The sequence below is a fragment of the Bufo bufo genome, chromosome 1 (assembly GCF_905171765.1).
Source record: "Bufo bufo chromosome 1, aBufBuf1.1, whole genome shotgun sequence".
NCBI classification, from domain to species: Eukaryota; Metazoa; Chordata; class Amphibia; order Anura; family Bufonidae; genus Bufo; species Bufo bufo.
Window position 1 is genome coordinate 98,028,615 of NC_053389.1, and position 276,137 is coordinate 98,304,751.

At 45.1% G+C, this 276,137-nt stretch overlaps 2 protein-coding genes across 7 annotated transcripts; one reads left to right on the plus strand and one right to left on the minus strand.

Annotated features, from left to right (window-relative positions):
* Nucleotides 1–12,024: 12,024 nt before the first annotated feature.
* Nucleotides 12,025–111,896, minus strand: KLHL17 (kelch like family member 17). Of its 6 annotated transcripts, none has more exons than XM_040427137.1 (13): nucleotides 111,478–111,896; nucleotides 110,653–110,705; nucleotides 65,318–65,579; nucleotides 58,060–58,181; nucleotides 50,937–51,158; nucleotides 36,886–37,002; nucleotides 34,220–34,433; nucleotides 33,951–34,095; nucleotides 30,313–30,480; nucleotides 28,580–28,668; nucleotides 22,587–22,660; nucleotides 13,491–13,672; nucleotides 12,025–12,742 (listed from the first exon to the last, which is right to left on the minus strand). In XM_040427137.1, exons 1-13 carry the CDS (start codon nucleotides 111,770–111,772, stop codon nucleotides 12,514–12,516), a joined length of 2,172 nt encoding a protein of 723 aa, XP_040283071.1. In that variant the 5' UTR covers nucleotides 111,773–111,896; the 3' UTR covers nucleotides 12,025–12,513. The 6 variants fall into 6 exon arrangements, 4 of the variants coding, with proteins under 4 accessions (XP_040283071.1, XP_040283080.1, XP_040283096.1 ...); XR_005778111.1 differs by lacking the exon at nucleotides 12,025–12,742 and adding an exon at nucleotides 14,257–14,433 and having other exon boundaries at nucleotides 13,575–13,672; XR_005778110.1 differs by lacking the exon at nucleotides 12,025–12,742 and adding an exon at nucleotides 14,253–14,433 and having other exon boundaries at nucleotides 13,622–13,672.
* Nucleotides 111,506–219,867, plus strand: NOC2L (NOC2 like nucleolar associated transcriptional repressor). Its single transcript, XM_040427124.1, has 19 exons — nucleotides 111,506–111,582; nucleotides 114,127–114,285; nucleotides 121,208–121,388; nucleotides 124,693–124,821; nucleotides 131,308–131,425; nucleotides 131,594–131,681; nucleotides 132,815–132,893; nucleotides 135,013–135,123; nucleotides 139,754–139,867; nucleotides 141,978–142,166; nucleotides 157,542–157,681; nucleotides 160,260–160,371; nucleotides 178,079–178,192; nucleotides 178,990–179,091; nucleotides 196,246–196,389; nucleotides 200,656–200,769; nucleotides 208,198–208,330; nucleotides 214,606–214,713; nucleotides 219,239–219,867. Exons 1-19 carry the CDS (start codon nucleotides 111,563–111,565, stop codon nucleotides 219,406–219,408), a joined length of 2,325 nt encoding a protein of 774 aa, XP_040283058.1. The 5' UTR covers nucleotides 111,506–111,562; the 3' UTR covers nucleotides 219,409–219,867.
* The last annotated feature ends 56,270 nt before the right edge of the window (nucleotides 219,868–276,137 follow it).

Sequence of the window (276,137 nt, forward strand, 5' to 3'; positions counted from 1 at the left end):
ACGTCCATCTCCTCCTGCAGCAGGTCCCAGGGGAAGCAGCTCATATAGCACCACGACTCCTTGCGGTTTATAAACGGAGTAACACAAGGGGGTGAACAGCCAAAGGCACCCCCATTCAAAAGGTACCAAAACTGCTAGAAAGTCCAGTAACCAGACTGCAGCCAGAGATTAGCACAGCAGAGAGAAATAAAGGTATTCAAGTTTACCTGCCAGTCTACCTAAAACCTGCTGGAACCAAGAGACAGATCAAATATTGTCTGGATGCAAGTTTATTCAAGTAAAACTGTTGAACTTTACCAAGTCTGGACTTCTTTGAATGGTACAGAGCTCAACCTTGGGGAGCGACAGTATCCAGGTAGGAGCACCGTGACACACAGAACTAGTAAGGCCGCATCACCACTCGGCATTCCTAAAAACCTGGGACCCGATCGGCCCGGGGGGAGGGGGGGGGGGGGGGTCATTGCAGAAGTACCACTTGAGATATTTCTTGATGGATGCCAGACAGTTGATATCTAGTATTGGGAGACCGCTCGTGCAGAAACTTGGTGAAAAGCTAAACATTGTAGAATCATTCACTAATTAGCTAAATGCGACAGACAGTGGATGGCTTCTCAGAAATATAGTGACACTAGGAGGTGGATGGAAGTGTATTAAAACTATTGTGGCCCCCCCCCCCCAATCACTTCTTGTCAAGCATGCATCTTAGAGGCATGGTGGTCACTTTCTTTCATTGGTTTCCTTCCTATCACTGCTCTTATCCACTCCAGCCTGTAAATATTCTGCATTATAATGGGCCAACATCCCCAAAAGTGTCCTTTACCCTACTGTAAGTACCTAAGCTGACCTTGTATCAAGATGTAAGTAAAAGTAAGAAAAGGGCTGACCTGGGACAATTGCTTTAAAGAAAATATGTCACCACAGATAGCAGCACATTAGCTTTCCATCTAATCTCATTATATTTTCTGATTGCAGATTTATTTATTCTGCTTCCTGAACAGGATTACGGGGGCGGCCATCTTGCCTGAGCTGTTCTTAACAGCATTTAGAAAGCATTCAGAAAACTGCTTTACGGCAGCCCCATGGTCCATAGACACAATGGTCAGGCAGAAACCTCATTGACTTCTATGGGAGAGTCTTCTAGGCATGCTCGGTGACCTGTGCAGAGGTCATGGTACAAGGAATTGTAAAATCTTGTGTTTTCTGTGATTCTAATCCAGCCTGTAATGATATCACCTATGTGTACAGATAAGCAGGTAACTGCAGTAAAGTGATCTGTACAGACCAAGAATGGTCAGTGCGAAAACTGCAGGATTTTATCGTTTTTGTTTAAATATAGATAGACATGGAAAATTCTTTAAAAATATGTTAAACATAAGAACGTGACTTAAAGGTCATTTTTTGATGCTGCATTTCCTTTAAGGCCATATTATGGCCGTGTGTGAGAAGCTATATATTTAATATCAAGAGTGGGATCCTATCCCATCCAATCAAAGCAGGGAAACCTTTCCAGAAGGTTTTGATTGGGATGAGATCCAAGCCCTTTATTGACATGTAATATACAGAATATCTGCCAAATTGAAGAATTTTACTAGTTGACTAGAGATGTAGTCTTAGTGCATCATAATTACACAGACCGCTATTACTCAATAAAAGTCGATGCCACCATTTTGGCGCTGAATATGTTTATTTGGCAGCTGTGTCTGTAATAAATAAGGGAAAAACATGAAAACTGTAAGGGGTGAAGGAATCGTCTTAGTCATTGTAATACCAGTAAACAGAACTGCAGTTCAGGGAAATCTTTTAACCTTTAATATTGCCACCAGCTGACCTGATCTGGTACAGAAGATGCATTTGCATTGTGGTATACATTCATCCGAATTAGGCCTCATGCACACGACCGTTGTGTGCATCCGCGGCCGTTGTTCCGTTTTCCGTTTTTTTTTTCGCGGACCCATTGACTTTCAATGGGTCCGTGGAAAAATCGGAAAATGCACCGTTTGGCTTCCGCGTCCGTGATCCGTTTTTCCAGTCCGTGAAAAAAATATGACCTGTCCTATTTTTTTCACGGACAACGGTTCACGGACCCATTCAAGTCAATGGGTCCGTGAAAAATCACGGATGCACACAAGATAGTCATCCGCGTCCGTGATCCGTGTCCGTTTTTCCTATCATTTTCAATGCAAACTTGACTTAGTTTTTTTTTCACTTTTCATGTCCGTGGATCCTCCAAAAATCAAGGAAGTCCCACGGAAGAAAAAACGGTCACGGAACAACGGAAATCCGTTTTGCGGACCGCAAAAAAAAACGGTCGTGTGCATGAGGCCTTAGAAGAACATACACTGCAGAGTGATCTTGCTGGACTTCTCACGCACAAAGTCATGAAATCCAAAAAGATACATTCAGCAGAGAACAGACACATTACCAGCAGGTAAGGACAGGAAAATGATGCCAGAGAATAGATGGGTTTCCAGTTTTTGACATCAATACCATTCTTATCCCTTTCCCATTAAATCATGGTCCAAACTCTATAGATGTCACATACAGTGCTGTGAAAAAGTATTTGCTCCTTCCCAATTTCTTCTATTTTTCAATATTTGTCCCACTTAAATGTTTCAGATCCAGGTAACTTTTAATATTAGACATAGATAACTCAAGTAAAAATAAAATACATTTTTTTCTCCAAGACCCTGCGATTTTCCATTTTTACTCCCTGCATTCCTGGAGCCATAACTTTTTTATTTTTCCATTCATATAGCTGTATGAGGGCTTGCTTTTTGTGGGACAAGTTGAACTTTCTTATGACACCATTTAATATTGAATGCAATGTAGTGGGAAGCTGTAAAAACAATTCCAAATGCGGCGGAATTGGGAAAAAAAAAACTTAATTCCACCATATGTAAAAAAAAAACATTAAAAAAATGAAAAAATTTTTAGTAAAAAATTTAAATAAATATTTGTATTTTTTTTCTTGCATCACCATATTCTGACCCCATAAGTTCCGTATCTCCATCCACAGAGCTGTTTGAGGGCTCACTTTTTGTAGGACAATCTGTAGTTTTTATTGACAGTATTTTGAAGTGTCTATGACTTTTTGATTTTTGAATTTTTTTTGGGGGGGGGGAGGTGAAGCATTGAAAGAAAAAAAAAAAAAGTCAGCTATTTAGATTTATTTTCGGTTATGTCATTTACTGTAACTATCTCACACTAATCAGATAAAGATGGTTGACGTTCGTAGATTATATATTATCACAGCCGTATTAAAAGAAAATAAACAAAACTTTATTATAATCCGTTTAAAATCAGGGAGATTCTATATGTCACAAAGTCCATCAGGCAACCAGACTTAAAAGGTGTAGACGGGGATAATGTATAACCCACTACACTTATTAAAGTCTGGAATAGTTCTATTGCTGCTAATGATGTGCAAGCAAAGAAAAACGGACATAGTCCAATTGGATTGTGGGCTAGGGTGTGACAACAGCACTCCTCTGTATTGACAACACAATCTGACAGCTGCAGATGTAGAATTGATGGCTATCTTCTGAGCTGGAGGCCGTGCACACATCAGTGCAGGGCATTTGTTTCTTTACAGGCGTCCTTAATTTAGCACCTGAAGACACGTGGCGCATATATGTCACGTTGAAACGCGTAGAGCCGATGTCAATGTCTATAGGACACGGTTCTGAAGGCAGGGTGTGAATGTGTACTAACAGTTTACCTCTAAGGTAGTTATTACTGGCAACAAAGACATAGGCGATCTGAGAGTTTAGCCAGAGAGCACTGACATGGATGTGGACGATGAGCGAGTCCACCAGAAAGTGAACACACAACGACGGTGTATGGGATTTGGATGATTGGCTACAAACATAGACCTTTCCAAACATAGCCGAGTGGATATCGTGTGTGTGTGTGTGGTACTAAGTATATCAGCAAATGTAACAACTACTGAGGCGTAATTAATGTGTGGATGAGTGGTTGAATTACAGACCAGACTCCATATGCCTCGTACAGTCAGTGCGGCTTACTACATGTAGCTCTCTCATTGTGTTGTCAATACAGAGGAGTGCTGTTGTCACACCCTAGCCCACTATTTATTTGGACTGTGTCTGCTCTTCTTTGCTTGCACATTATTAGCAGCACCTTGCTAACAAGCATAAGATAAGAACTATTCCAGACTTTAATAAGTGTAGATGGGGATAATGTATAACCCACTACACTTATTGAAGTCTGGTTGCCTGATGGACTTTGTGACATAGAATCTCCCTGATTTTAAACGGATTATAATAAAGTTTTGTTTATTTTCTTTTAATACGTTCATCAGGCTGTGATAATATATGTAATTTACTGTACAGAATAAATGCACTGATATTTTATATTTTAGGCATTTTAGTACACAGAAGTGCTGATTATTATTATTAGTTTTTTATTTTAAAACAAAAATAAAATAAAAATTGTACTCCTTTTTACTCCCTCTATAGGACTTCAACATGCAATCCTCAGATCACTTCTCCGCTATACTGCAATTAATTACGATTGCAGTCTATGGGAGATTCATTGTGTTTCTATGGACCCCTGCCTGTGGCCCTGAAAGGTGTAGCTCCGCTCCGCTCTGTCTTCCCAACATGTTTCTGGTTAGTTCTGGGAAGATAGGGAGTGGAGCGGGGCTGCAGAATTCTGTGCTGACAGTAAGCGTACTATGTTCCTGTATACTTACTGTCAGCCCCGCTCCAGTCCCTATCTTCCCAGCACTAACCAGAGACACACTGGGAAGGAAGAGGGGAGCACTGCGGCCAGTGGTTAATTCTGACAGCAGATAAACTGTAGGAAAGCAGGTGAGGATAGTTTTATTAAGCTCTATTACACAATTATGAAGGCAGAACTGGGTTAAGGAGGCAGAGGCTGGGACAGGGAGACCAGAGGTAGGTTGAGTAGTCTCTGCATCTTAGGCTACTTTCACACCTGCATTAGGTGCGGATCCGTCTGGTATCTGCACAGACGGATCCGCACCTATAATGCAAACGCTTGTATCTGTTCAGAATGGATCCGTTTGCTTTATTCTTTTTTAAAAAAAGTCTAAGTCAAAACGGATCCGTCCTGACTTACATTGAAAGTCAATGGGGGACGGATCCGTTTTCAATTGCACCATATTGTGTCAGTGAAAACGGATCCGTCCCCATTGACTTACATTGTAAATCAGGACGGATCCGTTTGGCTCCGCATGCAGCAATTTGGTGTCCGCATCCAGAGCGGAATGGAGGCGGAACGGAGCCAAACTGATGCAATCTGAACGGATCCTTATCCATTCAGAATGCATTGGGGATGAACTGATCCGTTTTGAACCATTTGTGAGAGCCTTGAAACGGATCTCACAAACGGAATTCAAAATGCCAGTGTGAAAGTAGCCTTAGTTATCGAGCAGCTTTAGTATTCAGTAGAACACTGAAGACTGATTCTGTTTAAGCAACCCACAGTTGGAGGATTGCTTTGGGGAGAGTTTCCATACATGTTTCTAATAAAAAGTTAAAATATTTCCTTAATAAAGTGTATTACAAGAACACTTACTCTTATTGTCCATACACACATTAAAAAAAAAAAAAGAAAAAAAGAAAGTCACACTTTAAATAGAACCTGTCTGGCAATGTGAAGGTTTGAAGGCTAGAAGGTCTCCAAAAGCAGTACATGATGTCTCAATTTAAAGACCATAAAATACAGATGCGACACAAAATACGTGAAATCCACCAGTCTGGAAAGAATTACAAACCAAATGCTAAGTTTCTGGGGCTCCAGCGAACCACAATGAGGAAAATCATTCACAAATGGAGAGAACTTAGAACAGTGGTGAATGTTCCAAAAAATTTCATTAAGAGAGCATCAACGACACAGATAGGAGGTCACAAAATAACCCAGACGAACATCTAAAGAACTGTGGACCTCACTTGACTCAGTTAAGTTCAATGTACACAATTGCAAAACTGGGCAAAAATGTCATCAGTGAGAAAGTTGCAAGATACAAACCACTGCTGAACAAAAAAGCTTGTCTGCCTCAAGGCTTTTGGGATAATATTCTGTGAACTGATGAGTCAAAGGTGTAACCAGTCAAACATGGTGGTGGTAGTGTGATGTTCTGGAGCTGCTTTGCTTCTGCTGAACCCCGGAAACTTGTCATAATTGATGGAACGAAGAATTCTGCTCTCTATCACAAGATCCTGAAGTAGAATGTCTGCCTGTCAGTTTGTGACCTAAAACTCAAGTGAAGCTGGGTTATGCAGCAAGTCCACCTCTGAATGGCTCAAAAGAAACAAAATTAAGGTTTTGGAGTGGATGAGTCAAAGTCCTGACTTGGATGCTTTTGAGATGCTGTGACATGGCTCTAAACTGGCAGTTCATGCTCGAAAACCCTGCAATGTAGGATCCTTAAAACAATTCTGCAAAGAATCACAAGTTAATCGCAAATGTTTGACTGCAGTGATTACTGCCAAGCGTGGCACAACCAGTTATTTGGTCTGGTGAAGGAGAAGCTTTTTCACATTGTTGAGATAGGTTTCAATACATCAATAAATGGAATAATCATTTGAAAGCTGCATTTTGTGCTTTCTTGTATTGTCCTATATTAAAATTAGCTGGATGATCAGAATCATTTAAATCTGCCAAATTATCAAAAATAGAAGAAATCTGGTGAGGGACAAATACTTTTACACAGCACTGTCATCAGTACATTATCGATATGGATAGTATGCTGGATCTGACAAGATATTCACAAAGATCCCACCACAACCATGTAAGACAATGTATATGCTCAGGTTAGTATTGAAGACGTAAAAATGTCTTTAAATGACCTTCACCTAATGGAAGTCCAATAAAATATCTGGTTAGACTATTTCGTCTTAATGGAGATGTTTCATTATAGACATTCAGGTTTTCCGAAGGCTGCACATACGCCATATCCAAGCATAAGGTTAGCAATGTCTGTCATCAGCCAAGTACTCCCGTCATCACCCTTGTAGAATGGAAATGTATATATTTTCTTTTTTATATTATACATTTTTATTTTATATATTTATTTTACATATTTGTTTTATATTTTTTTTTATTTAGTAAGGTCACATGACACTTCATTTTATTATGTTTTCTGAACCTAGGAGGAACTTCGTTATCACATGACCTAACAATTGACACCTGGGTAGAGTAATGCTAACATTATATAAATGACATATCCCGGCTTGCAAATTTCCTGGTGTGGGGAAAAGTTCATCATGGAGATGACACTAGCTGCTACCATGTAAAAAGAAAGTGCACTGTAACCATGAATGCAGAGTAACAAAGTCCTTAAAGGGAACCTGTCACCAGCGACCTCCCTATCCCATAGACACATCGCTGTGGTTCACCTAATTAAAATGCTGCTTTTCTTTTGTTGATCTGAGGCTCCGTTCCCGAGTTATGACACTTTTTCTTAATATGCAAATTAGACCTTTGGTGCAATGAGGGTGTCACCGTTGCTCTTGTTGCACTCTTTTCTGTGACCAGATCGTGCCAGGCTGCTTTGATTGACAGGACCAGGCAGTGGAAAACTGCTGGATAGGGAAGTTGCTGATGACAGATTCCCTTTACAGTGTCCAGTTAGGAAACTGATAGCAGAGCATCTTGCCATTCATCCTGCATTTCTGTGGAGGTAGAACATGAATTCCTAAATCCATCAGATCCTAATCCCATAAGACAGGAATGCCCGACCTGCGGCCCTCCAGCTGTTGCAAAACTACAATTCCCAGTATACCTCAACAGCCTACAGCTTTTAGAGCATGCTGGGAATCGTAGTTTTGCAACAGCTGGAGGGCCGCAGGTCGGGCATCCCTGCCATATGATGAACAACATCATCCTCAGAGTGAGAAGATATTCCTATCCCCACCTAACCAACTAGATGTGAGTGACAAAATGCTAAATTTAATTTAGACTGTACGTGGATTAGCATGCCATGATTAAGAGTAGGGTGTCCACTTGAAACGCGTAGGTTTTGTTTAGGATTTAACTTTTGTCATCTTCCATGGGATGACCAAGGAAATTTTGTGCTGGAACCCTGCACTTTATTTTCTGTACGTGGATTAGCGCCAGTTGTCACCTATACCTGGTGGTTCAAAGCTGCATGTACAGGTTCACCTTGGCAATCAGCGTTAATGTGCACGTGGTTATTATGGCTTACCGCCACTTGTGTGTGCACCCTTAGTGAAGAAATCCAACTCCACTGTCAGTGCATACCTCATACACAGCCCCTCCTCTGTAACACAGTAACCCCGAGACTCAAGGCTCAAGAGCTGAGGTGGGACTGCTATTTCTGCCCACCCCATAGCTTTGTTTCTCCTATCTGCATGGACATTTAATGAGCTTTCACTCGTTGGTTCACAAACTTTGGTCTGCAGCAGCAGATAAGTTAATGGGGATGTGCCACAAGTCATGAGACCCTACATTTACCATATATACCCCCCGGCTCTAGAGTGGTCTCATTCAGATCCTATGTACTCTATTAAACCCTTCCTTGGCATGTGTAAACAATAAATTGGCTTAGAGGGGTTTTCCAGCTTCAACCCCAATTTTAGTGAGGGCCTATACAGCACTGTACCTAAACTAAAAGCAACACTCATCTTGTCCGCACCGTTCTGTTCCAGCACAGAGGATCCAGCCTCTTCATGTCCCCTAGGTGTAAATGTCTGAACAAGGTCACATGCGCCGTCACTGGCCTCAGCGGTGACATGTTACGCAATATGGCATGTCACCCTTGAGGCCAGCGATTGGCAGCAGAGGCACATGTCACCCTGTCCAGGAATCTACACGCGGGGACCAGAAGCAGCTGGACCCTTGACGCTAAAATGAAACAAAAAGGGAGCAGGTGAACGCCTTTTTTTTATTATTATTATTTTTACTTCAGGTAAAGTGCTGTCCTTGCTCTAGCTAAAACTGGAGTTGAAGCTGGAAAACTGCTTTAAAGCGGTGTTCATATATTGCCGTAAAAAAAAAAAAAAAGCACCAGCCTGCAGCTAATGCCTGCAATACCGCACAACCATTCTCAAACCGCTTTCAACTGCATTGAATTTGAAAACCGCGCCGACTAGCATTTTTGTGGCTTTGACTGTGTTGTGGCCGCATCATGTGAACACAGCCACAAGATCTGACTACTTGTTGTAGACTCTTACAAACCTAGTTTTCCATTCAGCTGGTTACACATACTGTATTAATGTGACTTGATAAAGGCAAGTCATCTCATTATAGCATTGTTTAGCAGACGTGTTCCTACAAATTGGTCGTCTGTTGTTGGATTCTCCTCTACAAGGAGCTTGCATTTTCCTGCAGCAATGAATGGCAACGGCTTCCCAAGTGAGAAAAAACAACAGACAACAGGCCATTACTACATTGCTGAAAGACCCAGCTCCAAGTGGTCACTCATGTATGGGAGACCTGCATTGTGTCTGCGCAATGATCTTCAAAGTTGTTGAAAGCACTTGAGATGCCAAGCGGTGAAGGCTTCGGTGAAGAGGTGTATTGTGGGAAAGGCATGCCACTCACTACAATGAAAATCTGTTTCGGAAGACGTGCAAACTGTATGAGCTATAAGAGAGGACATGTGGAAATGTGCTGTTAGGGAGAATCCTGGTCCAGAAAACAACTACACAGCAATACTTAGTGCAGAAGTCGCATGAGATGCATAAATAAATATAGAAAAAATAATTAACTTTTTTTCTATAAATAGTTAAAAATAGACTTATGTTCATGAGGAAGTGCAACATTTCATGGTAACCATATATACAATAATCTATGGCAGAGAGTGGTTCTTAGTAGTGTAAGTTAGAAGCACCTGGAATAGCAAATGTGCAGATTGTGCAGTGTAGAAAATGGAGATGTTAAGACATTAGCATTCAGGAGAAACATCTGCTACATGACAATCCATCATGACTTACTGAGAAGGTGCAGAAGTGCAGTCATATAGAGCTGTCAATTAGGCAATGGATATTAGCTAGCCTTCACCTGGCTCTCACCCATCCATGCTCAACAAAAAAGCAGGGGACACCTCTAGTACCACTTAAGTCCCATTTACACAGGCCAATGATCAGGCAAACGATTGCTTCCGCCTATTAGCTATAACTTATCAGCCGATCAGGTCTTTTTATGTGGACATTAAGGACCCATTTGCATGGGCCGCTGCACAGGGCAACAATCGACAATAAACAATTTTGTTCCTGATCATTGCCCGATCGTTCAGCTGCAATTACGTGCAGCAATCAACCCCTCTGTATGGGGAGCAATGATTACTACTAGGAGAACAAGCGTTTCCAATAATTGTCCCCATCCTCAACCCATTTATGAGGGTCCTAAACTCACCACATCACCTTGTGTGAAATGAAACTGTACGTGAACGAACAATCTCATTAATGGAGTTTTCTGGACTACAGATATTGAGGACAGATCCTCAGGATAGGTCATCAATATCACATCTTTGGGGTCCATGATCAAACACCTCCACGATCAGCTGTTTCGGGCTGCTGTGGTGTACATGGCAGAAGCAGCAGGCTCTGTACATTGAGTATCTTCCTATACAGTGTACAGAGCAGGAGGCAGATGGCTCTATACACTATGTAGTGGGTGTGCTGGGGCACTGCAGCTCAGCTCCCATTCAAGTACACCAGCACCAGAAATTACACAGTGTATAAAGCCTACTGCTTCTGCTCTATACACTATAGTCTCCGGCACAGTGGCAGCCTGAAACAGCTGATCGTAGGGGGTGCCAGACCCCTCTTATCTGATATTGATGACTGATGATATTAATGAGCTATCCTCATGACCTATCAACATTTCTTTCACAAAGTACGCATAATGATTTACCCTCAACCATCATGAAGTCAGCTCTATAGTGTTATATGGTTATGGGATAGGGTGAAAGTTACTGTTTGCCTTTCAACTCTTGAACCAAGTGCCAAAAACCCAACCATCATGGCTGGCAGGGAGGCATACTTTCAAGCTGCTCACACCACTGTTCACAAGGCAATATAAATTGGGTTGGTCAAAGCTTATATCCAATGTGTTGCTAAAATATATACTGCATATTTGCACCCAGTTAGTCATTCACTCAGTCACTGAAGAGGATGCTAACCTTTGGCTGCTTCCACCCACATGGCCAAAAGTAAACTACATAGTCTCACTTAAGCTGGCCATACAAATTAGACAAATGTTGACGAACAGCGTTGATTTCTGGATGAGTAATTGGCCATGTCAACATGCTGTATTTCAACATACCCAATCCTTTTTCTCTCCTGGGAGAGCCTCTGAGCTCCAGCCTCTGAACATGTCAACTTGTTCATCTTATGTGCATGGCCAATATTAGGAACTGGATCTTCTTTAGACTAGATACTAGGAATGAGCGAACTGTTTTTAAGTTCGAAGTACAAGGTTCGGGTTATCTAAGAATTCCGTTATGGATTCCGCTACCACGGACCATAAGTTATGGTCTGCGGTAGCAGAAACCATAATGAAATTCTTAGATAACCTGAACCTTGTAAGCCGAACTTGAAAACAGAAGTTTGCTCATTCCCACTAGATACCACATGTCTAACAGAAAGCAGATAGTTCACCTTCAGGTTCTGAGGTGGATATGACCATAGGTGCCCATCCCTTCTAATAGAACAATAAATTTAAACAGGGCAGTTTTGGCGTTTCTTTCATTCATTCAGTTTCTCAACAACTTCTCAATATTCTGTCAATGTTTTGAGGTAAATGGAGAGATTTTATGGAAGCTGCCTTAATTCTGAGGATGTCAACAGTTTCTTATATTTCCAGCAGAAGTCAATTGAGACCATGTAATCCAGGGCTTGAGGACTCTGTATTGTACTACCACTTCTAAGCTTGCATCAATGCCAAGGTTGGTACTCTTCTGAGCAAACAGTGCAACAGTAGGCAGGGGGGACCTTATGTACATGTAGTGCCTATTTCCAGGATTTCTGAGACGCAGTCCATCGATCAGTCCATTGAGGATATCAAATATTTAATATTCATATCCCAACTGCACTAAACGATCCTTTGGCTATTTGTATATTAAGAGGGACATTTCATGACAGATGGTCCTGGAGTCATTGATTGCTTCAAAGGCAGAAGACTTCGGTTTTTCATTGTAATGCTCCTTTCCTGCTTGAGGGACCTGCACAGAGCAAAGAGGAGAGCAAAGATCACCGTCTTCCCTGATGTCTTCTGCTACGGAGTAATGAGATGCAATTTCCAGACCACTTTCAGGGAAATCCTTTAAGTTAACCCTGATATCAGATTGGTCTTAGAGAAAGTCATGTTTTTAAATGGCAAAGAGGTATCTTTGCAATGGGATGCACGCCTTTCCAGCAGTGAAGAGGTTACATGGACAAATGGCATGTCCCAGGAAGAAGCCCCTCAGAAGTGATAATGTAGTATTTTTCTCCAAAGGATCAATTTCATTTACAACATACAGTGGGGGCTTCTCCTTGATGTGAAGGACCTGATTCTTTGTCAGAGGCTGGTTGAGGAGACAGAGAGAGTAGGGGACGATGGAGGAGGAAAATTGAGAAGTTCTAAAACTGCTACTCCTACGCTGCTCCTTCGGGTGAACATACAGGATGCTGCTACCCACTTGTTGGTACGTGGGTTGTACTTCTCAATGGAGTTCAGGCTTGAGCTTCCATCATTGCCTCCTACTGCATAAAGCCACCCATCCATTGCCACCAGATCATGAGTGCTCCTGTAAACAGACAAGAGATTAGATGTAGATCTAAAACAAGGCATTCAACTGCCCAAACAGGGGTTGGAAACAGCCCTTGGGGGCTGGCATTAAACTTTCCTTCAAAGATTCACTTCATTTATCATTTGTCTGGGATTCAATCATCAACCGGCAGGAAGCTGAGAGGTTTAGTAATGCTCATTTACAAATTCTTCAGCAGGATATTAAAACAACCTACTAGGTTGCTACTCAACCTTTTGGTGTTGCAATGTCAAAGATGGAAATTAAGATCTTTGGAGGTCCTTACCGCCATAACTATAACGGTCAATATATAAAAGGGACTTCCAGCATGTAGGTGTAGGTTAAGAACATGTGTTAGCTGTTATGTATTTACATGTCTGTTACAGGAAAACAGTCACTGTAGAAAGTGTTCCTCACCAGAAATGGATTACTCCTGATTAGCAAGCCTCCTGAGGCTACGCAGCAGGGGGCTATAGAAAGTCCCCCTCCCCAGTGCCAGCACCAATCTCCCAGCTGGAGTTTATCTGATGGTAGACAATCCTCTCATGTACATAAAGAGTTTTTGTGAAGCCCTTCCTTTGATGTGATATAAACGGAGGAGATGGATTATGTTGGAGAGCAGTGTCCGTTAGAGCCATTTAATGGTAGAAACCAATTAAATTACAGGGATTGTGTTTTTCCTGTTAACTAAGCAGTAAATGGCTTATATGGGTGAATGTGTTATGGTGCAGTGATGCTTCTATATTACCTCCTAATGTTCATTGGGGCCACGCTCTCCCATGTGTTAGCTTTTGGGTTATATCTCTCCACAGAATTTAGGCAGCTTGTGCCATCATTTCCCCCGGCGACATATAACATTCCCTCTAGCACGGCCACACCAGCGCTGCTACGGCGGCTTAACATGTTGGCAATTGGAGTCCATGTGTTTATCTGTGGGAAAAAAATAAATAGTTAGTTCACTATGCATGTAATACTGGATGATGGGAAAGTCATTCAGATTTAAAGGGGTTTTCTAGGAGGTTATGTTGATGGTATCGTTATGACAACACTGGAAAGCCGCACTTCCATAAATGCAGTGCCCAGCACAGCATGCCCATGCAGGTGTGGCTGTACCTGGTTTTGAAGCTCAGCCCATTCACAGGGGTGGATTAGCCATAGACTCTACAGGAAAATTTCCCAGTGGGCTGATACCCAGAGGGCCTCCTCAGCCCTCCTCACGGCCACCAGCTAGGTAAGTAACGCTCTGTTGCTCCCATAGTTCACGCTGGGGGAATCAAGTAGTTATGTGCCTGGCTGGCGACCACAGATGCCCTCCTGATTCCTAGATTCAACTGTATTGCCATCCTGAGGCAAGTGGAGTAGTAGGACAGAATGCACCACAGAGGGGCAGCTTCTGAGGAGGTATATAATGCTACTGGGGCATTATTTTGTGCTGCACTGTGGTTTTTGATGCTGCTGGGGATGTTTATTGTGTTGCACTGAGGTATTTGGATCTGCTTTGATGCCCCACCTACTTGTGTTGGCCTTCTGTCAATTTGGACCCGCATACAAATGGGGCCACTTTTAGCTTTTTTTTTCTCCAGGGCGACTAAGTTCCTAGTCCGCCCTCGGCACAACCACATTGGTATAGACGCCACTGTTTTAGGTATTCCATGGTGTGCCTTCGTTCTGCTGATCGGTGAACATTACCCCTGTGGATACAACAACTAGAGATCAAGAATAATTTGAAACAGGCCTCACAAATGTTAATTATCTTTACAGGGGTGGACTGGCCATAGACCACACAGGGAAATTTCCTGGTGGGCCGAAGCTCAGAGGGCCACTAAGGCCTTCCTCATAGCCGCCACCAGGTACATAATGATCTGATGCTCTCAGCATTAATTAATGTAGGCGCATCAGATACTTATGAACCCGGCCAACAGTCACAGGTTGAATTCAACTGTATCACCATCCTCAGGACGGTCATACAGTTGAATACTGTTGCAAGGGGTGATAGTATTTTGTGCTGTACTGTGGTATTTTGTTCTGCACTACATTATTGCTGGCCCTGCCTACTTCTGTTGTCTCTGCATACGTGTTAACCTGCCCTTGTGTCAATTTGGACCAGCTTACAACATAGGGCCACTTTTAGGTCTGTTTTTTTAGGGCCACTTTTAGGTCCCAGTCCATTCATGAATCTTAATATAGCACCAACATATTCCACAGCACCTTTCAATTCAGAGTTTATATGTACAGACAAAATCAGACATTACAGAGTAGGAATCTAATCAACAATCCAATTTTATTAGATCGTTTAGAAGTCATAGAGAGGGAGGGGTTTACCAGCGTAGGACCCTCTATTAAGCCCAAATGGAGTGATGCTGAAAAGCGTGCTTGTGGCTTTGGCAGACTTAGAGAGGTTGTCCAACCATTTTGAAGTGATGGCCTATCCTCTGTCCGACTCCCAGCTAATCAGCTGTTCTGCAGTAACCAGTGGATGGAGCAGTGGGATCAGTACAGTAACCAGCTCTGTCCACTGTGCAACAGACCAAGGCGTGTAGTTCAGAACCTGGAGCAACTGCAGAACAGCTGATCAGCGGTGGTACAGGGTGTCGGACCCCCGCTGATCAGATATTGATGGCCTATCCTAAGGATAGACCATCTCGTCTACAGGGTTGAACAACCCCTTTAATGGTCGCCATATACATTAGTCTAAATTTGATCAAAGCAGGCAATTTCAACCAAAACTATTGTTCATCAAGTGGAATTTCCCAACAAATGATTATTTTAACTGGCCGATGACAGACCACCATCATCTAGATGAAAGATTGTTCGTTCAAAGAAAGATATTCATTGAACATGTATGGCTGGTTCGTACAACTGTAATGGCCAATATGGACTAATGTGAATGGCTGTCTGCAAAATTATTGCTCACTGGGAAATTACTTGTTTAAAGGGGTTGCAGAGTTATTTTTGTTTTTTTTGTACGTTTCTAACTAATCAAATGTAAAGGCTTTACCATGCACTTACTGCATCTACAGTTGCTGCTTTCTCAGATTTCACTGAGGGTCACATGACCTGTGATGTCAGCTTCTCTGCCTGCTCCGATGAGGTTTCATGCACAAGCATGAGATATCAGATGTGTGTCTGTACATGAGACATCACTGTGCTGACCACGCCCCCCTGCATTGCGTCTGTTGCTTATTGCTCTCGCCCCGTATTTTTCTGGAAAAACTTTACCCCTTAAGCAGCACAGACTCAGGGCTGAAGGCTTTACTGAGTAGCTACAGGCAGTGAGGAGAAAAAATGCTGGGCACAGGAGCTAAGAGACTAGAGGAGATCGGCAGAGCATTGCACAAGAACAGGTAGGAGTAAGATCCTGTGTGTATCAGCAGTGTCATTGTACAGCTGGGACTTGTACAGTCGTGGCCAAATGTTTTGAGAATTACATAAATATTGGAAATTGGAAAAGTTGCTGCTTAAGTTTTTATAATAGCAATTTGCATATACTCCAGAATGTTGCCATAGCAACCATAGCAGTGGCTATGGGGCCCTACGCCACTAGGGGGCCCGTCCGACCGCATTCAAATTTTTTTTTTTTTTTTTTTTTTATTAACACACACAGACACTACACACAGGCAGCCAGGAGGTGGCGTAACTTCGGGCCCCGACAGTTTATTTTCAAGTTAGTTAATGGATGTCTTACTGTTCAGGGCCCCTTCACAGCAGCGGTCTTAATGTTCCCTCGCTAATGTGCTCTAATCTTACTGTATATACTAAAGTCTCCTGATGTGTCTGGGATTCGAACCCACAACCTCCAATGTATCAGTGTATCAGAGGCAAAGCATTAACCCTCACAGCCATAAAGAAGGCATTGCAACTGACTGAAAAAATTTGACACTTCTACTGTTATAGCTGGCTAAGTGTACATCTATACATATGACAGCTGCCCCAACACACCCAGCACTGCTATATCTCTATATGACAGCTATCCCAGCACACTCAGCTCTGCTATATCTCTATATATGAGCAGCTATGTGTATAGATGTACACTTAGCCAGCTATAACAGTAGAAGTCTCATAATTTTTCAGTCAGCAGCAAGGCAGCTGTTATGGTCTTGAGGTTAGGTGCTCTGCCTCTGATACAGAAGGTCGTGGGTTCGAATCCCAGCAGAAACCTTTTCTGAAATACAAGCAGTGACTCCATATATGGACATACAGGGCGGGACACAATACAGGGAGGGACACAGGAAGAGGCTGCATCGCATCGCTGACATGGAGGTAAGTAGAAGTGTTTATTTTATTTTTTTTAATACCCGACTGTTACTGCCATGGGGGGAGCGGGGGGAGCGGGGGCAGGGGGGGGCACTTGATACTGGCACATGGGGGGAGGGGGGTTGGCACCTGACCTGATACTGGCACCTGGGGGGGGGTTGGCACCTGATACTGGCACATGGGGGGGGGGGGAGAGAGGCACCTGATACTGTGGATGGCACTGTTCAGGGGAGGGGGATCTGTGTATGGCACTATTTAGGGGAGTGTGGATGGCACTGTGGATGGCACTATTTAGGGGAGGGGGGATCTGTGTATGGCACTATTTAGGGGAGAGGGATCTGTGGATGGCACTATTTAGGGGAGGGGGGATCTGTGGATGGCACTATTTAGGGGAGAGGGATCTGTGGATGGCACTATTTAGGGGAGAGGGATCTGTGGATGGCACTATTTAGGGGAGAGGGATCTGTGGATGGCACTATTTAGGGGAGAGGGATCTGTGGATGGCACTATTTAGGGGAGGGGGGATCTGTTGATGGCACTATTTAGGGGAGGGGGGGATCTGTGGATGGCACTATTTAGGGGAGGGGGGATCTGTTGATGGCACTATTTAGGGGAGGGGGATCTGTGTATGGCACTATTTAGGGGAGGGGGATCTGTGGATGGCACCATTTAGGGGAGAGGGATCTGTGGATGGCACTATTTAGGAGAGAGGGATCTGTGGATGGCACTATTTAGGGGAGAGGGATCTGTGGATGGCACTATTTAGGGGAGAGGGATCTGTGTATGGCACTGTTTAGGGGAGGGGGATCTGTGGATGGCACTATTTAGGGGAGGGGGGATCTGTTGATGGCACTATTTAGGGGAGGGGGATCTGTGTATGGCACTATTTAGGGGAGGGGGAACTGTGGATGGCACTATTTAGGGGAGGGGGGATCTGTGGATGGCACTATTTAGGGGAGGGGGATCTGTGGATGGCACTATTTAGGGGAGGGGGGATCTGTGGATGGCACTATTTAGGGGAGGGGGGATCTGTGGATGGCACTATTTAGGGGAGGGGGGATCTGTGTATGGCACTATTTAGGGGAGGGGGATCTGTGGATGGCACTATTTAGGGGAGGGGGATCTGTGGATGGCACAGAGGGGGGGGGGGGGGCCATAATTTTTTTTTGCTATGGGGCCCATGCATTTCTAGCTACGCCCCTGTTGCTGTCATTAAAGGACCTGCTGAGATCTTTTCAGTAATCGTCTTATAAACTCAGCTGATAATGTTGACGAGCACAAGGCTGGATATCATTATGTCAGGCTGATTGGGTTAAAATGGCAGACTTGACATGTTAAAAGGAGGGTGATGCTTGAAATCATTGTTCTTCCATTGTTAACCATGGTGACCTGCAAAGAAACGCGTGCAGCCATCATTTTGTTGCATAAAAATGGCTTCACAGGCAAGGATTTTGTGGCTACTAAGATTGCACCTCAATCAACAATTTATAGGATCATCAAGAACTTCAAGGAAAGAGGTTCAATTCTTGTTAAGAAGGCTTCAGGGTGTCCAAGAAAGTCCAGCAAGCGCCAGGTTCGTCTCCTAAAGAGGATTCAGCTGCAGGATCGGAGTGCCACCAGTGCAGAGCTTGCTAAGGAATGGCAGCAGGCAGGTGTGAGCGTATCTGAAAGCACAGTGAGGCGAAGACTTTTGGAAGATGGTCTGGTGTCAAGAAGGGCAGCAAAGAAGCCACTTCTCTCCAAAAAAAACATCAGGGACAGATTGATCTTCTGCAGAAAGTATGGATGGATGAATGGACTGCTGAGGACTGGGGCAAAGTCATATTCTCCGATGAAGCCTCTTTCCGATTGTTTGGGGCATCTGGAAAAAGGCTTGTCCGGAGAAGAAAAGGTGAGTCCTGTGTCATGCCAACAGTAAAGCATCCTGAGACCATTCATGTGTGGGGTTGCTTCTCATCCAAGGAAGTGGGCTCACTCACAATTTTGCCCAAAAACACAGCCATGAATAAAGAATTGTACCAAAACACCCTCCAACAGCAACTTCATCCAACAATCCAACAACAGTTTGGTGAAGAACAATGCATTTTCCAGCACTATGGAGCACCGTGCCATAAGGCAAAAGTGATAACTAAGTGGCTCGGGGACCAAAACGTTGACATTTTGGGTCCATGGCCTGGAAACTCCCCAGATCTTAATCCCATTGAGAACTTGTGGTCAATCCTCAAGAGGCGGGTGGACAAACAAAAACCCACTAATTCTGACAAACTCCAAGAAGTGATTATGAAAGAATGGGTTGCTATCAGTCAGGAATTGGCCCAGAAGTTGATTGAGAGCATGCCCAGTCAAATTGCAGAGGTCCTGAAAAAGAAGGGCCAACACTGCAAATACTGACTCTTTGCATAAATGTCATGTAATTGTCGATAAAAGCCTTTGAAACGTATGAAGTGCGTGTAATTATATTTCACTACATCACAGAAACAACTGAAACAAAGATCTAAAAGCAGTTTAGCAGCAAACTTTGTGAAAACTAATATTTGTGTCATTCTCAAAACTTTTGGCCACGACTGTAGACCTACACATACAACATGCTGCAGAGTCTCCCAGCAGTCAGACATGTTACTCAGGGCTGCACTTGTATTCACTCCCTTTTCAGAGCAGGGGAAGGGGCAGAGATTGTTGTTATTGCAGGTAAACAAAGGACCAGAAGAAAACCAGGGAAATGAGGAAATAGATTTCTTTTGCCTAAAACTTGCTTAGCTTAGTGATATATTGCCGCCCATCAGATTTACAGTGCTATATATATTTTTTTCATAACTTGGACCACCCCTTTAATGGTTGTTCAACTTTTTAGTCAATTTCCACCTAATGTGCAAACACATTAAGGCCCCTCATATAAATCAGTGTATTGTTGGCTGAATCCGCTTAGAATGGCGGGTTTGGCAACAGTCTAATGTGTGTAGGGAGCTCCTGACTCTTCCCCGACAGACGGCGTTGGGAGAGAGAAAGATCGGGCAGACTAATGCTGGATTTACACAGCCAGATATTCAGGCCAATTATTGAAATGAATGGAGGGCAGCTGCGCATGCGCAGTGAGCCTTCCACTCATTTTCCTGCTCGGTTCTTGTTGTAAGTGCGGGTCCTGCACCTATCAGACAATGGGGGCATATCCTAGCGATATGCCCCTATTGTATGTGATGGTAAAACCCCTTTAAAGGTGTTCTCCGGGAATTAAGAAAATGAAAATACTTCAATATTACTTTATTAAAAATATATTCCCAAATACCTTTCATTAGTTATAATGACTTGTTTTGTCTGGGGAGCAATCAGGGGAAACAAAATGGCCAGTAATTAAAGGTATTTGTGAATATATTTATTATAAAATATTTAGGTATTTTCATTTTTTTAATTCCTGGAGAACCCCTATAACCTCCACTTAAGCATCCGATTGTTGGGAAGGAACGTTTCCTTCATGACAATCGGCTGCTCCTTGCAATAGTCTAAACGCACTTAAAAAAATTTTTGGCCTGTTCCTTTTTTTCTTCACTTTCCCCAATGAATACACATTTGGCTGAACTGAACGTGTATGGAGGAGCCGGGAGAGTCGGTGATATAGCAGCTATAGAATGTGCATGGGCACCTTCAGACAGAAGCAGGTTGATGGTTGGACAACTGACGATTGTTTTGCAGATGCAGCCATACACATTTTAGTCTATATTTGCAGCTACAGATATACAGACTGGCCATACATCTTCAATATCACCTCGTGAAGAATGAACAATCTTTCTGAGGATGTTCTTCATTTAAACAAAATATCTTTTGTCTGATTATTTGGCACAAATTTTAAATACAGCCAATTTTTTGTCAATGACAATCTGTCATCGTTTGGCTAAGGCTACTTTCACACTTGGGCTAGGGTCCGGCAGGCTGTTCCGGCCGCCTCTCGGCATGTTTGCCGTGCTGCGGCCGGACCCTGCTGCACACTTGGGCTAGCGCTAGTACGGATCCGGCAGGCTGTTCCCCTGCCGTAACAGCCTGCTGGACCCTCCTAGCGTAAGTGTGAAAGTAGCCTAATACGATTGTTCATTTCACCTGACGAATAATGGTTTTGGTTGAAATAGTATTTTTTAACTTTAGACTAATGTGTATGGCCACCTTTAGTGTCATCACTTATCACGTTTATTATAGCATGGATGCCACAAGGATCCCCTACTGCAACTCTGTTCCACGTTCTTCCTATCTGCTGTAAAATTAGACATTTTTGAATTAATATATTTTAAAAGAATTGTAAAGAATAATTTGGGTAAAATTGTTGATTAGCAAAAAAATAAAAAATGCCAAAAATGTGTTTCCGTGTCTAACATTACCCGGGCTATTTATACCACTTATCATGTTAACACTTGTCACCCAGCTATAAATTGGTTTAACATACCACAGGGAAACAATTAGCACTTCTAGTTAATAAAGTATGTAATGTATGTGGACAACAAAACATTATGTTAACGGAGAACACAGATATATTTTTGTGGGAAACTGTATGATGGCCCTCTGGAAGTGTCCTTCTGTACTGTATATGTAAAATATTCAAAGAATAATTTCAAGGAACATGAAATATCATTGAGATGAACATCCAAAATTGCACAGAAAACGGGTCTTCGAGAGAAAAGGTCCCACTACTCAGTGATACATACAACCAAACAAACTTCCATTTAGTCCTGAGCATAGAGGACCATTTTAACAGATTTTCTGCCGGTAACAACCAACCAATTGATGATGTGGCACATTGTTCAGCACTCATTTAGCTCCATTTAGATCAGTACCGCTGGTGACCGAACATTAGTACGATCTGTTGTAGACAACCAATGATTTTTATGCTTACACAAAAAACGCAAATCAAAGAAAAATGAGCTGATTATTTTTTAATTTTTTTTTTAATTTCTGGTTTCTACACTGGAAAAGAAAGATAGAAAATGCTCCACAGACGTGAAACTTGCCTTAGGACTCGTCACTTATACCTGAGACAGACGGATCTAAGGTGAAGTAAATGAAGCATAATTAGTCAAAAAAGACTGTCGATAAAACAGTTTCGTCTGGCAGAAGTTTCTATAAGGGACACTACCTGAGAACACTGGAAACCATTTTAAAGAGGAAGAGACTGCCCTCTGCTGGTGACACCCTGAACTGCAAGGAATACAAAGCAATGGTCATAATACACTGTACCATGCATTTATATAGCTATGGCTGAACCAACTAAACATAGCACTAACTTTCTAATATACTGTGTATCATAGCAGGTTCTGGGGTCAGGGTTCAAGTAACCATACAATATATCACACAGCAAAATATCAAATTAAGACCTGGAGGCATCATTAGCCTCCGTCCAAGGATATGGGTGTCTGATGCTTGTTTGTCTTCAACCCTGTGTAATGGGGTAGAGTTAACCGCTTGTACATAACATATACTTGTGGAAATGTAGCACTTCATTTATTAATGTAACTTAATACTTAGGCATGTCCTAAAGCAGGAACCCAATACTCTCAATACAAGTCAAAATAAATCATGGATAATGCTATATCAATGGTTGTGAACTCACCTGAGGCTCATATTTTTCCACCGTGGCCAAGTGAGAAGAACTGTCATATCCCCCGACTGCATAAAGGTTACCATCTAAAAATATTAAAGGAACAGTACAGTAAAAACGTAAAAGACCTCTACATAGAAGCAACATTTATGACACACTCCCATGCATATATATTTCCAGGGGGAATTTTACTGTCCCCATCATTTTCCACACATTTGAGTTTAGATTATGAGAACACTTAGGCCTCTTTCACACGGGCGTTGCGGGAAAAGGTGCGGGTGCGTTGCGGGAACATGCACGATTTTTCCGCGCAAGTGCAAAACATTGTAATGCGTTTTGCACGCGCGTGAGAAAAATCGGCATGTTTGGTACCCAAACCCGAACTTCTTCACAGAAGTTCGGGTTTTGGATCGGGGTTGTGTAGATTGTATTATTTTCCCTTATAACATGGTTATAAGGAAAAATAATAGCATTCTGAATACAGAATGCATAGTACTGGAGGGGTTAAAAATAAATAAATGTAACTCACCTTAATCCACTTGCTCACGCAGCCCGGCTTCTCTGCTGTCTCCTTCTTTTCTGATTGCAGGAAAAGGACCTGTGGTGACGTCACTCCGGTCATCACATGGTCCATCACATGATCCACCACCATGGTAAAAGATCATGTGATGGACCATGTGATGACCGGAGTGACGTCACCACAGGTTCTTATCCTGTACACAGCAAAGAAGAAGACAGAAGAGAAGCCGGGCTGCGCGAGCAAGTGGATTAAGGTGATTTAAATTTAGCGCTATTGTACTATGCATTCTGTATTAAGAATGCTATTATTTTCCCTTATAACCATGTTATAAGGGAAAATAATAATGATCGGGTCTCCACCCCGATCGTCTCCTAGCAACCGTGCGTGAAAATCGCACCGCATCCGCACTTGCTTGTGGATGCTTGAGATTTTCACGCAGCCCCATTCACTTCTATGGGGCCTGCGTTGCGTGATAAACGCACAAAGAGGGGCATGCTGCGATTTTCACGCATAAGTGATGCGTGAAAATCACCGCTCATGTGCACAGCCCCATAGAAATAAATGGGTCCAGATTCAGTGCGGGTGCAATGCGTTCACCTCACGCATTGCACCCGCGCGGAAAACTCGCCCGTGTGAAAGAGGCCTTAGCGTAACTTGGTGAAAAGGGCTGGTCTCAGGGCAGTTTCAGATGAGCAGGGGCGTGAATTCATGTTGTGCTCTGCTCTTTTGGACGGACCGCACAGCATTACAATTATTTATAATGCTGTGTGTCTCTGCCCAATCTCAACTGTAATGATTTGTACTTACATAATCATTACAGTTAGGGTCAGGTAGTCCCGTGCAGTCCGGTGAAAGTAGCAGAGTTCACATATGGAAATTCATGCTCCCACACATAGCATGTTTCCTGCAAACTGCCTCATAAACAGATATCCCACACAACCCCCTATAATATACATAATATTATAATATAGTATTAAGAAATGGTAATATGGCACCATTATATTGTCGTTTCTAATTAGGGCTCTTTCACACTTGCGTTGTTCTGTTCCGATATAGAGTTCCGTCGTTGGGGCTCTATGCCGGAAGAATCCTGATCAGTTTTATCCCAATGCATTCTGAATGGAGAGAAATCCGTTCAGGATGCATCAGGATGTCTTCAGTTCCGGACCGGAAAGTTTTTTGGCCGGAGAAAATACCGCAGCATGCTGCGCTTTTTGCTCCGGTCAAAAATCCTGAACACTTGCCGCAAGGCCGGATCCGGAATTAATGCCCATTGAAAGGCATTGATCCGGATCCGGCCTTTAGCTAAACGTCGTTTCGGCGCATTACCGGATCCCTCGTTTAGCTTTTTCTGAATGGTTACCATGGCTGCCAGGATGCTAAAGTCCTGTTTGCCATGGTAAAGTGTAGTGGGGAGCAGTATACTTACCGTCCGTGCGGCTCCTGGGGCGCTTCAGAGTGACGTCAGGGCGCCCCACGCGCATGGATGACGTGATCGAATGGATCACGTCATCCATGCGCATGGGGCGCTCTGACGTCATTCTGGAGCGCCCCGGGAGCCGCACGGACGGTAAGTATACTGCTCCCCCGCTCCCCACTACTACTATGGCAACCAGGACTTTAATAGCGTCCTGGCTGCCATACAGGGAGTGCAGAATTATTAGGCAAATGAGTATTTTGACCACATCATCCTCTTTATGCATGTTGTCTTACTCCAAGCTGTATAGGCTCGAAAGCCTACTACCAATTAAGCATATTAGGTGATGTGCATCTCTGTAATGAGAAGGGGTGTGGTCTAATGACATCAACACCCTATATTAGGTGTGCATAATTATTAGGCAACTTCCTTTCCTTTGGCAAAATGGGTCAAAAGAAGGACTTGACAGGCTCAGAAAAGTCAAAAATAGTGAGATATCTTGCAGAGGGATGCAGCACTCTTAAAATTGCAAAGCTTCTGAAGCGTGATCATCGAACAATCAAGCGTTTCATTCAAAATAGTCAACAGGGTCGCAAGAAAAGTGTGGAAAAACCAAGGCGCAAAATAACTGCCCATGAACTGAGAAAAGTCAAGCGTGCAGCTGCCAAGATGCCACTTGCCACTTGCCACCAGTTTGGCCATATTTCAGAGCTGCAACATCACTGGAGTGCCCAAAAGCACAAGGTGTGCAATACTCAGAGACATGGCCAAGGTAAGAAAGGCTGAAAGACGACCACCACTGAACAAGACACACAAGCTGAAACGTCAAGACTGGGCCAAGAAATATCTCAAGACTGATTTTTCTAAGGTTTTATGGACTGATGAAATGAGAGGGAGTCTTGATGGGCCAGATGGATGGGCCCGTGGCTGGATTGGTAAAGGGCAGAGAGCTCCAGTCCGACTCAGATGCCAGCAAGGTGGAGGTGGAGTACTGGTTTGGGCTGGTATCATCAAAGATGAGCTTGTGGGGCCTTTTCGGGTTGAGGATGGAGTCAAGCTCAACTCCCAGTCCTACTGCCAGTTTCTGGAAGACACCTTCTTCAAGCAGTGGTACAGGAAGAAGTCTGCATCCTTCAAGAAAAACATGATTTTCATGCAGGACAATGCTCCATCACACGCGTCCAAGTACTCCACAGCGTGGCTGGCAAGAAAGGGTATAAAAGAAGAAAATCTAATGACATGGCCTCCTTGTTCACCTGATCTGAACCCCATTGAGAACCTGTGGTCCATCATCAAATGTGAGATTTACAAGGAGGGAAAACAGTACACCTCTCTGAACAGTGTCTGGGAGGCTGTGGTTGCTGCTGCACGCAATGTTGATGGTGAACAGATCAAAACACTGACAGAATCCATGGATGGCAGGCTTTTGAGTGTCCTTGCAAAGAAAGGTGGCTATATTGGTCACTGATTTGTTTTTGTTTTGTTTTTGAATGTCAGAAATGTATATTTGTGAATGTTGAGATGTTATATTGGTTTCACTGGTAAAAATAAATAATTGAAATGGGTATATATTTGTTTTTTGTTAAGTTGCCTAATAATTATGCACAGTAATAGTCACCTGCACACACAGATATCCCCCTAAAATAGCTAAAACTAAAAACAAACTAAAAACTACTTCCAAAAATATTCAGCTTTGATATTAATGAGTTTTTTGGGTTCATTGAGAACATGGTTGTTGTTCAATAATAAAATGAATCCTCAAAAATACAACTTGCCTAATAATTCTGCATTCCCTGTATTAACACTGAACACATTTTGAAGACGGATCAGTCTTCAAATGCTTTCAGTTCAATTGCGGTGTTACGGATCCGGCGGGCACCTCCGGCAAATGGAGTACACGCAAGTGTGAAAGAGGCCTTACCGTGGTATTTTAGTGACGTTAGGCCCGCTTCTGCCTCCCCTCTCAGGAGGGCTGCAGTTTGCTGCGGTGCACCAGAGCCTCTGGCTTCCATCCTCGCTGTTCATCCCCATAAGCCTCAGGCCGCTAGGCTTGAAACCTATGAGGCAGTAGGACGGCATAGGCCAGTGGTGGTGAACCTATTGCACGAGTGCCAGAGGCGGCACTCAGTCCTCTCTGTGGGCACCCGCACCCTGGAAACAGTCTATGGCGTACCAATATGCCTTAGACTTTTCCTGCCATTCATCAGCGCAGGGTGCGCTATCAACGGCACAGGCAGCGCACTGAATGCAGGCAGGCTATTATAGAGAAATGATAAAGTACATGGAAGATATACTATACTGGACTATAGTATTCAGGGTAAATTGCCGCGTTGGCACTTTTGCGATAAATATGTGGGTTTTGGGTTACAGTTTGGGCACTCAGTCTGTAAAAGCTTCACCATTACCGTCCTAGGCAGTTGTGTTTACATCATCACGACTTACTGCACCAGGTCATGGTTGGCACAATGACATTGTAAAGTGACCATGCCATCGCACCGCCCGTGACCATCGCAGGTGGTCACAGTGATCTCATCATGACTGCTGGCACTGGGAAGCAGCAACTCAGACCCTGTGGCCTGAAGAAAGAAGAAACCTGTGGCCTACATTACAGATGGACACAGGGCACAGGTAAGTATAATTTATTTATATATTTTTTAATATATCCCTGGCAATACTGTGGGAAATACCAGGTGGTGGTGGGGGAAGAGCATTATTTATGAGGGCATTATACTAGAGGGGAGAGCATTTTATAAATGAGGTCATATAGGAGGCCTTAAAGGGTTTCTGTCATCATAAAAATCGTTATGTATCTGGCTGACATTAGCGATGTGCTAATGTCAGCAGAACACAACTGTATGATTTCTAACTCCCTGCCTGCCGCCGTTCCCTCAAAATAAAGACTTTTATAATATGCTAATGAGCCTCTAGGTGCTATGAGGGCGTTGCTGCAGCACCTAGAGGCTCCGTCTTCTCACCCTTTGGCACGCCCATGTCCAGTTGATTGATGTGCTAGTTCTCCTCTGTGCCCGTAAAAAAATCCCGCGCCTGCCCCGTCCCGTTTAGTATTTGGCGCAGGCGCAGTGAGTGAAGGACGCTCTCCTGCTGCCGGCTTCACTCACTGTGCCTGCGTCGAATACTTAACGGGACGGTACAGGTGCGGGTGCGGGATTTACGGGGCATTGAGGAGAACTAGGACAGTACAATGTCTCCTTGTTGCCCCGATACAGTATGATGTCTCCTTGTTGCCCCCATACAGTATACAATAATGTCTCCTTGTGGCCCCTATTGTATGGGGGCCATAAGGAGGCATTATACTGTATGGGGCAACAAGAATACATTATACGGTATGGGGGCAACAAGGAGACAAACTGTATGGGGGCAACGAGGAGACATTATACTTTATGGGGCAACAAGGAGGCATTTTAAGTTATAGACCCCATAGAGTATAATGTCTCCTTGTGGCCCCAAGTATTGTTTCTTCTAAATCTGTATTTATTGCGATATATATCGTTATTGCGATACATTTCTTAATATCGTTATTGTGGGAATATTTTTGATATTGCCTAACCCTAACTCGACTTGGCCAAGTGTGCATGTGTTATAAATGGGACAGGGCAGAAAGCTGCTGCTGCAAGACATCAGCTGCCAGGCTGGTTCTAACTTTGTTAGAAAGAGATTGTCATGTACTATATCATGTCCGATATTCATTTCATGTTTTACATTAATCATGGAATAAACCCTTTAAGCCATTTCAGATGGACAAATAGACAAGTATTTATGATATATTTTCTCCCATTAATGGGGTTGTATGAGATTAAAAAAACACGGCTGCTTTCTTCCAGAAACCGCACCATGGCTGCTCACAGGTTGTGTCTGGTATTGCAGGTTGGTCCCAATCAAGTGAGCTGAAATAACATGGGTAAAAGATTGTCGTTGTTTCTGAAAAAATTGTAGCCCATTTTTCAATCTTATGAAATCCCTTTAATTTCTCGATTTAGTACTTCTTTAAATATAGGTACTGCACAAAGTCTACATGGCAAAAGGAACATTGAAGTCTGAAAGACTTACCTAGTGTTGCCACTCTGACATATCTACGTCTAGTGCTCATAGCAGCGATAGATGTCCATGTGCCTGTGAGGGGGTCATAACGCTCTGCACTGCAATGATAAAGGTCATCAAGTAAGAATAACAATAGATCAGAGTTGCATATTGGACAGTGAGTGGGAGTAGCCCCATTTAGTGGACATATGTTGTGGATTTTCTGCTGCTGAACTGCAAGCAGAAAATCTGCAGCATTTAAAATGGCAGCAAAATGGATGAGATTTTAACAACCTCTTGTCGCACATTTTCCATTTTTGAATTTTTGTTTTTTACTCACTGCCTTCCAAAACTCTAACTTTTTTATACTTCGATCTATAGAGCTGTGTGTTATTTTGCAGGGCATGCCATAGTTTTTATTGATACAAATTTTAGGGTACGTCTGATGTTTTGATTACTTTTTAATTATTTATGAAAGTGAAGCGACTAAAAAACATCAGTTCTGGTTGTTTGATATTGTTTTTTCCTGTTACAGATAAGTACTTTTAGATTTTAATAGTTTGCACATTTGGCCTCCAAGGGAGACATGGACACAGATCACTATATCGCTTATACCATAGACTGCAATGGTTAAAGGGATTCTGTCATCAGAATTTAGGCCTATAACCTAAACATATGGCGAGGTCCCTAGTAATACACTGAATCCTAAAGTGACCTTATCAAATGCGCCTGTGGCTCTATAATCATATAAAACAGGTTTATATAACCTGTCACTCACGTCACAAATGTGTCCAAGGGGACGTCTTATGATGCAGGGTGCCCGGCTGCAGCCACCTCGTTTTGGTGCCCAGTGCCGCCTTCTGAATTGAACTCGCCGCCCTCCCTTTCATTAGAGCCGCCTACCTCAGTTCATCGCCGCCTCTCTAACGTCCGCTCTCCTCAGCCAGATCCTGCGCGTGCGCACTAGGTATGACCTGATGCGCCCGTGCGGACTCCTGGCAGCGGCCTCGTCAAGCGAAGTGCGCATGCGCCGGCCGGCGCACTTCGCTCTAACCTGCCTTGACCGCCCTATTACAGCCATCCAACCTCCTACAGCTAGGTCATACCTAGTGCGCACGCGTGGGATCTGGCTGAGGAGAGCGGACGTTAGAGAGGCGGCGATGAACTGAGGTAGGCGGCTCTAATGAAAGGGAGGGCGGCGATTTCAATTCAGAAGGCGGCGCTGGGCACCAAAACGAGATGGCTGCAGCCGGGCACCCTGCATCATGAGACGTCCCCTTGGACACATTTGTGACGTAAGTGACAGGTTATATAAACCCTGTTTTATATGATTATAGAGCCACAGGCGCATTTGATAAGGTCACTTTAGGATTCAGTGTATTAGTAGGGACCTCGCCATATGTTTAGGTTATAGGTCTAAATTCTGATGACAGAATCCCTTTAACCACTACAGTCTATGGTAAAAATCAAAATTTTCCTATTAATCCCTGTCGGAGACAGGACTTAATAGGAACTTTACTATGGCAGACCTGAGAGCCTTCAGAAGGCCCCAGGCTGCCATAGCAACCAAACAGCTCTAACAATTTCATCACCAGGGGCCATTTGGTCACAGAAGAAAGCCTCTTCCCTCTAGATGACTGCTCAGATGCCGTGGTCACAATTGACCACAGCATCTGAGGGATTAAATGTCAGGGTACCCCAGCCTACCTTTCAGCCTCAAATAATCCTGTTGAGGAGATTAACATGTACTTAATATACCGCACCTGTTTAAGCAAGAAGCGCCATCATATCCACCTGCAGCATACAACAGTCCATGAAGTACCGCCACACCAAGACAACTACGTCGGGTTCCCATGGAAACCTCAGACAGCCAAGTGTTTGTCACAGGGTCATATGACTCTACTGTGGCAAGATCGGACGTTCCATCATACCTGTAATAAGAAAGGATAGCATCAGCTCCACTAGATAACACTGCAACCAGAAGCAGCTCACACGACCGCTGTGGGGCACAACCCTGGTTTGTCCTGTTCCCAATAAGGGATGCAATTGGAAACCTACATACAGTATATCAAGCATAATTATTGTGGAAACTCAAAACCTTGTATCCATTTGGTGATATAAAAACAGGAAATTACCACTATATAAAGGGGTTGCCAGCTTTTTTTTTTTTATATTGATGACCTATCCTCAGGATAGGTCATCAATACCAGATCTGTGGGGGGACGACTTCCGGTACCACTATCGATCAGTTCTTTGAAGAGATTGCAGCACTTGTACAGGCGCTGTCTTCTCTTCACGGTTTACCAGCTCACCATCACAACAGCAGTAATTACAATGCCACCGTCCCATTTACTTCAATGAGTTGGCTCCTTCTTATTCAAGCGAATAGGATGGAGCCGTCCCATTGAAGAGAATGGGGGCGCCAGAGATGTAAATCCACCTGCTCACCACTGCGGTTGCAAACTAGCCTCGTTTCCAAGAGGAAAGGAAAAAGGAGCATCTCATACCAGGAATGCAGCTCTTTCTAGGTAACTACCCTTTGACAGAGCTGACCTAAGACAATTTGCTTGGCTGTCTGAGAGGCCTTGGTTAGGGTACTATTTCTCCTTACGGAGGGTGCAAGTATACATGAGGAGTATTGCAAGCCAGTCAACACTCCTCTGAGTTCCTCGGAAAAGTATATGTAAATTAGCTCATTTTACATCTGCTGGCATCAGATATTCAGATTAGCTTTCCTAAGCCCATCTTTCCCAGAAACCCAGAGGGGCGTTGCCTGGCCTACAATTCTCTGCACATGTACTATGCATACTTTATGTTCTCCATAATGAGAAAGAGTACCTCCCCCCCCCAAACAATGCATATATATTGCCCAGAAACCTAGAGTAGCATACTAGTCTCTGTCCCTTCCTCTCTCATTCTAGAGTCTTTACAGAAAACATGAAAAAAAAGTCCTAGGAGACCAGATAGTGTCATATACATTATCCATTTGAGGGCAACTGAAACATATTTGATTCGGGTAGAATCGATTTGTACCTCAATCAAACTTTTTAAAAGAATGTGGCAAAAGAATGGGAGGGGGGGGGGGGGATTCAGCAAAGCTTGTAATTTTCAAATCTTAACCTCTGCACTTAGCAGACTTCAGACTTCCTTGTGCACAATTATCAGTGACTGACTGCTATCTCTGCATACACACTTACACAAGGAATGCTATCAATTACTTATAACACCTCCTCCATGTACAACTGAAGTCAGAAAATGCAGAGATCTAATATATAAAGCTGAGTGTATGTGTATATGTCCGCTAAAGTAATCTGCACTGTCGGAAATTTGGCACACAGGTACATCAGGCGTCCGGGAAAGGTTTTAGACCGGGTCTCAGCTCTCTAGCAAGTACTGTTCCTGAAATATTCCCAAAAAATGCATTAGCCAATAGAAGCCTGGTCACATGACCCTTATCAGCCAATAGAAGCTTGCAGCCCCTTGGTCTCCACATACATACCGTTTTAAACCAGGTTTCCATAACAACCCAGCCATTTTTCTTCACTGCTGTTGGTCAGCTTTAAAGGGGCAGGGCGCTGTGGGTGACAATGTTAAGGGAGCAGAGTGCTGTGGAGGTCACAGTTCAGGGGGCAGGTAGGGGGGCCATGCTAGGGACGCTCATCCTCCCATTGACTGCTCCCCCCACACCGGATGTTTTCATCCGTGTACAGGGAGAAGCCGCAGCGGCGGTCCGGGAACCAGAAGCGCTGCAGGAAGCGGGGTAAGTATATTACCTGGGAGGGGCCCGGTACATGGGGGGGGGGGGGGGGGGGGCTGTTGTAGATACTGGATAACCCCTTAAAAAAAAAAACGCCCCACAGGTCCCACTAAGCTACGTCCCCGATTCGGTTAGGCCATGCCCCCTCCCACTTCGCAGCCGACATGGATTGAAAAAATAAAAGTAAAAATCAACTTCTGTCAGCTGCAGGGGTGGAAGGGAGGGTGACTTTATCCCTGAAGCTCACGCTCAGACAGCACAGTGCTGCTGTCTGAGAGTGAGCTGTTCAAAAGGACATCCCTGTGTCTGTCCAGGCCCTGCACCGGACGGAGGACAGAGTCTGAAAGCCGGACTGTCCGGCCTAAAACCAGACCTCTGGCCACCCTAAGGGCAGGCTGCTGTGGAGGTCACAGTTAAGGGGACGATCCGTTATGGAGGTCAGTGTTAAGAGGCAGATTAATGTAGAGGCCACTGTTAAGGGGATGAGGTGTTTTGGAAATCACTGCTAAAGAGATGGGGTACTGTGGAGGTCACTAATAAAGGCGCAGGCGCTGTGGAGGTCTCTGTTAAAGGGGCAGGGAGCGGTGGAAGTCACAGTTAAGGAGACGGTCCGCTATGGAGGTCAGTGTTAAGGGGAGGGGTGCTGTAGATGTCACTGTTAAGGGGGTGGGGTGTTGTGGAGGTCACATTTTAAGGGAACGGAGCTTTGTGGAGGTCACTGTTAAGGGGGCGGGTTATTGTGGAAATCACTTAATGAGATGAAAGATACCTGTGCGAAGCCGTGTCCTTCTGTTAGTATACATATATAAATTACAAGTTTTACTGAATATTTTCCCACAAAGCTATATATATCAATCCACTCAGCTCCTCCTGCTCTATAACATCTTGCCTGCAGTTTCCACTGCATTTCTGGCAAAAAAACAGAATGCGAAATGGCTGCCAGATCAGGTTTATTTATAGAGTAGGGGGTCTGTTCCTGAAACGTCTCAATTGGCTGTCCTGTCCCACCTGATGGATGTGTCATGGGTCAAAGTTTGGCGCTATGCAAATAAATATGGCGCGTGCGAATATCGCCATATGTTCGGCGAATCGCAAACAAGCAAAGTTTGCCGCGAAACGACCCCCGGGCAAACCGCAAGGCCATCTCTACTAGTGAGTCTGAGAAGATTTGTGGCCATTTTGAATGACAGGAGAGTACCCCTAGAATCTGTTAGTTCCAAAGTTAATATGATTTTTTTCCTGAACCAAAGGGTCGCTTTAAAACACTTGCATTGTACTGCAATTTGATGTGGACTTCCAGTGTGGACTCTACACTGAAAATCCACAGCGTCTGAACATACCCTAAGAGGGCAGAGGGGAAAATAGCCTTTCTGCTGCCTTAGGCAAAAACTGAAACGTCACCCCCCTTCCCCAAAGCCAATTTCTTTACCTAACCCCTTTCCTTCTGCCCATAGCCTTTGGCTGCCCGTCTTGCCCCTACCCGGTGCTGCCGGAGGCGATCGCCTCACCTGGGCTCATTGGTGGTGCACCACTGTACGAGGGGTAACACAATAACTTTATTTGCGTCATTTACACTGATTAATTTAATTGATAAAAAATGTATGTGTTTACATCAGTAAGCCCTTCATCGCTGTGTATACTTACCCACCCACTGCATAAAGTTTATTTCCGATAGCTGCTACTCCCACTCGGGCTCGTCTTGTAGACATTGAGGCTACCATGTGCCAGCGGTCAGTGCGGGTATCATACGCTTCACAGTCACCATGTATAGCAAAGAGACTGCCACCACCTTCAAACAAGAAAAAAAACTAAAATCTAATAACTGACTGATCATTTTGTAGGGGCATTCCAGATCTACTCCGATCTATAACAAGTAGCTTAGTATATGGAAACAAGTAGTCTATCTCCCTCACCTACTGCAAAGAGGACGGTGCTGGCTCCCTCGCAGCGTCTTGGTCTGGTTCGACTGTTACCGAGAACCCCCCGCTGTTCTGGCATCAGGTGGTACTTCAGCGCCTCAATCAAAAGGTCTTTACACTCCGAATGATGACGTACAAGAAGCTCTGTGTCTACGCTGCTCATCAAGAAATCCCTGCTCAGCAAGGGGAGCCGCACACACTTCATCAACTGTAACAAATAGAGGATTAGAACATACAGGTCACAATACATCAGAATAATTCACTGCCCCACCACGAGGCCGAGCAGCATCCGAATAACCCCTCAAAAAGCCAACTCCCAAACGTCAGAATAACCTACAGAAAGCACTGAGTCTTTACACGGCTAGGTAAATAAAAGTAGTCTTTATTGAAGAAATAATAAATAACATACAGAGACGAAAACCACAACCACAAAAGTGCGGTACAGCTGAGGGACATGGTATATACCTGTAACATGCTATGAAGAGGGAGGGACAGGGCTGCTACAGTTATCTAAAATAACGCACAGTGCAAAAATAAACCCCAATGTACTTATTATGTATATCCCAATAGAAACTATCACTTCATCTGATGAAGGTGTTTGCCGAAACGCGCGTCGGTTAGTGCGGTCCTTCTGAGGAGACAAACTCACAAAAGGGTAAGCTATGTTTTGTTTTATGATTGTGCTCTCCCCTTTATGGGGGATATGAGATACTTTCTATTGGGATATACATGCTAAGTACATGGGGTTTATTGTTTCACTGTGCGTTATTTTAGATAAAGCAGCCCTGTCCCTCCCTCTTCATATATAGCATGTTACAGATATATATGCCATGTCCCTCAGCTGTACCGCACTTTTGTGGTTGTGGTTTTCGTCTATATATGTTATTTATTATTTCTTCAATAAAGACTACTTTTATGTACCTAGCCGTGTAAAGACTCAGTGCTTTCTGTAGGTTTTTGTAACAAATAGGAGGTATAACATGAAAACCTATAATATACCGTGCAGAAGAACTACATATTTCATTATAATAGCTCAGAAGTTCCATGTGTTTCCCTCTGATTATATGCTCCTATTTTTCACCCACGGGGACTTGGACGTAAACGTGAAGCAATGGGGATCTGTCCAGACTCTAAGGCTATAGAGGTCTTAGCTGTTGGGGTAGTCATAGGATTTCCTTAAAGGTGCACTTCTGTCAGAAAGGGTTATTTTGTTATTATTAACTCAATATTCAAGAATTTTGGGCTGCTTTTATTTTTCCTTTTGGTAGTTCTATGACACTGAAAATTAAATACAAAATATTGTCTTTCTGCATCAGTCAGCAGAGACTTACCAATGTTTAGGCTGGTAAAATCGGGCCATCCAAAACCCCGCCCCTAGGAATGCTTCAACTCCGACCGGAAACGCCCAGTTATGGGAAGGGTTATTATTGACACCGCCCATTTTCAGCACAGGACAGCCCAAATTTGCCAGGACTGTCTCTGAAAATTGAGAAATAGTCCCTGCAAACTCGGGACAGTTGGCAACTATGGTATATGAGGTAGTTGTTACCTGTTAGTATAATAGTAGGTGTAAATATGACAACACTGTTGTTCTCTTTATAGGCCTAGATATAGATGCCCACAGACGAGCATTGCACTTATCAGTGTAATGTGCGATGCTCTAATTAAGTCACTCATCCTCTTCCCTCTCTGGTCACAGTGATGGTCTGATCGAGAAAGTCAAGCGAGGCAGTCTGCCATGCTAAAAGTCCAAACACAGGGGGAAATTAACCCCTTTCTGACTAGTGCCGTACATGTACAGGGCTGAGGGATGTGACTTAAGCCCTAGCACCGTACAGGTATGGCGCGCTGATTGGGCGGGTGCAGGAGCTGCGCCCACCCAATCAGCGGCAGGGGCCTGGCAGTCACCAACAGCCAAGCCCCTGCTGTATATTGTGGAGAGTGCGTGTATGACTGCGTCCATGTATGTGGAGAGTGCGTGTATGACTGCGTCCATGGCTGCAGTATGAAAGGTACAGAGGCTAAAATACTTGTGGATATGTAGAGGTAAATCAGACATGTCTATTAAAAATTGCAGCGCATGCACTACTTTTTTGCGGTGCGGAGACACAGCCAGAAGCACCACGGAGGCACTCTGTAGCACTCATATCCCGGATCCTGGACCCATTGAATTGAATGGGTCCATGATGCGGGCTGCACACGGCCGTGTGCAGCCCGCATCATGGACCCACTCACTTCAGCATGTGCTTCCTTCCTATATATTTTAGGTTTTAAAAATGTGGCTCTCAAAAAAAAAATTCAATCGTGGTTTTGGCGATATTTGGCTCAGTTGACAAAAAAGTTTGCCCACCACTGGTCTAGGGGTTCACATACTTTTTCCACCTGCACTGTGAATGTTTACATGGGGTGTTCAATAAAAACATGGTAACATTTAATTCTTTGTGTGTTATTAGTTTAAGCAGACTGTGATTGTCTATTGTTGTGACTTAGATGAAGATCAGATCACATTTTATGACCAATTTGTGCAGAAATCCATATAATTCCAAATGGTTCACATACTTTTTCTTGCAACTGTATACATTAGGCAGAGTACTAATAATGTTCAGCACACCAAATTCTACAGGCATATTTAGCAGTTGACATATGCCCATGATCCTTACCCGGGGAACGTGCTGTCTTCGACCATCCACATCATGTTTGATCCAGTTCAGGACAGCCCGATACACCTCCTCCTCAGATGGAACATTCAGACTGTCACTGGAGATGAGGTCCAGCACCTGAGAACCACACACATTATCTAATTTAGCTATTAGAAAATGAGGACTTTATCATATTATGAACAGGCATGTTGTCACCATTTAAGGCCTCCTGCAGACGACCGTATCCATTTTGCGGTCCGCAAACCGTGTATCTTCAAAATACGAATACCCTCCACGTGCAGTCCTCACCAGTGGATAACAGGACATGTTCTATAATTTGCGGGACAGCAGATGGATGACATCAGTGTGCTGTCCGTTAATGGGTCTGTGTGTAATCCACAAAAAAATGAAAACATGCGGATCGGATATGGACCAAAAATACGGTTGTGTCCTTAAAGAGTCCTTAAAGAGTCACTGTACTTTCACACAATTTCATTTCATTTAATAGAGAATGGTGTAACAGGGATTATAATGTATATTGTATAACATGGTGCAGGGATTATACTGTATATTATAAAAGGAGGCAATCCTATATGGAAAGCATGGGGCCATTATACAAAGGAGGCAATCCTATATGGAAAGCATGGGGTCCACTATTACAATAATACAGAGGGGCCATTATATATTAAAATACTAGAGAGGGCATTATACATATGGGCACTACAGGGGGAGGTTACCGTAGGTCTTTTATCTAGTGGCACTACAAAGGGTCATTGTAACTACATGGGACACTGCAGAGGGTCTTTATAAATACTTGAACCACTATAGAAGATATTATAACTACTGCAGACAGTATAGGGGACTTTATTACTACTGCATGCTCTTATAGGGGTATCTTATAGAGATGTCTTGTTACTGCTGAGGGCATTATTATTGAGCACATATTAATGGGGATACTATTGGAGGTACTGTGGGGCAGTGTTCCTCAACTCCAGTCCTCAGGGCCCACCTACCGGTCATGAACAAGTGGATTAAGGCGAGTTCAATTTTTAATTTTTTTTAACCCCTCCAGCCCTATTGTACTATGCATTCTGTATTAAGAATGCTATTATTTTCCCTTATAACCATGTTATAAGGGAAAATAATAGCAATCTACACAACACCTAACCCAAACCCGAACTTCTGTGAAGAAGTTCGGGTACCAAACATGGCAATAAGGGAAATAAGGGAAAATAATAATGATCGGGGCCCCATCCCGATCATCTCCTAGCAACCGTGCGTGAAAATTGCTCTGCATCCGCACTTTATTGCGGATGCTTGAGATTTTCACGCAGCGTGAAAATCACTGCTCATGTGCACAACCCCATAGAAATGAATGGGTCTGGATTCAGTGCGGGTGCAATGCGTTCACCTCACGCATTTCGCCCGTGTAAAAGAGGCCTTAAAGGGACTGGGGAGAGTTCTAGCCGCCGCCCAGCGAAGTGAATAATGATGAGCTGGGCGGGGCTTAAGAACGGCAGTTGGGAAGGCTGGCTGGGCGCATTTTCACATGAAACGCCGCCCCTTGGGCAGATTGCTGACCGGACAAGCAGGTTATAAAACTTTATATTTCGCTCTTTATAAGGTGGACAGGGGGGATACTTATATGCTTTTAAAAGACTCTATAAGACCTGTAATGTCATATATCTAACTATATATGCTGATTTGGCCTGTCAGTGTCCCTGTAAGGACAGTTTGGGAGCATGTTATTATGGGGGACTATTTGAATGGAACTAGCTCAGTATTGGAGGTAGCAGCAGGATGACAGTGTTTAGGCACCAGGAAGGGGAGGATGATAGTAAAGTGAGGAATCAAAAAAAAAAAAGAAGACATTAAGGAAAGTCTACATGACAGGAGATGTCACTGGATGTAAGAGGTATGTGCTGCTGTATTCTCCTGTATATTTCATAGCAATGTATGTAATGTCCATCCAAATATCTGTTTCACAGTAGGGTAGGGGGTATATAGAATTTGGCCCACACTGCCTCAGCCCGGCCCCAGACTTCAGGTCACACTGTGTGTGTTCTGAATTCTGGGGCCTCACACCCATCTACTACATTATCTGTACTCAGAGAGTTATCACCGTGTTATCTGTGGTGTTACATAGGACTGCAGGTGACATCTACTACATTATCTGTAAAAGGGGCGTGGCCACAGGTGTGGGGGGCGCAATACTTGGCTTGCCCCAGGTGCTGGCAACCCACGCTACGCCACTGCCTGCTGATTCCCCATTAAAACGCTGCCCACCCGCCGCTAGTACAGAGGCGATCTGTCAGGTTTGCCAAACTGAAAGTACTGCCCAATGCCCATGCTGCCCACCCGCTTCACTACGGGCTCCTTGGCAGTCGGCAGCCAAGTGAATGTTCCCCCCGCCCACCTCAGCTGCTATTGGTTGGGAGGGAGAAGACAGCACTGCCATTGGCTGCCTGTGTATTTCAGCCTAGCAGGGCCTGCAGAGGCAGAAAAGAATGCGGCTTGGGGATATAACATCAGGAAACATCAGGTATCGCTGCATACCGCAATACTCTCGTATTTTGTAATCTTATTTATATATACTTATTTCGGGGTTTTTCAGTAGTATGATTAAGCAGTAAAAATTATTAGTGCCCCCCCATTTTTGACTGTGGTATCTTATTAGTCCCCCCCCCCCATATATTGTTTCTAGAGTCGCCACTGCTTCACATGGATCTCCTTATTCACAGCTCCTCATAGCTCAGGGAGTGTGTCCTTTCTTCTGCAGCTTTTTCCCTGTAAGGGTCCATTCACACGTCCGTAGTGTATTGCGGATCCCCAATACACCCGGCCGGCACCCCCCATAGAACTGCCTATTCTTGTCCTCAATTGCAAACAAGAATAGGATATGCTCTATTTTTTTGCGGAGCCGAAGCCTGGAAGTTCGGGGCCGCGCTTCGGAAATGCGGAGGGCACATAGTGTGCTCTCCGCATCTCTTCCGGCCCCATAGAGAATGAATGGGTCCGCACCCGTTCCCGATATTGCGGAACGGATGCGGACCCATTTGCGAACGTGTGAATGGACCCTGACAGCCACGGCTTTTAAAAGGAACCCGTCACCTGGAAAAGACAATTTATACTAATCACAGTACCTTAAAGTATCTCTCATAGTGTGCCCAAAGATGTATTCATATCTTCTTTCTGCGTTGTGCTGTCTCATAAAATCGACTTATAAAACTGTGTTTGGCACCTTTTTGAAGTCGTGCTGAAGTCACGGGGGCAGCGGCCTCCTTGACTCAACCGTCGGATAAGCCCGCCCCTATGCCGCTCCTCCGCATATTGATGGACATTTTTCCCTGTAGCCGTGACCGCGCTCTTCTCGCGCATGCGTTGTGCGTGTCCTGCCACAGCATGATCCCGGCTACGGCTCCCTCCCTGGCATCTTCTTGTTCACTGCGCCGTTCCTATACAGCGCGCTCATCGCTTCTCCCCTGCGGCGTGAGCGGAATCACTGTCTGCTTGCACTGCAGCGCAGGCGCAGTGAACATGCAGATGCCAGGGAGGGAGGGAGCCGTAGCCGGGATCGCGCTGCGGCAGGACGCGCACGACGCATGCGCGAGAAGAGCGCGGTCACGGCTACAGGGAAAAATGTCCATCAATATGCAGAGGAGCGGCATAGGAGCGGGCTTATCCGATGGTTGAGTCAAGGAGGCCGCTGCCCCCGTGACTTCAGCACGACTTCAAAAAGGTGCCAAACACAGTTTTACAAGTCGATTTTATGAGACAGCACAACGCAGAAAGAAGATATGAATACATCTTTGGGCACACTATGAGAGATACTAGTTTAAGGTACTGTGATTAGTGTAAATTGTCTTTTCCAGGTGACAGGTTCCGTTTAACAAAAGATATGGCTGGTGACAGTTGAAGGTTTAAATGGGTTGACCACCATAAGTATAAAATCAAATAACGTGCCCCAGACAACTAAAGCCAAGAGAAATTTGTATCATGACAGATATACTGTATATATATAATTTTTCTACTGCATTCGGCATAGCATGCTCCCATTAATGAGAGGCTGTGTGGGAGGAGCAGCTGCAAAGTAAGAGTAAAAATCCCAGCATTCATCACAGCAAAGCATCTTCAGAGGAGTGGTCACATGACATCCCTGGACAACTCCGATACCATAGTAACTGCACCACCTTAGGTGTCATTTCATCAGTGCTTTAGCATACCTCCCAACTTTAGAACAGAAGGAAGAGGGACACTATGTGCCTAAGGCTACTTTCAAAGTTCCAAAATCAGACAGCTCACGACCTCCGTATCGATGTCCGCACGGGAAAGGAGCAATCCCCATAAGATGCATAAAAAATGATCCCAGCAGACGTACTTGCTCTTCAGAATGTGCTTTATTAAACGGTTCACAGAACGTTGACATGCCAAAACGCGTTCTGTGAACCGTTTAATAAAGCACATTCTGAAGAGCAAGTACGTCTGCTGGGATCATTTTTTATGTAAGGCTACTTTCACACTCGTGTTTTTTGCAGATCCGTCATGGATCTGCAAAAATGGTTCCGTTACTATAATACAACCGCATGCATCCATTATGAACGGATCCTTTTGTATTATGTCTTCTATAGCCATGATGGATCCGTCTTGAACACCACTGAAAGTCAATGGGGGACGGATCCGTTTTCTATTGTGCCAGAGAAAACTGATCCGTCCCCATTGAATTACATTGTGTGTCAGGATGGATCCGTTTGGCTCAGTTTCATCATGCGGTGTCCAAGCATGTTTCACTGTGGGTATGGTGTTCTTTTGGTGATGTGCAGTGTTATTTTTGCGCCAAACATTTCTTTTGGAATTATGGCCAAAAAGTTCAACCTTGGTGTCATCAGACCATAACACATTTTCCCACATGTTTTTGGGAGACTTCAGATGTGTTTTTGCAAAATGTAGCCTGGCTTGGATGTTTTTCTTCGTAAGAAAAGGCTTTCGTCTTGCCACTCTACCTCATAGCCCAGACATATGAAGAATACGGGAGATTGTTGTCACATGTACCACACAGCCAGTACTTGCCAGATATTCCTGCAGCTCCTTTAATGTTGCTGTAGGCCTCTTGGTAGCCTCCCAGACCAGTTTTCTTCTAGTCTTTACATCAATTTTGGAGGGATGTCCAGTTCTTGGTTATGTCACTGTTGTGCCATATTTTCTCTACTTGATGATGACTGTCTTCACTGTGTTCCATGGTATATCTAATGCCTTGGGAATTCTTTTGTACCCTTCTCCTGACTGATACCTTTTAATAATGAGATCCCTCTGATGCTTTGGAAGCTCTCTGTGGACCATGGCTTTTGCTGTGGGAATGCGACTAAGAACATTTCAGGAAAGACCAACTAGAGCAGCCGAACTTTATTTGGGGTTAATCAGAGGCACTTTAAATGATGGCAGGTGTATGCTGACTCCTATTTAACATGATTTTGAATGTGATTGCTTAATTCTGAACACAGCTACATCCCCACTTATGCAACCACATTAATTTAGTTTATTTTTTTCTTCCCTCCACCTAAAAGATTTCAGTTTGTTTTTCAATTGAGTTGTACAGTTTATAGGTCACATTAAAGGTAGAAAAAGTTCTGAAATGATTTATCTTTGTCTCATTTTTTTACAGCACAGAAACCTGACATTTTAACAGGGGTGTGTAGACTTTTTATATCCACTGATATATATATATATATATATATATATATATATATACACACATATACATACACATACGGTCAGTGCCAATGCATTGCTGACCGCAATGTATATACACATAAATATAGTAGGCTACTTTCACACTGGCGTTTTGGCTTTCAGTTTGTGAGATCCGTTCAGGGATCTCACAAGCGGTCCAAAACGGATCAGTTTTGCCCTAATGCATTCTAATGGAAAAGGATCCGCTCAGAATGCATCAGTTTGCCTTCGTTCAGTCTCGATTCGGCTTTGGAGGCGGACACCAAAACACTGCTTGCAGCGTTTTGGTGTCCGTCTGATGAAACTGAGCCAAACAGATCCGTCCTGACACACAATGTAAGTCAATGGGGACGGATCAGTTTTCACTGACACAATAGAAAACAGATCCGTCCTCCATTGACTTTCAATGGTGTTCAAGACGGATCCGTCTTGGCTATGTTAAAGATAATACAAACGGATCCGTTCTGAACAAATCAGTCTGTGCAGATCCTTGATGAATCCGCACCAAACGCGAGTGTGAAAATAGCCTTAAACACGTGTGTGTGTGTGTATGTGTATATATATATATATAGCAAAACAACATCACTCTTGTTAGATGAAAATAGAAAAAAGATTATTTACCCATGTGGACGCAATGTTTGTATATATACACAAAGTGGTGCACCGACAGGGGTGGTCCAGCGTGTCTGGACCCCCCTAGAACAACCAGTGAATAATTTTATATTTTTTTTATCCCTCAGGGCTGCACCGTCGATCACCACAGGCGGCGCAGCCCTGGTTCTAGTTGCTGGCGGCGGTGTGGGGGGCAGTAGGAGATGAGCGCCTCCATTGTGGAAGCGTTCATCTCCATATTAATTTGTATCGCCGTCCTCAGGACAGCGATACAGATGGCTGTGCTGCGGCGGGGCAGGGGAGGGAGAGGCCTATCCCTTCCCTGTTCTTCTGATAGGCCAGCTCAGGCGGCGTGATGATGTCATCATCATCGCGCCGCCTGAGCCGGGCAGCACACCGCAGGGACACAGGCCGGAAGAGGCTTTTTATATTGGCACATCATGGGGGGCACTATAGGGGAGAGCAGCACTATGGGGCTTCTGGTGGCACTATAGGGGCATTATTTGGTGGCACTATGGGAAAGTGTGGGCTCTAAAGGAGCCTTTTTTATTGGCACATTATGGGGGGCACTATGGCATCTGGGGGCACTAAGGGGGCATTTTTTACTGGCACATTATGGGAGGCACTATAGGGGAGAGCGGTACTAAGGGGCATTATTTGAGGGCACTATGGGGGAGTGGAGAACTATTGGGGCACCTGGTGGCACTAAGAAGGGGCATTTTTTACTGCCACATTATGGGGAGAGGAGCACTATAGGAGCATCTACTGAGGGCACTAAGAAGGGTCATTTTTTTACTGGCATATTATGGGGGACACTATGGGGAAGGGGGAGAGGAGCACTATGAGAGCATTTACTGAGGCACTATATAGGGGTATTTTATACTGGCATACATTATGGGGACATTAGCTCAACTTTCATGTACTGTCATATTATAAGGAGAATTATTACTACTAGGGGGTATTATGGGGAGCTTTACTACTACTGGGGGGCTATGAGGAACATGATTAATATTATGGGCACTATAGGGGCATTATTACTACTAAGTGTGCTCTGGCAGATAATTATTTCTATTGGTGGGATTTTGGGGAGGACTGTTACTTTGGGGGGCACCCTGGCACAGTATCAGCTTAGGACAATTATTTTTGGAGGACATTATCTTTATACTATAAGGGTCCATTCACACGTCCGTAAGTGTTTTGCGGATCCACAAAACACAGACACGGCAATGTGCGTTCCGCATTTTGCGGACCGCACATCGCCGGCACTATAATAGAAAATGCCTAATCTTGTCCGCAATTGCGGACAAGAATAGGACATGTTCTATTTTTTTCGGGAATGGAATTGCGGATCCGGAAGTGCGGGCCCGCAATTCCGGATCCGGGCTGCACATCGTGCGGCCCCATTGAAATGAATGGGTGACATCACTGGATGTAAGAGGTATGTGGCACTATGTGGGAGAGGAGGTGTTCCTGCTTCTCCCCCTGCCATTTTCAGAAGGAGGATTCAAAGCTGGGTGAGCAGGCCATGGGCGGGGGGCAGATGGTGGGGGAAACTACAGGCCTTGAGCAGGATCTGGGGAGGGAGGAGAGCGGAGGAGCTTCCTGGCTGTAGCTTGTTGTATAAGCAGGCAGTGCAGCCAGGACAGACCCTCCCCTCTCGGTATGATGTGTAGAGGCAGGCCTCAACTATAGAATTTCAGCTGTACAGTGTTGGGAGTGGCCTATTATATGTAGGAGGGGCTTTTAATAATAGGCGGAGCTAAAAATTTGCGCGCATTTTTCAACTCCTGCAGGGCTTTTATAAATGGCCAGGCAAAAGAATCGACGCAGAATGCTACATGTGTGAGATTGTGGATAAGCTCTGCCTGTATTATGTTTATGTTTAAATTGTATTGGAGCCGTCATTTGGCATTCCGGGCACTAAAGGCCACTGTTTTGCAGCACAGTCAGCACACTCTGGGATCTGCATATGCAAAGCAGATGATGACTCATGCAAGCTGTTTAGATGTGAATCAGGAAGTGTTGATCTGACATGGTGAAAGCAGTGTGCTGTGAGGGACTGAATCCGATTCCATCCTGGCTTGGGGATGTCCGGCAGTGAATGGACATTCAAAGGAAGGAGAGTAGCTGTTGTCCCCTTACTGGATCCAGCTCTTTGAAAGAGAGGTTGTCCCAGGAAGACCATTTCCTGCGTGTGGACAAGAATCATCAAGCAAGGCCGCACGGTTGCTGAGAGCTTGGTGGCCATCCCGGGTAAGCGGCATCCTAGGGCCCAGAATGGACGCAGGTCAGTACACCTGATTACCAATTGTACTTTACTGTTTGGCGCCTAAAGTAACAGAGACTAGCCTAGGCCTTGTATTAGCTAGTTAGATAGGGTTATAGCTTTGTTAGGCCTTACTGTACTGGACTGCAGCGCAGTAATTAACTTGCAGGCTCTGCTGCGTCTGCCACCGGTTAGGTGTGGCCTCTATAGTGGCACAGTACGACTTGTAGGCTCTGCTGTGTGCGCCAACGGGCTAGGCCTGTCCCTCGGACAGGGACAGTGACTGTGGGCCTGGGGTATTACTTATACTGTTTGGTTCTTGTGTTATTACAGTTTCCAAATTAAAGTTTCTGTTCTTGCATATAAAGCTGGTGTCAGTGTCGCTTTCCTTGTCTGTGACTTCGCTGTATCCTGGGGAGCCCACCCCGGTACACGGCTTACACGTGCGCCGCATTTTAAACTATGAACAGGGCTTTGAAAAATGGGCAAAAGAATTGACACAGCGTGCTACACGTGCCACATTTTTTGCCTTTCAGACCCCCCCCTAGACAAAATTACTGGGTGCTCCCCTGTATATATATCCTAGTTCCTGGCTAGATGTCCTGCTTTCCCTGTTGGTTACAGGGGGCATGGCCTAACAGGACCGGTTGGCGTGGCTTAGCGGGTTGGCTGTATGGTGGTAGTGCAGGGGGGGATGGGGATCGACTAAGAAGCTAGAAGCAGCTGATTCCTGTCAGAGTTTGAGCAGGAAGCAGGGAGCCCACCACTGACAGGAGCAGACTGCACATGCGCATGGACGAGCTTGCTCTCAAGCTCCTCCATGTCGCATGCAGCCACGGACGAACTCAGCTGCAAGGTAGAGCAGGACTAAGGGGGCGTGGCTTATAATTGAAAGAAAAGCAGGCAGATGTGTTTAATGAAGTAGATTAGGAACTTCATTTTTCCCTGCCTGTCACATAATAGTGGAAAGTATTTAAAAAGTGGTTAACCCCTTTAAACAAAGCGCGTGTGACCACCTCAGTGAGGTGGATGAAGGAATAAGGAAAAGAACAGGTGGTTCTATACAGATACATTATATAAAATAACTCGGTGGCTATACTGAATTTTTAATTACATGCAAATACAAAAGTATTCAGATCCAGGTGTTGATTTAAAAAATTTAGAATATTTTTGTGGGACAACCCCTTTAATTTATTTTGTCAGTCTTGAAGTTGAAGATTTAAAGTGAGCGTGTGCGACCACCCCAGTAAGATGGACTGAGGAATAAGGAAAAGAACAACAGGTGCTGCTATACAGATACATTTTATTGAATAACTCACTGGCTCTACTAAGTTTTTAATCACATGCAATTACAAAAAGTATACAGATCCAGGTGCTGGTTTGAAAAATTTAGAATATTTTTCAAGGGACAACCACTTTAATTTATTTAGTCAGTCTTTAAAAATTACGAACATAATATTTTATAATGTTCTATCAAGCCCAGTAAACGGTTTGGCAAAAGTTATTTTCTAATCTGCTTTTATTTTCTAATTGTAAATTTTTATGCTGTTTCTGTACATGGCAATTTTGTCTGTGATGATAATGAGATAACATCTACAGGACAGGTCTTCTTAAGGGACCATTCACACGTCCGTAGTGTATTGCGGATCTGCAATACACCCGGCCGGCACCCCCATAGAACTGCCTATTCTTGTCCGCAATTGCTGACAAGAATAGGACATGTTCTATTTTTTTCCGGAGCCACGGACCTAGCTTTAGCTATGAAATATTTTATTATTTTCTTGGTCATCCACCTATACACAAGCAACATACCACGATCGGTTATCAATCGAGACCATGTTATGTACACACTGAGAAATTATCATACTGCTAGAAGATGGTGTAATACCAGTGACCTTATCACTAGGTTGGCCCATACAAGGGAGAGTCCCTTCATTTAGGAAGACCTATAAAGTTCCCTATTATAGCAAGCAATGTATATCCAAACTTTAAATAAAGCTGACATCCAAGTATAGTTAGACAGCATTCTTCTTATTCTACTTAATAAAGCAATTAGAAAAAGAGATGAAAATATAAACTAAAATTCTAGAAACAAAGATGCCAATACCTTAAAAAAGTATTTTTTTAAAGTGACACAAAAAATAGAGCTAAAAAAAAAAATCAACCTGCAAAACCTGTAGTAAGTAATAAAGTCGAAATACATGGAAAGTAAGGAGTTAATAGGTAACATACAATATATCTTGGATTAGAAGAAAAACAGGAAATATGACACAGTAATGTGACAAAACAACAGCTTGACAGACGCTGGCAGCCGGTGACTCTAGCCTGCAGGAAATAACACAAATAATCCTAAAAAACGCGGAGAGGAAACACAGTGGGAATCGATCCATTAACTCCTGAAAGCTGGGGACTGTTGCAGCTGATGCGCTGGCAGCTTCCTGCAAGGAGTTCCCCTTGCATTATGTATTACAGGCCGTTGCTAGGAGACAAGGCGATTATACACGGGCGCCTGGGTCAAGTGGTGTGTGTGCGTATGTGAGGGGGTTTCAGAAAGACGCACATTCTGTGTGGGAAGATGGAATAGAAATCATCTGAGTAATTAGCTGCTCTGGATAAGAAAGACGCAGAGAAAGATCAGGTGGGAGAAAACGTGGGGAAAACATCTCCCCGAGCCAATCAACTCCTCTATGGTCTTACACTTCTCTGCAAAATGCTTTTATTTGGCTGAATAATTCATAGTATATTAAACCGATTATTAGGAGCATAGAGGCAACTGCGACGCCAAAAGTCTGGGCAGATTTTGCAATTCCAATGACAAGGCCAACTTTCAATGAATAGACTGTGTAGGATCCAATTAAAACACAGAATTGCCTCATGGTTCTCAGTGAATGTACCTATTCCCCTTTTTTTTCTCACGAGATGAGGGACAACATAAGAAAGGACATTTTTATGCTGCAATGATTATGATAGGGAAAGAAAGAAAGTATGTAAGAAAAGGCATAAGATGCATAGATACGAGATAGATAAAGTAGATTAGCGTATTTTTCGAGTCTTCTAGTCTGAATGCTAATGACCGTTTCCATTATGGAAGTGGTCATTAGCATGCAGGAGGCTCTGCGCTGGCCGTACTCCCCTCCAATGTAATTCTTCCAGGTCCTGCTGTGGTGTCCTGAACGTATACAGCGACAGGACGTAGTGCACGTAGGTGTGTGCACTATGACCTTACGCTGTGTGCATCAGGTCACAGTACACAGTGGGACCCTGAAGAGGCGGCGCTGTGAGTCCTGGATATGTGGATATGTTCTGAGGTCTGATGGGGGCTGGGGGTGCGATCTGAGGCTGATAAGATCTAATTGGGGTCTTATCGGAGTCTATTTGGGGCTGATCTGAGGCTGAGTGGGGCTGGGGAGTCCGATCAGAGGCTAATGGAGGCTGGGGGGGGGTCTGAAGGGAGGCAGATGGAGGCTGGGGGGGTCTGACTGAGGCTGATAGATCTTGGGGGCCTGATTTTGGAGTCTGATCTGAGGTCTGATGAAGAATACAGGTCTTATTAGGGGGTCTGCATTGAGGTATCATGGGAAAAAAAAAAATCGTATTTTCCTCCTCCAAATCTTAGGTGCATCTTATAGTTCGGTGCCGTCAGATTCCGTGTTGCAATCCCATTACTTCACACAGAGCTGCAATATCGACCACCCTCCTATATTACACCAGGACAGTCATAAAAAATTTTTTACCATCAAAGATCAACCACATAGGACAACTGTCAGCGTCAAAGGAACCATCTACAGGCCGCAATGTTGTCATTGGTGTGTTTAGGACTAAATTAATTTAGGTGCTCAGTATGGAGAAGGTCTTCTGGATGCCTTGTCCACGGTGTAGTTTCCGGTGCTGGTGTACTGCAGCCCAGCTCCCATTCACTTGAACCTGGGCACTGCTGTTACACAGGGCTTTCTGCTTCCGACCCTGAGCAATGTATAGTTTCTGAAGCCTGCAGCTGCTGAAATGCCTGATTAATAGGGGTGCCAGGTGTCAGGCTCCCACCGATCTGAAATTTATTAGCTATCTAAGTCCCAGAACACCCCATTCACCTTAGCCTACAAGATACCTCTGTGCATGTCTTTTATACAGCACCAAACCAAATCACATGTAATGGCCACACATGTCACTTGTCCTGGCTTGGGACAATGAGCAGTATGAAGAAGTTACTACCAGTTCCACTCACGAACAGAGCTGAGCTGCAATACCAGACAGTGTAAAACTGGGTGCCTATGTGTATGAGGGGGCGCAATTTTCATACAACTGGCCATAAACTTGAAAAGCTGAGATATTCAAGCTCATTAATGGAAGTTTTTATGTGCTGCACCATCACCACGTGTGGCCAAAGCCCTACAGCACAACGTTTGGCTCCAACCTGCTCTTGTCCATACTCCCAAACCTTTCCTGTGTCAGCCATAAAGTGTCGCCATTCAGCTCAGTCATCACAAATATGACATCGGTATCTGCCTTCTGTCACTTCTACAGGTCCACGATATGATGTAGAACAGCACACTTATAGGTTAGGTAACCAGGGTGATGGACCGGGTCCATCCCCTGGTTAGAGAGAGTCTTAGCAGGGCAGAGCTACAGACAAGACCTACATGTGCAAGCTACTGCAAACTATGCCAGAGAACCTTTATTTCTGAGACTGCACCCTGACTTCTATATGTACTACTACTCCCATCATCTATTTATAAAGCTAGACTTATTATTATTTATAGCAACCAACGGGCCTGGGTATTGATTCCACCATCCACCAGCCCATTACACTTGATCTCTTGCCTTGTACCCTGTCAAACACTCATCAAGGGCACCCCAACTACCATCAGGCAGAACCCCAAGAAAGTCCCAGAGTGCTCCAAGGAAAGAAAGGGTGCCCCCTCCATTCACTGTGCACCAAATTGAGGACTGCGAGTACAACCAAAAAAAGACACTACCACTCCTCCTCTCCACCTCCCACACGGGCTCACTGCATATCATGAATCAGGACCCCAAGTATATGGTAGTAGTATAGTCGCAGATTTGTTACAGATCTTTTTGTGACTGACTGTTCCACAAATCTAAATATGGTTTATCAAAACACGCACACAGTGCAGAAACAATTCAGATGGATGGGCTCCTGGGTTCGAATCCGACCTAGGACAACATCTGCATGGAGTTTGTATGTCCTCCCTGGGTTTCCTCCGGGTACTCCAGTTTCCTCCACACTCCAAAGACATACTGATAGGGACTTTATATTGTGAGCCCCACTGGGGACAGCTTGATGCTAATGTCCGTAAAGTGCTGCGGAATATGTCAGCCTTATATAAGTGCAGGAAAAAATAAATAAAAATGGATGGAACCAATTTTCAGTCAAAACTATTTCCTAAGAATGGCACTACATTCGATCATGGCGTTACAAAGGATTAATAAGAATCTGGATTAGGATTACCTGTTTTAAAGGCAGCAGCATGAACTCTTCAGTCTTGGACACCTCTACAAAGTGCTGCAGGACATACTTGTGCGCGGACTTGAGCAGGTCGCTGCAGGAATGCGTGTCCGCAAAGCTACGGATGCCAAGGCAGTTGGATGGGTCTAGCTGGCTGAGCAGGAACTTGCAGCAGGCATCTCTCACTCCATTCAGCTGCAGGAGACTGGCGGCTGGCAGCAGAGTCTGGAACAGGGAAAAGCTGGGTGTCAGTGGGCGATTCTGCAATGATTGAATAGTTTGCACAGCTACGTACAAAGCCTGCAGTGCACTGTGTGATATTTCTGCATGACGCAATGATAGACTCAAGGTCTAATGCACGGATGGCCAACCTGAAGCTTTCCAGCTGTTGCTAAACTACAACTCCCAGCATGCCCAGACTGCTTACAGCTATCGGCTTACAGCAGGGCATGGTGGGAGTTGTAGTTTTACAACAGCTGGAGAGCTGCAGGTTGGCCATCCCTGGTCTAATTCTTCTGTTAGTCACTCAGTATTGCACAAAATTTGGAAATATCCTTATATTTCACTCTAGGTGCCAATGACAAACATACAGTAGATATAAAAAGTCTACACACCCCTGTTAAAATGTCAGGTTTCTATGATGTAATAAAATGAGACAAAGATAAATCATTTCAGAACTTTTTCCACCTTTAGGGTCCATTCACACGTCCGTTTTTTCTTTCCTGATCTGTTCCGTTTTTTCAGGAACAGATCAGGACCAGATCTGGACCCATTCATTTTCAATGGGTCCTGGAAAAAAATCGGACAGCACAATGTGTGCTGTCCGTTTCCGTTGTTCCGTTCCGCATGTCCGTTTAAATATAAAACATGTCCTATTCTTGTCCTGAAAAATCGGATCCTGGACCAATACAAAGTCAATGGATCCGCAAAAAACGGAAGACATTCGTATGTCATCCGTTTTATGCGGATTCCGTTCCTGGAAATTAGGCTTCCTCCCCAGTATTAAATGTGCCCCCCTCCCTCTATATTCATTGGTGGCCAGTGCGGCAGTGCGGATTCCCAGTAAGTTTTCTACAGATCTGATTTTTCACTTCGTGAAAAACTCAGATCCGACAGTATATTCTAACACAGAGGCGTTCCCATGGTGATGGGGACGCTTCTAGTTAGAATATACTGAGAACGGTGTACATGACTGCCCCCTGCTGCCTGGCAGCACCCGATCTCTTACAGGGGGCTGTGATCTGCACAATTAACCCCTCAGGTGCTGCGCCTGAGGGGTTAATTGTGCATATCATAGCCCCCTATAAGAGATCAGGGGCTGCCAGGCAGCAGGGGGCAGACCCCCCTCCCTCCCCAGTATTAAATGTGCCCAGTGCGGCCTCACCTCTCCCCCCCCCCATCATCGGTGGCCAGTGCGGATTCCCAGTATTAATAAATGTGCCCAGTGCAGTGCGGATTCCCAGTATTAATAAATGTGCCCAGTGCGGTCTCACCTCTCCCCCCCCCCATCATTGGTGGCAGCGGAGAGTACCGATCGGAGTCCCAGTTTAAATCGCTGGGGCTCCGATCGGTTACCATGGCAGCCAAGACGCTATTGCAGTCTTGGCTGCCATGGTTACTTAGCAATAAATATAAGCATTATACTTACCTGCGAATGCGAGCTGCGATGTGTGTCCGGCCGGGAGCTCCTCCTACTGGTAAGTGACAGGTCTGTGCTAAAAGCAATGCGCCGCACAGACCTTTCACTTACAAGTAGGAGGAGCTCCCGGCCGGTCAGACATCGCAGCTCGCAGTCGCAGGTAAGTATAATGCTTGTATTTATTGCTAAGTAACCATGGCAGCCAAGACTGCAATAGCGTCTTGGCTGCCATGGTAACCGATCGGAGCCCCAGCGATTTAAACTGGGACTCCGATCGGTACTCTCCGCTGCCACCAATGATGGGGGGGGGGGGGGGGGGAGAGGAGAGACCGCACTGGGCACCGATGATGGGGGGGGGAGAGGTGAGGCCGCACTGGGCACATTTAATACTGGGGAGGGAGGGAGGGGGGTCTGCCCCCTCCTGCCTGGCAGCACCTGATCTCTCACAGGGGGCTATGATTCGCACAATAATTGTGCGGATCACAGCCCCCTGTAGATCGGGTGCTGCCAGGCAGCAGGGGGCAGTCATAGACACCGTTCTCAGTATATTCTAACTAGAAGCGTCCCCATCACCATGGGAACGCCTCTGTGTTAGAATATACTGTCGGATTTGAGTTTTCACATGTTTCCGTTTTTTGCGGATCCGCAAAAAACGGATGACATACGGAAACATTTTCAGGAACAACGGATCCGCAAAAAACGGACCGAAAATCGGGATGTAGAAAAATACGGACGTGTGAATGTAGCCTTAATGTGACCTATAAACTGTACAACTCAATTGAAAAACAAACTGAAATCATTTAGGTGGAGGGAACAAAAATAAACTAAATTAATGTGGTCGCATAAGTGTGCACACCCTCTTATAACTGGGGATGTAGCTGTGTTCAGAATTAAGTAATCACATTCAAAATCATGTTAAATAGGAGTCAGCACACACCTGCCATCATTTAAAGTGCCTCTGATTAACCCCAAATAAAGATCAGCTGCTCTAGTTGGTCTTTCCTGAAATTTTCTTAGTCGCATCCCACAGCAAAAGCCATGGTCCACAGAGAGCTTCTAAAGCATCAGAGGGATCTCATTGTTAGGGCTCATTCAGACGGCCGTATGCCATATGCAAATCTTTTTTTGCGCATTAGATGCGGACCCATTCACTTCTATGGGGCCCTTTTCTATTCCACGATTCTGCAAAACAAATGAAACATGTCCTATATACTTGTCCGTGAAAATCAGGACATGGCCCCATTGAAGTCTATGGGTCCGCAAAAATACTGAATGCTATCCGTTTTTTGCGGATCAGTTTTTTTGCGGATCCGTAAAAAAAAACGGATAGCATTTAGTATTTTTTTCGGACAGCATACGGCCGTCTGAATGAGCCCTTAAGGCTCCATTCACACGTCCGCAACGTGTTTTGCGGATCCACGGATCCGCAAAATACGGAAAGCGGCAATATGCGTTCCGCATTTTGCGGACCGCACATTGCCGGCACTAATAGAATATACCTGTTCTTGTCCGCAATTGCAGACAAGAATAGGACATGTTCCATTTTTTTGCAGAACGGAAGTGCGGACCTGGAAGTGCAGATCCGCAATTCCGTGTCCGGGCAGCACATCGTGCTGCCCCATAGGAATGAATGGGTCTGCAAATCCATTCCGTAAAATGCAGAACGAAATTGCGGACGTGTGAATGGAACCTTAAGGGTATCAGTCAGGAGAAGGGCACAAAAGAATTTCCAAGGCATTAGATCTACCATGGAACACAGTGAAGACAGTCATCATCAAGTGGAGAAAATATGGCACAACAGTGACATTACCAAGAACTGGACGTCCCTCCAAAATTGATGAAAAGACTAGAAGAAAACTGGTCTGGGAGGCTACCAAGAGGCTACAGCAACATTAAAGGAGCTGCAGGAATATCTGTCAAGTACTGGCTGTGTGGTACATGTGACAACAATCTCCCGTATTCTTCATGTCTGGGCTATGGGGTAGAGTGGCAAGACGAAAGCCTTTTCTTACGAAGAAAAACATCCCAGCCAGGCTACATTTTGCAAAAACACATCTGAAGTCTCCCAAAAGCATGTGGGAAAAGGTGTTCTGGTCTGATGAAACCAAGGTTGAACTTTTTGGCCATAATTCCAAAAGATATGTTTGGCGCAAAAACAACACTGCACATCACCAAAAGAACACCATACCCACGGTAAAGCGTGGTGGTGGCAGCATCATGCCAAGGGGCTGTTTTTCTTCAGCTGGAACTGGGGCCCTACTTAAGCTAGAGGGAATTATGAACAGTTCCAAATACCAGTCAAAATTGGCACAAAACCTTCAGGCTTCTGAAAGAAAGCTGAACATGAAGCGGAACTTCATCTTTCAGCATAACAACGACCCAAAGCATACATCCAAATCAACAAAGGAATGGCTTCACCAGAAGAAGATTAAAGTTTTGGAATGGCCCAGCCAGAGCCCAGACCTGAATCAGATTGAAAATCTGTGGGGTGATCTGAAGAGGGCTGTGACCAGGAGATGCCCTCGCAATCTGACAGATTTGGAGTGTTTTTGCAAAGAAGAGTGGACAAATCTTGCCAAGTCAAAATGTGCCATGCTGATAGACTCATACCCAAAAAGACCGAGTGCAAATCAAAAGGTGCTTCAACAAAGTATTAGTTTAAGGGTGTGCACACTTATGCAACCATATTATTTTATTTTTATATTTTTTCTTCCCTCCACCTAAAAGATTTCAGTTTGTTTTTTAATTGAGTTGTACAGTTTATAGATCACATTAAAAAGGTGGAAAAAGTTCTGAAATGATCTTAGTCTCATCGTTTTACATCACAGAAACCTGACATTTTAACAGGGATGTGTAGACTTTTTATATCCACTGTAAGTGTATATGGTCAGCATTAGACAACACGAGGTAGTGTCAGTGAAAGAATTTCAGATATGCTTCAACCTCACTTTTACATTCATGACACTGTCCCATCAAAACATTTCTGCCACTAATAACTGATAAAGTTAACACACCGATCTACAAACTAAAGCCTCGTTCACACTGCAGTGAATCACAGACATGTGCTTTCCATGTTCTACATGGACAGCGCATGGATGATTGTAATGTGTATGTTAGCACATCATTGGTTTTCAACCGACAGTGGGTCGGTGCAAAGTCGACATGCACTACTTTGGGTCTGTGAAAAACCGCTAACAGCACACAGATAGCATCCATAGTTAGGTCAGTGGTTTTTCACTGACTGCTGGTAAGAGATGCTCTAGAAACCAGTATTCAGCCTAGTGGTATACGTGGAATATCGATCACACATGCAGAGCAAAAAACGGACAAACACATCATTCACGGACATCTTCACGCCTTATCACGGATGTCATCACCGATACGGAAATGTGAACAAAGCCTAAGGCTACACACGGAATAAACTCCAGTACTCTGTTTGGGCAGAGGGACAGAGTACCAGAATTACTGTATCCGGCACAGCTGGACACAGCTTTGTGGCCCAGGTCACCAGTGACTATAATGGGATCCGACAGCAATCTGGGCAATTTCCAGCATAAATGCCAGCATTCGGATGGACAGGAAGCACTGCAAGCACAACTTTTTGTCTGGCCAAAAGCCGACATTTATGCCGGAAAGCGTCCAGATAGCCATTGGATCCCATTATAAGTCGATGGGGATCCGGCAGGCTGGCATAGCAGGACACGGTAAACTCTTGTACTCTGTTCCTCTGCTATAAGAGAGTACTGGAGTTTATACCGCATATGCGAGTGTAGCTAAGATGTACATTTGGTGGAGAACAGGCAGACAACTCTGGTGCCACATCGGAAAGTCTGCCCATCTTCATTGCAGTGCCCAAGGAAGATCTAGTAGCCCCGCTAATTAGATTTTACAGAATCATGCCGACTGTTATCCAATGTGTAAGGAGTCCGCACCCATGATTCTTTGTTCCTAAGGAGATAAGCAGTGCCAGATATGTTCCAAAGCAGCGTATCGACTCTGTATCAAATTATATGCACACTCAGCTGATCAGCATCATTATGATTGGACATAAATCTAATGTCTATGTGCAGAGAGTCTTGGAGGAGCCGGTGCAGAGGATAAGAGTAGTAGTGTCCCTGAAGTGTTGTGTCATGGTGTACTCCCTCAAGCCATTACTCCCTGGGGATTGGTGCAGTGGAAATGTAATATTCAAAAATGAGGCCACAATGAAGCGGAAAAAAGTATCTTATACTAAGTGCACCGTAAAACTTCAGGTACATTCAACAGCAGCAATCGCCAAGTGCAATTTTCTGGCATCAGTAAGGAATATGGAGGCAGGTTTGTTTGCTGCAGTTTAGCAATATTATTGTACTGGCCTAGTAGTAATCTGGGTGATGGGTGTCTTAGTTGTAGTCCCTCACCTGACAATAGCGTCATTAAATGCTGGTTGTATCTGTTCCCTATACTGTCTGCCTTCTCAAGGATTTACTTGAGGCATCATTAAGTTGATCTCTCTGGAGAACCTCTCTTAGGGCTCTTGCACACGAGCGGATGCCGTGCGGGTAATCTGCTGCGTGAAAGAGAGCCAAGCCCCATTCCAGACAGCAGAGACACAGAGCATTAACATGATTGATAATGCTCCATGTCTCTCTGTGATCTTTTTATTACAAAATCACAGTGAGATAAAGTTGTCACCCTGATTTTGTAGTAAAAAGATCAGAGAAGCAAAGAGTATTATCAATCATGTTAATGCTCCGTGTCTCTGCTGTCCGGAACGGGGCTTGGCTCTCTTTCACGCAGTGGATTCCATGCATGGGATCCGCTCGTGTGAAAGGAGCTCTGTAGAGTGCTTCCTCTATCCTCTATGTCGTCACAGGAACTCTTTCCTGGCAGGAAGCAGGACTAGCTCACTCCTACCAAGTGGGGAAGAACAGGGTGGTCAGCCATGTTCCTTGCCAACCATTTGCCATCCATGTCCTTAACTGGTAATAATGGCTATATATACAAAATACATAACAATGCATAACATAACTATTTACAATAGTAGTACCCCCAGGTCTATATGGGTGATTTTACAATATCACAAGTAGACTGGTGACAGCCTGCCATATCAGCATACCCTTCTCTCCTGCGGTCAACATTACATTAGCCAACTACCACGATGGTTAAAATAGATAGGTAATGGGTAAAACCTAGTACTACAATGTCAGGTGCAAACGTTAAGCAAGCAAATAACAGATGCATGTAGTCATATGGCAAATTGGAATAATAAATCTATATGGAGATTAGGTGGATTCTGTGCAGTGACATCCAAAATACCAACAGAATTCTCTGCCAGTGTGACATGGGACTAGATGGAATGGAGCAGACTGCCTGCTTGGCATGTGCAGCGACCCTGCCTGTACTCCTACGTAGGGTTCGCAGAGCATAAGTCATAGGGACTTCAGTGTGAAGACATGTATGCTTGGTATGTGACACAGAAATACAGTACCTAATGGTTTCCCATACCTGTACATTTCCTTCTCCGACCACGATCTCTGCCGTGTAAGCATACTGAACCAGCTGCTCCAGTGCTTGAGGGTCAATATCGTGCAAAGTCACATGGGTCTGCCGACTCTCACTCATCTCATCTGCAAGGAGAAAAGTAATACAAACCCATTATGCTTTGTACGGCGAAAGCAGCCATAGCGTGAGCTGGACTGGATTAACATATCTCTGCCAATTTTATAGAGGTTTTCTGTTTGACACGACAATCCTAAGCAGCAAGGGTGCATGTGGACTGCCATGTCATCTTTCAGTCTAGGACAATCTTCTCCCTCTGTGTATAAGGATGTAACGGTTATAGGAAAAAAGGAGACTAAAGATGGCCATACACTAACGCCATATTCAGAGGTGATTTTAACGTGTGTATTCACAGAGTGATTTACTACAGTCTGGGCTTACACCATAGAAGCATGCCCTATTTTTGTCTACAGTCGTGGCCAAAAGTTTTGAGAATTACATAAATATTGGAAATTGGAAAAGTTGCTGCTTAAGTTTTTATAATAGCAATTTGCATATACTCCAGAATGTTATGAAGAGTGATCAGATGAATTGCATAGTCCTTCTTTGCCATGAAAATTAACTTAATCCCAAAAAAACCTTTCCACTGCATTTCATTGCTGTCATTAAAGGACCTGCTGAGATCATTTCAGTAATCGTCTTGTTAAATCAGGTGAGAATGTTGACGAGCACAAGGCTGGAGATCATTATGTCAGGCTGATTGGGTTAAAATGGCAGACTTGACATGTTAAAAGGAGGGTGATGCTTGAAATCATTGTTCTTCCATTGTTAACCATGGTGACCTGCAAAGAAACGCGTGCAGCCATCATTCCGTTGCATAAAAATGGCTTCACAGGCAAGGATATTGTGGCTACTAAGATTGCACCTCAATCAACAATTTAAAGGATCATCAAGAACTTCAAGGAAAGAGGTTTAATTCTGTTTAAGGCCTCTTTCACACTTGCGTTGTTGGGATCCGGCGTGTACTCCACTTGCCAGAGGTGCCCGCCGGATCCGGAAAAACGCAAGTGTACTGAAAGCATTTGAAGACGGAGCCGTCTTCAAAATGCGTTCAGTGTTACTATGGCACCCAGGACGCTATTAAAGTCCTGGTTGCCATAGTAGGAGCGGGGAGCGGGGGAGCGGTATACTTACAGTCCGTGCGGCTCCTGGGGCGCTCCAGAGTGACGTCAGAGCGCCCCATGCGCATGGATGACGTGATCCATGTGATCCATGCGCTTGGGGCGCCCTGACATCACTCTGGAGCGCCGCACGGACGGTAAGTATACTGCTCCCCCTCTCCCCGCTACACTTTACCATGGCTGCCAGGACTTTAGCGTCCCGGCAGCCATGGTAACCACTCTAAAAAAGCTAAATGTCGGGTCCGGCAATGCTAAACGACGTTTAGCTTAAGGCCGGATCCGGATTAATGCCTTTCAATGGGCATTAATTCCGGATCCGGCCTTGCGGCAAGTCTTCAGGATTTTTGGCCGGAGCAAAAAGCGCAGCATGCTGCAGTATTTTCTCCGGCCAAAAAACGTTCCGTTCCGGAACTGAAGACATCCTGATGCATCCTGAACGGATTTCTCTCCATTCAGAATGCATTAGGATAAAACTGATCAGGATTCTTCTGGCATAGAGCCCCGACGACGGAACTCTATGCCGGAAGAAAAGAACGCTGGTGTGAAAGAGCCCTAAGAAGGCTTCAGGGCGTCCAAGAAAGTCCAGCAAGCGCCAGGATCATCTCCTAAAGAGGATTTAGCTGCGGGATCGGGGTGCCACCAGTGCAGAGCTTGCTCAGGAATGGCAGCAGGCAGGTGTGTGCGCATCTGCACGCACAGTGAGGCGAAGACTTTTGGAAGATGGTCTGGTGTCAAGAAGGGCAGCAAAGAAGCCACTTCTCTCCAAAAAAACCATCAGGGACAGATTGATCTTCTGCAGAAAGTATGGTGAATGGACTGCTGAGGACTGGGGCAAAGTCATATTCTCCGATGAAGCCTCTTTCCGATTGTTTGGGGCATCTGGAAAAAGGCTTGTCCGGAGAAGAAAAGGTGAGCGCTACCATCAGTCCTGTGTCATGCCAACAGTAAAGCATCCTGAGACCATTCATATGTGGGGTTGCTTCTCATCCAAGGGAGTGGGCTCACTCACAATTTTTCCCAAAAACACAGCCATGAATAAAGAATGGTACCAAAACACCCTCCAACAGCAACTTCTTCCAACAATCCAACAACAGTTTGGTGAAGAACAATGCATTTTCCAGCACGATGGAGCACCGTGCCATAAGGCAAAAGTGATAACTAAGTGGCTCGGGGACCAAAACGTTGACATTTTGGGTCCATGGCCTGGAAACTCCCCAGATCTTAATCACATTAAGAACTTGTGGTCAATCCTCAAGAGGTGGGTGGACAAACAAAAACCCACTAATTCTGACAAACTCCAAGAAGTGATTATGAAAGAATGGGTTGCTATCAGTCAGGAATTGGCCCAGAGGTTGATTGAGAGCATGCCCAGTCGAATTGCAGAGGACCTGAAAAAGAAAGGCCAACACTGCAAATACTGACTCTTTGCATAAATGTCATGTAATTGTCGATAAAAGCCTTTGAAACGTATGAAGTGCGTGTAATTATATTTTACTACATCACAGAAACAACTGAAACAAAGATCTAAAAGCAGTTTAGCAGCAAACTTTGTGAAAACTAATATTTGCGTCATTCTCAAAACTTTTGGCCACGACTGTATAGCGCCCATTATAGTCTACGAGATGCCATCTGTGTTCCACTGATTGTTGCTAGAAGATGCTCTTAAAATTAATTTTCAGCTCAAAAGAGTACATGGAATACGGATGACACGCGGACAGAAATAAATAAATAAATAAATAAATGGACATAGACCAAACACTGATGCTTCATGGACATCATCACAGATGAACCACTGACCATCTTGTCACTGATGTCATCACAGGGAAACGGAGGGGTGAATGAGGCCTAAATAAGGATGGACTGAAGGAGAACAGTCATTACTCCAGAGTACCCCATAAACATGTTTGTTTCAATGGGGAGAAGGGAATAACCAGCTGCTTCCAGACAAGTCTTGCAATGGATTATCTGCTATAAGAATAATGACTGGCATGATGAAATCAAACATGTCCTAGCCTTTTTTCCCAAGAGATCCTTTGTCGGGGCAAAGTCAGGACAACCCCATCGACATAAGATGGCTGGCTAATTCCCCTGAAATCATACAGTTTGAGTTCTGTCTAATGCGAATAGGCAAACCCTAGCAAGCAAAGGGTGTGTGTATATCTGTATGTTCTTTAAGTAATGAAAGGTGGGCCTCCATAATGTCCAAAATGGTTGCTTATGACCAAGTCAGTCATTAAAGGGGTTGTTGGGGCTTTTAATATTGATGACCTATCATCAGCCTTCTCCCTTCCTGCAATGCTGATGCTACTTTGCCATAGACAGCAACAGTGAACGGGAAGAGAGAAGGAAGACGGCACGTCCACACTATAGGTGGAGAGAAAGAAGACGGCACGTCCACACTATAGGTGGAGAGAAAGAAGACGGCACGTCCACACTATAGGTGGGGGTGCCGGGTGTCGGTCCCCCGCCGATCTGATATTGATGACCCTTCCTGATGATAGCAGTAAATATAAATAGAAGCAGCACTATGCGGTCCTTCTTCGATATGAAAATAATGCAGCAGCCTTACAGTCGACCCTTGATCCAACAGGCCATATAATAAATGTAGAAAAAGAATGGCACCGGCAGAATCTCACATCATCCGATCTTTTATTGCGACCTCAAGACAAGTAAAAACAGCAACGTTTCAGCTGAAACTCAGCCTTTGTCAAGCCTAATGACATCAACATTGTTACACATATATACACCCCACATATAAAAACACACCCCTTCCAATCACCAATGCTGATCACTGTTCCACCTCATCTACCAATCACTATTGGTCATATAATCACCTAATAGGTTATTACCTTACACCTGCTTGTAAACATAGGAATGCAATGTTGGTTTATAGACATAGAATGGCGATGTTGGTCAAGTCGGCGTTGTCGTATGTGAAGTGCGCAGCCGCGCGCAGTTACACTTGCTTGATAAGATGCGTCAAACCGTGTCCATGGTAACTGACGGCGCTCATTTATGGGGGAGACAGTGGAAGTATTGCTGCCATTCTTAGACAAGAATGGCAAATTCTGCATAAAGGATTGCCTAATGTTATTGAATTTACAGCCCCCCCCAATGATGGCTTACAAGAGAAGCCCAAATTTACGGGACAAAATTGTAAAAGCAGACATAGGGGGTAAAGATATAGAGAGACAGAAGAGGTTGGCACCAGTGAGGAGTGGCAATTTCCCTTGCCTTTCATGCTGCAACTGCAGTTGCATCATGAAAGGCGACGGTTTTGCGCACCCTTACAGCGGTAAGCTGTTTAAAATTACTAGGACACTATACATGTAGATCCACTGATGTGGTATACATGATACAGTGTCCGTGCAGTTTGATTTACGTGGGGGAGACCACGATGTAGTTGAGAGAGAGAATTAATAAACATAAAAGTACAATAAGGAAAGGTGCATTAGATAAACCAGTTGCAAGACATTTCATTGCACATAACCATTCCATAAACCAATTAAGATTTTGTGCTATTGATAGTGTAGGATATCTGAGACGGGGTGGAGATAGAAAGAGAATCCTGAGAAGAAAGGAACTAAAATGGATTCACACCCTTAGGTCCCTTCAACCATTTGGCCTTAATATAGAATTCAACGTCACTTCCATTGACTAAGTCGGGTAGCTAATATGTCCTCTAGGTATTGGGACATCTTGTTTTTATTATGCTATATGTAAAATAGTCCTGGGTGATCCATCCCTTACTCCTGAGGGTAGCCAATGGCCTCTAAATTCACTGATGTGTCATTATTTCACTAATAGGTGAATCATATTATGTATCTCCAATATATGGTAGATGTTTAATTATGTATTTTTTTTACCCGTCATAATTTGATTTGCTCATTGATGGATGCATTTTAGACTGTATGGCTACGCCAAATATGCGATTTCTTTGTTCATGTTTAACGGAGTTGTCCCATGTGATTGCTCAATAGTTTGATCTAAACAAGTTTGTTTCATTTCCACAGATGCGTCACCCGTTACCATGGCACTGATGAGGCTGCGCTACAATGACGCCGCACGTGAGTGTTCGCGTGATATTATCATCGGACGTATGAGGATGCGTCTTGATGACGTCTGCGGACATGACAAGTGATCACGTACGTCATGTGGTTTTCGAGACAGCCGGTTGGCTGCATGAATGAGCGCCGTCAGTTACCATGGACACGGTTTGACGCATCTTATCAAGCAAGTTTAACTGCGCGCGGCTGCGCACTTCACATGGGACAACGCCGACTTGACCAACATCGCCATTCTATGTCTATAAACCAACATTGCATTCCTATGTTTACAAGCAGGTGTAAGGTAATAACCTATTAGGTGATTATATGACCAATAGTGATTGGTAGAGGAGGTGGAACAGTGATCAGCATTGGTGATTGGAAGGGGTGTGTTTTTATATGTGGGGTGTATATATGTGTAACAATGTGGATGTCATTAGGCTTGACAAAGGCTGAGTTTCAGCCGAAACGTTACTGTTTTTACTTGTCTTGAGGTCGCAATAAAAGATTGGATGATGTGAGATGCTGCCGGTGCCATTCTTTTTCTACCTTCCTGATGATAGGTCATCAATATTAAAAGTCCGGACAACCCCTTTAACATTTGTAGCAGCCAGAAAGAGGCTAATCAGTCATGCAATGGTTCATTTATATGAACAATGCCACCATCAATATGCCAGACTATAATGGCAGGTTAGGGGACTACTTAAAAAAACCTAAAAACACTATAGGGGGGCTTACACAAATGACCATACAGGGTATCTGCCCCCCACCCCCACCCCCCACCAGATCAGATTTTTTGTATTTAATTTCTAAATCATGGTTGGCTGAAATTGTCAAAATAGCCAATTTCAACCAACTTTATCTACTGACTATGGATAGCATAAAATAGGAAACCTGTCACATCGGTGTCTGATCTGTGGACAGCAGGTTATAGTGCAGAAAGACCTCAACTCTTCTTTTGTAGGAAACAATTTGGTATATTTGATTCATTTAAAAATCGCTGCTCTTTGTACACTTAGGAGTCCGGTGAGCAGTCCTATGAATGATTGACAGCCTTCCTTGTATAACTTTATATACAGAGCGCTTTCAATCAGTGATTAAAACCACCCACGGGACTCCTAAGCATAAAAAGAGCAGAGAGACATTTTAATGAATAAATTAAGTGTTGCTGAATCTTTTCTCACAAAGCTGTATACCAATCTGCTCAGTTCCTCCTGCTCTGTACGTTAAACTCTGCATGTTAAACACGACAGGTTCCCTTTAAGATGGGCACAACTGGGGACAAATGGCTGCTCTATAACAAGTCAGACACTGTTCAAAAATAAATCACATCACAACAATCATTCACAGCTACAAGCCGTTTTTGTTTTTGCTTTTTGTTGGGAGAGTGAGGGTGGGCGGTAGGATCTCCTTTAATATAACCGTGATTGAAACCCAGAAATACTGCCTCAAAACGTACCTTAAGATCATCTGGCTGTTAGGCATTACTGACAAATCCAAAAAGAATATCCTCTTGTGGAGTAACTCAAGGATTTGAAGTAAGGATGAACAAATCAATTGCCAGTACCAAAAATTTTGAATTCTAGCAGACCAGGTTTTTAGTCATTTTGAGTCAGAGAGAGAAAAAGAGAGTCTAGTATGCTACTTTGGGTTTCTGGCCAATATATATGCGTTGTCTTGGGGTACGCCATAATTACAGAGAGTGCTTAGTATGCATAGTACTTATGCAGAGTATTATAAGCCAGACAACACTCCTCTGTGTTTCTGGGAAAGATATTCAAATTAGCTTTCATATATTTTTCCCAGAAACCAAGAGGAGTGGTGAATAGCTTATGATACTCCTCATGCATATCACTCACTCTCCCTCTCAAAAATTCTGTGAATCGCACCTGAAATGAATTTCAACATATTCGCTCATCTCTAATTTAATGGTGTGTTCATGATTAGAAAAACATGGCTGCTTTTTTTTTTAAAGCCTATTCAATAGATGTGTGTGGTACTGCAGCTCAGAGAATAGTAAAGTAAAATGGTACTTACTTGTAAACATGGCGTGGAAATAAGGGCTACATGATGCCAGCACCACTTTGTGGCCCTTAATTTCCTTGGTCCCCACATGCAGCACAATGTCACACAGGAGCCCCCGTTGGCGCATTCGGTTCATGCAGACAAAGGCATCGTGGTAGTGCCGCTTTGAGTTGTGGGAGATGCTGTGGCCTTCCCGGGTCAGAAGCTGCACCGTCCCTTCCATGGCTGGGGACTGGTCTCCTGATTTCTCCTTCACTGGCTTCACACGTTGAAGCTGTACAGTTAAAAAAAATTATATATAGACATTTGTATATATAGTGGTTACCAGCATATAGATACATGTATACGTTAACATCAGAGTCTACGGGGACTTGACAGCAGGCAGGTACTCCATTCTGCGTGTTTTTCCCATGCAGTGTGCATGAGTATACATACTTAGGGGCAGCCCATGTGGCTACTATAGGGGCCTAGCAAGGTTTACCTATGGCCAAGACAACCTGTACAGACCCTACAAGGATAGCAAACCTGGAGGTGGGAAATCAAACCAAGAATCTTGGAGATGTGGTAGAGAGGCAAAGTGTCATGTCCAAATGTCTTAGGTGGCTAGAGGAGTGTCGGTATTAACCAGCAATGGAGTTGGTCCCAATGTGAATCTTTGTTATAGGGTTCGGTTTCCTCTTTCTATTCCCCTGACATCACAGTGACGGGAAGACCACACAGTGTGGCTGGCAGCATGCGACCAAGCTACTGTACACCTGTCCATGGTAGCCAATGGCTGCGTGTGGATGTGGCTTGCTCAGTCATATACTCGTACCCTAATAGTGTGTTCATATTCATTTCTCAATAATGGTTTAACTTGCATCAAAAAAATACTAAAATTACAAAATCAAAAGTGGTGATTTGTTTCACCTCATATCAAAAGGTGCACGCCACTCTTGAAATGTGACTTTTTAAAATATAAAACTTGATTATTGGCCTATTTCTCTTGATTTGCGACATCTTAATGACAATAGCAGTAAAATGTGATTTTTTTAAACCGAAATGCTCCATTTCAGCCAACCCCTGCCAGACTGCACTTGCGACTTTGAAACATATTTGCGACTTTTGAAGCATATATGCGACATTTCCAGGGGTAAATTGCGACTTGTCTCAGGCTTGGGATGTTTTTGTTATTGTTTTGTTTTTGTTAAATGTCAATTTACTGACAAAACACTGGGGGGGATTTATCAAATTGGTGTAATGTAGAACTGGCTTAATTGCCTATAGCAACCAATCAGATTCCACCTTTTATTTCCTAAAGAAGCTGTGAAAAATGAAAGGAGGAATCTGATTGGTTGCTATGGGCAACTAAGCCAGTTCTGCTTTACACCAGCTTGATAAATCTCCCCCACTTTTGTTTAGTTCATTTATATTGGATAAAAATAAATGCATCCTGTTTGAACACTCAACTATCACTTGTTCCCACAACGAATTGATTTTTCTTTTTACAAATGCGACTTTTTATACAAAACACCACCACATAAGCGAGCTTAATAGTACTCAACAATTTGAGCCATTTCTGCCGATAAGAGCATGATAAATAAGGCATAATATGCGCCAATTTTATAGCGCCGCCCACTGACATTTATAACTAATTTCTGGCTTGATGCATGCTTTACAGTGAAAATAGTTTATATATTTGGCGTAAATCAAAACGCCATTCTTTTTAGCGCATTCTATGCCATAATTCTGCCGCAACATGCTTCGTAAATGTCCCATATAGTTGAAAAAAAAAAAAAACAAGAGGAAACATATTCAAGTATATATATTATATTTAACAATCTTTGAAAAACCTCCCTACTATCAATAGGATAAAAACGAACTTTTATCGATATACATTAAAATATTATAAATTACACCCCTATAAAAAAATAAGATGGCAGTTTCTAAGCGCAAATAGTCAATACAGGATCTCTATAAATGGGACCAAAACCTAAGAGTGCATTTGGTCCTTCGCACTCACGATTTGTTGAGATACCAGTAGCGGTGATGGTGGTGGTGGTCTTTTTCCTATGTTTAGTCGGGAATACCCTATCTTATGCCTAGATGTCCCTTAAAGCTACCCCTGCTTACAGGCTGAGCACCCGCCCCGACAGAGGTGACCCCCACCTCTCAGTGGCTAAACCCCTACTGGATCCTGTATTGTCCCTTTGCTAGTCTCTTACATATATAAAAATTTGTTTCTGTCTGTTCTTTATGCGCGACAAAATTACTAGACCGATCTTCACCAAATTTGGCACACAGGTACATCAGGTGTCCGGGAAGGTTTTAGACCATACCGTTCCTGAGATATTCCCAAAAAATGACCCACATTAGCCAATACAAGCCTGCAAGTCTCTCTCTTCAAATCCCAACTGCCATAAACACAGTTTTACTCCAGGTTTCCATAACAACCCAGCCATTTTTCTTTACTGCTTAAAGGGACGGGCACAGTGGAGGTCACTGTTTTTAAAGGGGCGGTCACTGTGAAAGTCACAGTTAGTAAAGGGGCGGCCACTGTGAAAGTCACAGTTAAAGGGGCGGTTACTACTGTGAAAGTTACAGTTAAAAGGGGCGGTTACTACTATATTGTTTTATTTACATATCGTATTATACAGACTGTAGGGTAATCTGATACCAAAGCACCTAGATCTATAGGCCAGGACGGGTGAGCCACTACATATATACATATAAAGCTTAGTTATACAGCTATCCTGTTAGCACAGCAGGGCCAGAGAGCAACTGATGTAGCAAAGAGGAGTTTGCCTGCCACAGTAATGCCAAAGCCTGCTGAAAACCAAGACAAAGCCTGTAAACTTTTGAGAAGAGTTTATTCAAGTAAAGCGGTTTTCAACTACAAACAAGGTCTGGACTCAATTTATTCTTCATCCCCTACTACTACTACCCTTTTTTCTGCACTTCCAGGCGGCCACGCCTGGGGTTCCAGCGTATCCAGGTAAGAGCAACACCATTAAGGGACATTATAGGTCACCTTATACCACTCTGGCATTCCTACACCTGGGTACCAACATCTACCACATCACTAAAAGGGGCCCTGTGCCCTTGTTTCTTCACTGCAACTGGCGTCACAACAAAGTATGTATATAAAGAAACCCCCCAGTAGTGCGCCCGAACCTAGTTGCCGCATTGTGGGGGTCATTGTTAAATGGGCGGGCACTGTAGAGGTCACTGTTAAAGAGGCGTTCACTTTGGATGTTACTGTTAAGGGGGCAGGCCACTGTGGAGGTCACTGTTAAGGGGGCAGGGGCCACTATTAAAGGGGCAACTGCTGTGGAGGTCACTGTTAAGACAGCAGGATACTGTTAGGTCACTGTTAAGGCAGCAGGGTGCTGTGAGGTCACTGTCAAACACCTGATTGTTGGGGTGCCGGGAGTATAGGTCATCAATATCACGAAACCGGACAATCCCTTAAAATTATCAGTAAAAAGAAGTTCTTCAATTGTAAAAAAAAAAAAAAGGCTAAATAAAATAGTTTCCAACAGTTTCTGGTCTGACAACCAAAATACCAGGCGTCACAGCCACGGGAGTTGTCATCCAAAATTTCACCTAGAATTTCTCCCCAAAAGAGGAAGACTCTGTGACAGATTCATTTGCTTATATTAAGGGGAAATCCTCTAGTGATGGCTTAATTACTGGTGAATTAACACCTACATGGGTACTACTACTCAACCAGACTAAGGGCTCATTCAGACGACCGTATGAATGTGTCCTCATCTCTTCTGCAATTTCGCGGAACGGGTGCGGACCCATTCATTTTAATGAGGTGCAAAAGATGCGGAAAGCAAACCGTGTGTTGTCCGCATCTGTAGTTCCGTTCTGCGCCCCCCCTTCCCCAAAAGATAGAGCATGTCCTATTCTTGTCCACAATTGCTGACAAGAATCGGCTTTTCTCTCATAGTGTCGGCCATGTGCGGTCAGCAAATCGCAGAATACACACGGGCTGGTGTGCAACTTGCGGACCACAAAAGGCTACGGTCGTCTGAATGAACCCTGATACAGCAAGGGGATTACTAGATCTTCTACAGGGCGCAGTTATGGGGGTCCAGAGGTAGCTGTCGAACCAAGTCCTGGTGCCTGTGGGGGCCTAAAGGCACTTCTGCCACATAAGCCAATACCAGTATTATAAATGCCATGACACCGGATTTGTCAATGGGGTCCAGGAGCTTCACGTTAGGACGCTTTCACAGTCAGTCTTTGGTCAGTGTTTGATCAGTGATTTTCATGAGGCACAAATCGACTAATCTTTCCATTATACCTGTTCATAATGAAAAATATAGGCAACTCAAAATTAAAACAAGCTGTTCAGTATGGTCAGCCAAGCATGCCAGTAATGTCTCATTCACACGTCAGTGTTTTGGTCAATTATGCCTCATTTACACATCAGTGTTAGGTCAGTGATTTCCATCAGTGATTTTGAGCCAAAACCAGGCTTGGAGCCTCCACAGACATAAGGTATAAGGGAAAGATCTGAACCTGTGTTTAGAGCCGCGCCTGGTTTTGGCTCAAAATCACTGATTGAAATCACTGACCTAACACTGACGTGTAAATGAGGCATAATTGTGTGTTCCTTCCTATATTAGATAATGAGAATGAGAAAATCTGTGTGTAGTCTTATCCCCACCTGAACCAAACACTACTGTATGCAGTTCCCTATAAACTATACCAGATTAGTATCCGTCACTGCCAATTACCCCCGACTGACTCACAGCGGCGAGATCATAAATGCAGGACTTGGGTTTTTAATGAGATTCTTACAATATGTGTATGCATGGTGCACCCAGTACAGATCTGAACGTGCACAAACTGCGTAGGTTCCAACTGCGAGCACATGTAAATCAAGGTGTATGTGATGGAAAAGATGCTGTACTGAAATAACCCCTTCCAGGTGTGGCTTCAGAATATATCAGTCAACAGTTATTGTGAAGTTTCCTCCATTAGCACATATTTTGGCTTGGGTGGACCACTAATAGTGCACGCTCACAGTAGTAACAGGCATATGATCCCTCTACACTGCCTGAACATCGGGCAGATCATCGCTAACAAGCATTCATACAGAGGCTCGTTAGGGATAATCTGTCTGTGTAAAGGTGCTGCCGATTACCCGATGAACAAACTAAACACTCGTTAATCGATTAACAGAATCGTTTATGTGGTCACCTAAATCATACATGTCCGGCCGCAGATTGTGCCGTATACACAACGTCTGCTGCTGGCCAACAATGATTCTGTAAGGGGATAAGCGATGGCATTAGTGATCGCTCCTCATACTGTGGAGGAGATCGCTGCATGTAAATGTAGAGGTCTCCTCCACTGAGGTGGCCTATGGCAATATGAACGGACGCACCGCTGAGCCTAAATAAACATTGAAAGTGGCTAGGTTTTTTGTTCTTCTGATCAGATGGAGTCTTGGGAGCTGGACATCACAGCTTTCATCACAAACATATTGCTGGTCAAGTGCAGTAGCTGCCTCCGTAAAATATATTAAAGGGAATGCAACATCGAAAGATATAGATATTTCATCTATATATATAAAAATAAAAAATTAAAAAATACTAGCCACTCACTAAGCCTAATAATATGCAGACACTTCCTGTTCTGTACAGATCACTTCTCAGCAGTCATCTCATTGTCACAGACAGGACTATAATGACAGATATATATACACACACACACATACATGATCCACCATTGACAATACACAATGTCACAGCTTATCTACTCCCCAGCTCTGCACAATGACCCGACTCTGCACAGGTCACAGAGCAAATCTAGAAGCTCTCCCATAGCCAATGAACATTTCCTGTCCATTGTGTATACAACAAAAGCATAGCTCTAAATGCTCTAATAGCAGCTCAGACAGGATGGCTGCCCCCATAGTCTTGCACAGATAATAGAATTTTTAAAAATCTACAGAAAATAAAACAGATTAGAAAAACAAAATGTCACAGATTTTAACAGGTAGAAATATAGGTGATACAATCACTTATACAGAGCAAGGCAACTGAAGAAATTCCAATGAATTTTTTCACATACAGTATTATTAACAACCTATATTTGAAGATTCTATGTAATTTTTACACCACTGGAAAATTCCAAAAGAATAGCTATAAGGAGTTAAATGGGTTGTTCACTCTTGCGGACCTTTTATACAGACCCTCTAGTGTGCCCGGACCTGCAGTGGTAATCATACTTACCCGATTCCAACCTTCTGGCTCGATTGCTGCCCGGAAGTTCTGTAGGTTTCGGGTCTCCGTTTTAACAGGAGTCTTGTGAACGAAGCAGCCAATGACTGGCTGCAACGGTGATGTATCATTCATGTGTCAGGTCACTGGGTCACACCACGAATGGGTGCACTGACTGCAGCGGGCATGTGGATGGCAATGGATGTTGACATGGGGAGACCACAGACCTGGAGAGTCTGCAGACAGTGATGGAACTAGAACCCAGTGGCTGGGATCAGGTAAGTATGATTGGCACCGCTGGCCCAGCCATACTGGGGAGGTTTATAGAAAAGGTCCCCATAGGTGAACAACCCTTTTAAAATAAAAAGCCTATTTTACAATATGGCAGTGCTAGAGGGTGTTTCTTAACAAGTGGGAGGCACATATGCAAACTGTTGTAATTCCTACACCGTTCACCTGATTTGGATGTAAATACCCTCAAATTAAAGCTGACAGTCTGCAGTTAAAGCACATCTTGTTTGTTTCATTTCAAATCCATTGTGGTGGTGTATAGATCCAAAAAAGTTAGAATTGTGTTGATGTCCCAATATTTATGGACCTGACTGTATGTAGCAATAAAAGTTCCAAGAGCCTTACTTTACATACAGATGCTTCAAACTGTTTTGTCTGGCATCCCTGTTGTCAGATTCCCCTGACAACACTGTTGTCTTCCCTCTTACAGGACTGTTGATTGGGTTTTGTTGAAGTATTCACTATGCCTGCTAGGTGAAGGTGTGCACCATTTGTACGTATAATCGACTTTGAAAAGGACCAAATAGTGGGACTTTCAGAAGCTCGATGGCTCATCTGTCGAATGTCAAAGAGTTGGATGAGAAGTTTCTGTAGTCTATCAGTGGTCAACAGTAGTCAGAGGCAGGAGTGGACTGGCCATAGACCTTACAGGGAATTTTCCCAGTGGGCCATTGCTCCACAGGGCCACCTGAGCCTTTTTTACTGCCGCTGGCCAGCTATATGCTACTGGGGGGGAACTATAGGGTTCATTTTTAGAGGAAGTCCAGGCAGCATGCTAAAGGGTGGGCTGGCTTGGGGTTGTGGCCCACATCCCACCTCCCAAACCTCCCTCTCCAGATCCATATTAGAGACAATTGGAATAGGAGGAGAAGGACAAAAAGTGGCACCACAGAAGGACAGCTTTTGGGGAGGTATTTTGTGCTGCACTATGGCATTTGGTTATGTGCGATGGAATTCTGTGCTGCACTATGGTATTACTGACCCAGCCAAATTGTATTGGTCCCATCTTCTTGTGTTGCCCCACCTTCTGTCACTTTGGACCCACCTACGACATTGGGGCCACTTTTAGTTTTTTTTTTGCAGGGCCACTTTAAGGACTAAGTTCCCAGTCCACCGTTGGTCAGAGGAGTCACTCACACATGTAGAGATGGCTCTAGACACTTAAGAAATGCAGATACAAACCAACATTGCCATATAAGAAAAGCTGCTGTACCAAAGGACAGCCTTGGCATCACAAACCAACCGGCCGTAAGAAACCATCTACTTCAAGCTGGACTGCATTCATTCGCTCCACTAGCTCATCTGTCACTGACATCTCATCATTGTCAAGAGCACCTGCACTGGTGCAGCAAGAGAGCCCATTGGAGTCATGAATGGCAAACAGTAATGTTCCGTGATGAGAGCTGGATCTGCCTTAGTACTAATAATGGCTGTATCAAAGTTCACAGGAGGGCAGTAGAACACCTACTGCCATTATGCATAGTGCAGAAACACAAAGGACCAACACCGGTTGTCCGTGTTTTGAGCGCCAACGGCTACCATGGCTGTTTGCGACTGGTGTTTATGGAGGGAAGTTTGACCAGCCTTCTATAAGTCCAAAACATCATGGAATCAGTCCTACTGCTCAAACTAAGGGGTTCACCACCTTAGTTGTGTGATCATTGAAAAATCACCACTTGCAGTTTATACTTTGTCATTCTCATCAAAATTGCAGCTCTTCTAGGTGTTCTTTTTACATTTTCCGGTAGTGTATATAAGAGGTATTTCAATTTTCAATGGTATATTACTGCCAAAATGGAAAAGGAAAAGTGAAAAAAACTAAAAAGTTTTCTATAAATAGAGTTAAAAATAAAATAAAAAAATACACCCCTTGCTGATGTAAATGTCTCTTTAAGGGTAAGTGCTATGCTATAATAATTAGTAGGATGCTTTATACTACCGGAGTTCTCTGCCTTTCTTTACAGCATTTCCCCCCACACACAATTATCCACAGAAAACAACTGCTGAGGAACCCATAGTTCATTAGTCATACTGGATAAACGTGGCTCCAGAACTGATGACTAAATGCATTCTGTAAAGATGTAAATAACTTTGTATGGGAGCATACATAAAAAATTAAATAAAATGAAAACAGGAGGTGAATGTCACCCTGCAGCCTTCACCGATTCATCACTGAAAGTTCTGTGCCCTCCACTGCTATGGCATCCTGCTCTGTACACCTACATGCTGCTGATTAGTGCTGGTAAAAATAGATGCTCTTGAAGAAGCAATTTCTACACATTCGTAATTACATATGGAAGCCATGACTAGTCTCTGCCTCCAAAGGAGCAGGCTCCTAGAGGATCACGACTAAACAGCAGAATGCTTCAACCAAACATTCATTTTTAAATCAGCAGTCAAATTTATAGCGGGGCCAAACACAAGAGAAGTCTTCAGGGTACGCGGGGTCAGCGACACATGAGGTTTGTGGACCTTTTATCTTCCAGAAATGTATACACTGGATACAATGGTAATAAATTAAATAATAAAGGCCTATGCGCCATATGAATATGAAGATTAAATAGAGGGTATGGCTATAGCATGCCAAAAGGATCCTCGACTAGCGCACATTGAGGATGCGGGAACAACAGGAAGACCTCTCATTGACTCTAAACTTTGGTGAGATGAGAGACTTAAGTTTGCAACACTGTAGGAACAAAGCAGACCTAAAAGCATCAGGAAAATTTAGAACAGGCTGAGAAAGAGTTTAGAACTTTTTTGAAGAAGTAGAAGATCATGCAAAGCAATCGTAAGAATTAGAATGGGTCCAACATCCTCAGAAATGTTCGATAAATGCCTGAAGAAAAGGCCTGGCTCCCCCATATACAGATACCCTGGCTTTGCCCATGCTTCTCTCCCAGGTTGACAAGCCATTGTTAGACCCTACCAATCGATATCTGATTGGCAGTTTTCCAACACCTAGTCCCCCCACCAATCAGCTGTTCCAGAATAGCTCTAGAAGAAGGCATCTCGAACTAAACAACTCTATCTACTGTAGTGAACAGAGCTGGTTACTGCAGCACTGCTCCCATTCACATCAACGGGAGCGGTCCTGCAGTAACCAGCTCTGTCCACTACACAATGGATGGAGCTGTGTCGTTACAATGCTGGAGATACTCGGGAACAGTTGATTGCGGCGGCCTTGGTGATGGACCAATTTAAGGATACTTGTAAGTTTCTTCAGTTAATTTGTCAAGGTGGGCTTGCACCTCAGAATGAGGTATCAAAGGCTTCATCTATAACAGCAAGAAATAAAAGGCAAACAGCTTTAACCAAGGTCAATGTAAGAGTTACTGCAGATTATAGATATACAAAAAAACTACATTCATATCCACAAGTAGATGGTCACTTCCACTATCTACAGTATGTCGTCACTAGCACAGTCCCTGACATAGTCATCCAAGTAAACAGGAACTACATACAATATACAACTATGGGGAAGGGCCAACTTAATAGAATACTGGTAGTATTGAGTGTCAGATGAAGATGATGTTCTAGGCCAGGGATCAGCAACCTTCGGGACTCCAGCTGCTTTGAAACTAACTCCCAGCATGCAAACATGCTTGGCAGTTCTCACAACTCCCATAGAAGTGAATGGAGCATTCTGGGAGTTCAGAACATCTGGCACGGAGGTTGCTGATCCCTGTTCTAGGCACTCTTGGACACTAGCCAAATCTGGTTCCCACTTAATGTTTGGAGCACAAAGGTTTATAGTCTTAGCCTCTTGTGCTCCTTGTGGAAAAGAAGAAAGGTTAAGAACTCTTAAGAAAGGTTGGATTTCTCCTGAGGAACTGTAAGTAATAAGCATAGGCTGATGGAGAATTTCACATAGTCTCTAATTTTATGGGTGTGGACCCAGAGAAGGGAATCCACAGGAAGGGGGTGAACATTGTAATTTATAAGAAACACCCACAAGGACATGAAGATACAGTATTAGCTGGGTTATAGGAAAGGCTTGATACGAATGGGCTAGAAGTGAAATACTCACACTATAGAGGTATATCGCAGGGGACTATGGGTCTAGTGAATGCCAAAATAAAGGCTAAGAAGTAAAGAGGATAAATACTTTAGAAAATTCATTTTTATATACCATATTTAGGACTTCTGAGGCAATAGAGGGGATCTTTATCTCTTGGTCAGAGTGGATGGTGGTTACAAGGAGTGTTTCCATTCTAGAGGACCTGCCTTGTCCTACATTACACAGACAATCCACTTGGGTTATCCAGCTTTCTAATTTTTCTGGCCTATCCTCACGACAAGCCACCAGTATGAAATCTGTGGGAGTCTAACTCTTGGCACCTCTGCCAGTTGCATGTTTGAAACAGTCACAACGCTTGTGTGAACACTACAAACTGTTTACATCACTTTGTATCATGTTCATACTCAGAAAGCCATATTTTTCATAGCAGCGTAGCAGAGTATTGCAGTCTTGTCCCATTTAAGTATCTCCGGTGGTGCCACTGCAGGAAAACTCGATGGAGCAGACGATTGTTGGAAAGGAAGAGTTCATTCCTGACAAGCGCCTGCTCGTCATTGGAGGAGACCACTGCTATTACATGCAGTCATTTCCTGCCCAGTATGAGGAGGAGCGACCGCTAATGTCATTACTTGTCCCCTTACAGAATGATGGTTTATCAGCAGCAAAGTGTGAGTAGACAGCATGATCTGCTGCAGGCAAATGATGATTCAGGTGACTGCACGAACAATCCACATTTCGCTTGTTCATTGGGTAATTGGCTCCATCCGTGAGATACCGAACTGGCATTGCAGGAGCGCACGGCATCACAGCAACCAATGACGCTGTGCGCTCCTGCAATGCCAGTCCGGTATCTCACGGACCGTGTTCCACGGACGTCTGCATGAGGCTTTACACTAACAGATTATTGGTAACGGGCGTTCGTATGAATGCTCATTAGTGATAACCTGTCCGAACATTGGGCAGTGTAAAGGGGACTTTATTGCCAGGTTATCCAAACATTACAGCCGATTACTGGGGGTCCCAGCAGAGAAATATTTTGGAATCAGCTGTCAAGAGAACTGTCAAACAAGTAAGAATAGTCCACCTTTAACCGGGTATCCAGGATTTTTATACTGATGACGTATCCTCAGGATAGGTCGTCAGCATGTGATCGATGGGGGTCCGACACCCGGGACCCCTGTCGATCCACTATTTTGAGAAGGAATCGGTGCTTCTGTGAGGGACGCGGCCTTCTCCATGCTTACCAAGCAGAGCGCCATACGTTTTATAGCGGCTGTGCTTGGTATCGCTCTCAGCCCCATTTACTTCAATGGGGTTGAGCTACACCTGGGCTATTTGACCAATGAAAATGATATCACAAGGCTGCGGTGCTACTGCCTTCTCAAATAGCTGATCAGCAGCGGCCTTGGGTGTCGGACCCCCATCGATCAGATTCTGATGACCGTATCGTGAGAATAGGTCATCAGTATTAAAATCCAGGAAAACTCCTTTAAAGAGGACCTGTCACATCCTGATATAAACTCCAAGAGACTTGGGTGGACCACTAATAGTGCACGCTCACAGTAGTAACAGGCATATGATCCCTCTACACTGCCTGAACATCGAGCAGATCATCGCTAACAAGCATTCATACAGAGGCTCGTTAGAGATAATCTGTCGGTGTAAAGGTGTCGCCGATTACCCGATGAACAAGCGAAACACTCGTTCATCGGTTAACAGAATCGTTCATGTGGTGACCTAAATCATAGATGTCCAGCAGCAGATTGTGCCGTATACACAACGTCTGCTGCTGGCCAACAATGATTCCGTAAGGGGACGAGTGATGATTAGTGATCGCTCCTCCTCATACTGTGGAGGAGATCGCTGCATGTAAATGTAGAGGTCTCCTCCACTGAGGTAGCCTATGGCAATATGAACGGACGCACCGCTGAGGCTCAATAAACACTGAAAGTGGCTAGGTTTTTTATTCTTATGATCAGGTGGGGTCTTGGGAGCTGGACATCACAGCTTTCATCACAGACATATTGCTGGTCAAGTACAGTAGCTGCCCCAGTAAAAGATTTTAAAGGCAGTGCAACATCAGAAGATGACAAATTTTTTCATTTATTTTTTTAGAATTTCACAATATTTCATCTATATAAAAATAAAAAAATAAAAACTACTTGCCACTCACTAAGGCTTCGTTCACATCACCGTTCAGCCTTTCCGTTTAGGAGCAGGAAAACGGAAAGGACAGATTCGGCACATAACTGACCCGAACGGAGCGTAAGCACTCCATAGACTATAATGGGGTCCGTTAGGTTTCCGCTCAGAAAAATATTTTAGAAGCAGAGACAAAATACAGTTTTGTCTGGCATTCCTGTTGCCAGATACCCCTGACAACACTGTTGTCTTTTCTCTTACAGAACTGTTGACTGGGTTTTGTTGAAGTGTTCACTATACCTGCTCAGGATAGGTCGTCAGCATGTGATCGGTGGGGGTCCGACACCCGGGACTCCTGTCGATCCGCTGTTTTGAGAAGGCATCGGTGCTTCTGTGAGGGACGTAGCCTTCTCCATGCTTACCAAGCAGAGTGCCATACGTTGTATAGCGGCTGTGCTTGGTATCGCGCTCAGCCCTATTTACTTCAATGGGGTTGAGCTACACCTGGGCTATTTGACCAATGAAAGTGATATCACAAAGCCATGGTGCTACTGCCTTCTCAAATAGCCGATCAGCAGGGTCCTTGGGTGTCGGACCCCCATCGATCAGATTCTGATGACTGTATCGTGAGAATAGGTCATTGGTATTAAAATCCAGGAAAACTCCTTTAAAAAGTACCTGTCACATCCTGATATAAACTCCAAGAGACTACATATGATACTTTTGCAGCCACATCTTCCATGACGCCGTTTTACTTTTTCTTGTATCCTCTGCTATCACAGCTATTTGGTGCCAAAACTCGTGGCACCAAAATAGCCTAAATGGGACAGGCTACAAGAAAAAGAAAAGACACCGGAGTAAAGGAAAATCTGGTTGCAAAGGTCTTCTTGCAGTTCTGTAAGTGACGCGACAGATTGCAAAAGACATGCAAGGGGATAGATAAGGACGTATAAGTTTTCAGAATGGATGGTCATTTTGGTGATGGAAATATATGGAGCGTTTTCAGCTCTCCATGTAGGACAAGCAAAGACGTTTGCCACAAATTGAAGAAATAGAAACATATTAAATATGAAAAATTCTCTATCAATTTTTGTTGCTGATCAAGAACATTTTCATACCAAGTTCTAGAAACAGTCAAAAAGACAGATTGTCACGTCCTGAAAACTTCAGTTTCAGTTGAGGAGTGAACAGCAGAATTCACCTGTAGCCACCACAAAAATGGGTGTTGATTTATAAATTCAACTGCAAACAGTTGGTGACTTGGGCTAACAGTACCTGTAACTACTGACTTCTATCCCCTCTACTATAAGTGAAAGAGAGTAGAGGTAGTCATGTCAGTGCAGGGAATGTTTATTGTGCAAATATGAGCATGACACAACAGGATATAGGATTCAAGCCATGGGACCCTCTGCAAGTGCAAATATTAGTGATCACACACCCGTGACTGTAAGTCCTATCCAGAATACATCAACTAGCAGACCTGAGCTTCTTATTTGGCACAACGTAAGTGTTAACTTATTTCTCTGTAGGAAGGGAAATGTAGGATTACAAAGCAGCGATTCAGGTGAATGGCCTTTCTTGTAATACAAGGATGGCTTGAGTCTCCAGGACAGGAGCTGCACTTAGAGTGACTATTTGTCCTGGCCCACAGAGGGGAACCACTTCCCTCTACTGTGTCCATATGTCATAATAGGGTATATGGACAGGGGTTAGCTTCATGGGAAAACCCCATTAAAGAAAGGTAATCCATTCCTGAACACCTTACGTATTTATACGTCAGCGGTCAGGACTTTAAAGATGTGCAGCAGGCGCCGTAGGCTAACAGCAGGAACCCGGGGCTAATGTCTGCGACTGAGGGTAACGTCAATCAAGTCATCTTTACCCCTTCAGAGTGTGTGTGCGGCAGCCCCTGTACTCAGGAGTGGTACAGGGCTGCTGTCACAAGTAATGGGGAGGAGAAAACACCAGATAACACACAGAACGAAATAGACCAGAGTCTAGGCCTCAAAGCTAAGGGAGAGGGATGGTGACCTCCTAGGAATCCCTAGACCTCTCCCTGACTCCTGCCCATATGAGTAGACCCTGAAGGTGGAAATACTCATACACCGGAACCTTAGCCCTGGAGACCCTGGAAATCTCTAGGAGTGGTGGCAGGGAATGAGACTACTGGTTCCTTTCCAGATGAAGGAACCAGCATCTCCCTGAGGCCTAGAAAACAAACACAAGTGAACAACAAAATGCAAAACAAAATGCACTTAGCTTAAAGAATGGAGGAGCAGGAGATCCAAAGGAACAACACACCAGCTCACCAACTCCAGCAGGAAATATCAACCACATGGTAAGCAGTGTGAGTCAGAACTAAATAGGGCCTCAGTAATGACCACAAGCTGCACCTGACAAGAGGTGTGTCATTACCAAACAACCACACTGCAAGGAGAAAACAGAGAGATTGTCAGATACCCTCACGTGCCGCCAGTCTTTCAGATCTTCTCACCTCTGTCATGGGAGGGACCGTGACAGCTGCTTCACATTAGTTCCTAGGAACACAGTGCAATTCTAATGAACTTCAATGGTAATGCTTTGGAGTCTATTAGAAAAGCAGTCTGATGATTGCTCGTTATAGTTCCCTACGGGAACTATAAAAAAAACAAAAACAGTTTTTAAAGATTTAAAAAAAATATATATATCTAAATGCCCTCTTCACAAAATTAAAATAAAAGTACATAAACAATAAAAAACAAAAAACATCATGGGTAAGGATGAGCGAATAGACTTCGGATTCTTCATCTGAAGTTGATTTGCATAAAACTTTGTTGTAATACTGTACCACTTGGAACCAAACCAGGGTTCCAAATCAATTTTTTTTACAGTAATAATTAATTCACAAAGTTCTTATCCCCCCATAGTAATTTGCCCCCCCACAGTAATTTCCCCTACACTGCCCCCACACAGTAATTTCCCCTACACTGTCCCATATAGTAATTTGCCCCACACAGTAGTTTCCCCCACAGTAATTTCCCCCACACTGCCCCATATAGTAATTTGCCCCCCACACTGCCCCCATATAGTAATTTGCCCCCACAGAGTAATCCCGCCCATAATTATTTGCCCCTGTAGGGATTTGCTCTGGTAGGCAGGGGTAAGCGGATGCAATACAGAGGCAAAACCACGGTTTGAAAAGCAAAAGTTTAGTGTTTATTCACACAAAAAGGCAGAAAAGAAACAATACTTGGCAGGGCCCTGATGTTAATTCACATCGCAGGAATCCTTGTGTTAATTCACACAGCAAAAGTCTACAGATACACGTAACCTGGCAGTCCACAGCAGGCTTTAGGGGCGCCTGGCTTCCAGCTGGCAGCTCTCATGCAGCTCTCAACCTTGCAGTATGGCAGAACTCCTCAGCTCCCAAAACACAGAGCTCCACTATCACCTGGAGGTTTATACCACACCCAGCTGAGCTGCTGGGCTTTAAAACCCCCAGCCCAAAACCTGGCCTGGACGTGGGGAACAGCCGCCCACCCTGCTCTTTGACTGCTCCCAATAAGAACCGGCCCAGATTGCTTTACAACCACACTAAGTAAAACAGTGTCAGGGAGCACTAGCTGCCGCTGACACACAAAATTACAGATTCTTATCTCACCGAGGCCAGGAACCTCGGTGACACGTGCCTTCCGTCAATGACGGATGTGACAAAACCAACCTCGCCACTGGGTGGTGGAGAAGCCTGGCTACCAGCCTCTTGCCCCAGGATTATGGGCCCTCTCATCAGCCAGGCTTCCTCTGTTCACAAAGGACTTTTACTAACTTTTGAACCCCTGGTCTAATTCGTGCCATTTTGGGATATGTTAAATGTCTATGTGTACTGTAAAGGGTGGGACATTGTATATTTGAGTAGTGATGTCCTGTCCCATTGTCTCCACGTGTGTATTGGCGATTTCCCTTTGTCCTGAGAGATAATTGACTTACTCCTCGGTTGTCTCCAGGACAGAAGACACTGTGTATTCTCCTGCCTGTGATGCAATTACATAAACCCATTGTGTAAGGTAATTGTATCACAGGCAGAGGGGAGGATTTTGTGTGGGAGTGTCTGAGTGTATTGTAAGTGTTTATTGGTTGTTTTACAAAACCCTGTGGGTGGTAACCTTGTTGGAAAATGTGTATAAGTCAATGCTTGTGTGTTAAATAAAGAGTTCCTGTTTTTAACCCTTCATCATGTGAGGCTGGTGTTTTGGGTAACTGATCAACACTGGGGGATTGCTATACGCTGAAGATTTGCTATACTCCCCTGGCTATAACTACTCTTGTAAGAGCTGTTCCTGCTCTCTGGATTTAGAGAGGTTCACCCACTGGAGCCTGGAGCCTTGTTGTAGGTCCAGGGTTGGTAGGAGACCGTGAGACCTCAACCAAGCTTCGGCGGTTCGTGGGGTCTGTGGCGGTTATGATGTCAAGTGGAGTGCTTGGAGTCCTCGGGAAAGCGCTAGGAACATCGACGGAGGTACCCGGTCGGGGTGCCAGGGAGATCCGTTACATTACTGCTTGCGACCAATGTAACGGACTCCTGTTTACTAGGACAGGCGCTTTAACCAACTAAGCCACAGCACCCAGCCTCAACATGATGAAGGGTAAAACAGGAACTCTTTAATGAACACACAAGCATTGACTCATAACAATTTCCAACAAGGTTACCACCCACAGGGCTTTGTAAAAAACAACCAATAAACACGTACAATACACTCAGACACTCCCACACAAAATCTCCCCTCTGCTGTGATACAATTACCTTACACAATGGGTTGAATGTAATTGCATCACAGGCAGAGAATAAACAGTGTCTTCTGTCCTGGAGACATCGAGGAGTAAGTCAATTATCTCTCAGGACAAAGGGAAATCGCCAATAAACACGTGGAGACAATAGGCAGACATCACTACTCAAATATACAATGTCCCACCCTTTACAGACACATAGACATATAACATATCCCAAAAATGGCACGAATTAGACCAGGGGTCAAAAGTAGTAAAAGTCCTTTGTGAACAGAGGACGCCTGGCTGATGAGAGGGTCCATAATCCTGGGGCAAGAGGCTGGTAGCCCGGCTTCACCACCCAGTGGCGAGGTTGGTTTCGTCACAACGGACCCCTGCGCCTTCCTACACTCCACAGAGTATCCCACCATAATATTTCCCCCCCCCACATGTCCTCCTGTGTGCCCCCCACCCATGTCCCCCATGTCATCCCCCAAAGTTGGCATATAAAATAAAAAAACTAAAACTAAAAGCTAAATACTCACCTGCGCTTGCAGAGGAGAGGAAGGCACGCACACTTCACTGTGCTGCTGCGTCCCGGCACACGCGATGACGCCATCACGCACGCCTGCGCCGGGATTTCACTACTGCATAGGCCTCAGGCCTACTAGTCCTGAAGCCTATGGTCGTGATCGGCAACGAGGCAGGGAATTATGCGTTCCCGTGCCCCACCGCAGTATATGGGTGTCAGCGCTCCAGCAATGAGCGCTTCCATCTGTATTGATGGAAGCGCTCATTGCTTCTGGCACCCCCCTGAGAGCTGAGCGCTGGCATCCGGGGAAGACCGCAACCCCCCTCCACCCCAGGCACGCCACTGTCTCCATCCATTTTCTATGGGGTCACTGGAGATGGCAGAGTACAGCACTGGCTATTTCCAGTGGTCCCAAAGAGAATAAAATGGTGCAGCAGAGCGTATGTGTCTGTTACACCATCAAAAAGGGGGGACAGGACCCGTTCCTAGGATCAGTGGGGGTCGCAGAATCGGACCCCACAGATCATATAGTTATGCCCTATGGTGTGGAGAGGATAACTTGAAAACCTAGACAACCTCTTTAAATCCTCCACCACTAGTATCTCTTTACATAGCAGCAGTGATGCCTGTAAATATGGAATATCATCACTACCGCCATGTAAACCATATGTGTCAATACTGGAGAATGTGACGCACTGTGCAGAATTTTTCAGTTATAAGGTCCAACCCCCTTTGCAGGTCATAACCTTTAACAAAGCCCAAGCAAAGGTGCTAGAGGAGCAAAGTGAGCAAAGGGCACTAACGGAGGGTCATGCCTGAAACATGAAGCGTGAACGAATTTCATAACCATAAATTCGCTCATCTCTAATTGTAATCATACTGAGAGACTGGTCAGTTTTACTGCATAGGAAACACTGTAAAAACAAAACTGATAAAATAGCGGCAGGACAGATCCGCCAAGGTGAACGCCTGTCGGACCCGTCCTGCCGCTAGTGTGAAAGTAGCCTTAGGCTATGTGAATGAAAAATAATAATAATATATATTAAAAAAAACATATACAGTGGATATAAAAAGTCTACACACCCCTGTTAAAAATCTCAGGTTTCTGTGTGTAAAAAAATGAGACAAAGATAAATCATTTCAGAACTTTTTCCACCTTTAATGTTACCTATAACCTGTACAACTCAAATGAAAAACAAACTGAAATCTTTTAGGTGGAGGGAAGAAAATCCGAATAAAATAAAAAATGTGGTCGCATAAGTGTGCACACCCTCTTATAACTGGGGGATGTAGCTGTAGTCAGAATATAAGCAATCACATTCAAATCATGTTAAATAGGAGTCAGCATACACCTGCCATCATTTAAAGTGCCTCTGATTAAGTTCAGCTGCTCTAGTTGGTCTTTCCTGAATGTTCTTAGTCGCATCCACAGCAAAAGCCATGGTCCACAGAGAGCTTCCAAAGCATCAGAGGGATCTCATTATTAAAGGTATCAGTCAGGAGAAGGGTACAAAAGAATTCCCAAGGCATAAGATATACCATGGAACACAGTGAGACGTCATCATCAAGTAGAGAAAATATGGCACAACAGTGACATAACCCAAGAACTGGACATCCCTCCAAAATTGATGAAACGACGAGAAGAAAACTGGTCTGGGAGGCTACAAGAGGCCTACCCAGCAACCATTAAAGGAGCTGCAGGAAAATCTGGCAAGTACTGGCTGTGTGGTACATGTGACAACAATCTCCCGTATTCTTCATATGTCAGGCTAATGAGGTTAGAGTGGCAAGAAGAAGCCTTTTCTTACAAAGAAAAACATCCAGCCAGGCTACATTTGGCAAAAACACCTCTGAAGCCTCCCAAAAGCATGTGGGAAAAGGTGTTATGGTCTGATGAAACCAAGGTTGAACATTTTTGGCATAATTCCAAAAGATATGTTTGGTGCAAAAAACAACACTGCACATCACCAAAAGAACACCATACCACGGTAAAGCGTGGTGGTGGCAGCATCATGCTTTGGGGCTGTTTATCTTCAGCTGGAACTAGGGCCCTAGTTACAGCTAGAGGGAATTATGAACGTACCAAATACCAGTCAATATTGGCACAAAACCTTCAGGCTTCTGCTAGCAAGCTGAACATGTAGAGGAACTTCATCTTTCAGCATGACAACGACCCAAAGCATACATCCAAATCAACAAAGGAATGGCTTCACCAGAAGAAGATTAAAGTTTTGGAATGGCCCAGCCAGAGCCCAGACCTGAATCTGATTGAAAATCTGTGGGGTGATCTGAAGAGGGCTGTGCACAGGAGATGGCCCTCGCACTCTGACAGATTTTTTATTGCAAAGGAAGAGTGGACAAATCTTGCCAAGTCAAAAGGTGCCAAGCAGATAGACTCATACCTCATGTAATAAAATCAAAAGGTGCTTCAACAAAGTATTAGTTTATTAGTATAGCACACTTATGCACCATATTTTATTTTTAATATTTTTCTTCCCTCTACCTAAAAGACTTCAGATTGCCTTTTCAATTGAGTTGTACAGTTTATAGGTCACATTAAAGGTGGAAAGTATGCTGAAATGATGTATCTTTGTCAATTTTTTTTCATCACCGAAACTGACCTTTTAACAGGGAGTGTGTAGACTATTTATAGATTGCTATATAATACACTCACCTAAAAGAATTATTAGGACACTAGATCTATTCTCCATGAATGCAATTATCTAGACCACCAATCACATGGCAGTTGCTTCAATGCATTAGGGGTCTGGTCCTGGTCAAGACAATCCCTGAACTCCAAACTGAATGTCAGAATGGGAAAGAAAGGTGATTTAAGCGTGGCATGGTTGTTGGTGCCAGACGGGCCGGTCTGAGTATTTTCACAATCTGCTCAGTTAATGGGATTTTCACGCACAACCATTTCTAGGGTTTACAAAGAATGGTGGGAAAAGGGAAAAAAACATCAGTATGCGGCAGTCCTGTGGGCAAAAATGCCTTGTGGATGCTAGAGGTCAGAGGAGAAGGGGCCGACTGATTCAAGCTGATAGAAGAGCAACGTTTGACTGAAATAACCACTCGTTACAACCGAGGTATGCAGCAAAGCATTTGTGAAGCCACAACACGCACATCCTTGAGGCGGATGGGCTACAACAGCAGAAGACCCCACCACTCATCTTCACTACAAATAGGAAAAAGAGGCTACAATTTGCACGGAGCTCACCAAAATTGGACTGTTGAAGACTGGAAAAATGTTGCCTGGTCTGATGAGTCTCGATTTCTGTTGAGACATTCAAATGGTAAGTCCGAATTTGGCGAGTAACAGAATGAGAACATGTATCCATCTCTGATGGCTACTTCCAGCCGGATAATGCACCATGTCACAAAGCTCGAATCATTTCAAATTGTTTCTTTAACATGACCATGAGTCACTGTACTAAAATGGCCCCCACAGTCACCAGATCTCAACCCAATAGAGCATCTTTGGGATGTGGTGGAACGGGAGCTTCGTGCCCTGGATGTGCATCCCTCAAATCTCCATCAACTGCAAGATGCTATCCTATCAATATGGGCCCAACATTTCTAAAGAATGCTATCAGCACCTTGTTGAATCAATGCCACGTAGAATTAAGGCAGTTCTGAAGGCAAAAGGGGTCCAACACCGTATTAGTATGGTGGTTCCTAATAAATCTTTAGGTGAGTCTATATATATTATATATATTATAAGTTATATATATTATATATATTATAAACAACACAACTCACCCTATATATATATATACTATATCTACTATATTATATATATATACTCACTTATAGAAGACAAAAATCAGCCTGCACTCCAAGCGTATCTTCAAAAATGTGTTTTATTCACCCTTTAGGTGGCAAAAGCGACGTTTCGGCTTCAGGCATGAGCCTTTCTCAAGCTTGAGAAGGCTCATGCCCTAGCCGAAACGTCGCTTTTGCACCTAATGGGTGAATAAAACACATTTTTGAAGATACGCTTGGAGTGCAGTCCGATTTTTGTCTTTTGCCTGGTCTGATGAGTCTCGCTTTCTGTTGAGACATTCAAATGGTAGAGTCCGAATTTGGCGTAACAGAATGAGAACATGTTATTCCATCATGCCTTGTTACCACTGTGCAGGCTGGTGGTGGTGGTGTAATGGTGTGGGGGCTGTTTTCTGGGCACACTTTAGGCCCCTTAGTGCCAATTTGGGCATCGTTAAAATGCCACGGGCTACCATGAGCATTGTTTCTGACCATGTCCATCCTTCATGACCACCATGTAACCCATCCTCTGATGGCAACTTCCAGCAGGATATTGCACCATGTCACAAAGCTCAAAATCATTTCAAATTGGTTTCTTGAACAGACAATGAGTTCACTGTACTAAAATGGCCCCACAGTCACCAGATCTCAACCCAATAGAGCATCTTTGGGATGTGGTGGAACGGGAGCTTCGTGCCCTGATGTGCATCCTCAAATCTCCCTCAACTGCAAGATGCTATCCTATCAATATGGGCAACATTCTAAAAGAATGCTATCAGCACCTTGTTGAATCAATGCCACGTAGAATTAAACCAGTTCTGAAGGCAAAAGGGGGTCCAACACCGTATTAGTATGGTGTTCCTAATAATCTTTAGGTGAGTGTATAATATATATATATATATATATATATATATATATATATATATAATATATATATCTCTCTAACAAAAAATACACAGCAGCACTTGTGCAGTGGTACGGAGGTGCAAAATCCTCCAGCCGCAGGCTCAACGGCTAACAGATAGACATACGTTTTAAAAAGATGAGGCAGCACTCCAGACATCAAGTGAAGAATGATGGAGCCTTTATTAACCCCTCTGCAACGTTTCAACCGCTCAATGCAGTCTATATCAAGCATTGATAAAGACTGCATGAACGGTTGAACGTTGCAGAGGGGTTAATAAAGGGTCCATCATTTCTTCACTTGATGTCTGGAGTGCTGCCTCATCTTTTGAACGTATGTATATATATATCTCTATATCTATATACATACACACACCACACAGGAAAATTGTCCGATCATTAAAGGGTTAAAGAAATCACAAAATAAACATCTTACAGATGGGTGCCCACTCTTTCATGCCATTGGGATTGTCTAGCTACCCTTTATAAGCAACAGGGCTTTTGCAGTTGCTTCATGTTCACCTTGTTATCTAGAAGCCTTGGTTATTGTCTAGAATTGCTTTCCCTTCCAGTTATTTTGTAATTGCTCGGTTTTATGGGATCTGTAGTTCCACAATTGTATCTTGTTTTGGTCTAGAATGTTTTCTGATAATTCTGGGATCTGTCTCTATCTCGTTTGTTTGAGCCTTGATTGTTGCAATGCTGTATTGTCCAGCCGATTTGCTCTCTTCAGATAGGGTCAGTCCAGTATTGGTCTGTTTCTGCTCACTGTCATTCCTCCGCTCTACCTGCATGTCATATACCTGCCATCAACTTGACTGGTGGATTATCTTCTCTTTTCATGACTTTCACCATTAGGTTTCAGTCATTAGTTTGTTTGAACGTCTGTTTTCTGCCAGAACTGATTTGTGTATCATATATAATGTTCTTGTGACCTTCTGGCTGTTGTGCAGTTCAGCCCTACTGTAAGTCACGTGGGGTATCAGAGCAATAGTTAGGACATGAGAAAGGCGACTACTATAGGTGAAGTCCAGTTCTGTGGTCTTCGTACAATTGGCGTCATTAAACCGTCCCACAGAATTTGCATGTTTGGCTGACTTGTAAGGTGTATAGGCAGCAAGCAGCTTGCTATATAGCTCAGTGCTGACTATTATCTGTATTCCAATGGTAGAGAGTGAGGGACTCATTGGGGGAGATATATCAAAACTTGGTGCCCAAAACTCAGAAGGATTATTACAAATGGTCCGGAGGACCAGTGATTGTCTCTTCGTTACAGTGCTACTAATTTCTAATTCTAAAACGTATCCGTTTAATTCTTATCATAAAACCATTCCTCAAATTTTATGTGATTTAAAACTATCAGCTGTGCCACCCTAGTGACTGCTAGTTGCCCTATAGAATGTACTGGCACTGTGTTTACAGAGCAATATGAACAGAACGGTGCGGAACAGTATTGCCCGTCGTTGTGCGTGCCCAGGGGGGGGGGCGCCTCGGGTGTCGGCTCCGGACGGGGGTGCCAGCAGGCCCAGAAGCAATGAGCACTTCCATCAATACAGATGGAAGCGCTCATTGCTGAAGCGCTGACACCTGTGACCCAGTCCCACATACTGCGGCAGGGCAGGGAGCGGAGCGCATAGTTCCTGCCCCGCCGCCGATCACCGCAATAGGCTTCAGGCCGGTAGTGAAAAAAATTCTTTGCTAACTAAGCGGTGGATGTGCGCTTGCGCATGCGCCGCGGCACCACCTCCTCCAGCTGATCCTTGCGATCTTGTCACTTCCGGTGCGGCTGCGTCACTTCCGGTATAGACTTTGGCAAGGTGTAGAGATTTGGCAGAAACCGGGACTCAGCAACACAGTGCCGGGACTCTGCAAGCACATGCAGGTATTTAGCTTTTAGGGTTTCTTTCCTTCTTTTTTCTTTTATGTGGCAACTTTGGGGGACATGAGGGGGCCGGTGTGGACAGAGATGTGTGGGGGCAAACTTTTATTTTATATTATAATGTGGAAACTTTGGGGGACATGAGGGGGTCCGGGGTGCACACAGGACAGAGGACGTTTGGGGGCAAACTTTTATTTTATATTATAATGTGGCAACTTTGGGGGACATGAGGGGGTGCACACAGGAGGACGTGGCGGAATATGGTGGGATACTGTGTGACAGTGGAGGGGGCAATTTATTATGGGAGGGATGGCAATGTGGGGGACACTGCAGTGTGGGGGACACTACTGTGTGGGGGGCAGCGTGGAGGGACACTACTGTGTGGGGAACACTACTGTGTGGGGGACAGCGTGGGGGGACACTACTGTGTGGGGGGCAGCTGTGGAGGGACACATACTGTGTGGGGAACACTACTGTGTGGGGGACAGCGTGGGGACACTACTGTGTGGGGAAATTACTGTGTGGGAGGCAGTGTGGGGAAATTACTGTGTGGACAATACTGTGTGGGGGAACAGCGTGGGGGAATTACTGTGGGGGACAGAGTGGGGGACATACTGTGTGGGGGAAAATTACTGTGTGGTGGACACTACTGTGTGGGGGGCAGCGTGGGGGCCTTTCTATTGGGGAGGCACTGTAGGGGCCAGTCTATTATTTCTGGGGACACTATACAGGGATTATTACCTGGAGCACAATATAAGGTGTTTTATTACTGGGGGTCTCTAGGGGACATTATAGCTGCTGTAGACACTATAGGGACATTTGGGGTAATTTATCAAACTGGTGTAAAGTAGAACTGGCTTAGTTGCCCATAGCAGCCAATCAGATTCCACCTTTCATATTTGACAGCTCTTTTGGAAATCTAGTTCTACTTGACCCCAATTATGTCTATTAGGGTCACTATTTTTTCAGCAGTATAGTACTTGGGGCATTGGGGGGCACAACGGGCACAGTATTGGGGGTGACAGCAGGATGACACTGTGGGGACACCAGGATGGGGAGGTTGATGGAAAAATTTTGAAATCTAACGTGTCTGTGTTACAAACTCTGTAGAGACGAGATGCGGCTGAAAGAATTTCTCATGGCGGTCTAACGGAGGAGAAGAGGAAAGAGAAGGTCTACATGACAGGAGATGTCCCTGGATGTAAGAGGTATGTGGTCAAGTATTGGGGGGGCCAGAGAAATGACCAGCCCCGGGCACTGTTGCCCGTACCCTTTGACTAGAACTCTTCTAGACAATACAACTATTGCAATGCAGCCAGATCTAAGGTGCGCACGCTGTTTAAAAACATTACAAAAGCTGCCCCTGACATGTTTCGCCAACTCATTGGCGTCTTCAGTCTTCTAGTGAGGGAGGGGGCGGGAACACGATTTTAAAACCTCCCCTGTTGTGATGTCACTACCCCTTTAAACTAATTAGTAGCTACTTTGTTACAATGTTGATACTATTGTCCTATTGGAAACTAGTTACATCGCTAAGGCTACTTTCACACTTGCGTTTGGGGTTCCGCTTGTGAGATCCGTTTGAGGGCTCTCACAAGTGGCCCCGAACTGATCCGTTCATCCCCAATGCATTCTGAATGGATAAAGATCCGTTCAGAATGCATCAGTTTGGCTCCGTTCCGCCTCCATTCCGCCCTGGAGGTGGACACCAAAACACAGCTTGCAGCGTTTTGGTGTCCGTCTGGCCGTACGGAGCCAAACGGATCCATCCTGACTTACAATGCAAGTCAATGGGGACGGATCCGTTTGACGTTGACACAATATGGTGCAATTGCAAACGGATCCGTCCCCATTGACTTTCAATGTAAAGTCAGGAGTCCCTATTAATATACCATCGGATCGGAGTTTTCTCCAATCCGATGGTATATTTTAACTTGAAGCATCCCCATCACCATGGGAACGCCTCTATGTTAGAATATACCATCGGATTTGAGTTAGATTGTGAAAACTCAGATCCGACAGTATATTTTAACACAGAGGTGTTCCCATAGTGATGGGGACGCTTCAAGTTAGAATATATTGAGAACTGTGTACATAACTGCCCCCTGCTGCCTGATGCACCTGAGGGGTTAATTGTGCGTATCATAGCCCCCTGTAAGAGATCAGGTGCTGCCAGGCAGCAGGGGCCAGACCCCCCTCCCTCCCCAGTTTTAAATTCATTGGTGGCCAGTGCGGCCCCCCTCCCTCCCCAGTATTAAATTCATTGGTGGCCAGTGCGGACCCCCTCCCTCCCCAGTATTAAATTCATTGGTGGCCAGTGCGGCCCCCCCTCCCTCCCCAGTATTAAACTCATTGGTGGCCAGTGTGGCCCCCCCTCCCTCCCCAGTATTAAATTCATTGGTGGCCAGTGTGGCCCCCCCTCCCTCCCCAGTATTAAATTCATTGGTGGCCAGTGCGGCCTCCCCTCCCCCCCCTAATTAAAATCCCCCCCCCCCCCCATCATTGGTGGCAGCGGAGAGTTCCGATCGGAGTCCCAGTTTAATCGCTGGGGCTCCGATTGGTTACCACGGCAGCCAAGACGCTACTGCAGTCCTGGCTGCCATGGTTACTTAGCAATTTTAGAAGCATTATACTTACCTGCGCTGTCTGTGGCCGGCCGGCGCTCCTCCTACTGGTAAGTGAAAAGTCTGTGCGGCGCATTGCTTATAGCACAGACCTTTCACTTACCAGTAAGAGGAGCGACCGGCCGGCCACAGACAGCGCAGGTAAGTATAATGCTTCTAAAATTGCTAAGTAACCATGGCAGCCAGGACTGCAGTAGCGTCTTGGCTGCCATGGTAACCGATCGGAGCCCCAGCGATTAAACAGACTCCGATCGGAACTCTCCGCGGCCACCAATGATGGGGGGGTGATTTTAATTAGGGGGGGGGGGAGAGGGGAGGCCGCACTGACCACCAATGAATTTAATACTGGGGAGGGGAGGGGCCGAACTGGCCACCAATGAATTTAAAACTGGGGAGGGAGGGAGGAGGGGCCCCCTGCTGCCTGGCAGCACCTGATCTCTTACAGGGGGCCATGATACGCACAATTAACCCCTCAGGTGCGGCGAGGGGTTAATTGTGCGGATCACAGCCCCTTGTAAGAGATCAGGTGCTGCCAGGCAGCAGGGGGCCATTATGTACACAGTTCTTAGTATATTCTAACTTGAAGCGTCCCCATCACCATGGGAACGCCTCTGTTCCTATCGATGTGAAAACTCAGATCTGAAAAAGCTGTTTATGCAGACAGATCCGTTCTGAACGGATGCAAGCGTTTGCATTATAGATGCGGATCCGTCTGTGCAGATACCAGACGGATCCGCACTGAACGCAATTGTGAAAGTAGCCTTACTAGTTTCCGACCATTTGTAAATAATCATTGTTAAAGTGTCTCAACATGTGTGAATGGGTCAGTTTTGGCAATTCAAACTCAGAAGGGGCTCACTCAGCAGGAGGACTAAAAGATATTATTGTCAGGCAGGGTCAGACTGGCCCACCAGAGTATGAGAGGATCCTCTAGGGCCCTTAATGTCCTGTATGCACAGAGGGTTGCCTCTCAGAATAATTTCTTCTGTTGGGCCCAATGGACTTCAGTCCGAAACATTTGTGAGGGCCCCCTCAACAGTATTAGGGCTCATGCACACAACCGCAGGGCCGCTGTATGAGGACGAAGGACCCATTCACTTGAATGGGGTCTGCGATCCGCACTACAAAAAAGCAAATGTTTTTGCGGTGTGGAGACATGGACACAAAACCCACGGAAGCGCTCTGTAGTGCTTCCATGGGGCTCCACGCCTCCGTACCAGGCACAGCCACTATGCAATGTAAGGCGCTGTGCTTGGCATACTATGAGTTGCCCCTCCGATCAGATATTGATTACCTATCCTGTGTCTAGGTCATCAATATTTAATTTCCTGAAAATTCCTTTAACATACACCTTCTACATCTGCACATGAAGGAACCGGCCATCTAGTACTGCCCATTAGGGCAGTTTCTAGGGAATTTTGCCAACAGGGCGAACACTACAAAAGCATCACCCCTCATGTACTGAGCACCCCCCACCCCAGCATCACCCCTCATGTACTGAGCACCCCCCACCCCAGCATCACCCCTCATGTACTGAGCACCCCCCACCCCAGCATCACCCCTCATGTACTGAGCACCCCCACCCCAGCATCACCCCTCATGTACTGAGCACCCCCCACCCCAGAATTACTCCTCATGTACTGAGCACCCCCCACCCCAGCATCACCCCTCATGTACTGAGCGCCCCCCCCCCCCCCATGCACAGGCTCCAGCACATTTACATTATAGTTTGTGGTCCCTGTGAAGAAAGTCCCTCACAGGTCAGCTGCCTGACTCCTCCCCAGATTAGCTCCTCCTCCCTCATGCAGCTCCACCCAGCCCTCAGTGCCTTGTCCTCTTCTCACACTGGCCCCGCCTCCTTGCCCGACACCTCCCAGAGGCCCCGCCTCCTCCCTCACACACACTGCACAGGCTGCTCTATCCCCGAAAATACTGCAGCCATAGAGAAGAGGGCAGCGGTGAGTACAGCTAGTGCTGGGAGCGCTGGACTCACTGTTCCTTCAGTCTCCTTTAGCGCTTCCACAATGAAAGTGCTCATTAGTTGCGTCCTGGCCCTGCTGCTGATCAGCTGTAAACACCAGTGACCAGCGCCCCCTTTTGCTTGTTGATGTGATGCGCCCCGTGCGGTGGCACAAGAAAAGGCCCCTGCTGCCCATCACCAAATCAATGACCCAACCTGAGCCAAAATACTGACCACTTCCACAGGGCTCAATGTACGCAAGACACAGTAAACATCAACTAACAAAAGTATAATGAAAAGTTTCTACTTACAGTGCGAGGTCCACAGCACGCAGGCGTTCCTAACCATCGCTCATCAGAGTTCTCCGGTTTTAGGTAGAATCTGACTGATTGTATTCTCTGCATTGTTATAAGAGGTCCAGGCCATCTGCCACCCACTTCCTCAGCTCATGGATAACGGGGGATTGTTTGCCTGGAACACTGCACCGCTATGAATGCTTTTTCTATTAATGATATAAATGACTGGCCTCTACTACATTAGCATAGTTTTCATATAGCGTATTGCTATAAAATTCCAGCCTTCATCTGGCCAAATAAAGGGCATCTGTCAGCAGATTTGTCCCTATGACACTGGCTGACCTGTTACATGTACACTTAGTAGCTGAAGGCATCTGTGTTGGTCCCATGTTCATATGTGTCCGCATTACTGAGAAAAATAAAAGTTTTAATTAGGGTTGTCCCGATACCACTTTTTTAGGACCGAGTACAAGTACCGATACTTTTTTTCAAGTAGTCACCGATACCGAAACCCGATACTTTTTTTAAATGTCATGTGACCGTTTTGGGGGATCTGTGGATCTGTGGATGACGCACTGTCATGTGGGGGATCTGTGGATGGCACTGTTATGGGGGACCTGTGGATGGCACTGTTATGGGGGGTCTGTGGATGGCACTGTTATGGGGATCTGTGGATGGCACTGTTATGGGGATCTGTGGATGGCACTGTTATGGGGGATCTGTGGATGGCACTGTTATGGGGGATCTGTGGATGGCACTGTTATGGGGGATCTGTGGATGGCACTGTTATGGGGGATCTGTGGATGACACTGTTATAGGGGATCTGTGGATGGCGCTGTTATGGGGAATCTGTGGATGCACTGTTATGGGGAATCTGTGGATGGCACTGTTATGGGGGATCTGTGGTTGGCACTGTTATGGGGGATCTGTGGATGGCACTGTTATGGGGATCTGTGGATGGCACTGTTATGGGGGATCTGTGGATGGCGCTGTTATGGGGGATCTGTGGATGGCGCTGTTATGGGGGATCTGTGGATGGCGCTGTTATGGGGATCTGTGGATGGTGCTGTTATGGGGGATCTGTGGATGGACTGTTATGGGGATCTGTGGATGGCACTGTTATGGGATCTGTGGATGGCACTGTTATGGGGGATCTGTGGATGGCACTGTTATGGGGGATCTGTGGATGGCACTGTTATGGGGATCTGTGGATGGCACTGTTATGGGGGATCTGTGGATGGCACTGTTATGGGGGATCTGTGGATGGCACTGTTATGGGATCTGTGGATGGTGCTGTTATGGGGGATCTGTGGATGGCACTGTTATGGGGATCTGTGGATGGCACTGTTATGGGGATCTGTGGATGGCACTGTTATGGGGGATCTGTGGATGGCACTGTTATGGGGATCTGTGGATGGCACTGTTATGGGGGATCTGTGGATGACTGTTATGGGGGATCTGTGGATGGCACTGTTATGGGGATCTGTGGATGGTACTGCTTTGGGGTGGGATATCTGTGGATGGCATTGTTATGGGGTGGGGGGATCTGAGGATGGCATTGTTATTTGGTGGGGGATCTGTGGATGGTGCTGTTATAGGGGATCTGTGGATGGAACTGTTATGGGGAGGATCTGTGGATGGCACTGTTATGGGGGATCTGTGGATGGTACTGCTATGGGGTGGGATATCTGTGGATGGCATTGTTATGGGGTGGGGGGATCTGAGGATGGCATTGTTATGGGGTGGGGGATCTGTGGATGGAACTGTTATGGGGAGGATCTGTGGATGACACTGCTATATGTCATCCACAGATCCCCTCATAACAGTGTCCCCCAATACACGGCCCCGCCGCTCACCGAAGTATTTATAAACGTGAATCCTTATCCTGTTGTTAAGTTGAACTAACGCTGCCCTCTCCCATGTTCCCTGTATCCCCCTGTATCTCCACAGCACTTACTTAAGCTTCCATAGCAGGCAGAGCGGACGGCACCAGTAACGTCACTCACTGACGTCGCGCGCCTGCTTCATTCATAAAAGTGGGCGGAGCAGGCGCTCTACGTCAGTGAGTGACGTTACTGCTGCCGTCTGGCTCTGCCTGCTATGGAAGCTTAAGTAAGTGCTGTGGGGATACAGGGGATACAGGGGAACAGGGAGAGGGCAGCGTTAGTTCAACTTAACAACAGGATAAGGATTCACGTTTATAAATACTTCGGTGAGCGGCGGGGCCCGGTGTATGGGCCCCGCCCATAGTTACGCCCATAGTATTCTATTTATGTATCGGGGCGGGGTATCGGCGGCTGAGTACCGCCGAGAAAACTCGGAATCGGTCCCGATACCGATACTAGTATCGGTATCGGGACAACCCTAGTTTTAATATATGCAAATGAACCTATAGGAGCAATGGGGGCGTTGCCGTTACACCTAGAGGCTCTGCTCTCTCTGCAACTGCCACACCTTCTGCACTTTGATTGACAGGGCCTAGTAGCGTAAGTGTCATCACTCCTAGCAGGGCCGGCCTTAGGTGTCCAGGCGCCCTGTGCGAGCTAACCTTGTGGCGCCCCCCCCCCCCCCAAAAAAAAACAAACAAAACACTGCTTGTTGCTGGCATCATGGCATAGGCTGGCTGACTATCCAACCAAGTAGTTACCAGCCCACACACCCCAAAGGCAGGTGTAATGTCATACATCCCTACTTCGTGAGATTTCCCTACCCTCGTCACTTCCGGTCGCACCGGACATGACGTGAGGAGGTGTGCAGCGCCGCGCAGGCGCACAACGTCAGGTTAGGGAAGTTTCACAGCAGAGTGCGCATGCGCCAGGAGTCTCGCCGGCGGTTAGGGTAGGGAAAAAACTGTGGCCAGTGCGCAGGCGCAGTGATCGGATGGATGTTCTCAGCTGAACACCGGCCGACACTGCGCATGCACCGGGAGCCTCACCAGCGGTTAGGGAAGGGAAAAATTACGTACGGGCCAGTGCTTTTTCCCTACCCTAACCGCTGGTGAGGCTCCCAGCGCATGCACAGTGTCGGCCGGTGTCCTGCTGAGAACATCCATCCGATCACCGCACCTGTGAACTGGCCCATAATTTTTCCCTACCTTAACCGCCGGCGAGGCTCCCAGCGCATGCGCACTCTGCTGTGAAATTTCCCTAACCCATCATTGTGCGCAGTGCGCCCCCCCAATATAATAAACATTGGTGGCACAGTGCGCCCCCCAACATACCAGTATAATAAACATTGGTGGCGCAGTGCGCCCCCCCCAACACCCCAGTATAATAACATTGGTGGCGCAGTGCGCCCCCCCAACACCCCAGTATAATAAACATTGGCGCAGTGCGCCCCCCCTCAATATAATAAACATTGGTGGCGCAGTGCGCCCCCCCTCAATATAATAAACATGGTGGCGCAGTGCGCCCCCCCTCAATATAATAAACATTGGTGGCGCAGTGCGCCCCCCCTCAATATAATAAACATTGGTGGCGCAGTGGGCCCCCCCTCAATATAATAAACATTGGTGGCGCAGTGCGCCCCCCCTCAATATAATAAACATTGGTGGCGCAGTGCGCCCCCCCTCAATATAATAAACATTGGTGGCGCAGTGCGCCCCCCCTCAATATAATAAACATTGGTGGCGCAGTGGGCCCCCCCCCTCAATATAATAAACATTGGTGGCGCAGTGCGCCCCTCCTCAATATAATAAACATTGGTGGCGCAGTGGGCAGTGCCAATGAGGGTTAAAAAATAAAAAAATAATTAACTCACCTCCTCCAATTGATCGTCTTCTGTTCTTTCTTCATGACCTGTCAAAGGACCTGTGGTGACATCACTGTGCTCATCACATGATACATCACCATGGTAATGGGTCATGTGATGAGCTCAGTGACGTCACCACAGGTCCTGAAGAAAGACCGGCAGCTACGCGATCAACTGGAGGAGGTGAGTTAATTTTTTTAACCCTCATTGGCACTTCCCACTGAGCCACCAATGTTTTCTTATACTGGGGGGCGCACTGTGCCACCAACGTTTCTTATACTAGGGGGGGGGCGCACTGAGCCACCAATTATGTTTCTTATACTGGGGTGGTGGGGGCGCACTGTGCCACCAACGTTTCTTATATAAATACAGGAGGCGGGTGCTGGAATCAAATAGCCGGCACCCGACCTTTGTGACAGGGAGCTGTGAAGGGTTAACTCAACTGCAGCTGATCGCCAGCTCCCTGTCATAGAGGTCGGGTGCCGGCTATTTGATTCCGGCACCCGGCCCCTCCTGTATTTGTATTCAGGTCAGTTTTCTTCATTGGTGGCGCAGTGGCCACAGCCCCTCCCCTCCTCCTCCGGTCTCTCTTCTTATTGGCAGCGGCGGGGGCAGCAGGCAGGTCAGACAGGGGAGGGGGAGATGGAGGGGGCGCCCCGAGGGAGAAACACAAGTACAGCCTCGCCTGCCGCAGATTACATTGCGAGCTGTCGGCCGCCCAGCGCCCCTGTTACTATGGCGCCCTGTGCGGCCGCAACAGCCGCCACCCCAAAGGCCGGCCCTGACTCCTAGCCCTGTCAAAGTGCAGAGGGCGCAACAGTTCCAGACAGACTGAGCCTCCATGTGTAATGGCAACGCCCCCCGTTGCTCCTAGAGGCTCATTTGCATATATTAAAACATAATTTTTCTCAGCAGTGCGGGCACATATGAACATGGGACCAACACAGATGCCTTCAGCTGCCAAGCGCACATGTAACAGGTCAGCCAGTGTCATAGGTGCAAATCTGCTGACATATGCCCTTTAAAAGGGGCTCTCCAGTTTAGAAAACCCATTCTACACACACCCCCTATTAGGTATTCTGACCAAATAAAGGGGTTCCCCCTATTTAAGATCCTTGTCTCTTAAAAGGGGTTTTCCAGGAGGAGAATATTCATGATCTATTCTCAGGATAAGTCATCGATATCTGATTGGTGGGGGTCCGACAACTGCCGCCCCTGCAGAAGAGGCCACAGTGCTCCGGTGAGACCAAGTTTATCACTGGACTAATGGAAATAAACAAGTTGATCAAAATTTTTAATTGTTTCCAGTTAGAAGAATTTTTTAACATATTTAATAAATAAAATATTATTTAACATCAAAAATACATAAGATCTGTCCGCAGATAGGGACAGGGGAGAACAGGACAACCATGTCCCTACTGCCTTGCAGTGTAAACCGGATGAACGCTCTTTACTCATCAGATAAATCAGGCTATAATAATCCGTGCCCCCAGAGGAGAGAAACAGAGGGGATTCCCTATTAACAGGGAACATATTCATTGGCAAGCGCTCACAGAGAAGGCTCTTCTTGCTGTGTGAGTATCTGGGAGCTCAGATGCTTGGAGCTTCTCCTTATTAGCGGCAGATAATTAGGCGAAGCAGAAAAAAGACATGGAGCTTCCCAGAACGCTAGAAATATCTGGTAATAGTAGTTCGAAATTAGAAAGTGAACAGAGTTTTCTCAGGGAAGAGGGGGACATCTATGAAAATAGTGAACAGTGCGAAAAGTGAATCTGTATCAACTCCAAAGCCCAACGACATAACAGCCCCCACCCCCGGGTTTCTGTGACCACACTGTGTATACACGCGATAGGGACATTTACTAATGTGACTCCATGTAGACCATGTAAGGTGCACCAAAATGTGGCAGTTACTGGTGCATAATGCCTCAAATTTTAGACCAATTTATGAAGCAAATTCCCATAAAGACCTATCACGGCGCCTAGCTCACCGATTTTAGTTTTACAGCTTTGCTTATAAGAAAGGGATGTGGCTAAGGCCTCATGCACACAGCCGTTGTTTTGGTCCGCATCCGAGCTGCAGCACTCCGTGTGCTGTTCGCATCCGTTGCCCGCAAAAAAAATATAACCTGTCCTATTCTTGTCCGCGCTTTGTGGATAAGAATAGGCAGTTATAGTAAAGGCTGTCCGTGCCGTTCCGCAAATTGCAGTGTTTTGCGGATCTGCGGTTTGCGGACCGCAAAACACACAACGGTCGTGTGCATGAGGTTGTTGAGACTTTATTTTTTTTCCACCAGCGATGTCACTATCAAACTGTTCACATAGACACATAGCTGTGGTTCACCTGGTTAAAACGCTGTTGTGTCTCTTGTTGATCCGATTCTCCATTCCTGAGTTATGATTAGGTCTTTGGTGCAATGAGGGCGTCACCATGGCTCTCGTTGCACCCAAGCTCTGCTCCTTTCTGTGACCAGCACCTCCCTTGCCGCTTTGATTGGCAAGGCCAGGCAGTGGCAAAGAGTGACCCTCGCTTCCGCATGTCCTGAAGCAGAAGAACATTGCTTGATTTGACATAATGTTTAGTGTTCTCTATAAAAAGTCAGAAAATGTTTCGTATAAAACTAACAGGAGGAGAATACTACATTCCCATTATCCATATTTTCGTATCGTTTCAAGATTATAATAAAGAGGTTTTCTGGGAGAGCACTATCAATGATCCATCATCTGGATAGGTCATCAGGATCTGATCGGTGGGGGTCTGACTCCCGAGACCCCTGTCAAACAGCTGTTTCAAGAGGCTGCAACGCTCTAGTAAACACTGCAGTCACCTCACAGCTTACCAAGCACAGCGCCGTACACCGTATAGTGGCTGTGCTTGGTATTGCAGCCCAGGCCATTCACTTGAATGGGACTCAACACATAGGTCATGTGACTGATGAATGTGACATATCTCTGGCCTGGGAAGCAGCCGCAGGGCTCAGTGGAACTCCGCAGCCTCTTCAAACAGTTGATCGGCATAGAAGTCAGGCCCCACTGATCAGATATTGATGACCTATTTTAAGCAAAGGTAGTCTATATTGCACTCCCGGAAAACCCCTTTAAGAATTTAGTGACTTCCTAAAGTTGCGTGTGGCCACTGTGGACCAACATAGCCACTACCACTTGTTTCAAAGGGACCTCTTGTCCTCCGGATTGCAGCACTTGGACCCGCACAATCTGATATTTATCACGTAACTTGTTGATGGGTGATAATTTTAAATCATTTTCGTGGAAAAACCCATTTAAAGCAAAAAATTTATTTTTTTAATTCACTCCTGTGTTTGGCTCAAAACACACACATGTATTAGAGTGTCTATGGTGAGTTTAGTTTTACTAGCTAGCCCAACAAGCAAAGGGTACAACTGAAAACTAATCAAACTTTATTTAATTTTATAAAGAAGTCCTCCGGCACCTATGTGTACCTGTGCAATTAAACAGGAGTCCCTGTCTAAATATACGGCTTATACTTCAGCATTTAACAATTGATGACCAATACCTATGATAGGTCATCAATATCAGATTGGTGAGGGTCTGACATCCCACACCTCCGCCCAACCACTATACTGCAGTAGCTCCGGTACTGGAACTGCACTGCTCTGTCCACCATGTAATGGATGGAGCCGTTTACTGCAGCACTGCTCCCACTGAAGTGAACGGGAACAGTGCTGCAGTAATCAGTTCTGTCCACTACACAGTGCATGGAGCTGTGTAGATCCAAGGCAGACTTCCAGTGCTGGAGCCAGTCTGGAACATCTGATCATCAGGAGAGCTTTGGTCCATGGTTTTCAGGGAGCATTGGTAGTAGATGCTCTGGAAACTAGTTTTCAGCCATGGAATATGAATGACACATGGAGGGCAAAAAATGAACACATGGACCAAACATGGATTCTTCACGGATGAACCACTGAGCATCTTGTCATCATGGACACAAACGTGCGAATGAGGCCTTATAGGGACAAAAAGTGAACTTTATCATATCAATCATCATGTGGACCATAGAACCAAGCAGAAAAAGCCTGACAAAACAAAATCATGTCCATTCAACCAGGGGATGGAGACTACTGCGCTGCCACATAGTGACCCCCCTGTATAGCCTCCATTATCTGAACTTAATCAGTCTGAAAGGCAATTGTTCTCCGGCCAGCCTGCAGACAATAGGCCATCATGTCATCTCCCCCTTTCTCTGGGCCCTGGGCAGCATTACCCCGGGTCTCTGTAACATCAGGGGATGTCCACATAACCTCTTGTGAAGCCGATGATACAATTGCGCTTCATTGAAAAACTCATCTGAAAACACATATCTGTCCATAATAATACAGGGTCAGAAAACGTCTACAATGTAGAGATCCCCTGCATAGGCTGGGACCGGATAACGCTGCCGTCTACACTATTGCAGTCCTGGTCTTGGCCGTCACTGCAGCACTTCTAAGGAGCTGCAGTCCTATTACAAGTCAGATGTTGCCGGGCCCTTGTGCAGTGACACACTGATGCCTCATGTTTCTTTCAGGACTGCATGGGTTAACGCTAGCCTGTACATGGACACCTAACAGAGGTAAAAGGTCAGCTAGGGTTACATGCAACCAATGCAAATAAAAGCAAGTGTTAGTAACTGCTCCCTGCTATTGCTTCCCATAGACACCTATGTGGGCACCAATGCAGGGGATGCTCAGTAAGTTGTACCATGCAGATGGCAGAGAACAACTCGCCTGGCATCGTCCATAGGGAAAGCGCAGGAAACAAACGTTATTAGGTTGCCCTCCCCTGCTGTGGCTTATACTCACAGACATATGGCTGTATGTGCGGATCCTATGCTGGGAAGATGCCTGGATGCCCTGCTGGCCAGCTCATCACACACACAGGGGAGCTGATAATGCCTCTGGAACAGATCAGGCAGCCAGGGCCGGGAGCAAACCGGTTCTTTGTCATTATCCTGGAAAAAAAAACACCTCTCCAGAATACTAAATTGTCATGGGCTGAAACTGACGCAAATCTGAACCAACCAGGTGCCTGGATGCTCTTAAGGACGCCCCTTCCTGATATCTACTGCAACCGCTTTGGAAAGAACAGGATAGGGATCCCGGCTATTGTGCATGTAAAAGCCTGGAGATGTCACTGAAACGTCTCAAAGAGGAGGGCATGGAGAAGAAGCAGCCAATGGTAACACCAGCCCTGATGTCAGAGCCACCTTAAATATCAGAGCTGCTACTGCATGCTGGGATCTGGACTTGGCAGTGCTACCTTAAATATCTGCTCAGCTACTGCATGCTGTGCCTTCAGAGTGACCGGGCTTCATGAAAGGTCTGTGCGGCTGCTGGATGTTACGTGTGGAGATGTCATCTTGTTACGGTTCATATCAGTGTAAATACTGGATGCGGTGCTACCGTAAAGATCTGTGAGGCTACACTATAGAGCAGCTTGAGGTGGCGGTGCTACCTTACATATCAGGGTAACCACTGTTTGTTGTGGCAGGTGCAGCGCTTGCTTCTTTTGTGTGCATTATATGGTTAAATATTTATAATATATTTACACACATACAATACATAAGAAACACATGTACACAGTACATAGATACATACAGTCAAGTCTATAAATATTGGGGCATCGACACAGTTCTAACATTTTTGGCTCTATACACCACCACAATGGATTTTAAATGAAACGAACAAGATGTGCTTTACCTGCAGACTGTCAGCTTTAATGTGAGGGTATTTACATCCAAATCAGGTGAACGGTGTAGGAATTTACAACAGTTTTCATATGTGTCTCCCACTTGTTAAGGGAACAAAAGTAATGGGACAATTGGCTTTTCAGCTGTTCCATGACCAGGTGTGTGTTATTCCATCATTATCCCAATTAAAATGAGCAGATAAAAGGTCCAGAGTTCATTTCAAGTGCGCTATTTGCATTTGGAATCTGTTGCTGTCAACTCTCAAGATGAGACCCAAGGAGCTGTCACTATCAGTGAATCAAGCCATCATTAGGCTGAAAAAAAACACAACAAACCCATCAGAGAGATAGCAAAAACAATAGGCGTGGCCAAAACAACTGTTTGGAACATTCTTAAAAAGAAGGAACGCACCGGTGAGCTCAGCAACACCAAAAGACCCGGAAGACCACGGAAAACAACTGTGGTGGATGACCGAAGAATTCTTTCCCTGGTGAAGAAAACACCCTTCACAACAGTTGGCCAGATCAAGAACACTCTCCAGGAGGTATGTGTATGTGTGTCAAAGTCAACAATCAAGAGAAGACTTCACCAGAGTGAATACAGAGAGTTCACCACAAGATGTAAACCATTGGTGAGCCTCAAAAATAGGAAGGCCAGATTAGAGTTTGCCAAACAACATCTAAAAAAGCCTTCACAGTTCTGGAACAACATCTTATGGACCGACGAGACCAAGATCAACTTGTACCAGAGTGATGGTAAGAGAAGAGTATGGAGAAGGAAAGGAACTGCTCATGATCCTAAGCATACCACCTCATCAGTGAAGCATGGTGGTGGTAGTGTCATGGCGTGGGCATGTATGGCTGCCAATGGAACTGGTTCTCTTGTATTTATTGATGATGTGACTGCTGACAAAAGCAACAGGATGAATTCTGAAGTGTTTCGGGTAATATTATCCGCTCATATTGAGCCAAATGCTTCAGAACTCATTGGACGGCGCTTCACAGTGCAGATGGACAATGACCCAAAGCATACTGCAAAAGCAACCAAAGAGTTTTTTAAGGGAAAGAAGTGGAATGTTATGCAATGGCGATGTCAATCACCTGACCTGAATCCGATTGAGCATGCATTTCACTTGCTGAAGATAAAACTGAAGGGAAAATGCCCCAAGAACAAGCAGGAACTGAAGACAGTTGCAGTAGAGGCCTGGCAGAGCATCACCAGGGATGAAACCCAGCATCTGGTGATGTCTATGCGTTCCAGACTTCAGGCTGTAATTGTAAATACTCTCAAATTAAAGCTGACAGTCTGCAGTTAAAGCACATCTTGTTTGTTTCATTTCAAATCCATTGTGGTGGTGTATAGAGCCCAAAAATGTTAGAATTGTGTTGATGTCCCAATATTTATGGATCTGACTGTATATACACACATACAGTACATAGGATAGATATACACATACACACACTACATAACATACACATATACAACACAAAATATAGATATACACGCATAAGAGATACAAGAGCTGAAGGGCAGTGAAGAGCTGGGGCTGGCTGGCCCTTGTAGTGCACCCTATAGTAGCCACAATTTATATAGGTGAGCGCACATAAGCAAATCAATAGCGTTCTCTCACCACTAGGCAGGACGAAATTGCAGTCAGTTGCGGCCAAGCTCTAACTGCAGTTTTTGTCGGCGCCAACGATAAAAGTAGATTCAGTTACTCCTGACGCTGCATCATACTTTTTTTTTTCTTTAACAAAGTTTGACAATTATTTGGGGAGTGAGTGCAGCCAGTCAGTTAATTATAACTAAGTGAGCGCAGTAAATGCCACAGACGTGCCTGTAGTAAGCAATCCCTACAGTTCAAGGTCTGGTTGAACTATTTAAATTTTAGTTTTTTTTCTGATTATATTTGAATGCACATACAAGTCAGATTAGACAAAAATCTGTCACAGGTGCCAAGTTCCCACTTCATTCACCAAGTAAATTCTCAAAAGCATTGTCTTGAGTGTATTTTGTAGAAAGGGATTAGAACAATTTTTTAAAAACCTCCTTATATATTAGTTGTACAGAATCCAAACAGTTCCATACATTGTCTATTTGTGCACAGTCGGCTGCCCACCACCGCAACTTATAAATGTTTGGAAGGTGGAAGGGTCCCACTTCCAAACAAAGTAAGAACGTGGCTAGTAGCAGTGGCACAGGTCATGTAGGCAGTACCAGTAGTAGTAGTAGGCCACCGTTCCCCCTGGCTGCCGAAAGGCGCAACATTATCCTAAAGGAGAAAGTAGATGAGATTGAGGACTAGATGGCTTACTCCTCCTCTCAGTCGCAGCAGGATGACGTGCCTTCTGAGTGACACCATACCTTGGAGCCAGGGGTCAGAGTGGTCCTTCTGCTCATCCTCCTTTCAAATGAAAGGGAGGAGAAATTAGCTTACTATCGGGAAACACTGTGTACGAACATTGCTGCAGCTTTTGGCCCAACCTGCCGCCACCGTGTCTGAAAGAGAGGCCCATGTTCACCCTTCACAGAGTCACCCACCTCCTGCCACAAGCAGCAACAGTAGCAGCCAGTTCAGCCTACTCAACATGAAGGAGCAGTTTTTTAATGTCCCACACCAGGCTCAGACAAGTCAGCAAGCCCAGTCCAACAGCCTCAATGACCAGGTTCAGGCCTACCTGGACTCTGGCTCGCAACGTTTGTCCTCGGACCCCGTAGACTTCTAGTAAAAAGGGAGAATTTTTCTAGGCTTGGTCCAAACAAGCCAAGCCACCCTTTCTTCGTTCTGACAGTTAGCACTGCGACCATCTGGCCACATAAAGGTCTAATTTTTTGAGGCTTGGTCCCTAAACCATCGTCATTTTTTTTTCCAAATAACACCATCTGCCTCTGATAAGAGACAATTGTTAGAAGCTTTGAAATAGGAAAAAGCATAAAATGAGCCACGGCACGATGTGTCTTTCGACACGCTGCTTTTTAACATCTTCAAACATGCCTGTGTGTGTCAGTGTCACTTTGACATGATTTTCTACTGCTGTCATTCATCCTAGAGCTTGGGGGGGGGGGGGGGGGGATAAGGGAAAATAATAGCATTCTTAATACAGAATGCTTAGTACAATAGGGCTGGAGGGGTTAAAAAAATAAATAAAATTTAACTCACCTTAATCCACTTGTTTACGCAGCCTGGCTTCTCTTCTTTCTTTCTTTCTTTGCTGTGCAGGAGGAAAGGGACCCGTGGTGATGTCACTGCGCTCATCACATGGTCCGACACATGATCCATCGCCATGGTGATGGATCATGTGATGGACCATGTGATGAGCGCAGTGATGTCATCAAAAGGTCCTTTACCCAGGTCCTGAAGAAAGAAGAAAAGCCGTGCTAACCATGTTATAAGGGAAAATAATACAATCTACACAACACCTAACCCAAACCCGAACTTCTGTGAAGAAGTTTGGGTTTGGGTACCAAACATGCAGATTTTTCTCACGCGCGTGCAAAACGCAATAAAATGTTTTGCACTCGCGCTGAAAAATTGTGCATTATCCTGCGACGCACCCGCATCCTCTTCGGCCCAAATCAATGACACCCGTGTGAAAGAGGCTTTAGTCCGGCGGCACGGCGAAATAGTGGCAGGACGGATCCGACAGGGTGAACAGCCTGTTGGATACGTCCTGCTGCTAGTGTGAAAGTACCCTTACTACTTTGATTCTGATATAGATCGCAGAATCACTTATTCATAGTCATCATACATATATTGGGCCCCTAAATGTGTATCAACTATAAGTCGGCTGATATACCACTGGAGAACTACTGAGCCTCTCTGAGTACCGGACCCCGGCAATCAGTCTGTATTGGATACGGCACTACAGACACGTCCCCTTGCTAGTCACAATTTATAAGGCCAGCTGTAACCAGGTACCTAACTATAAAACTGTCTAATGTTAACCTATGTTACCTAAAAATATAATAGTGGTTTATTCATATTACAGGTGGCTGCCACTACATGGAGGTATCGGGTATAATACCCACGTCCGTGATACGCAAGTAGACATTAATGTCATATATTACCAACTTAGGCTACTTTCACACTGGTGTTTTGGTTTCCGTTTGTTAGATCCGTTCAGGGCTCTCACAAGCGGTCCGAAACGGATCAGTTTTGCCCTTAATGCATTCTGAATGGATAACGATCCTGTCAGAATGTATCAGTTCAGTCTCCATTCCGCTTTTGAGGCGGACACCAAAACGCTGCTTGGTGTCCGTCTGATGAAACTGACCCAATGTAAGTCAAAGGGGACGGATCCGTTTTCACTGACAATAGAAAACTGATCCGTCCCCCATTGACTTTCAATGGTATTCAACACGGATCCGTCTTGGCTATGTTACAAATAATACAAACGGATCCGTTCTGAACGGATGCATGCGGTTGTATTATCTGAACAGATGCGTTTGTTCAGATCCATGACGGATCCGCACTAAACGCGAGTGTGAAAGTAGCCTTACATATCATTTAGATACCAAGGCACTATTTATACCCTCTTTTTGTGGGCAATTTGTCCCCTGATAAACCCGATTACAGTAAGGGTGAAACGCGTTGGCACGATGATGTCACCAACCTAGACGGCATCATAGTGTTTTACTGACAATGTGCATCTATGATTATAACTAGGAGATAGATAGGTCATACTATCTCTGAATCCTTGTTTTATTATTTTGCATGGTATGTTTGGTTTATGTTTTTTCTGTACCTTTAGGTCACTAGTTATCACAATAACGATTAACTAATAGGATAGCATATAATTAGTGTTGAGCGAACTCGGCGTCGGGTTATCAAAGAATCACGTTATGGATTCTAAATTCCGTTATGGTCCCTGGTAGCGGAATCCATAACGGGATTCTTCGAGAACCCGAACTTTAGATGCCGAACTTAAATCACAAGTTCGCTCAACACCACATATAATAGCCCCTGCTATTCCATCTATAGGCAGGGCATAAATAGCGATAGGCTCAGCTATAGGGATAGAGCCCATAGCTCAATATTAGGCCCGACCTCTGCCATTCCAAGCCCTAAATTCAAGTACCAACCTAGTGCTATAGTTCCATTTTGTTTTGTTTTATTATTTGGTTTGTGTCGGAGGGTCTTTTTGTTATGTTTTAAGTTTATGTTAAAAGCTAAGTTTTATGGATGGTAGCCTGGGAATTTGAGAATTGGAGTTTGCCACCTTACATATATAATACCTGCAGACGGGTTATAGAAGTAGTAAAGTACAGTAACATTCATTTACAGGTTATAATTCCATGATATCTCGCATGATCATTCCACAATCCGCTCCATCCATCGCTCTCGTTAGGCTGGGGTCACACTTCAGTTATTTCCATCAGTTAGGGCTCATGCACACAAACGTATTTTCTTTCCGTGTCCATTCATTCGTTGTTGTTTTTTTTGCGGACTGTATAAGTTACTCCATGGGCATTTTGTTTCTGTATGTCCTATTATTGTCCGCATTACAGACAAGGATAGGACTGTTCTATTAGTGGCCAACTGCTCCGTTCGGCAAAATACGGAACGCACATGGACGTCATCCGTATTTTTTGCGGACTGCAAAATACATACAGTAGTGTGTATGAGCCCGTATTGATAGGGGCTTGGCCTGAATAGGCTTTGCACCTCATGGTGCCATTGAAACATAGGTTGCTATGGACTGGGTTTTCTGCCTTTTCTCCCCTTGTCTGTTCCCTTGTGTTTCTGTTTATTTCCCTCAGGTGAAGTAAGCCAGCTGGATACCGGGCAGCTTCTGGATTGGTCAGTGTGGCTGAAGGGTCAGTGTTTACTATTGGTTAAATCAGTTGCTGTCCGGTTGCTGGGCCTTGTTCTATTTTTATCTAGGTCCTGGATTGGTTTGTGGAGCGGTTCGGCGGGAATTCTACCTATTTAAGAAGGTGTCGTACCTGTGAAGATCAGTCGCCGTGTCAAGAACAGTAAAGAGGCTTGTCCCGCCCGCCCTCCCTTGATTATTGTCGCGGTCTTTGTTTCTTTAAAGGGGGGGTTAGTCGCTCAGAATTCTGGGTGGATTTAAATTAATTCAGTAAATGGACTTTAATTTTATTAATATGGTTTTATACTGGTTTAAAATGGTTGAGTTATGTAACCCCCAATAATTTAATAAAGACCGCGGCCTTTTCATCCATTTGAAGTTCCTGTGTTTTTATTAATTATTATTACAGCCTTATGTTGGTAAGGGTATATGCCTTTAAAGGTTATTGTTGAATATGGCACCATGTGAGCCAAAAGAACAGGCGCAGATCTTTCCATTATACCAGTAGGCTTCACTACTGGTTTTTGGCTCCCAATAACTGATGGAAATAACTGAAGTGTGAACTCAGCCTTACAGACTTCGATTATTGCTTCGTCCAGTCGTTGGTATCACATTAAAAGTCGCTAGTGTCAATGGGACAGATCCCATCCTGGGAATACTGAACGCGCTGTGAATGAAATGGGGTCATATTGGGGGGTACTCACCCGCTCTGCACTAGACCACCACAGCAGGTTCATGAAGGCGGATGGCGATGGCTCTGTGGATACAAACACTGCAGTCTGTATATAGCATGATCTCCAGTCCATGGGTCACAAATCAGCAACTATATTAAGAGCACTTGGCAACAACACACAGGAGGGGAATGTGACACACATGCCATGATCCCTGCCCAATAAGTGTTGTCATAGGCACACTCAGGCTCTTATACCCAGGGGCTCAGGTCTACGTCACTACAGCAGGGTGACAGCATGCTACACAGTGATACATTGTAGCCATCTCCAGCCTGTGATGATACAATGTAACCTGTCTGCAGCAGTCTGCTCAGTTCCCATAGACAGCTGTAGGGACAATCCCATACAACCCTCCCAGCAGAGAGGAAAGTATTATTAGATGGGAGCGCCCGACCGCACCATATTTATCACACACAACTCCTCCAAGCGAGGGAGATGCGCCCGACCGCACCATATTTATCACCCAGGAGAAAGCAATCATTAGCTGGGTGCGACCGACCGCACCGTATTCACGAACAATACAAGTCCAGCAAATAGTATTAGGTAAGTAAAGTACGCCCGACCGCGCCAGTCATCAACTAAACATTAATGCGCCCGGCCGCACCGAATTTAACACATATAAGTACGCCCGACCGCACCGTTTTTGATCGATTTTTTTTTGTGCTTGTTATGATAAAGCTGAGCGGTATCTTTTCTTTGCTATTTTAATATAGTCGTACAAGACGCGAAATGCACGACTGACTAAACGTGAGGTGCAGACCGGATTCTGACCGCCCGCGACAAGTTTGCGCGATTTACCTTCTAGAAACGAAAGATTGATGGGAAGTCGCGTTGCATTGTGGGACGGGAGGAAGCCCAGAGCACGTTGGTCGTGGAGCTGAGCATGGCGTCCTCCGGGAAGAGGTGAGAGTCCGTCTGGACGGATAAGAACACGGGCAATCAATGGCAGCAGCTGAGGGAAGGACGCCCGATATGGACCGAAAGGAATGCGTGTTCTGTGCGGTTTTTGGACGTGTAGCTCTGGCATTTGCTGCAACGTGGATCCGTTTTCTCTCTCCTCTACCAGTTGTAATGGGACTACAGGTCCCAGCATGCAGTGCAGGCTTATTGGGGTGTAAGGTTAGAGATGACTTGTGGCTGGGCACCACATGCTGCGGTTTTCCTGCGATTCTTCCTCACTCTGACAGGATGTGCAGCTGCTCCTGTTCCAGAGCTCCCTGTCTGTCTTATGGCAGCTCCTGGATGAGTACAGTGGCTCCTAGGTTGGTGTCAGGCCTAAGACTGCGACTAATGGCCCCAGAGTTAGTACTGGCCGTGCTGTACACCGGTTGTCAGCCGCCCTCATGAAGCCCTGTTACTACCTGTGGGTGTGCCTGGGACCCTACAGTCTACAGCTCAGCGGATTCACAGGGGGCGCCAGGATTGCAGGGACATCACAGCGTAGTGGTGATCCCATAGAAATCAACGGGGATGTGCGAGTCGTACGTGTACCGCAACTGTGACTTCCTAAATGACAAAAGCCAACTCTGCAGGATTCAGGGGTAGCAGTCGCGGGACAAGTCTTGCATTTCATCATTTCTATAGACCTTTGGCTAACATCTGGGGCTGGGGTGTGTATAACAAAAAACTGGTGCACAAAAATGCCATAAAAAAACTTGTATGTGCTCCAGCCTTAGGCTACTCTCACACTAGCGTTGTTGTTTTCCGGTATTGAGTTCCGGCTACATTCTGAATGGAAAGAAATCCGTTCACAATGTCTTCTGTTCTGTCAGCATTCTGTTTTGTGACCGGACGCAAAACCGCTGCGAGCGGAAAGCAATCTAAGTCAATGGGGAAGGGTCAGTTTCTTTTAGAAGCCTAAAACAGATCAGTTTATTTCCGTTTTGAATTCACACAACCGCATCCTGATGTGCAAAATCAAAACGGATCCTTTTAACTTCGGTATTGAGATTCTCTGCCGGATCTCAATACTGGAATTAACAACGCAAGTGTGAAAGTAGCCTTAGGCCAGGTGCACACTGCGACGTGGTGGCTGCGTTTCCCGTACCGAACATTGCTCCTGTGACTCGAATTACCACATCTCCTTCAAGAGGTCGCAAGATCAGCTGCATAAGCGTCATGGACGCCTGTACAGGCAATTTTACGCTCTCCAAAAAAAAAAAAAGTCTTATGCTTATTTTTAAGCACGAGACGTTCTTTGGTCCGGAGCGCTGTGTCGTCATCAATATCTGATCGGCTGCTTGAAAAGAAGACAGGAAGTGTAATGAAGAGGAAGTGGCGCCCTCACATGGAGCGGCAGGGACTGAAGAGTCCTTTCAGGCTGCACTGTGCTCTGGACCTATCCTCAGGATAGGCCATCAATATTGGATCGGCGACGCCACCCCCCCCGCGATCAACTGTTTCAAGAGTAGGCGGTGCTCCATGTGAGCACCACTTCCTCTTCATTGCACTTCCCGTTGTCTTCTTTTCAAACAGCTGATCAGATATTGATGATCATCAATATATGAAACCCCTAGGCAATGAGAGCAATTTGTCTTTAAAGGGGTATTCTGGGAATAAAAAAAAGACTGAAAATACTTTATTACAAATATTACTTTATTAGAAATATATTCCCAAGTATCTTTCTGTAGTTATAATGGCTTGTTTTGTCTGGGGAGCAATCATTAAGGGAAATCAAATGGCTGCTGTCCTATCAGTACACACAAATCCTGTCCTGATCACACAGCAGGACAAGTTACTTCACAACACTGAGCTAAAGACCTGCCTCATCCTCCTCTCTGCTTGTCAGGAATTATGATCCTGAATACATTTTAATAAGATCTTCAGCTAATTCTCTGTAGGAATGGAGGATGAGGAGACATGAAGTACACCGAGGAGGTGGGGGTAATGAGCAGCATCACTCGTATGCAGTCTCCATTACCACAGTCTGTCCTGTCGGTCCTTTGTACTTCATGTCTCCTCATGAACTCCATTCCCACAGAGATTCGGCTGAAGATATATCAGCTGTATTTAGGATCATAATCCCTGACCTGCAGAGCAGAGAGGACGGGGCAGCTCTTTACCTCAGTGTTGTGAAGTCACTTGTCCTCCTCTGTGATTAGGACAGGTTTAGTGTGTACTAATAGGACGGCGGCCATTTTATTTCTCCTAATGATTGCTGCCCACACAAAATGAGCCGTTAGAACTAATGAAAGGTATTTGGAATATATTTGTAATAAACTAATATTTAGGTATTTTTATTTTCTTAATTCCCGGAGAACCCCTTTAAGTTATCCCCTATCCACAGGATAGGGGATAACTATTAGATTGGTAGGGGTCCCACCATTGGGACTCCTGCTTATCATGAGAACAGTGACCCCAAACCCCTGCAGCCCCCCTAAAATGAACGGCTTCCCTTGCGGACATACACTTTTATGTTTGTAACCCAATATTTTCTCTTCCAATTAGAAAACTTGCGCAGCTCAGTTTGGATGAGTTCCTGACAACAGGTTTCGATTCAGACGGCGACTCTACAGAGGAGAAGGCGAATGATGAAGTGTCCGAGAAGCAGATAAAACCCAAGAAGGTAAAGAAGCTGAAGAAGGTAGCAGCCGGCAGTGGAGAAAAGTAAGTTCTCTGGGACAGTGAGATGTGATTTATTACTGGTGGGGTCGTTACACGTGATATCAAGGGTTTCCAGCAGAAAGTTCAGTTCTAAAAACAATTGAGTGGTCGATGTCATTTCCCCCAAAATCATATGATAAGATTGCATCTTTACACAAGGGACAAGGAGATACGTCATCTGGATTAGGATGAAGGTAGGCTAAGACCCCCAGAAAACTGCATCCGGACACCCCAGATGCATAAGGATTTGCGGACTGGGAAATAGATGTTTGAATAAAGGCTATTGCCAAACAATTACCGTTGTCCCTCCCTGCAGTGGACTGCTGTTTGCACACTTTTTGTGCCATGCATCTGAATGTGGCAGTGTCTCTCCTGGGCCTTCATCTATGGCTTTCTCCTTCTGTTTTTTTTCTCTGTTTAATGGCAATCTACTCTGAAGCTCGTCATACACATTAGATTTGCAGTGGCTGAACCTGCTAATTTTCCTCGCTTTGGCTGAGTTCACACTTCACTTATTTGATTAGTCATTTCAATCAGTTATTGTGAGCCCAAACCAGTAATGAAGCCTACTCAGAGATCAGGTGTAATGGAAAGATCTGCACCTGTTCTGTATTTTTCACCCGCACCAATAACTGATGGAAATAACTGAAGTGTGAACTCAACCTTAGGGCCCATAGATGCAAACGTATCCGTTCCTTTTTATTTATTTTTTTTAATCTTTTTTGCGGACCATATGCAAAACCATTAATTTGGGTCCACATTGTGCATTCTGTTTCCGTATGTGTCCGTATATCCGTTCCGCAAAAAAATAGAACATCTCCTATTCTTGTCCACATTACGAACAAGGATCCACAAAACACGGACACCGACCATGTGCGTGCTGCATTTTGCGGACCGCACATGATCGGCTCTATGATAGAAATGCCTATTCTTGTCCGTGGCTGCGGACAAGAATAGGACATGCTCTATCTTTTTTGGGGGGCCGCGGAACGGAAGTGCGGATGCACACCGCACACGGTGTGCTGTCCACATCTTTTGCGGCCTTGTTGAAATGAATGGGTCCGCACCCGTTCCGCAAAATTAGGGGCCAGCTGTTCCGTTCTGCAAAACAAGCAATGCCTACAGACATCATCCGTATTTTCCATTTCGTCCACCATGACGGCTTAACCATGAAATTGACCCCTTGACTTCTGTAGGGGCAGGAACACAGTTTAAAAGGCCACCACCCACTCTCACCCTCAGTGTTTCCTGTCCCTTGGGGGCACCTCACGGAGAGACCTGTGTGAAGGTCTTTTCCTTTTTCCTCTGCCCTCCTGTGGTCTATTCTAAAGCTGAGCAGCGGAGGACATTCTTGAGTAGATCTCGTTCCTGACAGCGGGGGCCTATTATCTCTCTGCATGCGCAGGGTACTCCTTCCCCTTCTTGCTGGAAGCTGACCACGCTATACAGAACGCGCTGTAAGCCGACCTCAGCGCAAAGCCGCAGCGCTGTACTCTGTTCTCTGCCTGCCAGGGGGGGGAGGAGCCTGGAACCCACGTGCCCCTCGCTGATGACGTCAGACGCGGTGCCGGCTGTAAAAGCGGCAGATTCAAACAAGACGCCGCTGCTTTCAAAGTGGTGTTCCTCCTCCAGAATAGGATGTCAGCTCCTGATGCTCCTCTACAGGCCAGATGGATCCTACAGACACCCCCTTGGCTACTCCAACCGTGAGTTGAATATGTATCACTCTGACCAGCTTAATATGTATGGTCTCCTGATACCTGGTTGCTCTTCTCTTATAGGGAGTGAAAGAGCCCAGAATTAAACCCAAAGTCTCTAGATGTGCAACTTGTACCAAGAGACTTCTTGAAAATCATAAAAAGAAGCTCTGTCAATCTTGCATTAATGAGCTTGTAAAAGAAGAGCAACCATCGATCCTTATGGAATTTAAATCCATGATCCAGAACGAGAGAAAATCCTCCCTGGCCTCCCTCAAATCCGTTCCTCCTGCTCTACCTGCGAAAGGTCTAAGATGTCCGTTCCATCCTCCAGCAGAGGACATGGACGAGGAGGCTTCCACCTCTAGACAGAACATTGATATTTATGTTCTATCAGAGGGAGAAATTGCGGAAGATAGTAAAAACATGTTTTTCTCTTCTGAGGATATGGAGGAATTATTGGGAGCTGTAAGAACTACCATGGGCATTGAGGATATACAAAAGCCCTGGTCAGTCCAGGATGAGATGTTTGGAGGACTTAGAACAAAGAAATCCAAAGTGTTCCCAGTAAATGAAAATATTAAAGAGATGATTCTGGACGAGTGGACGGATCCAGAAAGGAGATTAGGTGTCTCTAGGGAGTTTAGGAACAGACTGCTGTTTTGATCAGGCTGAAGTAAAGTATCTTTAATGAAACACCAAAGATTGATGTCCGGTTGCAAAAGTTGTCAAAAAGACCTCCCTTCCTTTCGAGGATTCCTCTTAACTACAGAATCCAATGGAAAGAGAGGCTGATGCTCTACTGAAAAAATCCTGGGAAGCATCCATATCTGGAATAAAAACGAACATAGCGGCAACATCAGTGGCTAGATCCATGTGTTTTTGGATCAGCGAATTAGAAAACCATATTAAAAACAGGACTCCTAGAGAGGAAATCCTAAACTGTATTCCCCTTCTCAGGTCAGCCACAGCATTCTTGGTGGATGCCTCAGCTGAATCCGAAGATGCTGCTCTCTCTAATTCTGTGATAAGAGCATTGTAGATGAAGGCCTGGGGGGAGATAGAACATCTAAAGCTAAGTTATGCTCTATTGCTTTTTCTGGAGAGTACGTGTTCGGTCCTATTCTCGAAAAAGCAGCTGATAAAAAGAAAGGGTTCCCTGAAGAGGGTCAAAAGAAGCCCTTTCGTGCCTTTAACCCTCAGTCTAGATCCTGCAGGGGCAAAGGAAAATAGGGGAGGTGGAGCTATCAAACAGGGGGGGAAGGGCAGGGGTTTCCTCCTCAATCCCCCAAATAATCTGATAAACAATGACACCAAGGTTAGGAAGTTTTCTATCCCAGTGGAAATCCATGACCCGGAGCCCCTGGGCCATGGACATCATAGAAAATGGATACAGGATAGAATTCTCCTCAACTCCTCCAAAGAAATTCCGGATAACCTCACACAGCCAGAGCATGTTAGGAAAAATTTGGCAGGGAGTCTTAGATTTAATAGACTCAAAAGTGGTAACAGAAGTTCCCGAACTAGAAAAGGGAAAAGGTTATTATTCAAACCTTTTTCTAGTCCAAACACCAGATGGGTCTTCCCGTGCCATTATAAATCTAAAAGAGTTAAACAAAGCCATTACCTACAGAAAATTCAAAATGGAGTCTATTTCTTCCATTATCCCTTTAATAAAAAAACGGAGCCTTCATGACTTCCATAGATCTAAAGGATGCCTATTACCACGTCCCCGTACTCAAAGTTTCACGAAGATACCTCAGATTTGCCTTAATAGACAACGCCTGTGTGGTAAATCATTTTCAGTTCACTGCTTTACCCTTTGGGATATCTTCCACCCCAAGGGTCTTCACAAAATTGGTGGAAATGATCTCCCCTCTCAGGTCAGAGGGATTAAATTTTTTTTTTTCCATATCTAGATGACTTCCTTATTATAGGCAACTCAGAACTAGAAACATCCAGTCAGACGGATTACCTGATTCACAAATTAACAGATTTGGACTGGTTAATAAATCGGAAAAAATCTTGTCTAGCACCATCTACTCAAATGAAATTCCTAGGGGTGATGCTAAATTTAAGAAAAGTTGGTATCATTCAAGGGAAAGATAGAACACCGACTTTGGGATTGGAAACTATCAGGAGTGCCATGAGCCTTCTGGGAATGATGACCCCATGCATCACTGCAGTGGCATGGTGCCAGGCCCATACTAGGATAACTCAATCCTGGATATTGGGGAAGTGGGACAGAAAACGGTCTTCCCTAGAGAAAAAGATAACCATCCCCCTTCGCGTGAAATCAGATTTAAACTGGTGGACAGAAAAGAAGAATCTGTCGAGGGGCGTAACCTGGATTTCTCAACCAGAAGTCCAGATCATTACAGATGCAAGCGGTATGGGATGGGGAGCAAAGGTTGCCAAGGAAGGTGGTCAAACGAGATAGGACAAAGATCATCAAACTACCGAGAATTGAGAGCTGTCTGGGAGACTTTAAAAGTATCCCAAGAACTATTGTCAGGAAAACATCTAAAAATATTCTCCGACAATGTAACAGCTGTGGCCTACCTAAAACACCAGGGGGGCACACAATCTCCAATCCTAAGGGGTCTGGCGAAAAGAAATGTACTTTGTCACAGCAACCCACCTAAAATGTTCATAAAACATAGAAGCCGACTACCTCAGCAGAGTGGTCCCTAAACCAGGGGAGTGGTCCCTAAATCAAGAATTTTTTTTTGAGAATTTCCAAAAGATGAGGATTTCCTCAAATAGACCTATTCGCATCATAAAACAACGCAAAAGTGGGGTGTTTTTGATCTCTAAACCCCAGAGAAGAGCCATGGGCAGTCGATGCCTTTTCAGTCAGGTGGACCTGGAACCTCACTTGCGCTTTTCCTCACTGGGCCCTAATCCCTCGGGAACTGCAGAAAATATTAACCTATCCTGTAACAGTAATACTGGTGGTTCCCTATTGGCCGAAGAGAAATTGGTTGCCCGTCCTGAAGGAATTGGCTCTGAAGGAGCCATGGAAAATACCTCTCCAGAAGGACATTCTATCACAAGGTCCCATCCTTCACCAAGATCCCAGCCTGTTCATTTATCAGCATGTATCCTGAACGCAAGATCTTAGAAAGTAGAGGTCTTTCAGATAAGGTTAATAATACACTAAAATCCAGCATGAAATGAGTTACTTCTGCAATCTATCTCAAATTCTGGAGAAAATACTGCAGTTGGCTGGCACAAGATTCACCAATAAATTCTACCCAGAGTATCAAAGATTATAGTTTTTCTCCAGTGGGGGCCGGATATGGGCCTCAGACCCAGTACACTAAAGGTACAGATATCTGCTTTGGGGGCATGCTATGATACAGATCTAGCCAGCCATAGGTGGATAAGAAGATTTGTAAGAGCTGCTTCTAGATTAAGGCCATCTATAATGCCAAGGATTCCCTAGTGGGATTTAAACCTGGTCTTGAATGGTCTAATGAATCCTCCATTTTCTCCCTTACAGGACATTTCAATTAAACATCTTACTTTCAAAGCTGTGTTTTTATTAGCAATAACATCTGGGAGAGATTCAGGTTCTCTCCTGCTGAGAGCCCTATCTCTCTCTCTCTTTCCGGACAGGATAGTTTTGAAACTGGATCCAGGTTTTCTTCCGAAAGTCATCACGGATTTTCATAGAGACCAAGGAATCGTCCTCCCATCTTTTCCTGAAGATGTAAAGAATTCATCTAAGGAACAATTCCAGCTCCTGGATGTCAGGGAGACTATTCTACAATACCTGGCGACAACAAACATTTTTCGAAGGGAGGACAATCTCCTTATTCGGTTTGCTGGGCAAAACAAAGGTAGAAAAGCCTCCAAGGCTTCTATAGGTCGTTGGATTAAGTCAACTATATCTTGCTGTTACCCAATGTCAGGCCTTACTAGTCCCACATATATAAAAGCCCATTCCACAAGAGCAATGGCTTCTTCATGGGCTGAAAGAGCAGGCGTTTCCCTAGACAAGATCTGTAGGGCTGCCACCTGGTCTAATGTAATTATAAGACATTATCGTATTGTTGTGTCCGCTTCTGCTGATTTGACCTTTTGGACAGAAGATCCTGCAAGCAGTCTCCCTCCCTACTAAGTAATCTGATAGTTCTCATGGGTAAGCTGTCATGGTGGATGAAATGGAAAAACCATAATTGGACTTACCGGTAATTCTGTTTCCTTGAGTCCACCATGACTGCTCGTAAATTCTCCCCCTGAGATTATAAGAGGGGCTAGAGTATGAAGTAATACAAAAAAATATTTATATATGGTCGTGTGCATGAGCCCTTAAAGGGACTCTGTCACCACTTTCTAACCCCCCCTTTTAAAAGTATTGTTATCTCCATGGCGCCCCTGTGATTACAAAGGTGTTGTTAGAAGATTAATTCGCCGTCTCCTTTTGATAAAAAGAGCTTTTATCTAACCTGTCAATCTTCTTGATAAGGTGCCCAGGGCGTTTCTGTTGGTCTCAAGCTGCCGCCCGCCGCCGCCGCCGTTGGTGCCCAGCTCCTCCCCTGATGCTTTCAGCGCCGCCTGAATGTAATGAAATACGCCTCCGGCTCTCGCTCAGTGCCCCCTCCTCCTTTTCAAAGATCCCGCGCGTGCGCACAGGCCTGTGCCTGATGCGCCCGTGCGGACATTTACAATCAGCCTCATTGAGCGAAGTGCGCATGCGCGCACTTCGCTCAACCTCCTCATCAGACGAGCACTGCAGTCCCTTTAAGCTGACTATATAATATGTATGGTGGACTCCCAAATCTACCTTGACAGCTGATGTTTCGGTAGATAAGGATCAGGCAAGTTGGGTTCAATTGCCTAGTCCTGCTGTTAGCGGGGAGATAAGCCACTGCCGGAGTAGTCTGTGAGCAGTCTTCTCTCTATTTACCACGTATGCTCAGGCGATCATGCAGATGTATGGGACGGAGGATCAGGAAATATAGCTGCCGGATGAACAAGCTATCTCGTGTATGGCCAGCTTAACTTACCATTGCAGTGTAATACTACATAACTTATTTTTATTGTACTTTTTAATTTAAGCTTGTTTTCTGAATAGCTCACTATATATAAAAAAAAAATATATATATATATATATATATATATATATATATATTTTTATATTTCAAAGTTTTGTATGTGAACTTGTCAGTATCTATACATGAAAGAATATTATTATTATTTTTTTTCTCCTCATTGTAAAGGAAGGTAAAGAAAACCAAAGGCAAAGCCTCCGAGCACAAAGACCAACTCTCTCGCCTTAAAGAAAAAGACCCGGAGTTCTACAAATTCCTCGAACATAATGATCAAACTCTTCTGAACTTTGATGACTCTGATTCTTCAGATGAAGAAGGTGGCATTCACCAGCTGCCGGACCACCTAGAGGTTAGTAGAGGGGCGTCATCCACTGTTTCGCCATATGCTATGTGGAAAGCCACCCTCTTTGCATTAGCTAAACATATGCTAAGGAGGAGCACCGCAGCCTTCTCGCTGCTTATCCTAGGCCAGCGACTTCGGGACCCTCAATCACATGGCCTAGGCGCAGCTTAGCCCCATTCAAGTGGACGTGATTAATGGTTGTGACATCACTGGCCTAGGGTGAGCAGTGGAAGGGAAAACTTCTTTAAAGCAGTTATCTAGTACTATTTAATGATGACCTATTTTCAGGATAGGTCGTCATTATCAGATCCTGGGAATAGATCATCAATATTTATTACCGGATAACCTCTTTCAATGAGTTGACCCTTTACAAGAACCTATCCCCCCTACTCTGATATGTGGGCTCTGACTAGTGGGGCCCCTATTGCTCATGAATTCAGGATCCCTTGTTCCCCTGTTTGCATGTAGCAGCAGACATGCACGCTTGTCCGCTGCTTCATTCACCTCTATGGGACCTCCAGAGATTGCTGAGCACTTCCTATTCCGCCATCTCTTGTAGTCCCATAGAGTTGAATGGAATGGTGGACACATTATTGTCTGCTGCTGCCTTTAATTGGGGGAACATGGCCCCAGTATTCCTGTACAGTAGGAGCCATCAAGGGTCAACCCCCACTATCCTGTGGATTTGGGGAAGCTCTTATAATTGGGGAAACTGCTTTATGGGTTTTACTATCCAGACATTTGTATCAAATCAACGGGCTCCCTGGAAGCTGCTTGTGTCTGAAGAACAGAGCCCTGCCATGAATGTAGATCAGGAAAGGCACGTATGAGCTCACTTGTTTTTTTTTGGATGCAGTAGCCACCACTCCATTCACTGATATGGGACTTTCAGAAATGGCTGGCCCGCTCTTCTTTCATGTAGGGCGAGCTCCAGAGGTGGCATCCCCACCTATTCGACATTTTTGGCATATCCTATTAACATAGGCTATCACTGACAAAAATTGATGTGCTAGAAAGGTACATAAACAAGTATCACAGAGAGAAAAAATGACCATTCATATAAAACAACTTTTACTACCGTACTATATATTAAAATATTGCCTCACAAATTATAGAAAATCACGATGACATACTGTGCCAATTCTAGAATGCAGAGTCTTACTTTGAATGTATCCTTAGTATTGTAATCCAAACTAGAAAAGTGTTCTTGCCTCCACCAGTAGTCTACAACTGAAGTGGGCGGAGTAACTGGTTGGAGTGGCTTGAGTAACTGTGGAAAGGTTGGAGTGGCTGGAGTAACTGTGGAAAGGTTGGAGTGGCTGGAGTAACTGTGGAAAGGTTGGACTGGTAAGAGTAACTTTATGGAGTGGGCAGAGTAACTGTGTGGATTGTTTGGAGTGAGTAAAGATGGTAAACATTACACTAACCAATTGATCAAATTTTAAAAGTGCACATGGCAAGCTTGATAGTGAGAAATGCATTAAAACTTGTATTTATTTATACAGCACATTTAATTGCAATATTGTTGCCCAAAGTGCTTCACAGTTGCATTAAAACATACATTTAAAAAACATTAGCAGACAATTTGTATAGGTGGGCTTGAAAATGAGGGAGTGGTGGCAGTTTAGAATTAATTTCCTGATTTTTCAGCTTGCACTCTAGCTTTTGTCACTCTGCTGGCTGCTCACACAACCTGGGATCCTATGGCAACTCACTCTACAGCAAGGGCAGAGAAGAGCCGTTAAAAACAAACTGCTCCAACTTGCTCACTTCACTGGAGGTTGCCATCTTCAAACTGTTGTAGTTTACAAATACATCCTACAGTGAAGAGCTTTATATTGTGAGAATCACAAGACCCAGACCTACATTTTGATGCATAGTATGTCTCTGAAATATTAAAAATGAAGGCACAGTCGCAGTTTAGAAATTGCCCTTCAAATTTGAGGTGGCTAGAGTGGAGTTTCAATGAATGTCAATGGGCGGCGTGAGTTGCAAACAAATGGTCATATTGTGAAAACTATCAGGACTGTGGCTTAGCCGTGGCTTTTTAGTGGCAGCAGGGATAGCTGAACGTTTTGATATAAGATTTGTGTAGATGGGCTTGGAAATGAGGGAGTGGTGGCAGTTTAGAAATCCTTTCCTGATTTTTCAGCTCCCACTCTAGTTTTGAACATTCCGCCATTTATTCCTATGGGACCAATTTTGCCACAAAAACGCTGATATTTCCTGAACCATTTGGCCAAACGTACCACAAATTAATAGCACACCAATCGGGAACAATACGCATGTTTAGGTATATTACTGCCTATGTAGTGTAAAAACTGTGGGAGGAGTTAGGGTGGTAAATTTGGCTATAATAAGAATATATGTGAGATAACAGTAAGGGGTCTTGCCATGCGAGAACACTTAAATAGAAAAAGATACAGTAACTTACAGTTTGCAGACAGCTGGCATAGATGTTGAATATACGAGGAGTGAGGTTGGGACGGGGGACGGGGGACGGGGGGGGGGGGGGGGAGAAAAATTAGCCATAATATAGCCCTAAGGCTAGGCTACCCCTGCCTACAAGCGGAACACCCGCCCCACTACTCGGTGGCTAAGCCCTCGCTGTCACCTACTGTGACCCTGCCGACGGATCAGATGCTTTGGGACAAATATCCTGTCGATATGCCAAAAATTGTCTGTGTGGGACAACCCTTTTTAACAAGCTTTAATGTAGCCTATGAAAAAGATTGGTCTTTAAAGAGCACAAAAAGTAATCAGATGATTGAGAAATATACTAAAAATTCTTCTATATTTATGTCGCAGGATATCCTCCTTTTCACAGACAAGATATGCACGTTCTCACATAAGTCCCTCTTTGTTTTAGGCCTGCTGCTAATTTTTCTGAAATGCAGCATGTGAGTGAAGTGGTAAAGGTGGATTTACATAAACCAATATTTGAGCAGATTATCGGGATTGAACATTCCTTCGAATGCTCGTTCCTGACAATCTGCCTGTGTAAATGTGCCGCCAATCACCTGATGAACGAGCAAAACGCCCCTGTTGTTCGTGCCGGCATATAAATTGTCATTTCTGGGCGGCAGATTGTGCGGTCTAAACGGCAATCTTCTGCCCAAAAACTGTGCAGCTGTGTGAGGACAAGTGATGGCAATCCCTCGTCATCATACTGTGGAGGTGATCACTGCATGTAAATGTAGCGGCTTTTTTCTCTGAACGAGCAGCAGACTGTCGGGAAGCAAGGTTTCCTTCCCGACAATCTGCTTTAGCTCGGCCTGTGTAAACCTGCCTTACTCTTTGTTTACTGCAGGAAATGGAGGAGGAGGAGGAGGATGATGAAGATGAAGAGAAAGAAGTAGAAGAAAAGAAAAAGAAGAAAAAGCCTGATCAGATTATCGTCACCTTGAAAATGGTGAAGGCCTGGAAGTCAGAAGCTAAGGTGCTGACCCTGAATTGTAACATTTTACATGAACTATATATTTTATGTCTGTTTTCATTCTGTATGTTATTACTAAAACTGCTAAACTTCAAATATCTATGGCACAGGCTTGGAGAAATCCCTGGAGTTAGATGGCCAGTGTGTTTGAATGGGTTGTCCTTCTGATTCAGTGGAACAACTTCTAGTGGACTGATGGAGATAGCTGAGCACTGTACTTGTAATCTTTGGCAGTCACTCCATTCAGCTGGAAAAGTCAGGAGCCACCCCATTGTAGCGATTGATGGGACCTTCATGAACCAAACACATATCACCTCTCCTTTGTAAGGGCTCTTTCACACCTGCGTTCTTGTCTTCCGGCATAGAGTTCCGTCGTCGGGGCTCTATGCCGGAAGAATCCTGATCAGGATTATCCTAATGCATTCTGAATGGAGTGAAATCCGTTCAGGATGCATCAGGATGTCTTCAGTTCCGGAACGGAACGTTTTTTGGCCGGAGAAAATACCGCAGCATGCTGCGCTTTTTGCTCCGGCCAAAAATCCGGAACACTTGCCGCAAGGCCGGATCCGGAATTAATGCCCATTGAAAGGCATTGATCCGGATCCGGCCTTAAGCTAAACGTCGTTTCGGCGCATTGCCGGAGCCGACATTTAGCTTTTTCTGAATGGTTACCATGGCTGCCGGGACGCTAAAGTCCTGGCAGCCATGGTAAAGTGGAGCGGGGGAGCAGTGTACTTACCGTCCGTGCGGCTCCCCAGGCGCTCCAGAGTGACGTCAGGGCGCCCCAAGCGCATGGATCATGTGATCGCATTGGACACGTCATCCATGCGCATGGGGCGCTCTGACATCATTCTGGAGCGCCCCGGGAGCTGCACGGACTGTAAGTATACCGCTCCCCGCTCCTACTATGGCAACCAGGACTTTAATAGCGTCCTGTGTGCCATAGTAACACTGAAAGCATTTTGAAGACGGTTCCGTCTTCAAATGCTTTCAGTACACTTGCGTTTTTCCGGATCCGGAGTGTAATTCCGGCAAGTGGAGTACATGCCGGATCCGGACAATGCAAGTGTGAAAGAGGCCTTACAGAGGGACAACCCCTTTAAATATTTGCTGATGGTATCTAACTTTATTGGTTGTTTTCTGTTGATGTCAGAGAAGGTTCTCATTTTCTGGCCACTTCAAATCAAGCTGGATTCTTCAGTGGTTTAATTGACTACCAAAGTCAACTCCTAGTGGTCAGATAATGTCTGGTCCCCTTTAAGGCTCTCTGCACATTTAATATTTTGCTCCAGTCTGAGTTATTTGTTGGTATTGTGTGTCCTGCATACAGTTGCAAGAAAAAGTATGTGAACCCTTTGGAATGATATGGATTTCTGCACAAATTGGTCATAAAATGTGATTTGATCTTCATCTAAGTCACAACAATAGACAATCACAGTCTGCTTAAACTAATAACACACAAAGAATTAAATGTTACCATGTTTTTATTGAACTCACCATGTAAACATTCACAGTGCAGGTGGAAAAAGTATGTGAACCCCTAGACTAATGACATCTCCAAGAGCTAATTGGAGTAAGGTGTCAGCCAACTGAAGTCCAATCAATGAGATGAGATTGGAGGTGTTGGTTACAGCTGCCCTGCCCTATAAAAACACACACCAGTTCTGGGTTTGCTTTTCACAAGAAGCATTGCCTAATGTGAATGATGCCTCGCACAAAAGAGCTCTCAGAAGACCTACGATTAAGACTATCGGCTAAAGACTTACAAAAGTCTACGATACGTAAAACACTAAACAAGAATGGATTTCATGGGAGGATGCCACAGAGGAAGCCACTGCTGTCCAAAAAACACATTGCTGCACGTTTACACTTTGCACAAGAGCACCTGGATGTTCCACAGCAGTACTGGCAAAATATTCTGTGGACAGATGAAACCAAAGTTGAGTTGTTTGGAAGAAACACACAACACTATGTGTGGAGAAAGAGGCACAGCACACCAACATCAAAACCTCATCCCAACTGTGAAGTATGGTGGTGGGGGTAGAGTTGTTGCGATACCAAATTTTTGATTCGGTTTCGATACCATGAAAAAGTATTGCGATACTCGATACCATTCGATACCACGCGAAAAAAATAAACAAAAAAAGCCACGTGCATTCCTCATTTTTAAAAATGGCGAATCGCGCAGTTTTTATTTTATTTTTTCTGTTCCGGCATTCACCACCTAGATTTTTTTTTTATATTTTAATAGTTTGGACTTTTCTCACGTGGCGATGTAATATGTTTATTTATATATTTTATATGTGAAATTGGGAAAAGGGGGGTGATTTATACTTCATATTTTAGTGTTTTTTTTTTTTTTTCACTTTTTATTTAATAACTATTTCCCCCCTTAGGGGCTAGAACCTGGGATCTTTCATCCCTTTTCCTATTCACCCTGATAGATCTCTATCAGGGTGAATAGGACTCCACACTGTCCCTGCTGCTCTGTGCTTTGTGCACACAGCATCAGGGATGTTACCATGGCAACCAGTCCTGGCTGCCATGGTAACCGATCGGAGCCCCAGGCTTACACAGCTGGGGCTCCGATCAGAAGCTGCCACTGCACCACCAATGAGGGGGAGTGGAGAGGTCCCTGTGGCCACTGCCACCAATGATTTTAATACTGGAGGGTTGAGAGGGGCCGGCGCACTGTGCCACCAATGATTTTAATGGGATGGGGGGATTGAGGGGGGGGGGGGCGGCACACTGCACCACCAATGATTTTACCCCTTTATACAGGAGGCGGGTACTAGCAGATCAGCGGCAGTTAACTGCCGCTGATCGCAGCTCCCTGTCAGGGGCAGGGTGCCGGCAATGCGATACCGGGCAATGGCTCAATCTTCAAGCGGATCCGTCCCTCATTGACTTTACATTGAAAGTCTGAACGGATCCGCTCAGGCTACTTTCGCAGTCGCACTTAGAAATTTTTCTAAGTTATTAATGCAGACGGATCCGTACTGAACGGAGCCTCCGTCTGCATTAATATGATCGGATCCGTTCAAACGCAAGTGTGAAAGTAGCCTTAGATGGTACTTTGGGGGTCACTTACTCTTAATGTGAGGCACATGGGGTCCATTCCAAAGACTCCAAAAGCATGCGCCCAGCCTGACATTAAAAATAAGTGACCCCCCATCATGTTTAAAACATGGGTAGTGGCAAGATTGGGGTTAATGAGTCACATTAACCCCAAATCTTGCTGGCTGTCTTCCTTATAGATATGGTTTTTGCCTGCCTTTATTTTGAGGCAGGCTAATCATCACTCTTGCACTGGGTCTGGCTGTGGGCTAGGCTAGGTACCTGCTATGCTGGGCTGGCTGCTTTTCAGTCTCACTGACTCTGGGGCTCGGGCTGACGCTCACTCATCTCAGTCAGACGGCGCAGCACACGAGACAAACGTGAGTAACTCAGTTAGGACTCAGGACGGAGGAGGAGGCTGCTCTGCTGCCGCTGGTGCCGTTCGCTGAGCTCAGCGCTCACTCGTCTCAGTTAGACGGCGCAGCACACAAGACAAGTGTGAGTGACTCAGGACGGAGGAGGAGGCTGCTCCGCTGCCGCCGGTGTCATTCGCTGAACTCAGCGCTCACTAGTCTCAGAGTCAGACGGCACAGCAGTTTATTACCTCCCCCGTCCCTCCTCCTCCTTTAATTAAACGCACAGTCATTGGTGGCAGTGATGCAGGCATCTTCAGAGCCCGCTTACTCCATTGGGCTCAGCGGCGGCAGCGTCATAGGAGGGAGGGAATCCCTCCCTCCTTCTCCCTCCCTCTCTCTCTCCCGCCTTCTCTCTCCCGCCTTCTCCACTGTCTTTCTGGCGGAGCGCCATGTTGTGCCATAGGAGATAATGGGCTGCGCAGCCCAGTATCGAAAAAGTGCAAATCACAGTACCGAATCGATACTTGTAAAAAAGTATCGATTGGGTATCGATTTTTCGATACCCGCAACAACCCTAGGTGGGGGCATCATGGTTTGGGGCTGCTTTGCTGCGTCAGGTTCTGGACGGATTGCTATCATTTGAAGGAAAAATGAATTCCCAAGTTTATCAAGACGTTTTGCAGGAGAACTTAAGGCCATCTGTCCACCAGCTGAAGCTCAACAGAAGATGGGTTTTGCAACAGGACAACGACCCAAAGCATAGAAGTAAATCAACAACAGAATGGCTTAAACAGAAGAAAATACGTCTTCTGGAGGGGCCCAGTCAGAGTCCTGACCTCAGCCCGATTGAGATGCTGTGGCATGACCTCAAGAAAGCGATTCACACCAGACATCCCAAGAATATTGCTGAACTGAAACCGTTCTGTAAAGAGGAATGGTCAAGAATTACTCCTGACCGTTGTGCACGTCTGATCTGCAACTACAGGAAACGTTTGGTTGAAGTTATTGCTGCCAAAGGAGGTTCAACCAGTTATTAAATCCAAGGGTTCACATACTTTTTCCACCTGCACTGTGAATGTTTACATGGTGTGTTCAATAAAAACATGGTAACATTTAATTCTTTGTGTGTTATTAGTTTAGGAAGACTGTGATTGTCTATTGTTGTGACTTAAATGAAGATCAGATCACATTTTATGACCAATTTGTGCAGAAATCCATATCATTCCAAAGGGTTCACATACTTTCTTGCAACTGTAGGTAAGTGTAGTAGACTATTTTCTCATACAGTGGGGAAAAAAATAGCGGCCAAGGAAATGCCAAAAGCTCCCTCTTTTAGCTTACACTGGGTGCATGGAGGCTTCTGAACGTGTCAGAGGTATATGTTGTGAACAGCGCCTAAATCCACTCATATCAGGCAGTTCACTTCCCATGTTTGATTTATATAAGTAACATTAGCAATTTTAGTATGAAAGTAGGAATACAGTAAGGCCATGTTCAGAATTCAGTGAATCACGGATGTGTGCTGTCTGTATTCTTCACGGACAGCACACAGATCCATTAATTGTAATGTGTTTGTTCACACATCAATGGTTTTTCACTGACTGTGGGACAGTGTAATAAAATCACCAGCGCATGCACTACTTGCGTCCGTGACGCAAGTCTATGGGTCCAAAGAAACGACTGACGAAACACTGGTAGCAACTGTGTTCTGTCATTGGATTTCACTGACCATTTGTAGAAGTTGCTGTGAAAATCCCTTTTCAGTCTATCAATGCACATGGAATACTGATGGCACACGTTGGGCTAAAAGGTGCACACGGATCCATCACAGACACCTTCATGGATGAAACACTGGCCGTCCCTTTCTTCTATCCCATCCACTCATGGATATGATAGGGCACTCACTTCTTTTGAAAAGATTTGTATAGGTTCTGGATTATATCGGCACTCTCTCTCAGAATTATACAAGGCATTGGTAACGCCGGGTTCGGACTATCTCCCACCTTACTCAGCAACATGGGCTCAGGACTTGCAGAGGGATATCTCCTCCGACCAGTGGCTTAGAATATTCCAGTTTACTCATAAATCTTCCATTGCAAGTAAATATCAGGAGGCCAGTTACAAATTACTATCGAGGTGGTATTATGTTCCTACCCGTCTTCAAAAAATGTTTCCGTCGGCTTCTCCTCTATGTTGGAGATGTGATGCCCACCAAGGTTCCCTTCTGCATATTTTCTGGCAATGTGACAAAGTCAAACCATTCTGGGAGGCGGTCCAAAAGGCCCTGGCCTCAATTTTTCCCTTTTCAATCCCTAACACTCCAGAGTTTTTCTTACTCTTTCTTTCGGACTTGCCGTTGATATTACTTCGACGATCTTGTCTGCGTTATCTGGTTATAGCAGCTAGAGCTTGTGTCCCTGCGAGGTGGAAGTCTGGTTCGCCTCCCTCTGTGGGAATGTGGATTCAGAAAGTAGAAGAGATTCGGAGAATGGAGGAACTCACAGCATCCTTGAAAGGTGGTAACAGAGCTTTTGTAGATATGTGGTCTCCTTGGTTCACTTTTCAGGAATCCGCGGAATATCAGAATTTGCTGTCCTAAGAGTCTAGGCCGGACACTACTATACTCCTCACTTATCCACCCCTGCCCCCCCTTAAATCCTTTCCCCCTCAATTCTTCCTTTTGTATCCTCGTCTTGTGCCTCCCCCCCCCCATCCATGTCATTGTCAGTTAAATTTCCTTTTACTTTTATGCTATGGCTACATTTTCTATGGCTCTTTTCTTTTTGATTTTTGTATGGTTCTTGTTGATGAATCGATGTGCCTTATTGTCACCATGGGCTGAACACCAAACACAGACGTATGTGTTATATTTGTTTGTAAACTGTTGGATTATGCTTCATGATATCAGTCGGCATGGTCTCGACTATTATTTTCTAAAGTATGTGATTCAACATGCAATAATGCTGTTATTATTACAAAATAAGAAATAAAGAATTAAAAAAAAAAAAAAAAAAAAAGAAACACTGGCCGTCTTCTCACAGATCTCATCACAGGCATTGTTTTTGTGTGTATTAAGGTTGATCTTCGGCCGCGACTCTTCCATGAAATTGCTCAAGCCTTTAAAGCCGCAGTGGCAACCACAGCCGGAGTAGAAGATGGTGATCCCAGTAAATTCAAGGTTGCTGACACTGCAGGTGAGAACCAGAACTTTTTGGCTGCATTCTACTTTCCTAATGAGTATAAAGGTGGCCAGCATCTACATGAACCGCTGTCAGCCTTTTGTCTGGAACCGATGTATCATTGATATGTTGAATTTTTGTGCTGTTTTCTCTACTACGTTAACACATGTTGTCTTTTCATAGTTTTCAATGCACTAGTCACATTCTGCATTAAAGACCTATTTGCCCACCTTGAGAAAAAGCTTGATCTCAAGCCAGTGAAGGGAACAAAGTAAGTAAGAAGATCTTTTTGTTTAATGTTCTGCCTCTTGGTCCACTTCGCCTATCAAATTGTTCTTATTTGGGTTTTCCAACCATATATTTTTTTTATATGGGGTTAAAAATATAAAACAAATTCTACTCTCCCTCACCAATCTGCTGCTCCGACACTGCGCTGGACCTTCCTGCAATAGACACCCTGGAGATGCCAGCAAAGACCTGTTCAGCGGAGGGCAGACTGCCATGGCTAGCTTAAATATACAGCCTGTTACTGTAATATGCTGCTCTATTAATCCTTATAATAGATCTGCTTTAGGGCTCATGCACACGACCATAGGATATTTTGTGGTCTTTAAATTGCGGATCCACAAAACGCAGATACTGGCCATGTGCATTCCGTATGTTACAGAACAGGCAGCCCCTAATAGTGTCCTACCCTTGTCTGTAATGCGGACAATAATAGGACATGTGTTTTTTTTTTGGGGGGAACGGCCATGTGGACATACGGATACAGAATGCACATGCAGTCATTTCCCTTTTTTTGCAACCCCACTGAAGTGAATGGTTACGCATACAGGCTGCAAAAAACCCCAAAAATGGAACAGACAGGAAATAAAATACGTTGATATGCAGGAGCCCTTAAAGAGCATCTGTCAGCATGATCGACCCTCTTAAACCAGGCGCAAATCCTGGTAGGGTTAATCATACTGAATTAAATGATACCTGCCTTGGTCTCTGAACTGCCGAGAATTATGACTTTCATGAAAATAACCTGTTTCAAGCACCATGGGGCTGGCTGTAGCTATGCCCCTGTGCTCTTTAATCTGGGAGTTTGAATTACGAATGTAGTGGGGGGGGGGGGGGGGGCAAATTTTATAGATGTTAGGGTGAAATCGCACACAACAGACTTGTTACAGAAAGTTATGCTGCTGAAAATCCCTTCCACTCATGTGAATGAGGTTTCAGCAGGAAGCACAGTCGTGTTCAGGTAAACACAGCTGCAGGAATTTCTGCAACAAATCTGCTGTGCGACTGCGCCATTTTTGTTTCATATTTTTCTTTTATGTATTTTATAGATTAGAAACAAATGTATTTTTTTGCTAAATGAGACAGTAAAACGGTAACATCCATTTTCATTATTTATAGGCAGGTTAATCCATCAAGCAGTTTTCTTTGGAAAAAGCTTCGTCTAGATATCAAGATGCATCTGAACTCTGTTCTCCAGGTAACCGCGGTTTACTTTTTCCTTGAACCTCTTCATGACGCAGTGGTTTTTTCTTTTTAATTTTTCACTCCTTGCCTCCCAGAACCATAACTTTATTTTTCTGTTAACGTAGCTGTACGAGCGCTTGTTTTCAGAAATCCCTTTAAAAATAAATTTAGAAGTGCACCGTGCAAGCGCAACCATCGCCCCATTAGCTTCTATTAGACTGCTGGAGATAGCCGAGCCAGCGCAGTCACACAGAAATGAATGAAGGATGGCCATGGATTTGCGGCTGCTCTCCGCTCACTTCGGGGGGGGTCCCGTTCTTGAAACAGATATGGTTCCCACTAGGGATGAGCGAATCAACTTCGGATGAAACATCCGAAGTCGATTCGCATAAAACTTTGTTCTAAAACTGTACGGAGCAGGAGCTCCGTACAGTACTAGAATGTATTGGCTCTGATGAGCCGTAGTTATTGCTTTGCGAAGTATTGCAAGACTTTGTGCAATAACTTAGTAAATTAATTTGTACTGTAAAAAGAAACTTTGCCGAACTCTGGTTCGATTCCAAGTGGTACCACTTGGAACCGAACCTGAGTTCGGGGAATGTTTTTTTTTTTTTTACAGTACAAATTAATTTATGAAGTTATTGCTTCGTGAAGCTCCTGCTCCGTACAGTATTAGAACAAAGTTTTATGCGAATCGACTTCGGATGTTTCATCCGAAGTCTATTCGCTCATCCCTACTTCCCACATCTGGGACCTGCACCTATCTGACATTGGGGGTTTATTCTAACAATATGCCACCAATGTGGCAGATGAGAGATGGATATCTATCTATCTATCTCTTTGAGGAGGTGAAGCAACAAAAATAAAAGCAAATCAGCCATTTTCATTTTCTTTCCTTTATGGCATTCAACATATGGGATAAATACATTTATATTTTAATAGTTTGTGCATCTTCGGATTGTGACAAGTTACTTTGTCGTAAAATAAAATTACCCAACCATGAAATGTGGGAGGGAGTCCTTAGAGGAGTGAAACCTAAAAAGTCACCTAGTCTGCCAACTTGTAAAGTTCATATTATGGATTAGTATTTGCTCTGTATAAGACAATGGAAGCTAAAGTGTGTATCTGTATACTAGTCTTTCAGTTTCCATTGTCTGAGGTTCACATCTGCAGTGTGGTTTTAGCTTAGGCCGGGTGCTGGGTCTCCGTAAAGAGACCAGCTGTGTATGGAGACTTTTTAACACTGCTTTGTGGTGTGGAGACTTATTGGGGGGAAAAATCAGCAAAAAAGTATCTCCCAGGGAGAGAGAATATCTCACTAGCACATCCTTCTGGAAGTGGCTTTGAGTCAGTCTAATTTTTTTTTAACAAGCCTTGGGACATGACAAGGGGAAAAAAGCCAATACAAATATAGTATACAATACAGTAGATGATTGATACGTCACGCAACACCTACGGGGCCCTGTAGACCACATGGATTTTTTGGGTCTGTTGGGTGTCTGTCATTTTGCCAGAAAAAAGTAGTGCTATCGTTTCTTTCAAATATGATTGAACCTGTTACGGAGGCCTAATATGCAGTAAATTCTACTTCACAATAACATATTTGCATGAAACATTCTGGATCCATTAGCTCGGTATTCAGCATGTCCCAAGGGGTTATCTGACCCAAATGACACCTTGGCTTCACACAAGAACACTATTCCAAGAAAACAGAGCATGTCCTATTCTTATCCGCAGTTGCGGACAAGAATAGGCATTTTCTGTGATAATGCCGGCCATGTGCGGTCCGCAAATGATCTGGTATCCGTGTTTTTCGGATCCGCAAAACACAATGGTCGTGTGAATACGCCCTAACTCTGTAGTCAATAGGATTTTGAAATGTCTCACAGCTGTAATACCACCAAGACCATGCAATGTTATGTAATGCTTACTGAAATATTTTTGGCTTTGACCCAATGCTTTTCTATGCTTTGTGAACATTTTTGGATCTGTTTGTTGTAAAGTAAGCGTTGGCTGTGTCCTAGGCCATCAGGCTAGATCTGATGTAAGTGCATTTACTTCAATTTGTTTATTTAGTGGCAATGATGGTGGATGCAGGAATGGTAATGTGTATCTTGGAAACTGTTTTCCAGCTGCTGAGCTGTCTCACAGAAGCCACCGTCAGCGCTGCCGTCCTTCAGCATATCAATAACACCGTGCATTATTACCTGTGCTTTCCGAAACACACTCGCCAACTACTTAAGGTAAGGAAGAGGTTCTCCTGCTCTGATGGACCAGACCGTCCATGCATTAGCTGCTAGGCCACTCCTCAAATTGAAAGTCTGACATGATTACATTTCCACTACGGCTTACTTACTTCCATGGATGTACTAATAAAAAAACGTATTCCGCTTTTTATATATCTTATAAAAAGTCTGCTTTCAATCCTTTTAACCTGTTTGACTAGCTGTTTTCCTAGTAACATAGTAACATAGTACATAAGGCCGAAAAAAGACATTTGTCCATCCAGTTCGGCCTGTCATCCTGCAAGTTGATCCAGAGGAAGGCAAAAAACCCTGTGAGGTAGAAGACAATTTTCCTCACTTTAGGGGAATAAAAAATTCCTTCCCGACTCCAATCATGCAATCAGAATAACTCCCTGGATCAACGACCCCTCTCTAGTAGCTATAGCCTGTAATATTATTACACTCCAGAAATACATCCAGGCCCCTCCTGAATTCCTTTATTGTACTCACCATCACCACCTCCTCAGGCAGAGAGTTCCATAGTCTCACTGCTCTTACCGTAAAGAATCCTCTTCTATATTTGTGTACAAACCTTCTTTCCTCCAAACGCAGAGGATGTCCCCTCGTCACAGTCATAGTCCTGGGGATAAATAGATGATGGGATAGATCTCTATACTGACCCCTGATATATTTATACATAGTAATTAGATCTCCCCTCAGTCATCTTAACAGAGGAAGTTGTACTTTTTATTTAGTACATGATTATTTTATTCCATTTTTATATTGGTGGGTTTTTTGCTATTTTTTTGCGCTAAATGGACAATTGTAAGAAAACTTTTTATAGCACAGGTTGCACAAATCTACATTCTGAAGTTGTTGTTTTTATATAAGGGATTATAATTCTGCCTCCTACGGGGTCAGGACTGTAGCTTGTAGTTTGTGCTAGTAGTGGTGCCCTTTTGGGTTTTTAGGTTGGCATGAATACAGAATAAACCTATCCTGTTTTTGGTCAATTAGGATTACCATAATTATTTGCCAAATGCCAGAATAATGAGAGAGAATGTTTTAAGGCATTTTCATTACTTTCTGCAAAGTCAAAAGTAGGGATCGACCGATATAGATTTTTTAGGGCCGATACCGATAATTTGTGAACTTTCAGGCCGATAGCCGATAATTTTCTACCGATATTCTGGTAATTTTCATTTAAAAAAAATAAATGTATTTTTTTATTTTTTAAATCTTTCTTTCATTTATTCTTAATGTTTTGGTGTTTTTTGTTTTTTTTTCTCCTTTTTATATATTTTTTTATTTCTTTTTTACTAACTTTTAGCTCCCTTAGGGACTAGAACCCTTATCCTATTCACCCACCCTGATAGATCTCTATCAGGGTGAATAGGAGCTCACACTGTCCCTGCTGCTCTCTGCTCTGTGCACACAGCAGCATGGAGCTTACCATGGCAGCCAGGGCTTCAATAGCGTCCTGGCTGCCATGGTAACCGATCGGAGCCCCAGGCTTACACTGCTGGGCTCCGATCGGAGGAGCAGGGCAGAGGGGATCCTGTGGCCACTGCCACCAATGATTAATACTGGTGGGGGGCTTGGGGGGGGGGGGCGCACTGCGCCACCAATGAAGAGAAATCTCTCATTAATTCATATACAGGAGGCGGGAGCTGGCTGCAGAATCACATAGCCGGCTCCTGACCTCTATGAGCGGCACCTGAGGGGTTAACTACCGCGGATCGCAGCTACCGCTCATAGAGGTCGGGAGCCGGCTATGTGATTCTGCAGCCAGCTCCCGCCTCCTGTATATGAATTAATGAGAGATTTCTCTTCATTGGTGGAGCGGTGGCCACAGCCCCCCCCCTCCTCTTGTCCTCCTTCCTCTCACTGGCTGCAGCAGCAGCACAGGGGGAGGGAGACACTGCTTCCTTCTCCCCTGTGCTGCGGAGGGAACACGGAGAGCGCTGAGAGCAGCGAGATCTGTGTTCCCAATACGTTATCGGAATATCCGCAAAATAGATGCCGATACCGATAACTGTCTAAATCCTGAATATCGTCCGATAATATCGGTAAAACCGATAATCGGTCGATCCCTAGTCAAAAGTTTCCATACATTTCATTAAAGGGGTTTTGCCATCTCAGACAATGGGGGCATATCGCTAGGATATGCCCCCATTGTCTGATAGGTACGGGTCCCACCTCTGTGACCCGCACCTACAATGAGAACAGAGCAGGGAAATGAACGGAGGGCGCACTGCGCATGTGCAGCCGCCATCCATTCATTTCTATGGGGCCGCCGAAAATAGCTGAGCTCTGGGAGCAGTGCTTGCCCCCCATTGTCTGAGATGGGAATGCCCCTTTAATATTTGGTAAAATTGCCCTTAAACTGTATGACTTAGGTCAAACGTTTTAGATTTCCTTCCACAAGCTTCTCACAATAGTTGGTCGGAATTTGGGCCCATTCCTTCTGACAAAACTGGTGTTACTGACCCATGTTTGTTGGTCGCCTTGCACGCACCTGCCTTTTCAGCTTTGCCCATACATTTTCAATAGGATCGAGATCATAGCTTTGTGATGGCTGCTCCAAAACATTGACTTTGTTATCCTTAAGCCACTTTGTAACCAGTTTGGCAGTATGCTTCGGGTCATTGTCCATTTTGAAGACCCATTTCCGCCCAAGTTTTAATTTCCTGGCTGATGTCTTGAGATGTTGCTTCAGTATTTCCACATAATCTTCTTTCCTCATGATGCCATCTATTTTGCGAAGTGCACCAGTCCCTCCTGCAGCAAAACTACCCCGCAACATGATGCTGCCGTGTTTCACAGTTGGGATGGTGTTCTTGGTCTTCCAAGCTTCTCCCTTTTTCCTCCAAACGTAACGATGGTCATTATGGCCAAAAAGTTCAATTTTAGTTATGTTAGACCACAGGACATTTCTCCAAAAATGTAAGTCTTTGTTCCTGTGTGCATTTGCAAACATTTATCTGCCTTTTTATGTTTCTTTTGGAGTATTGGCTTCTTCCTGGCATTTCATCCCATGTTGATACAGTACTGGTCTCACTGTGGATACTGACACAATCTTACCAGCTTCCGCCATTATCTTCACAAGGTCTTTTGCTTTTGTTCTTGGGTTCATATGCACATGTCGGACCAAAGAACGTTCATTTCAAGGACATAGAACCCATCTCCTTCCTGAGCAGTATGATGGCTGGACATTCCCATCTTGTTTGTACTTGCATATAATTGTTTGTACAGATGAATGAGGCACCTTCAGGTATCTTGAAATTGCACCCAAGGTTGAGCCAGACTTGTGTAAGTCCACAATTCTCTTCCTGATATCTTGGCTGATTTATTTACACTTTCCCATGATGCTACACAAAGAAGCAGTGTGTTTCAGGTGTGCCTTTAAAAACATCCACAGGTGTGTCTCTAACTTGGTTTGTTGGCAACATCCAACAGAAGCTTCCAAACACATGACATCATCATATGGGCAGTCCAGAATTGTTTAAAGGCATAGTAATCTTAGTGTATGTAAACTTTTGACGTTGCAGAAAGTAATAAAAATGCCTTAAAGGATAACTGTCATATTTTTTGCAGCAGCATTATGCATAAAGCAATCTTTAGTTTCTTCACTTACCACTGTTTTCCTTGAGTTTTTTTGTTAGTTACGGCTGTTTTGAATCCTACATTACGAGGATCTTCTCAAGATAGCTCCTCTGCCAGTTCTCTGAGGCCAAAACTGCTTTCCCTCACTTCCCATACACACTTGCTGTAGCCAGCAGCTCCCTGCCAGCCAATGAGGTTGGATTACTGAGATACACGCCTCCTCACTCTGAAGCCTAATGCAGGCATGCAGTGTGAAGGACCTCCCCTCTGTCTTCTGTTTACATTAGGTTGGGAGACGAGCCCTAGTAACGGTCTTTTAAGGGAGCAGTGGAAAGGGACAGGAGACATTAATGAAAGCTGTTATTATAAGGTAATTACAGATCTTTTGACAATCATTGACAGACTAACTCAGGTATACATGCCTAGCTGTAATAAACTAGCAAATAAAAAAAAAATGACCGTTATCCTTTAAAAATTCTCTCTCTCATTATTCTGGCATTTGGCAAATAATTATGGTAATCCTAATTCACCAAAAACAGGAAAGGTTTATTCTGATTTCATGTCAGATATTGAGAAAAACATGCATATGTGTCTTTCGTATATATATATATATATATATATATATATATATAAATTAATATTAATTATACACACACGAGCTGAACATTTGTCAAACTTTGACTGCCTTACTTTAGGGACATTTTCTTTTATTTTTATTTTTTATTATTATTGACATAAGCCCAGCTACAGGGGAAGCCTCCTGTCCGCACCGTAGAGCTGATCTAGGGCCTGTGACCAGTCATCGATAACGTTGCTTGGCTGCTTCCTGTACTGTATACATGATGCGTGAAGCAGTTTCACATTTTATTAATATGCAAAAAAACGTTTTGCTTGCCACAAATGTGTTTGCCATTTTGATTGGGAGGCTGCCGGCACGTAGACTATTAGTAAAATAAAAATACAGGATCATGTTGTCTCCACCTATGTATCCAGCAATAAATATAACAATTTGTGCCATTTATAATGTCTTTTGGTACTGCAGAAAGCCATTAATCTCTGGTGTACAGGAGAAGAAACAGTCCGAGTGCTCGCGTTTTTGGTCCTGAACAAGATCTGCAGATGCCGGCAAGACTCGTATCTCAACCAGGTGCTGAAGGTAGGTCCTGTTTCCTTTTTGTACTCATGAAGTCTTTGGACAATCGTTTGTCCTGACGGATCACTGCTTTGTAAGGATTAAAAGAGTTGTCCAGTTCAGAGAACCCATTTCCATGTACTAAGTTTGAATTAATAGAGGGGTTGGGTGTCTGATGTTTACTCGTCTCGTAGCCAACTCTGTTACTGACGTTAGGTGCCAATATCTGCCCTACACACTATCACCCTGCCTATGGAATGCTATCTTCTAGCAATGATGTCCAATCTATGTCCACTCAACATGTGAACCTAATAGCTGCTCAACGCGATTCTACTGAGGGGGTCAGTCCCCTGTGTCATCAGGAGCAGATATTAATAATGGCTGCAAAGACTGAACCTGCTGTCCGTCACTGATGGTGTGCAGACAGCATGTATCCGGCACTGGAATGGCCGTACGTGCCCGCTTCAACTGCGGGCTTAAAGGGATTCTGTCATGACATTTTAGACCTATAACCTAAACATATGGCCAGGTCCGTACTAATAACCTGAATCCGAAACTGTCCTTATTAAATCTGCCTGTGGCTCTATTAGCACATAAAGCAGGTTTTTATAACCTGTTATTCACCTACCTAAGGTGCCCAAGGGGACGTCTCTTCATACAGTGTGCCCGGCTGCACCCATCTCCGTCTGGTTCCCAGCGCCGCCTTCCCAGTTGAAATCGATGCCTTGTTCCTCACCTCAGCCCCGCCTCCGCAATCGTCCGGTCCCTCAGGTGATGCCTAGTGCGCACACGCGGGATCTGGCAGAGGGACCGGACGATTGCGGAGGCGGGGCTGAGGTGAAGAAGGCGGCGATTTCTACTGGGAAGGCGGCGCTGGGCACCAGACGGAGATGGGTGTCCCTATGTCAGTGATGGTCAAGTATGACACATATAAGGCCAATGACATGGGACGTTTTAGAAAGATGGTGTACCCAAGGACCTTCATATCACTGTGTGCATTAGAAGTTAATATTGATGCTAATACGTCCTATTTACCAGGGGCATTACATCCAGCTCCATATAGATGAGCAAGTCCCTGCTGTTCAAATAGGGACATGTAAAACACATGGACCAAGGCCTCACGGAGACCCTCTAAGGTCACACTCAGAATGTGACCGTTAATTAAAACATGCAAACGAAATCACCTCATTCAGTCCCTTAGGGCACATGGTATCCAAATTAAATATATGCAAAGAAAAGGGGGTTAGTCAGCACATCCCAATGCGCAGGTGCACACTGCCGTGGCTGGAAACATAGAGAAAAAAAGACAATGCAGCAGCCCTCTGCAAACCAGATAAAGTACAATAATGCCATAGTCACAAAAAATATTATAGTGCTAATGCTATGCTTATTTATAAAGTGAGATGCTTGGCAAATGCATTTTGTACAAAACCATCTGAGCCCGTCTGCCGAACGTCAAGGCGATCTCTGTAAGACTGGTCCTAACACTAAATACTACCTGTTATGCGCCATAATGGCCGCCATAAAGTTCAGGAAGTGCTGGGTCCACTCTGCCTTTTACCACTTTTGGTGCCAAAATGGCCTCCATTACTTCAAAGGGATGCAGGTACCAACATGCATGCCGAGCCCACTCCATATTCCAATGTAGTGAGAGCAGGCCACAGCTTTATGATGGGACCGTCTCCTGGACGTCAGAGCCCAGAATGAGCAGGACTGTAACTGAATGATACACAGGTTATACAGAATCTTTTCCCAATATACTATCTATCCATGTGCTCAGCTCTTCCTGCTCTAGAACATGCTGACTGTAGCTCAGACACCATGTTCAATGTGACAGGTTCCCTTTTAATAAAAAATTATTTCATTTTTATGTAATAAGGGAACATTGCATATGAGCTGACCAGGATTGTCAGTGCATTACATTAGTAAAAATGTGTGTGTGTAGCTTTTATTGTTAGTGCACCATTTATGAAGGCGAATACTCCTGCTGGGTGCCTTTTTTTTTTTTTTAAATATAACCGACATCAGAAACAGTGAAATTAATCACCATAAAAACCTCTGTGTTGTAAACCTTTAGAGTTGTCCTTGTGTAGCTGTTATATTAACAAACATATACTATATTTCTATCCCACAGAAAATGTACATCTCTTATGTGAAGAATTCCAAATTTACATCACCCAATGCTCTGCCATTGATCAACTTCATGCAGCGAACTCTGACAGAGATGTACTCGCTGGATGTCCAGAGCTCCTACCAGCATATCTTCATGTATATCCGGCAGCTGGCCATCCATCTGCGTAGTGCCATGACCCTTAAAAAGAAGGTAGGAAACATATTCTCTGTATATTCTCCTCTTTACATGGGGCGACACAGCAGGCTATTACCAGGAACTAATTGTTCATTCCCGATAATTGCCTGCTTGTTACAGGAGGTGAAAGCGGTATGTACATTCGGCAAGCATTTTCGTCGTACAGGAACGCGCATTCGCTAGAGTGATCGCTTGTCCCCATTCACATTCATTGTTTCTGTGCAGCAGGTCGCTGTTTAGACACCACGTTCTGCTGGCCGGAAATTATTTTTTAGGTGACCGCTCCAGTGATGCTTTCATCTAATGCTCGTTGATCGGCGACACCTTTTTAGACTGGGCAGTTATTGGGAGCAACTGGGGCTTCTTCCTGATAATTGCCCGATCATTGGCCTGTGTATAGGGAAATTCTAAATGGTATAGGAGATTTACCAAGGCAAGCGCAAAGATAATTGTGGAGCAGTTTACCATAGTAACTGATCAGATTCCAGCTGAGGTCCCCTGGAGAATATAAGCTGATGCCTGTACAGTCTGCTCCACTGTTCCATCCACATGTTTTAATGTTGTTAATGGAGTTCAACTTTCCAAATCATCACTTATGTTTGGTAGTGGAGTACAGAAATTAATATTGTGTATATAATGGTATATGTACCTCCACATTGGGGTTGAGCGAATTGGGTTCGAATTGTGGTATCTGAACCTGATTCTTTTTAAAAACAACCCTAAAGGGGTTCTGCAGTTTTTTTAAAGGGTAACTGTCATGTTTTCATCCAAAAATTTATTTTAGCATATGTTACTGCTGCAAGCAGCATTATGCATAAAGCAATCTTTAGTTTCTTCACTTACCACTGTTTTCCTTAAGTTTTTTCGTTAGTTATGGCTGTTTTGAATCCTACATTACGAGGATCTTCTCAAGATAGCTCCTCTGCCAGTTCTCTGAGGCCAAAACTGCTTTCCCTCACCTCCCATACACACTTGCTGTAGCCAGCAATTCCCTGCCAGCCAATCAGATTGGATTACTGAGAGACACGCCTCCTCACTCTGAAGCCTAATGCAGGCATGCAGTGTGAAGGACCGCCCCTCCGTCTTTCAAGCCGGAGACAGACAAGCCATGCAAACAGTCTTTTAAGAGAACAGTGGAAAGGGACAGAAGACATTAATGAAAGCTGTTATTATAAGGCGATTACAAATCTTTTGACAATCATTGACAGACTAACTCAGGTATACATGCCTAGCTGTAATAAACTAGCAAATAAAAAAAAATTATTAGTTACCCTTTAAAAGATGATCTATCCTGTGGATAGATCATCAGCATCTGATTGGCAGAGGTCCGACACCCGGGACCCCCGCCGATCAGCTGTTTGAGAAGGCAGCGGCGCTCCTGGAGCTCCACTGGCTTTCCAATCAGCTGATCGGCAGGGGTCCCGGGGTGTCAGACCCCCGCCGTTCAGATGCTGATGATTTATCCAGAGGATAGATCAGAAGTTTAAAAGAACTGCAGAAACCCTTAAAAATATCATCTGTCCTATTGTAAAATGTATAGCCTCTACAGAGGTCTTTCCGAAGCTTATGCAAATATCGCAAGACTTCATCTCGCCTGTCACGTGTCACTTTGTTTATTTGCATAAATTACTGTATCTAAATAATAAGCTGAACTGAGGCAGGAAGCCGAGGTTGGCTTAGTATTTTGATACAGTAATTTATGCGAGTTAGGGTACATTCACACGACCGTATTTTTGGCTCTGCATCCGTTATGCAATTTTGTGGAACGGGTGCGGACCTATACATTTCAATGGGGTCGCAAAAGATGCGGACAGCACACAATGTGCTGTCCGCATCCGTAGATCCGTTCGGCGGCCCCACAAATAAGAATAGCCATTTCTATCATAGGACCGGCTACATTCACACGGCCAGTATCTGTGTTTTGCGGATCCGCAATTTGCAGACCGCAAAACACATGCGGTCGTGTGAATGTAGCCTAAGGCTACTTTCACATCTGCGTTTTTGCTGGATCCATCATGGATTGGCAAAAACTCTTCCGTCATGATAATACAACAGTCTGCATCTGTTATAAACAGATCCGATTGTATGATCTCGAAAATGGCCATGATGGATCAGTCTCTAAAACTATTGTAATTCAATGGGGGATGGATCCATTTTCTTTTGTGTCAGAGAAAATGGATCCGTCACCATTGATTTACATTTTGAGTCATGACGGATCCATCTTGCTCTGCATCCCAGGACGCACCCAAAAACATTGTTTTGCTGCGCTTTTGTGTGGGTCATGGGAACGCAATGAAACGGAATGTATTCTGATGCGCTCCGTTCCCTTCAGTTCAGTTTTGTCCCCATTCATTGTCAACTGAAGCATTTTCTTCCGGTATGACAGATCTCAATAGCGGAAAGGGAAAGCGCCGATGTGATAGAGACGAGATGAAGTCTTGAGATATTTGTTGAAACTTCGGAAAGACCTCTGCGGAGGCCATACATTTTATATTAGGACAGAGCCGATTTGTTAACAAAGTTTTCAAACTAATTGGGTTTGGATGCAGCAATCCAAACCGGATTCGCTCAAGCCTACTCCACATGCCTGGATGTAGATATTTGTCAGCTTGCATTTTAAGTGCAGCAACAGTGCCACCTACAGTAAGTTTTCTGCAGTGGTAAATTACCAATGGGGCAAACGCTGTGTGGGGGATTTATTAAGAATGGCATTTTTATGCCAGTCTTAATTTTTAAAATTATGTTGGCGTCAGATGCACAAAACTTAGGACTCCATTCCTCTTAATTGTGATGCGTCTGTATGTCAGAAAATCACATCTGCACCTGAAAAGATGATTTCTGGTGTAATTTATGTTCTCTGGTGCAAGTATTAATAAGTACTATTACTTATTATTAATTGCCTTCCTGCCCACACCCCACCTACTTTTAAGAGGCTAGCATGGCGTTAAATGGAGACAAGTTGCACATTTTTGTGCAAAATTAGACTTGTGCCAATGTTTGTAACTTTTCTTCTAATATTCTGCCTTGGAGAGTTAATCAATTCTCCCCTCTGTTTTATGATGCCTTTTATAGTATTGCCCGCATCCATCAATTGTTTCTCTTAGGGCTCATGCACACGACCATATGCCCTCCGAGACATATGGGCCGTGAGTGGGCCATATGTCCCGGAGCGGCATACATGGTGCGCACAGCATCATTGGTTACTATAATGCTGTGCGCATCGGTCCGCCCGCGGGACTATTGTCCTGCACTCATATGATATTATGAGTGCGGGACAATAGCCCTGAGGGCGGCCCGATGTGCACAGCACGTCTCTGAGGGCATACGGTCGTGTGCATGAACCCTTAGGGTGTTTAAAGCATGACCTTAAATGACATCTGTCACCTGATGGTGGTCTTTGTTTAATGCGTATGCAGGGAAATGTAACATCAAATGAGTGGGTGTCCATGCAATACATGGATATGACTGACTTCTGCTCTAGCAGACCCGCCACTAATTAATGGAACAGTGAATTACATATATAGTTAAGGCTACATTCACACCACTGTATGTGTTTTGCTTTCCGCAAAAAGAACGGACACTGAAACAAAATACGTTTGTGTGAATGTAGCCTAAAGGGCATCCGTCCCTATGACACTGGCTGACCTGTTACATGTGCACTTGGCAGCTGAAGGCATCTGTGTTGGTCCCATGTTAATTTTTATTCAGCAATATGAAGTGTTAATGTATGCAAATGAAACTCTAGGAGCAACAGGGGCACTGCCATTGCAGAGATAACTGAGCCCGTTGCTCCCATATCCTTTTTCTCAGCAGTGCGGGCACATATGTACATGGGACCAACACAGATGCCTTCAGCTGCCAAGTGCACATGTAACAGGTCATCCAGTGTCATAGGGACAGATCTGCCCTTTAAGCCTAAAACTGACATTATTTTTATGTATTCTGTGTGAAGGAAGATAAAGAAATCTACCTGTAAGCAGATCTTCTATATAATATATATAAAGCTGAGTGTATGTGTGTTTGTATGTCCGCTAAAGGAATCCGCACCGTTGCATTTTTGCAATCACGCAATTTGGCACACAGGTACATCAGGTGTTCGTGAAGGTTTTAGACCAGGTCTCAGCTCTCTAGGACGTACCGTTTCTGAGAGATTCCCAAAAAATTCATTAGCCAATAGAAGCTTGGTCACATGACCCTTATCAGCCAATAGAAGCTCACAGGTCCTCCAGCCTCCATATACAGTTTTACTGCAGGTTTCCATAACAACCCAGCCATTTATCTTCACTGCTGTAGGAGAGCTTTAAAGGAAATCTGTCACCAGGATAATCGCTATTGGAGTAAAGCCATGGCCTAATAGCACTCAGTTTATTTGATATGCAAATGAGTCAGTAAGGTGCCCAGAGGGGCGTCACTCTTGCAGAAAGGAGTCCAGACACGCCCCCTGCCACAATGTGTCCACCCTCAAAAGGCAAACTTAAAACCCTGCCCCCAGGTCCAGCGAAGCCACTCCCCTGATCCGGTTAGGCCACGCCCACTCCTTAGCCTACAGGGATTGAAAAAAATGAAGTTAAAAATCAACTTCTAAATCCCACTAGGCCAAGCCTCTCCCACTCCTCAGCCGACAGGGATTGAGAAAATGAGGTTAAAGATCAACTTGTGTCAGCTGCAGGGGTGGGCGTGAGGGTGACTTTCTTCCTGCAGCTCACACTCAGACAATACAGTGCTGCTTCGCGTGTGAGCTGTTCAAAAGGACATCCCTGTGTCCGTCCAGAACCTGCGCCAGATGGAGGACGGAGTCTAAAAGCCGGACTGTCCGGTTTAAAACTGGACCTTTGGCCAGCCTAGGGGCAAACTGCTGTGGAGGTCACAGTTAAGGGGATGGTCTGCTATGGAGGTCAGTGTTAAGGTTAAGGGGCAGATTGCTGTAAAGGCCACTGTTAAGGGGGCGGGCCCCAGTGGAGGTCACTGTATAGGGGGTGGTGTGCTGTGAAAGTCACTGTTAAAGGGGAAGACTGCTGTAAAGGTTAAAGTTAAGGGGGTGGGCTGCTGTGGAGGTCCAATTTTAAGGGACGGGGCACTTTGCGGGGGGGGGGGGGGGACAGTGTTAAGAGGTGGGGGGCTGTGGAGGTCACTGTTTTGGGTGCGAGGTGCTGTAGATGTCACTGTTATAGTGGATAGTGTTTATCTTTTACCGACACACACAAAAATTAAGTGAAATAGATTAAATATACCCGAGCGAAGCCGGGTTCTTCAGCTAGTTCTAGATAAAGCCAGAAATCGGGGTGATTATTTTACAGGTGTTTCTTTGGACACTGGTTGGGCTTCCTTCTCCAGGAAACCTCCCAAACAAATCAGGTCCTGCCGGAGAGGTGGCTCGCTGCGCTGCAGTTCTGCTTTATGTGTACTTTGGAAGATCTGATATAATTCTCAGTGTAGGAAAAGGATTCTGCTCGGGAGGAATGTTTCCTCTGCTGTATCGAGGTGGCGGATGAGTCCTGGCAGAGCTAACTTGAGTATGACGTGCTTCGAATTGGCGTATTCCCTTAGTGCACTTTTCTCCCATGTCCACGTCGTTATCTAACAGCGTGCAGTGCCAAATGTGTCCCTGCCAAACAGTAAAATATTAATTCTGCCACTGGCAAAGTAGCTTATCACTTTCCTATGGGAAAGAAACCCACTCACAAAGTAAAACAAATGAAAACCTACCGGCTGCTGTGGGTCCATTGGTAGGACACAGAAGTAATGCTCCTTGTTGAGGGCACCGCTCCACGATTATTAGCTGGCGACTCACGGTGAGATCCTAAAGTGGACATTTTATCACCTATACACAGGATACATGGTGAGGTCTGATCGCTCTGGACCCCCACAGTCTCTAGAACCCATCGTTCCTTTCCACTGTGGTCATGGAGTTTGAATGAAGCAGCCGTCAAACATCTGCCCCACAGCTTTATGAAAGTCTGTGGGGCTGAAGATACTGCTAAGTGCTGCAGGTGGCCATCTCTGTCCTGTAGACATTAAGTGGAGCAGCAGGAAGGCAGACCGCCGCACCATTCAAACTCCTCTTTACTGCAGGGAAGGAATGGTGGGCTTGACACCCCAGTTCTAGTGAGCAGCGGACCCCAGAGTTATCAGACATGTTCACCTGTCCCGTGTAGAGATGGGAAATCTTGTGTGTAAAACTCCTTACATGACTGTTTTAGTGAGTACTAGTGGCACATGTATTATAAAGTGTCATTTAATCCCTTGTCACCTTGAGCCATCATACTACTTGAGGGAAGTTCTACATATTATGTGTTGTACAGCTGGCACCCTGCGCTCTCTGCCAGGATTTTACATAACTCTGATCCTGGCAGTTCAACACCTTAGATGCCATGATCAATGCTGACTGTGGCATCCAAATAGATAGAGAAGACCCTCACCCCATTGGCCCCAACAGCGTGATCACTGGCAGGACTAAATGGGCTTACTGTCAGTATTATTGTAAATTACATAATATACTGCAGTGCAGAAGTACTGCAGTGTATTACATGGGCAATCGGAGGTTCAAATCCCCATAATCTGTTTCAACCCCATCTGTGACAAGCCATGTAATAAAATGAGCACATTTGTTCCATATGGTGAGGATCTTAAAAAACTTTTTTCCACCTCCCTAAAACGTAATTTAAAAAAATCAAAGTCTTAAAGGGGTTCTGCGGCCTCTTTAAATTTGGGGAACTTTAATTACCCGGTGGGAAGTATATTACAGGTATACTTTCCCTCCGCAGAGCAGCCCTTCATAGGATCCTCTTCACGGTCACGCGACGGCTCCAAACGCACTTTCCAGGCTTCCGGTCCAGCGCCGTCTTCTTCTTTTCCTGCCTGAGGCAGGAGACGGAACGTCATCGCTGACGTACTGCCTCCTGCCCTTCTCAGGTCCCGACTCATGTACACTACTGCTCATGCGTGGGGACCGGGCCGTCTTTTCAGTGTACAGGATTCTGAGAATTGCCTGTACTGACTGATACACAGCGCAATGTAAGCACTGTGTACGAGTCTCAGCATAGTGATCAGCCACAGAGGCTGATCGCTGTGCTTTACATGTAGGTCATTAGGGCACTGTGGATGGCAAAGGGGGCACATGTGGGGCACTGTGGATGGCAAAGGTGCACTGGATGGCACACGGGGCACCGTGGATGGAAATGGGGGCACTGTGAATGGCAAAGGGGGCACTGAATGGCATACGAGGGGCACCATGGATGGCAAAGGGGGCATTGGATGGCACACAAGGGGCAACTGGGATGGCAAAGGGCACTAGATGGCACAAGGGCATTGTGGATGGCAAAGGGAGCGCTTCATGGCACATGAGGGGCACTGGATGGCACACAAGCGGTACTGTGGATGACAAAGGGGGTACTAGATGGCACATGAGGTGCACTGTGGATGGCACACAAGGGGCACTGGGGATGGCAATGGGGGCACATGAGGGGCACTGTGGATGGCAATGGGGGCACTGGATAGTTCACAAGGGGCACAGGATGGCCCAGGGGGGACTCTGGATGGCAAATGAGCGCTGTGGAGGTCACTGTCGTGGCCGCTCAGTATAAGTGATGGGGCTCGTGCACGGAACCATATCTGTTTTGCAGTCTGCAAGTCGCGGATCCCCTAAATAAGGTTACTGTCATGTGCGATTCACATTTGTTTTTGCATAGAGTTCTATGGGTTTTAGATCTGCATTATGAGGACCAGAATAGGGAATGTTCTATATTTTGCAGAACTGACATACGGATGTGGAAAGCACAGGGACGTCATCGGTGTGTTTTCTACATCCGTATGTCAGTTCCAGTAAAGACAGAACATGTCCTATTCTGGTCCTCAAATTCATAGAACTCAATGGGACTGCAAAAAATGTGGATCGCAAAATAGATATGGTCGTGTCCATAAGGGTTTAGATACACAGCTCAGCAGGCTATATCATACAAGATGGGATTAGGTACACCGCTCAGCAGGCTGTATTTTACAAGATGGGATTAGATATACACTTCAGCAGGCTGTGTATCAGGTGCACATACATGCTAGGATTAGATACAGGTGTTTGGATGTGCTTGCCGATTCCAGCTGTTTATCACACACTGGAGATGGTGAGGGAAGAGTCTGTGGACGGTCAGTGATGGGATTTAGACACTGTCTGCAGAAAGATGGACACAGGAGTTGTAGTGGGTGTGGCTGCTGCAGGCAGAGCAGTGTGGGGGCGTGACCAGCCTGTGACTCATCACTGTGCAGTGCAGCCAGGCTTGTGTAGCAATAAAGTTATGTATTCAAAAAAACAAGAAGGGGAGAAATTCAACAGATCTGCCTGGATAATGTGATGTCTTCCACGGAGGAATGAAAGCTCAGACATGAAAAACCGGTATTGGGGGCATATGTATGGATGGTGAGGGGTGTTAGAAGCACATAAAAATAATTTTTTGATTTTGGGCCCGGACAACCTCTTTAACTACCCCAAAGTGGTATCAGTGAAAATGACAACTCGTCTTACAAAAAACAAGCCCTCATACAGCTCTGAGTGCAAGCTGAGAATAATCTTTGTGGGGATGCAGCGATCGATTATTTTAGTTATCAAGTATTCTACCAATCAATCCAAAAATCCAAAGATTAATCGACTACTCTGATAAGAAGAGCATAAGTCCACGAACCCCCCCCCCCCCCCCCAAGCGCCATCTGCTCCCCAAGTGCCACCGTCTCCCCCTCCTAGCCATCAGTTGCCAGTGGCAGTGAACTCGGATACTTACCGTTCCTGCTAGGGCCGCCGCCGACACTCCACAGCCATAGGTCATAGTTCACGTAAGCACGCACTATGACCTGACGCTGTGTGATGTCAGGACGACAGTGCAGCGCCCTGAGAAGATGATGGAGGAGCTGTGGAGTGGCGCCCCTACAGGAAAGGTAAGTACTGTCGCTGGGGTCATGGCTAGAAGGGGCAGCTGGTGGCACTGGGGTGGGGAGAGCTGATGGCACTGGGGGAACGGAGCTGATGGCACAGGGAGATAGTGGTGCTGATGGCACTGGGGGGAACTGATGCACTTTGGGTGATCGCACAGGGGGGAACAAAGGGTGTTGGGTACTGATGGCAGGGGGTCTGATACGTTTTTTTAAATGGTAAACAGTCTATTAATTTTTTTTCTTATTAGAATACTCTATTAACCATAAAAAAAATCGATAGAATACTCTAATAATCGTTTACTGCAGCCCTACTTACATGCACTACATCCTGATGATGTGTATATGTTGGGATACAGTGCGGTGCCGGCCGGCGGAAGACCACGGAGCGGTGAATAATAGCATGCGCTTCACTCGCGTTCTGTGGTAACATGGCACAAACGAATCCTCTGCAAATTTTTGTTGAGTTACTTGATTTAATGGAGTAAATGTTTCAGACCTAGTTCTTTGAATGCTGCAACACAAAAACTAAAGATTTAAAAATCGTTTTTGTATAAAATAAGAAAAACAAAAGACCTCATAAATGATATGGTATTGCCATAATCATACTCTCCCGCAGAATAAACGTATTATGTTACTTAGGCCACACTGTGAACGCCATAAAAACAAAACCAAACAACTGTTCGAAATTTGCTGTGTTCACCCCCCCCCCCCCCCACCTCAATTAGCGTTCAAAAAGTTTTCTTCAGAAGTTCAGTGACACTTTGTTATACAATACATTTAGATGTTTCCCAAAATGGTGCCGTTTAAAGACAATTAGACCTGCAAAAAGCAAGCCGTTGGTTATGTTGACGGAGAGAAAAAAAAGTTATGGCTTTTAAAATGCGGGGATTTAAAAAAAATAAAAAGGGGTGTAAAACACTCTGCCTCCTAGCATAAAAAGTGCCAGTCTTGGTAAGCATGCACCGTAGTGTAAGCGGCAGTCGTGACCGCTCGCGGACATAATCTGGGCGGTAGACGCTTGTGATGTTTGTTTTGCTTGTTTTGTGCCTCTTTTATAATGGACTTAGCTTTAACGCTGTTTGAGGTGTCTGGATACGTGTCCAATCCCTTTATGTCCAGGTTTAAAGATGATTAGATTTAGCAAACTCAACAGATTGTGTTACATAATTAGTGAAATCGCGCTGTCTGACCAGATGACCTCTATTAGTACTTTATAAGCTTAGTACTACAGGCCTGAGCGGACTTTCTACATGCAGTTTTGTTACAGCCTCTGTGTCTGGATGGAATATTACACCATTGTCGTATGTTCCCTGCATAGACAGTTATATTCCCATCTCTGCTTCCATAGACCTGAACACCTGTGGCCGCTGCATCCAGGCCACACAAGGTTGGAGGGGCCATGTCGTAGAGTTGGTGTTGGGCCTGCATCTGTCAGACATTTATGGTATATCCTGTATTAGAGATGGGTATACCCCTTTAAAACCAGATGTTCTTCCTGCCTGCAGCCCAGAGCTTATTACTGAGGTCCATCTATAAACAGTATGCCGTAGGCTCCCTCTAGTGGTGGCTGCACGTCCCCAAAATGCATCATCAAGTTTTAAAAGTCCATGCAGAGCCTTTGGAAGTTTGTATCGGATAAATGGAGAAAATGTTCAGCACAGTTTTGGGCCTAAAGATAACATGGTGTTGAAATGTGGTCTGTTGTCTGGTCTGTGCGATATTTGGAACAAAGTGTTTTATGGCTGTATTGGAAATATCACCTGTTAAAGGGGTCTTCTGGGATTTTTAACTGATGACCTATCCTGAGGATAGGTCATCTGCATCTGATCAGTGGTGGTGCAACCCCCGGGATCCCCACCGATCAGCTGTTTGAGAAGGCAGCGTTGCTCGCAGTAGCCCCATGGCCTTCTCACAGTTTACCAAGCACAGTGCCGTACATTGAGCTGTGCCGAAGCAATATATGACGGATGAACTTGATGTCACATGGCCTAGACAAAACTGAGAACCCACAGTGCTACTGCGAACACCAGAGCCTTCTCAAACAGCTGATCGGCAGGGGTCCCAGGTGTCGGACCCCCACTGATCAGATACTGATGACCTATCCAGAGAATCCCAAAAGCCCCTTTGAAAGAAAAAGGGCTTGTGTTGTTGTTGCCATTAAAGAGGACCTTCTGACTGTGTTCATAGTGCCATTCCATGTTGTTCCTTCTGGATATTTATGATTAAATTGACCACTGGCCATTGGTCTTCGCCTTATCACAGGGGTGTGTGCACCTACAGTCTGACATTGTCAACACTGATTGGACAGTCTTTGTGTGGAACACCCAGTTGTGAATGCATGCATCATTTCTAGTAGGAATAATTGAGGAACAGCACGTCAGGAGAGGTGACGGCTCGTCTTTGAATGACCTTGTGTGTGCTGCTGTATTGCATAAGGTATCTGAAGCTTTTTCCAGGTGTGCGTTTTGTTGTTGCCCTGTCTGGATGCAGGATTGTAGCATGAAAACTCCTAATTGGATGGGGTTAACCGGAGTCTTCTCACTCCACAGCTCAGACAGCTACTTCATAAGCCAATTATTTTTTTCCTCAGATTGGTGTACTTTAATACTATGTCAAGCTGCTCGGTGCAGAAAACCAGTCAGACACGTAATACCCAGTAAGGTGGGCTCCCGCTAGTTCTAGGGTTACCTTTGTAATGTCTTGGTAAGGGTACTTTCACACTAGCGTTTTTCTTTTCCGGCATAGAGTTCCGTCACAGGGGCTTTATACCGGAAAAGAACTGATCAGGCAGATCCCCATGCATTCTGAATGGAGAGTAACCCTTTCAGGATGTCATCTGTTCAGTTGTTTTGACTGATCAGGCAAAAGAGAAAACTGTAGCATGCTACGGTTTTATCTCCGGCGAAAAAAACTGAAGACTTGCCTGAATGCCGGATCCGGCATTTTTCCCCATAGGAATGTATTAGTGCCGGATCCGGCATTCAAAATACCGGAATGCTAGATCCGTCCTTCAAGATACAAGACGGATCCGGCTGTCCGCATGACAAGCTTGCAATGCATTTGTGAGACGGATCCGCATCCGGCGGGGAGTTCCAACAACGGAACTGCTTGCTGGATCACACTGCCGCAAGTGTGAAAGTAGCCTAACAATTTACTGCCCTTCGGCGTCATTCTTTTTCATCACAATGGTAGATTAGAGCATTGATCTCCAGCCTGTGGCCCTTAGGCTGCTGCATAACTACAACTCCCATCATGCCCTGATAGCCACAGGCATAATGGGTGTTGTAATTTAGTAGCAGCGGAAGAGCCACAGGTTGGGGAACATTGGACATGCCAAATGCATTTGTTGCTTGATAATTAAAGGGGTTGTGCAGCCAGTAGATATTGATTACCTGTCCTCAGGATAGGTCATCTGTATCTGATCGGTGGGGGTCCAACTCCCAGCACCTCCGCCAATCAGCTGTGTACGAGCGCTGCTTCCTCTTCAAGGTTACGCTACGCGTTGAGTCGTTTGCAGCGCAGCGTGATTACAAGTTCTCATCCCATTCGCGTTAACGGAACAAGCACTTGCAATTGCACTGCGTCGCCGAGACTTCCGAGAAGACACACAGTCTAAGAAGAGGCAGTAGCGATTGTACAACCATCGCCTTCTCTTTAAACAGCTGATCGGTGGGGGTGCTGGGAGTTGGACCACAACCTATCAGATATTGATGGATAGGTAATCAATGTGTACCGGCTGCACAACCCTTTTAAAGGATCTGATGAATTTAGTTCCTCATCTAATGGAACTAAAGGTGGCATATACATTAGTCAAAGTTGATCAGATCAGAACGGACAGTTTCAACCAAAACAAAAGGGGGGGAGAGGACCATTAAAAAAACTAGACAAAAATTGCAGATGATCCCTTTAACCAAAAACATTTTTGCATTACTAAACAGTAATACCCACTTTCATTCAGTGCACCATGTCATCATGATGTCTTTATATTTATGTTATGCCACAGAAGTGTCAGGGGTTAATTGCGCTGGCGTTTTTGGTTGTCTGCATATGACCGACTCCTCCTCTGGGCTCTATAATTTAGAGTTTGCTCCTGTTATGCTACAGTGTGTGTTGCACACTTGAAATGCGTCAGCAGCTCCATTGTGTCCCTTACCTAGGGATCTTAAGAAGAATTAATAAGAGTTTGTGTTTTTTTTATCCGGTGGCTGGAACTTGTAGTCCTTGTGCTGTTCTTCTGGTGTTCCGCACCATTTCTGTCCTATGGATTTCCCGCTAGAGATGGCCGCGATTTGTTTTCCCATTAGATTATGGGTTCAGTGGCGTGCAGTCCCATTCATACTGACACAACCAAAGAGATGAATGCCCTGTTATGTCCACGCAAATAAAAGCAGGTCTCGTTGATGGACTGTGGCTGCCGTGCCCCCTGTTATAATGGTCCCACCATACAACATAGGGGAACCTCAGTATGAAGGGGTCTCTTACCAAGCGCAAATCTAAATTGAATAAAATTGCTGAGCTCACCGCCATATAGAGAGATACAAGTCAGGTTTATACACATGTAGCCCCTGTCCTTTTTTTAAATCAGATATTTTTAATAAACATATTTTTCAGAATTGTACAAACAATAGGGACTCCTTCATTACAAGTAATATTGTAGGAACATATAAAAATGATATACAGAACCATTAAGCCCCCAAAATCCCCACCCAATCCCGCCCACCCCCTAGCGAAGAGACGGTCCACCATTTGTAACAAAAGTATTATCATCTGATGATCAACAAAAGCATAGCCATCCCATGTAGGTCACAACCTCCTGTACTTGATCATGCGCCAAGCATCTTAAAGGGAACCTGTCTGGTTGAACATGGTGTCTGAACTGAAGGCAGCGTGGTATAACAGTGGTCCCCAACCTTTTTTTCACCAAGGACCAGTTTCATGCAAGACAATTTTTCCAGGGACCAGGTGGGGGGGGGGGGGGGGGGGGGGGGGGGGGGGCTTAGGAGGGGTTCTGGGTGGGGGGGGGGGGCTTAGGAGGGGATCTGGGTGGGGGGGGGGCTTAGGAGGGGTTCTGGGTGGGGGGGGGCTTAGGAGGGGTTTCTGGGTGGGGGGGGCAGTTCTGGGGTGGTGCTTAGGGGGGTTCTGGAGCGGGGCTTAGGTGGAGGGGGGGTTCGGGGTGGTGCTTAGGGGGTTCTGGGGTGGCGCTTAGGTGCAGGGAGGTTCTGGGGCGGGGCTTAGGGGGTCGGCGGGGCTGACTTATTCATGCGCATAACAAAACACAAGGTGCATATTAACATATTTAACACTATATAACGACTATATAAACTGACTATGGTCTCTGCTGCACTGTACCGTATTTTTCGCCCTATAAGATGCAGCCCCCCATGCCAGCCGTAAGTCGGCCCCCCATGCCAGCCGTAAGTCGGCCCCCCATGCCAGCCGTAAGTCGCGCCCCCCCCCCCCCCCCATGCGTTAAAGGCTGCCCTGATCGCCGCGGCCCGGCAAACCATCTTCCAGGGCCCGGTGGTTGGGGACCGCTGGTATAGAACACCTAAAGCAGAGCCGATCGGTATAATGTTTTGTGGGGAAAAGATTCTGAATCTTTTCCCCGCAAAACTTTCTATCCAAATGCTCAGGTTTACGAGCTCTATAACCTACTGCTTGCAGATTAATTAGCATTTTCAATGTGACAGATTCCCTTTTAAGAGGAACAAACATAAGGCACACAGTAGTGAGGTACCATCAGCTATTTAAAGGGGTTGTCCGGGTTCAGAGCTGAACCCAGACATATCCGCATCTTCACCCAGGCAGCCCCTCTGAGATGAGCATTGGAGCATTTCATGCTGGTGTTCTTCTATGGCAGGGCTGGCTAACCTGCGGCTCTCCAGCTGTTGTAAAACTACAATTCCCACCATGCCATGCTGTAGGCTGATAGTTGTAGGCAGTCTGTGCATGCTGGGAATTGTAGTTTTGCAACAGCTGGAGAGCCGCAGGTTGGCCATCCCTGTTCTATGGGATCAAGGAAAGGCCAAGGAAAATGACCGCTACTTCATTATATAGAATTGCCAAGGCTTCATTGTGTTGGGCTGAAGGTTTGCGTTTGGGGTGAATAACCCCTTTCCCTGATTTTACACATATATATGTATGTATGTATGCGGTTGACGTCCACCCTTGTCCAAACAGCACTCTGCAGTCCAGAAACAATGCAGCTGTATGAGGGCGGGGGATCGCTCGTCTCCATACTGTGGAGGTGATTGTTGCATGTGAATGCAGTGGTCTCCTCCACTGAACGAGCAGTCAGTTGTCTGGGAAAGAATCTTCCTTCCTGATAATTGACTGCTCCTCTGGCCATGTAAACCCACCATTAGTGTTTAGTGACTGTACCCTCATGTGACCTGGCTGAAGTATGCCACATACCACACCTGTTTCTCAGACAGTAGTAATAATGCACCTTTGTTCTCTTTCTCTTCACAGGCGGCTTATCAGTCAGTATATAACTGGCAGTACATTCACTGCTTGTATCTGTGGTGCCGAGTGCTGAGCACAATCCATCCCAGTGACGTACTGGAGCCTCTGATCTATCCACTGGTCCAGGTTATCACTGGTTGTATCAGGTAGGAGCCAGCAGTTGAAGTGCTATTTGTTTAGTTACTGTACATTACATGAAGGAGTAGCAGTAGGTTTCTTACGTGACGCTCCAATAAATGGGTTTGATTCACGTAGAAGACCCGAAAATAAAAGAACATCATCTTGTGAATTCAAAATTCTCCTGTGTACACTTCCCTGAGTCTGACAGGTTGTGGAGCAATCGCCTATTAAAGGCTATGAACACTTTTTGGGGCAATTTTTTTATAACCGCGTTTTACTACTTTTGGGCTAAAATCACTTGGTCTTTATTAAAAAATTGTCAGGATTTTTATTTATTTTTTTGTGCTCCAGGGATAAGTTTTTGCAGACAGCTCTGTAACACCCATATAGCTAAATTCTTATCAGACTGATGAGAATATGGCTTAAATGAGTGTTTATGAGCTGTGAGGAGTTCAGAGATGAGGGCTACAGAGCAAGCAGTCACCTGACTGGACCGAGAGCAGACTGTCACATTCTCTTACAAAAATGTAGCCATGGATCACAAAAACTGAAACTTTTAATAAAGACCAATTGGAAAAATTAGTATGTTAAATAATTTTAAACAGTTGTCCCAAAGATGTTCATGTTTGTTGCACAACTGGGTTGCATATTTAGTAAAGAGGACCTGTCACCTCTCCTGACATATCTGTTTCAGCACCTGCTTGCTTTGCCCATATAACAATTCTGGAGTTTATCACTCTGATGTTCCATTCCTTTATTATTCCTAATAGAAGTTAACAATTGCTAGCAGTATGCATGAAGGTCCAGCTGTGTGTTATCAGTTTGGGTGGGGGGTGTCCTTCACAGTCTGACAATGCAGCACTGATTAGATAGCATCAGACTGTGCAGGGACACCACCCCAACTGGTATCGCCCAGCTGGACCTTTATTGCAAACTGCTAGTAATTCATAGCAGGGATAATAAAGGCACGGAGCATCATAGAGCCGTAGGAATAGATGATCCAGTATTTTTATTACATGGGAAATGCAGGTAATTTGCTGAAACAGACATGTCGGGAAAGGAGACGGGTCCCCTTTAAAGGGTTTGTCCCATTAAGACAAGGTATCCCCTGTCCACAGTGGGCTAACCGCTGGGGCCCCTGCCGATCATCAGAATGGGGATGTGATCCCTCTTGGAATGAAGTAGTGGTCACGCCTGCGTGCTGTCGCTCCGTTCAGGTCTGTGGAGGTGCCAGATGTAGGGTAGCGATTGTAAGCTATCTCTTACAGTCCCTTGGAGTTGAATGGAGTGGTCGACAGTTCATTGAAACAAGGAGCAAGGTGGGGGCCCCAGAGGTCAAATCCCTGCAGATCAGGTTCTTATTGGACAGGCTCTTAATGGGACAACCCCTGTAATATAATGCATGAATACAAGAGTATGGGGATGTAGCACTGCGTACTTCATAGGGATGTGAAAGCAGGGTTTGAGCCTCTGTACAATGTTTCATGATGGTTTTATTGATTGCCAAACTGGGATGTACACAGCAGCACCTACCTAAGGGCTTGCTCAGGTAGAGGTGAATGGGTGTATTTAACCCAATATTTTGATTGTGGACAAATTAGGTTTCAAGTGCACTGTAGGCGGGGTTGTGCCATCCGGTGCACCATTGCTATACCTTTATTGCCGCTCATCGCCTCCCCTAATGGTTGATTGACAGTCCCAGTCGTCCCCTGCGTCATCAATATCAGCACTGAAATCTCGTCCCTGTGCTGCGCTGTCTCTTATTAGCACATGAGCAATACAGTGAGGTGAGGCCGCAGCACCAAACGTTCTGCGCATGTGCAGAGCTTAGACTGGGAGCAATGACGCCTGGCGCTGTCAATCAGCCACGAGGAGGTGGTGATGGGCGGTTATACTGGTGTAGTGATGGTGCACCGGATGGTGCAACCCCGCCCACAGGGCACTTGAAACCTAATTAGCATTTTTTTAAAAAGATGAATGATTCTAGGCACAGATTTTCAAAAGAGAGATGTTTCTGATGCAGTGCACATACCCTACATGGCCTATGCTGAGGTTGGAGTTGATGTGGGAGCTGACAGACTACACTGTAGAGATCTGTATTTAATCCTTTCATTTTTTTTATTTGATTCTCTTCCTGCGCAAGAGAGTGAAGGAGTCGATGGTTTGCACATCAGGCTCCAAATAGTCTGGAGATCTTTCCCTCTCTGGAAGATTTACAGCGATTGTAAGCATAGCATTACCCGCATGCACCATTAGATGGCAGTATTGCTCCGATCTCCAGACAGTAATGGGACCTGTTAATAGGGGTGCGTTGGATAATTGAGGTGCTACAGAACAGGAAGTTGGCTGTTTTTAAGGAAAATATCTCCCCAAAAATATCCAAATTTAACCTTCTTTTAAGCGGCAGTAAAACTTGCATCTGCAGTGCCTGTATAATAGGAGCAGACAAGCTTATATTCACAAGCGATCACATGTAGTCTTAATTTGATGTGCCTTTCTATGGCTGCAACTCTGTTCTCTTGTGTAGTACTTTCCTACTGGGCAATCGTGTGTCCTAGAAGGCTTGTATTGTGCGGTGTTTACACTCCACTTCTTTTTCTCTAGGCTCGTTCCCACTGCACGCTACTTCCCTCTGAGGATGCACTGTATCCGGGCCTTGACACTGCTGTCAGAAAGCACCGGAGTCTTCATCCCTGTGTTACCCTTCATCCTGGAGGTATGCTCTCCTGCTCATATGTGCTGTTAATGCTGCAGTCATATCCTTTATTTGCATGCCCATGATGCCTTTGCGTTCTTCCCTTATGATTTTTGGCATATTTAGTGCGCTGTACACACCATGCTGTACATGTCCCTGTTTCTACACAGCAGCGCACAGAGGTTTGTATTCTAATGGATGCTGTACAACTCTGTGAGAGCGAAATTGTGGCCGTGCTTAAAGGGGTTGTCTCGCTTCAGCAAATAACATTTATTATGTAGAGGAAGTTAATGCAAGACACTTACTAATGTATTGTGATTGTCCATATTGCTTCCTTTGCTGGCTGGATTCATTTTTCTATTACATTATGCGCAGCTCGTTTCCATGGTTACGGTCACCCTGCAATCCAGCAGCAGTGGTCGTGCTTGCATACTATAGGAAAAAGCACTAGCCTATGTGCTCCCAGCCACCAGAGAGGCTGGCGTTTTTTCCTATAGTGTGCAAGCATGACCACCACAATTGGATTGCAGGGTGGTCATAACCATGGAAACGAGCAGTGTATAATGTGATAGAAAAATGAATCCAGCCAGCAAAGGAAGCAATATGGATAATCACAATACATTAGTAAGTGCCTTGTATTAACTTCCTCTACATGATTAATGCTATTTGCTGAAGTGAGACAATCCCTTTAATTTCATTCTATAGCATTAGTTTTTTTTAGGATCGGTGGGACCCTGACTGCAGGGAACCCCCACCAGCCATGGGGGCTGAAGGAGCATCGTTTCTGCACATGGCCGATCCTAGCTAGACGCTGGGCAGAGCATCCTAATGGATTTTCAGTACCTACACAGCACCTGGACTGCCCAAAAGATTTAGAAGCAGCCATGGTGCTCCACAGAACCCTGACGCCCCTTTATTGCAGCAGTTAGTGGAGCCCTCAGTGGTCAGACAATGATCAGCAAGCGAAAGCAAATCCTAGCAATGTGCCTTCACTTCCTACTGGCGGAATACCCCTTTAACCATGGTTAATTAAAGCTTTGCAATCACTTTAACAATCGCAAGATACAACATGTCTTAGTACATATCACTGAAGGTGTTTTCTGGGATCAGAGAATTGGTAGGCCATCCGTATTGGATTGGAAGGATTCGGGTCCATTCTTTGTAGGGGCTATGGCGCTCGTGCGTGGGCTGCAGCGTCATCGTTGTTTACATTGTTCTGTTGACCTGCGCCCGGTCTGAGCATTCCCGAGGATAGGCCTTTAATATTCTGAACCCCTTTAAGGATCTTGGTATACCAGTAGCTTCCAATGAACCTGTGTTATTTTTTTTAAGTATCTATCTTGCAAAAAAAAGCAATGCATCATTTTTATTCAACATTTTTCTGTCCCTCCCTTGCTGATTAGTGTATAGTACTTTACCAACTTGTCCTTTGCAAGTGCTGACTACTTTTCTGCGATTGTCTTGTGAGTAAATTGGCTCCTGGCCAGAGATTGACCAGTTCTCCGCACGTTAACCGGCAGGAGGCTTCTTATCCGAGGAGCAGAATTTCTATGAGTTTCTGTGCCCCGGCTCATCCCGCCAGCATTGCCTCTGGGCGATACATTTCCACTGCCTGTCTTCTGTCCGTACCCCACCTCCCTACTTTAGTTTTCTCTTTGATCAGCAACTGCAACTTTCTATTTTCCGCAAGTTTTTTTTTTTTTCCTTACGCTTTCTCATTGCGCTGTCTAGTCTGACTCTCCTGGCCAGACCCGGCAGTGACGGTGCAAGAGGGGGTGAGGTTTAGGTGGAGGTTTTATTGAAGTTCTTGGCTTCAGTTTGCATTTTGGTAGCATTGGGATTGAAGATGGGAAGCATCGGAGGTTTATGCTGCCTCGTGATGCTCACTCTGTCTCAGAGCCAAGATGTTGTTTAGTGGAAGGAAATACTTTTGCGGCTGCTCGGCTCCGTCCAGCCCACATCCTTCTGTTCCTTGCCAGCTTCGTCTCTGTGATCCGTTCCATTCCCCTCCCTGCAGGTCCATGGCTGCTGCCTGCTGCCCTGGGGAGTCGTATAGACAGGCTCCGTCCCTGCTCACCATAGATATCTACCTACTTAGCAGGCTTATATTTTCTTTCCTGTAGCTTGCTTTCTTTTCTTTTTAGCTGACATTCCTCTGCTTTTCAGCAATGCCTGCATGTCATGGGTCAATTCGACACTACACTGCTCTAGAATGCAGGATCGTCTGCACAGCGTATTTTCATACAGTATCTGCATTTCCACCTTTAAACTGGAGAAAAAAAATAGTTAATTTCTTTTCAGCCTGTCTGTACCTGTCTCCATTAGAGTTCCCATAGGGGTTGTCATCCAGCTTTTCTAAGTGATACATGACTGATGCAGTACTGCCGCATTCACCAGGCAGAATGTCTAACAACTTGACAGTTTATTGACCTGAAGATATATTCTGAGAAAAAGAGGATGAGTAGTAGTGCCTGGAGTAGTAGTAGCATAGCCTTGTCCCAGCTGTAGTAAACTGGCTGCTTTCTGAAGATATGGCAAAGATCTCTGCACTAATGACTCGACTAGGAGTATTTTCCATAAACCGCACCAAATCTGTCTATGGGCAGAGACTGCTATTGGAGCCCCGTCCTATTCACTAAAACTGTGGTCATGTCCCACCCCCACCTTTATTTTATGTTGTGTTAGAGGACCTGTCACCACTGCTGACATGCCTATTTTAATAGCTTCATGCATTCCCCAATGTAATAATTCTGGAGCATCTATTCTTATGACTCTGTTTTGCCATTCCTTTATTAATTCTACTAGAAATTATGAATGAATTTCTAGCAGTCTGCAGTAAGGGTACAGAGGGGTGGTAGAAAGTGTGTGTGTGGGGGGGGGGGGGGGTGTACGTGCACAGTCTGAAAATGGCAGCACTGACTGGATAGAGGGAGTCTGTGCAGGTACACCCCCCTCAACTGGTTACATTCCCACTGTACCCTTACTGCAGACTGCTAGTCTGTCTAGTAGAAATAATAGAGGAATGGCACAACATAGAGCCATAAGAATAGATGCTCCAGAATCGTTATTACATGGGGGATGCATGAAGTTATTAAAACAGGCATGTCCGGAGCGGTGACAGGTCCTCTTTAATCACTTGGCCACATTTTAATGAGCCACGTGTAGACCCTCTATTGCCCCGTTGATTTGATACCAGGCTCCTCCTACAACATGGAATAAAATACATAGTTCTGATATAAATTAGGCTAAATCTGGCAAAAAGTCATAAATAGAACAGCTGTAGAAACACAAGTTCCAAGGCCTGAAATATACAAGTAAGTTCACACAGCGGTATTTTTTTGCACACGTTCTGGTGCACAGTCGGCACTAAAAGCCTTGAGAAATCTATGCCCCATTGTTGGAATCCGCATTGCAGTTTCTACAGGCGCAATTTTTTTCTGCATGGATTTGAACTGGGCAACGCAAACTTACATGTCGCCTCTTGGTGCAGTTTCCGTGCAGAAACCGCAGTGCGTTAGCCACATTGGTAAATGGCTGATCTGTTTGTGTACTCATAGCAGTCGTTCATACAGAATCACGGCAGAGATCCTCAGATTATTTTGCCGCAGATCGCATGATGGGTCATTCAGACGCACATACCCTTTTAGAAAGTGTCTGCAGTTTTAATTTCCTAAGGTCAGTAAGGCAGCTTCTGTTCTTCACTGGCTGAGCCAAGGCTTCATTACCGTCATTTAACTTTTGGCCACAGCGCCTCGCATCTCTTAAGGCCCATTTACAGGATACGATTGCTGGGTAGCAATATCATCCTTTAGTTAAATCTTCTGATTACACCTAACGAGGGGAGAGAATTCCCTACATGGGAGATCGCTCTAATATCTTACGCACGGTCAGTTTCGTCCGCTATAAACAATATTTGAGTCGTCGATCATTTTGCTAGTTTAAATGGGAATTATCTGGAGACTGCTCTGAATGATCCCATCCTGCAAATGGGCGTTTATTGAGTTTATGGCGACATGTTGCAAAACTGTGTGATGACTTATATTTCGGCACAGTAGCTATATTAGTGCTAGCTGATAGTCTAGAGCAGGGGTGCACAACCTGCGGCCCTCCAATATCATACTGTGCGGCCCTCAACCATCTGGTGATAGACATTTATGTCTGTCTTGTGGCTGCTCACATGCATTTTTCATGTATTCTCTCATTAGATGGGAGTCCTGGAGGCGTAACCAGACATTTATGGTGTATACTGTATGTATATGCAACAAATACAGTATATCAGTTGGTAATACCCCTTTTAACTTTATTTTTTTTTTCGGCCCATGGGATTCCTACAGTCTGACAATGTGGCCCCCAACCAGAAAAGGTTGTGCACTCCTGGTCTAGTGTCTCTCTTGACCTTTTTGGCAGGTACCAGATCTAGGAGCAGATTTTCACTGATTATTACACTATTAACTAACTATACAGACATATAGAGCGGCGCCCGGGGATCTCACTGCACTTACTATTATCCCCGGGCGCCGCTCCATTCTCCTGCTATGTCCTCCGGTATCTCCGTTCACTAAGTTATGGTAGGCGGAGTCTGCCCTTGTTCTTCTGTAGCGCTGGCCAATCGCATTGCAGAGCTCACTGCCTGGGAGAAAATAACCTCCCAGGCTGTGAGCTCTGCGCTGCGATTGGCCAGCGCTAGAGCAGAACAAGGGCAGACTCCGCCTACCATAACTTAGTGACTGGAATCTCCGCCTACTATAACTTAGTGAGCAGAGATACCGGAGGACATAACAGGAGAACGGAGCGGCGCCCGGGGATAATAGTAAGTGCAGTGAGATCCCCGGGCGCCGCTCTCCATGTCTGTATAGTTAGTTCATAGAGTAATAATCGGTGAAAGGTCCTCTTTAAGACAGTATGCACACTGTGTTTATTACGCACAGTAAAACCTGCAGTATAATACAGTACCAACCAAGTAGATAGATTTTTAAAAACTCAAGTGCAAGGATTTTGGAATCTGCAGCACGTCAATGGTTTGTATGGATTTTCAGTGCAGATTTCACTTTTTGCAAAGTGAAGGGTGTGATGTGGGGAAATGAAAGGGCAAGTAAGACATGCCGGTTTTCATATGGAAATGAAGCGGAATCCGCATGGAAATGGGCATAACCTGCCCTGCTGTGTGCATGTACCATACAGAGGTTGTCACGTGAAGACTGCAACTTTTTAAATGTATCAGCTGAAGCTTCGGCTAACCAGACAATTCTCCTGCAGTGGTAGTATATGGCCATCCATGTAATGTATAGATGGGCTGGATCTACCACAGCAGCTTTTCTGGCGCGTAGCTGTCTGAAACAGGGAGCCCCCCCCCCACCCCCATTATGTCCCTGGGACCTTCACAAGACACCACTAATCTATCTTAGTGAATTTACAGAATTGACATTGGCTCCATCCAAAAAGTTAGCCTCCCTTAAAGGGGAACTTGTCACCTGCACTATGCTGCCCTCACGGAGGACAGCTCTAGTGTAGAGAGACCTGCAGATTTCAGCGGTTATTCACTCCTGTGATGGCGATCCGTACTACTGAGAGGAGTCCGATGAGGCTTTCTGCCCCCCACCCTCCATTACTGCTGATGCAGGTCGCCTTTCCTGATGTGCATAGGAGCGAAACCATCGGGAGGTGGGTGAGGGCAGGGGCTCTAAGCCTCATAGTCACATAGTTAATACGGTTGAAAAAATACACAAATCCATCAAGTTCAACCAAGGGATAGGTGGGGACGCGAATCCCAGAAGGAAGTGAGACTCAGATTTCTACACGTTTTTCATAAGCATTAATATCATTTAGGCTACTTTCACACTCGCGTTTGATGCAAATCTGTCATTGATCTGCACAGATGGATCCGTTCAGATAATACAACAGTCTGCCTCCGTTCAGAATGGATCCGTTTGTATTATCTTTAACATAGCCAAGACTGATCCATCTTGAAAACCATTGAAAGTCAATGGAGGACGGATCAGTTTTCTATTGTGCCAGATTGTGTCATAGAAAACGGATCTGTCCTCATTGACCTACATTGTGTGCCAGGACGTATCTGTTCGGCTCAGTTTCGTCAGACGGACACCAAAACGCTGCAAGCAGCGTTTTGGTGTCCGCCCCCAAAGCGGAATGGAGATGGAACGGGGGCAAACTGATGCATTCTGAGCAGATCCTTTTCCATTCAGAATGAATTGGGGCAAAACTGATCCATTTTGGACCGCTTGTGAGAGCCCTAAACGGATCTCACAAACGGAAACCAAAACGCCAAAGCGAATGTAGCCTTACTTTTAAGAATTTATCTAAATCCTTTTTAAAACTGTCCACTGTTCCTGCTGTGACCACGTCCTGAGGAAGTCTATTCCACAGATTCACCGTTCTTACAGTAAAGAAGCTTTGACGCTTCCGGAGACTGAACTTTTTCCTCTCCAGTCGGAGGCACCGCCCTTGTCTTTTGAGGGCATTTTACATGGAACAGTTTTTCACCGTATTTTTTGTATGGTCCATTTATATATTTGTATAGGTTAATCATGTCCCCCCTTAGACGTCTCTTCTCAAGACTAAATAAATGTAATTCTTTTAATCTTTCTTCAAAACTAAGACCCTCCATGCCCCTTATCAGTTTAGTCGCTCTCCTCTGTACTTTTTCCCGCTGCAGTGCATCCTTTCTATGGACTGGTGCCCAGAACTGGACTGCGTATTCCAGATGAGGCCGCACCAGCGCTTTGTAAAGTGGTAATATCACATCCCTGCCTCGTTTAATGCATGACAATATCCTGGTGGCCTTAGAAGCAGCTGATTGACATTGTATGCTATTTAATCTACCATCCACAAGGACACCCAAATCCTTCTCTATAAAAGACTCTCCCAATGTTACATCCCCTAGGACATATGATGCAGAGAGATTATTACTACCAAGATGCATAACATAGCCTAATCACTCAGAGTGTTCTAGTCAGCTTGTAGTTTATGGACATCTTCCATAGACTGCACAGTACTACATAGCTTAGTGTCATCTGCAAAAATAGAAATGGTGCTATTAATCCCGTCCTCAATATCATTAATAAATAAATTTTAAATAATAGAGGACCCAGCACCGAACCTTGGGGTACACCACTTATAACCTGGGACCATTCTGAATAGGAATCATTGACCACAACTCTCTGGACACAGTCCTTCAGCCAGTTTTCAATCCAATTACAAACTATACTTTCCAAGCCAATAGACCTTACTTTACTTATTAAGCGTCTGAGGGACAGTATCAAAAGCCTTTGCAAAATCCAGAAACCCTACATCCACAGCCGCCTCTCTGTCCAGGCTACTACTCACCTCCTCATAAAAACAAATCAGTTTAGTCTGACAACTTCTGTCCTTGGTAAACCCATGCTGGTTATCACTTATAATATTATTTACAGTCACATATCCTGTGTGTATGTAGATATATAGTCCCTTATGGCCCCTTGCAGACGAGCGTGTCCGGATGCGTCCCGGTGCATTGCGGCAAACCCGCGTGAGTAGGAATGCAATTGCAGTCAGTTTTGACTGCGATTGCGTTCCGATGTTCAGTTTTTATCGCGCGGGTGCAATGTGTTTTGCACGCGCGTGATAAAAAACCGACTGTGGTACCCAGACCCGAACTTTTTCACAGAAGTTCAGGTTTGGGTTAGTTGTAGTGTAGATTGTATTATTTCCCCTTATAACATGGTTATAAGGGAAAATAATAGCATTTTTAATACAGAATGCATAGTACAATAGGGCTGGAGGGGTTAAAAAAAAATCCACTTGTTCGCGCAGCCCGGCTTCTCTTCTGTCTTCATCTGTGAGCAATAGGACCTTTGACGTCACTGCGTCCATCACATGGTCCATCACATGGTCCATCACAATGGTGATGGATCATGTGATGAGCGTAGTGACGTCATAAAAGGTCCTATTGCTCACAGATAAAGACAGAAGAGATGCCGGCTGCGCGAACAAGTGGATTAAGGTGAGTTAAATTATTTTATTTAAACCCCTCCAGCCCTATTGTACTATGCATTCTGTATTCAGAATGCTATTATTTTCCCTTATAACCATGTTATAAGGGGAAATAATAATGATCGGGTCCCCATCCCGGTCGTCACCTAGCAACCGTGCGTAAAAATCGCACCGCATCCGCACTTGCTTGCGGATGCTTGCGATTTTCACGCAACCCCATTCATTTCTATGGGTCCTGCATTACGTGAAAAACGCACAAAGAGGAGCATGCTGCGATTTTCACGCAACGCACAAGTGATGCGTGAAAATCACCGCTTGTGTGCACAGCCCCATAGAAATGAATGGGTCAGGATTTAGTGCGGGTGCAATGCGTTCACAATGCATCCGCGCGGAATACTCGCCTGTGTGAAAGGGGCCTAAGGCTCTGATGTCACCGGCTCTGATGGGCAGACTTTAGCGCTGCCCTAACCGTTTTACAGCAAGGGCTGTCACTTCTGGGATGGCATTTAGTAGTTTTAGGCAAGGGCTACACTGGTCGCGCGACACCTGTCACGGCCAGGATCGCTGAGTAGCGGTGATCTCAAAGAAATGAATGGGATCGTCTCAGCAGTCGCAAGAAATCCAACGTGGCTGGACTTGTTGCGTCTGCCGCGGCGATCCCATTCATTTCTATGAGATCACCGCTGTTCAGCGATCCTGCCTGTGACAGGTGTCGTGCATACAAGTGTAGTCCTTGCCTCAAACTACTGATTGCCATCCCTGAAATGACAGACCACTAAAATCTGTGGGTCTGTCATTACACTAATGCGGCGCTCTTTGTGGGCAGCATAGTGCAGTTGACGGCTTCCCTTTAAGTGTATCTGGTTGGTTGCCAAGTATACGCTGCATTTGAAACATTTGGGATTATTATTTTTTGGGGGGAAAATGCTTAAGCCATTAAGACGTCTAAGACCAGTCGGAAGGATTGAATCACTTTTTAGTTTTTCGTGAATTATTTTCTGGAAGAAACTGGATGGTTTGCCTAGCTTGTGGTAGTGGGAATAGAGTGGATGGAGAAAGCAGGAGCTGTTAATCTGTCTGAGACACCTGAGGTTGTAAAGTCTGCGCATTGACTGTGCCCTTTTGCATCCAGACGGGAGGTTTAAAGATTCCCTTCTCTAATGGTTTTACAAGAACCATTTTCTAATTAAATGATTGAATTCACAGTGTAAGCCTCTTACCGACGCACCTAACAGGAAGCGCTTTGGAAAACTGTTCTGCAATGGGGATACCATCAATATGCATTAACCCATACGCTTCCAGATGGGGAAGCTGCCCCAAAAAGATGGGGCAAAAATATTCATTATGCCTGATCCTTGTTTCCCCGACATCATCTGTCAGCTTTTATTGTTGTATGTATACTGTTGCTCCTGAGGAAGGGGGTATTTATGTAAACTCCCGAAAAAATGTCGAGCCTTGTTTTTTATTAAAGAGAATCTTCCTGAAGTACCCTCCTATGATTCTACAAGCGATCCTGACTGGGGAGATTAGCCTATGGGTGTCTTGACTCCCATAGACTATCTCCCCTTGTGAAGTGAGTTACTAATTGCATATATATATATATTACACTCACCTAAAGAATTATTAGGAACACCTGTTCTATTTCTCATTAATGCAATTATCTAGTCAACCAATCACATGGCAGTTGCTTCAATGCATTTAGGGGGGTGCTCCTGGTCAAGACAATCTCCTGAACTCCAAACTGAATGTCAGAATGGGAAAGAAAGGGGATTTAAGCAATTTTGAGCGTGGCGTGGTTGTTGGTGCCAGACAGGCCGGTCTGAGTATTTCACAATCTGCTCAGTTACTGGGATTTTCCCGCACAACCATTTCTAGGGTTTACAAAGAATGGTGTGAAAAAGGAAAAACATCCAGTATGCGGCAGTCCTGTGGGCGAAAATGCCTTGTGGATGCTAGAGGTCAGAGGAGAATGGGCCGACTGATTCAAGCTGATAGAAGAGCAACATTGCCTGAAATAACCACTCGTTACAACCGAGATATGCAGCAAAGCATTTGTGAAGCCACAACACGCACAACCTTGAGGCGGATGGGCTACAACAGCAGAAGACCCCACCGGGTACCACTCATCTCCACTACAAATAGGAAAAAGAGGCTACAATTTGCACGAGCTCACCAAAATTGGACTGTTGAAGACTGGAAAAATGTTGCCTGGTCTGATGAGTCTAGATTTCTGTTGAGACATTCAAATGGTAGAGTCCGAATTTGGCGTAAACAGAATGAGAACATGTATCCATCCTCTGATGGCTACTTCCAGCAGGATAATGCACCATGTCACAAAGCTCGAATCATTTCAAATTGGTTTCTTGAACATGACAATGAGTTCACTGTACTAAAATGGCCCCCACAGTCACCAGATCTCAACCCAATAGAGCATCTTTGGGATGTGGTGGAACGGGAGCTTCATGCCCTGGATGTGCATCCCTCAAATCTCCATCAACTGCAAGATGCTATCCTATCAATATGGGCCAACATTTCTAAAGAATGCTATCAGCACCTTGTTGAATCAATGGCACGTAGAATTAAGGCAGTTCTGAAGGCAAAAGGGGGTCCAACACCGTATTAGTATGGTGTTCCTAATAATTCTTTAGGTGAGTGTGTGTGTGTGTGTGTGTGTGTGTGTGTGTGTGTGCATATCTTTTAAAGCTCTTCCCTTGGGTACGCATCCTCTGTGGTCTTTACCATATCATATTTTTATATATCCTTATTCCTATGGTGATAGGCACCCAAGGGCCCTTTACGCACTGATTTCAGACCATCTCCCAGTAGTAGCACATACCACAAATATCTATCCACTTTACAGCTTTCCTTATTTGACCCCATTTCCTTTTGGTGACTGGCGCCCTCATTGTGGCTGGGCTCTACCCCCCCTTTACTATCCTGAGGTGGACAAGGCCGATGCAGTATCGATCACTCCTTCCCATACAGCATAGGTCAGTGACGGCGAACCTGTTAGAGACTGAGTGCCCAAACTGCAACCCAAAACCCACTTATTGAGCACAATGTGCAAACACAGCAATTTACCCTGAATACTACAGTCCAGTATAGTATATCTTCCATGTACTTTATCATTTCTCTATAATAGCCGGCCTACATCCAGTGCGCTGCCTGCGCTGTTCATAGTGCGCCCTACGCTGATGAATGGCAGGAAAAGTCTAAGGCATATTGGTACGCCATAGACTTTTTCCAGGGTGCAGGTGCCCACAGAGAGGGCTCTGAGTGCTGCCTCTGGCATAGGTGATTGCAGCATGTAAAGGACAAAGCAGGCAATTATCAGGAATGAACGGTTCCTCCCCGATAATTGCCTACTCATGGTTCTTGTGTAAGTTCTATTTGCTAGTTCCTCTTCTAATCTGTCTTTTTTGGCTGATCTAATGCGTTTGGTTATCAAACTGTGGATGTGAGCTGTCAAGGTAATAATAATAATAATCTTTATTTGTATAGCGCAAACATATTTCGCAGCGCCTTACAATTCAGGGGTTCGTGTACAAACAGTCATAACATAGCAACAGACAAGTCGATTATTACAAGAGGAATGAGGGCCCTGCTCGCAAGAGCTTACAATCTGAGGATATAAGGTAGACAATCAGTTCTGTTAAATTTTTTTGGCAGTCAGTTTGTTTTTTACATAACCCTTTCCACGTGTTGAGATGTCCAGCTGCTGAACTTTCTTCCATTGCTGAATGTTAGAGGAAATAGTGATGCTACAATTCTTTGCTATATATTGCATGGTACACAGAAGCACATAAATTCAAATAGTGTAACGACAGACTAGAAAAGTGCAGTTCTTTTTGATATGGCTTTTTTTTCCTGTTAAGTAACTGGTAGCTTTTACGTAATGTGTTAGATTCCATTGGATCCTTGCCCCTATTGGCCAGACATAAGGGAAAATTGCTAAATGTCTGGTCATCTCGAGCTGAAACTTCTGCCATATGTTAATTGTAATTCTTAATAACGGAGTGGAGAAGGTGATCTGTGTATACCTGTACTGGTCACAATTATGGCATTTGTATACCCTATTGCCTCTTGCACTTGATCTAGCAATCATCAGGGTCTTACAAGAGATGAGATTAGAGATCAGGGTCTCCCTTTTTGGGACCGGTGCTTTGCCTGAACAGGGCCAGACTAAGGTAACACCAGGGGTATCTGTAGAAATATTATAGGCTTTTTTGACTAACCCTTTGGGACTGTTTTTATGTAGATCTCTTAAGTTATGGGGTTTTCCAGGTGTACAGTATTGATGAGGCTGTGGCACTTGAGTAATGCAACCTCCCCACAATATACCAGGCACAGTACATTGTATAGTGGCTGTGCTTGGTATTGCAGCCAGATGGATTTTTACTGGCTGCCTGTCAGGCTGTGCCTGGGACATGGCTTTTCAGGAAGCTCAGTATGACAGCATTGGCAGCCTTCACAAGGCCTTGTGCTGCCGTGGCAACAGACTGGATTTTACCACGGGGTCACCAGTTGGAGGACGGAGGGAGCCCTCTTCCTCTTATTTATCTTCACAGATGCCGTGGTCGCACTTAACAGCTGCATGACTAGGCTCAGAGTCATCTCCAATCCTGGGCATTGTGGCCAAGTGCCTGCTGTTACTTTGATAACCGAATTGATACAATATGTGCAGCTTAGTATCTCTCTCTACCAGAGAACATGGCGTGCACAAAGCCACCAATGAAATAACGAAGTAGCCCGATAAGGAGGGGGCATGACAGGGAGGGGAGAATAGGAGGGCAAGGGAGAGAAACTCACAGCATCCTCGCGGTGCTGGAAGCTGATAAGTTTAAGGACCTTTGAGGTCAGCAATAAAAACACGCACTTTGCCATTTTTTTTTCACCTTGTTCCCCCCAAAAAGTTGAATAACAGTGATTTTAAAAGTTGAATGTACCCCAAAAATGGTACCAATGAAAACTACAGTTTGTCCCGCGAATCACAATCCCTCATAAAGCTCTGTATACTGAAATCTAAAAAAAATTAAAAATTAGGGCTTTTTTTTTTTTTAACTAGTGAAACAAAATAAAAAAGATAAAAGTTTGATATCATCGTAATTGTATTGAACTGGCAACATGGGGTTAATGTGTGGGTATTCTTTGTGAAATAATTTTTTTTGTGCAAAATTTTGGTATCTTCACAACTCTAGCTGGCACCGACTGCGTATAGAGTGGGATCACCTGGTGAGTCCGCCCCATACATGTCCTGCCCACCCGTGACTGCGGTATCCTTCAAGAGTCGTTAAGTGATTAATCTAGTGATCACCTTTCACTGAAAGAATGTTTTTTAGCTTTTTTCCAGTATTGCTATATAATGGGATTTGTATTCCTGCAATAATAGGTTTATGTGAGGATACGTGCCATAGAGACAATCCAATAGGGGGAGTTTATCAAGCCCTGCACTCCTGAATTCTATCTTCCAAAAAGTCACAAAATACTGCACAACAATGATTTTGCTACTGAGAGAAAAACATGTGATTTATACTAAAATGAGGGCACTGATTCCTGACATGTCTAGATTTTAACCCCTTAAGGACCCTGGGATTTTCCATGTTTTTGTTTTTTCACTCCCCGCCTTCCCATAGTCCTAACTTTTTTATTTTTCCATTCACATAGCCTTATGAGGGCTTATTTTTGGCGGGACAAGTTGCACTTTCTAATGACACCATTTACGGTTGCATACAATGTAGTAGGAAGTAGAAATTTCAAATGCGGTAGAATTGGGGAAAAACGCAATTCTGATAAAGGTTTTTATTTTTTTTCACTGTGCACTATGCGGAAAAATTTACCTGTTATCCTCATTCTACAGGTCAGTGCGGTTACAACAATGCCACACTTGGATAATTTTTCTTGCGTTTTTCATACTGAAATTTTTTTTTTTTAAACCTTTGAGGAGGAAAATTTATTTTTTTATAACCATATTCTGCCCCCTATAACTTTTTTGTAGTTGTGTACGGGGCTGTGTGAGCACTCAATTTTTTTTTGCGGGACAATCTGTTATTTTGATCTTTTGATACCAATTTGAAGTGTGTGTGTGACTTTGATCACTTTTTCAAAAAAAATTATTGGGTAGTTGAAGTGACAAAAAATGCCAAATAAGCTGTTTAATTTTTTTTCCTGTATGCTGTTTTTAATATTGTTTTAATAGTATGGGCATTTTCGCACGCGATGATGCCCGTGATGTTTATTTTTTTATTAAGTATTTTTATTTTAAGGGAAGGGGGGTGATTTGAACTTTTTTTTATAATTTTTTTATTTTTTTTTATATTTGCAAAAACTTCTTCTTTTTTTTAAGTCGCCTTGGGTGACCATAACTGGCAATCATATTGCCTATTGTGTTCATTGATGTCTATATTGCCTGCAGAAGTGGTAGCTGCAAATACAGTGAAGGAGTTTAAAGGGACTCTGTCACCACTTTCTAACCCCCCCTTTTCAAAGTATTGTTATCTGCATGGCGCCCCTGTGATTATAAATGTGTTGTTAGAAGTTAAATTCGCCGTCTCCTTTTGATAAAAAGAGCTTTTATCTAACCTGTCAATCTTCTTGATAAGGTGCCCAGGGCGTTTCTTTTCGTCTCAATCTGCCGCCCGCCGCCGCCACCGTTGGTGCCCAGCTCCTCCCCTCATGCTTTCAGCGCCGCCTGAATGTAATCAAATACGCCTCCGGCTCTCTCTGTGCCCCCTCCTCCTTTTCAAAGATCCCGCGCGTGCGCACAGGGCTGTGCCTGATGCGCCCGTGCGGACATTTACAATCAGCCTCATTGAGCGAAGTGCGCATGCGCGCACTTCGCTCAACCTCCTCATCAGACGAGCACTGCAGCAGGCTGCAGTGCTCGTCTGATGAGGAGGTTGAGCGAAGTGCGCGCATGCGCACTTCGCTCAATGAGGCTGATTGTAAATGTCCGCACGGGCGCATCAGGCACAGCCCTGTGCGCACGCGCGGGATCTTTGAAAAGGAGGAGGGGGCACAGAGAGAGCCGGAGGCGTATTTGATTACATTCAGGCGGCGCTGAAAGCATGAGGGGAGGAGCTGGGCACCAACGGTGGCGGCGGCGGGCGGCAGATTGAGACGAAAAGAAACGCCCTGGGCACCTTATCAAGAAGATTGACAGGTTAGATAAAAGCTCTTTTATCAAAAGGAGACGGCGAATTTAACTTCTAACAACACATTTATAATCACAGGGGCGCCATGCAGATAACAATACTTTGAAAAGGGGGGGTTAGAAAGTGGTGACAGAGTCCCTTTAAGCATGCATGGGATAGGCATAAGGCTATCCTTCATATAAGATAGGGCCAGGGACTATTAATAGGATTCAGATATATTGGGCAGACTAGATGGGCCAAATGGTTCTTATCTGCCGACACATTCTATGTTTCTATACCAATACAATTCTGCCACCTAGTGGCCTGTATTGGTATAGTCATCTAATAGGCACCGAAGCCTGCTTGAGGCTTCAGCCTATTAGATCAATTTAACAGGTTCCCCGATCTCAGCTGGGGAACGCTGTTACCGGAGCGGAAGTGCACGACTTCCTCTTCCGGACTGCGCAGATGCCGTGGTCATATTTGACCACGGCATCTGAAAGGGAAAATGTATACGTCTAGCCTTATGGCTGATCGCATACATGTGCCGCGGGTCTCTGCTATTTAAAATAGCAGAAACCGGTGGCTATGGTGCCCGCTGCACGTGCGAGCGGGCGCAATGTTTGGGGAGGTCCTTAAATGGTTTAGTTATACATGCAAAGCCTAATTAGTTATATTAATGCATTATATTGGAGATATTCCAATGGATATGTCCAGACTTGTTCAGACGCACTCAGGCTGATGTCAGCAGTAAGTATATAAGGCAAACTGGACAGATTTTGATAAAGTGATCTGTTATAGTGCTATCAGTTTTGAAACTTAAGATGGATAAACGCAAATGTGTTAACGATACAGACAAATTCTGCTACATATGTGGCAAATCCACTACTTATGATCAGCGCAAGAATCTGACAAAGCGAGTGCGTCTTGCAGCTTGCATGCATTTGTGCTAGTAGTGCAGAACTTCCTTGGGAACAGACGAGCTGCAAACTATGCTGAATTAGTAGACAACATGCTTACAGCATATGAACAACTTGGCTGCCGAATGTCATTGAAAGTGCATTTCTTACATTCCCATCTTGACTTTTTTCCACCCAATTTGGGACACGTAACTGACGAACATGGAGAGCGGTTCCATAAAGATATTTCTACAATGGAGAACAGGTATCAAGGCCGCTGGAATCCCAACATGATGGGCAACTACTGCTGGTTTTTGCAATGGGAAAATATGACTGTTCACAAACGCAAAAGCAGATGCCTGAAGCACTTTTAACAGTACTGGGCCTTGCTCAAGTAAGACTTTTAAACTGAAAAACGAGACTTTTGGAAATTCTGTTATTCCAATACATTTTCATACACTGTTTTCTACGCAAACTTTAATGTAGATCAGGTAATTGTTGGAGTAAAACTCGTTGTGTTCAAAATTATTTAATGCTTTCCAAGTGCTTAATTCATTTAGGCATACTTATGCATAGCAATTCTGACTTCGGATTTGTAATCCGCACACTTAATTTAGTATAGGACAAACGGTTTTCGCCCAGTAGCAGACAAAGTTTTTTTTTTTTTTTTTTTTTTTTTTTGTTTTGTTGCATGGTAAAATAGATTCTTATGGCTCCTTAGCTCAAATATTTTGCAACTTTTTGCATTTTTACATCACCCACTTCAATTTTGAAAAGCTAGCAGTATAGTGTGCATGGTTACCTGTATTAGTTTGACTTCAGAATTCAATGTCTCAAAAAAAGGCCCAGTCCCAGTCCCAGTCCAGTAGGGGGGGGTGGAGTGCAATAACATGTTTTAAAGATGGACCAGATTTATAGAACTTGTGATATTTGATAATTTTGGCACAAACACAGACTCAATAAAAACAGAAAATCTCTCCCATTGTCTCAGGACCCTCAGCTGAAATTGTTATTGCAGGGGGACCCGAATCTAGTTGTTCTTTTCCCCAGCAGCTGGAATTGTATTCCGGCTCCCACTGGGAGGGGAGTCCCGAGCTTAAACGTCAGCCTTTATGACGTTCTAAGCTCTGATAGGCCACAAGTCCAGGGGTTGTCGGCACGAGACAACCCCTTTAAAAAGCAGACCGCGTAGGAATCTGAAGTTATTTTATGCTCCACATCATTTGAACGTCTTGCAAAATGGGAAAAACCTTTTAAAAATCACATTATGGCCACATGTGTAAACGGTGCATATTACTTGTAGATTTTTGTGCGGATTTTGAATGAGATCTGGGGCAAATCAGAGTGGAAATCCGCCACAAGTAACACATGCGTATTTTGAGTCCACATGGAAAATCTGCACAAACTACACTGCCACCTGCGTGTACCCTCAGTCTGTTCTAGTGTGCGTAATAATTGCGCATCCTATCGATGTCTTTGCATTGAGAATGCAGAGAAAAGGAATTAACACCACGAGAACACCATTAGGTAATTACATATTAATTAGAAAATCCTAATCTGCTGACAAGTTAACCGTCCTGGAAGATGGCCCAGATGTACAAACCTTGATGTGAATATGTACTGCTGCTCTGCCACTTTGTGTTTTTTTTTTTTTTTTTCTAAGTCAAGCGAAAAGACTTACCATAATCTTATTTTTATTTATTTTTTCAGATTTTGCAGCAAGTGAATTTTAACAAACGGCCCGGAAGGATTAGTGTAAAACCAATCAACTTTGCTGTGATCCTGAAGTTGTCCAATGTGAACCTCCTGGAGAAAGTGTTCAGGGTAAATGTCCTATCCACCAACAGCCATCTAGTATAGTCTGCACTTTATGTATCATATATTCATGTCCACACATGCTGTAAGATATTGTGTTGGCACAAAGATAATCCCCCCCACCCATTTTATTTCTTTCCTTCTATGCAATGCCCTCCTAGTGCTGAATGCGTGGCTATAATTGGGCTTCTTAAAAGGGTTTTCAGAGATCTTTTTACTGATAACCTATCCTCTGGATATCTGATCTGTGGGGTCCGACACCTGGGACCCCCGCCGATCGCCTGTTTGAGAAGGCACTATCCGCAGCCTTCTCTCTGCTCACCAAGCACAGCGCCGTCCATTTGATAGCAGCTGCGCGTGATATGGCTGCTCAGCCCCATCCACTTCAATGAGCTGCGGCCGATGGAAAAGCTGTTAGGAGGCCCGGGCGCTACCTTCTCAAACAGCTGATCGGTGGGAATCCTGGATGTCGGACCCCCACTGATCAGATATTGATGATCTATCCAAGATCTCAGAAAACCCCTGGTTCAAAAATCATCTTTTATCCATTATGTGAACTCTGTTGAAAGTGCCACAAGGGTTGTCCCATTCCCTGCTAGTGCTCCGTGTTCTCCCTTGCACGCCTTTCCGACCCCCTGTGTCCTGGCTGATAGCAGCAGCGTTTCTGTGATGATACCGGGAACACTGTCGCCGTCAGCCAGGGCACCGGAGGAGGTGGTAGGAAGGCCTTGCAAGTGAGAACCCAGAACAGTTTGCGATATTTCGTCCTTCTGGTATAATTATTTTCTTTGTGCTCTTGTCTTCAGGACGGACTGATTGAGCAGATTTATGACCTGACATTAGAATACGTGCACACCCAGGCCCACAGCATTGGATTCCCAGAACTGGTACTTCCCGCCATTATACAGGTAGGATGGATCCTTGTACGTGGACTAAATGGTCATGATGTATTTGGAAAGTCTCAGTCCACTTGAATGGTGGTAATCTGTTATACCAGACGCGGCTGCTGAGGAAAGTACACACTGTCCTGTATTAATAGCGTCACTCCATCCTTTCGACCCAGGTGCCTTCAAGGGTTAATACGTACTTCGTCGCAGTCCTGTTTCCTGAGACCATGTGGAAAAGTGAGCTTTTTAGAACTATTCACACAGTGGAGTTCTGCATGGCGGCCATTTCTGCGATATTGTGCCTGTCCGGTGATGTAATTCAGGGCTTAGCCTGGAAGAAGGGATGCCGTTGGGCTGAGTCTTGCCGAATGCAGGTGCCGTTTTGTGGTGGCGGTGGCCACCAAGTGGTGTAGGGACCCAATTGAAAGAGGCCACCTTGACGTGGTGAGTGGACCTATGCATTTTGGTCCAAAGGTATAGAAATAGCCCCATGTTTAGCATTTATGCTTAGTGGCGCTACATCAATGTGTAGCATGTGGGTGTCCATTCCTATTTCTATGCAGTTGCTGTGAAAAATATGGCGTTGTGCTGTACAAGCTGAAGTAAACAGTGAGCAGGCCGAAGCCATTCAGGATAGCCCTACGACCATTGATTAGCAGGGTTGCTGCGTTAACTCCTCCGCCCCCCCAAACTAACGTTTATGGCCTGTTCAAAGGATAAACCCTTTGAAGGGATATTCCATTTGTGAAGTTATGCGGCTCCGGAATCCCCATAGAAATCAATGGAGCGGCTGCACCCGTGCTGGACTGACTGCTCTGTTCATTTTTGGGGGGGCTTCACATTGTTCCCGTGATCAGTGGGTGTCCCAGTAGTTGGAGCACCACAGATCTAATAGTTGTCCCCTATCCATGTACGGTTACATGGCGACATGTCATATAATGTATGTAAAGTTGTTACCGGTGTGGCAGTGCTATGGATTTTTGTGACTATCGCAGCATGCCGCATAGCGACACCATTAAGATATATAAAATGTGACGTGACACGTCACTGTGTAGCCCTACCGCAATTGTGTTTTTTTTTTGTTTTTGTTTTTTCATTGCGGACAGCCCCTTTCATACTAGAGCTGTGCTGCCAATCAGATTATCATTTGGTGTCTGCTGAGAAATGGTAATGCAGTATTCATCTTTGTAATACGTGGATGCACTGAATCCACAAAAGCTGCTGCTTGTTAGTGGCTCTCTGCTTTGCCCAATAGAGGGGGATTTCAAACTGGGGACCTCCTTTATGATGTCCATATACTTTTATTAGGACATTTTCACAGGGTTTATCCTTATGGGCAACCAATTTAAGGAGCCCTGTTTCTCATGAGACAGGACATGAAGGCCAAGAGTAAGGCCCCTTGCAGACGAGCGTGTCCGGTTCAGGGAAAATCGTGCGAGTAGGTACGCAATTACAGTCAGTGTTGACTGCGATTGCATTCCGATGTTCAGTTTTTATCTTGCGGGTGCAATGTGTTTTGCACGCACGTGATAAAAAAAACTGACTGTGGTACCCAGACTTCTTCACTGAAGTTCGGGTTTGAGTTCAGTGTTCTGTATATTTTATTATTTTCCCTTACAACATGGTTACAAAGGAAAATAATAGCATTCTTAATACAGAATGTTTACTAAAATGTGGCTTTAGGGGTTAAAAAATAATAATAATTAACTCACTCCATCCACTTGATCGCGCAGTCAGCATCGTCTTCTTTCGGGACCTGCAAAAGTACTTCTGACATAATCGCGCTCACCTCGCGGTGAGCGCGGTGACGTCAGCGCAGGTCCTGCTAAATGAAGATAGAAGATTTCTACCTTCATTCAGAAGGACCTGCGCTGACGTCACCACGTGGTGAGCGCGATTAAGTCATCAAAGGTCCTTTAGGCAGGTCCTGAAAGAAGAAAGAAGACTATGGCGGCTACGCGAACAACAGGATGAAGCGAGTTAATTATTATTTTTTTTTAACCCCTAAGGCCACATTTTAGTAAGCATTCTGTTTTAAAAATGCTATTTTCCTTTTATAACCATGTTATAAGGGAAAATAATACAGTAAATTGTCTCCTAACAACCATGCATGAAAATCGCACCGCATCCGCACTTGCTTGCGGATGCTTGAGATTTTCATGCTGACCCATTCATTTCTATGGGGCCTGTGTTGCGTGAAAAATGCAGAATATTTAGCGTGCTGCGATTTTCATGCAATGCACAAATGATGCGTGAAAATCACTGCTCATCTGAACAGCCCCATTGAAGTGAATGGGTCCGGATTCAGTGCGGGTGCAGTGCGTTCACCTCGCGCATTGCACCCGCACGGAATTCTCGCCCGTGTGAAAGGGGCCTAAAGGGGCTGTCTCGCTTTAGTGGCATTTATCATGTAGAGAAAGTTGATACAAGGCACTTACTAATGTATTGTGATTCTCCATATTGCCGCCTTTGCCGGCTTGATTCATTTTTCCATCACATTATACACTGCTCGTTTCCTTGGTTACGACCACCCTGCTATCCATCTGTGGTGGGCATGCTTGCACACTATAGGAAAATGCGTCGGCCTGTCTGGTGCCCGAGACTGTGGAAGCTCCTATAGGGTGGTTCTTTTTCCTATAGTGTTAAAGCATGACCACCGCTGCTGGATTGCAGGGTGGTCATAACCATGGAAACGAGCAGTGTATAATGTGATGGAAAAATGAATCAAGGAAGCAATATGGATAATAACAATATATTAGTAAGTGCCTTGTATTAACTTACTCTACATGATTAATGCCATTTGCTGAAGTGAGACATCCCCTTTAACTAACGTGTCTGCACCTAGAGTCTGTCTAAAAAGAAATTGGTGCGACTAGGATTTCGCAACATTTTTTAAATTCTCTCGAAAGGGGGGGTTTACTTAATGGGATGGCGTGTGTCCTAATGTGTGACATATCGCTTTACTATTTTGGTGTAAAATTCTAACTCAAACTAAGCCAATCAAAAGTTGAGCGGGACAAAAATGTGTAGATTTATCATCCAGCCTGAGCCACTGTAGTAAATGTGCCGGTCTGGACAGCCGATATCGGAGTTTACGACATCTACAGGCTCAGTAAATCTGCTCTGAAATGCTTTGGATGATCAAATGTATGTCTTTCATCGGCATATTGTCTTGTATACAGTTTGTCTATGCATTTCCACTTGCTCGCAAAATTGCAGGACACTTGGCCCCCCCGTGACCACACAACTATTAGCGCCCCCACCCCTGTGGCCGCGCCGCCCTTGGTCCCCTGATTTTTGTATTGATAGCTAAAGGATTTTTTCCTCTTTAGCTGTTGGCCCATCAGCCCTGATTCTCGAATGATCTTACTATTCTTGGAAATGAATGAGGGTCAATTTCTCAATTCTTCCCCAATATGAACATATTAAGGCACAGAAGTCTCTCCTTTAAACTACAAAATCATGAAGATGGTTCAGCTGTTTTGTAGCTTGGAAGCAGCTACTTTAGAGTTCACTGAGGCTACATTTGCAGTCAAGATATATAGGCATGAGGCTAGGCTTTGCTGAAAACATTAAATTATTTGTAGCCTATCGAGAGACAGATTAATAGTCCATGTGGAGGCTTTGTAATATATCCCAGATGCACATTGCGTTTCTCAGTTAATCATCTTAGCCTTGTCTTACTGATCTCCTGTGCTGAATAAGCCTGTGGTAGAAATGCGTGAGTTGTCTTCAGTTGCAGGTGTTTTGTGCACAGCACATTACACACAGTTCTCATTGCCTCCTGCGCAGTTTTGTTTTTTCTTTCCTTCTTTTTCTGTCTTGACCATAAATCACTAGAATTGGCTATAACTGAATGTTAAAGGGCTTCTGTGCCTTGTGATTTTTCGGCAGGATTGCCCATTGGTCAGACCATTACTCTACCTCATTTACGTCTGGTTCTGCACATTTCCTGAATTTATTTGGATAAAAGATGTGGTTATTGTACGCTAAACCTTGGCCTGTACACAGAGGAAATCCATAGCTTTTGCCTTATGTGGACTGAGGTATTCTGCATCAGAAGCCAGATTTTGTTTATTAGAGCAGGGGGTTTCTATGATTTTATACCTACCATTGTATAAGAGCCCGAATCCTATGAATCTATATACAAGTTGAGTAAATTTGTAATGCATACATTTCTTATGGTGACCATACACAGAAGAACCCTTCATCTTTCTTGTCTGTATGGAGGGCCTCCAAACTGATGTCTAGGGAAAGAACGATCAAGTGCATTACATTTTTACAGCTAGCACAATTATATACGCTGCTCACAAAAAGTTAGGAATATTTGGCTTGTGGGTGAAATTTCAGGATGAACCTAAAATGCACTCTGACCTTTACAGTGAACTTAATGTGATCTTTTCTAAACTTTTTAACGCCCATGTCAAACTGTTCAATGGTTCAGTAATTTTTGCACAACTTGCTGTTCTCTAACGAGGAGCTTAATGGCAAAATTCAGGTATTTGATCCATGAATCGCCCAATAAATTTCCTGTTTCAATTAGGCCTCATGCACACGACCGTTGTGTGCATCCGTTGTGCCGTTTCCATTTTCTTCGCGGACCCATTGACTTTCAATGGGTCCGTGGCAAAATCGGAAAATGCACCGCTTTGCAGCCGAGACCGTGATCCGTGTATCCTGTCCGTCAAAAAAATATTACCTGTCCTATTTTTTTACGGCCAACGGTTCACGGACCCATTCAAGTCAATGGGTCCGTGAAAGAACACGGATGCACACAAGATTGGCATCCGTGACCGTGATCCGTGGCCGTAGGTTTCTTTCATACAGACGGATCCGTCTGCATAAAAGCATTTTCAGAGCTGAGTTTTCACTTCGTGAAAACTCAGATCCGACAGTATGGTCTAACACAGAGGCGTTCCCATGGTGATGGGGACGCTTCAGGTTAGAATATACTAAAAGAACTGTCTACATGACTGCCCCCTGCTGCCTGGCAGGTGCTGCCAGGCAGCAGGGGGCAGCCCCTCCCCTGTAGTTAACACATTGGTGGCCAGTGGGCCCCCCCTCCCTCCCCTGTAGTTAACTCGTTGGTGGCCAGTGGGCCCCCCCTCCCTCCCTGTACTTAACTCGTTGGTGGCCATGGGCCCCCCTCCCTCCCCTGTAGTTAACTCGTTGGTGGCCAGTGGGCCCCCCTCCCTCCCCTGTAGTTAACTCGATGGTGGCCAGTGGGCCCTCTCCCCTCCCTCCCCCTCCTAATTAAAATCTCCCCCCCTATCATTGGTGGCAGCGGAGAGTACCGATCAGAGTCCCAGTTAATCGCTGGGGCTCCGATCGTACCATGGCAACCAGGACGCTACTGCAGTCCCGGTTGCCATGGTTACTTAGCAATTTGTAGAAGCATTATACTTACCTGCAAGCTGCGATGTCTGCGTCCGGCGGGAGCTCCTCCTACTGGTAAGTGACAGGTCATTAAGCAATGCGCTGCACAGACCTGTCACTTACCAGTAGGAGGAGCTCCCGGCCGGACGCAGACATCGCAGCTTGCAGGTAAGTATAATGCTTCTACAAATTGCTAAGTAACCATGGCAACCGGGACTGCAGTAGCGTCCTGGTTGCCATGGTTACCGATCGGAGCCCCAGCGATTAAACTGGGACTCTGATCGGTACTCTTCGCTGCCACCAATGAATGGGGGGGAGATTTTAAATTAGGAGGGGGGAGGGAGGGTAGAGGGCCCACTGGCCACCAACGAATTAACTACAGGGAGGGAGGGGGGCCCACTGGCCACCAACGAGTTAACTACAGGGGAGGGAGGGATGCCCACTGGAACGCCTCTGTGTTAGAATATACTGTCGGATTTGAGTTTCATGATCTAACTCATATCCGACAGTATATTCTAACATAGAGGCGTTCCCATGGTGATGGGACGCTTCAAGTTAAAATATACCATCGGATTGGAGAAAACTCCAATCCTATGGTATATTTTCTCCTGACTTTACATTGAAAGCCAATGGGGGACGGATCCGTTTGAAATTGCACCATATTGTGTCAACGTCAAACGGATCCGTCCCCATTGACTTGCATTGTAATTCAGGACGGATCCGTTTGGCTCCGCACGGCCAGGCGGACACCAAAACTACTTTTTTTTCATGTCCGTGGATCCTCCAAAAATCAAGGAAGACCCACGGACGAAAAAACTGTCACGGAAAAACGGAACCCGTTTTTGCGGACCGCAAAAAAAATACGGTCGTGTTCATGAGGCCTTAGGCTGAGTTCACACGGGCGAGTATTCCGTGCAGGTGCAATGTGGGAGGTGAACGTATTGCACCCGCACTGAATCTGGACCCATTCATTTCTATGGGGCTGTGCACATGAGCTGTGATTTTCACGCATCACTTATGCGTTGCGTGAAAATCGCAGCATACTCTATATTGTGCGTTTTCCACGCAACGCAGGCCCCATAGAAGTGAATGGGGCTGCGTGAAAATCGCAAGCATCCGCAAGCAAGTGCGGATGCGGTGCGACTTTCACGCACGGTTGCTAGGAGACGATTGGGATGGGGACCCGATCATTATTTTCCCTTATAACATGGTTATAAGGGAAAATAATAGCATTCTGAATACAGAATGCATAGTAAAATGGCGCTGGAGGGGTTAAAAAATAAATAAATAAAAATATTTAACTCACCTTAATCCACTTGCTCGCGCAGCCCGGCATCTCTTCTGTCTTCATCTTAGCTGTGTGCAGGAAAAGGACCTGTGGTGACGTCACTCTGGTCATCACATGGTCCGTCACATAATCTTTTACCATGGTGATGGATCATGTGATGACCGGAGTGACGTCACCACAGGTCCTTTTCCTGCACACAGCTAAGATGAAGACAGAAGAGATGCCGGCTGCGCGAGCAAGTGGATTAAGGTGAGTTAAATTATTATTATTTTTAACCCCTCCAGCGCTATTTTACTATGCATTCTGTATTCAGAATGCTATTATTTTCCCTTATAACCATGTTATAAGGGAAAATAATACAATCTACAGAACACCGATCCCAAGCCCGAACTTCTGTGAAGAAGTTCGGTTTTGAGTACCAAACATGCGCGAATTTTCTCACGCGAGTGCAAAACGCATTACAATGTTTTGCACTTGCGCGGAAAAATCGCGCATGTTCCCACAACGCACCCGCACCTTTTCCCGCAACGCCCGTGTGAACTCAGCCTTAGAGTTGGTATTTAAACAGTTCTACTCATCGTGCTGTTCACATTTTGACTTGAGACCAAGACAACACCTGAGAATTAATCAACAGTACCTCGTCATTGCGAGGCTTCAAGCAGGATGTTCTCAGATGGAAGTGGCCACTGAGCTTAGAGTGTCAGAGTGTCATCAGGTTGCAACAGAGATACTGGAAGAGTCACAGAAAGGCCATACAAGTGGAGGTCCTTTAGCCACATCCCACACTGGTTATTGCTTCATTGTGAACAATGCCCTGCGGAATCGGATGACGAATGTCACACAACTCCAGGCACATTTAAGGGAGTTGAGAGGCACCCAAATGTCAAGTCAAACCACTCAACTGTTTACGTCTGCGTGCTAGATGACCTGCAAGGTTACCTGTCCACAAGTGTCATAATGTTGCATGGGCCAGGGATCATCTACGCTACACGAAGGACTAGTCTGCCTCGGGGCTGTTCACTGATGAAAGTCTATTCACACTTAGAAGAAATGATGGTCACCAAGGATGTTGGAGACATCAAGGAGAGTGCTATACATCAGCCACTGCTATCACCACAGTCATTGTGCCTCTATATCAGGGATGGCCAACCTGAGGCTCTCCAGCTGTTGCAAAACTACATCTCCCATCATGCCCAGACTGCCAGCAGCTATCGGCTTACAGCAGGGCATTGTGGGAGTTGTAGTTTTTCAACAGCTGGAGAGCCGCAGGTTGGCCATGCCTGCTCTATATGAACAACACAGGCCTAATTTCGTCTTCGTGGATGACAATGCGCCTGTTAATCGGGGTCACCTCATTAGGGAACGGCTGCTGGAGACTGGGGTATCTCAAATGGAGTGGCCTGCACTTTCTCCAGACCTGAATCCCATTAAAAACCTATGGGAGCAACTGAGTCGCCATGTAGAGGCTCGTAACTCTGTACCCCAGAACCTCAATGACCTGAGGGCCGCCCTTCAAAAATAGTGGGATGCCATGCCTCGGTAGAAAATAAGTCGACTTGTGAACAGCATGAGATGTCGTTGTCAAGCTGTAATTGATGCTCAAGGCCACATGACAAATTATTGAGAAATTTAAAAAATTTTGTGGGGTAATACCCACAACTGGTGTTGGCTTTTGTTTCATTTAATTGTTTTGAGATGAGGAAATCACCATTGCTGCTTCTACTTAAATACCCAACTTTCATGATATAATCTCACTGGAGCGTGATCTTTTTACCTTTTTCCATAAATGTAAATGTAAAAAAGTTTCAATTTATGGTGCAAGCCATTATTTACGACTTTTTCAGCTCATTTTCTGAAGTGGAAAGAAAAGGTCGGGGCTTAGCAGGAGGGGGCAGGACTTCTGCCTCCTTCCGGATTTGCTATAAATTGCCCGAAATGCGCCTAATTAAGAGCCAGTTGCCCTTTAAAGGGAGTCTGTCATCACAGTTTCACCTTATTAACCCTTCCCATAGCTTTCTAGCAGCATTACAGTTGATCAAAACGTTACCTTTATAAGCAATCGTGGACTTATAAAACTGGCAAAAATCTTAGTAGGATATACAAATGAGGGCTCGAAAGTGCCCAGGGGCGGCGTCAACCTCGTAGGTGGCCAGGCAGCTCTGCCTTATTGTCGCTTCCCCCCGCCCAGTCTTTCCCTCTGCCCTCCCATGTTCTTACTTCTTCTCTCGCCGAGATCTCGCGCCTGCGCGCTGATTCCGGCCGGCGCACTGCGATGTCCATTCCTGGAACGGCATCACCGTAATTAATGCGCATGCGCCGGCTAGCGGACTCAGCGGGCAGGCGCGGGATCTCGGCGAGAGAAGAATTAAGAAGATGGGCGGGCAGAGGGAAAGACTGGGCGGGGGGAAGCGACGATAAGGCAGAGCTGCCTGGGCACCTATGAGGTTGACGCCACCCCTGGGCACTTGCGAGCCCTCATTTGCATATCCTACTACGATGATTTTTGCCAGTTTTATAAGTCCACGATTGCTTATAAAGGGTAACGTTTTTATCGACTAATGCTGCTAGAAAGCTATGGGAAGGGTTAAAAAGGTGAAACTGTGATGACAGACTCCCTTTAATAAATTAAGTGCATCTTACTCCAGCGCAGGGGGATCAAGACTGGCACGTGGGAATTAATGTGTCCCACGTTGTGCCCTGGTTTTAACTGATTTCCCAGTGACAGACTCCCTTTATATAGACTTTTTCAAACTTTTACGCTAACAAAGAAACAATCAGTCCCTTCCATTTCCACTTTCCACCAACAATAACCCAAGAAGGTAGACCAGTATCCCAGTAGTAACATTACATAGCTCAGGGTCATCATTACTCAGATAGTAGCACAAATGAGGGTATTAAGTCCATTGATATCTGTAAAGGACAAAAGTCATGAGTGCACCCCAAGCACAACATGACTTCATGGTAAGTACATACAAATCCCCCTTAGGAAAGTCCTGTTTGGAGTCAATGCAGCTGTAGCCAGCCATATGGACCATGGGTCCTCACATTTCCTTCCAGTCTCCCTCGTAATATAACCATTCTTCCCCATAGAGAGAGAAGCTCCATACACAGGGTTAATTAAATCTACCACTCCCTTCTAAAAGTGTATTAGTTATGGACACAGCCTCATTGTATGCTGCATGTCAGCCTGACCTATCCTGCTTTATTACAGAGGTGAGTCTAGTACGCCATTCTTGCGCGTTTTGTACAGTAAGTAGATAGACTTACTGTATTTGACTCTTCTTCCTCACTGTCAGGTTTCCTGATGCAGTTTTGAAAGCCAAAACCAAGAGCGAATTCTAAAAACGGGGTAAGGCCTCATGCACACGACCCTATGCATTTTGCAGCCTTCAAGTTGCGGATCCTCAAAATACGGATACAGTCCGGGTTGCATGATCATATTGTGCAGACCTATTGTCTTCTGTGGCTGTGGCAGAAGGGGCAGGCCTCCTGGGCGGCCAGCAGAAGGGGCAGGCCTCCTGGGCGGCCAGCAGAAGGGGCAGGCCTCCTGGGCGGCCAGCAGAAGGGGCAGGCCTCCTGGGCGGCCAGCAGAAGGGGCAGGCCTCCTGGGCGGCCAGCATGTGGCTTGCGTGTGTTTTTTTTTTTTCCACGTGGATTCTCGTGCAGAAAAATCGCACCGTGATGCAGGAGAGGCTAACTGAATGAGATGTGCCAAATCTCATCTACACTGAGTATTTTTTACGTTCAATAAGAGACCTGCTGTGCAGATTTTGAACTCTGCGGCCTGTCAAGAGATTCCGCACCTTTTATAGATCGCGGTTTTCACCATAGACTTCATTAGGATTGTTCAAATAAACAAATGCCACACCAAAAACCGAGAGTGTGCAGATTAATGTGCTTTATTTAGTTTTTTTTGCACAGTCTTCATGCGGGTTTTTCTGTATACAAATCCTCATCGTGTGCAGGTGGCCCAATAGTTACAGAGTGCGTCTTTCATCTTGTACCGTCTTCTCCCCCCATTGTTGCGTTCTCAACTATTTTTACATGACCTCCCTTAGACTGCTGTAATTAAATCTGCTGCGGATAAATGGAGCTGGAGACGTGCGCGTCCATAGGTGGCTTGTGTGGGTGTGAGTCGATGCGTAGCCTTCCAGAGAACAGTGTGTGTGTGTGTGTGCGAGCATCATTGGCAGCCTGACAGCTTCTATCCAGATAATCGCCGGCTGGCGCGGCTCTTGGGTGATGCGCTCTTTCTGTCTCGGTGACATGCACTCTCCCCCCCCCTTGTGCTGGGAGAAAAAGAGCGAGGCGGCAGAGTTGTTTTGGCAGACTGCAAATCCCAGCTCCGGAGCGGCGTGTAGCTATTAGTCGCTCTTTATTAACCCTTCACTTGCAAGCGTTAGAGCCTATGGCCCAGAAGTGACAACCCCAGAATAGCACGTATGTCCAGCAGCTCCGGGGTTACAGGCAGCGGTTTGGATGCTCGTCAGAGATGTGCTTTCGTGTTGGGAGGCAGCAAACACCCCCTGCCATTCTATTTTCAGCGTGCAGCTGCGAGGGTTTCAGGATGTTTTAGTAACTGCGGGTCACTCTTCCCATATTAATTATGGCAAAGTTTGCCAAACAGCCCGCCGCTCCGAAAGATGGCCTCTCATTACAGTTCCCTTCCTTCCGTCCTGTTTAGACTGCTTTTGGCAGACTGCTATTATAGGGGGCAGTTTCTTCGCCTCATTTCTGGCCAGCGTGCTCCGATGAGCAAATACGCTTTTTCCGTTTTTGCTCTCCTCGTGCCTAGGATTGAGCGAGTGACCGGGGCCGTTGTGTGAAAAGGACCAGGTTCTGGAAACTTGGGTGGACACATGACCCCATCCAAGGAGAGCCAGATGTATCGCGCCGCGGGTCACACGCAAGCAGATTAGACTTCACAGCTGACGTTAGCACGGAAATTTGGAAACCTGCCCCCTTGTTCCCCTCCTTTTCTCATGCGTCATCCATGAGACCACACGTTGACACGTAGGAGACCCCCGGGCTGTCTGCGGCTCAGGGCTCTGTTAGCAGTTACCCTCCCCTATCCCTGCCCGATCCCAGATGTGTACGCAGAGAAACTCCAAGAGAGGAACTGGGAACAGAGCCCGCAGTCTCCTGCCAGAGGGGTTTCTCCTAGCACGGCTGCAGATGTGCAAACAGCCGCTCTGTGCTTTGTGGCTCAGCGACCTCAGGGCGTGTATCGCCAAAGTTTGGGGATTAGCTAAATTATCCTGATTTTTATTTTTTTATTTTTTTTTGGAAAATAATTTTCATGGTAATTTAATAACTGGTCTGGAAAGGTCGCAGTGTGTCCTGTGATGCAGAATATTTCAGTAATTAATTACACACAGGTGAGGGAATACTTTGGACTTGGATTGTAACAATCCAAAACTTCATGGAGATTGGTGGTAATATCCAGTGCTAATACGGTAGTTACATATGTGGAATGGAGGGAGTAGTGGTGCGCTATAAGGGGGTATTCACACGTGGCAGACTTGCTGCAGAAATCTCTGAAACTAAGAATTAGTTCGATTTATCTTACAGCAAGCACATGGGCCTAGGTTATCCCAGGGGCTCAGGCTGGATGATAAATGTGGTGCAGGGATAGACCCTTTTCTCCGACACTCTACCAACTATTGGTCGACTTGCTTTGAATCAGATTTTTACGCCAGAATCCTACTAAGTGGCGCATCTTTTCCTGCCACTTCCTGCAAAGCTCTGCCTGCTTTTGTTGAGCGTGTTGGAAAAAAAGTTCAGAAACCCAAGACGCACCAAATTTTTCCGTTTTGCGACACCTTTTTTTCCGCAGATACGTTAGTAAATCTGGACCATGGTTTAGAAGTCCCAGCTTGCACACCTACTCGGCAGTTCTTGTAACTCCTGTAGAAGTGCAAGGGGGATACTAGGAGTTGTAGTTTAAGAACAGCTGGAGTGTCGGAGGTTGCTGGCTCCTGAACTAATGTGTATGGGACCCTCCCGGCAGATGTTTATGGAGATAAGCATTGGGCTGTTGGATTTTAACCACCATCAGGGGTATCTGGCATACTGCCCACTCCCCAGCTGAGCATGCTTGTGCATTGGTTTAGGGAGGGTTAGATAAGAGGTTGGGAGAGGTCTGTCATATGGCAGGTATTTAATGTGTATGGCCAGACTCAAGGCCCCCAAACATATACCTGTTTTCGACGGGACTGGCTGTCAATCTAAAGGTGGGTTTAGATGGGCTGGTTGAGTTGCCGGTTGTCGAGAAGAAAGCACTCCATCCCAACAGTTGGCTTCTCGCTTAGTGAAGGAGGCCATGCAGTTACATGCAGCGATCTCCTTCACAGTATGAGGAAAATGGGTTGCTATTACCATCCCTCGTCCCCATACATCTGCACTGTTTCTGAGCTGCAGATTTTTGTTTAGACAGCACGATCTAATGTCCAGAAATGATGATTGGTGGTGCCTGCACAAACGACAGGGTCACCCAATGAATGAGCATGTTACTTGTTCATCTGTGTTCGGCGGCACATTTAGACGCCCAGATTATCAGGAACAAGTGTTTGCAGGAATGGTTGTTCCCTATAATCTGGACCAATATTGGTTTGTGTAAATATGTATGGATAGCTCCTGACCATCCACCTAGTTGATAACAGATGATGGTGGGTTACAAAAGGATAAGGTGCGTTGATTTTTAACACCTAATCCTTTCTTCTCCTGGTAGATAAGCCAATACCAGAGATGTCTGACAATGGCTTAAGGTCCCTTTACACGGGACGATATTAACAGATAGTCTGGACGGAAGCGTTCCTTCCCGACAATATGCTGCTCGCTGGTGGAGGAGACCAGTGTATTTACTTGCAGCGATCTCCTCCAGAGTATGGGGAGGAACGATCGCTAATGCCATCGCTCTTCTCCATACTAACTTGTTTGCCAGAAGGAGATGGTGTTTACATAGCACGATCTGCTGCACGCGCACAAACGATCGGATTACCCAATGAACGAGTGTTTTGCTTGTTCATTGGGTAATCGGCGGTACATATACACCATCTGATCATCGCTAACCAGCGTTACTCTGAATGCCTGTGCAGTTCTCGGCCCATGTAAAGGGCCCTTTACTCCGAGTGTGTATGGGGGTCGGGGGAGAGCTTGTTCAGGTGTGGGCACCTCTGGAATTGTTCTGTAAAGACCTCCCCTGGTGGTCTGTAGGTACATTAGATAAAGACAAATTCCTGATTATTATGGTACTGGTGAAATTGCCAAAATCATTGTGCCAGTCTACAGTATTAACCATAAGTGTGCCAGCCTTGTAGTAGTGACCAAAAAATGTAGTGCCTAAAGAGTAGAGGCTGCTGCATAATCACCTGTTCATGTGAACCCGCGCCGGTACCCATGTTGTACAGCACACCTGCAGTGTAGTCGTCTTCCTGTGCCTAGAATCGGAGGTGTGCACTGGGCAATGGATCCTCTTTCCTCATCCACTAGTGTAACAATGCCCATACACCTTCAGTCCTTGTGGGGCAAACACTTGTTAGGCCGACCCCATCTCTCCTGACTCACACTCATAGTTCAGCTGATCGTGTATGTGATTTCAGTGAGGAGAGAGGAGAAAGCTGCTCCCTGACATGTTGGGTGCTTGGAAGAACAAAATGATAGAGATCCTTCTCTTCCCTGACATTATGTGTTGCGGGTTAGACTATCTACAGTTCCACCAAAAGCTTTGGTTCAGCCAGCAATACACTGTATATTGGGGCCTTAAAGGGTTATCCACCCCCCCATTACACCGTGCCCCTCACAATGAATATACTTACCTGGCGCCCCGCTCCTGGTCTCCGCCCCGCCGCTGCTGCTTCTCCCCGTGCGCGGATAGAGCGGTGTGAATCGGACTGTGACAGGGATGACCCTCCCTAGTGTCACCTGCGATGCTAGGGAGGCTCGACCTGGTCTCCGACTGCCACTGTTTTCATCCGTGCACTGGGAGAAGCTGCAGTGGCTGTGCGCGGACCAGGAGCGGCGCGGGGAGTCTGGTAAGTATAGTCATTGTGAGGGGCACAGCATATGGGGGAGCATTTTATAGTCTTCGATAACCCCTTTTAAAATTTACCAGTAGATTTCTTCTGGCATAGGTATGGCACCATTGTCCTATTTGCTGGTCATTTCAATAATCTTGAACATGGACTTCAGGGTCTAGTGACTTTCTTGAGGTGCTGGGTCACCCCAACATCTAGTTCTTTGAAAGTTCCTAGGTTTGTTAGTGTTTGCACCCATCAGATACATCTACATCCCCTGCGTATCCCATGACCTCTACAGGTGCATATTGTATAAGGGTGCATTTACATGACTGTATTTTCGGTCCACGGACCCATTCATTTCTATGGGGCTTCAAAAATGCAGACAGCTCACGGATGTCATCGGTGTTGTGTCCACATCCATGCGGCCAAGCCAAAAATGATCGACTATGACCTATTGTCCCTTTTGCAGACAGGAATAGGCATTTTTTTTTCAATGGGGTCCATGAAAAGTGCAGGATGCACACTGACTGCAGCTGTATTATGCGGATCCACAAAACTGATACTGTCATGTGAATGCACCTATGTGCTCATGCACACCGCCGTAGTTTTGGGCCACATTATTTGCGGAACGGATGTGGACCCATTCATCTGTAAGGGGGGCGCAAAAGATGCGCACAACACTCCCATATGCTGTCCACATCTGTAAGTCTGTTCCATAGCCCCACAAAAAAAATCAAAATGTCTTATTCTTGTCAGTTTTGTGGACAAGGATAGGACAATTGTAAAGGAGTAAAAAAAAAAAATATGCAGGCTCTCAGCCGGTAACCATGTTTTGCTTAACCATGAAAAACGGATACGGTTGTGTGCAGGAGCCCTTATTCAGTAGCTCTGCTCTCTCTTCGCAGTTGGCTCACAATGCCAGCGCATGTACAATTAATACTTGTTTTTTTTTTAATCAATTCTCTTTTTATAAAAAAAAAATGAGTAATAACGTATACGTAATGCAATTTGAGAACGTGCAAATCACAAGTTGTAATTTTTGAACAATAAACAACAATGCACTACGAAAAACAAGTGTACAGACTGGTCATGTTCTACAGCATATCACCCTACTTAATTAGTCATTCCTATCATTCCTATTGCATTGGTTCAGAATAGTAGGGGTTATTGGAATGTTTTCTCTCAAGATCGAGTGTATGACCAGGGGATGATGGGGGGGGGGGGGGGGGGGTGGATTCCTAATGTGGAAAGCATCTGACTTTGATTATGTCGGTTTACTTGGGGTGATTAGTCCTAAGTGAGGGTCTCAGAATGTGTTTGCCTGGTTTGTCGGTATTCCGGTAAAGGGTGTGTGTTAGAGGGAAGAAAGGAGGTCCGGCAATTTTGTGATGTTCAGTTAGTTACGGATATAGCCAAGCAATGGGTAGTGCTTCATTATTAGTCAAATTTTCTAAAAGGTTTCCATGGTCCCCATATCTTCAGGAACTTCGAGCGAGTGTGGGTCTACCAGTGGGCGAGCTCCTCAAACAGATATATCTGATCGACTTACTCTATCCAATCTGATATAGTTGCTCTTCCATAATTATGGAATTGGTAGTCTTGCTGCGGTGATAAGCATGGTAGGGAGATTGTTAGAAGGTTTGAGACTCATTGGATCCTAAATTGATTCTACTTTGGTGTCCAAAAGTGAGTTTGATGTGGCAGATTTTGTGTGATCTTCAAGCTGATCTCTAGAAATGAGCTATGCATGGGCAGTGCCACCAAATATGGGAGAGGGAACCCACGTCCGCCCCACATCTCCAGCATTGGGCGGGGATCTCCGGATTTATCCTATGAAGGAATTGTGGAGTTTTATACCACCTCGTCAGTAGTTTATACAAGTTTTCTTGTATTTTGATACATCTATTAAAGCCGTGAGAGTTGGCAAGTATAAAAGCCTTTTCTGGATCTGAGAGGCTGAACGAAAGCTCCCCCTCGAATGCTTCTAGGAAATAAAGCTTTGGCCGAGCATTGGATAAAGAAAACATATATGTTGGAGAAAGCAGTTTTTTGGGTAATTGGGTCATTTTTAGTAGGTTCTCCTACCAAGAAAGGGTTCTGTTTTGAGTTGGAGGTAGAGAGATGCGCCTAATGTCCCTGCGGAAGTCTAATAAGTGGAGGAATGGCGCTTTCTGAACCCTGGGAAGATCTAGAAGCTTTTCCCAGTTTAGCCCACCGTCCGTTGGAGAAATCTCACTTAAACAGTGATTTGCCAAGAGATGGTTTTTCTATGTTAGGGTGCAAATGGGATTGTAGTAAGTCCAAAGGAGTGTTGGGATGAGGGAACCGGAGTACCTGTGTTTTGTAAAGGTAAGTCCAAACATTTATCATGCTCCTCATCAGAAAGGATGGTGATGGTCCCTTATGTGAGTGCGGGCGGATCAATTAATACTTGTTTGTGCCTTCTTTTTGGCAAACCTTAATGGTGTTAATTTTTTTTTTTTTGCCCCGTAGCTGAAATCTTTTCTGAAGGAATGTAAAGTGTCCAATTACTGCAAGCCGATGCGCCAACTGCTGGAGAAGATCCAGGAGAATTCGTCCTACATAACGAGCAAGAGGCAGAAGTGCGCCTTTGGGGTGTCTGACAGAGCCGCTGTGGTAAGTTCTTTGTATCCCATAAACCCTGCCTCCTCCCAGAATGCATCAGGCCAGAATCTCTGCGATGTGCGGCGAGATCAGTCCTAAATCTTAGCTCTTCAAATTCACTGGAAAAAAGATGACATTTTCACTAAAATATTAGGCAACAGTCATTTCTCAATAAACTGTTTTAGTATTCCCTATTGGGTGGATGCACACGTGGCTTATTGGTACAACTGCGAGTTTGTCCGCAGAAAATCTGCCACGAAATCCGCATGTGTTATCTGCGGCTTTTGATGAGGATTTCGGTGTAGACTTGCTGCAGATTTTTACCCTTTGTCGTGCCTAGGGTGAGATCTGCTTCAGTTATGTGGCAGACACGCATCTGGATCTGTATGTCACAAATGCAGATTTTTCAGCAGATTTGCTACAGACTAAATTATAGCGCCATGTGTGAATGCAGGGTTTAGGGGAATTTTGAGGCATAAAATGGCAGAGAATACAGTTTTTCTTAGTTGTCCATTGACTTTAAAGGGGCTGCCTGGGCTACAGATATTGATTACTTATCGACGGAATAGGTCATCAATATCAGATTGGCGGGGATCAGACTCCTGGCACCCCCACAATCTGCTATATGAAGGGGCGCGGCGTCTCCCTTGTAGAATCGGTGCAATGTAATAATCTCATATGGTGGGGGTGGGGGCGGTTGTGAGTATCACTAGAATATGACCCCAATGTCTGACAAGTGGGAGTCCCAACTCTGGGACCCGCACCTTATCTTTAGAATGGAGCCCGCAAAGTGAAGGAGAGTGGACAGCACATGCGCAGCAGCCCTCCATTAATTTCTAGCAGCGCTCCACTATTTCCATCTGCCCAGTTCATAGAAGTGATTGGAGTGGTGGCCGTGCTTGTGCAGTGCACTTCCCATTAATTTGTATGGGACTTTCGAAAATAGTTGAGCATGCGGCTCCGTTCTACAGAGTTGGGACCCCCACCTATCAGACATTGGGGGCATATCCTAGCATTATACCTCCAATGTGTTCCCTCTCCTACTGTGTCCTTCTCCCATACCATGTAGATTGTAAGCCCTCACGGGCAGGACGCTCTCTCCTTCTGTACCAGTCTGTAACTCGTCTTGTTCATGCTTAGTACAATTGTCTGTATTATCTATGTATACCTCTTCTCATATGTACAGCGCCATGGCATGAATGGCGCTTTAATGATTAATAATGTATGAGATGGGCCAACCTCTTTAAATGGGAACCAAAAACCTATTTTTAAAAAACACGAGACTGGTACAGTTCGCCCTCTTGATCAATAGGATGATAACGCAGCATAACCATATACATGTGCAGCCGATAAGAGCGTTTATTACTGGGGGCACTGGGAAGGCTTTTCCTGTGGTCACACTGTGTAGTGTAGCAAGTATAGAGTTACCCTGTATCTGGTATATACAACAGAACCTGACCTTCTGTCCTTTAGTAAGTGTCATATGACCCAACCCTAATTATCTAACCCCCCCTCCCAGCCCTGGACCCTCACGTAAGGTAAGACCTCCCATGCATTACACTGCAGTACATTGCAGGCACCTCTGTCTCCAAAGGGAGCAGATAAATCCTGATAATTAGCATTGTGTTTGCTGGCTGACGGAGCCTGATCTCCTCTGCAACCTTAGAACAGCGCACACGGATGTAATGCCTTCATAAATATTTTAATGGCAGACTGCTGGTAATATAAATCAGGGGGCTGGGAGTGCCAGAAGCAGTCCGTAGACACTCTGGCACCACCTCGCAGGGACAGAGGCAACGGGAAAGTGTCAGATCAGAGACACCCACGTGTTGTGGTCTCTGCAGCAGGATGAAGTAGTGCTGGGGAATTGCAGGTGGTGCCACGAAGTAAGAAGACGCATGGCTCTAGCCGTACATAATAGATGGGACCGGATTTGTCCTCTGTTAAGAGTTGATTAATTAATCTAGATAAAATAGCTTTGGCATTTTGCATGGGGACAGAATGTGCTGCCGCTTCTGCTAAATTGGAGACTCTCTGTCGTATGATGCCGTGTAACTGAGCCTCATGGGAATTATAAAGGGGTGTTGTGCTTTCAGCAACTAAAGCGCTATCTTAAATGGACAATTTCTACAACTTTCTAGTGAACTTTCTGTATCAGTCCTGGGTTTCAAGATCTCTGCTTGCGGTCATTCAAAGGGTCCTTCATTGTTTCCCTCCAGTGGATAGACACAGAGGTACTTGGGTCGTTACAGGACATGCCTCCGGCATTTGTCCTGTCACGTGACCAAGAGAGGTTTTTATCTACAGTGAAAGTTCCTATTGGATGACAGCAAGCAGTGATATTGACAAGCTGGAGGAAAATTGGGTTCCTTTACATTACACAATGAGTAACCTTGCTGGGCCCGACATCTGCATATGGGGACTATCGTAGCTCCTCTGGGGTTTGTCGCCCAGCTTTCTCGGTCAACTAAATTGCAAATCTGCCCAATTAGACAGAAATCTGGGGGGGGGGGATGCAGCGTGACTAGGCACATTTCTGTTCGTACATTTGATGTCTTTGTTCATGTCTCATTAATATCAGTCTGTTCCCCCGTGACTCATTCCCATTCGTATGCCTCCTGTGGTGCTTACGCATGTGCAGTCTAGTCTGACGGAAATCCTGGGGCTTCCAGTTGTCAGATGACGTCAAGAGCCCCTGTGGGGACTATGGAGTACTCACAGCGGAGACGGACGCTCTCCGAGGGCTTCATTAGTGGAGAGAGAGCGAGGAAGCGAGAGGTTGTCCTGTGTTAGAAGGGGAATATGGCAACTGCCATTTGTCTGAAATTTGTGTAACTGCACTCCAACCATTTCTATATAATTTAATTACATTATATAATATAAATCTATATACACATGCTGTATCCTTAAGTGATTAGACGGCCAACAGATATTGATGACCTGTTCTCGGGATAGGTCATCAGTATCAGAACGATGAGGGTCTGACACCGGCCACCCCCACCGATCGGCTGTTTTGGTGGCAGTGTACAGAGCTGGCACCCATCAAATAATAGCTATATCACTTCTATGGCTACTTTATGAGGCCACTAGTTCATATGCAAAATATTAAAGGGCTTTTCCATGGATAGGTCACCTGCATCCGATCGGTGAGGGTCCGACACCCAGAACCCCTGTCGATCAGCTGTTTGAGAAGGCATTGACGCTCACAGTAGTGCTGTGGCCATCGCGCAGCCCTGCCCCATTGACGGGAACCAGGCTGGCCTGCGATACCAAACACTGCAGCTATCAAATAGACGGCCCTGTGGCTCTACTGCCGGTGCCTTCTCAAACAGCTGATTGGCAGGGGTCTCGGGTGTCAGACCCACTCCCATTGAGAAGATACTGATGACCTCTCCAGATAGGTCCTAATTAGTCCATAAAAAGTCCCGGAAGCAGTACACTGTGTAGTGGCCGTACCGGGGTACTGCAGCTCAGCTTCCATTCAAGCGCCGGCACCAGAAACTACACCGTATATGCAGTCTTCTGCCTCCACTCTGTACACTGAATTGTCTCTGGTGCTGCAGCGCCCCCAAAAGGGGTGACCCGTGGGTGTCCCTGGTGTCAGACCCTTACTGATCTAGAAGACAGGTCCTCAATATCTGTTGCCTGTAGAACGCCTTTGCTTAAAAATAAACATCTGCTGTAGCTTGGGCTATAAGACCTTCATGGTCAAGCTGTGTGCTCATCCTTGACTCTTAAAGACCGAGCTGAATCCAGGAATGTGATCGCTCCGTTGAAATATTCATCACTCAGGAACTTTGCAAGCTCCGAGCCCCTGCATTGTACCTCCCTGCGGTGCAGGAAATACAGAAATCATAAATGCCTGCTCTGGTCTGCTGCATTTTTAGAAACCCTGTGTTATCCATACATGTTTCTAGTGGTAATGACATTGGGTTTCTCCGGCCACGTCTAACATGTGTGGGTATATCTGTAAAATGTACGCTTTGGATTTTGGTGTTTAAGTGAGGTTTGCTAAAACTTCATCCACTCTGCTGGTCCTGCGATACACTGCGGGTTTACTGCGCGTGAATCTGCAGGGTATCCGTCCCTTGACCCTGTTTTCATCAGGTTGGAAGACCTGAGGGTCTGTTGACTCAATGAGAGAATGTTCCTAAGAAAATTGGTCTTTTCTCGAATGTTGTCAAGTTTTCAGTAACAGAAATATCTAAGCGCTGCCAAAGGGGTTTTATTGCTTGAAAGAACCTTTCAATTTAATAAAATATATATTTTTCTTATCAGCTTAAATGGGAAAAGCAGACCAAGGAAGAAGGTACCCCACTGACTAAGTATTACACCAACTGGAAGAAACTTCGGGAGAAGGAAATTCAGCTGGAGATAAGCGGCAAAGAGCGGGTAAATATTCATATTCCCAAACAAGTAATAAAATGCCACCCGTTGATCATTTCAGTATGACCATCGATGGCTGAAGGTAAACTGAATGGACCCTATGGTGTATGTCCACATGTAGGTTCCTGCATAAGGGGGTATTGCAGCGTGCTATCTCTTTATACTTCAGCCCTGAGGATAGCGCCATCTGGTGGCTCACTGGTAGCAGTCCTGCCAGGGCATTTGAGGCTTTGGGTTTAGCTGTAAATGCATCCATTGGGTTTGGACGTTGGCATGGTATTTATGTGGGCTTTCTGTGCGTCCTCCAGTTTTGCATATTGATCAGTTATAGATGGTGACTGGTGCCCATGCTTGTGTTGGAGATAGGTTAGGGACAGATCTGATTTTAGACCACAGAGGAGAGCAAGCTGCCGAGTGCAGGCCTGGAATTACACAAACCATAAAATCGATGCGTTCTGGACATTGCGGATGCCGTCATCTAGGTTTTTCCACTGCAGAGTTATGTGGTGTGTTTCCATCTTCCCTTCCTGGAGCTGGCGGAGCGATTCAGTTCAGATTCGTCATTGAGCAGTAAGTGTCTTTATGGGTTTGTGTGTGAACATCATTCTCTGAGGAGTTAAGAGCTTGGCTGCCTCCCCTACATGACTGTCATGGGATTTCACTGCTTATTTACATAATGCTAATCCATTGCAGGAGCTCACGGCTCAAGGGATTAGAGGACTGTAAATCCCGGCTGTGCTCCTCGTCGCCAGCAGGGGGCAGTGTTCTCTGTTACAAGGTGGTAGAGGTAGGACCACAGAAAGGAGCTGGCGGCCAGTAAAGGTTATTCTGTAATCTGTACCCTATGGAAGTGCAAGGAAATAGCTGACGTGCATGCTAGTTGTTGTAGTCCAGTTTAGAAGACTACATTGCTGATGAGCTGAGTAGCAATTAAGGTGATTTATCATGAGTTTACAGCATTCACTTTATGTAGCATTCACTTAACTTTTGCAAATTGTGCCGATGGTTTGCTGACATTGACCTCTCTGGTCAGATGATGCACTTACACACTGCGGATTTTGTTGCAGAAATTCCCAATATTGAAAATCCGTTCCATTCACTTGAATGGGGCTTGCAGAAATCCACGTTCATGCTGCCACGTTCAAATTCATCGAACTTTCTGCAACAAAATCCACAGCGTGTGAGTGCACCCTAACTAGTAGGAAATTGCATAGCGGCAACTACCTAATCTTTTATTGTCCTCAAAATCACTTCTGGTGGCAGTAGGCTTCCTAAGATCAGAACAGGATATTTGTAGCAACTTCAGATTCCCCATGATTGTCTTGAGTTCCCTTCAGAAACTTATAAATAAGGGATTTCCAACCTGCAAGTCTACAGCTGTTGTAAAACGACACATATATGCTTGGCTTGGCAAAGTCTGCATGTATTCTCAATGGGGAGGGTAGTGTTAGCTGCTGCCAGTCACCTCCGGTGGTGGCTTATCTGCCCTGAGAGGGTTGGCCAGTCCTAAATTTGTTCATTCGGCTAATATTAATCCAATTATGGCCAGTTTAAACCACATACCCTCTACATGTCATCTATCCAGTATCAATAATGGTGATTAGTTAATTTGTACTGCTTAATGGGGTTGTTTCTTCTCCTCCGAGCCATTGCAGCTAGGACATAATGTTATGATTGGTGACAGAGTACCTTTACCCCACGTGACAGCTGCAGCCAGTCACTGGCCTTAGTGGTATAGGGCATAAGACTGTTGAGGCCAGTGATAGGCTGCCGCAGTCACATGGGTATATAGACACATGACTGCTGCAGTAGGGAGGACAGAGTGGAGGCATGGAACAGGAGGGGGGTTTGGGAAAGTAAGTATACCATTTTCTTACGAAAATCAGTGAAACAGCAGTTGTCGCCAAGTTCTGCGGATAATCAAATTTTCAAGCACCTAGCTCTAATCTGTGGCGTGTGGGGGAGGGGCATAGAAGCAAATTTTTTAAACCACTTGAGCCGTATAAAATCAAATGAAGTCGTGTGGGATGATTTATGCAATGCTTTTTGTTCTTCGATGTGCCATCTATTGGCACTTGCCCCACACGGAGAGGGAATGCTTGAACTGAGAGACCTAAGTTATCGCTCTGGCAGTTGGCTACATGCTTAGGCCAAAATGTCAGTGATGATCAACGGTACGTGTCCCAGTGGTTGGGAGAATAACAACAAACTGGAATGACAGCAAGAGGTGCAGAGGAAAACCTCAGCACGGACATATGAACTGATTAGAAGAATGGCACGCTGTGATCCATTCTGTACTGCAAAGTGAAGTTAGTTGTCACATCCCAAGCCTAGGGCGGCAAACAGTGTCTACACAAACCATCAGAAGGTGTCTGCATTACATTGGACTATTATCCAGATATCCAGCTACAGGTGTTCCACTGACCTCATGCCACCGCTCTCAAAGGCTATCCTGGTGCACAGCAAGATGGCAACGGAGGCTGGAACGGAGGTCTCTGCTCTTTGGCAATAAGTCTTTATCGATAAGCTTTTGTCACTGATGCAGTGATAGTTAGAACAGTCCTACTTTCAGGGTAATGGTGTTTTCAACAGGATAGCGCCAGGCTGTATGTTGGAGTGAGCAGCCTGCGTGGCCTAGAAGTGCTACCATGGCCTGCAGCGTCTCTGGACTTGTCTCCCATTGAGCACATCTGGGAAGCATTGTCCGTCAATTGCAAAGGAAGCTGCCAGCAGTGGATGTACAGGCGAAACTCGAAAAATTAGAATATCGTGCAAAGTTCATTTATTTCAGTAATGCAGCTTAAAAGGTGAAACTAATATGAGATAGGCTCATTACATGCAAAGCGAGATATCTCAAGCCTTTGTTATAATTTAGATGATTATGGCTTACAGCTTATGAAAACCCCAAAGTCACAATCTCCGGTACCCTTTGCTCAGGGTTATGGGTTAATTAGCTGACTAGAGCCTAGAATAGTGAACCTTTTCACAAAATTCTAATTTTAAGGTGCATTAATGCAATTCCTTTTAATTTGCATTACTGAAATTATGGACTTTTGCACGATATTCGGATTTTTTTCGAGTTTTACCTGTAGATGATTTGTATGCCCAAGTGCGTTCAGTGTGGCAGAACAGTCAGTGTTTCTGCGTGTGGGGCTCGTACTCTATACTGAATGATTAGCGATATTTAGATTTCCATAATTCCCCAATTTTTCCTTCTTGGTGTTGCTATTCCAGTGTTGAGGAGTGTACAGCACGCACACCTGAATTTCTGGCAGACTCGTATTATTTCCACCTTTTGCTCTATCCATATTTCGTGTAACTTCACTGGTCTGTCATCAAGCCAAATACTGACGTGTCATCAGGGAGGGAGTCTATAGCGTCAGCACACTTTAGCAGTGATCAGCAGGCGTTTAGATGCAAATGTTTTTATCACCTGCTCGGTCCAAACCATCTCTGCGTCAGCAGCGTTCCAGTACATGCTATTTGTACATGCTGTGCTGATTGAGTGGGAGCTGCAAACACTTGAGGAGCCGAGCGGAAACATGTCTATTAATAAGACCCGTCTCCTGCTTTCCATTCAATGTGGAAATCTGCACATTTCAGGAGGTACAGGGGGTATTCAGGTTTTATGTATTAAAATCTTCATCTTATATATTAGGGAATTGCATGTACAGCTAGTCTCAAAATATCCTGAGGATAGGTCATCAATAGGAGAAAACCGGACAACCCCTTTAAACCCAGCAGCAGCAGGGAGGATTAGAGAAGCAGCGCCGGAAGCCGCAGGGGATAAAATAGGGGAGTGTGCCTTCTTTTATTATTTTATAACCGTTAACTGGGAAGGGGGGAGGGTATTTTTTGTATATGTTGGACATCGCCTTTAAAGGGAATGTATCACCTCAAAAAAATAAATAAAAACTCTGCCAGTTAAAACTAGACACACACCCTGTTTTTGTAAGCTCAGGATAGGTCATCAATATGTGATTGGTGGTGGTTCGACTCCTAGCACCCCCTGCCAGTCAGCTGGTTGAAGAGGAGGTGGTGCTCATACGAGCACTGCTCCCTCTTCAAGATTACACTGTGCGTCGTCTCCCCTGGGGCAGCGCAGTTCTTACACTACGCCTCCCAGATTGTAATCTTGAAGATGAAACCGTGCTCGTACAAGCGCCCCCTCCTCTTCGACCAGTCGATCGGCGGGGGTGCCGGGAATCAGACCCTCACTGATCAGATATTGATTACCTATCCTTAGGATAGGTCATCAATATTACTGGCTGCCCAACCCATTTAATAAATCCATTTCATAAATCGCTGATGAAGTGATGGCAGCACACCCTAGAAGAAGTCGGTGTCATTTACACTAGAGGTGTCCGTGATCTTTAGATAGCATTCAGCCAACAGCTGTTCCTCCCCCCCCCCCCCCCCCCCAGGAGACATGTTGACTTAGCTGTGCACATTTTTCATACCTGATCCTTCTTTTCCTTGACATCTGCTGCAGAGGAAGTATCGTGACGTCATTGTACATATTATTTGGCCAGTTCTCACTTTAATATGCACGCACCCCTCAACCTATTGCAGCTCTCGGTTGTACATTGCCATAATATGGCACCTGGACTTCTATAGGACTATTCCTCTGTATGCCTCCATCACGTCCCTTTTTTTCTTGCTGTTGCATTCTGTATGAGAAAATTGAGGCAATTACATAATACAATGCTACATGAGGCACCATATGGCGGCAAGCAGAGTGTCTCCATATAGGCATGTGCACGAGGCCTTAGACTTGTGGCCTGTGCTGAGATAATGAGCCCATAGGTTTGCAGAAATTGTGGCGAGTGTTGCTGTCCCTATAGGAGAGCTGTCGATCTGTGCGAGAGCGGGGTCTGCTGTAGGTAAATGTGAGGCTGTCTGCGGTGCCTGTACACGTCTGTGCGTAGGTGAGTGTGTGAGAGCTTTCGTCTCTCGTCAGTGCTAATAATTACAGCGCTAAGCATTTTTCCTGGAGCTTCTAACAGCCTCTAATGATGCCGCTGTGGAAGGGTGGCAGCAGTCGTTAGCTCCTTCATTAAGAGCAGCAGATTAACGAGCAGAGGGCTCAGCTACTTCAATAAGAGGGAAAAAAATAAAATAGAGGAAATAAGATGCCGGCTTGGGAGTCTCTTGCGGGCTTCCTGTTATCTCATTATCGTCTGGTTATTAACGAGGGGTAGGAGCGATCTGACAGGCAAGAGGGGGCAGCGACTGATGAATCCCCCATTGTGTTCTGGAGATTACATAATCCAATTTTTTCAATCTGTCTATCCTCGCGTAAAACCGGACGGATCAACAGTTGCACCTTTTATAAACGGCTTCTTTTGTTAGCGGAAAATTTTCGCGTTTAATTAAATTTAGCGGATTACCTATTCAGATTCACCATGTACCAGACGGCCTTTTAAGTTCTGGCTGTAATAAGAACTTCGCTGCAGATTACAGTACCAGGCAAGTGGATGACATATTTGCACATCTTTTCCACAGCAAATCCACAGGCGTGCTGCAGATTATCAAATCCACAGCAGTTTTTTTTTTTGTACTTTATGGAGAGAGAGAAAAAAGTACACCACCTTTTTGTCAAGTTCCATTTTGCTTAATAATTTGCAACTTTTCAGATTTTTCTAATACTTTCGCCACGTTTCCAAAAAGTGGGCAGGAGGAGGTAGGCTGTGGGTAGATTTGCAGCCGGACTCATTTAAGAACATGTGTGCCGGCAAACTGGCTGGAGTAGATTCCTGTTCTGGCGCACGGACAGCAGAAGTTGTGACTCCTATTGTGTTGCAAACTGTGCTGTGGATTCGCTTCTTGTGGACGTGCCCTAATTCTCGGCTATGTCGTATGCACTCCTGGAGAGAGGAGAATATCTGTACTATAGCACTCAGTGTGGCATGCCTCTATATAAGATCATATGTGCAAGTATGCAACACAGATCCATAATGTGCAAGGTGCCTAATGTAGTTTTCAAAGGCCTCCCCTAGATAAAAGGAAAATCAGTAAAGACTCTGGGTTTAATGAAAATGATTGATCCTGTCACTGTATGTTCACACAAGCATGGTGTAACTAGCAAATTTCCAAATCGCATCGTTTAAAAAATCTGCCTGCATCCACCTGAAAAAAAATGCTGTAAAATCATGGCCACCAGGGGTCTCCCTTCCCCCTAACTTGCAGTCCACTGCCTGCTGTCAGGCAATATCCGTCCCTGGTAAGAGACTGAGAAGACGGCTGAGAGGAAGTGGGAGCGTGTCCGATTGAATCGAGCAATTCGATACCAAAAAATCCTCAATGCAAATTTTTTTGCATCGAGGATTAGTTTGTCTCATGTGACCACAGAGCGGGAGTGAAGCGCTTGCTATTACTCACCGCTCTGTGGTCACCCGCCGGCCCGCACCACACACATAATCGGATTAATAAAATTAATTCATCCTTTCTTATTCTGGCAATGTCATTTTATGGCTGAATCGACATCTTGATATGTTCTAATATGGCACCAGCGCTGATTTGTTTTCTTGCTTCTCCCCCAGATTTTTTTTGGCGCCGACGGGAACTTTTCAGGCGGAACTAACAGTGTTCTGCATGAGAGGCGGGGGGGGGGGGGGGGGGGGAGGGGAGAGCATTTCGTCTGTGCTGGTGGTAACATCTATTCTGCCTATGCAGGGTAAGGGGCTATGGGACAGTGTTGGGAGTCCGGACTTGCCCAGCTAATAGTGCAGGGAATGTATGGAGCAGGCTGCTGGAGTAAGCCCACTCTATACACGACTGGTGCCTGCTGTATAATGCAGCAGACACCCGATCGCAGGGATTACAGGGAACGGCAATCACGCTGAGCCCCGTCATTTAACCCCTCTGTTGCAGCGATGTGGCTCCCTCTGCCTTCTGATCAGAGCCCCTGCAGTGAAATTATGGGGCTCTGATCTATTACCAGGGCAGCCTGGCTGCTTCTGAAGCTTCCCAGGCCTGCCAAAGTAAGCTCCCTGCTAAGCTGTGCAGGAAGCATGTCAAAACCCCATTCACCCTAATAGAATCTCTATTAGGGGGAATGGGACAAGGGATCAAAAGAACCCATCAGATTCTAGCCCCTTTATAAAAGCAAAAAAATGAACTGAAATAAAACCTAACATTTTAAAAGTTTAAATCTTCCCCCTTTCCCAATTTTCTGTTTAAAAAATAAAACATAATAGGTATCGCCTCGTAGAAAAAATGTCTGAACCATTATAATCGTTTTAATTTCCTGTGCGGTGAGCGCCGTAACGGGGAAAAAATGAAAAACGCATCACATGATTTACTGTTTTTATTCACATGGAGAATACTGCATCTGAAGGAGCATGCCATGATATTTTTGGAAATAATCTATGCCTGTAATGTATTACATATACTCTATTAATGGTACCTTTTTTTTTGCTTTTCCTTTCCTAGATGGAAGATTTGAATTTCCCAGAGATCAAGAAGAGAAAACTCGAGAAGAAGGAGGAAGATAAGAAGGAATTCAAAGACCTGTTTGAATCTGACAGCGATTCGGAAAGTGGCGAAGGGGGTCTGTCACTGAAAGGTAACTAAGCTTGGCTCTCCTGTGCCAGCGTCCTCCGGTGGTGAGGACTGTCGTAGCACTGGAAACGGTCTCCGTTGTTTTTCCTGCTGAAGTGCCCCATGTAACCACTTCACTGCGAATGCAAACTTTGCACATTGTCCTTAACGCACATAGAAAACTCTTTGCCCCTCTTGAAATATTGATGTGAAAACACTTGTATTTTGGCAGGGGCAGTCAGATACAAAAACATTTTGCCAATTTTCTAAAACCTGCTGGTAATTGCTGCTACAGGCTGTCCTCTCTATCTGGGGTTGATGAGTCTTTAATTAGCCCTAAAGGAAAGCGGTTTGGGCGGCATATTCTTTAAGGCTTATTATTGTGCTCGTCCTCCGCTTTTGGACCCTAATTTCAGAAGTAATTAAGGCGGCAATGAGCCTGATGCAGATGTGAAACCTGTCGCCTCGCCTTATGAAGAAAAAAAAGTACTTTTTAAGCAGGCTGTTTATCTGTGCTGATCCTATTACCACGTAGATTGTGTATTATTTTAGTGGCCTAAATAAGCATCTGCATTTAGAAAAATAAAAAGTGACCAAATAACCCGTCGGCATGTGACAGCCAAGCCTCTACTGTTTTAAAGGTCACAATCTGACTTGTCACTTATGTCATGGGTATTCGGCTTACTGAGACCCCAACCAATGACAGAGTGAAGAGGCAAGAGTGCTTAGCGGATCGATATGGAGAGCCAAGCAGAGCGCTATACCGGCTCATAGGCTATGAACATGTCTCCTACAAGCTGCTCACAGCTGGTGGGGCTCTCACCTGATCGCTTCTCACCCTCTCTCGCAATAGGTGGGGGCCCGTGACCATTGAGATTTCTAATATGTCTTTAAATGATACTACCACCTCGGTTTTTCTTTAGGCTACCTACTCCTATATTTAGGTTATTCAATACCTTATATTCCTCTGTCCAAGGTCTGGTTCTCCTCTCATCTATGAGAAAAGGGATGAGCGAGTCGTCACAATTTGTCATTTTTTAAATTTTATAAATTGTGTTCGTTACAAGGACTTGACACCTGAGCCCAACTTTCCATTTTGGTCCCGACACCATACTTGTGTCTCGTCTGTCTGTTCGAGGTCAGCCTTATGTTCAGCAGATAACTTGGGACTTCACATTTTCTTCCTGCAGTGTATGTAGATGATGGTGGTGGCTTAAAGGGCTTATCCGGTAATTAATATTGATGACCTATTCTCCATATAGGTAATCAATATCAGATTGGCAGGGGCCTGACACCTGGGATCCCCACTGATAAGCTGTCAGAAGAGGTCAGTGCTCTTTGAGTGCCGTGGCTTCTTCCTAGACCATGTGATATCACATGGTCTATCGGTCACAAGGCCTAATTGCAGCTCAGCCCCATTGAAGTCAATAGGGCTGTGCTGCAATATCAAGCACAGTCGTCTGTCTAGTGTGTAAAGAAATCTTAAGGCTGCATTCACACGTCCGTGGTGTGTTGCGGGTCCGCAACACACCAGCCCGGCACCCCCATAGAAATGCCTATTCTTGTCTGCAAGCTGCGGACAAGAATAGGACATGCTCTATCTTTTTGCGGAGCTGCGGACCCAAAATCAGGGCCGCGCACCGCAAATGCGGATGCAGACAGCACACTGTGTGCTGTCCGCATCCATTCCGTCCCCATAGAGAATGAATGGGTCCGCATTCGTTCCGCAAAATTGCGGAACGGATGCGGACCCATTTTGCGGACGTGTGAATGGAGCCTAAAGGTGATGTCTCTCCTGGAACATTGCTGGCTTCTCGCTCAGCTATTTTCGAAAGTCCCATAGAAATGGAGGGCAGTCGCAGGAGCTTCGTTCTAGAGATGGGTGCGGGTTCCAGTGGTGAAACCCACACCCATCTGACATTGGTGGCGTATCCTAGTGATATGCCGCCAATATTCGAAGTGAGACAACCCTTTTAGGCATGTCCTGGCTTCATTTTCCTTGCATACTTATCCACATAGACTTGATTATCCAACCCCACTGATGGCTCCATCTACTCTTTGCATCAGTAGGAAAAATTTTTAAAATATTTGGCAATAGGTTGTGATCTGTTTGGGACATATATCTGAATGTCACTCATAGCTTACCCTCATCATGAAGCGGAAGGGCCCAACTCTCCATCTGTGGGCTATGTAAACTCCTGCAATCCTTGGCCGCTGCACCTATATGGCACAAGATGACAGGAGGGATGTGATTCACACACGTCCCCTCTTTCTGTGCTGCCCCTGGACAGTTCCTCTTCTGAACATATTTACCGGAAGCATGGAAGAGGATCCACCCACCGGCAGCACAAAAATCTTCACCATCTTGCGACCTATGGACGCAGTACTGGAGTATTGTAGGTGTTTACATAGCCCACATATGGGGACCAGGGGGTCGTCTTCTGCGTGGTGGAGGTAAGATACAATATGACCTACAGACAAGAGGCTGTTGGAAAATGTTTAGTAATTGGCCAACCCAAGTCCTTGGTCCAGTATTTAAGCCTCTTCTTGCTTTCACACAAGGATTCCTCTTTCCCCTTCTTTATTTTCCATCTCCGCATTGTGCATTAGGGTTTTTTTTTTTGTTTGTTTGTTTTAAGTTCTCCTTTGTGATCTTTTTGGGAATTGTTACAGCATTTTCTTGTCGGTGTTTCATGTTTTTGCACTCCTGTTATCTCCATGCTCTTGTTCTCTGTCGGGTTTCACATTTCAAGATAAATCTCGGTTCTCTCTTGTAAGCTCAGAAAACCAAGTTTCCTAAGAGATGTCCTCTCAATAGGCTGAGGGGGGTCTTTTTCCTCTCCTGTGGTGGGACAGGTCTAGAGCGGTGACCTCTGCAATGACTTCACTGTAGCCCTCAACATCCCACCTCACGCCCACACAGCAGCCTGCGTGGCTTGCCAAAAATCTGTTGTTAATTCTGTCTGTAGGTCCCACACAGGCCTCTGTGACCGCAGGTGGACCTTCCTTTTGTAGCTCATTACCCCTTAGGGGATGAGAGATAATTTGGAACATCTGTCTTAGAGGGCCTAGACTGCAGCACGCTCTACATTAGTCAGATGTCTGCTTTCAGTGCACAGTATGGGAGCTTTGCCTTGTGGAATAACCATGGGAATGGCTCGCTTGGCCAAAGATTTGTTTTTATGGGAAAAAAGGAACCAACCTTTAAACCAGCATATGAGAAACGGCTATCAAATGGAGAAAAACAGAACTGGATCGCACATCCACAATCTATGCTTTGATCTAATTAACCTCGCTTCTCAGTGCAATAGTCAGTGTACATCCCCTATACTGCAGGCTTATGCAAGAGGCATTAGTGTACATTTTGATCAAAAGGCATAAGCCCACTCACTGTGTCGAGGTTTCCTCTGAGTGGGACATACTCTAAACTTGGCGTGGCGACCCCTAAATCTGGCACGGCGACCACCAGCTCCATAGCACCGCACCAGCAGGCGGCGGGACCCAGTAGCCAAACGGCACCCCTGCTGTCTGGCAATGCCACCCCGGCACTGGGCCCCACCTACCCACCAGTGCAACACCACAACAACAATGGCCTGGTACTTTTTTGTGTGCCGGTCTAACTGAAGGGAGTTTATAAACACATGTATATACATAGCTCGTGTAAGCTGTCTCCTCTGAAGCAGCGAGGAAGCCGCTTGTGACAGATCTGTGCCGGAGCACACCGTGCAGCCAGGGCTTATTAATGGCTCTTCCAGCACGGCCGGATGTTCTCCTCGTCAGGTAATTAGCAGAGAGGAGTGGGCAGCTGGAGTATCCGTGAGAGCCTCTCTAATGAGCACCGCGCGAGTGCTTACTGGTGGCGCTCTAATGGACGTTGGAGACCTGGCTCGTTACTCTGCCCGCAATCACCTCGCTCTGTAGGTTTATCTTCTCGCTGCTCTTGCTGATTGAATCCCTCCGTTCTCTTCTCACATCCCCCGTTTCAGATTTCACTTTTTTTCTTTTTATACTTTTTATTTTTCATATAATGTATTCTGTCACTCCTCCTTCATCCCTGCTGATCTTTCTGTCTGTGCTTTTTCATTTCGTGCCTCTTGTCTGGTCTCTCGAGCATTTCATGGTGTTGCGCTCTCTCGTTCACATTCTCGCTTCCTGTCATCCAGACTTGGCGTTCGCACCCTGCCGGATTTATGTTTTTGTCAGGACACTGCACACGCAACACATCCGCATTGTGAGGAACATTTGGGTCCCTGGCCTCAACGGCACCAGTCTGCGTTGCCTGACCTGGCTAGCAATGTCGCCCACCGTAATACTCGGCATGCTGCTATCAGACGGCTTCCACACACTGGGGAGCACAAACCAGGGGTTAGACTTGGAGGAAATGTTATGGCAAAGACACAACCCATTTCAGAATGTGGCCCCTAGGGTAATCTGCTGACCACCCTTCATCCCTGGTATGCATGGCAAACGGCTCGTTTTGCCAGGATAAACTGCAGCCAGGAACCTTCCAATCTGGCTCATAAAGGGTGGGTCCCTGCTGACACCCCCATCCACTTGGTACCCATAGGGCCAATGGGAAGGGGCTGTCTTCATATATAATCCATTTCAATTAAAGGAAACCTAAGTCCTGGTGATGTCATAATCTTAAGGCTTTCACCTATAACATATGGCTTCTGGGAGGCCTGGACCATATTGATGCTTGAAGTTGCACACAATACCTACTCCTGTATTGCTGCCCAACTAGGAAGATTTGCCGTTCAGGCGCCTGGGGAACCTGGTGCTTAGAGGTTATGCCACGATTGATGTAAGAAATCAGACTCTCAATCACTTTCCAACAAAGCTAGAACCAGGAACCTGAGATCTCCACAGTCACTGCTCCATCTGTTATGCTTGATTTTATTTCAGGCTTGCAGCTCAGGGGCGTTTCATTTTCCCTGAGGCATGCCCTTTCTCAGGGGCGTGTCCTTTCTGCTGCAGCTCTTTGCCTGTATCAGTCACAGCTTCTAACAGAAGATTTGGCTGGTGATAGTTGAAGATTTAAACTGACCGTGTTCAAGCACTTCAGTGAGGTGGACAAAAAGAAAATGGAAACTAGGAACAGTAGGTGGCGCTATACAGATACAATTTATTGAATAGCTCAGAGGCTGTACTACATTTTTATTTATATGCAATTAAAGCATTGAGATCCAGCGGCTGTAGAATATTGTTTGTGGGGCGATCCCTCTTATTGGTCGTCAGCCAAATATGTCCAGTTGGGTCTGGTTTTTTTCCTCCTACACATAAATATCGCCAGTTTTGTCCATTCTTTGTGTTGTATTGGAATCTCAGCCTTTTCAGGTGAATGGGACGGAGATGCCGTGGGGCGGATGGGGGAAGGCCCAGACCCTTTTATTTAATCCTTTGGCAAACCTGTGGCCTCATGGCTCACCTAGCAGAAAAGTCGCATGTGTTGCTCCTGTGAAGTAAGCCGGATGATTTAAAGCTGAGATTACACGGAGAAATTTTATAGCGCACCAGTATGTTTTTTATAATGCGTTACCTTGAAGACTCCATTCACACGCTGCATATTTGGTCCGTATTTACGATTTTGTGTTTTAAATCCAAAACCCTAATTGGGTTCTAGACACAAGGTCCTACACCCGGGACCCCCCGCCGATCAGCTATTTGAGGCCCTTCTATCCGTTTCCCATAGGTCCAGTGACGCGACGGCTAGTATCACTGCCCTGGGCGCGGCTAGGCTCCGTTCACTTGAATGAGTGGGGCCATTGATCCTAGTCGTGACGTCTCTGGACCTACAGGATACAGAGAGCAGGCCCTCAAATAGCTGATCAGCGAGGGTCCCGGGTGTCGTACCCCCGCCGATCAGATGCTGATGATCTATCCAGAGTATAGATATTCAGTTAAAAAGAACTGCAGAACCCCTTTAATGGAGATACTTTATACTGCTCTTCTTGGCATCATTCTGATGTAAAATACTGATCACTTTCTAACCTTTATTATTCATGGTTATTTCTGGATTATTTTTATTTTTTATTTTTTTGGGGGGTGGGTGTAGATTAGAATAGCCCTTTTACATTTCAGGGGAAACAAATGGATATATTGACATGGTCTGCCAGGAGCACTAGTGGAGACTTGGCTTGAAAGAGGTTGTCAAAAATGAGAAATATTGTCGGTATATATTCCTTGAACAGCGCCACCCTTGCCTATGGGCTGTGCCTGGAATTGCAGCTCAACCCCATTTGACCCCATTAAGGCTTATAAGTTGTGCGCATAACATAATTAACTTTCTTTTTTTATCAGGAAAGTCAAAATCAAAGAGCGCGGATGACTCATCTGATGAGAGCTCTGAACTAAGCAGCGAGGGAGAGGAGGGCGAGTACGAGGTGGAAGACGATGACCGCATGGATGGTGAGGCTTGGAAACTGTTAAAAAATAATAATACTTGGGGTGGAGATGTGTTAAAGTTCATTCCAAAAACAGTGCAACATCTGTCCATGAGGAGTTTCTGGTATTGCAGCTCAGTTCCATTGAATTGAATGTGGCTGAGCTGTAATACTACACCCAACCAGTGCGCAGGTGTGGGGCTGTTTTTTGGAGGAAATCAGCCATCTTTTTCTAGCCATGGCAAACCGCTTGAAGGCTGGCATTTGTTAGTCTCTATAACAAACCCAGCTGGCATACGATGAGGCAATAATTCTGGCACATCTTCAGCAGTTCTGTGTTAAAGGGCTGTCTCACTTCATCAAGTGGCATTTATCATGTAGAGAAAGTTAATACAAGGCACTTCCTAATGTATTGTTGTTATCCATATTGCTTCCTTTGCTGGCTTAATTTATTTTTCCATTACATTATACACTGCTCGTTTCCATGGTAACGACCACCCTGTAATCCAGCATCGGTGGCCATGCTTGCGCACTATGGGAAAAAGAGCTGGCCCCCCTGGTGGATCGGACCGCGGGAGCTGACATAAGCAGGCACTTTCCTATAGTGTGTAAGCACAGCCACCATTGATGGATTGCAGGGTGGTCGTAACCATTGAAAGGAGCAGTGTATAATGTGATGGAAAAATTAATCCAGCCAGCAAAGGAAGCAATATGGACAATCACAATACATTAGTAAGTGCCTTGTATTAACTTTCTCTACATGATAAATGCTACTTGATGACTTGAGACAGCCCCTTTTATGTGTCGGGCTGTGGGTGATCCGTTCACTTTTTAAGGTGGAACAAAAGTCACCAATTTTGTCGCCAAACAGCACTTGCGATAAAACTGGCGTACACTTAGGGTCCATTCACACGTCCGTTGTTTCTTTCCCAATCTGTTCCATTTTTTGCGGAACAGATCTGGACCAGATCTGGACCTATTCATTTTCAATGGGTCCTGAAAAAAAAATCAGACATTGAGCTGTCCGATTTATTTCAGGACCCATTGAAAATGAATGGGTCCAGATCTGGTCCAGATCTGTTCCGCAAAAAACGGAACAGATCAGGAAAGAACCAACTGACGTGTGAATGGACCCTTACGATACATTTTCCTACTGGAGAGGTGAGATTTTCTACAATATTTTTATGATTTCTCATTTTCAGCTTTCACTATGTGTTTAGTTTTCACATTTGGTTTTAGAATTTTCCTTTATTCCCAGTGGCAAACAAGTCGTTTTGAGTTGAGGGAGTTGTAGGAATCCAGAGGCATTAAGGGGTTAATGCGGTACAGCTGGCCGGTAATGAGCTGTGGAGGCAGCGCGGGACAGAACGCTTTATCGCAGGCCCTGTGTCATTAATCACCAGATACAGGGAGAGCGAGATCTGGCAGGCACACCGCACTACTGCTCCCCCCATGTGCACATTTACATAGCCCTATACTCATCCATCCGATCACACAGGCAGCCTCCTCCCCGAGATTACTGACACTTCCCAGATTCCGGGCACATGGAGCGGAGGCAATGGGAAGGATTCGCCTGTTAATGAGCTTCGGCTTTCTATTCCCCAGTATCGGATGCATCAGGCTGAAGAAGTATTACAAAGGCGCAATCTTTTTCCTGAGGGCAATATCACTATATATAGCGGTAGCATACATAGCGCAGTGTGCAGATTTCCAATAAACTTTCTGTATCAGTTTTTCATGGTTTTTCTTAAAGATCTGGCCTTTCTATCGTACAGTAGAAACCTGCATTGTTTACTGACGAGGATACAAATCTGTACTGGTCATGTGAATATCACCCACTTACAGCCGCCATTACAGCCGCATCCCGTAATGAGCGATGGCCTGATAAACTGGTGCTGAAATTACACTGAAGGCTTGTAGAGCTGAATATTATACGAAACCGCTGACACCAGAATGTCGCTGTGGATGGGCTATCCCATGGTAGATGTAAAATATGAAAATAGGACTTTTTCTCACAAAGCTAGAAACTAGCCCTGTACCTCACATGGGTTCAGAGATTGCCCCATTCATTGCTCCATTTTCTTTACTAGACTCTCTTCAGGCTGGCTGCTGGGGGGGGGTTCTTACTACAGCAACTCTCTCCCTGTCACAGCTCGGGAGGAGGGTATCCTTTCTGCAGCAGCTCTCTTCCTGTCACATATCAGGGGTGTGTCCTTTCTGCAGCAGCTCTCTTCCTGTCACATATCAGGGGTGTGTCCTTTCCGTTGCAGCTCTCTCCCTGTAACTGTCACAGTTTATAACACTAGATAGATAGGGTGATAGGGCTGGTGGCATTTAATAGTTGAAAACTGACCATGTGCGACCATCTTAGTAGGCAGACATGCACATTACTATACAGATTAACACCAGGGGGCGCCACTATAATGAAATGAAGAAAATATTCTTGCAACGGAAAGCAAATTACCAAAACTTGTTTTCCATGGTGAATTATACTAGTATAACCTTTTAATGGTGGCACATGTAAAATACAAGAGTGAAACTGGATCGCACATCCTCAATACTATGCTTTGATCTAATAACTGTTTCTCAGCGCACTTAATAGTGGCACAGCCCTTTTGGAGGATGAAGGGGTACTATTAGCGCAGAGTGCATGAAACCCTGGCATTCCGTAAACCAATCTAAAATAATAAAATTATTGTTTGACTGTTCCAAATTATCAAAAGGCACACACCTCTTAATAAATGTGGTGACTGGACTGTCCTACTTGTCAACTTGACAATTCATACCGAGGCAAGTCCAGTTTTCACATTACTTTACAATTTTTTGATAAGCAAGGTGAAAAAAAATAAAATGTTAGGATATGCCCCCATTGTCTGATAGGTGCGGGTCCCACCTCTGTGACCCGCACCTACACTGAGACTGGAGCAGGGAAGGTGGTGGCCGGAGGACCCTAGGTTTTCCGGGGTCCGGCCACCGCCAAGCGCCCTCCCCATAGGATTGAATGGGAGATCTGGGGACTGATGGAATTTTTCCGCGGCCACATAGAAATTAATGGAGGGCATATGCGCAGTGCGCCCTCCGCAATCTTCATGGGTCCGTTCTTGATGTAGGTGCGGGTCCCAGAAAATGGGGGCATATCCTAGCGATATACCCCCATTGTTTCAGATGGTAATAGCCCTTTAATAAAGGTCATTGAATTTTAGACTTGCGTATTTTCAGGTATTATATTCTATAGACTGGTCAAACAGTGTGCCCATCCCCACAGACCCTGTGCCCCTCTTCTCATGAGCTGCGCCTAGGCCATGTGACCAATGAACATGACATCACATAACCTAGTAAAAGCGAACACCGCTGCCTTCTCAATACCTGATTGGTATTTGTGGGTTTGGTGGACCAAGAAAGTCCAAGAAAAACGGACAGAGTAACGGGCGCAAATCCACAACCAATGGTAGAAAACAATTTGGTTTATTCAGGATGACAACGCGTTTCGGGGTGCATGACCCCTTTGTCAAGTCTGGTGGATCACAATGGAGCCGCTCGTATCCCAGCACGTGGGGCGTCTGTTGCGATCGATTCACCAGGTGAATCGATCGCAACAGACGCCCCACGTGCTGGGATACGAGCGGCTCCATTGTGATCCACCAGACTTGACAAAGGGGTCATGCACCCCGAAACGCGTTGTCATCCTGAATAAACCAAATTGTTTTCTACCATTGGTTGTGGATTTGCGCCCGTTACTCTGTCCGTTTTTCTTGGACTTTCTTGGTCCACCAAACCCACAATTCCCATACTCACCCGTTCGGCGGTTCGGCACCGACCGAAGGGTGTTTGGACAAAGCCGGCAGCACCAACCAACCCTTACGAGCACTCAGCCTTAATTGTAGTTGCACCCAATTGGTGCAACTCTAACAGGTGAGCATATTACCTCCTATATGATAGGAGAAACAATCGTTTACATACTCACCCTATGAGCGCCTTCTCTTTTCTTTTTTGTCTACAACCACAATACCTGATTGGTGGGAGTCCTGGACGCCGGACCCCCACCGATCAGATACTGATGACATATCCAGAGGATAGGTCTTAACACTTTGAAACCCCTTTTAAAGTGGTTCAAAGGAGCAGCTTCACTTTACCGCATTGCCAGAAAGTGAAATGATTCCATGCACACAAGTCATGTCTGATATCAACTTGTTCATTTTTAGTTGCAAACTGCACAAAGTCTCATCCGTGGAAGACAAAAGTGAATATATTTTTGTAAGAAATATATACCGTATTTTTGTAAGTTGTGATTTGTTCCCGGGCAGTGCCACACATTACACAGATGACTATAGGCGGTTTTGTATAAGGGGTAAATCCTCATGAGAAGGAGCCTTTCCTTCAGACGCACATCTGGCTGCAGAGCTTGTCTTGGGCAAGTGTCCTTTCTATCTGGATGCTGCAGAAAGCAGCGATAAATTAATGAGCGCCGAGATTAATTAGTGATGAGCCACCCTAGGCAGGCTTGTTCCTTCCTGATAAAGCAGAATTTATATTTGCTCTTCCGCCCACAGGGGAATCGCAGGATGAAGATGAGGAGGAGGAGGGAGAAGCTGATGCCCACAAGAAAAAGATCCAGAAGAAGACTAAGGGGGCGCAGCGCCTCTCTCAGGCCGACCTAAAGGAACTAGCCAAAGGGGAAGAAGATATTGTGCAGGATCTCGAATTCTCAGACGACGAGTAAACATGCGCTGGGTGTACCAGTAACCCTTTGTCTGCCGGATACTCGCTGTGGTCGGGCTTTTGCAAGGGTCCTGCAGATTTTACCACCTTCGTGAGACACCCGGTGCCATCTTTCGAACTGCTGTGCGGTATAATTTGCAGCTTGGCAGAGAAAACCAGCCCAGTCATAAATTCACGCAGGAAACCTATACCATCCTTCTGTATTGTCATCCTAATATGCCCCGCATCCCACGATCCATCACTGAGAGCAGATGCAATGATGAAGTGTTACAGGATGCGGAGAGAGAGCGCGGCGATTAATATTTCAGCGCCTGCGGGTTGCGCACAGTCACAGTGCTGTTACCTTACTCTGGGAATATATGATTCTGTTGCCATGATTTGGGGCCAGCTATGTATTCCTTCAGTAAGTAAAAGGTCCCAGGGACGCCACATGTCAGCCACCTGCTGAATGTTAACTCTTTCAGCCACCGGCAAAAATTGCACTTGATAATTTCACATGATGCAGATACTGCTGCTGGCGCCTTGCATTGGATGTGATCGTATGGACTGTCTGGTCTGGTCTTGGACGTGTCATTTTGTACAGAATGTGTGTTATTTTCTTTTTTTTTTAAATACAAGACCCACAACTTTTCACATTTGTTGAGTGTTTATTTCATCTATGGATTCTTGTGAAGAAACTTGTGTGTTTCAGTTAGGGGAGTAAGGCCGAATGCACACGTTCGTGTTCCGCGGCCGTGAGCGGTCCGTGGTATGCCGACCTGGATACCTGCTGACAGCAGGAGCGCACGGCGTCATGGTTGCTATGACGTTGTGCGCTTTATGCTGCCGCTGCACTACAGTAATACACTCATATAGATCATACGAGTGTATTACTGTAGTGCAGCAGCGTCATAGCAACAAATGACGCTGTGCGCTCCTGCTGTCAGCAGGAATCCAGACCGGCATACCACGGATTGTTCACGGCCTTAGTTTGTAAAACCTGCCATACACCTGAGCCATTTCCTTGAGATTGTCATAAACACGCATGCTCAATTCTGCCAAGCATGCATGTTTATTTCAGTTGGAAATGAAAACTTGAAAGCCAAAGTACCAATATCTTTCTCTCGACATGTTACTGTTGTTGGACTGTCCCCACACATGAGATTGCAGGCCGATCCAGCCAAAATTGGCAAGTATGGCTGACTTCTGTCTAAAGAGGATAGCCAGCTTAAAGGGGTTGTCTTCCTTGGTGGTCAGTGTGTGAGATGTCCACCAAGATACCCCAAATTTATCATAGAACATGAGTCACAGTGTTACATTTGGGGCATCTTTAGACTGCTGTAAGTTTTGGGATTAGTAAATCTGTCCCATCATGTTTTCTGAGCACCTGCCGGGCTAGGACTCCATGGTCCTTACTTTTATGACCATATAGCTGCCCGTTTACATAGGGCGATGTGCTGGATACATACTAGGGTTTTTGGTGCCGCATGAAAGATGGGATCACCCAATAAGTGCGTGTTTGCACATTTGTTGTGTGATCGGTGGCAACTTTACACAGGACATGTAAGAATGCTTGTCCCCGATCATTGACCCAGTCTTTGGCCAATGTAAAAGGGCCCTTACACCTTCCTTGATGATCACCCAGATGCTATGGGCAGGTAAGTCATCTAGTCCTGATCTGTCATTGCTATGTTGCAAGTTGGGTAGGAACATCTTGGCACCTTTTGAAATAGCAGTGGTCAGATGTGCCTTCAGAGTGCCCTCCTCTAGGTTTGGTCCGTGTCTCTGCACACCACCGCACTTACATTTACCGGGACTGTTACTATCAGTTGGGCAGCTGTGTTGAATAGAAGACTGTGTGATGGTGGTTTAGTGGTGCCCACCCTGCGCCAGGATCTTTGCCAAATCGCCAGATTAAAAAAATATTTAAAAACTAATTGGCAACCTTCTTAGCTCAGGGAACTTGCAAAAGTCTTCATCTGTCGCATGTGTCTGCAAGAGCTGATAGGACATGTCAATATCTAGCCCCTGTCCTTCTCTGCTATAAGGAGTGACAGAGGTTTACACGTATGGCCAGCTGCATGTTTTGTTCCTATGAAACTGCTTGTATTTGGGCTGTTGCTTAGCAAATTGGGCTGAGCAAAACCAAAAATTCACTGACTACATGCTGTAAGGATACATGCACAATGCACATGTGACATGGATGTGACCGGAAGGGACTATACTTGTTGGATAGGCCTCATGCACACTACAGTTCCGTTTATGCGGATCTGCAAAAAACGGAAGCCGCCCGTGTGCCTTCATCAATTTGCCCATTGTAGAAATGCCAATTCTTGTTCGCAAAACGGGCAAGAATAGGACATGTTCTATGTTTTTTGCGGGGCCACGGAACGGAGCAACGGATGCGGACATCACACTGAGTGCTGTCCGCATCTTTTGCGGCCCCATTGAAGTGAACAGGTCCGCATCCGAGCCGCCAAAACGGCCGCTCGGATGCGGACCCAAACAACGGTCGTGTGCATGAGGCCTTACAAACATCTTCCAACCTGAGAGGGTCATTTGGGTCTGGTACCAGGGGTTGGCTGCAGTGCAGGTCACATTAACGTCATCTGTTCTTACGATAGATTGTTCTATGTTAATGAGCGGTTCTGATCTATTTGTCAGATTGCATCTTCTTACTGTAGAACGTCAGGCTTTTATGCATATAAAATATTTGCTTTTACTATGTGGTTTTCTCTGGTGTTCCAGTTGAGCTCTGCGCTGTACGGCGATAATTACGTGCGGTAGTCCCCAGCTATAAAACGTGCCCCATCGCTTTTACAAAAACATTAAAAATTCCTTTTTGTTCTGTGCAATTTCAAGAGTATCACATCTGAAGTTAACCATGTCATGCCCAGCTCCAGAACACATTTCCTTCCATAATATTCTGATCAGAACTTGCCCCCTGAAACGAGAAGTTTTTGGGGGCAGAGCTTCCTTTATTAATTAACCATTTATCTTTGCCATCGTGGGTCCAGAGAAAACCATTTAGACCTGCTAGTCTCCATCATGAGTCTTCCTGTCACATCGCTGTTTATATCAGTGACTAGGTCTATCATTTATGTATTCCAGTAATTGCTGTGGTCTAGGTTCCTCAAAAGTCCTTGTAGATTGGGACAGAAATGGATGCAAGCACTATTCTGCTCTAAACTCAAATCATTTGTTATACAGCAGCCAGATATACAGCACCCCATAGCATCCAGGTGACAAAACAGATGGCTATGCAATTGTCCAGTGTTGTCTTGGGCAGTTTATGGTAAGATTCCTGGTGATCCTAGGCAGTTAAAGGATTAATAATGGCCCCTCTGATGGACTAGGGCACATAATGGGTTTACATCTGCATTCCTAGTGGTCTAGGACACTTAGGGATATGGGGGGGGGGGGGGGGGGGTGGTATCATGAGGGGAATATTTGAAGTCTTTTTTGCATGAGTCTGGGTTGGTCTACTACTTTATACCACATTTATCAAATATCACACGTTTGATAAACTTGTCTTATCCTTAGGCTACATTCACACGTCAGTATTTTTCTATATCCCGATTTTCGGTCCGTTTTTTGCAAATCCGTTGTTCCTGAAAATGTTTCCATATGTCATCCGTTTTTTGCGGATCCGCAAAAAACGGAAACATGTATAAATTTCAAAAAGCAAATAAAGTTGTTTGGATTTCTTTGAAAAAAAAACAAAAAAAAAAATTAAAATGTCATTTCCAGGAACGGAATCCACATAAAACGGATGACATACGTAATGACATCCGAATGTTTTCCGTTTTTTGCGGATCTATTGACTTTGTATTGTACCAGGATCCGAATTTTGCGGAAAAGAATAGGACATGTTTTATATTTAAACGGACATGCGGAACGGAATAACGGAAATGGACAGCACACATTGTGCTGTCCGATTTTTTTTTCCAGGACCCATTGAAAATGAATGGGTCCAGATCTGTTCCGCAAAAAACGGAACAGATCAGGAAAGAAAAAACGGACGTGTGAATAGACCCTTTAGGGGGGTTATCCGATAATTATTACTGATCAGACTGGTCTCCGTACAGCATTCAAACAAAGTGGCTTCGCATATATGATCCGAAGTGCGCATCGCTCAACCCTAGCTCCAATATCTGGAGTCTGTGAATCTAGAAGGCCTCCTTCTTCAATAACACCCTGCGCGGTTGAGCCACGTTCTGTTATCTGGAAGCGCAATTCTGATATGTTGTGTCTGCAGTGATGAAAATGGTGGGGGATTGGGAGGAGCAGATTTACCTTGTCTAATGGTGGATTTGTGTTTGGAAAGTCCATCTCTCATACGTGTGGCAGTTTCTCCCACATATAACAGACCACGAGGGCATTTCAGAATCTAAATGATAACTGCTGTCGCAGGTGAAGAAACCTTGTATCGGGAATGTTTCTCCCATACATGGTATTCTCCTCTAATTACACTTCAAAAATGAACACATCCCAAGCAACGATGGGTCCCTCACTTCGAGGTAGAGAGAACCGTTTGTTTCCGTTCCTTTTTTGTCCCTCCTATGGCTGCTCTCACTATTTTATCACTGACGTTATTACATAACCTGTGGGTAGGATTTAGATACCACGTTCCAACACCTGTTTATTAATGTTCTTATTTTATTAATCCAAGGGTGATATTTTACAGCAAACGGTAAGCGGGGGTCGTTTTGTATCTTTTTGTGTTCAGTTGTGCGTTCCTTGAATTTAAATGTAATTTCTTCCCATCTGACCAAGTTCTTCTGGTTTAGTGACAATACGTTTCACTCGTCAATGCTGGGAATAGGGTAGGAACTTTTTAACAGCTGGAGGGTGCTTGCTAGTGTATAGCAATAAACTATTGCGAACCGTGTTTTTCACACATAAATCAGTACGTATGGCCCCCTCCATCCTCTTTTATTACCCATGTATCTAAAAAATTGATCTTGTTCATGTCATGATGTAGGGTGAACTGAAGTTCATTCCAGATAGAGTTGAGAAAGTTGGAAAATTCTAGTAGGGTTTCGAATGTCGCCCCACTATACGCACAAAAAAGTCATTGATAAATCAACGCCAAAAAATTGAATGTTTGCAAAATAGTACATTTGAATAAACTAATTCCTTTTCAAACCATGCCATGTAGCAATTTGCGTATGGCAGTGCGACATTCGAACCCATCATAGTCCCGCACCTCTGTTGGTAAATTTATCTTGAAATAAGCAATTCTGTTCAAGAACTACGGAAAGTGGTCATTATAAATGCTCTGATCTAACAGCCATTTTGTTGCACTGATTCCTTTTCCAGGTTCTATTGATGTATATGAACTGCATACATCAAATGTGACCAATACTCCGTTTTCGTCCATGTTAAAGTTATCCCCTATCCACAGGTCCACCTGAAAAGACTGCAGCGGCCAGTTGCACTTGCTGTACTCGACTATCTCTGCAATTGCCATAGAAATGAATCGAGCGGTCGCGTGTATTTGTGAACGGCCGCTCTGGTCATTTCAGGGGTGCTGCAGGTGGGGTGGGGGTCCCAATGGTAGGATCCCCACCGATCAAATAGTTATCCCTTTCCTGTGGATAGGGGATAACTTTAACCAACCGGAATACCCCTTGAATTGTTTTGATCTCAATGAAATGCCCTGTGTCTAACAGATATGATGGTGCATTCGTTAGAGGGGTAAGTGCTTTCTCTAACAGGAGTGCTGGTGGAGAGAGCATGAAATCAATCCATGCCACAATTGGGCAGCCTGGGGGATTTGTCATTGATTTATGTACTTTTGGCAAGGTGTAGAATATGGGGTTACTGGATGTTGATTAATCAGAAAGTTGCCCGACGTCAGTAGGTCCGTTCTTTGTACTCCTGCACTAATGTCTGTAACATCCTCTTGATCTGCCATACCGGGTCGATCTGTAGTGCTGCATAAGTTGTAGTGTCCACTAGCAGTGTCATGATCTCTTCTACATAATGTTTTGTCTAGTACAACCAGGGCGCCCCCTTTTGTCTGCTGGTTTACTACAAATAAGCAATTTGTCACGTAGAAGACCATCAAGGGCCAATTTTTCTTCAGCAGATAGATTATGATATACACTCACCTAAAGAATTATTAGGAACACCATACTAATAAGGTGTTGGACCCGCTTTTGCCTTCAGAACTGCCTTAATTCTACGTGGCATTGATTCAACAAGGTGCTGATAGCATTCTTTAGAAATGTTGGCCCATATTGATAGGATAGCATCTTGCAGTTGATGGAGATTTGAGGGATGCACATCCAGGGCATGAAGCTCCCGTTCCACCACATCCCAAAGATGCTCTATTGGGTTGAGATCTGGTGACTGTGGGGGCCATTTTAGTACAGTGATCTCATTGTCATGTTCAAGAAACCAATTTGAAATTATTCGAGCTTTGTGACATGGTGCATTATCCTGCTGGAAGTAGCCATCAGAGGATAGATACATGTTCTCATTCTGTTTACGCCAAATTCGTACTCTACCATTTGAATGTCTCAACAGAAATCGAGACTCATCAGACTAGGCAACATTTTTCCAGTCTTCAACAGTCCAATTTTGGTGAGCTCGTGCAAATTGTAGCCTCTTTTTCCTATTTGTAGTGGAGATGAGTGGTACCCGGTGGGGTCTTCTGCTGTTGTAGCCCATCCGCCTCAAGGTTGTGCGTGTTGTGGCTTCACAAATGCTTTGCTGCATACCTCAGTTGTAACGAGTGGTTATTTCAGTCAACGTTGCTCTTCTATCAGCTTGAATCAGTCGGCCCATTCTCCTCTAACCTCTAGCATCCACATGGCATTTTTGCCCACAGGACTGCCGCATACTGGATGTTTTTCCCTTTTCACACCATTCTTTGTAAACCCTAGAAATGGTTGTGCGTGAAAATCCCAGTAACTGAGCAGATTGTGAAATACTCAGACCGGCCCGTCTGGCACCAACAACCATGCCACGCTCAAAATTGCTTAAATCACCTTTCTTTCCCATTCTGACATTCAGTTTGGAGTTCAGGAGATTGTCTTGACCAGGACCACACCCCTCAATGCATTGAAGCAACTGTGATTGGTTGACTAGATAATTGCATTAATGAGAAATAGAACAGGTGTTCCTAAAATTTCTTTGGATGAGTGTATATGGAATTTACCTAATTCAACTTGGCGCAATAACGTGGCAGTGACTCTTTGAACCAGGTTCACAAATGTCTCCACTGGGCTGTGAGTGTTAGGAGGTACAGAAGTATTCTTGGTTTTTAAGCCAAATTGTTTCAAAGTTAATTTATTTGTTGTAAACTCGTCACTTGTAAGAGGCATTTGTCCTGCGGTTTATGATCTAAAGGATTCCATTCACAATGAGATGATTTCTCTTAAAGGCTATTTACACCTTCACAACCAATTTTTTGGTTATGACGCATCTTAATATACGATGAAGAAAATGTCCAAATAGTATTCTTTTAATGCTCTATGATGTATTAATCTGAAACTGTCATCCAAGGGAACTCCGTCTGTCAACTCATCAGACCAGAATAATTGCAGTGCAGTATATGGGAGCTCATAGAAGTTAACATCCCCAAGTGATAAAAAATAAAGTTAAAAACATTTTTTTCCAAGTTTTTTTTTTAAGAAATCCTTCCTCCGCCCCCCCCCCCAATAACTGTTTTTATTAGGTCAAAAATTACATGATTTAAATATAAAAATAGAATACTACAATGTTATTTAACCTCCACAAGGGGAGAAACTGCCAGAATTGCAGGTTTTGTGCTCATCCTGTCTCCAATAAAACAGTAGAAAGTGACAGTTGTAACCACGGTATCTGAGGTGGCTTTTCCTAGGAGCACTGAGATCGGGGAAGCCGTCCATTGTCTGCAATAGCCTGAGTCTCTCTGAAGGAACCCATGGTATTACAGCTGTAGTTCTTTTATAGAGGCCTGCATGTGGCAGAACTCCATAAGAATATAGAGAATTATTATATTCTTTTTAAATATAAAAAAATTCAAATCGCCCTCTTTTCCCAAAATATTAAATAAGTAAATATCATAGGAATTACCACATCCAAAAATGCCCAGACTTTTAAAATATTAACTTATTTATCCCATACGATGAATGTCATAACAAAAAAATAAATCAAAATGGCTGATTTGTCGCTTCACCTTCCCCAAAAAATGTAATCAAAAGTAATAAAAGTCATACAGACCCCAAAATGAGATCAATAAAACATGCAGATTCCCCCGCAACAGGAACCGATTCACAGCTCTGTTGATCCGTTGGAAATGTAAAAAACATATGGGTTCGTGGTATGCTGATGCAATGAAAAAAATAAGTTTTTATTTTTTATTGCTGTAATCTGTACTTGACCCATAGAATGAAGGTAACAGGTCTGTTTTACCGCATAGGGAATGCCATAAAAACAAAACCCATAAAACTATGGCGCAATTGTGGTTTATTTTCCAATTTCACCCTAACTGGAATTTTTTTCCAGTTTCCCACTATATTGTATGCAATATTAAATGGCGACAATAGAAAGTACAACTTTTCCTGCAAAAAAAAAAAAAGCCCTCATATGTCTATCTGAATGGAATAATAAAAAGTTATGGCTCCTGGAAGGCAGGAAGTAAAAATCATCACAAATCAGAAAATCGGAGCATGTCACGTGTCATCTATTATAGAGGGTCTGCAACATACAACTCTCAGCATGCCTGGTCAGCCAAATAACATGCTGGGACTTGTAGTCCCACAGCAGCTGGTGATCTAGAGTTGGAGAGCACTGGTGTGGAATATTGATGTAAGTCTTTGAGCCACCAGTCAGCCAGTATTCGTCATTCATAGTGGACATAATAGCAGCACCTGTCTTTCAAAATGCCCTCTGCTGAATAGTGATCTTCCGCAGTTGAAGTGAGGGCTCTTGGCCTACTGTCAGGAGGGCACAATGCAGATAAGCCGGTGTCTGAGGCGCTGCCAACTATTCTGTTTTATTGTTAGTATAAAAGACATTTTACAATAGGCCCAATTATTCCAAGAACCCCATCCTGTCCCGCTAATCACCGTCACAAATCGTAATCACTACCTCCTTTATTACAAGTGTGTGTCTGGCTTAGCCCAAAGTCACTGGCTGTCACTCACTGGCATTAAGCGTTGACCTCAAGTCTTTCTGTAGCTGAAGTCGCCCTAGTAAGTGTTGACCGTTCTGGGCTAGAGCAGAGCCAAATGGTAGACTCTAAGGCTTCTGGCACACGCTGTGAATTACGTGGGTTTTTTTTCACGCGGATTCTTGTGTGGAAAAAACACAGTAGTAATACAGTACCAGCAAAGTGCAGAAATTCACCTGGTGTGGGTTTTAAAACAGCATAGAAAATGGATCCATCCCCCATTGACTTTTAATGGAGTTCATGACGATCCGTCTTGGCTATGTTACAGATAATACAACCGGATCCGTTCATAACTTATGCAGATGGTTGTATTATCAGTAACGGAAGCGTTTTTGCTGCTCCCTGCCGGATCAGGCAAAAACGCAAGTGTGAAAGTAGCCTTACAAAAGCCCCCATTCATTTCTATGGAGCCAGAGCTGCGTGAAAAAAACGCAATATAGAACATGCCACGATTTTTCTTGAACGCAAAGATGAGTGAAAAATGTCTTGTGCACAGACCCATTAACTCCAGGTTCACACCTGAGCGTTCTGAAAGGAGCGCTCTGTATGCGCGATTGTACGGGCGTTTACAAGCGCGCATACAGAGACAAGCGAACACACATTGTCGCGCGTTCCCGAAAGTCTATGTACGGGAACGCGCGACAAACGCCCAAAAAACGCTCAAGTACTTGTTTGAGCGTCGGGCGTTTTACAGCGTGTAAAACGCCCAGGTGAGAACCATTCCCATAGGGAAGCATTGGTTTCTCCTTGTTGTGCGTTTTACATCGCGTAGGAACGCGCTGTAAAACACTCGGGTGTGAACTTAGGGTAAAATGAAAGGGTCAGGAATCAGTCCTGATGCTGTCCATTCGTAAAACGGATTGCACCTGGACAGAGAACTTGTGTGAAATTAGCCTTAGAGGAGTTGCCATCAGTGTGGAACAGTTTGGGATCAGATGGCAGAAATCCTGCCGGTCACTAGACTACAGTCCCTTTTCCATAGGCACTGCTGGCTTCCTCCAGGGACAGAGATGACTGAGCCAGCCCCTTTATATTGTCCTGAAACGTTTATCGGATGAGTCTTAGTAATTGCTGCTTTGGGGGAAGCTTAATGACAACCAATATGGCTGCCATTGCACCTCCCACAATGGCTGTCCTAAATAGCCAATCCTTTTTTTTTTTTTTTTTTTTTTTTTTTTTTTTTTCAATGTCCGTCAGGTGGAGAATTGTGAATTGCTGGCTGTTTTCAGCTTTAGTAATACAGAAAAATTGTGAATTTGACACAAACATAAACCGCTATAATCCTGAAGGCAGATTTGTTGGTCAGGAGTTTGTGAAGTCTGACAATCCCCTATAGCGGTTGTATGGTTAGTCACTGGTTGTCAGTCAGCTTTCCCAGAAACAGATATAACTTGACAGAAGAGGACGACTCAAGGACTTTGATTTTTAGAGGAAAAAAATCTCTTTAGGTTCTGATCTTGATGGGAATAAGGCGCGTTTGCCTTGAGTGGCTTTATGATCACAGCAGCAGTTCTCACCTTGGCAGACTCCATTCTAGTTGTCAGCCTGTCTGTCTCCACCGCTCTGACGGTGGGGTAGGCGCCTGTCAACCACACATTGGATGCAGGCAGGCGGCTAACTGCTCCGCTTGCTCCTGGTAGGTCAGGCTGAACTACTGCTTTTGTCAGCAGGCAAAGGGTTATCAGGAAGTTCTGGGAAAACAAGCCCGGTGGAGGCTTTTCATTCAAAGGAGAGACCAAAAAATAAAACCTTTGATGTCACTACAAAGCACGACTTCACAGCAGAAAAGAGTAACCTGAACAGCGGCGCTCGCCACGCTTATTGAGCATGCAAAATGCCTCCAGGGCTTCATCCTGTAGGGATTGAGAGGCTTTGCGGATATTCGGTTAACCATTGCTCTGCTTTGGTACCTCGCCTGCCAAAATAAGCAAAGGACATGCCAGGCTGACACAGTTCACTGCTATGTGGTCATGACCCCCACTTCATCTTTTTTTTTTTTTTTTTCCTGAAAGGCAATCTTCCAGATGTAGAAAATAGAAAGATATTTGTGAGATGATTACTACAATCACTATAAAGCACATATTGGGGCTTGTAGTTCTGCAGGAGCTTGGGCCAAAGATGGATGGAGGCTGCGGCACACCCAGCCCCATTCTCTTTCTACCATGACGCCGGTGTCTATACAACCCCGAATTGTTCAAGGGTCTCTTCCACCCCTCACAGCTTGCAAGATGAACACTATCGACGGTGACGGTGGAGCCTCTGGATGTTGGCATCACTGTTAACTTTCACCGCAGGTGTATTATAGTCCAGATCTGGTTGTGTGTGTGGGTAGAGTTTACTATTAAAGTGAATTTTTAGTCTGGGGAAGGTGGTTCTCCTTGTAAAGAGTGCCAATTGGCATAGGGAGACTTACAGAGCAGGCAATGCTTCCGGGATAAAAGGGCATGTAAATAATGCCCTTTTACCCAGGGCTTTCTAGCACCACCTATGGGATTGCATCTTATAAGTCTTTGACACTTCAACAGGCCTGGGAGTATGACTTTGGGTATAAGCCAAGACCAGATTCTGGAACTTTCTGACATCCAAGTCCTGTTAGTGTCAGACATGGACTTGCAAAGTACCATCCTATAGGTGGCGCTAGAGAGTCGGCTTTTATCATCCCGGATCAGATGTTATTTACAATGTGAAATTCGAATGCATTCCTAGAACCAGTTCTGGGCTTTACGGTAGTTTTAGTTAATTCAGTGGGGGGCAAAATAGGTAAGCAATTTAATTTGACTGCGGTTATTAGGGTCATTCACACAAAGCTTTTTGGTGCTGGTTTTGGAGTGTTTCTGCCTCAAAATCGGCTCTAAATCTGCTCCAAAAACGCCTCAAAACAGCCTCACATTCATTTCAATGGGAAGCAGCACTTCTTTGTTACACATGTAAAATAGAATCAGTATATCCTATCTCGGGGCAGAATCAGCGCTGATTTTCCCTTTCAAATTAATGAGAAGCAGAAAAAATGCACCATTTGCACATAAACGCACCAAAAAACACTTGTGGGAAAAGTACTATAGAATTTAATAAAGTAAAAAAAAAAAAGCGTGTAAAAAAAGTGCGTAATTTTGAGGCATGAAAATCTGCTTGGGTTGAGTGCTGTTTTTCAGCTGTGTGAACTGACCCTCAGTCTATATGAGAAGATGAGCAGAGATATGACTTATGTTCTCTGTAATTCAGGATGGATTTTCAGTTTGTAAAAAAAATGCCCTCCATCATTGCACTAATTGTCCAGTAAACTGAAAAAAAAAAATCAAGATAGCAACCCAGATGATGAGTGATAAGCAGGCAGTCATATCATGGCTATTGGGAGGCATACAGGTAAGTGTGCGCTCGTACCAGTAATCCGTGTGTCTCCGGAAATGTAATGATCTTTTATCACTAATCAGTCTGGCGCAGATGAGTTATCACTGTGTCATTGCTCGGCAGAGTAGCCTCGTCTGTACAGATAATGATATGTGGAACTACAGTAATACGTGTTGTGTTGCGCTTCTTTTCAGTTACCGTATTTTTTGCCCTATAAGACAAGGAGGACAATAAGAAATAAATATTTTCATTAGACCTCAGATCAGACCGCAATGTGAATGACCCCCAATCAGACGTCCGATAAGTGCCCCAATATAAATAAGACCCCCCATTCAGACCTCAGATGAGATCCCCATGCCTCATATCAGCCTCAGATCACATCAAATAAAAAAATCCAATTACCTCTCCTGCTCCAGTGCTCTTCTTCCTGCCGTCGGCTGTGCTGTGACCCCGATGCAAACAGCCTGAGGTCACAGAGTGCCCTCACGCTGTGTGCAGCAGAGGACCAGGAAGCGGTGCGTACAGAGCCCGATCCTGCGGTACAAATGAGTGCTTCCATAATGGAAGTGCTCATTAGTATTCACCCCATAAGATGCAGTGACATTTGTTCCCCCACTTTTGGGGAAGAAAGTGCGTCTTATGGGGTGAAAAACATGGTATGTTCTGTGTGGGGTTTATGGATTGGCAGTGGAGGTCTTTACAACCACGCAATTGCATGTTGGCCCTGACAGGCGGGTCAGACAGCGCCAAAACTTTCAGCTGAATATGCCTCCTAAGGACAGAAATATAGTTGTGGAGAGACATGGAGCTGATACCAGATGCTGCATAACCGGAAAGCCAGCCCTTGCGCTCCCTTTAACTATCAGCCTGGGCCCCACCAGAGCAGCACATGACCTCACGAGCAGAGGGGTGGTGTTGTCATGTGTAGAGCACAACTTCACAGGTACAGTCCGCAGGGGCGGGAAGGTGGGAACAGCTTTTGTATAGTGTGACGAATACCGTACCCTGACTGACGTCAACTACGTCGAGCTCACGAGATACGGTATGGTCACGGGTTACCAAGGGGTGACGTTACGCCCTCCTGGAGGAGCGGGTAAGGTCCGTCTTGGTACAGTTTTCACAGATTCCTCCTGTCCACACGGACACAGAGAGGCAACAAGCTGAGAGCCTTTTAACTGCCCCAGTGAAACAGCGCGTTCTCAGCCCGGAAAGAATGCCACAGTTTCTTGTTTGATATAAGCCCGGACCGCTAACGGGATTATATAGGGTAAGAAACCAACCCGCGGTAGCGTATAACTAGGCCGAAACACGGACATGGGGATTCGTGATCGAGATACAAGAACAGCACAAGATTAAATTATATATTTAATCGCCTTAAGGGCTCACTAGAAACAACTCTATACACAGAAAATATATACAGTGGTCTGAGGTTACAAATAGAGGTGGTATGATACAAACAGGGTTAAGCAGAAAGAAAAGTCAGTTTACCATATGGATGAGTCCTTTTGGGTTGTGATGAGTTCTTAGCTGTATTCACATTGAGGGCAGTGATGTCAGCAGGTTGCAAGTCCCCCCAAAAACATGGCACGATTTGACCCTCCTTCAGAGAAAAGACATGCCCGCTGGCTGGCACAAGCCTTTTAAACTGTAGCCGCCCCTCCTCTTCCCGCCTCTGGGAAGGGTCCTCCCCTCCCTGCTCATCCTGGAACCTCAATGACCCACAAAACTCTTTAGGGTTCGTAGCTAAAGACCAGATTAGCTGGCCTTCGTACTGGCTGGTTGAGGTGTGAATTTGTACGCATGTGGCCTCCTTGAAGCCAGAACCCCTGGGGAGTTCACTACCTCTGCTATCTGACAAGCAGATGGTTGGAGTGAGAACTTATTTTGCAGGTACACTGACAAAGCTGAATCAGATAAATATCATGGATGCCATTAAATAATGAAACAATATAACAAAACAATAACAAACATAGGTGCACTCTGCAGTCTCACTAATTCTCAAACTGATTTTAAAATTGAGAGATTAGTCAACATGTCCTACGGTGTAGAACATGTCTTAAGCCCGGACACCACGACAAGGTATCTCAAGTAGCCCGGGACCCTACACTCTCCTACCTGAGCCATATGGGCGATACCAGGAGCCAGTGGGCAAATTACAGGAGCATAGGGCCGACTCGCAAACAACTCACCAGTTACCTCCAGCATGTGGCCATGCTTGCAATGGGAGGAGGGAGGAGTCTGTGAGTCCCACTCAAGACTTGCTGATATAGCCCAGGCTTCACAGGTGCACCTAAATGTGACCTGTAGATGGTAAACAGGCACATTTAAATAGGAGTTTATACACCTCCAGGAATCTATATATACAAACTAAGAAGACAGGTTGGCATCAGCAGGAGCTGCTCAAACCCACATGCAGTTGTGCATATATATAGGGGAGCAAATCCTGCACTTGTGGCCCGTTGCTAATGGCAATCCCCAGCAAAATGCATAAAATGGAGGATGCCCGCGGCGAACCACAAGTACCACAATAGACATCCTACACAAGGTAACAAGTGCGGATGTGATAATTAATATAACAATATAACAAAACAATAACAAACATAGGTGCACTCTGCAGTCTCACTAATTCTCAAACTGATTTTAAAATTGAGAGATTAGTCAACATGTCCTACGGTGTAGAACATGTCTTAAGCCCGGACACCACGACAAGGTATCTCAAGTAGCCCGGGACCCTACACTCTCCTACCTGAGCCATATGGGCGATACCAGGAGCCAGTGGGCAAATTACAGGAGCATAGGGCCGACTCGCAAACAACTCACCAGTTACCTCCAGCATGTGGCCATGCTTGCAATGGGAGGAGGGAGGAGTCTGTGAGTCCCACTCAAGACTTGCTGATATAGCCCAGGCTTCACAGGTGCACCTAAATGTGACCTGTAGATGGTAAACAGGCACATTTAAATAGGAGTTTATACACCTCCAGGAATCTATATATACAAACTAAGAAGACACCGTAGGACATGTTGACTAATCTCTCAATTTTAAAATCAGTTTGAGAATTAGTGAGACTGCAGAGTGCACCTATGTTTGTTATTGTTTTGTTATATTGTTATATTAATTATCACATCCGCACTTGTTACCTTGTGTAGGATGTCTATTGTGGTACTTGTGGTTCGCCGCGGGCATCCTCCATTTTATGCATTTTGCTGGGGATTGCCATTAGCAACGGGCCACAAGTGCAGGATTTGCTCCCCTATATATATGCACAACTGCATGTGGGTTTGAGCAGCTCCTGCTGATGCCAACCTGTCTTCTTAGTTTGTATATATAGATTCCTGGAGGTGTATAAACTCCTATTTAAATGTGCCTGTTTACCATCTACAGGTCACATTTAGGTGCACCTGTGAAGCCTGGGCTATATCAGCAAGTCTTGAGTGGGACTCACAGACTCCTCCCTCCTCCCATTGCAAGCATGGCCACATGCTGGAGGTAACTGGTGAGTTGTTTGCGAGTCGGCCCTATGCTCCTGTAATTTGCCCACTGGCTCCTGGTATCGCCCATATGGCTCAGGTAGGAGAGTGTAGGGTCCCGGGCTACTTGAGATACCTTGTCGTGGTGTCCGGGCTTAAGACATGTTCTACACCGTAGGACATGTTGACTAATCTCTCAATTTTAAAATCAGTTTGAGAATTAGTGAGACTGCAGAGTGCACCTATGTTTGTTATTGTTTTGTTATATTGTTATATTAATTATCACATCCGCACTTGTTACCTTGTGTAGGATGTCTATTGTGGTACTTGTGGTTCGCCGCGGGCATCCTCCATTTTATGCATTTTGCTGGGGATTGCCATTAGCAACGGGCCACAAGTGCAGGATTTGCTCCCCTATATATATGCACAACTGCATGTGGGTTTGAGCAGCTCCTGCTGATGCCAACCTGTCTTCTTAGTTTGTATATATAGATTCCTGGAGGTGTATAAACTCCTATTTAAATGTGCCTGTTTACCATCTACAGGTCACATTTAGGTGCACCTGTGAAGCCTGGGCTATATCAGCAAGTCTTGAGTGGGACTCACAGACTCCTCCCTCCTCCCATTGCAAGCATGGCCACATGCTGGAGGTAACTGGTGAGTTGTTTGCGAGTCGGCCCTATGCTCCTGTAATTTGCCCACTGGCTCCTGGTATCGCCCATATGGCTCAGGTAGGAGAGTGTAGGGTCCCGGGCTACTTGAGATACCTTGTCGTGGTGTCCGGGCTTAAGACATGTTCTACACCGTAGGACATGTTGACTAATCTCTCAATTTTAAAATCAGTTTGAGAATTAGTGAGACTGCAGAGTGCACCTATGTTTGTTATTGTTTTGTTATATTGTTATATTAATTATCACATCCGCACTTGTTACCTTGTGTAGGATGTCTATTGTGGTACTTGTGGTTCGCCGCGGGCATCCTCCATTGTATGCATTTTGCTGGGGATTGCCATTAGCAACGGGCCACAAGTGCAGGATTTGCTCCCCTATATATATGCACAACTGCATGTGGGTTTGAGCAGCTCCTGCTGATGCCAACCTGTCTTCTTAGTTTGTATATATAGATTCCTGGAGGTGTATAAACTCCTATTTAAATGTGCCTGTTTACCATCTACAGGTCACATTTAGGTGCACCTGTGAAGCCTGGGCTATATCAGCAAGTCTTGAGTGGGACTCACAGACTCCTCCCTCCTCCCATTGCAAGCATGGCCACATGCTGGAGGTAACTGGTGCGTTGTTTGCGAGTCGGCCCTATGCTCCTGTAATTTGCCCACTGGCTCCTGGTATCGCCCATATGGCTCAGGTAGGAGAGTGTAGGGTCCCGGGCTACTTGAGATACCTTGTCGTGGTGTCCGGGCTTAAGACATGTTCTACACCGTAGGACATGTTGACTAATCTCTCAATTTTAAAATCAGTTTGAGAATTAGTGAGACTGCAGAGTGCACCTATGTTTGTTATTGTTTTGTTATATTGTTATATTAATTATCACATCCGCACTTGTTACCTTGTGTAGGATGTCTATTGTGGTACTTGTGGTTCGCCGCGGGCATCCTCCATTTTATGCATTTTGCTGGGGATTGCCATTAGCAACGGGCCACAAGTGCAGGATTTGCTCCCCTATATATATGCACAACTGCATGTGGGTTTGAGCAGCTCCTGCTGATGCCAACCTGTCTTCTTAGTTTGTATATATAGATTCCTGGAGGTGTATAAACTCCTATTTAAATGTGCCTGTTTACCATCTACAGGTCACATTTAGGTGCACCTGTGAAGCCTGGGCTATATCAGCAAGTCTTGAGTGGGACTCACAGACTCCTCCCTCCTCCCATTGCAAGCATGGCCACATGCTGGAGGTAACTGGTGAGTTGTTTGCGAGTCGGCCCTATGCTCCTGTAATTTGCCCACTGGCTCCTGGTATCGCCCATATGGCTCAGGTAGGAGAGTGTAGGGTCCCGGGCTACTTGAGATACCTTGTCGTGGTGTCCGGGCTTAAGACATGTTCTACACCGTAGGACATGTTGACTAATCTCTCAATTTTAAAATCAGTTTGAGAATTAGTGAGACTGCAGAGTGCACCTATGTTTGTTATTGTTTTGTTATATTGTTATATTAATTATCACATCCGCACTTGTTACCTTGTGTAGGATGTCTATTGTGGTACTTGTGGTTCGCCGCGGGCATCCTCCATTTTATGCATTTTGCTGGGGATTGCCATTAGCAACGGGCCACAAGTGCAGGATTTGCTCCCCTATATATATGCACAACTGCATGTGGGTTTGAGCAGCTCCTGCTGATGCCAACCTGTCTTCTTAGTTTGTATATATAGATTCCTGGAGGTGTATAAACTCCTATTTAAATGTGCCTGTTTACCATCTACAGGTCACATTTAGGTGCACCTGTGAAGCCTGGGCTATATCAGCAAGTCTTGAGTGGGACTCACAGACTCCTCCCTCCTCCCATTGCAAGCATGGCCACATGCTGGAGGTAACTGGTGAGTTGTTTGCGAGTCGGCCCTATGCTCCTGTAATTTGCCCACTGGCTCCTGGTATCGCCCATATGGCTCAGGTAGGAGAGTGTAGGGTCCCGGGCTACTTGAGATACCTTGTCGTGGTGTCCGGGCTTAAGACATGTTCTACACCGTAGGACATGTTGACTAATCTCTCAATTTTAAAATCAGTTTGAGAATTAGTGAGACTGCAGAGTGCACCTATGTTTGTTATTGTTTTGTTATATTGTTATATTAATTATCACATCCGCACTTGTTACCTTGTGTAGGATGTCTATTGTGGTACTTGTGGTTCGCCGCGGGCATCCTCCATTTTATGCATTTTGCTGGGGATTGCCATTAGCAACGGGCCACAAGTGCAGGATTTGCTCCCCTATATATATGCACAACTGCATGTGGGTTTGAGCAGCTCCCATTAAATAATGATCCATATTCCTTACACCTCCCCCTTTTAGAGGGCGCCAGGGGGCAACACCGTCCTGTGTTCCCCCCCATGCGCCCATCCGCACCCTCTCCTTGCTGGGATAGCCCGTCGGCGTTCCCGTGGTCACGGCTCTTCTTGTGGCGAATGGTCAAGTGATTCTGCTGGAGCGCGAGGCTCCAGCGTAGCAGCCTTCCATTCGTCCCTGATACGGTGTTTAACCAGCTGAGGGGGTTGTGGTCCGTCTCCACAGTGAAGCGGTGCCTGTATAAATACGGCTGCAACCTTTGCAGTGCCCAGACAATGGCCAGGCACTCCTTCTCCATTGTGGAGTATGCCACTTCTCTCAGCAGGAGCTTCCGACTCAGGTACAGAATGGAATGTTCCTGGCCCGTAGTGTTGACCTGGATGAGCACGGCACCGAGGCCAAAATCGCTGGCGTTGGTCTGTACTATAAACGACTGTGTGAAGTCGGCTGCTTGTAGTACAGGGAAGCTCAAGAGGGCGGCCATCAGCGCCCAGAAGGCTGTCTCGCAGTCTTTTGTCCAATCGACTGCGGAGGGCAGCTTCTTCTTGGTAAGGTCCGTCAGGGGCTTCGCCAGGCTACTATAGTGGGGAAAGAACCTCCTATAAAACCCGGCGGTGCCTAGGAAGGACATCACCTGTTTCTTGGTCCTGGGGGTGGGCCAAGATGCATACCATCCACTTTCCCGGGCTCTGGCTTCAGGGTCTCCCTACCTACCTGGTGCCCCATGTAGTGGACCTCGCTCATGCCCAGCTGGCACTTCTCCGGCTTTATGGTCTGCCTGTTGGATCCGCCCCAGCACCGGGGTCAGGTGCTCTAGGTGATCCTCCCATGTGGGACTGAAGACAGCAATGTGATCCAGGTTTGCTGCCAGGTTCTTTAAGTCCCTTAAGCCAGTGTTTCCCAACCATCGTGCCTCCAGCTGTTGCAAAACTACAACTCCCAGCATGCCCGGACTGCATTTGGCTGTGCGGGCATGCTGGGAGGTGTAGTTTTGCAACAGCTGGAGGCACACTGGTTGGGAAACACTGCCTTAAGCAGTGTGTTGACCATCCGCTGAAAAGTGGCAGGGGCTTTCTTCATGCCGAACGGCATCACCGTGGATTTGTACAATCCAAAGGGCGTGATAAAGGCAGAGCGTTCCCGCGCATCACGGGTCAGGGGAATCTGCCAATACCCCCGGCTCAGATCCATGATGGTCAGGTACTGGGCCCCGGCCAACTGATCAAGTAGGTCAGCGATGCGTGGCATTGGGTACGCATCAGTGACCGAGACAGCGTTGAGTCCCCTGTAGTCCATGCAGAACCGGGTGGTCCGGTCCTTCTTTGGGACGAGGACCACAGGCGATGCCCAAGTGCTGTTGGATGCCTGGATGACCCCCAGCTTCAGCATCTCGTCAATCTCCTGGCGCATGTGCTGCTGCACCTCCAAGGAAACCCGATATGCTGAACGCTGGAACGGGGGGGTGATCGGTGTCCACGTGATGGGCGGCCAACTCTGTCCTTCTAGGCTTGTTGCTGAACAACTCCCAGAATGGGTGAAGGGTGGCCCATAGCTGGGACCGTTGGTCCTTCAAGAGCCGTTGGCCCACCTCCACATCCTTGATGGACCTACCTGCCTTCACCTGGGCGAGCATGTCCAGGAGGGTTTCCTCCTCCCCCTGTTCTGGAAGGTTGCAGACAGGGAGGGCACATGCCTTCCTCTCCTGATGTGCCTTCATCATGTTCACGTGGAAGGTGTTCTGCCTTTCCCGGGCGTGGTCCAAGGTTTATAGGTATGTCACATCGTTGAGGCGCTGATGCATGAGGTACGGGCCTTCCCAGGCCGCCTGAAGCTTGTCCTGAGGTATAGGGACCAGTAGCCATACCTTTTGACCCACCTGGTAGGTCCTCTCACAAGCGTTCTGGTCGTACCATCGCTTCTGGTCGGCCTGGGCCCGCTCCATATTATCAAAAGCGCATGACATACTCGATGACTGACACTCCAGGGGTGGCTACTTCTCCCTCCCAGGCCTCTTTCACCAGAGCCAGGGGCCTCCGCACACGTCACCCGTACAGGAGCTCGAAGGGGAAGAACCCCATGGAGGCCTGTGGGACACCTCGGTAGGCAAACAGCAGATGTGGGAGGTACTGCTCCCAGTCACGCCTGTGGGATCGACCAACATCGTAAGCATCTGCTTTAAGCTGCCATTAAACCGTTCGCATAGGCCGTTGGTCTGTGGGTGGTACGGGCTGGTCACCAGATGTTGCACCTTGGTTTGCCTACAGAGGGACTCTATCAATTGCGACGTGAACTGGGTCCCCCGGTCGGTGAGCATTTCCTGGGGAAAGCCCGCTCTGGAGAAAATATCCAGCAAGACAGTGGCCACCTTGTCAGCTCGTATGGATGACAAGGCTACCGCCTCCGGGTATCGGGTGGCGTAGTCTACTACTGTTAATATGAACCGTTTCCCAGAGCTGCTGGTAATGGACAGCGTTCCAATCAGATCCACAGCCACCCTCCTGAAAGGCTCTTCAATTATGGGCAGAGTTACCAGTGGGGTGCCGCCCCGCCTTCCTCACCCGCTGGCAGGTGTCACATGAACGGCAGTAGGCAACCACATCGGCCCCCATCTTTGGCCAGTAGAAATGCTGGGTTAATCTGGCCTTTGTCTTAGCGACCCCTAGGTGTCCAGCCTTTGGAATCTCATGCGCAACCCGCAACAACTCCATCCTGAACTGATACGGTACCACTAGCTGTCGGTCCCTAGGCCACGCCTCCGGTGAGCCCTGCTGGATCGTGACCCGGTACAGCCATCGTTGGTCCCAGACCATCCACTTGAGGTCTGAGTCCGAGGGGTGCTGTGCCGCCTGCTCCTTGAGAGCGGTCAGGCTGGCGTGAGCCACTAACGTTGCCTGAAACTCCTGACTGGACGTGGCCAGAATAGACGAGTCTACCACGTCCCCTGTCAGGTCCGCGGGACCCACTGTGCGTGACAGCAGCTATGGCCGCTGGCACCGCTGGTAGTGCCTGCTTCCCCTCGGCTTCCAACCAAGTCGCCGGTCCAGACGGACTAACCTGGCCCTCTGACATCCCACTTTACCTGGGAGCCCTACTTCTCCTGGGACAGCCCTGACCTCATTTGCATCCTCCTCCCCCCCCAGCTGTCTGCCCCCTGCTTGTCCCCTCAGTCACCACACCTGAGGACAACAGGTTCCAGCATGCTTGCTGGCCACACCCTGGGGCCTCAGCACAGCTGGCGTGAATGACCCCCTCCCCACTGAGGGGAGAGGGACACATTACATCCCCCACCCCCACATCCCCATCAACAGGCATGTTAGGTACATTAACAGTATCAACAGGGGTGGACATGACATCACATTCTGGGGGATCGGACCTCAGGGTTTCAGCGGCCACGTACTTAGACACAAACCGCCCCAGGTCCGTCCCCAGCAAAACACTGGCAGGGATATATTTGAGGATAGCCCCACCTCGCTTACTCCTCGACCGGCGCCCAAGTCCAAGTAGACCTTGGCGACGGGCAGCGACGGTTCTACTCCTCCAATCCCGGAGACAGTAAGGGATCTTCTGGGCAATAAATCATGGGGTGCCACCAGTTCAGGCTGTACCAGAGTCATCTCAGCGCCGGTGTCTCTAAGTCCCATGGCCATGGCCTGGCCCACGGTGACCGGTTGAAAATTGTCAAGGGGCCTCCCACCACCCCTCACCCAAACACAACACAGTGGACTGTTTCCGGGTTGATGACTGGGACAGGTCCCTCGGGCGCTGGGGACACATGGCCTTGAATTGTCCTGGCTGTATACAGAGATGGCAAAGTCGGTGTTCCCCCACCGACGTGGAAAGTGAAGCTGGTGCCCACTTGGGCCTAGGGGCAGGGCCTCAGGAGCAGAGTGTGTCTTACCCCCTCTCCAGCTGACAGGTTTCCGGGCCTCTGAAGTCCAGTTGTTGGTGTACTCGTCGGCCAGGGCTTCGGTTGCAGAGGCCCCCTTTGGCTTCCAGTCATGGAGGTACTGCTGAAGGTCCTCTGGGCAATTCCACAAGAACTGCTCTGTGGCAATGAGCTCCTTCAGCTGCTGGACGGTGGTGAGCTCCAATCCTGTGGTCCATTGGTCGACCGCTCTCAGCAGGGCCCGCAAGTGAACACTGCAAACTTCTGAGCTTTTTCCGGTATGTCTCAGGGGTCAAGTTGTACTGCCGGACCAGAGCCTGCTTGATGTCCTCATAGCTCAGGATGGTCTCGCTGGGCAGGTACCCGAAGATTTCAAGGACTTTTCCCCTGAGACGTGGTGTTAGGAATTGGACCCACTGGTCCGGCAGCTGGTACTGATGGCAGTTCTTCTCAAATGCCAACAAGAGAGTGTCCAAGTCCCCATCTTTGTCCAGCAGGGGGAAGTCCTCCGCCCGCATTTTGGGAATCCGGATCTCTGGAGACTCACATCGGGCTGGAGAGGGCTGTTGGAGCTGGAGCACTTGTAGCTGATGCTCACGACGTTCTGCAGCTGCCATGAGGATCCCGTAGGAAGCCTGGTCTCCGGCCTGGAAATTGTCCAGGGCAGCCTGTAGGAGAGCAGCCGAGCCTGCCTGGCTGGGGGGATAGGCAGGTGGAGTGAGGCCCACCGCGGACCTCACCGCCAGCAACTGGCTCCTTGGGTAGCTTTGGCTATGCTCCCCTCGCCTTGAATAAAGTTGCCTTCCACCTACTCTGGGCCCCCTATCTGGATTGCGTCCTCCCCGCCACCATTCATAGCATCGACCATCTCCTTATCTTTGCTCCTTGTGATACTAGCCGTCATTGCAACTGATGATGATTACTGACACAGACTGCAACCTGATGCACACACATAGAAACATAGAATGTGTCGGCAGAATAACCATTTGGCCCATCTAGTCTGCCCAATATACTGAATACTATGAATAGCCCTTGGCCCTATCTTATATGAAGGATGGCCTTACGCCTATCCCATGCATGCTTAAACTCCTTCACTGTATTTGCAGCTACCACTTCTGCAGGAAGGCTATTTCATGCATCCACTACTCTCTCAGTAAAGTAATACTTCCTGATATTACTTTTAAACCTTTGCCCCTCTAATTTAAAACTATGTCCTATTGTAGCAATTTTTCTTTTTTTAAATATTCTCTCCTCTTTTACCTTGTTGATTCCCTTTATGTATTTAAAAGTTTCTATCATATCCCCTCTGTCTCGTCTTTCTTCCAAGCTATACATATTAAGGTCCTTTAATCTTTCCTGGTAAGTTTTATCCTGCAATCCATGTACTAGTTTAGTAGCTCTTCTCTGAACTCTCTCCAAAGTATCAATATCCTTCTGGAGATATGGTCTCCAGTACTGCGCACAATACTCCAAATGAGGTCTCACTAGTGCTCTGTAGAGCGGCATGAGCACCTCCCTCTTTCTACTGGTAATGCCTCTCCCTATACACCCAAGCATTCTGCTAGCATTTCCTTATTGTATTTGCACTCAGACTGTCTAGTGTTGAGCTGATCTTAAGACTCCAGCGGCAAAAGCTACTGCTGGTAGTCTTTAGTGTCTGGGAGTATGGGTCTTACACACACAATAGTATCTCGATCCCACATTGCTGCCACCAATATGTGACGAATACCGTGACATTTTTCACAGATTCCTCCTGTCCACACGGGCACAGAGATGCAACAAGCTGAGAGAGCCTTTTCACTGCCCCAGTGAAACAGCGCATTCTCAGCCCGGAAAGACTGCCACCAGTTTCTTGTTTGATATAAGCCCGGTCCGCTAACGGGATTATATAGGGTAAGAAACCAACCCGCGGTAGCATATAACTAGGCTGAAACACGGACGTGGGGATGCGTGATCGAGATACAAGAACAGCACAAGATTAAATTATATATTTAATCACCTTAAGGGCTCACTAGAAATAACATTATACATACAGAAAATATATACAGTGGTCTGAGGTTACAGATACAGGTGATATGATACAAACAGGGTTAAGCAGAACAAAAGTCAGTTTACCAGATGGATGAGTCCTTTTGGGTTGTGATGATGAGTTCTTAGCTGTATTCACATGGAGGGCAGTGATGTCAGCAGGTTGCAGGTCCCTCTAAACACATGGCACGATGTAGCCGGCCCTTCCTTTTCCCGCCTCTGTTAAGGGTCCCTCCCTCCTTGCTGATCCTGGCAGCTCAATGACCTACAAAACCCTTTAGAGTTCATAGCTCCAGACCAGAAGGTCACAGGGAGATGGTTCTGGGACCAACAGACCCGCCTGGGTTCCGGCTACAAGTAGAGTCCAAGCATGGTACCATTATTGGGTTTCTGTGGGGAGATATGTATATCTCCCTTCCCTGGCACCCAACCTATGACCATGGGCATGTTCGTCTTTGGCCCAGGATCGCATAAATATATTTGACTTATGTTTGGGATGGATGGGCGATTCATAATTTCTTATAAACCGCAAGTTCCATGATGTCTGGGGGGAAATGATAGATCTGGGCAAGGGCTGAGACCCACTACAGAGATGTTTTCCTGTAGGATTAGATGGCCTCCGTACTGGCTGATTGAGGTGTTAATTCGTACGCATGTGGCCTCCTTGAAGCCAGAACCCCTGGGGAGTTCACTACCTCTGCTATCTGACAAGTGAGAACTTATTTTGCAGGTACACTGACAAAGGTGAATCAGATGAATATCATGGCTGACATTAAATAATGATCCATATTCCTCACATATAGGTCTAAGGCTACTTTCACACTAGCGTTCTTGCTGGATCCGGCAGGGTTCAGCAAAAACGCTTCCGTTACTGATAATACAACTGTCTGCATCTGTTATGAACGGATCCGGTTGTATTATCTTTACCTTGCCAAGACGGATCCGTCATGAACTCCATTGAAAGTCAATGGGGGACGGATCCGTTTTCTATAGTGTCAGAGAAATCCATCTTGCTCCGCATGCCAGGACGGAAAGCAAACCGCTGCATGTGGCTTTTTTTTTTTTTTTACTTTTTCACTTTTTATGATCCACTCCTGATTTTGGCTACCAGAACTTCATCTGAAAACCTAACCGTTTGGCTGCTCTCTAATATGTAGACTAATGGCATATGATTGGCTCCAAAGGCAGCTCCATGGTTTTTTTTTTCTCATGGACCTTTGTGGCCCCCTGTGACTTCAGGGACTGGACTCTGGTGCGGCAGTCCACGCCTGCTACTATCACATTAATTCCATTTCTCAAAAATTGTCCCTGTATTTTAGCAGTAAAAGCTAAAACAATGTGCAGCAGGGCCCTGCAGTCCTATGTAACATAACAGATAACACATTGATACCTCTAGATAATGTAGTAGATGTCACCTGCAGTCCTGTGTAACACTAGTGGTGTTACATAGGCATTCAGGTGACATCTACAATATTATCTGTACTTAGAGAGTTATCACTGTTATCTGTAGTGCTACATAGGACTGCTGATAACATCTACTACATTATCTGTTCTCAGAGCCATTATATCATTTTTATTTAGTTGCTGAATCTAAATGCTTCCTGATTAAAGTACCTCAAAATGTCTTTGATTAGTGCCCCCAGACATGACCTTGCTTGGGTCACCAGAAATGTATAGGTCTAAATCCTATATCCTACTATCACCTATACACGTGGCAGATTTTATTGCAAACATTTCTGTAATTGAAAATCAGTTCTATTTATTTGAATGGGTCTTGCAGAAATCCAGGTGCTTCCTGCCAAAACAGTCCCATTCAGATGAATGAAATTGGTTTTCAATTGCAGAAATTTCTGCAAAAAATCTGCCAAGTGTGAAGCTACCATTATAAGAAAGTTGGGAGAGAACACAATTTGTAGTTTTTGGGGTTCTTGCACAGAGCTGGTTTTAGGGCAACGGGGCAAATGTTCAGGGCCCTTGTTTCCAATGGGGCACCTAAGTACAGGTAGCAGCAAGCTGACAGTGGAGTAGATAAAGACTGGTTTCACATCACGTTTTATGCCTACGTTTGACGTATACATTAGAAAAAAAAAAGATACAAAAACACAGCAAACCATGTTTTTGTATCCTGTAGAGTCTGGTAAAAAAAAAAAAAGATACTTTTTTTTTAACGGTAAAAAAAGTATGCTTTTTTTGTTAGGTTTTTTTATACAGTGGAGCTCTATGGTGAACAGATGCCACTATATGGCATCAGTTTGAGGCGTCTGTTTAACATATACGTTTTTTGTATACGTTAAACGGATGGGAAAAACGTGATGTGAACCCAGCCAAATATTCCCTTCCGCTTTCCCCAGCAAAGCACTTATTTGCCCCACTGAACAACAGGGATTAAACTATTAACCCACTTCACTTCACTAAGCTGTTAATGAGCACCTAGACTGCCAGAGATGTCTGTATTAGCGCCTTGCTGCCATAGTTTACCAGGCATATGTATTAACCCTATAACTGTCCAAGAGGGAAGTTGTCATTGCTTGCTTTAATGCCTTAAACGACCAACATGTAGGCATGTTGGCTACATCCATGTATATGGCTGACACTCTGGTATTCTGTTCTGCCGGAATTAGCGTATCCAACACAGCTGGATACCGCTGGGGCCCATCTGATTTCACTATAATGGTGTCCATCTGGTTTCCGCCACAAATGTCACAAAAATCACTGCATGCAAAATTCTTTCACTACCCTATACTGATAGGAATGGTGCTTTATTGGTGCCCTGGATTAAACTGAATCTAAAACCACCCGCCCATTGTAGGGTGGTACAAACATTTGCATTACAATTAAAGTGGATAACACATATTACCTCGTCACAATGGCAATAGTGATTGGGCGGACATATCTGGCACCAAGTGAACAGTCGGCTCTTAAAGCTGATGTGTTGTGATGGTTAGATGATTGGGTCAGAGAATCTACAAAGCAGCAGGTATTGCGGGGTGTTCCTGGCATGGAGGAGTATGGACCTGCCTATCCACAGACCGGTCATAGTGGTCACACATTGGCCCCTGTCCAGTGCTGAAATCTCCTACAATAGGCATGTATTAGAATTGGACCATGAAGCAATGGAAATGGCCTGGCCGGATGAAATACTCACAGAAAAAAGTGGCCTAAACGGGTGAAAATGCTCCAAACCCAGACACTGTAGTGCGTCTATAACCAGGTGAGCAATTCCTCCGCATGCGGTCCGCAGACAACAGCCATCCCCAGCAAAAAATGCGTACAATGGAGGATGCCGGGGCGGCCACATGCACCACAAGGACATCTTACACAAAATGATACATTGTGCAGAGGAAAAAATATATATACACACAAATCATTGCAGAAAATGCACCAAAATGATACGCAACTGACAGTACTAGCTAATTTCTCAGGCCGATGTTAAAAGCTGAGAACTTTGCCAATATCTTCCAGTCAGGAACATATCGGAGCCCCTCATGCACCACGTCATGGTGTCTCAGCACGCATGGGGTCCTACCACTAAAACGCCTGTGGTGTGTGAACAGGGTCTGAACAGTGTTAGAAATTAACTAACTTTTTTCAGTGAGTTTTTGTCTTTATGGGTATGGAATGTGCCACTTTATTTTGTTGGTGACATTCTTTTGCACCTGGTAGCTTCTGTGTCACATGGTCTGTTGTGGGTGCGGCTCACAGCTTTATCCTACCTCACAGTGCATTGGTGATACCACTATGGAGGCATGTGAGAGCCTGGCTGTGAGTTGGTTTCTAGCACTGATTCAGACCCTGTTCACACACCACGGGCAGTTTAGTGGTAGGACCCCATGCGTGCTGAGACACTGTGACGTGGTGCATGAGGGGCTCCGATATGTTCCTGACTGGAAGATATTGGCAAAGTTCTCAGCTTTTAACATCGGCTTGAGGAATTAGCTAGTATTGTCAGTTGCGTATCATTTTGGTGCATTTTCTGCAGTTAACTGCTGTGTGTGCCTGATTTACCTGGGGAAGAGATGGCAACAGGATGCACTATGGGAAAAAGAAAAGCCTGTGGAAGCAGTGTGATGATCTGGGCAATGTTCTGCTGGAAAACCTAGAATCCTGGCATTCATGTGGTTGTTACTTTGACACATTCCACCTATCTAAACCTTGGGGGAGATGGCAAACGAACCACTTTAACCTGGCCAGGGTATGTAGATACAGTGCTAGGGCAACAAATTGAACCTTATGCCAGAGCCACTGGACCAAATGCATCATACCACACTGCAAAAATTGTCCAGGCATGTTTTGAGGAACATAGGCCCACATTTACTAATGTCAGTGCACCTAGACACTGAAACTGGCACTAGTTTTAAAGAAATCTGCTGCACCTAGCTTGCCATGGGTTGTGGCTTGCCATAAAAGGGGCATGTCCTGGTATGCAACATTGAATGCCAAAAGTGTGCCACAAATTAGTATTTCAAACTAAGCCAACCAATATTTTGTATTTAAAATTAGACAAAAGTGCATAGTCCTCCACCAAATGTACAGTCAAGTCACATTATTCTGACCGTTTCCTACTTTTGACTGTAGCTCATGAACAAGGTCACGTGTGGTGAGCTGGCTTGGTGGGTATTAGAGATGAGCGAATTGAAGTTGACGAAGTGGAATTCGATCCGAATTTCAGGAAAAATTCGATTTGCACTGAATCTGAATTTCTTCACGCTTCGTGGTAACGAATCGCATTTTTTCCTAAAATGGCTGCTGCACGTGTGAGGACATGGAGCAAGGAACTCTGGGAAGGCAGGATCACCCATAATGCCATGCATGCAGCCAATCAGCAGCCAGCCAGCCCTGTGATTTCACAGCCCTATAAATAGCCTCAGCCATCTTGGATTCAGCCATTTTCCAGTGTACTTAGTGCAGGGAGAGACGTCAGCAGGCACTAGGGACGGTGCTAGAAAAAACTTCATTGTTCTAAAAAAAACATTTTACAAGAGCAGGAAAAGATTATTCCAGGTGTAGGGAAAGCATAGGGAGGAATCATTCCACAGTATTGAAGCAGAGTTCAGTAGGGGAGTTTACAGCCTGGGTAATAGGAACAATCCTATTACACCTTGCTGCTCTGACTGCGGATCCAAATTGCCATTATACAGCTCTGTAATTCCAGCAAACCGTTCTCGTTATTGGGGTGCAAGTGCTGTTTGATACAGCCATTAACAGGGTTTATTACAAGGAAATATTTCTACATCTTATTTGCCCTTGTGCGGTGCAGTTATATGTTCTAAAGCATTTTTTGGCTTGTATTAGTGGGAAAAAAAGGGCTTATTTGCCGTTCAGCGGTGCAGTTATATGTTCTAAAGCCCTTTTTTGCGTGTATTAGTGGCACACAAAAAAAAGGATTTGCTGTTGTGTGGTGAAGTAAGAAAATTACTGACTTTTTGGGCTGTTTTAATTTCCTTTTTAGTTATTTATCTGATCTAACAGTATGTCAGACAAAGACGTGCCAGGCCTTGCACAGGGGAGTGGCAGAGGCCTAAATATTTATGGCGCAGGCACAGGTCGCAGCAGAGGGGGGGGGGTTGGAGCCAGCAAGCCATGGTGTAGGTCGTCTTCACTAGAGCTCCGCACCGCTAGCCCAGCTTTATCAGCTTTAATAAGTAGACAAAGAACCCAAGATGGTGAAAACTCTCAGAGACAGAGATGGAGCGTCAGGGAACACTCTGAAGACGAAAAAGACTCAGGGGGACCTGAATAAATTCCTTAACAGAAGATACTCCTCGCATCCTGAGGGCGGCAAGATGGCGCGCGAGGCGCGAACCAACTCTGAGCGGGAAGGTGCCGATTCAGATGCCGACAGTTCCAACGCTGAAGCATATAATAGAGGTGAGACGGATTCCCTCCCTCTCACCCGTAGCTTTTTACAGCAATCGCTGGCCCAGGCCCCTACCCCGGTTGTGAAAGAACTTTCGGATATTAAAGCCGAGTTCCAGCAGCTTGGCCACCGGGTTGAACATCTGGAGGAAAGCCATGACCTCCTAGTCCAGCATGAAGCTGGAGTTCAAAATCACCTGACGGCTATGTCCAAAATGATTAACACAGCCTTTTTGAACCTGGAAGACCAGGAAAACGGGACGGAGAAAAAATGTTCGCCTGAGAGGAATACCCGAGACGGTGCAGGCTAAGGATCTGACAGACACGGTACGTCGCCTGTTTGCCTTCCTGGTGGGAGAAGACCAGGCCGCCGCCATTGTCATAGAAAGGGCTCATAGAGCTCTTAGGCCCAAACCTGCTACAGGAGAGCGACCCAGAGACGTCGTTTGTGCCCTTATGAACTTTCTAGATACTGCCGCCGTCCTGAGAGCGGCTAGAGAGAAGGGCGATGTCACCATAGACGGGCAAAAGGTGCTCCTGTTTCAAGACCTGGCGGCGAGTAGGCTGGCCAAACGCAGAAACTTGCACCCGTTAACCACGATGCTGAGGGACAAGAAGTTGCCGGTCCGGTGGCTGTTCCCTTTCGGTTTAAGCACCGCAATCGGGGGGAAGCAGTATACTGTGAGACTCCCGGAGCACTTACCGCCTGTGTGGGAGGCCTTAGGATCAGAAGCCCTGGACATTCAATCTTGGCTCCCATGCAACCCGACACCGGATCTCCCAAGCCTGCCACAGCCGGAGGGTTGGCGTTTGGCGCAGAAGAAGAGATCCCCGAAGAAGAGGGTCCCTTGACTTGCTTTCCACAGAAGATCTGGAGGCGCACTCAGAAGTGGGACTCTGAGGTTCACCGCCATTGAGATCACTGCTGCTGCCGCATCTTCATCTTGCAGGATTCAGGTTCTATATAGCGCTTGCCTGTTTCCTCCATCAAGGAGATGCCCCCTTTATATTATATTGTCCCCTGACATTGCCTTGTCGCCGCTCCTATCCCTACCCACCCCTCCCTCACCCTACTCCCCCCCTTTTTTCCCCACTTCCCCCCCCTTACCCCACTTACCTCTCCGTTACCCCTCTTCCTCACTCGCATGTTATTTGTCGCCCGACCGTTTTCTGATGGTCGCCTATAAGGATCGGTCAACCTGGGTTAAGTCTGAGCCTAGGGCGGCGACTCTGCGATGGCGTTATAGAGCGCTTGTTTCATGATCCATGCTTCCGCTCTGTATTGTTTCTCATATGTCTACTGTCTGTCTTCTTTGTATTGGGCTTAGTGTGTGGGGCCTGGTATTTGGGTACTTCCACACTAATTCCCCCCCCTACCGAGGTCTGTGACCTCCTAGGTAGATATTACGGTTTCAGTATTTTCCTTAAGAACCTTACAATTTGCAATGTTTATATTTAGTTTTTTATTAGATGTCCTGTGTCACCCTCTAACTAATCTTCCAGCTTATCTGCTCAGATCCACATACTGCCGTCATGTCTGACTTAAAGATTTTGTCATTCAATGTGAATGGCATGAATACCCCGCAAAAAGAAGCCAAATTTATCATCTGCTCCGAAAGGAAGGTGCTGATTTAGTACTAATACAGGAGACCCATTTTAGACACTTGCACATACCTAGAATAGCAAGCAAACATTTCCCTGTGTGGCATCATGCCTCGTACTCCTCGGCAGCCAGAGGGGTTTCCATAGGTCTGGGGCAGAATTTCCCCTTCACTTTGGCGTCTAAATTAGCTGACCCTGATGGACGTTACCTATTTCTGAAAGGCAGAGTAGCAAACTCTATATTCACATTGGTGAACCTGTATGCACCGAATAGTGGGCAGATCACCTGGTTGCTCCGCACACTGGAGATTCTAAAAACCTTTAAGGAGTGACACCTCATCATAGGGGGAGACCTTAATCTCACGCTTGACTCATCCAAAGACTCAACCTCTATAGGCAGACCTCCCTCTAAGAGACAGATGAGAAGACTCCTTCTGACCTTCACAGACTTAGGGGTCTCGGATGTCTGGCATCTCCTTCATCCTGAGGAAAAGGACTACACCTTCCACTCGCGGACACATAATACATATCAATGAGTGGACTATTTACTCTTAACAAACCAATTGTTGTCTTCAGTTATGGAGGCCAGCATTGGAAACATAGTCGTTTCTGATCATGCGTCGGTGAGTGTGAAGGTGAGGTTCCATGCTATCCCTCCGAAGTCCTGGGTTTGGAGATTGAATGAGACGCTCCTAGAGGATGAACCACACAGACGAGCTGTAGAGCAGTGCCTTAAGAATTATTTTAGGGAAAATGTCAGGGATCTCGCCAGCGAGACAACTCTCTGGGAAGCACATAAGGTAGTGGTCAGAGGGGAGCTTATAAGCTTGGGCTCCAGAGTCAAGAGAAATAGACAGAAACAGTTAGACTCCCTCCTTCAGCAGATTTCCAAACTTGAAACTCTACACAAGAGAGCGAGGTCAGATAAGGTCTTGGATTCGCTTAAGCGACTAAGGCATAAGGTTACTGACCTACTAAACGTACGGGCGGCTAGAGCCCTAAAGACCCTGCGTTTTAAACAATATCTACATGGGAACAGGGGTTCTAAACTAGTCTCCAACCTCCTCAAGGGCCAAAGGAAAAAATCCTTTATTCAAGCCATCGAATCGACTTCGGGCTCCCGACTTATCAACACCCCAGCGATAGCTCAAGAGTTTTGCTCCTTCTATTCAACTTTGGATAACCTCCCGGCACCCCCCACTAAACAGACGGAGTTCCTAGGTTCCATTAACATTCCGAGGCTAACCACGAATGATATACGCGGGCTGCTTCTGCCATTCACGGTAGAAGAGGTAGACCAAGTCCTTTCCTCTATTCCTTCCGGTAAGAGCCCAGGGCCTGATGGGTTCCCAATCTCCTATTACAAAAAGTTCAGGGACATCCTAATCCCTCATTTTGTAGATGTCTGCAATCTCCTCCTCAAGGGTGGATCTCTGACCCCGCAAGCCCAGGAAGAACACATAACAATTATTCACAAAGAGGGGAAGGATAAGGAGGCCTGTGGAAGTTACAGACCGATATCGCTGCTAAATACTGACCTGAAATGGTGGGCTAAACTGCTTAACAACAGGATTTCAAAGTTGCTTCCTGGGCTGGTGAGTGAAGAGCAAGTGGGCTTTGTTGCAGGCAGAAAGAGCAGACATAACATTAGCAGAGTGATACATGTGATGACGCACGCTATCAAAACTAAGTTCCCCCTTGTGCTCCTAGGCACAGATGCTGAGAAGGCGTTCGATAGGGTCAGTTGGAACTATATGAGAAGAGCATTAAATGCCTTTGGCATCCCAGAGGACTACATAAGAGCCATCTTTACTTTGTACTCAGCACCATCTGCGAGAGTGATGGTCAACGGGACCCTATCGGACGCCTTCCAAATCAAAAACGGTACCCGCCAAGGATGCCTGTTGTCCCCCACCCTGTTCATCCTCACCCTAGAGACGCTGCTACTAAAGTTTCGCCAATCTCCCATGATCAAAGGAGTGAAATTGGGAAATTACACCCATAAGATGGCCGCCTTCGCGGATGATTTATTGCTCTTGATGACAAACCCTGAGGAGGCTCTGCCGGAGGTTATGTGGATATTCAAATCTTTTGGGCTAATCTCAAATTTCAAGATAAACTTTGATAAGTCGGAAGCCCCAGGTATTTCCCTGTCGTCTGCTCTGTGTACTAGGGTCAAAGCCCTCACACCATTTAAATGGCATTCACAGGCAATAAAATATCTGGGAGTCATGATCCCGATGGATCCCAAACTTTTATTTAGTCTCAATTTCCCTCCGCTACTCTCCAAAGTCACCTCTATTCTCTCAAAAAGTTCCTCGCCCTTCCTTACCTGGCTAGGCAGGAAGAATGTCTTAACCACCTACATTCTGCCATTGCTTATGTATACCCTAAGAGCCCTTCCTATTTTAATACCATGTAACTTCATAAATAAACTACAAACCCTTATGAGCAAGTATCTCTGGGATAGGGGTCCCCCTAGAGTGTCCCTCCGCCTGCTCTTTCGTAGGAAAAAACACAGGGGCATTCCTCTCCCGGACATCCCGACCTATATCCAGGCCATTAATCTAGAAAGGTGGCTTAGGCTGACCAGACAAGAGATTTACTGTATGCATGTAAACTTAGAATTGGCCCTGCTAGGCAAAGATTCATTTCACAGGGTGTGGATACCTGGAAGGGCAGGAGAGGGGACCAAAATAGACAGCGAACTTACCAGGGGGATGCTTCATGTCTGCCACAAATCAAAGGAACTTAACTTTGGTCAAGCTAAGATCTCTCCTTTGGCTCCTATATCAGTTCTACCCATCCTCATGTGCCCACAAATTAAGTCTCCATCTGACATTTGGCTCTCAATGTTCCGTCACAGATTAGGAGATTTGATAAGGCTTCAGGCCCCTACCGACTTTTACACTGCCCTCTCAGGAGATCTGGACCCTGGGAAAAACTTCATCCAAAGGAACAATTTTGAGAACATCTGCAGGCAGTTAGAGTCCTCCAAGTTCATCCCATTATCAGACCCGACGTGGTTAGAGAACTTCATTTTACTACCAAATCTACCCCACAAGTGCACCACCCACATATATAGGCAAATCCTTAGCGCGAGGGACTCAAATCTGCCACCATGGGTCGCTGATTGGGAGAGAGAACTACACCTTACACTAGATGATACTAGCAGAAAGTGGATCCAAAAGTGTTCACACGGTTTTTCCAAGTGTATAAAAATACAAGAAAACTTGGTAAAGGTAGCGTTAAGATGGTATAGGACCCCCGAGTACCTTTTTAAAATTAAGCTGCTCCCCACAGATCTCTGTTGGAGATGTAATGCTGCCACTGGGTCCATCTCTCACATCTGGTGGTCCTGTCCGGCCATTCGCCATTTCTGGGCAGATGTAGAGCGCACTATAAACAAGATCTGTGCCACGACCCTGAGACTCACAGCCCAGTTAGTATTACTTTGGCTGCCCACTCCAGATTTTCGTCCGGGGAAAAATAATTTAATCACACACTTGCTTATGGCCGCAAAACTCCTGATTCCCATAAAATGGAGATCGGTTGATCCACCGACCTTAGACATGTGGCGTGACAGGGTCCACCAGATGTGCCAAATGGAGGAATTGATAGGTTGGACATAGAACAGTAGAGACCGTTTTCTGCAGCTCTGGCAACCCTGGTTAAATTACAGAGCAAGTTTCCTTGACCCTCTGCAATCAGGAACTAATTAGTACCGTAGGATGGAAATTGCTCTCTCTTGAGGCCTCTGAGGGCCCTTCCCTTTCCCCCCACGACCACCTCTAGGGGTTTCTTGGTTAAGGCTTGCACATTCAATGTTCTAGAAGACGTGAATAGTCATAGTCTTATTGCTAATCCTGAGCGGATTGTAGATTATAATTTAGGATGACACAATGTTAGGGCTGATAGTTCTGATTGCTTGTTCACCGTTTTTCTTTATATGTATGTTATTTATGTTCTTTACATTTGTTTTGTAAGGTCATTCACCTACGGGGCTCTTTAGCCCTAGATAAGTGATTTTCTCATCCTAGCCTGTATTGTTAGGCTGTGCCTTCGAAGATTTATGCTTTGCTTTAACTATGATGTGATACACTCAACATTGTATTTTTGCACTTATCTATGATCTTTGTTTGTCTAATAAAAAGAGATTTCAAACAGGTCGCAGCAGAGTAAGGGGGTGTGGCAGCAGGAGTCGCAGCGAGAGGCCTGAGCTCCCGGTGTCATCTAGCGGTCGTGTCTTGACCAGCAACCCAGCGGTTCTTGGATGGTTGACTCGGTCATCTCTGTTTTGGATCCACTCCTGGTTTTTTTGGCATTAGCAATACTGATGGATTACTGACCAAATGCTGACCGAGTGAAGGCGAATGCTCAACAGACAGGATCCGTTTTTTGGGGGTTATTGTTCTGATGGATCAGAGGAAGGTCAAAATAATCAGTGACGTCAACACAAACTTACTGCTGACACTCTCTCCACTCTGTCGGGGGGCTCTACTTGTATAAGAGTTTAATAGAACTGATTCTGATAACATCTATGGGGAATCAGCTGACGACGGTGTAAAATGAGTGCGCTTCTTCTTGGCGCTAACATCAACCTGTAAGGCTGAGTTCATACTTGAGTTATTTGGTCAATTTTGGCCCTGTGACTGCCCAAATAAGTGAAGTGTGCAGTGATTCTAAGAGCGATGCCTGTCATCTGCATGTCATACTGACTCAGTATTGTTTCACTACCACAGCAGACTATATGTGTTACTGCAAGGCACAGTGTTCTACACCACTATACAGGCTCTCTGCAGCCAGGAAATAGGCATTTTTTAACGCAATTCACCGCAAATAAATTCGGATCGAACCAAATTTTTTCCAAAAATTCGGCGAACCGGCCGAATCAAATTTTGGAAAAATTTGCTTATCTCTAGTAGGTATATAAGATGTGCGATAGGGTGTCTGCACGCATATCCCTCATTGCTTTCATTGGTAAAAGGGAAGACTGCAAAAAGGAATAACTATTGGCTTTTGGGCCAACGGTGTCAGTAGTTCTGAAACTGTGCAGTTTGTGTACTGTTTGTAGGTTGCTGTGGTGAAAGTGTATCGTGAGTGGAAAAACAGCACCATTGTGAATAAGTGAAGCATAAACTGCAGAGCATCACGTGCCATTGATATGAGAGGTGAACTCGGCTATGAAGGTGCACGTGGACATATTGTCATGCTAGAGTGGAGCAGCTCACCACCAAAATGAACCAGGGGACTACCAGACATGTTTAAAACAGTTCACTGAATCCTACTGCGTATGGGGCTCCGAAGCAGACATGGTCACTGCACCTCTGCTAACAAAATTGCATCAGCAGAAAAGGCTTCAATTTTTTGAATTGGGCCTCTGCTGACTGGCAAACCGTTGCCTTCCCTGATGAGTCACGTTTACTGCTTCATAGATGGTGGCATGTCAGGTAAGAAATATCAGAGAACAAACACCCTGCAACCATTGCTGGAATAACACAAGAGATATGGTCTGGGAAATGTTTTCGTGGAATTCTGTGGGCCCACTCATCCATGTGGAAGACATTCTCAACCAATTTGGGTATGAAACTATCCTTCCAGATCTCGTACACCCACACATGATTGTCTTCCCTGGGGAGGATAGGATCTTCCAGAAAGACAATGTGATATGTCACACAGATAAAAATATCCGACATTGGTTGAAAGAGCATGACCAAGATTTCCAAGTATGAAGTACTACCCTGGCCCTCTAAGTTTCCAGACTTGAACTCAGTTGAGCAGCTGTGGGACCACCTGGATCGTCATGTTCATTCTATGGATCCTCTCCCAGGCACTCTACAGTAGATGTTGAATGCACTGCAGTTAGCATGGCTCCACATACCTGTCATAATCTACCAGGACTTTATTGAATCTGTCCCAGCCCATGTAGCTGCTGCACACGGCAGTTACTCTGGATATTGTTGGTGGTCATAATAATCTGACTATACTGTGTATATCATCCAGTCAGATAAATCTGGTGCAGGTTGAGACAACCTAAGTTTAAGCCATCTTTAGGATGAGTAAATCTACCCCAAAGAGTTCAGATGTATATATGTCGCAGGGATGAAAATGGAGATTTGATCAAATCCCTAAGGGAAACGATGAAAATGGAGATTTGAATGCTGCAAAACACCTGAAAAGATCATCTGAAAAAATGAAAGAAGTTTCTTTGAAGAAATTTAAAGACGTGTTAGTGGATTCCACAGTTTTGGTATATTTACCTAAGGTAGATAGAGACCCATTAGATGGAAATAACATTGTGGGGATCGTATTAGATATAAAAAATAATTTATACCAAATTGGTACCTCAGTTGGAATTATAAAAGATTGGCTACCTAGAGACGCTCTTCAAATAGCTACTACAACATTTACCAAAACAGTTCCCCGAACTAACCTAAGTCTGCGTGAGATTGCAGGAAAATTATCCTTATTTAGAGGTCAAGGATTTAAGAAGTGTTCTTGTGAACAATCCAAAATACAATGTAAAACAAAAAGATGTGCCTGTAAAAAAAAGGAATGTACTTTGTAACTTGAGATGCCACAAATCAACGTGTTTTAATAGAAATGAATGAACATTATTATTTATTAATTACATTCACTAAAAATATCCTTTTTGTTTTTAAAAATATCAGCTTAACCACCTCAGCTCCCCTAGCTTAAACCCCCTTAATGACCAGACCACTTTTTACAATTCTGCACTACACTACTTTCACGGTTTATTGCTCGGTCATACAACAACTTACCACCCAAATGAATTTTACCTCCTTTTCTTCTCACTAATAGAGCTTTCATTTGGTGGTATTTCATTGCTGCTGACATTTTTACTTTTTTTTTATATTAATCAAAATTGACCGAAATTTTTGCCAAAAATGACATTTTTCACTTTCTGTTGTAAAAATTTTGAAATAAAACTACATTTCTATATAAATTTTTCTCTAAATTTATTGTTCTACATGTCTTTGATAAAAGAAATATGCAATAAGTGTATATTTATTGGTTTGGGTAAAAGTTATAGCGTTTACAAACTATGGTGCAAAAATGTGAATTTACGCACTTTGACTTTCTGAGCACCTGTCATGTTTCCTGAGGTTCTACAATGCCCAGACAGTAGAAACACCCCACAAATGACCCAATTTCGGAAAGTAGACACCCTTAGGTATTCGCTGATGGGCATAGTGAGTTCATGGAAGTTTTTATTTTTTGTCACAAGTTAGCGGAAAATGTTTTTTTTTCTTTTTTTTTTTTTTCTTACAAAGTCTCATATTCCACTAACTTGTGCCAAAAAATACAATTTTACATGAACTCACCATACCCCTCACGAAATACCTTGGGGTGTCTTCTTTCTAAAATGGGGTCACTTGTGGGGTATTTATACTGCCCTTGCATTTTAGGGGCCCTAAAGTGTGAGAAGTAGTTTTGAATCCAAATGCGTAAAAATGCCCTGTGAAATCCTAAAAGTACTCATTGGAATTTGGGCCCATTTGCGCACCTAGGCTGCAAAAAAGTGTCACACATGTGGTATCGCCGTACTCAGAAAAAGTAGGGCAATGTGTTTTGGGGTGTATTTTTACATATACCCATGCTGGGTGAGATAAATATCTCTGTAAAAGACAACTTTTCCCATTTTTTTATACAAAGTTGTCATTTTACAGAGTTATTTCTCACACACAGTATGGGTATATGTAAAAATACACCCCAAAACACATTGCCCTACTTCTCCTGAGTACGGCGATACCACATGTGTGACACTTTTTTGCAGCCTAGGTGCACAAAGGGGCCCAAATTCCAATGAGTATCTTTAGAATTTCACAGGGCATTTTTTTACGCATTTGGATTCCAAACTACTTCTCACGCTTTAGGGCCCCTAAAATACCAGGGCAGTATAAATACCCCACAAGTGACCCCATTTTGGAAAGAAGACACCCCAAAGTATTCCGTGAGGGGCATGGCGAGTTCCTAGAATTTTTATTTTTTTTGGCACAAGTTAGCGGAAAATGATATATATTTTTTTGTGTTTTTTTTCTCTTACAAAGTCTCATATTCCACTAACTTGTGACAAAAAATTAAATTTTACATGAACTCGCCATGCCCCTCACGAAATACCTTGGGGTGTGTTCTTTCCAAAATGGGGTCACATTTATACTGCCCTGGCATTTTAGGGGCCCTAAAGCGTGAGAAGAAGTCTGGAATATAAATGTCTAAAAATTTTTACGCATTTGGATTCCGTGAGGGGTATGGTGAGTTCATGTGAGATTTTATTTTTTGTCACAAGTTAGTGGAATATGAGACTTTGTAAGAAAAAAAAAAAAACAATTTCCGCTAACTTGTGGCAAAAATAAATAAATCTATGAACTCGCCATGCCCCTCAAAAGTGATCTTTATAGCGCCGCAGCGATTTTACTGTGTTTTTGCATGGATCATAAAAAAAATATTCTGTCACTGCGGTAGGGCGGACTGAACGCAAGTGTGCGCACAAGATCAGGCCTGATCGGGCGAACACTGCGTTTTTTGTAGAGCCTATAGAACATGTCCTATTCTTGTCCGCAATTGCAGTAAAGAAAAGGCATTTTCTATATAGTTCTGGCAATGTGCGGATCCGCAAAATGCAGACAGCACATTGCTGGTGTCCGTGTTTTGCGGATCCGCGGATACGTGGATCCGCAAAACACATACAGACGTCTGAATGGAGTCTTACAGGGGGTTGATTAATGACAGGGGGGTGATCAGGGAGTCTATATGGGGTGATCAGGGGTTAATAAGGGGTTAATAAGGGGTTAATAAGTGACAGGGGGGGTGTAGTGTAGTGTGGTGCTTGGTGCTACTTACAGAGCTGCCTGTGTCCTCTGGTGGTCGATCCAAGCAAAAGGGACCACCAGAGGACCAGGTAGCAGGTATATCAGACGCTGTTAACAAAACACCTTTCAGGGGTTAAAAAAATCGCATCTACAGTCTGCCAGCGAATGATCACTGCTGGCAGGCTGTAGATCAGCTCGTTTACCTTCCGATCCTGTGAACGCGCGCTCCTGTGTGCGCGCGTTCACAGGAAATCTTGTGTCTCGCGAGATGACGCACCGATGCGTCAACGAGGAATAACCCGGCCGCCCGCAGGACGCATCCCTGCGTTATGAGGTTAAAGGGAATCTGTCACCTGCTTTTAGCATTTTAAGCTTTCGCCATCGCAATGTTCAATAAAGTACCTTATTTCCTGCAGTGGTCTTCTTACTTTATTTCGTTTTGTCATTTTGATAAAAAAGCTCTTTTTCTGATATGCTAATGAAGCTCCAAGGTGCCCAGAGGGGCGTTTTTTTTCCTCTCTGGAGCCCAGTAATGCCCCCCTGCATTCCCCAGCCCGCCTTAATTGGAATCCCAAAAACGGTTCCACCCCCTCGACACGTCATCTTCTACCTTCAAGAAATGCCTGCGCGATCATCAAGCTCCTGAGGGCAACAGCCTCAAAAGTCTCACTGGGCATGCGCCAAGCCCAGTGACGTAATATTAGCGCTGTTTCCTCAGGAGCTTGATGATCGCGCAGGCCACAGGCGGTACTGCGCCTGCGCGAGTTTTCTGGCGGCCGACAGGAAGAAGAACGGGTCATTTCTTGAAGGTAGAAGATGACGTGTCGAGGGGGTGGAACCGTTTACCGGGGCTGTGGGAGGTTATTTCAGGAGGCGTTCTTGGGATTCAAATTAAGGCGGGCTGGGCACTGCAGGGGGGCGTTACTGGGCTCCAGAGAGGAAAAAAAACGCCCCTCCGGGCACCTTGGAGCTTCATTAGCATATCAGAAAAAGAGCTTTTTTTAAATCAAAAAGACAAAACGAAATAAAGTTAGAAGACCACTGCAGGAAATAAGGTACTTTATTGAACATGGCAATCTTGAAAGCTTAAAATGCTAAAAGCAGGTGACAGATTCCCTTTAAGTACCTATTTCTTACAATATTATTTCATATTATTATATTATCAAAAATATTAAACTTTTCACTAAAACAGTTAAGGGATTTGATGATCAAATCACTTTATTTAATAATTTGTGTTTCAGTGACTATTGTTGTATTACCTACTCTACATTTATTAATGCATGGTTTACTAAATAAATATTTTTAATATCTAAACAATATTATTTTATATTATTATTATATTATCAAAAATATTAAACTTTTCACAAAAACAGTTAAGGGATTTGATCAAATCACTTACTTTATTTAGGGAACATCATCTTCCGTGAATTAGGGATTTGATCAAATCTCCATTTTCATCATTTCCCTGCGACATATACATAAGAATGGTCATACACATTAGATCAAATGTGGACAAACTACAATCTAATGTGTATGTGGAGATCGGACCTGCTCCCTTTAAAATCTATTGCAAATATTGCAGTCGATTTGTATCTAAAAGAAATTTACGAAGAGGCAAAGGAAATTTGATTGTGAGCTCTTGAAGCATGAACATTTCATTGTTTCAAGCTGTGCGAGGTCCTTGGAATGTATAATATATCTGGAAAGGTTGGTTGCCATGCCTGAAGCATTGGTGAATTATAAATTACCTGGTAATAGGAAGCAGCGCAGAGCATGTTAAAGTGTCCGGCTGCGTAGTGTGATGTTCGGAATTCCTAATATGCAGTCAGATTAAAATCAGATTCATCCATTATCTCTGCAGCTGGAATTATTAACCCTGGGTCACATGTCCATCTCCAGAGATGATTTAGAATTTTATTCCATTTGCAATATATCTGTTGTTCACCGAAGACATTGTTGGGAGATCTCTAGTCACAGATTTCCTCTGCTTTTCCTGTGACCTGTTCACCTCAAGTAGTAGATCCACATATCTCAGGTGCCAGAATCATTTGAAATCTAACAAGGCATGAATGGATGATCCCCCTCCAAATAACTCAGAAGTTGTTGTGGCTGCTCAATCCTGAAGTTTTGGGCATTGGTCCTCCATGGTTGATAAAGTGAAGGTTCCTAGATAAACCTTGGATATTGCTGCACATTAATTATAATACTGTAATTTTTTGTTCAGCTAGTTTCACACTAGCGCCAACATTAGTGGATCTGGGGGGAAGGGGGGGGGGGTCAACGGGGCGATTGCCCCTTCCCCCGAGAATGTAGTGAAACATTCCGGACCCAGTGGCAGGGAGAGATGAGTGCTTCCATTGCGCTCACCTCCATATTCATCTGTATCGCTGTCCAGATGAATGGTGCGGAGGAGCAGGGGAGAGGCGTCTCCCTTGCCCGTTCCTCTGATAGGCTACAGGCACTAGGCGGCACGATTACGTTATCGCGCCGCCTGAGCCGTACAGAGCGGGACACAGGCCGGAAGAGGCCTGCATCGCATCGCAGTGTCATGGAGGTAAGTGTGTTTATTGTTTTAATAATTTTTAGTACAGTATGGCAAGAAGGTGGGTGGGGCCCTATATACTGGCACATTATGGGGGGGAGCACTATGGAGAGGGGGGGAAGAAGCACTATGGGGGCATCTAATGGGGGCCCTATATACTGGCACATTATGGGGGGCACTATGGAGAAGGGGGGAAAAGAGCACTATGGGGGCATTATATAGGGGCATTTAATACTGGCACCCATTTTGGTGCCACTATGGGGAAGGGGTGAGAGAAGCATTATGGGGGCAGTCTATAGGGGCATTTTATACTGCCACATTATGAAGGGCACTGTGGGGACGGGGTAGGAGAACTATGGGGGCATCTTCTGGGGGCACTATATAGGAGTATTTTATACTGGCACAAATTATAGGGGCACTATGGGCACCTTAGCTCAACTGGGGGCACTGGATCACATAAGGGGACTCTGGGGACATTGACTGGGGGCACTAAGAGGAGGTTTTTTGTTTTTTTTTACTGCCACACAATGGAGCATTTTCTTTTTGTACTGGCGCACATTATAAGGGGGCTTTATTACAACTGGGGGACTATGGGAGCATTATTACTTCTGGGACACAATTACTGTTGGGGGCACTGTAGGAGCACTATTACTACTAAGTGCACTCTGGCACAGAATTATTACTATTGTTGGTATTTTGGGGAGCACTATTACTGTGGGGGCACCCTGAGCACAGTATCAGCTTAGCACAGTTATTTGTGTGTAACTAGTATTTTCAGGGGGTTTATCCGTTTCTACAGTATAGTTTTGGGGGGGGGGGCACAACGTCTCAGTATTGGGGATGCATAATGGGATGTTGAGAAGTAGGAAACTAAGATGTCTGTCTGTCAAACTCTGGAGAGATGAGAGATGGCTGAAAGAAATCATCATGGTGGTCTGGTCTGAATGGAAAAGATGAAGAAAGAGAACATCTACATCAAAGGAGACGTCACTGAATGTAAGGTATGGGCGTGATATATGGGTGGGGCTGTGTGTGTGTGTGGCTTGAGGGTGGGTGGGGACACAGGAGCCCCATAATCTCCTATTTTCAGGGGAAGTGCCCCTCCCGAGACCAGGCTCTGGATCCGCCACTGAGCGGCAAGGAACTCCGGCAGGCTGTTCCGGCGGGTGAACAGTCTGTCTGATCCGTGCTGCCGCTAGTGCACGCGTGCCCCCGGACTACCGCTCCGGCCCCATTGACTATAATGGGGACGGGCCGTAGTCTCGGCGGCAGCACAGCAAACATGCCGAGAGGCGGCCAGAATAAAAGTACAAAAGTGCCTTAGGCTACTTTCACACTAGCGTTTTGCTGGATCCGGCAAGGTTCAGTGAAAACGCTTCCGTTACTGATAATACAACCATCTGCATCCATTATGAACGGACACGGTTGTATTATCTTTAACATAGCCAAGACGAATCCATCATGAACTCCATTGAAAGTCAATGGGGGGCGGATCTGTTTTCTATTGTGTCAGAGAAAATAGATCCGTCCCCATTGACTTGCATTGTGGGTCATGACGGATCCGTTTTGCTCCGCATCCCATGACGGAAAGAAAACAACAGCATGCTGCGGTTTGCTCTCTGGTATGAGAACAGAACGGAATGCGTTTTGTCACCATTGACAATGAATGGGGACTAAATTGAAGCGTTTTTTATCCGGTATTAAGACCCTATGACGGATCTCAATACTGGAAAATATTAATGCTAGTGTGAAAGTAGCCTTACAACAAGTCAGATTTTGCCTCATTTGGCTTAGTTCACATCTGTGTTGTGGCTTCAGTCTATAGCCAAGTCCGTCACTTGATTAAAGCCAGCAGCACCCGACAGATCCCAGTGACCTATTAATGGGTCAGTTGGGTTCTGCTGAGGTGTCCATCTATATGCAGTGCTATTTTTTAAAATTACAGAATCTGGTACGGTAATGTCCCAAAGCTCCAGCCTCAGTTCCAATTTTACACTTATTAGGGGAGACTTATAGAAGGCATTTACCCCACTTTTTTGGCAAAAAAAAGTCACATGCCATACTTGCACCATAATTTACTACTATTTGCACTTACGGACACTTTCGTAAAATGGCAAGAGATGGGGTGGTGTTTAGCAGGAGGGGCGGATCCCCCCAGATTTGCTATAATTTACACCAGAAACTGCTGTAAATTAAAGTTCAAGTCTACACCTACCCGTAGATTTGAGTTTCTGGCGCATGTTGAGCCAGAGATGTGCCTAATTTATTAAAAGGTAACTGTCTCTTAATAAATTAGGTGTGTCTCACTCTAGTGAACGCAAGATCAAGACTGACATAAGAAATACCAGTCTTGATAAATTAAGTATTGCATTGCGATGCAAGCAGCAGTACGTTCCAAATTTTGCAGTCTATAATAAATTATATATTTTCCCTGGCGCCTCTACAACGGCACTCCAGGATGTCCCCGCCTCCCCAGGACGGGAAACAACATAGAAGCTCAAGTTTAAAAGGTCCCCTCCCTTTACCTGCTTCTGTTTTGTTGTTTCCTGTTCCCGGGATCACGTGGAAGCCACTCCTGCCGTGTCAAGAGTTAAAGTTGTGTCGCACGGTCTGTTGGTATTGCCCCATTCTGGCAGGACCGTGCAGAGGACGGGAACTGTGAGGTCCAGAGCCTTTATCCCCACTCCATAGGCATAAGTACTTCGGTGAAGGCAGCCCCGGGTTTCCATTCCCCCGCTTTGGTCATTGCGGGGAACGAGGCAGACAGGCCGGAATTCTCTGGGGCTGAGAGTTCCGCTTGCCAGGCCTTTGTGCGTCACTTCCGGCAGCAGATGACATCGGAGGCCTGGCGGATATCAGGGTAATATCGGGAAGGAGTGCTGCACGGCTGGCGTCTTCCAACACGTGCAGCATGTCTGCTCCCGTGGATGCTCCTGAGATATCCCGAAAGCCTGTGGATCCTTCTACTGCCCAGAGCCCAGTAAGTCTCCTTACAGCTAATGCTTATGTTGTACCCTGCTTCGGTGAATGGGGGGGGCCACAAAGTTTATTTGCATTCCCCACTGGTGTGGTGCTGGTTCCCAGTAGAATTACTTCCTTTCTCAGCCCTAATATCTATTATAACGTTGTAGGGCAGGGAAACCAGCACCATAAAAACCTCTGAAGGAACTTTGGGACGAAAGAAGTGTGCGATATGCAAAAAATCCCTACCGTCCAAAACTAAGAAAGCGCTATGTCCCAAATTTACGGACAAAGTAGTGACTGAAGAGTCACCTTCTGTCCTTGAGTCTATAAGAAACATGATAAAGGGAGAAGTTAAGACGGCAATAGACAAGATTACCGCCATGTTCTCCCCAGCCCTCTACCTCACAAAAATCTCAGGTGTCATACCTTCAAATGGAACCTGACTCTGATGAGGGAGAAATAATATCAGATGGGGGTTTGGAATCCTCTGAAGATGATTCAGGGAAGCACTTCTGTACCCCGGAGGATACAGAAAGATTATTAAGAACCATAAGGGCCACAGTGAAGATTGAGGAGACAAAGGAACCTCAGTCCATTCAAGATAGAATGTTTTAGGGACTAGGGGAAAATAAAAGTCTTCCCTGTCCACAATAATATAAAGATGTTAATTGCTAAAGAGTGGAAAGATCCGGAAAAGCGGAACGTAATTCCAAATATCTTTAAACGAAAATATCCCTTGCTGATGAAGAATCAGCCTTATGGGATAAGACTCCCAAAATCAATGCTCCAGTCGCCCGCATATCAAAAAAGACTTCCCTGCCCTTCGAGGATATGGGTCTTTTAAAGGACCTTATGGATAAAAAGTGTGAGGATCTTCTTAGACCGGCATGGGAAACGAACACAGCTATGCTAAGACCCAGCATAGCGGCCACCTGTACCTCTAGATCCTTAGTCTGGAAGAACACCTAGCAGCAGGTACCCCAAGAGAAGAAATCCTAGCTTCGATCCCCATCTTAAAACAAACCTCAAATTTTCTATCTGACGCCTCTGTGGACCTGGTAAGACTCTCAGCCAGATCCTCTGCCCTCTTGAATGCCACACAAAGAGTTATGGCTCAGGTCGTGGTCTGGAGACGCCAGTTCAAAAATTTGATTATGCTCCATTCCGTGTGAAGGGGATAGGCTGTTCGGGTCAGTCCTTTAAGATATATTGGACAAGACATCAGATAAAAAGAAAGGATTTCCTTCTGATTCAAAATTCTACCAACAGCACTGCTTCTTTCGAAATCAAAGGAAAGCTAGATCAGATCAGAAGAGAAAAGAGAGCTCCGGAAGATGGCAACCCTCTAGAGAAAAAAGGAGAGGATTCTTATTCAACCCTGAATCCACTACAAAACCTGCACAATGATGCCAGGTTTCAGGTAGGAGGCAGACTAAAAATGTTTTCCTCAGCCTGGGAAAGAATTTCAACCTCTCCGATGGTAAGAAATACTATAAGCGTGGGTTACAAGCTCGTATTCGACACTCCTCCGCCAAGTTTCTTTACTTTCAACAGACCATTACGCCAAATAGCATTACGACAGCAGGCCCTAGAATCAGAGATACTATCTCTCTCACAAAAACGAGTCATCATCCCAGTTCCAAAGGATCAGGAAAGAAGAGAGTTTTATTCACCCATCTTTCTAATCAAGAAACCAAACAGAACCTTCCGATTAATAATCAATTTAAAAAAGTTAAACAAGTACATGGCCTACAAAATATTCAGAATGGAAACAATAAGATCAACAGTCAACCTTTTGTCTCGCGATTGTTACATGGTAACAATGGATCTTTCAGACGCGTACTACCATGTTCCCATACAGAGATTATCAAAAACGTCTCAGATTCGCGATATCTCTAAAAGGACAGATACGTCAATTTCAGTTCCAGGCCTACCCTTCGGGTTGTCTACAGCCCCCAGAATCTTTTAAAAAATTATAGCCGAAGTAACCGGATTTCTACAGCCCCAACCCTTCGTGATCTTCAAGTACACCTAGAGGTCGTTCAGAAGAAAATAGTGGAACTAGGCTGGGTGATAAACATACAAAAGTCAGATCTAGTCCCCAAGCTAGACTCTCACAGCCTTATATCTTTCCTCCCTCAGGAGAAACAGATTTCCCTGTGTCAGAAGATCTCGCTATTCTGCGAGTCCAGAAGAGTGTCGATCAGGGACATCTTGACACTATGGGTCACCTAATGTCCACAATTCCTGCGGTCAGATGGGCCCAGCACCACACAAGCGTTCTACAGAGGTTTCTTTTAGAAACCTGGGACTGAAATCAGGACTCTTTAGACAGAAGAATAAAGATTATGTTAAAAGTAAAGCTGTCTCTCTTCTGGTGGAAGATAAGAGAGAATCTTCAAAGAGGAGTATTTTGGTGACCAACAGATCAGGTCGACATAACAACAGACGCCAGCAGTGGAAGATGGGGTGGCCACACAGAGGATCAAGTGGTACAGGGCACTTGGAGTCAAAAAATGGTCTCAACCTCTTCAAATGTAAAGGAATTGATGGCGGTTTTCAAGGTGCTTCTTTCTCTACATCCATCTGTAAGTTCCCATCATCTAAAAATACGATCCGACAATACCACCACAGTGGCCTACCTAAACCGGCAAGGAGGGACAAAAAGCAGAAAGCTACAGGATCTGTCAGGGAAGATCTTTTCTTGGGCAGAGAAAAATGTAATATCATTGATAGACGTCCATCTAAAGGGCGAAGAGAACATAGTAGCAGATTATCTCAGCAGAAAGAATTTAAGAGCAGGAGAATGGTCTCTAGACCCAGATATGTTCAAGGAATATAAAAAAAATGGTGGACTCCAAAGGTGGATCATTTTGCAGATAAAAAAACACAGACCGGTTAAAATTATTCGGTTCCCTCTCCTGCTGGGACGAACCACTGATAGTGGATGCCTTGTCGGCCTCATGGCCAAAAGGTCTCCTTTACGCCTTTCCACCACAATCTAATCCCGAAAGTATTGATAAAGTCTATGGAAGAAGAAGCACAAATTATAATAATTGCACCTTTCTGGCCAAAAAGGTCCTGGTTTCCTCTCCTGTTCAATCTTGCAGCGGGACAATTCTGGTCTCTCCCAGCATATCCAGACCTGCTGCGGCAGGTTCCGGTATCCCATCCAAATGTATCAAGACTACACCTAACAGCCTGGAGAGTGAGCAAGTTCTATTAAAGCAAAGGGGTTTTTCTGAGTCGGTAATTTCCACTGTTTTGTTCAGTAAAAAAAGAAAATTTCCAAGATCTATACAAGAGCATGAAAGACCTTTTTAAGCTGTGCAGGAGATAAATGGTATCACAATCAAGATCCCAATATTCTGGTTATATTGGACTTTTTGCAAGCGGGTCTCGATAAGGGGCTCAGACCTAGCACCCTTAAGGTACAGGTATCGGCATTGAGCAGTTTTTTAGAGGTAAAACTGGCAGATCTACCATTTATAAAGCGATTTATAAAGGGCGCATCTAGGCAATGCCCTTTGTACATTCCATCGTACCACCGTGGGATTTAAATCTGGTGCTGGAGGTCTTAATGGATGCACCTTTTGAACCTTTAAATGAGATCTCACTAAAGCTCTTAACTCAAAAAACCACCTTTTTACTGGCAATAACGTCAGCCAGAACAGTAGGGGAGATCCAAGCGTTCTCCTGCAGAGCACCTTACCTCAGGGTGCTAGAAGATAGCATCATCCTTAAACACTCCTATGTTCCTGCCTAAGGTCGGCTCTAGGTTCCATCGCCAGCAGGAAGTATCCCTTCCGTCTTTTTGCAAAAATGCATCATCCGAGCTTGAGAGGAAATATCATAATCTGGATGTCAGAAGATGCTTACTAACTTACCTGGAGGTCTCCAAAGAATTCAGGAACTCTGATCATCTCCTTCTTCAATATCAGGGCCAGCATAAGGGATCAGCAACGAGCAAAAGTACCATCGCCAGATACATAAGAAATACCATAGAAATTAGTTATCTTCAAAAGAACCTGACTCCCCCTAAAGGGATACATGCTCATTCTACCAGAGCAGTCTCTGCCTCATGGGCAGAAAATGCCTCTGCATCAGTAGAACAAATATGTAAGGCCTCATGCACACGACCGTTGTTTTTTGCGTCCACAAATTGTGCGTTCGCAAAAAAAAAGGATGCGGCATCCGTTTTTTGGGAGGATCCGTTTTTTTCCACAGATCCCTTGTAATAAATGCCTATCCTTGTCCGCAAATGTGAAAAAAGTAGGACATGCACAATTTTTTTTGCTGAAGGGAAACATGGAAAATGGACGCCGAACACAAATGGATGAACTATCAGCATTTTTTTGCTGACCCATTGAAATTAATGGGTCCCCATCCTATCCGCAAAAAAAAAGGAACGGAGGCCGAGAAAAACAACTGTCGTGTGCATGAGGCCTAAGGCAGCTACGTGGGCGAACCCAAATACTTTTTTCAGACATTATAAGTTGGATGTACTTCAGAATCGCGATTTATCATATGGCAGAAAAGTGTTGTCTGCAGTAGTCCCACCCTAAGAAATTTTGTTTCTCTGTTATTCCTCCTGTGAGTGCCGTTGTGGAGGCGCCGAGAAAAAGGGTAAATTACTCTTACCAGTAATTGGATTTTCCAATAGCCTCCACAACGGCACTGGATTTTACCTGCCCATATTATTTTCTTGGGTTGTAATTATGTTATTGTACTGTTGAATATTTTAATACAATTCTTGCATTACTAAACGAGTCCTATGTCATTAACTGAAGCAGGTAAAGGGAGGGGACCTTCTAAACTTGAGCTTCTACGTTGTTTCCTGTCCTGGGGAGGCGGAGACATCCTGGAGTGCCGTTGTAGAGGCTATTGGAAAATCCAATTACAAGTAAGAGTAATTTACCCTTTTGAGCTTGGTGAAGCCAGTGAATACAACATGTGACTACTGAGGCCTCTGATTGGCCTCTGCAGTCTGTGGATCGGCTGGGTATTAGAGAGGTTAGGGGTCATTTGTCAAAAACCAGCATTTTGCGCTGTGTGTTCAGGATAGCTCATCAATATCAGATCGACGCGCACAGTGCACATGTGCCTTCTCCCTTCCTTTTCACCGCTGCTGTCTATGGCAGTAGTAAAAGCTTGGACAACCCTTTAATACCAAAGACGTAAAGGGTCTATTATTTTGGTATACATCATACTACTTATGTTATACTTTTTATGTTATTCCTAGTAAAGGTTGATAGCGACATGTGTGAGGGCGTGAAGGATTATCCTACTCTACAAGATATGATGTGCTTTGTAGAGTTTTTTTTCTCAGTTCTAAAGTAACCCAATGGTGTGGTTCTGGCTATTTTAAAGGGAATCTGTCAGCTAGGAAACACCCCCCAAACTAGAGTAAGCGACATAGTGGAAGTGGTGCTCAGTCCGGTTATGTAATTTTTATCTTCATATTCACTTGCATTCAGACACCGTGCTCCTACAAACCAGCAGTAGAGGACTCCCGAGCTCACACACATAATGGAGAGGACTCCCGAGCTCACACACATAATGGAGAGGACTCCCGAGCTCACACACATAATGCAGAGGACTCCCGAGCTCACACACATAATGGAGAGGACTCCTGAGCTCACACACATAATGGAGAGGACTCCCGAGCTCACACACATAATGGAGAGGACTCCCGAGCTCACACACATAATGCAGAGGACTGCCGAGCTCACACACATAATGCAGAGGACTCCCGAGCTCACACACATAATGCAGAGGACTCCTGGGCGCACACACATAAAGGAAAAGACTCAAGGAGGAGTCCTCTCAATGCATTTTACTGCTGGTTTTGGGGTGCACAGTGTTTGAATGCAAGTATGAATATAAAAATGACATAATCAGACTCCGCATCATGTACACTATACACCGCTCACTCTAGTTTGGGGGTGTTTTGGAGCTGACAGATTCCCTTAAAGGGTTTCTGTCACCCCACAAAACTCATTATTTTTTTTTGGATAGTTAGATTCCTTATAGCGCGATATAGGAGAATATAATAGTCTTACTTACTTTCATGCGGCCGATTCTTTAGAAAACGAAGTTTTATAATATGTAAATCAGGGCTCTACCAGCAAGTAGGGCGTCTACTTGCTGGTAGCCGCAGCAGAAATCCGCCCCCTCGCCGTGTTGATTGACAGGGCCAGCCGTGATCTCCTCCTCCGGCCGGCCCTGTCAGTATTTCAAAAATCGTGCGCCTCTGGTCATTCGGCGCAGGCGCTCTGAGTTGAGGAGGCTCGTCTCCTCAGCACTCCCTCAGTGCGCCTGCGCCGATGACGTCTTCTCTTTCGGTGATGTCATCGGCGCAGGCGCACTGAGGGAGTGCTGAGGAGACGAGCCTCCTCATCTCAGAGCGCCTGCGCCGAATGACCAGAGGCGCGCGATTTTTGAAATACTGACAGGGCCGGCCGGAGGAGGAGATCACGGCTGGCCCTGTCAATCAACACGGCGAGGGGGCGGATTTCTGCTGCGGCTACCAGCAAGTAGACGCCCTACTTGCTGGCAGAGCCCTGATTTACATATTATAAAACTTCGTTTTCTAAAGAATCGGCCACATGAAAGTAAGTAAGACTATTATATTCTCCTATATTGCGCTATAAGGAATCTAACTATCCAAAAAAATAAAAAATATGAGTTTTGTGGGGTGACAGAAACCCTTTAAGGTTATAGAACAGATTATTAAATGGGGTAGTCAGACATAATAAAGGAGGAGTCTCCGTCTTTACCAAAAGCAGTGGCACTTTTGTCTATGGGCTGTGTTTGGTATTGCAGCTAAGCCCTGTTAATGTGAATAGGAGTGAGATGAAGTACATATTTGACAGGCTCTACATAAAACAATCTCCCAAAGTTGGAACATACTTTGCCAAATATGTTGTGACCTTTGCTCCTGGTAGTTATTTAATGGTTATAGTTGCAGCAACTAGTTAAGTGTTCATAGCCCATGGCCCTGGTGATAGTCTTACTTTAATACAGTCCTGATCAAAAGTTTAAGACCACTTGAAAAATGGCAAAAAAATCATATTTAGCATGGCTGGATCTTAACAAGGTTCCAAGTAGAGCTTCAACATGCAACAAGAAGAAATGGTAGTGAGACAAAACATTTTTTGAGTATTCAATTTAATGAAAACAACAAATAAACTGAAACAGGCTGTTTTTCAGCTGATCAAAAGTTTAGGACCACACCTCCAAAAAAAAACTAAACCCCCCCAAAACAGAAATCCAACTTCCAAACATGAACTCAGTAATGAGTAGCTCCGCCGTTATTGTTTATCACTTCAAAAATTTGTTTCGCCTTGCTTCATGCAAGCGTTCCCATGAGGCGAGTGGGAGCATTTCTCCAAGTGGTGAAGACGGCCGCACGAAGGCCATCTACTGTCTGGAACTGTTGTCCATTTTTGTAAACTTCCCTTGCCATCCATCCCCAAAGGTTCTCAATTGGATTTAGATCAGGGGAACACGCAGGATGGGCCAAAAGAGTGATGTTATTCTCCTGGAAGAAGTCCCTTGTCCTGCGGGCATTGTGTACCGTAGCGTTGTCCTGTTGAAAAACCCAGTCGTTACCACACAGACGAGGGCCCTCAGTCATGAGGAATGCTCTCTGCAACATCTGGACATAGCCAGCGGCCGTTTGACGCCCCTGCACTTCCTGAAGCTCCATTGTTCCACTGAAGAAAAAAGCACCCCAGACCATTATGGCGCCCCCTCCACTGTGGCGCGTAGAAAACATCTCAGGTGGGATCTGCTTGTCATGCCAGTAATGTTGGAAACCATCAGGACCATCAAGGTTAAATTTTAATCAGAGATTAAAACTTTCTTCCACCTTTGAATGTCCCATGTTTCGTGCTCTCTTGCAAAGTCCAAACGAGCAGTTCTGTGGTGTTCAAGGAGACAAGGTCTCCAAAGAAGTTTTTTTTTTTTTTTGAAGCCCTTCAGTCTCAGTTGCCGTCTGATGGTTATGGGGCTGCAGGCAGCACCAGTAAGGGCCTTAATTTGGGTCGAGGATCATCCAGTGTCTTGACAGACAGCCAATTGGATCCTCCGGCTCAGTGCTGGTGAACATTTTTTGGGTCTTCCACTTGACTTTTTTGTTCCATAACCCTCAGGATCATTTAAGAAATTCCAAATGACTGTCTTACTGCGTCCCACCTCAGCAGCAATGGCCCGCTGTGAGAGACCCTACTTATGCAGTTCAACAACCCGACCACGTTCAAAAAGGGAGTTTTTTTGCCTTTGCCATCACAACGTGTGACTACCTGACAGAAAATGACAATGAATCCACATCTTTGCACAGATTTGTCTTTTAAAGGCATGTGGTCCTAAACTTTTGATCAGCTGAAAAACAGCCTGTTTCAGTTTATTTGTTGTATTCATTAAATTAAATGCTCACAAAATGTTTTGTCTCACTCTCATTTCTTCTTGTTGCTTGTTGAAGCTCTACTTGGAACCTTGTTAAGATCCAGCCATGCTGAATATGATTTTTTGCCATTTTTCAAGTGGTCTTAAACTTTTGATCAGGACTGTATTACCTCTTTTATCTGCACACACCACAATACTGGCATTTTAGCTATCCCTTGTCGCTAGAGCAACTAATAAGAATTCATCCCTGGTGACCGGGTGTTTCCGCCAGCACTAACAGCATTCATCAGCTGGGTGGTTATACTGATTGCATCCGGCTCCACTTCTCCCAACAGAGGCAGCCGGAGAAATAGCGCAAAGCTGCAGTGAAATAACAGTCATTGTGTTCCCAGCCTGCATCGATCTCTGTTAGCAGGGCAGGAAGCTACAGGCAGCAGATCCCGATTGGCTGCAGCCATTGCGCTGCTGGATCATGGTCACAGAGAGGTACCTTGTGGCCCATAGATTTCTATGGGTACTATATCACAACTTGTTAAAACTCGAAGCTTGTACTGAGATCTTTTATGGCAGTGCCCATCCCCTTGTATTCTCTAATAGCCCCAGCAGTCCTTCATTGAGTGTAGGGGTCCTTTTACATTGGCAGATTTTCTGCCCACTAATAAGATACGACATGTTGAACAGTGCTTGTTAGGGCACAGCCACACGGTCAGGTTTCCTGATGCCAATTTGGAAGACAAAATCAGGGGTGGATCATAATAGGAGGGAAAGTATAAAAGGATTTTTTTATTTAAAGGGGTTCTGCAGTTTGTTTTAACTGATGACCCCCTGGGACCCCCGCCGATCAGCTGTTTGAGAAGGCAGCGGCTCTCCAGCAGCGCCGCGGCCTTCTCACTGTTTACCGCAGGCCCAGTGACGTCACAACTAGTATCAACTGGCCTGGGCGGGGCTAAGCTCCATTCAAGTGAACGGAGCTTCGCCGTGCCCAGGCCAGTTGATACAAGTCGTGACGTCACTGGGCCAGCGGTAAACAGTTGGAGCGCTGCTGCCTTCTTAAACAGCTAATCGGCGGGGGTCCCGGGTGTCGAACCCCCGCCGGTTAGATGCTGATGATCTATCCAGAGGATAGATCATCAGTTAAAACAAACTGTAGAACCCCTTTAATTCCCTCCTGATTTTGATTTCCAAAACTGATTGTGCGGCCGAACCCTTAGGTGGTGTTTACGTGAGGCAATTATCGGTAAAGGGGCGACTAATTGTTAATTCAATCATTCGTCCCCGTAACTATCAAGAAGCTCGTTTGTCGGGTGATCGGGAGCAGGTGTATAGGCAGATCCTGTTTATCAGCCCAAGTAAAAGGTAGTTATAAGAATCTTTAGTAAAACTTTTCAAGATGTCAGACTGCCTCATTGCTGGCTGCTAATGTTGCAATATTTATCAACCTTGCTCAAGGGCAGACTGGCAAAAGACCCTACAGGAAAATTTCCCAGTGGGCCGATGCCCAGAAAAGAGCCCTCCTCATGGCCACTGGCCGGGTTCATATTAGTTTTGTGCTCTCAGCATAAATTAATGTTGGGAGCATCGGATATTCATGCATCTGGCTGGAGGATGCAGGTGCCCCCCTGAAATCAACTGTA

Bases quoted from the DNA above. Each gene is read 5' to 3' on its own strand.
- NOC2L (XM_040427124.1), top strand. From the start codon at position 111,563: ATGGCGTCCTCCGGGAAGAG. The intron at 132,894-135,012 runs GTAACCGCGGTT...ACTGTTTTCCAG, and splicing joins ATCTGAACTCTGTTCTCCAG to CTGCTGAGCTGTCTCACAGA. The intron at 142,167-157,541 runs GTAGGAAACATA...TTCTCTTCACAG, and splicing joins CCATGACCCTTAAAAAGAAG to GCGGCTTATCAGTCAGTATA.
- KLHL17 (XM_040427137.1), bottom strand. From the start codon at position 111,772: ATGCTGGGACCTGTAGTCCCATTACAACTGGTAGAGGAGAGAGAAAAC. The intron at 37,003-50,936 runs GTAATCCTAATC...TGTGGTTCTCAG, and splicing joins TGCTGCTGCCTTTAAAACAG to GTGCTGGACCTCATCTCCAG. The intron at 28,669-30,312 runs GTGCGGTATATT...TTATCATTGCAG, and splicing joins GGCGCTTCTTGCTTAAACAG to TGCAGAGCGTTATGACCCCC.